Source organism: Drosophila tropicalis, unplaced genomic scaffold (assembly GCF_018151085.1).
Source record: "Drosophila tropicalis isolate 14030-0801.00 unplaced genomic scaffold, ASM1815108v1 contig_845, whole genome shotgun sequence".
In the NCBI taxonomy this organism is placed as follows: Eukaryota; Metazoa; Arthropoda; class Insecta; order Diptera; family Drosophilidae; genus Drosophila; species Drosophila tropicalis.
The window spans coordinates 5,321,257-5,555,136 of record NW_027173338.1 but is presented as its reverse complement, the minus strand read 5'-3'; the positions used below and the strand labels follow the sequence as shown (position 1 = coordinate 5,555,136).

General features: G+C 35.7%; 32 protein-coding genes, 2 long non-coding RNA genes and 1 other non-coding gene across 42 annotated transcripts; 14 read left to right on the top strand and 21 right to left on the bottom strand.

The window, feature by feature from the left end:
- Positions 1 to 329: 329 nt before the first annotated feature.
- Positions 330 to 18,457, bottom strand: tim (timeless). Of its 3 annotated transcripts, none has more exons than XM_068295808.1 (15): positions 18,310 to 18,457; positions 16,570 to 16,731; positions 12,688 to 12,909; positions 10,991 to 12,614; positions 10,736 to 10,877; positions 10,163 to 10,671; positions 9,908 to 10,106; positions 9,719 to 9,846; positions 9,503 to 9,656; positions 9,176 to 9,328; positions 8,750 to 9,116; positions 8,206 to 8,467; positions 8,009 to 8,122; positions 1,593 to 2,042; positions 330 to 1,248 (listed from the first exon to the last, which is right to left on the bottom strand). In XM_068295808.1, the coding sequence occupies exons 3-15, from the start codon at positions 12,782 to 12,784 to the stop codon at positions 1,155 to 1,157; spliced, it is 4,293 nt and encodes a 1,430-aa protein (XP_068151909.1). In that variant the 5' UTR covers positions 12,785 to 12,909; positions 16,570 to 16,731; positions 18,310 to 18,457; the 3' UTR covers positions 330 to 1,154. The 3 variants fall into 3 exon arrangements, with proteins under 3 accessions (XP_068151909.1, XP_068151908.1, XP_068151910.1); XM_068295807.1 differs by having other exon boundaries at positions 18,278 to 18,438; XM_068295809.1 differs by lacking the exon at positions 18,310 to 18,457 and adding an exon at positions 17,823 to 17,938.
- Positions 18,458 to 20,451: 1,994 nt separating this feature from the next.
- On the bottom strand, positions 20,452 to 21,378 carry LOC137580331 (trypsin-1). Its single transcript, XM_068294323.1, has 2 exons — positions 21,092 to 21,378; positions 20,452 to 21,020 (listed from the first exon to the last, which is right to left on the bottom strand). Exons 1-2 carry the CDS (start codon positions 21,376 to 21,378, stop codon positions 20,465 to 20,467), a joined length of 843 nt encoding a protein of 280 aa, XP_068150424.1. The 3' UTR covers positions 20,452 to 20,464.
- A 288-nt stretch (positions 21,379 to 21,666) lies between these two features.
- Positions 21,667 to 25,913, bottom strand: LeuRS (Leucyl-tRNA synthetase). The gene is made up of 6 exons (XM_068294322.1): positions 25,779 to 25,913; positions 24,815 to 25,650; positions 24,182 to 24,753; positions 23,666 to 24,124; positions 22,366 to 23,606; positions 21,667 to 22,297 (listed from the first exon to the last, which is right to left on the bottom strand). The coding sequence occupies exons 1-6, from the start codon at positions 25,779 to 25,781 to the stop codon at positions 21,854 to 21,856; spliced, it is 3,555 nt and encodes a 1,184-aa protein (XP_068150423.1). The 5' UTR covers positions 25,782 to 25,913; the 3' UTR covers positions 21,667 to 21,853.
- A 249-nt stretch (positions 25,914 to 26,162) lies between these two features.
- Positions 26,163 to 28,098, top strand: LOC137580805 (PAT complex subunit CCDC47). Its single transcript, XM_068294926.1, has 3 exons — positions 26,163 to 27,160; positions 27,217 to 27,567; positions 27,635 to 28,098. The coding sequence occupies exons 1-3, from the start codon at positions 26,294 to 26,296 to the stop codon at positions 27,872 to 27,874; spliced, it is 1,458 nt and encodes a 485-aa protein (XP_068151027.1). The 5' UTR covers positions 26,163 to 26,293; the 3' UTR covers positions 27,875 to 28,098.
- A 214-nt stretch (positions 28,099 to 28,312) lies between these two features.
- LOC137580804 (myosin heavy chain, clone 203) lies at positions 28,313 to 30,854 on the bottom strand. Its single transcript, XM_068294924.1, has 2 exons — positions 29,469 to 30,854; positions 28,313 to 29,407 (listed from the first exon to the last, which is right to left on the bottom strand). The coding sequence occupies exons 1-2, from the start codon at positions 30,587 to 30,589 to the stop codon at positions 28,540 to 28,542; spliced, it is 1,989 nt and encodes a 662-aa protein (XP_068151025.1). The 5' UTR covers positions 30,590 to 30,854; the 3' UTR covers positions 28,313 to 28,539.
- Positions 30,855 to 32,329: 1,475 nt separating this feature from the next.
- LOC137580932 (myosin heavy chain, clone 203) lies at positions 32,330 to 34,535 on the top strand. Its single transcript, XM_068295082.1, has one exon. The coding sequence runs from the start codon at positions 32,502 to 32,504 to the stop codon at positions 34,314 to 34,316; it is 1,815 nt and encodes a 604-aa protein (XP_068151183.1). The 5' UTR covers positions 32,330 to 32,501; the 3' UTR covers positions 34,317 to 34,535.
- Positions 34,536 to 35,912: 1,377 nt separating this feature from the next.
- Positions 35,913 to 38,273, top strand: LOC137580732 (uncharacterized). The gene has a single exon (XM_068294846.1). It carries the CDS (start codon positions 36,067 to 36,069, stop codon positions 38,071 to 38,073), a length of 2,007 nt encoding a protein of 668 aa, XP_068150947.1. The 5' UTR covers positions 35,913 to 36,066; the 3' UTR covers positions 38,074 to 38,273.
- Positions 38,274 to 38,363: 90 nt separating this feature from the next.
- On the bottom strand, positions 38,364 to 41,118 carry Spindly (spindle apparatus coiled-coil protein 1 spindly). Its single transcript, XM_068294519.1, has 6 exons — positions 40,517 to 41,118; positions 40,292 to 40,457; positions 40,020 to 40,235; positions 39,816 to 39,957; positions 39,554 to 39,652; positions 38,364 to 39,496 (listed from the first exon to the last, which is right to left on the bottom strand). The coding sequence occupies exons 1-6, from the start codon at positions 41,045 to 41,047 to the stop codon at positions 38,434 to 38,436; spliced, it is 2,217 nt and encodes a 738-aa protein (XP_068150620.1). The 5' UTR covers positions 41,048 to 41,118; the 3' UTR covers positions 38,364 to 38,433.
- A 75-nt stretch (positions 41,119 to 41,193) lies between these two features.
- On the top strand, positions 41,194 to 44,319 carry LOC137580226 (nonsense-mediated mRNA decay factor SMG8). The gene is made up of 4 exons (XM_068294146.1): positions 41,194 to 41,308; positions 41,363 to 42,458; positions 42,518 to 42,564; positions 42,623 to 44,319. The coding sequence occupies exons 1-4, from the start codon at positions 41,256 to 41,258 to the stop codon at positions 44,286 to 44,288; spliced, it is 2,862 nt and encodes a 953-aa protein (XP_068150247.1). The 5' UTR covers positions 41,194 to 41,255; the 3' UTR covers positions 44,289 to 44,319.
- Positions 44,320 to 44,324: 5 nt separating this feature from the next.
- On the bottom strand, positions 44,325 to 47,768 carry LOC137580227 (uncharacterized). The gene is made up of 2 exons (XM_068294147.1): positions 47,323 to 47,768; positions 44,325 to 47,258 (listed from the first exon to the last, which is right to left on the bottom strand). Exon 2 carries the CDS (start codon positions 47,218 to 47,220, stop codon positions 45,211 to 45,213), a length of 2,010 nt encoding a protein of 669 aa, XP_068150248.1. The 5' UTR covers positions 47,221 to 47,258; positions 47,323 to 47,768; the 3' UTR covers positions 44,325 to 45,210.
- A 78-nt stretch (positions 47,769 to 47,846) lies between these two features.
- EMC3 (ER membrane protein complex subunit 3) lies at positions 47,847 to 48,882 on the top strand. Its single transcript, XM_068294150.1, has 2 exons — positions 47,847 to 48,056; positions 48,140 to 48,882. The coding sequence occupies exons 1-2, from the start codon at positions 47,908 to 47,910 to the stop codon at positions 48,726 to 48,728; spliced, it is 738 nt and encodes a 245-aa protein (XP_068150251.1). The 5' UTR covers positions 47,847 to 47,907; the 3' UTR covers positions 48,729 to 48,882.
- Positions 48,883 to 48,891: 9 nt separating this feature from the next.
- On the bottom strand, positions 48,892 to 50,116 carry LOC137580229 (uncharacterized). Its single transcript, XM_068294149.1, has 3 exons — positions 49,956 to 50,116; positions 49,700 to 49,891; positions 48,892 to 49,645 (listed from the first exon to the last, which is right to left on the bottom strand). The coding sequence occupies exons 1-3, from the start codon at positions 50,037 to 50,039 to the stop codon at positions 49,061 to 49,063; spliced, it is 861 nt and encodes a 286-aa protein (XP_068150250.1). The 5' UTR covers positions 50,040 to 50,116; the 3' UTR covers positions 48,892 to 49,060.
- LOC137580228 (replication termination factor 2) lies at positions 50,050 to 51,224 on the bottom strand. Its single transcript, XM_068294148.1, has 2 exons — positions 51,055 to 51,224; positions 50,050 to 50,996 (listed from the first exon to the last, which is right to left on the bottom strand). Exons 1-2 carry the CDS (start codon positions 51,121 to 51,123, stop codon positions 50,166 to 50,168), a joined length of 900 nt encoding a protein of 299 aa, XP_068150249.1. The 5' UTR covers positions 51,124 to 51,224; the 3' UTR covers positions 50,050 to 50,165.
- Positions 51,225 to 51,320: 96 nt separating this feature from the next.
- On the top strand, positions 51,321 to 55,033 carry PICK1 (protein interacting with PRKCA 1). Of its 4 annotated transcripts, none has more exons than XM_068295511.1 (3): positions 51,321 to 51,434; positions 52,244 to 52,355; positions 53,541 to 55,033. In XM_068295511.1, the coding sequence occupies exons 1-3, from the start codon at positions 51,388 to 51,390 to the stop codon at positions 54,900 to 54,902; spliced, it is 1,521 nt and encodes a 506-aa protein (XP_068151612.1). In that variant the 5' UTR covers positions 51,321 to 51,387; the 3' UTR covers positions 54,903 to 55,033. The 4 variants fall into 4 exon arrangements, with proteins under 4 accessions (XP_068151612.1, XP_068151613.1, XP_068151610.1 ...); XM_068295512.1 differs by lacking the exon at positions 51,321 to 51,434 and adding an exon at positions 51,760 to 51,795; XM_068295513.1 differs by lacking the exon at positions 51,321 to 51,434 and adding an exon at positions 52,144 to 52,166.
- On the top strand, positions 52,401 to 53,502 carry LOC137580580 (uncharacterized). The gene is made up of 2 exons (XM_068294675.1): positions 52,401 to 53,060; positions 53,091 to 53,502. The coding sequence occupies exons 1-2, from the start codon at positions 52,536 to 52,538 to the stop codon at positions 53,349 to 53,351; spliced, it is 786 nt and encodes a 261-aa protein (XP_068150776.1). The 5' UTR covers positions 52,401 to 52,535; the 3' UTR covers positions 53,352 to 53,502.
- Positions 55,003 to 56,444, bottom strand: LOC137581304 (thiamine transporter 1). The gene is made up of 2 exons (XM_068295514.1): positions 55,621 to 56,444; positions 55,003 to 55,562 (listed from the first exon to the last, which is right to left on the bottom strand). The coding sequence occupies exons 1-2, from the start codon at positions 56,389 to 56,391 to the stop codon at positions 55,017 to 55,019; spliced, it is 1,317 nt and encodes a 438-aa protein (XP_068151615.1). The 5' UTR covers positions 56,392 to 56,444; the 3' UTR covers positions 55,003 to 55,016.
- Positions 56,445 to 57,812: 1,368 nt separating this feature from the next.
- On the bottom strand, positions 57,813 to 60,363 carry LOC137580443 (ATPase family gene 2 protein homolog A). Its single transcript, XM_068294491.1, has 2 exons — positions 59,938 to 60,363; positions 57,813 to 59,881 (listed from the first exon to the last, which is right to left on the bottom strand). Exons 1-2 carry the CDS (start codon positions 60,335 to 60,337, stop codon positions 57,897 to 57,899), a joined length of 2,385 nt encoding a protein of 794 aa, XP_068150592.1. The 5' UTR covers positions 60,338 to 60,363; the 3' UTR covers positions 57,813 to 57,896.
- A 110-nt stretch (positions 60,364 to 60,473) lies between these two features.
- Positions 60,474 to 62,287, bottom strand: LOC137580399 (minor histocompatibility antigen H13). The gene is made up of 3 exons (XM_068294420.1): positions 61,978 to 62,287; positions 61,057 to 61,916; positions 60,474 to 60,991 (listed from the first exon to the last, which is right to left on the bottom strand). The coding sequence occupies exons 1-3, from the start codon at positions 62,200 to 62,202 to the stop codon at positions 60,856 to 60,858; spliced, it is 1,221 nt and encodes a 406-aa protein (XP_068150521.1). The 5' UTR covers positions 62,203 to 62,287; the 3' UTR covers positions 60,474 to 60,855.
- Positions 62,288 to 62,461: 174 nt separating this feature from the next.
- On the bottom strand, positions 62,462 to 63,459 carry LOC137581160 (protein D3). Its single transcript, XM_068295343.1, has 2 exons — positions 63,011 to 63,459; positions 62,462 to 62,952 (listed from the first exon to the last, which is right to left on the bottom strand). The coding sequence occupies exons 1-2, from the start codon at positions 63,362 to 63,364 to the stop codon at positions 62,533 to 62,535; spliced, it is 774 nt and encodes a 257-aa protein (XP_068151444.1). The 5' UTR covers positions 63,365 to 63,459; the 3' UTR covers positions 62,462 to 62,532.
- Positions 63,460 to 63,574: 115 nt separating this feature from the next.
- On the bottom strand, positions 63,575 to 65,084 carry spict (magnesium transporter spict). Its single transcript, XM_068295342.1, has 2 exons — positions 64,714 to 65,084; positions 63,575 to 64,644 (listed from the first exon to the last, which is right to left on the bottom strand). Exons 1-2 carry the CDS (start codon positions 65,000 to 65,002, stop codon positions 63,776 to 63,778), a joined length of 1,158 nt encoding a protein of 385 aa, XP_068151443.1. The 5' UTR covers positions 65,003 to 65,084; the 3' UTR covers positions 63,575 to 63,775.
- A 527-nt stretch (positions 65,085 to 65,611) lies between these two features.
- On the top strand, positions 65,612 to 66,151 carry LOC137581482 (ADP-ribosylation factor-like protein 16). Its single transcript, XM_068295732.1, has one exon. It carries the CDS (start codon positions 65,612 to 65,614, stop codon positions 66,149 to 66,151), a length of 540 nt encoding a protein of 179 aa, XP_068151833.1.
- Positions 66,152 to 66,241: 90 nt separating this feature from the next.
- Positions 66,242 to 68,518, bottom strand: BBS8 (tetratricopeptide repeat protein 8). The gene is made up of 2 exons (XM_068295376.1): positions 67,596 to 68,518; positions 66,242 to 67,518 (listed from the first exon to the last, which is right to left on the bottom strand). The coding sequence occupies exons 1-2, from the start codon at positions 67,978 to 67,980 to the stop codon at positions 66,242 to 66,244; spliced, it is 1,662 nt and encodes a 553-aa protein (XP_068151477.1). The 5' UTR covers positions 67,981 to 68,518.
- An 11,490-nt stretch (positions 68,519 to 80,008) lies between these two features.
- ex (expanded) lies at positions 80,009 to 100,050 on the top strand. Of its 2 annotated transcripts, XM_068295743.1 has the most exons (7): positions 80,009 to 81,147; positions 89,191 to 89,328; positions 89,406 to 89,557; positions 94,241 to 94,320; positions 94,389 to 95,766; positions 97,399 to 97,938; positions 97,999 to 100,050. In XM_068295743.1, the coding sequence occupies exons 2-7, from the start codon at positions 89,237 to 89,239 to the stop codon at positions 98,670 to 98,672; spliced, it is 2,916 nt and encodes a 971-aa protein (XP_068151844.1). In that variant the 5' UTR covers positions 80,009 to 81,147; positions 89,191 to 89,236; the 3' UTR covers positions 98,673 to 100,050. The 2 variants fall into 2 exon arrangements, with proteins under 2 accessions (XP_068151844.1, XP_068151843.1); XM_068295742.1 differs by having other exon boundaries at positions 94,389 to 97,938; positions 97,999 to 100,048.
- Positions 100,051 to 100,382: 332 nt separating this feature from the next.
- Positions 100,383 to 104,898, bottom strand: crq (croquemort). 2 transcript variants are annotated; one of them, XM_068295744.1, is made up of 5 exons: positions 104,672 to 104,898; positions 102,450 to 102,664; positions 101,285 to 102,387; positions 101,128 to 101,218; positions 100,383 to 101,058 (listed from the first exon to the last, which is right to left on the bottom strand). In XM_068295744.1, the coding sequence occupies exons 2-5, from the start codon at positions 102,576 to 102,578 to the stop codon at positions 100,906 to 100,908; spliced, it is 1,476 nt and encodes a 491-aa protein (XP_068151845.1). In that variant the 5' UTR covers positions 102,579 to 102,664; positions 104,672 to 104,898; the 3' UTR covers positions 100,383 to 100,905. The 2 variants fall into 2 exon arrangements, with proteins under 2 accessions (XP_068151845.1, XP_068151847.1); XM_068295746.1 differs by lacking the exon at positions 104,672 to 104,898 and adding an exon at positions 103,516 to 103,557.
- A 144-nt stretch (positions 104,899 to 105,042) lies between these two features.
- LOC137580446 (uncharacterized) lies at positions 105,043 to 106,671 on the top strand. The gene is made up of 3 exons (XM_068294495.1): positions 105,043 to 105,280; positions 105,341 to 106,278; positions 106,333 to 106,671. Exons 1-3 carry the CDS (start codon positions 105,094 to 105,096, stop codon positions 106,444 to 106,446), a joined length of 1,239 nt encoding a protein of 412 aa, XP_068150596.1. The 5' UTR covers positions 105,043 to 105,093; the 3' UTR covers positions 106,447 to 106,671.
- Positions 106,636 to 107,987, bottom strand: Dus4 (Dihydrouridine synthase 4). The gene has a single exon (XM_068294496.1). The coding sequence runs from the start codon at positions 107,921 to 107,923 to the stop codon at positions 106,712 to 106,714; it is 1,212 nt and encodes a 403-aa protein (XP_068150597.1). The 5' UTR covers positions 107,924 to 107,987; the 3' UTR covers positions 106,636 to 106,711.
- Positions 107,988 to 108,185: 198 nt separating this feature from the next.
- LOC137580855 (acyl-coenzyme A thioesterase 9, mitochondrial-like) lies at positions 108,186 to 109,746 on the top strand. Its single transcript, XM_068294991.1, has 3 exons — positions 108,186 to 108,368; positions 108,416 to 108,658; positions 108,720 to 109,746. The coding sequence occupies exons 1-3, from the start codon at positions 108,212 to 108,214 to the stop codon at positions 109,697 to 109,699; spliced, it is 1,380 nt and encodes a 459-aa protein (XP_068151092.1). The 5' UTR covers positions 108,186 to 108,211; the 3' UTR covers positions 109,700 to 109,746.
- Positions 109,712 to 110,550, bottom strand: Bka (FCF1 rRNA-processing protein Bka). Its single transcript, XM_068294992.1, has 2 exons — positions 110,442 to 110,550; positions 109,712 to 110,366 (listed from the first exon to the last, which is right to left on the bottom strand). Exons 1-2 carry the CDS (start codon positions 110,442 to 110,444, stop codon positions 109,767 to 109,769), a joined length of 603 nt encoding a protein of 200 aa, XP_068151093.1. The 5' UTR covers positions 110,445 to 110,550; the 3' UTR covers positions 109,712 to 109,766.
- Positions 110,551 to 110,858: 308 nt separating this feature from the next.
- Positions 110,859 to 140,629, top strand: Pka-C1 (Protein kinase, cAMP-dependent, catalytic subunit 1). The gene is made up of 3 exons (XM_068294253.1): positions 110,859 to 111,279; positions 113,797 to 116,108; positions 137,708 to 140,629. The coding sequence occupies exon 2, from the start codon at positions 114,614 to 114,616 to the stop codon at positions 115,673 to 115,675; it is 1,062 nt and encodes a 353-aa protein (XP_068150354.1). The 5' UTR covers positions 110,859 to 111,279; positions 113,797 to 114,613; the 3' UTR covers positions 115,676 to 116,108; positions 137,708 to 140,629.
- TRNAP-CGG (transfer RNA proline (anticodon CGG)) lies at positions 124,860 to 124,931 on the top strand. Its single transcript has one exon. It is a non-coding gene; the product is annotated as a tRNA-Pro (tRNA).
- A 10,828-nt stretch (positions 140,630 to 151,457) lies between the features above and the next one.
- LOC137581462 (uncharacterized) lies at positions 151,458 to 152,009 on the top strand. The gene is made up of 3 exons (XR_011033163.1): positions 151,458 to 151,483; positions 151,547 to 151,813; positions 151,903 to 152,009. It is a non-coding gene; the product is annotated as an uncharacterized lncRNA (long non-coding RNA).
- Positions 152,010 to 168,925: 16,916 nt separating this feature from the next.
- LOC137581397 (prisilkin-39) lies at positions 168,926 to 169,700 on the bottom strand. Its single transcript, XM_068295624.1, has 2 exons — positions 169,643 to 169,700; positions 168,926 to 169,334 (listed from the first exon to the last, which is right to left on the bottom strand). Exons 1-2 carry the CDS (start codon positions 169,643 to 169,645, stop codon positions 168,984 to 168,986), a joined length of 354 nt encoding a protein of 117 aa, XP_068151725.1. The 5' UTR covers positions 169,646 to 169,700; the 3' UTR covers positions 168,926 to 168,983.
- Positions 169,701 to 180,441: 10,741 nt separating this feature from the next.
- Positions 180,442 to 180,766, bottom strand: LOC137581343 (uncharacterized). The gene is made up of 2 exons (XR_011033118.1): positions 180,669 to 180,766; positions 180,442 to 180,616 (listed from the first exon to the last, which is right to left on the bottom strand). It is a non-coding gene; the product is annotated as an uncharacterized lncRNA (long non-coding RNA).
- Positions 180,767 to 192,720: 11,954 nt separating this feature from the next.
- On the bottom strand, positions 192,721 to 193,294 carry LOC137581408 (uncharacterized). The gene is made up of 2 exons (XM_068295634.1): positions 193,283 to 193,294; positions 192,721 to 193,215 (listed from the first exon to the last, which is right to left on the bottom strand). Exons 1-2 carry the CDS (start codon positions 193,292 to 193,294, stop codon positions 192,721 to 192,723), a joined length of 507 nt encoding a protein of 168 aa, XP_068151735.1.
- A 1,820-nt stretch (positions 193,295 to 195,114) lies between these two features.
- Positions 195,115 to 221,504, bottom strand: Apoltp (Apolipoprotein lipid transfer particle). Its single transcript, XM_068294842.1, is given in 22 exon segments — positions 195,115 to 195,323; positions 195,389 to 195,492; positions 195,495 to 196,078; positions 196,144 to 196,344; positions 196,408 to 196,967; positions 197,032 to 197,130; positions 197,188 to 197,357; positions 197,415 to 199,683; positions 199,746 to 200,330; positions 200,814 to 201,398; positions 201,460 to 201,618; positions 201,683 to 202,628; positions 202,630 to 203,643; positions 203,703 to 204,061; positions 204,129 to 204,680; positions 204,740 to 206,469; positions 206,529 to 207,364; positions 207,434 to 207,677; positions 207,759 to 207,918; positions 207,982 to 208,751; positions 208,814 to 208,955; positions 221,432 to 221,504. Coding segments are annotated over 21 exon segments (12,060 nt in total). The 5' UTR covers positions 208,893 to 208,955; positions 221,432 to 221,504; the 3' UTR covers positions 195,115 to 195,269.
- Between the last annotated feature and the right edge of the window lie 12,376 nt (positions 221,505 to 233,880).

Here is a 233,880-nt window from a genome sequence, read left to right as displayed (position 1 = left end):
TGGGCGCATTGGCTAAACTCATATTATATATCTAGTTTTTTCCTCCTTTTTATTTTATATATACACGGGTAATGCAGTTTTTTTTTTTGTTCTTGGCTTCTGTTTTGTTGAGAGCCATGCGTGGAGTCGTAGACAGAGAGTTGATCATGGAGTTAAAGTTGAAGTTGGTTTCTATATATGGATTTGTCTCCGGCTTCCCGCCAATGACCTTAATTCGCTCAAATCGCTTTATCATTTGGCTCCGCCAATTTGCAGCATATTTTTCACTTCTCTACATATATTTTTTTTAAGCTTATAAAAAACATAAATTGAAGTGAAACGATTTCTGGTTGTATTTTCCAACTGAACAGAGAAAGCAATTTTTATTTATTGTATGATTTAGATATATTAACATCATTTAAATAGCTTAATTTATTAACTATATTTATGCATTTGTTTTTGTGTGTGTGTGTGTGTGTGTAAAAATAAATCTTTACTTAGGTTCTCTTGTATAATTTGCACTATTTTAACCAGGAACTGCCCATTTTTGTTTAAATATTTAATATATGATTTGTTTAATCATTAAATGTATATATATTTTTTTTTTTGTTTAACATTTAAACTTTACAATTAATAATATATGTGTAAGTTTAACTTTTTAACTTAAGAGCCTCGTTTCGATTTATATTTTTAACATAATTAGTTGCAAGTGAATAAGTTTTTTATATTAAAATTAAATGAAAATGCAAATTGATGTGTTTCAACTTATATAATTTTAAGTATATGTCTTTTATAATTATTTAATATATTAACTTTTAAAATATAGTTATTTTATATGTATATATTTTTTTAAAAATAACTTTCTCTTACCATTTAATGCACTTTGTTAACCCGATAAATTAAATTCACAAATAGTAATTTCATTTTCAAAGATATAGAATATACATTTACATATATTTTGTTTAATACTATAATATTTTTCAAGGCGATTTGAATAGAAATCGTCCAATATATATATATATACAAATATAATTCTTCTTAAAACTAATAATATAATAATATTTATAAGTGTATTGAATTTTGTTTGTCTGCCTTTTCCTGATCTCATTGCAACTATCTCACTCAATTTCTCTCTGATCGATTGTTAAATTATTTTCCTCCATTTGCCTGGCTCCTCAATGATAATGTGGGACACGGAACTCATGCTTCTCATCCTCATCGCTGACATACATTCGCGTCAAATCGGAAGCCACCGAAACATTGTCGTTGCTGGCGATTAAGAATCAAAGATTTGGGTTTACGTTAAATGGTAAATGTAGCCCCCAAGCATAAAAAAAACAACAACAATAACAGCAACAACGAATTCCAATCAAAAACGCAAAACAAACCCCAAAAAAAAATGTATTTATTTTTTGTTTAAATTGAATAATTGCCCTTTGCTTGTCTTGACAGTAAATTTATGTGAGACACTGTTGAAAAATGCACTGTAGACATTCGCTGCATTGACAACTCTGACAAGTTCTGTCAATTTATTTCACTCAAACTTCACTCACTTCCCTCCACTGTGCCCCACGCCCCCCACTTCCATGCATTCATTTGTCCCCCCCACTCACTTGACTATTTCGTTCTCGTAGACCGATGCCACCATGGCACTATATTCCTGATCCAAATTATTGGTACGCATAAAATGTCCATTGTTGACCTCCAAGCGTTCGAATGATGATTTCATGGCCGCATCGTCATCAACATCCAGAGACTTGGACACCGATGACGTCACAGCCGTTGCTGCCGCCGCCGTCGCCGTCACCACTGGGGCCGTTCCACCTGTCGTGGTTGCAATGCTTGTGCTCATCAATCCAGATATGGATAGAGAGGATACAGTGCCACCACATCCCGAACTGCTGCTATTCTCATTATGTCCACCCATTATGGGATTTATCATGGCCTGGCAACCCAATGTGGCTGAATTGCTAGTTGAGGCCACTGTCATCGATTGTGAAACAGAAGCCGTCGATGATCTGCCCACTCCTTCATCCACTAGAGTCATATTGGTGGAGCTGACACTGCAAGAGTATCAAAAATGTCATTAAATGGATTATTTATTATTAGGCGAAGGATAAAGGTCTTAAACATCAAGAACTTGAAGCAGTCATATCAAGATTTGGATGACGAATACGTTCTACATTTACCTATTAATAATAGTGCTGATATCTTAACAAATAGTTCGAACTTATTAGAAATGCATTCTTCATTCATTCTATATACACTTTATATAGAAAGTGTATTCGAGTAGTCATTAGTAGTCACTAGTCATTAGATGGAGGTTTCAAAAGGGCTGCATTCAATACGAAATCAGATAATAATTGTTTTTTTATAATACGCTAAACCCAAAGGACATTTCAAGTAAAATCAATTTTTACATTTCAATAGACAAAAGGTTACAAATTTCAGGAAACGAAGATAAGGACAGACAATTATGGCTTAACTTCTTTTAAACTCCAATAATCCTGAATTTGAAATTTCTCATTTGAATAATTAAGGTCTGCTTTTAAATGTACTGGAAGGACCTTAACCAGGAGTCTGCAACCTGCAATTGTTTGTTATCTTTGGCTTAAATCTGGGTATCTGGCATTTTGGATCAAAAAAAAAAAAAGGTTGTGGATGAAAATATTCTCAATAAATTTGAGCCCTAAAAGGTTTGACTTCTTTAAGCTTTTCCACCCTAAAAATCAAAAGAAATATTCAGAGTAATGGTGAGTTGTTTTAAAATAATAAATAATATTAATTGAACAACTTATTGTTAGTACTTTTGTTGCTCTTTCAGAACTTTGAATATTTGTAAATTTAGTTTTTGAATTGTCTAAACTCAAAAGGTAACTGATTCTAACTATAGAAAACTATGACACAAAAGTTGTTTATACTTTTTTTCCCATTGTGTATCTATGTATGTACATTTGTTTATTTTGTTTATCTAAAGTTTTTCTAAATATTTGACAATGTTTTTTTTTAGTACGCCTAGCAGGTCTCCCACATAGTTTTAACCACTAATCCAAATCGAAATCCGCTTCTAGTGCAAAAAAAACAACCGTCAACATCATAAGATATACATTGTCTGACCTCTGTGTTGTGTCTGTTGTCGCTGTTGTTTTGGGTTGTTGTCTGTGCTGTGCGCACCCAAATGAACACGAATTTCAAATGAAGTCATCGCGATTAGCACGCGCAGCAGCAGCAGCGGCAGTAACCAAGTGGAGCATTGGTCGACAGCGAGTCGAATCGAGTATCTATATGTATCTGATGGATACCGGTGGCAAACTCGCACCCTATATGCATAAATATATGTATATATATTTGTATTTTTCTTATTTCTTTTGCGGTCAGCATAAACCAAATTGATAATCTTTAAAAGTCTGCACAGCTGCACAGAAATTTTTTTTTTTTTTCGCTCAATATCCATATCAATTAATTAAGCTTATAGGGCAAAATAATTGAGAATCGAACATGATATCGAAATTGCAAGATTTCTTGAAAGTTAATTAAACATAAACACACAAATTGACATATTTTTTTTTTTTTTTGTGTTAAGAATTTCATTTAAAATGCATCTTCCCATGAGAATTTTCGGTTACAATCTCGAGATCAAAGAGAGAATCTCGAGACTTGAACCAGTTTGTGTTTTTGTTTTTTTTTTCCTTGTCATTTACATGTGAAATATATTTGTTGCTAACTTTTTTTGTTTTTCATTCTTTGTGTGTGTTATTTTGTTTTTTTTTTCTTTTTATTTATTGTGCATTTTATGCCTGTATGAACATTGTCAAACGAGTTTATTTATATTTTTTTTTTCTTCTTCTGTGTTTGCCGAGCTTAAGGAAAGTAAAAGTCAAAAGTTACGCGATTCCCAGAGGCGATGATGGTCGTGGTGCGTGGCGTTGAGATGATGAGAAATTGGCAAACAAGTTCTTTTGTAGGTTTTCCAGTTAAGTCATAAACAACAACAAAAACAAATAAAACAAATTCAAGTCAACCACCAATATATGTAGTGTTCGGTTAGATCATAGCATTGACAATTGGCCAACATATCAAAAAATTCATAAAAATTTAATGGTAAATTGGATTTGGCCAAGTTAGAGATATCATCGTTTTTATCAAGCGTTAAGGAGTGGATTCTTCTTCAGAATTAATTGAATGTTGTGGTCCGATATCAAATATCTTAATTAACTTTTTAAATTAACTTATCAAATTTCCGATTAATTATGCCTCATGGACTCTTCATTTTGTTTGTAATAATAGCAAAACCAACGCAAGGTAATTAACATACTTGAAAGGTGCCTAAAAGGAAAGGTGGCCTAGAGTGATATACCAACAATTGATAACTTGAAACCCAGATAACAAGGCATAGAGTAAAGGGTTTTAAATTACGAATGATGACGTTTCGAAAAAAACCCTTAAAATATAAAACAGTATTAACGAACTCATAAAATACATTTATTTAAGCATCAACAATAAATTTTTGACCAATTTTTTTTGGCTTTTGACATCCCAAATGTTAGTTTAACCCACTTTATTCTAACACTTCTTTAACTTCTAAACATAAGTACTCCTTGACATAATACAAATAGGTGAAAATCTGGCTTAGGTCAAAATATAGAGGCTAGAATCAATCATTATCTCTTTTGAGATGTGTTTTATGTTTCAGGAGCTCTAAGTTCATCAGATTAGAATTCTTTAGAAACTAAAGTTTAGCATTTTTACTGTCACAAAACGGTAATACAAAGGACGAAAATGGATTTATTGTAATCTGTGCAAAATTTGTTTTTTTAAGTTTGAAAGAAGTTAGAGCCTCTGTTTGGGAATCTAGGGTCCTCTCATTCAATCATCATCCCAGAAACAATTTAAATTTGAATTCGTCTAATCAAAAGTCACTGTTGATTTGTATTGAGAACTATGAGTTGTTTTAAATGGGAGGCAGTTCTCGGTAGATTAGTTGTATAAGTGGCCTAGTTATATAGTTATACAAGGATCGGGGTTCGAATCTTAAAATGTAGTTTTCGTCTAAGCTGAAGGCGATAGTTACTTTCACTAAAGATAAGGAACAAAATGTTGTTTGAGGGCCCTACATCAACCCTTTTTTCAGACTGCTCGAGGCTGGTAAATTACCAAGTCTAGATTTTCATTTTTGAACTCCAAATGATTAGTGGTTACTGGATTAAGATTCAACGAGCTTTCTAGTCAGATTCTTAGTATTAAGACAAAACAACTTCTTATCAAATCAAGCACCAAAACAGATGAAAGACATTAACGTTTATGTTTTTTTAACTCAGTTGTGTTGTGCAATGAAAAACGGATTAAATTTAATACTTTCAAAAGATTTGTCATTAAGTGAAACATAAAATTGCTTTTACATCAGAGGATTAACACGTATTTATTTATTTATTTTTTTTTTTGTTAAGAAAAATTAATAAATACAATAGGCGTTAACGACGAAGAAACATAAAATGGCTAAAGGTGGGCACGAGTCACACACAAATCGTCGTTTCACCTGGAACTTGTGTGTGGGCGTTGACATAAAGTAATTTACTTTGACGCCGGGCAGAAAATTGAAATTGACATTTTTTGGAAAATTTGTATACATAGTCAGCCAGCCCACAAGGAAGCCAAAGTCGAACATAACTTGGCCTGTGGGCTGACATGAGAGTTGATGTTGCCGTCTGCCCGTTGCCAAGCCAAATGGGAGCCAACATTTTTGCATTGTCATAATAATAGTTTATGGTAATGGTAAAATTCGAGGCAGAAGACTGCTGCATGCAGCAGCAGCAGCAACCACAAAAACTCTTGAAACTGACGACCTTCTGTGGTGATTTTTTGGGTTTGGCTGTTAACATTTTGTTTTATGGCCCTGCCTAGTGCTGCTGTTGTTAGTGCAATTTATGAGCAAACAGTTGAAGCAATAAGTGCAACATGGACACCTATTGGTATATACGGTTTTTTTTGGTGTAGAGTTGTTTTGCGGTGCTTGTAGTGCTGAACCACATCAATCAGTCGCATAAATCATTTTAATTATTAAATAAACAAGTTTCCCAACCAACCAACCACACTGACTCACCACAATGTTTTCGTCTGTCTGTAAGTGCTACTGCTGCCAGGAGTCTGGTTTGAGTGTGAGAATAAACAGACAAAAGTACTTTTATATGAACACTCAAGTCGGTCTAAAGGGTTAATTGAAGCAACAGATCTATGATAACCCAACAACAAGTTGTTTGAAATGATTTCAAAAGCTACTTGAAAATTACAAGGGTAAAACATATGAAATTTTAAAGTAATAAACTGCCCATTTAGGGTTCAATAGAAAAAAGGAGATCATTCAGCATTCAGTGTAAACTGTTTCATTCGACTAAAATTTAACCACACCTTATTCAGTTTACTGCCATGTTTTACAGTAGTTTTCTAATCGTTTAATTTATATGGTTTGCAACTTATCAATGGCATCAAGTCACAACATTCAAATGCAACTCATAAAACCAAATTACAAAATGCAAAACGCTGTGTACAACATGAGACAGCAGATGGAAGGAGGAGGGCCAGATCAGATCGTGTGGGGTCCCCCCAAAAACTGCAAGACTCAGCAAGTCAGCAGGCAATGCAAAACACACATGGCTAGTGCATATGGGCAATATGGTGACCGAATACGGATGAACATGCGACGGTGAACATTCGGTTGGCGAACGGTTGGTGGCCAGTTCTAGAGAGAGAGAGAGACAATGGCCAAGCCAAAAGAGTTGGAAGTTGAAGCTGACATTTAGACGGCGACAACTGTCAACACACGAAAGTAAATGTAGATTTAAGAGGCCCCAAATGCCCCAAGCTTAAAGTTCATAAATTTATTGCAGAGAAAGACAGAGATACAATAAGAAAGAGTTAGAAACAGTAAAATCTTTGAAGACAATGTGTACATATTTTATATATGTATGTATTTGTTTGTATGCCCTAAAAGCAGCCATGCGCCATAAATTTATGTCAGGTTGCAAAAACTGAAGATTGTTTACATGGTGCAGGACAATTACGTTTATCTCATCTAGATGTGTGATGTCACAAGTTACACGAATTTCGTTTCAAAATAATAAGTATCGTTTATATTCTGTGAACATTGAACCAACTTTGTTATTCTTTCTATCTTCAAGTCACTACAAGTAACTCAAAAATGTTGCCACCTTAAATGTTACGTATACGCAGAGTGTGCCAGCTAAACAGAAAATATTTAAGATAATCTCAAGGAACTTATTTCAACAATAATTATGTAAAATTTTACAGTTTTCCTTCAATTTTTTAGTTGGGCTAACATTTTTAATCAATTTTCCGATGCTAAGCAATTTAAACACCAAAATTAGGCCAACATTTTGTTTTAAATTTAAACTTTAAACATTAAACGACTGCCACTATTGGAATTCAAAATAATTTGACTAAAGAAGGCCAAAGTCAAGGAGGAGGCGAGTCCTGAAAATTTTATCAAGTGGTATATTCCTGTTAAGTCAAAAGCAAAATATCATAGATTCGAAAGTGGAGATATTTCTATGCCAGAAATGACTGTTTTCTCTGCCAAGCCTCTGCCTCCATTGCTCTAGCTTCTATGTGGAATTCTTGTGCCCTCCCTTGTCATTCCTCTCTCATTTGTTCATAGACCTACTCTTTTAATGCTCATTATTTGTTGCTTCTTTCTCATTCTCAAAGTAACCCTTTCTTATACTGAAATACTTGTAATAGTCCCAGATCTTCTTACCTAATCCTAATTCTGTCCTGGTTATTGGGGATAATATGGTCATCTCATGATCTCTATGTTCTAGAAGTCTTCACCAATAAATAGCAAAATATTCTGACAAGGCACCTTTACATCATTTAGAAAATAGTTGACATTACAATACTCTTTCTACTTCTACACTTTGACTTTCAAGTCATTGATGACGTAGTTGGCTTAAAGCTAGCAAAAGGCAGTGGTATCTTGTGGTTTCTATAATGTGATTTTAAACAATTGTCTTACCAATCGCCAAGGTTGGTCTCCGATGCTGTGGCAGATGCGGATCTCTGATTGCATTTGCTACGCATTACCAATTGCAACCAGTTGGGCACTGGGGGTGTGGGATCTGGAGTATATCTGCAAAGGTAAAGGAAATTAGATTACCCATTAGGCATAACTTTGACTAAATTTATTGGTCAGTCTTCTTCCTTTACCCTCACCTTATGATCGAATTGCAGTGCTTGGCCTTGGGAATGGCGAAAATTTCGCATGGCGAAGATACGGGTGAGGCTTGGGCATGCGCCTTCTCTGTGGCTGCGTCGACTTCTGGGATTAGAGCCAATTCCTCACCCGAATCAAGTAGATCCACCTCAAGGCTACTTATCGAACTTAAAGAATTTCTCGGAAGATGATGATAACGTGTCGAGGGACTGGCCAAGGATGTGGCATCTTCCAATTCACTGGCATCAAATTTTAATTGCACTAAAAGGATAGGAACCAAAAAACACGGAGAAGAGAGAAGGGGAAAAGAAAAGACGAGAAAAGAAAGCCACAGAGCATATCGAAATACACCGATTGGACAACACACATAGAGTGAACATGAAAAAACCACACACAAAAAATAATGAATGTAAGTAAGGATGATTCCCATAATCAAACAATTTTAGATCCAAAAAGTTCACACAAAAATCATATTGATACCGGTATATACATAACCTTGATATTGATTGTTATATTTTTTGAGTGGGGTTGACTTTAACTCACGTTTATCCATTGGTCCCAGCTTCTTGGCCAAACCGTACATGGTCTCTGGTGTCCAATAATCTGGAATTCGGGCAAATATTGAACCGGCATCAGCTGGCAATTGTATACCCAATTTGTGCAATAGCAATACAAATGGCTGATACAGCATCGTTGTCGATTGTTCGTTATTCCACTGTACCACAGGTATCGATTTCTGTTTACATATACAATGATAAGCCACTGGTTCCATAATATGATCCAAGGAATCTCCAGAATTTCTATTGCCCGACTTCAACGTCAATTTAATGTAGCAGCATTCGAGCAGCAACTTCTGTAGCCACACCAAATGTTGCGATTTGTGCTCTTTGATTATAAGATCAAGTAGGATCTAATAAAATCACAAAATATATAGTAAACGCAGTGGTAAGTACCATATAGTTTTGATACCTGAACATCATCTGAGGGCTTTCCGTAAGCACATTCCTTTAACTCAATGCCCGATTCTGTGGTCACCGATGTGGGTGTGGTTAGCAATGTTCTCTGATATTCAGCATCTTCAAATTTCATAAGATCATCGTATTCCAAGAGAGTTATAATATCCTAGAAATAGAGGAATAGAAATTAAACATTATAAGTTTTTTTTTAAATTTACTAAAGAGTCAGCACAGTAGTCAATCTTTCAGTAGAATCTTAAGCAATTCAACAATGAAGTTAGTTAGTTAGTGCTGCGGGCAAGTTAGTGTAAAGACTTTCCAAATCCTGAGTTATTCTTACCTGTTGTAGTAGCTGTTGTATTATAGTTATGCGAGTTTTCAATTTATTGCCATTATTACTAAATAATTTAACAATTTTGCCAACGATATCATTGTTTTTTTTGCTCTGCACATAATACCAATACAGGGTATCCATTTCCTCCTGAGTCCAAGTGCTAAAATAATAATATTAACTATATGAAATATAACTAAAAATTAAAAAAGAAAACCCTTTTACCTAACGGTATGCTCTTGATTATGCTCTTTAGTCATTTCAGTGAGTGAAGTTGTTGGAATTGTTAAAGGCGATTTTGGCGGTGTATTCATAAATTTGTGTATAACATATTCAATGAGATCCGACCAATCCTGTAAAACCAAGAGATTCGCATTAGAAAATCTGGGAAATTTGGTAAATAATAATACATACATCGCATAGTTCATAGTCGGCTTCCCAAATTCTAGAATATGTCTTTAATATAATCGGTTGAAAGAGCACACCAATTTGTCCCAGATCACCAGCAATATGATGCATCATTGTGAATATACAATCGTTAACAAATTCACCATTATTATTGAAATCCTCCAGAAGAATGCCATAATAATGCATCACCTCAAGGGTGGCAAATCTAAAAAAAGCAATTTTATAATCAACCAAATATTATTTTTTGGAAGATTAACTTACTGCGACACGTGCTCGGAGAGTTTTATAGCCTCGCCACCCTCCAATTTAGCTGCACTGTCCAGGATAATGAGCAATATATGATTGGTTACCACCAAATCTTGTAGATATTGTTTGGAATGTATGCTGGGATTGAAACGTCTCAACAGCAAGACAAACAGACATCTCAAATCGGACATTTCGCTGATTTGTAATTGCAATTGCCTCAAATGCAGGCGATCGTCCTCACTCAAGTGTGTAACCTTTTTGTATGTCTCAATGGCCTGAAGGAATTCCCTGATGGCCGTTACCACCAAATGCATACGTCTCAGATACGGTTTAACATCACTGCCCTCTTGCCGGGCATTCAGTTCCAACTGCTCACAGAGGGTCACACCCTCGTAGGTAAGATAACTCAGGACATCATAGGTCAATATGGTGTCAATATGTTCCATATCCAATTCCAGTTGAGCGGCAAATTTAAGAAAATATGTTACAAGCCAAAAGAAATGCGATGTGTCAATGGGGATTTTCTGTAACGTGTTAAAAAATTAAGTAACTTATAAGTATGGACTAAATTTTCTTTATTCTACTTACCGCATTCGATAGTAATTGGATGTGGAGTTCTTCTACCAAATAATTGTAACCCTTGAGTAAAAAGTCAACAGTGAACTCTTTCAACAAATTGGAAATATCATCATCTGTAGGTGTATGAAGAACCAAACCCTTCATGTTGATTCTGAAAATGGGTTAAGAATAAGTTTATTTCGGACTAGTATTAGCACTGCCTTTTCATCAAATTGCACTCCCAGATCTTCCTGTTTGATTGTGAGAGATGCTAGAGTTACTTACAGACTACTCTTGCTGCGTTTCACCAGCTTCTTGCGTCTCAATTCCTTTGTGTCCTGTGGCGACATCACTGAACGCAATTTATTCCTCGGCTTGGTGTTGCATGGTGGCTTCTGATGTTGTGGTTTGCCTTGTGGTACATCATCGTCGTTCGATGATGTCGATATGGATTCTTGAATCTCACCTTGTGTGCCGTAGCCACAATCGGAGAGCTCAGATTGTGATGAGGGACACTCACGTTTTTGGGGGCAACATTTGCCTTTGGTCAGTTGAAGTTGTCCCGAATGTGGCGATTTCTGACCCAGTTTAACTGCCGATATGTGAGGCGATGGGTAACTCTCAGTAACAAGTTGCTTTTGCTCTTGTTCTTGTGGCTGTTGTTGTTGTTGGAAAGCTTGAGCGGATGTAGAGGGCCGCACGGATTGTGGTATTGGTGGCGGCTTAAAGTCGGATATTACCAAATTAATTTTGGTGCTTGTTGTTGTTATTGTTGTTGTTGTTGTCATTGTGGTAGTGTTATTGACCAGGTCAGCTGGTTGTTGGTTTTGTGATTCTTCTTGTTCTTCTTGCTGTTGTTGTTGCTGTTGTTGCTTACGTTCATTATCTTCATCGTCATTTGGATCCTCCTCCTCCTCATTATCATCATCATCTGCTGGTTCCTGACGTTCATCTCCATAGTGCTCCGTTTCCTCCATTCCCTGATGTGGCGGAGATTGCTCCGTAATATCGCTAGCCGCTTCAGAACTATCCAATTTATCGGCTGATACTCTAGCCATTGAATTCTGATACTCCTGACCCTTGCGACTAACCACTTGACGTCCATGTCCATCTTTTTTTGTATTACCGCCGCCATTAGAGCCATTATCAGAGGAATCCGAAGTGGGATCTGATGTCAACATGGGACTTGAATCGCCACTTCCCTGCTTCGGTGGTGATGTGTTACTCTCGTTATCCTCCGAACTTTCCGATAGTGAAGCCTCAAACCACAGGTTGAGCAACTTCTGCAAAGTGCTCACGTGCTGATCCTTATAGATCAATGCTATCAATTGCACCATTGTCACTCCCCAAATAGCTCGCTGGGGACAAGTCATCAGATAGAGCATCAATTTGTCAATACTCTGAATGAACAGATTCCATAATATTGTATTCTGCATGGATATCTGTGCTCCACTCGATTGCATCATGGCCATCACACAATGTCCATGTGTTTCCGGTATATGCAATATATTCCTCAAGAGCAGCAAACAATTATTGATCTGATCGCACTTATGCGGTGATAGTTTCGTCTCCGATTCCAATATATGTTTCATATATTCCACCACACTCTTGGTACTTTTGGGATCGGTAAAGGCCTCCTTACTTGTATATAAAAGTTTGTTCAACTCAAATATGGTATGACGACCAACCTCAGTGCGATACATCACATCAACCGAGAATAAACATTCCACTGGTACCGTCAAATTAACCAGTATACGGATCACCGATTCCAATACAGCATCATCTTTAGCATTCTCCAATAGAGGTATCAAATCGGAGCGTACATTTTGTCCAAAACCAATGGCACGACGAAACGTACGTAGTGTCTGATCTTCATAGGTCAACTTATAGTTGATCTCCTCCAAGATGGCTGAAGTACATACAATTAAAACACACACAATAATCATTTATCCTTTTCTGAGGACTATCTAATTTAAACTTACCCAATGCATTGGGGCTCACCACATAGGTGTCACCTTCCAGTGATCCCAGGGAGGCAAAAGCACTATGCAACTGAGGTGTTGTCAATAACCAGTCCATAACCGTTTGATATATCCTACTTGATCGGTTGATTTTTTAATATTTTATTTCTGTGCACAATGTTTGATATGATTCGCTTTTGCTCACGCATTGTGTTTGCATAGAGCGCGGAAATAAGAAGTATCCTGTTAACAAAAAGATGCAATTTAATTAATAAACAATACAGATTTCAAAATTTTAATATAAATAGTGAAATATTGATTATAGCTTTGTCGTTATTATATCATCATCATAATAAGAAATGAAATTTTTAAAGATTAAAAGGAGATTGTTGTAATATATCCTGATTATTCTCCCAAAGTTTCAAATGAATCCAAAAGAAATTTCCTAGAGACATAACTTCAAGATTTCGTTTAATACTTTTATGATTTCATTAAAATAGCCGGTTCCAATGGTCTGAATGGTTTGAATGGTCAAGGTCTAATGAATGGATAAATATAGATTGTCTTAGCAACTGGTCAATTCAAATTTAAAAACGCTTCCAATTGGAGTATTGCTCATTCAACCATAAAGACAAAAGCCATTGATTATTCTATTTTTAACTGCAGGTGCAAAATATGTGCAAATCCTATGTCAATACAAATCAACAATACAAAAAGTTAGAAAAATAAAAACAAAAATACAAAATTTTCCACTAACACACGGGCTGCTCGGCACAGACACACACACACGTGCCGAGAAAGTGTGTTTCTGCCCCCATTGGAAACCATTGGCCCAGCTGACACGGAGACACACCCCAAAAACCTTATTTGATTGATAGGCCAAGCCCTTCAAATTCTCAGAAGTCACACTATTTCCATTTTATACGCAGAAGTTATCCCAATTCCAAGCCAAATGTAAAGTCTTAATCCTCCATTGCACATGTAACCAACGAGTTGTGTGCGTGTGTGTGTGTGTGTGTGCTGAAAGCACAAGGCACCCGGTGTCTGCATGTGACTGCAACAGATTTTGCTGGAAATGATTGTGTAAATCATCATCATCTCGGTTGAAGGACAACGTTGAGGAAAACAAACAATATTGGGACCCCCTGTGAATATTTTTAGAGCATGAATCGGAATCCTTTTACCTTACAATTGTGTGCAAGTGTGGGTGGGGCTGAAGGATTGGCATTCAAAGAGAAAAAGTGGCACAATGGCGCAGTTGTATTTATTGGCCCTACAATTTCAATGAATCGAATGGGGGCCAAGCTATTTGAATGGGTATTTTTAATATAAAAGCCATACAAAAGTTTCTTAGTTATATGACCAACAGGACATAACGGAATCTTAATTTAAATATAACTGTTTATTAATTGTAAGTATATCTATTAATACCAAAATAGTCCGAAAATTTAATAAATTGATAGTTGTACTTACAAAATAAAAGCTATCATTAAAGATATCATAGTTTTGGCTACTGAGGACTTCAACTGTATACAGTAAAGGTCATAAGGTTAGAATCATTAGAGGTTTTCGTGCTTCATTTCTTTTTTTTTAAACTAGCAAGTAACTTGAAGAAGTTATTTTTGTTTTGTTTGTATTTAGATTATGAATCTTAAACGGGCTCATCTTATCTTCCGTCGTTTTCTCTCTATTTTTTTACAGGACAAAAGTTTTGCTGGTCAAATCTTTAATATTATAGATACACGTACTCTTTGAAGTGGTTGCAGATCGGGAAAATCTTAAGAAATGAAAAGATAAACTTCTTACCACAAGCTTTTAAATTAGCCCCACCATTCTGATTTTTGCATCTGGTTTTTAGTTGTTTTGGTTGGTATTTAAGTACTTTTGCCTTCTACTAAAAAAGAAAGTGAATCGAATATCCTGTCCAATGACCCATTGTTCATTAAAATAGGATGAAAGTAAAAAATTTTTCAGTCCCTTACAAAAGAATAATGTCTTTAGGAAAAATATCGCAAATATCCTCTATATAGGCTAAAATATAATTTCATATCTGTTTATTTTTTACCCTTACAAAAAGGGTATATTAATTTTGGTCAGAAGTGTGCGACGCATAGAATCAGTACAGCTAGACGAGTTCAAAAAGCCATGTCCGTCCGTCTGTCGCGAACTTCTTAGGAGGGGTTTGGTCTAGGGACCGTAAATGCTACAGAGTTGAAGTTTTGCAAGTAGACTTGTATCTCGGATTCAGCCGGATCGGACCCCTATAGCTCCCATACAAACGGCAATATTACGAACAGTGACTCATCATAAAGAAGTTATTGCTTCGTTATTTTCTGAGCTATCTTCGTGTATTATTATTGGGGAGATTTTTACTCGTATAAATTTATAATCCTATATAGCTTCCATAAGAACGATCGGTCGAAAACAGTGACTTTTATGAACAACTTCATTACGTTTGATGCGATTGTTTTAAAATGAAACATTTGTCAGCTCAAAGATCCGGGCTAGTACATTAAATTATAAATTATTTTATAAGATATTCAGCGGAAAATTATTTTTCTAAAAACTTGATTTCATGCTAATAAAAGTAAATTTCTCAACAAATCTAGTTTTTGCACATTTGTTTTTAAAAAAATTCGTTTGCAGTTTTCAAAGATCCCATAATTTGGTATTGGAAAACTTAAACCATGTGCCAAATTGGTTTAAACAATAGAAATATTTAAATACATTTATGTAAACAAATTAAAGTCACCAAAGCATCAAGAAACAATACAAAATTCTATGTCTACATTCATTATAATAATTAAATTAATAGAAAATCGCATAGATGAGATTTTTCTTCATTACTAAGATTTATTATTTAAAATATAAAAAAAGTTGTAAAAATATAAATAAACTTGTGAGAGTTATATATTGAGAATGAATGAATCAAGAATGAATGAATTTGAAGAGAACAAAACGAAACTTTCTCTCTTTTTCGGTGTCAAGTGAGAAGTTTTCTTTTGAAATTGTCTGAGATACAATTTTACATAAGTCAAACCATGAAATGTATTGCCATTAATCTTTCTCGATTAACAACCCAAATACCATTTCCGCTGGCCGGGGTTATGCAAAGTCCCAGCAAAGGCAAAATAAAATTGGAAAACTTACATAAAGCAAGATCTATTCGACGTGGAATGAATTGCTATGCGCATTGAAAACAAAAATGCATTCATTCACAAGACGTGTGTAGAAGGTTTTTTGCATAAATCTTTAACAAATCTTTTGAACAAATTTTTTGTTAAGGGTGGAAAGAAACCAGAATTTGATGCAAAGAGATTCGGATATGCCTGTCCCATCTGCTGAGGCTGTCACTGCAATTGACAGCCAATCGGAAGTTATGAAATTGTGTCAAATAAACTCAAACAAAGAAACGGGAAGCGAAGGCCTGCCTTTCTATTTGTTTAAATTCTTATCCCAACAATTGGGTCGAAAAAAAAAGGAAAAGGTTCATTGACTCTTATATAAATGAATTCTGAAACTTTCTGTTAATTATTTGTTCTTTGCTGTTCTTTGTCGAAAAATATTCCAGTTTGGTTGTATAACATCATTTTGAGTCAAATTTCACAATGTCTCATTTACTTTTTTTTTTTTTTTGTGTGGTTATATAAAAATATGCGACAAAGAATTGTTACAATTTGTTTTAAGAAATTTCGCATTGCTTTTAATGACGTAAAAGTATTTGGTTTCTTTTTGCTTAATTAGCAATTTGAATTTGGCGCACTGGAACGACAAAGCTTTGCTAAGCTTTTTACATGCTAATGACGTGAGGGCCACGGCATAGATGACTGTGATAGGTCGTGTCTGTATATATAGTATATATATAGTATATCTGAATGTGTATATAATATGTTCTCGGCTTACCAGATTGCTCTTGACAGCAGCAAATGGCTTCTCTTTGTATTTGTATTCCACAGTGGTTCAATAGGTATTTGTTTTTGCTTTGTATTTGAGGTAAAAGTATTTCAGTTTTTTTTTTTTTTTTTTTGGTTTATTGCTCAGCAATGTTTTATAGGCACTTTAATTCTATTTGTTGGAATATAAAAACAAATGTAAGGAATTATTTTTATATTTTTTGTAATTTTCTCATAAATTTGTATTTGATTTTTTGAATTTAAAGTATTAATATACTTTTTTCAAAACTTTTGAACTTTTATCACTATATAGATATGATTTTGGAGACGTTAACACTATATAAATCTTTCCTATCAAATTAAGTTAGTTTCTTTTTTATCAATTTTGAAATTAGTTTTTTTTTTTTTTATCAATTTAATAATGTTTTAAAATTGTCCTGTGTGAAATGATTTTTATATTTTTGTATTTTTAAGTAAATATGTTTAGTCCCACCATAATATTTAACTTTAAACTTGATTCCAAATTTTTAATAAATGTTTCTGAGCCGAATTTTCAGTTGGTAAATTTATAATTTTAAAAAATGGTAATTTTTGAAAGCGTCTAAAATTTTGAAAACAAATTAAAGTTTGAAAATACATATATATTATATTATATTATATCTTTTTATTAAATATATATATATATATAATATCACTCATACGACGTGGTGTTCATGTAATATTATACTTGAACTGCAAATTTGTTCAATTCAGATGCATTTCTTGAATCGTTTTGTATCTTTCAAGTATAACTTTTAAGGGCAATTAGTTAGTTAGTTCAATTATTTAATCCAGTTTTTAGTTATTAATGATAATTTTGTAAATTCCACATGTAATATTTGGATTGACATTATCATAATGTTAAATTAAATTCAAATTTTGAGTTCTTATAAATCTCACATCACATTCAATTTAATTTTTATTTAATTTTTGGACTTTATTTAAATTAATATTTAGTTTCTTTGTAATCTTCACTGGTTGCTAGTCACGCAAAAGTCGGATTTACGTAAAGCTAGAGAACAGTATGGAAAAAATTTATAACAATTAATATTGTTGCACTTTGTTGACAAAAGCTTTTTTAAGCATTTAGTTTAGTTAGTTTTGCACAATTTCTTTTAGTTATTTGTTTAACGGCACTTTTAGGACAAGAGAGAGAGAGAGATTAATTTTCTTTTGGGGAAAACTTTTCTAAGGGGTTTTTCTCAAATACGCGTAGCCATGTACCGTTACGATCGAGCGCTGAATGATGAATGTTTTTTATCTAAATTGATTTGCATGCCAATGGAGGAGAGACTCGAGACTCGAGTATTCACCCCTTCGCAGCTCTCGAGTCACCCACACAGAACAACAGCTCAGCACAGAAAAATTCACATTGCAAATCGCATGAGGCGAAAAGCTTTATACCTCCACAAGTTGTTGTGCCTCTGCCGGTTGTACATATGCGAAACCAAAGCTCTTTCCCCCCAATACATTCTCAACTGCCAGCGGATACCACTGAGTGGAACTCACGTGTAGCGACAACGTGCGGCACGTTTGTTTGCTTGTCTGTATAACGTTTGATAACCATGAATAGCAACTGAGCGAAGTGCCTCGCTGTTTTGTCGTTGTTTATTGATTCATGGCATTTATTTTGTTGCGTTTCGTTTTTGATTTTTGTCGAGTAACTTATATATACATACGTATAAAAACAGAAATGGAAAATGCACTCAACAGTTGGTTTTATTCCGTCTCCACAAAAAAAAGGGGGCTATGCAACGACGCGAGCCACTGAGCTGGGCGACCTCCACCACGATGCGAATGCAACTGAGCCGGTCATCAGCTCTAGTCAACGTGGAAATGCTTCGGACGTTGTCTATCTAGTGGGTCTCCGTTTACAAATAGAAATTGTGGTCCGACTTTGCTCGGAATATATGTTATTTAATCACTTACTTATTATGAACATTAGACTGGACATGGGAAAGAAGCACTTTAAGGAACTAAAATTTAATATTAACAAATTATTAATATTATGTTTATTATTATTTAAAAGATGGTCAATAGATTACATTTTTAATCTTGTTAGGGTTTTTTGTCCTAAATAATCTAGGACATTAAACTTGTCAAGGTAAGTAGTCCTGTCATTTTGGAAAACCAATATCTTTCTTTCTTATAAGTATTTAAATAACTTAAAAAACTCAAAGATAGAAGTATTTCTCGAGAAATATTTACAACATATTTAAAGTTGGAGTTTCCCTTAATTCATTTAATTTGATGAATTGTTAGTCATTTCTTATATTGAATTTAAGGTCAAACAATATTGGAAAAAAATTTAAAATGCTGTCAATATTTAATGATATTTTTATATATATATATATATTTAATGATATATATAAATTAAGTTCAGATTGGAGCTCAAATGATCCGTCAATTACTTTAAAATACTTAGCTTTTGAGATTTATTATAAATAACACTTTCGAAATATATACATTTTTTAAGTTTTTTGCAACAGATTTTGCCTCTAAAAGTTTCATCTTCAATTTGCATTCTCTATTAAAACAAATTAAATTTCAAAAATTCTCAGTTTACATTATCTCTAAAAAATAAAACCAAGTCAGCTTCAAAAAAAAGATCAGCCTAAAATATGATGAAAATGCATGTTGTTAATATCAACTTGTTATATAAAAATGCATTTTAAAAATTTATTTATATTTTGTAGTACAAAGTTATATCTTTGTTTAACGGAATTGTTTAACAAAAACAACTAAATATTAAATTACAAATTTTCAAGCCAATACATGTTTGTTCTATCTAATTTGTGGGCAATAACTCTATTAAATTGTCATACTAACTACAAGAGTGGATGATATATATGACAGTTTTAAAAGCTTTTAAGTATTTGATAAATAATATTTAACGGAATACTCAACAAAATGGATGGTTACGGTCTTAAATTTGTAAGATATTCAACGAATTAACAATTTCTAATAATCTCTGCGACTAAAGAAAACGACGTAGTCGTAGCATTGGTCGATTAATAGTAGTATTTGGCACAAGCTTAGATTTAGTAAAGGGTTTAATTAGGGCTCTTAAAATAAGTTAGTTTTCTTGACAGACAGAAGTATTACTTAAGCCATAAATGATATACATAAATAGTTCTGGAAAAAAAAAACTGAAAATATTTTCTTTTAAGAACAAGGATATGGAAAATTTTACTTATTACAAGTCTAATTAATTTGGCATGAGCACTTTAAATGAATTTCTATGAATATTTTTTCCAAAGAGCTTTTAGCTATTTGCCAGACTGATATTAATGAATGATAGAGTCTTTGACATTGTCGAGCCTACCCCAGTTTGTTGCAATGCCAATGTCAAAATGCTAATGATTATACAAGAACCAGTCGAGTAAATGAGTCTAACAATAAGCTAATTTTTATCATAAAACGCAAAACAAGTTAAAAAATAAAAAAAAAAAACCAAGTGCATTGAAAAATGTTCATCATCATGAATTACATCTAAAAACTGAAGGCTTTCGTAATAATAGTTGCGTATACGCCGCATGTAACAGCACGTTTACTATCACAATTTTAAAGAAAGCGTTATGGGGAGTGAGAGAGAGAGAGAGAGTCAGAAGGGAACCATTTTAATAGAATTACAAACCATTTCAATTTAATGAATGCCAATTCACAGAATTTTCCTTTCGTCCAGTCGGGCAACGCGACACACGTTGGCATAATGTGAGCAAAGGACGAGTGTCGCGTGTTTAGGTACTTTGTCTGCATGGCCACATAAAAAAAAAGTGTGGGATGAAGTGGAAAATTGGAAAAAGAAAATGCTTTTCATTGGTTGTACTTTTTCTGTTTTTAAGAGGCTTGATTCACATTTATTTTTAAACACCGCTATGTTCCTTAATCCAATCTCGGGCATAGCTTACCCTTGAATATACACCAGGATAATCGGGCTTTGCACAGCCATAACCCCAGCTAACCACACCTACTAGTGTGCCCGCATCATTGACCATGGGACCACCAGAATCGCCTTGGCAAGCATCTTTACCACCCTCCAAGAAGCCAGCACAGATCATGCGTTCCGTTATGCCACCATACTTTTCATACTTCTCGTTGCATAACATTTGATTGACCAATGGCACCTCCACTTCACGCAGCCATTCACGGGATTCCAGCAAATTTTGTGTATTACCCCAACCACTCACATGGCAAGTGTCGCCATCATTGAAGGTTTCTTCTTTCTCAGGCAATTTAATTGCCTTTTTGGATTCATCAAACTTAATGGGATGCTGCAACTGGAGCAGGGAGAAATCATAGTCGACATTTGTGAAATTAAATTTCTCGTGTTGTACGATTTTCTTAATCCTCAACAATTCACCATTCCGTGCGAATTCCGAAGTACCCAAACGTATGCGTAGACGATCTGCTGTCTTGCCACTGAAAAAGAAGAATGCCCATTCCATTAGTTACCCATTTGATTTTTTTGCTTTTCTCTTTTAGCTACTCACTAAGTGCAATGGGCTGCAGTTAATATCCATTCCTCTGATATCAATGAACCACCACAAATATGACTGGATGTCTGCAGTGAAACTTGATGTGGAGCATCTGTTATATTTATACGATGTCCACCCACAATGCGACCGTCCAAACGAGGATGCATGGGTATGAAATGATCTAGAAGCGATCGTGGACTTTGCCTCTTCACTGGCGACGGTATCAAACAGACACCACCAAAAATGCCATAGAAATAACTACTTAACTGAAGTATCAAAAGTATTTGCCTTAAATTCAACATTGTAAGGTTTTGATTTAGGAAAATCTACTGGCTTAAAGAGTTCACATCAAGAGGCTTATATAGTTAGAGGTGTATGACCACCCGTCGCGGTAAACCTTGTATCGTGCTGGGCCAGAAAAAACTTTGTAAAATTTATCAAGCAAATGACATACTAACCAAAAAATCACTGATATAAAGGTTTCAATCAATTTTGTTAGCCAAGATATAGAAGTTCTTCTAGTTCTGTAAAATTGTGTGTCATTTATATCAGTTTAGATTAAGAAAAATAATTATTGAGGCATTAGAATATAGATTTTAAGTTTTATTTGTACAAACACACACACGTTTTCAAATTCTTCATTAAGCATGTACTCTTTAATCCATTTTGAAAGCGTATTAAAATACTTTGCTTATCTAATTGGGTTAAGTATTTGTACAAGGTTCCACGCACAAGTTCATGAATAAATTAGTTTAAGGCCAAAACCAAGATTTCTCCTCACTCCACAACATAAATGAAATTTCGTCCAATATCAGTTAGTTTTCCTCCCTGTTCCTGTACACTGATGCGATTCTCCTCCACATTCAATACAAAGTTGCCCTGATCAAGCTGGGTTTTGCCCGTTTTGTAATCCTGGAAATTTGGCAATTTGCGGGGTCCCAAGACAGGATCATCATAACGCCAGATTTTTAAGGCAGAACCGGCATCAGATTTAAAACCAATGATTTTTGATAGTTTCTCACGAAGACTCTGTACGGTATCTCCTTCAGATATGATGGTGTTCACTTGAAACAAAGATGAACGCTCAATGGGATTAACAAATTCCACAGTGACATGGGGAGCCACAGTGAAGGCAATGAACGGTGAACCAGGACGCACTTCTTCGCGAGTTTTCTCAGGAGCCGATGGGTCCTCTGTGTATTTGATTTCCAGATCATCCAACTGCAAAAAATACAAGATGAGTTTTAAATAAAATTCGACTTCTATATAATTGGTTTTTGGTAACCTACATCTAAAGTATTCTTGAGATAATCTAAATTGCTGAGCAACACCTGACGTTCATCAAACTCGAGAGTAACAGCCAGGGCAGCAACTCCTTTGCCGGACTCGACTTTTTCACGTATCATTTGAGCAAATGGCATCACTCGCTTCATGAATTTCTTTAGCTCCGCCTTCTGTTGCAGCGTGGCGGCAATAATTTTATTATCTGGCAGTGAATTGGTTTTGTTAAAAAGCTCTCGCATGGTATCTAGGACACAGGATTGCCAAGGGGGATAGGTTTTCGCAACCCAAATGAGGGCACGATTTGGTTTAGCCGTCTGCGTACTCACTGCCTTCTCTTTGCCACCCTTTGCTTTGACTTGAAGTAAATTTTTCAGGTTCAGGCGGAAGGTATGTGCCGATTCCATTAGATAATCGGAACATAGAATATCCAGCTCGTTTATTTCACCAACCGCTGGCCATTGGGCATGAACTATGGACTTCTTCTGACCCAAAAGAGACCACACATAGTCAGCCATATGTGGGCAAATTGGAGCCACTAACAAGGCCTGACGGCGTATGAATTCCAAAACCAATTCCTCATGCATTCCTTGAGCTCCACAGAGTTCTCTGTACTTATCACGGGCTAATTGCAATTCATAGAAACCACTTCTCAGGGCCTCCTTGAATAACATTTTTTTGTAGTTCTCATCCGTCTGTTTCGTTTTCAAATTCAATTCACTCAGGAATACTTTATCGTTGAAGGTCTTTTCGACCGATTTTCTCAAACTGCTTTGATTTGCCAACATCTCTTTTACCCACTCGATAAAGGTATACAGCCTAAGGATGCCTGCATCGGCTGTGCTCTCCACGAAATTGGCATCTTCTACACTATCGCCAGCATCGGCCAGGCACAAACGCATGCCATCGGCTGAGAATTTATCCACTGCCTCAGATAGAGTTAGGAAATTGCCATCTGATTTGGACATTTTTGATGAATTGAGCAAAAGATGACCATTCACACGCATGCCCTTGGGCCATTTGGTGTCATCGTTTGGCCAAATAGCAGCATGATTATAGAGGCAGAATGTCAAGTGATTTTGGATAAGATCTTTGCCCGAGACACGCAAATCCATGGGATACCAATACTCAAATTCTCGTCGTAGGACTGCTAAGTGCTCTTTCTTAATAGTTGTTTTCTTGGGCAAAGGTGTCTCTTTAAAGAATATATAATCCCAGACTTCTGGTGTCATGTCCGCAGGTTTAATGCCTTAAAGAAGAAGAAGTGACACATTAAAACAAGATTAACTATAATCTCTATGAACTTACCAAATGGACCGGGCTTTTCGCCACGGAATGTTCCACCCTGCAGCAAATGTGCTACCGTATAGAAAGCCATGTAGATAGTTGAATCCGACAAGGATTCAATTAACCATTGCTCATCCCATGGTAGTTTAGTGCCCAGACCATAAGTTCTCGAACAGGCATACTCGTGCAACCAGTTAAGACAAGCCTCAAAATTATTTCTAGCCTCCTCATGGAAAGTTTCCATATCCTGCAAGATCTTTGTAGCCTGTGCACGCCACTCCGGCTCACCATAATTCAAGTACCATTGATTGCATAGTGCGACGACACATTCATCCGCTGAACGTGAGATGATTGTTTTCTCTGGCTCATAGTAAATATCAGCTTCCTTTGCATCCACCAATTGCTTCTGCAAATCCTTTTTAATATCCTGAATCTTACGACCAGTGTAAGGACCAACCAACATGACACCATCATAGAAACCTAAGTTGGCAAAAATTACATTAAAATATAATTAAAATGTTTCTTTAGAAATCTTACTCTTCAGATAACACATCTCCTTGGCTTCAGCCAGCTTGTCCTTATCATTTTGAGATTGAATTTTCAATGTATCATAGGCATAGACAGCCGACAAATTGCCCAAGGTAGGCACATCAATAATGGAAATCGGTTCATAGGGTAAAACCATTTCATCTTTCAAGCCGTATTTCTGACGGAAAGCCTCCTTCTTTTGAAGATCCAACAGAGCGGCATAATCATCTGGAGAATCGGAGGGCACAGATGTTACCACACCAGTTCCCTTGTCCTCTTTTATGCTCAACATGGGTAATGTGTAGACAATTTTGTGCTGAGTCAAGGGAGTACATAATGGAACACCCAGAAGATCTTGACCCGTCAACTCGGCCAGAACATCAATTTTTCCCTCCACAGCTGTGAATCCCTGATAGGTCATATTGCGTGCAGCACGACGAGTGCTCACCCATACTTCGTTATCTTTATTTGTCTGCCAGGCTATGTACTTAATGTCAGGATGAAGCCAGCAATTCGTTTGGCCATACATAGTCTCGGGACGTAGTGTAGCAGCTACTAGATAAATTGGTTGCTTAAGGGCACTGGAATGTAATTATGATATTAAAGTTTGATTATGAAAATGTGCTGCATGGGAATACTCACCTTAAAGCCTTTGGCTTCTCCAGCACCTTCATCTTAATCAATGTGTATTCCTGAGGACCAACTCCTTCGCCTGAAGAACGATCATGATCCATACAGGGTTGGCCATCTTTTGGTGAATAAATTGTATAACGTTTGCCATACATGACCTTGCCACGTTCCTTCAGATGATTGAATTGCCAGCGCACAAATGAGTCAAAGTAGGGATTGGCATCCGTGGTGATGAATGTACGACGCCAATCTACATGGACGCCAATACGTTTCAGATCCTGTACTGCCAGCGGTGGAAAATAGTTTAACCAATGCTCAGCATTGGCGAAATCTTTGATTTCCTCATCTTGTAGACCGAGACTCTGCATAATTTGCCATTGATATTTAGCTGCTCCTGTCTTGGCCACTGCCTTACTCTTCTTGCCTTTGGACTTATCCTTGGGCACTTCCAGGGATTTAGTCTCAACCGGAGCTTCTTCCACGAATTCAGGAAACTTTGGCGGATAACCAAACTGCTCCAGCTCCCGTTTCAGCTTATCGGCACAGGCCTTAATTGGCATGCCTGTGCAATGGAAACCGAAAGCCCACAGGACACGCTTGCCCTTAAGGCGATTGTAGCGTATAGCGAACTCGGCTTTGGAAAGGGAAAATGTGTGCCCCAAATGCAAACGTCCGTTCATATAGGGAAACGGAAAAGTAGCATAGAATTTCTCCGTTTGCTCCTTCTTGGGCGTTGTGGGGGCATCCGTTTCATGGACATGTTCCTGTTCCCAGCGCGCCTGGACTTCACTCTCAATTTTCTGCAAATACTCCACCTTAAAGGTGCCTTTACGCTCGACGTTGGCCGCCTGTGTGTGTGTCAAACCAGAACAAGATTGCATCAGATACCGGATGAAAGTAGCGCGTGGCATGTTTATATTGAGTTAAGGAATCAGTAAATAGCTAATTTTTATTTAAAGACTTTAATTGAACTCACCATTGTTATAGCTTTCGTTGGCAATTGTTTATAACAATTATTTAATGCAAATACCCAAAGATTAAATCCAAGTGCAACGTGTTTACCAGAAAGCGGCCGCTAGCTGCTTCTTCTTCCGCCGGTCGGACGGTTCGCTGTTATCGATAACTTCAATGGTGATGGTTTTAAAAATATTAAAATATTTTGAAAAATTTTAAATTATATTTAAACTTGTTAATTGAATGCAATTTATTTTAAAATATTTTAGTTAATAAAAACTCTTTCAGTAAATATTAGCGATTCTGGCCAACATTTACACATGAAGTGTATTTAATCACTTCACAGTCACATGACCGCGAAGGCCTTAAGCACCACCTCTAGCCCGGCTGAGGACGATAAATCGATAATTTAACCTAGTTAATTTTTTTTTCTTGCCTAATTAGAATAAATTTAGGCTCACTCATCTTCATACTACGGCGGACGACGACTAATATTTTCACTTATTTAGTTTTATTTAATTTTTAATTAAACTAAATATGAGGCCATTATTTGCATTTTTGTTGCTGGCCCTTTTGTGCGCCTGCCAAGTGCGAACCCAGGAGTTTGATGATGCCAGTGACAATGATTTTGCCGAATTCGAGGATGATGATGACTTCGTGGAGGCCAGTTTTGAGACATCACCGACAGCCGAGAATGCCGAGACTATAACAGCGGAGGGTAGGGGTGGTGCTGGAGGTGGACTAGGAGCAGGGGAGGCAAAATTAAAACCACCCAGTGGCAGCCGTGTCGAACAAAATAAAGATGAGGACGTCCTGGTCGAGGATGAGGACGATGAGTTTGAACATTTCCAAGACGAAGAGGAATTCGAGGGTTACGATGGTGGAGATGGAGTTAAAGAGGCACCAATCGATCAAAAAACAGAACCCAAATTGAATATACCCAACATACCATTACATTTCCGCACTCATTGGGATTCCTATTGGATGGAAATGCTGATGGTGGCTGGATTGTTGGCCTATTTTGCCAATTTCTTCGCTGGAAAGGCAAAAAATGCTCGTTTGGCTCAACTCTGGTTCAGCACTCACAAAGCTCTCTTGGAGGATAACTTTGCTTTGGTTGGCGACGATGGCAAAGTGGAAATTGAGAATCCTGGCTTGGTCAAGGAGAGTGAAAGTCTGTACACTCTTTGGTGTTCTGGAAGAACATGCTGTGAAGGCATGCTGGTGGAATTAAAGATGATCAAGCGTCAGGATTTAGTATCTTTGTTGGCTGGTCTAATGCGTCCCCAGTTGGATCAAGCTCATATCAAAATTGAATTGACAAAAGGTGTAATGGATGGATTTGTTTTTGCTGTCGGCACAAAGAAGACTATTGCTAAGGTCTTTAAAGAATACACAGATTTGGTAAGATTAATCCATTAGAGCATTTAGAAGTGTAACTTATTCTCATTTTCTTGCAGAGCAAATTTTGTAGTCTAGTAGCTAAGCCTGAGGATCGTTATAATGTTCCAAGCGGTTTTGGTGTTCTCTCTGAAATCCCTGAGGCCACTTCCTCCATATTGGAGTCACGTATTATCACTGCACTAAATAAATACCAAAGCTATATCGATTACCTGCACATTTCGGATCAATTCAGTGGACCCATCCAACAGGAGGAGGGACAATCGACCCTCAAACAGCCCGAGACGAAAGCTGTTCTCTTGGCTGGCTTCAATCTGCCTAAGCATGCCGAAATGGAAACTATTAAGCCATTGTTATTGTTGATATTTTATCTAATGGAACGTTTGAAGACATATCGTATGTCCAAGGAGGTAAACAAAACACGTTTCCAACACTTTCAGTCCACTAATTTCTTTGCTTTTTCTCAATCTCTTTAAGGGCAAATCCAAATCGGATAAGAATCGTCTTCGTGTTGAGGAAGAATTCCTGAAGAGCACTCATGCTGCTCGTGCTGAAGCCGCAGCTCAGCGTCGTGAGGATAAGCGTAAACAGGAAAAGGAGCGCGTCCTGGCCGACGAAGATCCCGAAAAGCAGAGACGCTGGGAGCTAAAAGAACAAAAACGCCAGGCCAAGAAGAATGCCCCGAAAATGAAGCGTTTGGCTGTTAAATCGTTGTAGATATTTCCGATCTCGGAAGTAGAACTACTCTGCTGCTCCTCCTAATATTTTTCTCCCCTAAACCAATGCCATTTGTAGTTGTTCCTCAAATGCCACATCAAAGAAATAAAAGCAATATTTATATATATTTGCTTCCTATGGAGCGCAAAAAAAACCAAAACTATTCAACTACGATTGAGAAAAAAACTGAATGTAACAGAATATATTTAATCTAGTCGAGATAAGATTATATGAATGGTTTATTTAGATAGCGAGACTGTGATACGTTGATCAAAGTCCAACTGAAGAGATTTTCTTACCTTAATCAAAATACAGGAAAAAAATGGGAAACTAGATTTATTTCAGGCTGATAAATTTGATAGAATTTTCGGACCATGGAAATAGAAAAATAACTGCACTATAAGGCAGATCAAGTCTGGAAGGAAAACTAAAAAAAAATACTTTAGGTCATTTTGTATTATTTATTTTAGTTTTGCTTGAAAACCAAGTTGGAGAATTTCTTTTTGTATATTAAATGTTCAGAAAAATATTGTATATATATTAACATTTTATGTATATATATGTAATAAGGGTACAAGGGCTATAGGTTAACATGAGTTGACAGTTTCCATAGATTTTAGATACAGCTATGACAAATTTTCGACACGGTTAGTTAATAGTTTTGTTTAGCATTTGACTGGAAAGCAATTCTCATTGGACACATACGCAATATGATTGCGAAGTGTCTTGATTTGCTTCTGGGCGGCATCAAAGCTATAGGAGAGGGTATTCAATTGTCCCTGCATTTCACGGATCACGGCCTCACGATCATTGACTGATAGGGAGGCTGTGGCGCGACATTGAGCCAATTCCTTTTCAAGACGATTGATATGCTCCTGCTGTTGGCCCTTGATCATTTCGGCTCGCTCCTTGGTGCCGGCAATAATCTTGGCTGATTCGGTGCGTAGAGTATCCAAATCATCTTGAGTGGATTTCAATTGCTCACAGAAGAGATCACGCTGCCGGAGTAATTCTTCCAGCTCATTGCGAGCCTGCGACAATTCCATTTGGCATTGGGTCAACTGGGGACGCAGATCCACGGCTGAAGGGGCCTCAATTTGGGACTTACACGATTTGAGCTCCTTGCAGACGACCACCAATTTGCTCTGCATCTCATCTTTCTCCTTGCACACTTGGGCCAGCTTCAGTTGTTCGTTCTCCAGCAATTTGGGAAAATGAAGTAGTTCATTGAGCTTCTCTTGAAATTTGGCACGAATCTCCTTGACCTCGGTATTGATCTGCTGTTCGATGCGTTTATTATTCATATTCAGCTTCTCAAGGCTGACGCATTGCTCTTCGACCTTTTGCTGGGCCAATAGATATTTGTTACGATAATCCTCCAACTGTTGGGACTGCTCTTTCATAATGCACTTAAATTCCACTTGCTCCTCCTTCAGCTCATTGACGCGAGCACGCAAGAGATTCAATTCAGCGGCATTGGCATCACCATCGCCGCCTTTTAATTGGCCACTGCAACCATTTATGCCCTTCATGCTATTAAGAGTAGGAAAGATTATTAAACAATGAATAAACTGATTCTCTGGGATGTACTTACCGGGCCTGTAGTTCCTTCATTTGGCAATCCTTACGCTGAAACTCGGTCAGCAAACGTGTATAGTTCTCCTTCATTTTCTCATATTTATCGGCTTTTGTATTACGCTTGCCGCCGCAAATGACCAATGGATCGGGATCCTCGGGACAAGGAGCGGGTTGTTGTGGACAGGAATCATCCTCTTCGCTAACATCGGGCTCTGTAACTTCACGTCGGCTAACTTCTTGGAGTAATTTTTTAACAGAGGACTGCATAGAGAAAATGCGACGCTTTAGCTTATCCAAGGAATCAGTTTTGGTGCACGGAGATGAAACATCTGTTCCCGCTCCAGCACATGGAGCACACGGACGTGAACGACCTTTCGACCTGGATTGCGGAGATGCAGATGGTCCCATACAGCTGCTACTGGTCTCTTGCGATTGACGAGCGCCACATGGACCCGGACTGCAGACAGGCTGAGATTGTCGGGATCCCTTCGAGTTCATAATGGCACAAGCGATTTCCTCCATTGCTTTTTTATCCTCTGGACAGGCATTCTTCATTTTCTGCATAGCCCTCTGCAGGGCCATCATTAGGCGATCCTCTTGCCCACCGCCAGCTTCATTACTTGAACCCTGGTCCTCACTGCACTCCGTGGCCCCGGACACACCTTGACCATTCGGACTACACGGGCCAAATGTACACATATAGGGTGACAGATTATCCTCATCGACAGTGGTCACCATGGTCAGTTCCCGATAATGACGAGGGGAACCGAAATTTTGCAATTGCATTGCTCGGTTCAGCATTACCCGCAATTTGATATTCTCCTGCTCCATACAGATTCTCAGCTTCTTAATCTCGCGCAGCTCGTTTCTGGTCTTGCATGGCTTACCGCACATCTCCATCACCTGGGTCTTGATGTCCTGTATGAGTTTATTCTGACAATCGATCTCCTTTATCAAGGCCAAATACTCCATATACATGCGCTTGTGTTCCGGATCTTCGGAGGATTCGCCGAGACGCGAGAACAGATCATCCTCCTGGCCCTCTTCCATGCCGGCCCCTGCCTCATGCTCGTCCAATGCATTGGCCTCATCCTCATATATATAATCGTTCTCATCAGTATACTCCGTATCGGCCATTGTTCACTGCTTTTTGTTCTCTTTTTCAGGAGATTCTGTTTAATATATAGCTTTAATTTTCTTCGGTTATTTTTTCGAAATTTTAGTTATTTTTCCGGTAATTTTTCTCAATTTTCAATATTGAACTGCGAATTTAACGTGGCACATAATCTATCGAATTTTGTTTTACTTCGGAGGGTAACGAAATGTTTTTTTTTTTTTTTTATTTTTGTGGAGACTAAATCTGCTGTTCAGTTCATAAGAGAGTAAATAAAACTGGGAATCTATCTGACAAAACTTGACATTATACGTGATAGTTCAGTTACATCTGCAGCATGGCCTACTTGGATGAGAAAATATTTCAGTTTTTATAATATGAATAAATCTAAATATAATAAAAGTGTAATACAATTTCATCTAAATTAGACTAACAGAAAACATGTCCTTACTTAGTATCTAAGAAAGGTGCTAAACAAGTTATACTAAAGTTTATAGTAACCCAAAATAGTTAACTTTAATGAGGAAATTCAGAGTCTGTTAAATAAAAATTTTAGAAATTGTATTTAAATAAGATACAGAATATTTAGCAGTTTATTATCCAGGCTAACTTATAATAATAAGGACTAGCAAACATTCAGAAAAGTTAAAAAAAAAAAAGGAAAAGAACAGTTTTCGAACGGAAAAACCTTTGAAATTATGAAATATAAGAGTGTATATATGGAAATTAAATTATGTAACTAATGAAAAAGAAAATAAATGTGTCAATTTGTCACGTTTTTAATTACAGTCTCTTTATTACTAATATTATTGAATACATATTGACCATATTATTTTTTGATTTCATTCGATTTTTATATAATATTAGTGAGAAGTTTTGATGTGTTAACTTATAGCGTTGAGTTGGTTATTCTATTGAGATTATGTACCGTTAATAATTCTAAAATTTGTCTAAAATCTGTATACCACCAATTTTCATTTTGGCCACAGGATCCAATTTGGAGCCAATTGAAGAACCCAAATTTGGATGTATTTTTTCGGTATCTCTGCTTGTCGTTCTTTTACGCAACTAATTTATTCCAAACTATATCTGCACTTCAACTACGAACGATAGTGAGTTAAATTTCCCGTTTAATAAGATATCGTTTATCCAAATTGAATAAACATTAAATAGACTTGAGTTTTTCAATTGGCTCCAAATGGGATCCTGGGGTCAAATTGAAAATTCGTGGATTTATACAATAATCCAACACAATACATAAATAAGGGACTTCAATTGAATATTACCATAAAACACAATGTAAATCACAATTTACGAGTCATTAAGGACTTTAAGGAAAGGACACATAGTAAACTTTGTTAGTTGTAGAATGGTTAATATAATAACAACAAAAACCACCTATAACTATTATAACAATAGTTTGCAAAAATCAAAAAATTCAAAAGCTAGAATGATATAACTTAAATAAATAAACAGTAGGATACAAAAGTCGTTATATTCAAATTTTATAACGAAAAGTAAGACCTGACTCGGCTATAAGGACGTTGTAATCGCTAGACTAAGTATTCAGTGAGTTACTTTAAGGAATAAATTTAATTTGCAAGTGAAATTCAGCCTTCCCAATCGATTAAGCGATTTTTTGGAAAAGTATAAAGCTCGTTTAAGTATTTAGTTGCATACAATTTTGACTATGGCAAAGCTTTAAAGTAGGCCTACTCCAATAATTCCAAGTGAAAATACAAAAAATAAATACAAAATTATATATAAATTAAACGTAGAGCTCAAGTAAATCTCAGTTTTCTAATTTCCAATTTCTTTTCGGTTAATGAATGTGGAACATAGTTTTATATAAAAATTTTCTGTTTCAAGTGCATAAACTTACAAAAGAAAGAAAAAAAAAACGCAAAATTTTTGTAACCATTAGGTGATCTATATATGGAACAGATGGAACAAAATTTCGAGAATTTAAAAGGTGGAGACCAGCCTGGAGAGAGAAAAAGCTATGACAGCCTATCGCGAAAGACGTCATCGGCTATAATGGGCGGACCCAAGGGAGCTAGCAATGCCTCCAGTTTAACCCTAATGAGTCAACGTGATCATGACCGTGATGGGGATAATGAGGAAGTCGTCAGTGTAAGACAAGGTGAGGAGAAAAGAAGACGCAAATCTGGTGGCGTTAATTCCGATGCAATTGGCCAGAAACTGAAAGAGGAGTTGTGCAAGTATAAGCAAGAGCTTAAGGAGTATAATGAGACCACCAAGGATCTGGAAGAGAAATATATGAAAATCAATTATGAACTAAATGAAATGCAACAGAAGCATGATCATTTTGTGGCCAAACGTGTACACAGCTCAGCCGAGGATGGCGATGAGAATGAGGATAGCGATGCTGATCTAAATGGTTTGTCATCCCGCTACTATGGCTCTTCCTCCAGTGTCAATTCTGAAGATGATGATGGCGGTGGTTCCTCAAAGTGTAAGAGTAACAAGCTCTTTTGTAGTAATACCAGCTTTGTGACCGTCTTATCTGCTGATAATAATAAAGTGAAACATCAGAGGAAAACAAAATCCCATCTCTCGGCTCAGGTGATGAATCAGAAGCTAGTGGAAACCTTGGCGCAACGACAGGCGAAACGTAGAAAACGCAATTTCATAGAAGACGAACAGATGAATTCTTCCATCAACGATGTATATAATGTATTGAAAGATGTGATAAATACTTCAAAGGAAAACAAATACAAAACCGATCGAGAGACGGGTGACATAACTCAACTCTATTCCACCATTAAAAGCCTGAGGAGCGAACAAATGGAATTCCAGCAGGTTATACGTCAGCAACAGGATCGAATAAGTGACTATCATTCGCGTTGTGTCAAGGCTCAGGAGATAATGAAAACGCAAAAGCATGAGATCGATAAATTGCACATAAACAACAAGCACTTGGAATCAAGTATCTATAATGATATTGATACTCTGCGCTCCAAGATCGACACAAAATTGAAGAATGTCTCCCATTTGCCACAAATGATGCGGGACGAGCACTCCAAGTTTGAGAAGGTAATGCGAGAGAATTGTTTATTAACTGATAAGTTGCGTGTCCTGCAACAGGAGGCCAATCAATTAAAGGTGAAAATCGATGAATTGGGTCGACGCAAAATGGTCACAATCAATCGCTTGAAGGCGGCCGAAAGAGATTTGAAAATCTTTAAAAACTACAATACAGCCCTAAAGTCAGAGAAGCGTCGTCTATCTGATGAGTTGTCGGCGGTCAAGGAGCAATTGGAGCAATTGCAGGCCACCAGTAAAAGACAATTGGCTCGCTATCGCGATCAGAGTGAGAAACAACGTCGTGATCTGCAGAAACGTATTTTTGATCTTGAATTGAAATTGAGTCGCAGTCAGAATTCCACCTCAAGTCTGATTCAGGAGAGGGATAGCCTCATTGCAGAGCTGCAGACACAATTGCATACATTAGTTCACAATTTCGAGGTGTCCCAGAAGCATATACGTGTCCTGCGGCGTCACATCTATTCCATGACAAACTCATCAGGTGGTGGCGCCAATAGTGGGGCTGTGGGAGTAACAGGAAGTGGTGGTGGTGGTGGCGGTGGTGGTGCAGGAGTGGTTAACCCAACCATCCCTCGACGAACTAATGAGGCTGGCATTGTTCGCCTAACTCCATTGGTTAACAATATTGGCAACGTGCCACGTCTTAGCAATCCTCGCACTCTGACCAAGAACAAGTCCTAGTGGCCAATTTTCAAAATCTATATCGTCCACATAACTTGATCATATGTATCTAGACTCTTGAATGCAGTGCAGTTACATATCACCAAGTTGCATGGATGTTTTGGGCACTATATGTTCTATTCCTTTACCACTCCTAACTCCTCTGATGATGTTAAAATACAAATTTATTGTTTCAAAGTTTCTTTTTTAAATATAAATAAAAATTTTTTTCAATTTTTACTTTTTTATGGTTTCGTTTATGATGGATTATTCCTCTATCTTGGATTTAATTTGTCGTTCAAATATGGGAATATTAACTATAATCCTTTCAATATATCATTTTATCATTAAAGAATTGACCACCAAATTGTATCTCTAGCAGGCTTTGTTCCAGAATTTCAACTTGATATGAGCCAAACTAGTTGAGAATTACCACTAAAAAACGCGCAAACACAGAGAAAGGCATAAAGCTCGTCGTCCTATTAAAAAATTGATTAGAAACTAATGTTTCTACAGTTCTTATTCTCTTATAATTCATGTATATTAAAAAGTTTTGACAGTCGAATTTAGTTTTTAAACCAATTTTTTAATTTGGCTCGGATTTGAAGATGTTTAACAAACTCAAATACAAATTTTAAGTTCAATAAGAATTCTCTGAAGGAATTACAACCGATATATGGTATTTGAATTCAATATCTGAGGTAAAACAAAACGATATTTCCGTACTGTTTTTAAAAAGAGCCTGAACAATGTGCATATGAACTCTTTTCGTTGTATTAATATAGAATTAATGTATTTTGCATACTTTTGATTAAAATTTAGTGCCAAAATATACAAAAGAAGACTAAGTTTCACAGCCTTAGGTTTTGTTATCAGTAGCGATGTGAACTAACCGGGTACGCCTCCTTATATATAAGAGTTTTTGAAACAAAATGCACTGCCATTACCAAAATGTAATATATCTTATAATGATTACGATCCCTATTCTAAACATGTGTCGCTCTCTTTGCGCTCTTTAGTTGCTTTCCTTTGTTATTTTTGCTGATCTCACTCAATTCCAAGTAAGTGCATGGTCGTTCTCACGCCCGATATTATTAGTAATCTAAAAATCATTCATATGTAAACAATTTGAAATAAAAACACACCTCAATAAGAGCAACAACAACACTATGAAAATCGCACCAATTGCGTGCTATAAGTATAAACAAATTTTCCACAGCCACTTTTGGATTTTCATCTGTGCAAAAATACAAAGAGCTTCGCCGATGAAAACGTAGAAGGAGGATGAGGAGCAACGATGTCGATGACAGCGTCAGAGCCACTTTATACATGTACATACACCTATTTTCATATAATTAGGCCTAGTATCTAGGCATCTTGTTACCATTAACGAAAAGTTTATAGCAACTCAAAATTTCACATAATTAGGTTAGACAAAAGTAAGTAAGCCACTAAATAATCAGCTAAGCGTATTTATTATAAAATTGGTCACTATTCGTGTGTCTAGATGTGCACAAGTGTACATACAATCAGTATAGAGATATAGGAAGCAAAGTATAGAGAGATGAAGAGAACAAACTAAAAATATATAACACAAAAATCTCGGAGAATTAATTTTTCGAACAAAAATTCAAAATTAAAAAGCTACGGGAAGCCAAAGGTGCCAATGTGTAGACAGTGCCAGCCTCTTCTTCGACGTACGCGTCGTCGTCGTCCAATGTGAGGGTCGTTGTAGGGTTCTCAGTTTAATTTTGGCACGCGACGCGAACGGATGGCAAAAGATTTGCATGCCTTCAAAAAGATGACGATGATGACGACAAAGTGCGTCATTATCTATATGTTCCTTGTCTCTTATGTGCACGTGGAAGGCGGAACAGCTGTTAATGATGATGACGACGTCTCGGATATGTCACCACCATCTTGCGTCATACATGCCACTCTATATAAAACGCCGGCCATAGACCGTAATCCGCAAGATTTTGGACTGCCCATGGATATCGATTGCACAGAATACAACAATAATACCAGAAATGAGCAATTTTTCGATCAATCCGCGCAACGAGTGTCTGGCAAGAATCATGTAAGTTTGGATGGCCGTCAGACCCCAACCTTGGGCTCGACTAGTTATGGTCTGGAATATTTGGAAAATTGCCTGGAAATGGAAAGTATAGTTATTGAAGGATTCAAGGGTGATGCAATACTAAGATTAGAATGCATTGGATCTGCTTCCTTGGATAAACTGGAAGATATTACCCTGCGGAAAAATGAATTTGCTACCTTGTATGGTCAGAGTTTTGAAAAGGTTGAGAACCTTAAGAGACTTCAGCTGATACAAAACTCTTTAAAATATATCGAGAGTTTGGAAAATTGCGATAATATTGAGGAATTAAGTATACTCGATGAAACTGAATTGATTTTAGGGGATGCAGAAATCTTTGAGAATCTAGCAAATCTGAGAGAATTAAACATAAAACGTATAAGGAAAGTGAAAAGTGAATTTTTCTCGAGCTTTAATCAATCTACTAAACTTAGAAAACTTTCTCTAGAAGACGTCATTATAGAACCTTCTCATCTATTACTGCAAGAAAACTCAACAGAATTGGTTAATTTAAATCTAATAAATTGCAATCTGACCAGTTTTGGACTAGAAGAAAGGGAATCAAGACATTTAACTCATGTGAATCTAAGTGGAAATTATTTAAAAGACTTCAGTTTAACATACAAAGAGGGAAGCTCTGCGCTTATCTCTTTGGATTTGAGTCGCAATAATTTGAGCAGCTTGAACAAGAATTGGTTCTCAGATATGAATCAATTACAATATTTGTTTTTAACTCGAAATCACTTGCATCAACTTTCTCTGCGGGATATTATGAAATTTTTCCCCTTATCCCTCGTACATATTGATTTAAGTTGGAACAATTTGATGGATATGGAAGAGGTAGATAAGGTAAATCTACAACCGAGTCGACAATTGCAAATACTGATCGATAACAATCCATGGAGCTGTCAGTGGTTACTACATTTTAGTCACACACAACCGCAATTGTTTCGTCTCTTTCAGTATGCTAAATTCATATCACAAATTAATGTCAATGGTCTGAGTTGTAGACCAGAAGAACCCAAGCCTAAGGAATTGGCAGTCGTGGCAAATCCGAATTCCTCAGCGATTTATGTGCATCGACAACCTCATGCCCATCCGCATTCGAATGTCTCCACTTTCACCGTAATCTACGGCAATCCCATGGATTATCATCGCAGTCAACGTTCTGGTGCTTTAATCATAGTCTTTATGCTGCCGCTGGGCATTGCTCTACTCTTCCTATTACTGTATCTTTATCTCCATTGCGAACGTCTCTTTCATTTGTCATATTATCTATCGAGTTTCTCGTGTTTCGGCATGGACAAATCATCGAGTCGTCCGCGTTTCATCGATCAAGTCGATATTGTGCGTTTTCCAATGGCCAATAATGGCAATCGTGAATCTGAATTAGTGCCCGATGGCTATGAAACGCCTGTGAGTGGTGCCGCATCTATTTGCAATTGCTCAGGCCAGAGACAATCGAATTGCTCCAGACTCCATCATGTCACCTATGAAACTTTACCCTATCAGCTTTATGCTGAAATTAAAGAACCAGGAGAGGAAAATAATGATGAATGCGGGGGCAGAGAAAAGAACATCACACCAAGCTCTACGTCTCCCATTTATGATCATTTGTCGTTTGTCCAAGAGGACGAGTTGACAGCTTCCACAAAGAAAAAGCTAGAGGAGATTGCTTAAGATAAATCTAATTATAATGCGATAGTTTTTAATTACCAGTTAAGCATCGACTAAATTATGTTATTTTAATTTACTTAATGAATTTAGAAATCTGTAATAATAATCAAATCCTGTAAGCAACTAATTTTAAACATCATAAAACAAAATTCTAACTAGATGTAACAAGTTGAAAAGTATATTTGAAAAGCCCTAAAATTGTTTTAAAATATGAAAAGCATAAGAGATTCATTAATTTTGGTTGTTGGTGGTTTGTTACAGATTAGATTTTTTGTTTTTTTTTTACTATATAATTGATCTTTGTTTTCTTTATTGTAAGTTTAATGAAAGAGTTTAAAAAAAAATTCAATTAAATTCAATTTGTCATTTGGTTGCCTTCCTAGAACTCACCACAATGCGTCTGATGATGTTAGGCTTTACTTTGTTGAACGGTTTAATGTCCTTAGTGTCATTCTTTGTTGTTTTCATTGGCGATTCGTTCTCCTTAGCCTCAGACTCACAGGCACTTAGCTGGTGTACAATGGGCTGAGAAGAGCTAAAGTGAACCGCCTTGTTCGTATCATCGCCAAAAATGTTGCGTTTCTTATTTAAAATAGAACGTATGTCCTGACTGCAACCTGTTTCGGTTGGGACTTCTGTCGAGAATAAGGCCTTTATAGGTGTACCTTTACGCAAAGGTTTGGCAGGTGAAATTTGATCATTTTCCTCACTGTCACTTAGCTGCACTTCACGGCGTTTTATAGGTGTTCCCTTAGCATTGGGTCTGGCATCCGGAAATAGCTCTTCATTGGGTCTTACTTTGATTTTATGACCCGGTCGTAGCTTAATGGGGGTGCCCTTTTGTTGCGGCTTTGATGGTGATGCTAGAAACTCGACGGAATCTTCATCGTCTTCTGCCTGGTTTGTAACATTTTCCAAAGCAATAGCTAAATCCTCACTTTTAATTTCAGCACATTTGCCAGGGCTTGAAGATTGAAATGGTTCCTTTACAGTATCTTTATCCTCTTGAAGTTCTTTGGAGACGTTTACATCTTGTGTTACTTGCTGTTCCCGCTTAATTTTCATCAAGCCTAATCGTGATTTTACGGGTGTGCCTTTTTTAAGGGGTTTGGCAATCTCTACAGGTTTGATATCTTCATTTATTGATTGAATCAATGTTTCATGCACTTTTAATTGAACCTCATCGACTGGAAGTACATTTATTGCCTCAATTTTCGGTTTAATGGGCGTATCCAACACAATGATTTCAGTTGACACAGTTGAATTATCTCTTTTTGGAACAATACGTGGTTGGGCAACCTTAATTTCCTCCTCTTTGATATTAAACTCCATGGCCTGCATGGATTTAAATGTAATGTTGTGCTCTGTAAGCAAATTCTCCCGATCAATAACAACGCAACGGTTTTTCAGACACTCGAATCGCCATCTAAGAAATAGAAGAGTCTGTGTAAGATTCAGCTTAAGTTTTTTTTTTGCCTCTTACCGTGCCATTTGCTGTTGAACATTTCGCATCTGTTCCTCTTCAGCGGCCTTTTGTATACGAAGGGCATGCAATTGGGACTTCAAATCACCCGTTTCGCGTCTAAATTATGTGAAGGTGGGATTAACTTAGTCTAAGCTTATAACGATATGTGTATATACAATGGATAAATAGTCACAGAAGGAACAATTTCTAGCTGGTAATGCTTAACAATTGACGGCTAACCATTGCAAACAAATTGCTCAGACATTTGGGTACTTCATACTTGCAAAAGTCCATCATGGAATCAAGCCAAGTCACAGATTTGTCATTAGCCAATTCTCGTAAACGCTTTTGTGATACATTCAACTGTTTCTCCAGACTATCATTTTGCTTCATCAACTGTCGAATGCGTTCATTTAGTTTATCTTGAAAAGGAATTACAGGTTAAATTGTTTTGATTACTTTCAAGGATCAAAACTATATTTACTTTGATAGGTACGATCTGCACTGCAGAATATGTTGCTACAAGTCTCCAGTTCTTTATGCATGGCACTATTCTCCCTCTTCAGGCGATGAATTTCAAATTTGCTGTCGGAAAAGACTTTCTTCATATCCAAATAGCTTTTCTTTTGAGCAGCCAGCAATTGTCTCATGGCCTGACGTTGATCATCGACTTCGGCGAACAGAGAATTGCCCTTTCGATCTGTAACATAAGTGAACAATTAATTTGATGCCAATGATAATCTTTTTTTAATCTACCATTCTCATTTGGAGAACTCGAAAGCATAGCAATTTTGGAATTTGCTTCGACCAATTGTTCCTGGCAGCTTTCCAGTAGCTGAATTTTCTCCTCCAATTCATCTCGTTTGCATTTTAGATTCTGCTCCAAACAACTCACCTGATCCTCAAGGATGGCCACATTTCTCTATGAGAGAAGAGATAATTATGTATTTGATCTCACGATTTTCTTAAATTGCAACTCACCTCCTTATCTGCGACTTCAAAGGTCTGTTTCACCTTGGCCTGCTCATACTCGAACAGTTTTTGCATTAACTCAGAATTCTCCGTCTCCAAAACGCCAAAACGTTCCTGGCACTCATCGTGGACATGGGCTAGTTGTTGAGCCACTTTGCCCTCAAGATCCTTTTCCGATTGCTTCAACTTGCTCTTCAACTTTTGCACTTCCTGCCCTTGGTTATCATACTCCTGTTGCAGGTTTTCATGTTCTTCAAGAAGAGTTTTATATCTTTTCCTTATCTCCTCCAGTTCTTGCTCTATGCCATTTTGGCTACTTTGGGCAGGGACACCTCCTCCACAAGCACTGAGCTGTTCAAGTTCTTGGGTCAGATACGCTTCGGCTGCCAAAGCCGTGTCCAAATTTCTTTTTAATTCGTGAATCCGTTGGGCATCTTCCTCACTTTGTTCTTTCAGCTGTTGATGACGAGTGTGCAAGGTTTTATACTCGTACACAATGTCGTCTGTTGTTAAAGAACTGAAATCCAAACTGCTGGACATTATTAATTAGTAATTGCAAAAATAAAAACACAAAAAAATTCTTTTTCAAATGAGGTGGGAAAGTGACGCTAGTGATGGGCAAGCTGAAATCTCCCGATCGATAAGTAAACATTTATGTATCGATAGACGAACTTTAAAAGTTTTGGCCACACTAACAGCTGTTTATGTTGTTTTTAAATTTCTTTACAAGAATTGTTGATTTTTAATTATGTTAATGGATTATTATAGTTGGGTCTATCCCCAAATTCCCGAGGATGTTAAGTAATATTTTTATTGATAACAACTTCTTAAGCTGCTTAATATTTCGTTTTTCAGTCGCCAACTGTTGAAGCTGGGTGATTCCCTTGTTGTGGTTGGTGTCCTAGGACGCTCCCGCAATAGACATGCTAATAAAATGCAAGCTTTTGGAATGAAACCAAGCAGTTCGAATTATCAGCCAATTGAAGGGCAAATGCTGTGTTATTTTAAGCCAGGCACCTCGACTTTATTCCTGCATTTCGAGACACCATGGGATGAGGTAATCCTTAGTAAACTATTGCTGGATGAGAAGGAACCGGAGGAATTTGATTTTGATCAGTTCTATGAAACGACACGAAATCGCTGTATACGTCAGATGACCCTGGCGCTCCATGTTTGCCATATACTCATATATGTGGAGACTTCTCAAATATTCGATATGAAATTGGTGACAATTTTCCAGCTGTTGAAGCAAGTGAGAGAACAGCAAATCATGCAATTTGTTCCACAACTTTTAACGGAGCTTCCATTGGTAGGTAGGGGAGGAAAATGCCGCCTATGCACACCACGAATTCTTTTTCTCTTTGAGAACTATCCGCATGATGAGGAGAAAACAAAGGAAACAATATCCGCATATGAATTTCAAACAGAAGACTCCATCTATCAGCTCCTACGTCATCATAATATAGTGACGAATAGCTCCTCATCCTCATTATTGGCATTGCCCAATAATAAACAATTTGTCTTCTATAATGCCTATGAGAATTTGCATCCAGATCGTTTGCTGCAAGCCATTGATTCCCTAAATCAAGCCATACAGAAGACAGATCTCAAAGAGGATGAGGAAGATTTGGAAATTTTAGAATTGTCACCCTTTGAGGGTTTTGTTAAGCCCTTTGGAGAATTTCCAGTAAGTCGTGCCATCACACTTAGTCCACAAGACGAAGAAGACCAATATAAAAAGGACCATACAGCTTGGCATTTTTTACAACGACATGTCCAGGATGCATTGAAAAATTGTTTCGATGAGGGCTCATTCAAACAAGGTTCGCCGCAAGGACAACAGTTTCAAAAATTAAATATCAATGATTGGCACAAGTGGATGGATAATCTATACAAAATACTTGTAGCAAATGTGGCAAACTCTAACTACGAGACCAACAACGAGGAATATGTGAGTAAACAATTCCTTAGGCTTGAGAAATATTATTGATAATTTGTTCCTCTCTACAGCGTGCATATCTTCGCAACTTCGATCAGAGTTTAAACTATGAGAGAAAGTAAGTTCTAAAGCTTAATTGTTGTCATTTGTAAATATGCTTATATGTTTTTCTTTAGATTCTGGTTACATTTGTGTGAATTGGGCTTGAAAAAGGGAATATCGTGCTATAAGCATTCTGTTCCCGCTTTCTACGGCCTCGAAACACATGAGAAATTGCTGGCTGAAGCGATCTTAGCATTCGAAGAGGATGGCCGTGGTCCACCATCAGAAGCTGCGCGTGCCAAACTCTCGGGAATTTGTTTAAAATATTGGCAAGATGGGCGACAGCAATGCGAGCAGTTGAGTCTTCGTCGTAATCCATGTACCCAGGCCAAAGAGGCACCACATGAAAAACACTCTAGTGGAATAATTCATGTCTCTAGCTGCAATTGCGGCCGAACTCAGGGTAGACGTGAGGATCCATTTACGTTGAGGCAGGCAAATTATGAATTTTACGAGTATATGGCTAAAATATGTAATCTTTGTGTCAAAGTTAAACAATATCAATTTCCGATATTTGAGCCATCGGTCAGTGATTATAGAGCGGCAGCATTTGAGGCAGCATTCCCATTGCTGCACGGTGGCAAACCCAACGCGGATGAGGGTGAGCAAGCTGCTGGAGCTTGTGAAGAGGATGAACAACTCACAAATGGCTGTTCTCAGCCATTATCGGCAACATTCGGTTCAGACTTAAACATGTCCATTGGTGAATTTGATGCCTTACTCGAGGATTCGCAAGAAGAAGAGCCAGAGATTTCATACGGCTCGGCGGATGAGGACGATGATGAATCGTTATCGAACACCAACGAATCTTTGAGTGAAAATACGGAAAACGAATTGATATTACAATTTAAAGGTCCTCAGAAAGCGGAAACCAATGATCACGAACTGGATGAAACAGAAACCATAGTTCAAAATTCCGGAAGCTTTTCGAATTCCACAACAGAATATCTACCCGGTTTGGTGCACACGTTCAGTAATCCCAGCCTGCTGCCTATGTTTCCCAGCTGGTCATTGGCCTGTGTGGGTCCCAGTTCCATTTACAGTCACAATACGGGACTGCAAGAGCATTTCCAAAGTGGTTTTCTTTCGGGAGCCAATTTCCTATTACCCTGGGATGTTCATGTTCGATTGGTGCAGGAGCAAAAGAATCAACATCACCTACAACAAATGGGTAAAAAACATTTGCAACGCTATCGCAAATCTCATTTATCTGGTGGCGATCGTTTGACACTGAAAATCTTTGTGGGCTTTGAATATGAATGCTCGCGTGGACATCGCTTCATGATGTGCAGTCCGGAGCGGGTGCTGCGCGGTGGGGCGGATATCGAAAGAGATACATCCCACAAGGTGGTCCATCAGAATATGCCCCTCTATTATCCCTGCCCGTGTCGCAGTCAATCCAATTATTTGGCCCAATTGATGCGCATTCATGTGGTCACGCCGAAGGCCCCGGTTAACATAATTCTGGATCCCAGAGTGTGTGTGGACCAATATACTTTTACTCTGGGCACCATTGCCCCTCCGCGTTTATCACAGAGTGCATATTGGATGCTTCGTTTACCCTATGTCTATCAGGGAGATGATCATTTGTTGTCACCCCCACAAAAACTGGAAGCTGATGATACCTTGTCGGGTGGCTATTTATTGGCTGGCATGTTTGGTGTGGCCGAAACGGAAGCCAATGCCACATCTGCTCCTAGTTTGGATACGCCTGCGACTACAAATTTCATGAGAATATAAATAAAATCGATTTAACTTGAGGCAAATGAAAGACACTTGTTCTGTGGTAAGGTAACGTTTAGTATAATCTCTTCAGGTGCAGCTTTTGGGCCGGCAATGAGCAGAGAGCAGCGCAGGGGTTAATTATTAGCTTAAAACTAGCTTAATAATGATGGTGGGGGTAGAGGATGGGGCGGGGTGCACATACAAGGCAGCTTAGAATATTGAAAAGAAATGCAAATGATGATAACCAGAAATTTAATTCCAGTTCTTTATAAATAGAAATGATGTAAATAATGTAAATCTAATATATTTGTTTTATTTAGGCTATGCAAGTTGGTTCAGTAAAATTATTGAAGATGTAATTTTAGATGCCAAAATTTTGAGTACTAAAGAAAGTTCTTTGAACAATTTCATACTAAATACTTCTGTTTATTTATATTTTTTATTATATATTCGATGGAGTATTTTAAAATTGCAAATTTTTACAGCAATATTGAAAAATTAATTTTCAACTCAGATTCATTTGTAAATTCTTTGTTAAAACTTTTTTAAACTTATTTTAATAGCTGATTAAAAGCAATAATTAAGTTTGTATAATTAAATATTTTAATACAATAACTAATAATAAGCATAACTTCTTTATATGAGAATGTTTTATGCAATTTTCTTGGCCTTTTAAAAGGTAATAATAAAACCAATAATAAAATAAAATGATGTAAAGGATCAATACTTAGATATATATAAATGGTAAATAAATTCATAATACTTTAAGCTTAACTGAACCAACTTGCATGTTATCCTTTTGGAAACGCATAAATATTTAATTGGATTGAAATGAAGTCCTCAGTAAATAAAAATTCGAATTTGTGTTATTGATGAATTTACAATCTTGACTTGAGAGCAATCCCAATTAAAGCGAATAAACTAAATCTTAATATATCTAATTGGCCTCCTCTGTGTAGACCTCTTCCTCGGCGGCATAATCATCTTCAGTGAAATCCCCGCAGACTTCTTCCTGATAGCCCACATCCATGTCGGGCATATCATAGAACATATCCATAGGCTCCTCGCCAGCCAACTCATCTTCATCGTCCTCTTCATCTTCGCCAGCTGAATCCTGTTGCATTTGTATCAAAGATGGTACCAAACGCTGTGGCGTCAATTGTTGACTGCATTTCGTGTCCAATTGTTGGGGATTAGGAAGTGGAAGTTGAGCGAATGGTTGAGTACTTGGTAAAGGCATATCCTTGACACTATTTAACAATTGGGCATGTTGTTGGGTCACATGTAAGGCCAGAGATGAAGCATCTGGATGCAATGAACCACAAGCAATGCAGACCAGAGTTTCTTTCTGTGGCTCTTGCTTTATTTGATGCATTAGCTCTTGGCTCTGCTGATGATTTTGTATGTGCTTATTGAGATACGCTTGCTGGCTGTAGGATTTGCCACAAATGGGACATGGATAGGGCTTCTCGCCGGCATGGATTTTCATATGGACACTCAAACTGGAGGCCTGAGTGAAGCATTTATCGCACAGTTTGCATTGAAATGGTTTTTCACCCGTATGAATACGCATATGTATATTCAGACTGCCCGATTGGGTGAACGAGCGATCGCAGAGATTACAGGTAAATGGCTTCTCACCCAGATGGCATTTCATATGCTGCACCAGCTCCGAACTCGCACGGAATGCCTGCCTACAAATGGCACACTGATATACCAGCTCCTGGGTATGCATCAGCATATGCTCATCTAGCAAGGCCTCCGCTTTGAATTCCTTCTCACATTCCGGGCAAATGAACAATTCCTCAGGTGTCGAGTGCGTCTTTTGATGTAACAGCAACGAGGAATAGTTGATGAAACCCTTATCGCATTGCAGGCACTGATGGGGCTTGCGTACAGCATGGGATCTCATATGTACCATCAGACTGCTCGATTGCGTAAATGCCTTTGGACACAGTTCACATTTATATGGCTTCTCGCCGCTGTGAATGCGTATATGAGTATTTAAACTTCCGATATGAGTGAAAGTCTTTTGGCATATGGAGCACTGGAAGGGCTTATTGGTAATATGGGAGCGAACATGTTTTGAAAGGTCGCCGGCATTCAGAAAACTAGCCTCACAATGTGAGCATTGAAAACACTTTGGCTGGAGTGTTGCATTTATGGAAGGATTCGGGACCATACTGCGACGTCCACGACGTTTTGGATTCTGAGCGATGACTGCAATGGGCGATGGAGGCGTTGGCGGCTTCACAAGCGGCGTCACAGCCGTCGGGATAGCTATAATACTCATTTCAGGTTTTAGCAATATAATGGATGTAGACTCTCGCGGATCATTAATCTGTAAATGAAATTCATTGGGCTTAGAACTGGCAATTAGACCCCTTAAGGGTTCAGTCTTCGACGAGTTGGAATTTGTCGAATTTGTATTGATGGTATTAATGGTGTTGGCGTTGGTGGTGGGTAAAGTTGACGCTGAAGTCTGACTGGAACTTGTTGTTGATGAAGAGCTAGAGCTACTACTGCTGCTAGTGCTCTCATCATCATCATCATCATCCTCGTCATCGTCGTCGTCGTCTGATGAATCCTGCTCCTCTGTCGAAGAATCAGCACTTTCCACAGATTCGGTCATCTCTTCGTTCTCTTGTAGCTCACAAAGCGGTTCAAATATCCAGCTATAGTCTTCACCATCATCCAAGGGACATTTTTCTTCATTATTAATGGTTACCGGTTTGATTTCCTCCTCCTGCGGATGTTTGTTATTCATATGCTGATATAATGCCCAAGGATTAACAAAATATTCTGAACAACCGGTGCAATGAAAGGTTAAATCTGGTTGAGAGGCTGCGGCTATCACCTGCTGCTGCTGTTGCTGCTGCTGGGCACTGTATATCGGAGTTATGGTTAATGGTAAATGATGATAATTATGCTTCAATTGCACGGCCATTTTTTCAATCAGAGCGATGAACAAAGACAGACAGAGATCTGTAAAAGGTCATGTAAAAAATTCTTATGCTGGTAAAAATCAATTCTTCTTACTCTCACTCACCTCTTATTATCTATGTATTTATGTGTATATACTTATTCATATGTGTATGTGTGTATGTACATAAATGTTTATTGAGTTGTCTTCAGGTGTTGGTGTTTACTTTTGTTTATGACTTTAACATGATTTCTGCGCGTGTAACAATACAATAATAAAATTGCTTCCTCTTTTAATTCAACTATTTTATTTCCATTTATTGCTGTTGTCGTAAATTTGTTGTCTTTTCATTCAAAACGTGCTATACATTTTGTTTGTTTTCCCGTCTGTTCACCGATCCCGTTAAACGGCGGGGTAGGTGGACATAAATACAATACGGTTAATGAAATACTTATATGTTTATATCCTTAATTTGCTCATGTTGTAAAATCAAAAAAAAACAAAACTTAAGAAAACTGTCGAATTTGCATAAATTCTATTCACACCGATTTTTCACATATAAACAAGAGGCGTCCTTTTCGTTTATCGATAACTCGTAACACTTATTGATAGCTTGTCACACTTATCGATTATGGGTAACCGTTTTTGTTACTATCGATGGACATCCCAGCTCTAAGAAGAAATTCGCATTCAATTAATTTTTAACTAAAGATGACAGAACTATTAATTGATCCAGATATTCGCGTTTGGGTATTCTTGCCCATCGTGTTGATCACATTTCTGGTGGGCATAGTGCGTCATTATGTGTCCATACTGATATCCACTCAGAAAAAGGCCGAATTGACACAGATCCAGGACAGGTAATAAGCGGGTCGAAAAAAGGGGGTGGGGGCTGACAATCTAAAATTTGATTGACTTTGATACCCTTCTATTTCTCATACAGCCAAGCTATGATTCGCGCACGCTTGTTACGGGAAAATGGTAAATACTTGAGTGCCCAATCCTTTTCGATGCGTAAGAATTTCTTTAATAACGAGGAGACGGGATACTTCAAGACACAGAAACGTGCACCAGTCGCACAGAATTCATCGGCCATGTTAACCGACATGGTTAAGGGAAATTTCATAAATGTTCTGCCCATGGTTATCATTGGTGGTTGGATCAATTGGATGTTCTCTGGGTTTGTCACCACCAAAGTTCCATTTCCCCTCACTTTGCGCTTCAAACCGATGTTGCAGCGCGGAGTTGAATTAGCCTCCTTGGATGCCGCTTGGGTCTCATCTGCATCATGGTATTTCCTCAATGTCTTCGGTTTGCGTTCCATTTACACTTTGGTCTTGGGCGAAAATAATCATGCCGATCAGACACAAGCTCAAGCAGATGCCATGACCGGTGCAGCGATGACAATGCCACAGGATCCAAAGGCTGCTTTCAAAGCGGAATGGGAAGCTCTAGAGATTACAGAATATCACAGTGCCCTAAAGAATATCGATGCGGACATGTTAAGCATTGCTTCTGCCTCAAGTCAGTAAAAGGGGAACCACTAGGAAGTGGTTTTTATGTTAACTTTTTAGCTAAATTACTAATTAAACAAAAAATATGTAACAAAGAAATTGAGTTTGTTAAAATAAGAAAACAAATTGTCGACATATTAGTAAAAATGGCAAGAAATTTGCAAAATGAAAATGAATACGATTCTGACATTTACAGATGGTAATCTTTGAGATTACCATTGCAGATATAGTCTGCTTTAATCAATAGTTATGGACTGGGAATTTCGATTATTCCGTCTCTCTACGTAGTAGCAGTAAAAACGTTAACAATAACAAAATAAATTAAAAACAAGAAATGATAAAATTTTAGCTTAATAATAAGCATCCTCGGTGATCTCAGTTTGGCCCTCAGTTGCCTCTTCCGGAACCGGAGACACAATTGTGGCGACAGCCTCCGATGGTCCGGTAGCCGAGAGACCAGGTGACAGAGTCTGCGGCGGCGATTTCTTCATCTCGAGAACAACTGGTTCACCGTCCACATCCTGGACTACCTCTGATTGAGCTGCCTTCGCTTTGGCCCCGGCATTTTGTCCACGTGCCGTGTTAAGCGGCGATGGTGGTCGAGCCGCTGGCGGTACCTTAAATTGTTTTTCCGGTTTCTTCAAATCCTTAGGTTTACCCATCAAACGATAATCATTGGGTAACTCAGCCTCTGTGTACAATTTGTCAGTGAAATAAATGCGTCGAATGCGCACATTAGCATGAACCTGCAACGAGACAGTCTCCAAATAGTTCGATCCATAGGCCCGACGCGTAAAATCGGCCAAATTGAATTGAATTTGGTTCCAGCCCGGAGACATGCCCATTGGCATGGCCGTACAAAAAGGTTTCACAGAGGTTTTACTCTGGAAATTTGATACACGAAAACGGCGCATAAAACGTTGATCATCTTGGATCTGGAAAAAAAAATTAGTACAATAATATACAAACCATTTAGGGCGAAGACTCACCTTAACTTCAAAACAAAAATATTTGTGCAAATTCTTAATTAGTAATACCAAAAATGGCAATTTAACGCCCAATTGCTCTTTACAATCATTGGGACAATGTATAAAAGTGGTTGAGACATTCGATCCCATAATTTCAAACACTAAAGATTTGATATCTTCATCATAAATGCGCTTTATGTAACCATTTTTAGTCTAAGCCAAAAGAAACAATGTATAAAAAGTTGCAGAGATTTCGATGGCAATTTGGAATACTCACATGGGTTGACCACTTTTCTAACGGGGAACTACCCACACTGTATAGAACGGTTAGAAATCCCTGTTGATAGGCATTTCGAAACATTTTGAAAATGTTCGTCTCAAGATTTATATATTTTTTTCTACAGTGTCACGTATTATTTATTGTATTAAGTGAAGTTTGGAAAAGCAAAATCAAAACTGTAGAAAGAAATGGTCACTAGATTGTAATTTAATTGTAAAATGGATTATAGGTAACCCAATGGGCACGCTCCTGTTCCTTTTCTGTCTTGTGAGAGGTAAAGAGTGATTTGTAGACATCCGTGGCTTTGGGATCCTTGGCTACACTGAAATCAGTTTTCAAGCGTTTCAATTCGGGATCCTGCATGGGATTTATAGGGATGGATCTTTTGATTTTCGATGAAGTAGAAGGCTTCTCCGTCTTAATAGATGCTTCCTTTTCCTTGGGCTCTTTCACATTGCTTTCTTCGGTGACGGTTTCTGTTTTTTCCTCCTTGGATTTGGCAGACTTTTTATCTTTCTTCTTGCTTTCTTTCCTCTTGGCTGCTCTCATTTCTATTTTGACCTTCATTAGTTCCACATCTTCTTCATTTCCATTGAGCACTATGACATCCTCCACACAGTAAGGCACCAGACACAGGGGACAAGTACTCGCTGTCTTGCCTTTTATCTGTTTAAGAGCCCTTTCGGACATGACACAGCCGCAACTCCAGAGGGCCACAAAACGGAATTTCCCCGACATTTCCAAACCAATAAGTTTGCAAATGTATGGAGCATGTCGTGTATCCAGTAAGCCCTCGGTTTTATCCTCATTGACCTCATATGCTGGGTTCGGGGTCAATTTTAGGTTTTTAATGTCCTTGAGCGATTTCACATGAGCCGAAGCCTCTGGCATTTTCTTTTCCCTCTCCAACAAGCGTTCAATGAGACTTTGTTTGGTGTACAAGCGGCCTAATCCACACATAGCAATGGGTTCCTCCAGACGTTGCTGGGTCAGGGCACAGTGTAGCCAGCGAAATTCACGCTCGGAATCTTTATCTTTCTGCAAAAACCAAAATTATTTGCTGTTGACTTGAAATGGTGTAAATTATGTTGCTTACCTGCTCTGGCTTTTGTTTTACGCGCACTAGCTCATCCCTTTTAGGTATAGTACCACCATCGCATCCCATTGTGAATTATTTATGACAATTTAAATACTTTAAAAACAATTTAATTTGCATTAATTTCCCCTTTTATTTACGTTTTTCTTCTTCACTTTAGAGCTGGAAGTTCATCGATGGGCACTATCGATACTTCGATTCCATCGATTGAGAAAACTATCGAGTGGACTTACTATCGATGCTTTTGCAGCCCTAACGTTGTGACAATTCAAAACAATTTTTTGAGGACCCTGTGTGAGGATAGAATAGCTTTAAAAATAAAGGATAACAACTATGTTGACAGACACTGACGACGATTTCTTCTTTGAAGAGGATAAAATGTAAGTTTTAATCATAAATAAAGCCATTCTAATAGCATTTACTTAGCATTTCTCTCATATTGGGTTAACGAGTATGCCAAAAAAAAATCAATAATTCCCGCACACATATTGTTAGAAATAGGACAGCAGCAGGTGGGACTGATATTGGTCTTATGCCCGATAATGATTCTGCCATATTGATTCAATTTGAGGAGAACACTTTAGTGGCCAAGGAGCAGCCAAATGCGGAGGAAATTAAATCCATTGATGCCAACAGCCGACAATCGAACGATATTGAAGCAACTATTGTCTTGGGCCCAACGGTGACGACTTCATCAATGGGCGAGCACTTAAATAGACAAAAAAATGAGTTAGATCGTTTGTAAGTCAAAAAGTTGAACTATTTAGAAGATGTTAGCATTTGTGTCATTCAGGAAATTATACAAAATCCCTGGCGTAATTAATATTTTTCCGTTTCCATTATGTAGTTCCGTCTAGTTCTAGTGCTAGCTCAAGGTCCTAATCCTTATTATAATTTTTTATGCAAAGAGGTTTTCCATGGTAAACTATCCTAAAATGACATTGATAGTAATCATGATGCCTTAGTCTTAAATGCCGATCCTAATATAGCTTCTCAGGTATATTAAGAAAAATAGATATTAACCATACATACATAATACATACAAATCTATAGTCCTTTATGGCCTTGGTAGAACTGGTTAAACGGCTATTTAGAATATTGCACCCATGGATGTGAGTAGCACTCATTATTGCCTTTGCCATTTCAATTTACCTAATCAAAACTTTATGAAATTATTTGTTAAAAATAGGGGAATGACAGTTACCACCAATGCGGTGGTCATTCACAAGGATCAAAGTAATTTAATTGGCATCAGCATTGGAGGCGGAGCACCCATGTGCCCTTGTCTATATATTGTACAGGTGAGACAAATACCGAGTAAACTTTTCACTTTATTTCAGATATATTAAAAATATCAAACCCAAAATAAAAATTAGTAGTTTTAAGAGAATTTTTTAGTTATGCCTTTCGGCAACATAAAATCCGAAAATACAAATTTTTCGAAAAAGTAAAACAAAAAAAGGACAAGGAGTACTCATAACATGCCTATTACCAGTTGGTACAAATGGAACGATGTTGACTTTAATCGTGTCCCAATACGAACAGCCGATAAACCGGCTCATATATCCCGTTGTGATCATCTTGGCCTGCAGTTGAAAAGTATATTGAATGAAGATCAAATCCAAGGACGAAGTTTTCGTAAACAAGCTGGCCTCGATGGCAGTCCCTTCATCGAGTCTAAGCATCCGCGTCCTAGGAAATCTAAAAAAACAAATCGATCACCTACTGTATGCAAGTTCCAACAAATCTATGCCCATCATCGCAAACAAATGATCAAACAATTGACCAAACATGCACGCCAATTAAGTTCAAATTTTCGTAGTCTTCCTGTGCCCAATTTTCGGCAATTCCATCAACGTCTCGAGTCGCAGACAATGAAACGTAAATTGCATGCCTCAAAATTGGTTACTGTGCCACAAACGCCTCAGGTTCTGATTACCTCAATGGAGGCCCTTCAACGTCGCTCCTCCAAAGTGCTGGAAACTAGGAAAAAAAAGGGGAAAAAGGTTTCATACCTAAAATAAATCATTCAATGTCCCATCTACAACGTCCCCCCATTTGTGCCCCACATTGAGTCTACCATCATACAGACGAAACCCTTCCAATTGCATACAGCTGAACGGGCAATATGTCGCAAAAAATTTGATGATCAAATGAAGCGAATTATGCAAAATCGTTGGCAAGAACAGATTCACAATTGGTATCGCCGGCAACACGAAGAGTTTATGGAAAATCGAAAGAAAACTGTGTTTAAGGCAACTCCCAATCCCTGGAAACGCATTCTACCGCCAAAATGAAAAGCCAAATCTAATGTGAAAAATTTATTTTCAGTCCTACCCCCACAAAACGCCATCAAAAGATTACGTTAATCTACATTTATGGAATTTTGTGGAGGAGGATACCTAAATTTTTCTCTAATAAATATGATAAGAACATGCACAATGGAAATGTTTGTTTAATTGAATTAAATTTTTTGACTTTTTCAGGTCTTTGATGGCACTCCGGCAGCCCGTGAAGGATCTCTGCAATCGGGTGATGAATTGCTGGCCGTCAATTCGGTCAGTGTCAAGGGAAAAACAAAAGTTGAAGTTGCCAAAATGATTCAAACAGCCACAGATGAAGTCACAGTGCACTATAATAAACTACATGCAGATCCAGAGCAGGGCAAATCTTTGGATATCATTTTAAAGAAACTGAAACATCGCATAGTGGATAATTTATCAAGCAATACGGCGGATACTCTGGGTCTATCAAGGGCCATTTTATGCAATGATTCGTTGGTGAAACGTTTGGAAGAACTCGAGGGTACCGAACTGATGTACAAAGGATTAGTGGAACATGCTAGACGCATGCTAAAGGCGTATTATGATCTTCTCCAGACATACAAATCATTTGGCGATTGTTTCACACAAATTTCAGCCCATGAGCCCCAGCAGAGGGCATCGGAGGCATTTCGTACATTCGGTGAATTTCATCGTACATTGGAAAAAGATGGTTTGGGCATTATTAAACAAATAAAGCCTATTTTAAGTGATTTGGGTACCTATTTAAATAAGGCCATACCGGATACCAAGCTCACAGTGCGGCGTTATGCTGATGCCAAATTTACATATCTCTCGTATTGCTTGAAAGTCAAGGAAATGGACGATGAAGAACATGGTTTTGCGGCCCTGCAAGAGCCTCTTTATCGCGTAGAGACCGGGAACTACGAATATCGTTTAATCCTTCGGTGTCGTCAGGATGCACGTAGTAAATTTGCCAAATTACGCACCGATGTGTTGGAAAAAATGGAATTACTTGAATGTAAACATGCAATGGATCTGAATAAACAATTGCGTAGTCTTCTCGAAAGTCTGGCTGAGCTTCATAGAAGTCTTGTCGAACGTCTGGATTCACTGCCTCCACTTTTTCCCATTGAGGTGGATTTTAAGGAAACTGATTTTCAATACAAATCGAGCACTTTGAAGCCGCAAGAACTCGATGATGATGAGATCGAAGCGAATGCACATTCAATACGCGGATCCAATTCAATTGTCTATGGCATGGAAGCTAATGAAGAGGAACCGGCTGCAATAATCACTGTGGAACCGAAAAAAGATGATCAGGAACAAAATCAGGAGAGTTCTCAAGCAGAATCAAATGAATTACTTCTCAAAGAATTGGGCTTATTCGATGTAAATCTATTGGCAAATCCCCAAACGATAAGCAATCAAAAGATTGCAATATCAGCTCAAAATGATGGCTATGATTTTGATCTGTTTCTAAACCAAGCCAATCAAGGTGGCACAAGTCTGCAAAGAGATTTAATGTCTTCGAATAATGAAGAAACCGATTTGCTATTACAATAGATAATAAGTATTATATGTTTTTGTTTCTTTGTATGTTTGTTTTTTTTTTTTTTCTAGTACAAAATCATTAAATTGTGTATAAAATTCAAATTAAAATAAATTTGTATATAACACTTAGTTATATATTTGCACCTGCTGCGATTTTCTATGACAAATCTTACTACATAATAATACAAATAGATATATGGCAGCTAAACCCACAAAATAGCTGCCATAAACCAAATATTGATCTCGCGGTCCTAGACCATAACCAGTATTTGGTTCGACAACAATTATGGTTAAAATAGTTTGTAAAATTAAAGCCACTAGCATATTAATGCCAAAAACTAAACCAAAACTATCCTCAACTAAATTCTCGGCCACAATTGCCCCAGCCACAGTGATGATAAAGAAAAATATGGCTGAAAATATAACATAAATAACATATGTCACCCAGACATTCGATGAATATGATGACCAAATCAATAAGCCACCTAGCAAAGCAGCACAAATTGAATTGGTCAGCATATAGGTGGAACGTCGCTTATTTGAGTTCAGGAAACCAGCAACAAAAGCTCCAATGGCACCCAATAAAGTGGCTAACGCTTCCACGCCGCCATTATATGTGCTAAGATGATCCGGAGCAACATCTTTCCATAGAAATTGTATATAAGAAATGACCTAAAAATAAGGCGAATGTCAAAAATTGGAATGAAATCAAAATATATGGTTGACTGACCTGCACTTGTCCACAGGTGGCCAAGGCCCACCAGACACTCCATTGCAGGACAACAGGATTGCTATACGAGGAAACCAAGTGATACCATAGCAATTGTCCAGCATTTTTCAATGAAAACTTTGCCAACTGTTCGCCGTTTGTACTTTCCTTTACTGTTTGGGTTCCATTCTCAATCATTGGCACCTGTTTGGCCGCATAGAAATATAAACTTCGCGGCACTTGGGGCAATATTAGAGCCACTGGCAGAGATATTAATTGCGTGGACAATGATAAAAAATGCAATTGACGAAAATTCAAGCTATCTGTTGATACCAAAATCTGTGCTAGTAATCCACCCAAAAATTTGCCACTCAAAATCGCAGCACGCGTATGTCCAGTGACCACTTGATAACGCTCCTTGACCACTTTGGCATACATATAAGTATAATAGGCCACTTCGGCGGCTGTGAATGTTCCATAGAAGATTTGTGCGATTTGTAGCCATAATATTGTTTTAGTCCATATTAAGATTATAAACATTAGGATACCAGCTATGGCCGAGAGCACTATCACAGGTTTATAGCGTACCAAGTCGGTTATGAGGAAGACAATTACCAATTGGGATAGAACTGAGTAGGTGCCAAATGGATAGACTTCTTGATACACTTGCTCCGATGTTAAATTACGCCAATCTCCAGCTAAATATTCGGTAACAAATGGCTCCGATGGTCGTAATTCTCGTAAAAACCCAAAGGTGCATAATAGCAAAGAGATCTTTAGCCAACTCTCCATTTCGATTTGCGCCCCGTCGACAGAAGAGATGTCGTGACCAGACCGAAACGAATGTCAACCGGCAACTGAACATGCTGAAAACTACAAATATATAGAGTAGTCCCCGTGCCAATGTTTCTCTCTTCCAATCGCTCTCTATCTCGTGAACTTAAACAACAGTGCGGATGAAAATTGTGCAGACCAATCATTGATCAATCATTGATACAAACAATTTAAGCACTTGTTGCACTCAAACACAAGTCAGTTAAGGACTTTATTTCCTTATGCGAGTTCTGTAATCTATTAAATAATAATTATTATAATATTTATCCGTGAAATCTTATTGCTAGACAACTCAAAATGTTTTTTTTTTAATATTCCTTTTCCTATAACTGTATTAGTTCATTATATATTTATAATTATTTCTTATGCCTGATTGTATCTCTTTTTAAACAGTTCTAGTACAAAAAGACCTACAACTCCTGGAATTTTTGTATTTTTTTTAACATTTGTAAAATTTTTGAATATTTTTTTTTTAACTAAATCGAAACATTCTATATAAATGCAAGATTTCTTTTAAAAGGTATTTCTAACATTCCTTATTGTTTTAAACAACTTTTAAGGTTTAATCTCTTATGGGATTACATTCCTACTCCTAATTTAATGTTTATAAAATTTTAATGTTTTCAATTTTAATATCTATAAACTTCCAAAAATAATTTAATATAAAACTTTTTAATCAAAAGAATTACATCAAAAAAGCTCTAAAGAACATTTTTTAATATTCCTTCTTCTAAAAGGCTTGATAGTTTTAGAATTTGAGTAAATTTTTAAGATTAAATCTATTTAATTACTTTTTTGGGGCACTGTTTTATATTAACGACCTTCAAGAGACCCCATGCTTAGTAAATTCGGTTTTTAACCAATTATACATAGATAGATTATAAATTCCAATTACTTTTAACTCAATAACTCAAATTTTAGGAATTTAAAAACTATTTAAATATTAATTGCATTTCAGTCATGGTTTGTTTATAATTTCGTTTCACTGTAGTCGATATTCTCTCTATTTAGTTTATTTAGCAAATTTGTCAACTAAATGGTCTCTCCATCTCAATATGTATGTAAAATTAATGTGCTCTCACCTTTGCGCTCTTTGCGATTTCTTAAACAGTTCGGTTTTTATTTTATACACAAATTCTTAAGTAACGAATGGGTTATTTAAGGTTTATGTTCATGGTTCAATTCATTCAATTAGGTGTCCAGTTAATTGTGAGCAATGCGCCACGTCAAATTGATATCTTCTGAAACTGATTTCTCAGTCTGTTGGTGAGGAAATTGATCTGTGATTTAGTATGGCAGACAACACAATCTAGAGCATAAAGATTTCTTCATCTTATCTGCCTTGGGGTTTAATCTAACAACCCTTAATAAAAACAAGGTTTGTTTACAGTTTCTTTGCATTTAAGAAAAGATTATATACAGGTTTTACTTAATGCTATATCAATAATTAAAATTCCAATTTACTATTTTCTTTTTACATACTCGTCGTAGAGTTTCAGTAGTTCTGGACTCGTTCGTGGTTGTACGGCTTTCAGGGCATATTCAAAATGCTGCCATTCCACCGTATCCGCCTCGAAACTGTGTTCGAGGGCACGCAAGGCCGCCTCATGGCATACAGCCTGCAACTCTGCTCCCGAGTAACCATCCGTAAGCTCAGTTAACTTTGTAATATCCACATCTTGGGCCAAAGGCATAGAACGCAATTTAATACGTAAAATTTCAGTGCGTGCCTCTGCTTGGGGTAATCCTACGTAGATTATGCGATCAATACGCCCAGGGCGCATTAGAGCTTTGTCAATCAGATCTGGACGATTAGTTGCTGCCACTATGGTGACGTTCTGCAATGAATCCACGCCATCCATTTCGGTAAGCAATTGTGTGAGGACACGCTCTTTCACCGAAGATCCCGATGAATCTCCCTCGGCACGTTCACCGCCAATGGCATCGATTTCATCGAAAAATACAATTGCTGGAGCCACTTGGCGAGCCTTGCGAAACACTTCACGTACAGCACGTTCTGACTCACCCACCCACATAGAGAACAGTTCTGGGCCTTTGATGGAAAGAAAATTGAGATGACTTTCGGTGGCCAAAGCTTTCGCTATCATGGTTTTAGAACAACCAGGAGGACCAAACATAAGTAATCCTCGAGGAGGTTTGATGCCCAAGCGTTGAAATTTATCGGCATGCAACAGAGGCCATTCAATTGCTTGTTGAAGTGCCAAACGGAGTTGAGATTGTCCTCCTATGTCGGACCACAAGACATTTGGGCATTCGATAAGCACCTCACGCATGGCCGATGGTTTAATCCGAGAGACAGCCAATTGAAGATGTTTAAGTTGAATTGTTTCATTGGTGTTTTGAGCTTGAAGCATGGCTGTGTAAATCACTTGGGCGAGATCAGCTCCCACATAGCCATGAGTAATTGCAGCAATTTTCTGTACATCTTCTTCGACCAGATTATGATCCAAATCATGAAGCATACTCTGGAGTATAGAAGCTCTCTCTTTGGGATTGGGTGGCATTATTTCTAGTTCATTATCCAAACGTCCACCTCGACGTATACTTGGATTTAATCCATCAATTTGTGATGTAGTTGCCAAAAGGAAAGTTCTCTGTGCTCTTTGGTTGCTGGAACTACTCAATTGATCCAACTGATTAAGTAAACTGAGAGAAACCCGTTTGATAAGATCATTATTGGAAGCCTCTTGCTTGGGACACAGATTGTGAATGTCCTCGATTAACAGCAATGTGGGTTGAGGATAATGCTTATAAGCCTGATCAAAAATTTTAGATAATTTCTTTTCGGTTTCACCTAGAAATTTACTAAAAATTTCGCCACTTTGAATGGTCAACAATTTGACTTGACCGTTGCTCTGCTCCTTGGCATAATTTGCCATTGTTTGAAGTACAAGGGATTTACCACAGCCGGAGGAACCATATATAAGCATTCCACGGGATATTTTAAGACCAGCAGGTGATTTTCTAAAGCCCATAGCATAGTCCAGGCATTCTTCAACTTGTTTTAATTGATTGTCCAGGCCGCCTATGCGGATTTGAATCAAATTGTCCTCTTTTTTCGCCTCCAGCTCATCTTTTTCCTTTATTAGTTGTATTCTGGTAGTTTCGTTTACTTGAATGAACTTCTCCTTTGTTTCCTGATCCTTTAGGCTTAGTCCTGCTAAGGCTTCCTCCATTGAGCCTTGCCAATCGATCAGTTTGAATTTTAAATTTTTGTTAAAGAAATTTAATTGAATGTTACTTTTAAGGCTTAAAATTTGATTCTTCAATTGTTGCTTTAGCAAGGCGGCAACTTCTTTTACTTGTAACTCCTCCAATTCCGTTTCACATCTTAAGGAGAGATTTGCAGCTGTGGTCAGCGTTTTCGTATCCAAGGATCTAATGATCAAGGATTTTCCTCTTCTGGCAGCACCATGGAGCTTGAAATCTAAAAGAAACTGCTGCCTTTATATTTGTATTTGCTTTTCTCCTGGTGCTTCTTACCCCTTTCACTTAGAAACACTGTGGTTAGAAATTGTTCTGATATGGGCCAAACGATTCTCACGAGTGGTTCTTGATTTTGGGCTTCTATCACCACATGCTGGCCAATATGCAGTTTGGCCAACTGCAGGGCCCCTTCGGATATGAATACCAACATATTCACATATTTCAGAGGCAAATCTTTCAGAGATTCCACTTCAAAGTTCCTTTGCTGCAGGCTGCTTGTAGAGATCTCCTCATTTTTTACATATTCGGCATCTTCTGGCACATCACTCGAGGTGGAGAGGATAGAACAAATGTTGTCATGGCCATCGCGCGCCTTTGTTGGTATATGAACTCCACAGGATTCACAGTAATACCAAGTTGCCTGATTCTTTTTACTGCTACTCGACTTTGGCGGCATGGCACACGTTTTGTTTTTAATTAGAGATGGACTTTATGCTAGCGATGACAGTGTGTCACAATAGCTTTTGCATCCGAGTTAAAACATTAGTTGCAGTTTATTTTCAATTATTTCATATGATGAAAAAACTTTATACTTTTGTCTTTTTAGAAAAGAAATCTGGAATTCTATATATTTTTTCGCAAACTGTTGAACCTTAATTTTAACATAAATTAATTAAGATTTCTTATTCATACAATATAAGTTTTTAGTTGTTTGAAATTTCGTAAAAAAGAAGGTAAAAATAAGGTTACAACAAATTTGTACTTAACCGAAATTGAGAGTACAGGAAAATTATTATTTAGATCGATCGTCTTTTATATAGTAGTTGTAGTGGTAGTATAAAAACAAATGGTGGCTGGTGGAAAAATGGAAGATAAAGAGGTGATAACCAAGAAAAAAAGACTAAGGTAAAAGACTATTTAAAATTGCAGATGGAACGACGAATGATTTAAGCCCCCCCAAACACAGAGACCCTTTTACTTGGCCTTCTTGGACTCTTTCTTTTTGCTTAAACTGGAGCTAGTAGAATGATGCTCCTCTTTGTCTTTATTGTCTTTCTCCTTGCTTGGTTTCTCTTTCTTCTCGGGTTTGTCCTCTGGATGATCTTCATAGCTATAAAGTGAAAGGAATTTAAATTTTTCAAGTGATCTAATTAAAAATCATTTCAAAATACTTACGCAAAAAGGACCTTCAGTTCTCCCCGGATTAGAGCCACCAGCAGAGGTGTGCCCATGCAGGCGGGTACCAGATAAAGCAGGGCAGGTTGCGCATGCTTAAACACATGCATTACGAATATTGTGGCCAACAGACCCAAGAAATATGCGGCCAATGTTGAATAAAAGTATATTCTGGTCTTACGCTTCTTGCCCGAGGAAGCTTCATCGAAACGCAATAGCAGAGCAATGAATATACCGGGTATAACAATATCACCCAGGCCTAACATGGCGAAATTCGAGGCTCCCAGACCGTGTTCGATCAAATCCTGGGGAAAGACTAGCTTAATGGGTGCCTCAAAGCTTTTGGCCACTGTGACCATGACATTGGTGCCAAACACCCAGAAGATGTCATAGAAGAACAAACCAGACAGCAAAATGACACCAGTGACGAAATTGTTCAAATGCAACATTTCTACGCCATTGACAGCGAAGGCCAAACCAAAGAGGTTATTGGCCAACCAGTGTTTCTTCAGGAGATACCAAACGCCAATGCCCGAAGAGATGACCAGGCATACAATGTCGTGTGTGGAGAATTTATAATTAATAATATCCTCCTTGTGTTTGCCTTCGCCCTTGGTGAAGAGAATGTGGAAAGGTACTTTGGGGACTACGGCAGGCATTAGAGATGTTATCACAGGACTCAGCAGGTGGGCCAGGGCTATTACTCCGAGGACAAAGAAATAGCCGGTAAGCAAATAATTGATGTGAACCTTTTGGAATACCTTGAAGAACAAATACAGGCCAAAAAGTGCCGCGGAGGCAATCAATGGGAAATACATGGCATCCTTTTTAGTCATGGTATCGGCCTTTTCACCCGTCGACTGTGAAGCGTATAAAAAATACATTATCTTTGACAAAAGCTTTTGCATTAACAATAGTTACCTTTTTCAACTTGTGCAGCTTAACGGAACGTATGGAACCTAATATAATGGGTAACATAGCCATTATAACCAGACTTCCATATGCCACAGCCATACCCTCGGGGGTGGATGGCGGCTTCTTTTCGCTTGGTGTCGCTGTTGCATCGGCGGTATTGTTCTTTGCCGTCACATTCTCAAAGATGCCTTTTATGACTTCCTTGACAGTACCAATCACTGCATCCGCCATCGCGAGATCTTGTTTTCTAAGTTGTGTGTTTCTACGCGAAAATGACACGCAGCAGGAACACGTCAACAGTGCTGCCAATATGTAATTTGTGATGTTCCGCTAGTTCTGGCCAGATAGGCTATCGATTTCAACAACGTTGCCACATAGACAATTTCTACGTGAGCACTCACGGCACGACATTAATATATGTATATTCAATTCATTAAATAAGATTTTAACTTTTTAATTAAACATAATAAGAATATTAACCCAACACATGTTCAGACTTTAATTTGCAGTTTTATTTCTAGCTAGAAATGCCTTTATATAATAAGATAGAATATTATGAAATTAGGCACCCAATTGCTTATAAAGGATGGGTACATAATCATCAAATTCAGCCTGATAAAGATTTGCGGCAATCGGATCGCCCAAATTATATTTCTCAGCGAATTTGGCAATCTTAAAACCGCCACGATCGTCTCCACTATTGTTGGGCAAACGCTTCTCATCAAATTTCAGTTCACATTTCTGCTCATAAATAAGAAAAACGTAACGATGCAAGCCGGTTCCCTCTGGTGGACCTGAACCAATGTAGGCGGATAGTACCTCTCCCTTGTCGATTTTACCACCAGGAATGTTGCCCACCAGCCAATGATGCCACTCCCGGAATTTGGGATCCTTGCGGCTTGGTGCATCTGGATCGGTCATGCACAGAGTATAAAATTTCGAATCATCAGCTTCCCATTTAACTGAAGGCTGGTTCTTAACCTGTGGAAAAAAAAAAATTTCATAATTGAAAGATTATTTAATTTCGGATGTTCTTTACTTGTGTAGGTGTAAGAACCACACCGGGTTGGACGCTTATGCCGCCATCATATTCCACACAAGCCGTAGCCTTCGGGGCTTTGGCAATGACATCAGGCACTACACAATGTTCTTCCATATCCTTGGCAACCGAAGATGATGAATATCTACGAATAATAAATCTTTGCGGCTTGACAATGGTATAATTTTTAGCCGACGATAGCGATGAACTGCAGAATTTAATGGCTGCCGGTGAATTGACATTCACATCGGATGCAGCAGCGATTGAAGAAAACTTGAAGAATTCATTCGACTTGGGTGGCAAGGAATAGCGCCGGACCAGGCGATGCGCCAAGGCCGATCGTGCTCGGTTCATGCTGATCTTGTTATATCTGTTAATTGTTTAAAATAATTCAGTGATAAAGAAATTTTCGTGACCACTTTTTGCCATTCACCCTGGGACAATTGCTATCGATATAAAATTTATCAAATATGCACTGCGGTGGAAATTTTGAATTTTAAAAAAATTACTTAAGATAAAATGAATTATTTTGCTAAGGGGAAAAGCATAAAAACATTTCGAAACTTTTTATGAAAATAATTTGTTTTAATTCAACATATCGTTTTGTTTAATACTAAAAACTATATCTAGCGAATGTCGGGTATTAACAATTTATGAAGGAACAATTTTTTTCGGGCTTTTGTTTAGTTTGGAATGGGACGGGGACTGTGATGTTTATTAATAATGAAATCAGACCTGGTACCGCTTCCTTTGGGTCTGTTGGTGTCATGCCTTGCGAAAAATATCACTCGAACCATAAGAGAATCGTCTCTGGTCCTTGTCTGCGTGTCCATTTCCTGCGACTAAAACTTCTTCATCAAACTGGGACACTCGCTGCATTTTGGGTCGCATTAAACCTCGCACGTCATTCAGTGAGATATCCAGATCCTTAAATGCATTCAGCATGAATACAGCGGTAATGACAATAAGGAATCCACAAATATCACCCAATATATCATCGAATCGCATATTGGTAAACTCTTTGAATAATATCGCTGAAGCGGTAATTACCAAAGTTGTGAACATGACATAGTAAACAGGTGTAACAATGCTCGTATTGAATATATCCAATGCCTTGTTGAGATAATTCATTTGAATGGCTATAAATGTGATAGTGACTATAATCAAAAACCATGGCATCCATGTGAGGAAGACATTTCCGCCATTCGCAAGAGTCTGTCTTATAGCCAGGCCCAAGGCCTTGCAAGACATCACGGTTAGCGATCCAATACCCGAGCAAAGGAATATGTACACCACAACATTGGCATGACCATGACGGGGAGCCACAAAGCAGGCCACAAAAGCACTAGAACCAAATATGCATATAACATAGAGTATAAAAACTGGATCCTGTAACATATTAAAGAGCACTTGCAAATCCTCAATTTCCTTCTCCTTGGGCGAGTGAATCACAATTATCGTTGAACCCAATATGCATAGGAAACATCCGAGTTTACCCAACAAATTGAGTTTCTCGTTGAGGAAACGTGAAGCCATTACCGCTGATATGATAACACTCAGAGCACCCAGGGGTGTGACAAGGGACGCCGGAGCAAAGGCATAGGCAGCAAAGTTGGCCGCCTCACCCAGACCCACTGTAAAGAAAGAAATTGATTATCTGTTATTGCCCCTCCATAAAGACATTGTTCTTTTATTTTACTCACTTGTCAGCAGACCTGCCCACCAAATCCATTCCCTAAGGTAACCAAATCCTCCAGCTGCAGCTCGCACTTCACCATGTCGACTAAGGCGCAAAAGAGCCTTCTTTTTGATAATGAAACTGGAGCCAATGAAAAAACATGAAAATATGGCCAAACTAACTCCAATGTAGAAGTCCGTGTTGTAGAACGGAGCAGCCACAGTGGGTGCGGCTGAGTTCAAATTGGTGTCTGATGCCATACTGCTACTCCCACTCCCCGTCTGCTGCTGCAGTGATGAGGCTTCGCTATTCATGGTTGATCTTTAATCTATCCGCTCCAACCTCTTGTTTTTACTTATTTACAACAACTCAAGTTTGTCTTTTTAGTGATTCACTTAAATAGTGGGGGGTGGCCAGATAAAAATAGTGGCGGGTAGGGTTGCCAAACAATCGGTGGTACTATCGATATATAAAGAGAGACTGGCGGGCTCATGCAACGGTAAAGAAAATTTAATCTGAACGAGCGGAATTACATCCAATTTAATGGCTCATTGAAAGCATAGTCACCCGACATGGTGAGGTGTGAGCTGCAGCTGGAGGATTTGGTTACCTTAGGGAATGGATTTGGACATGCTGCAAATGTGTATAATCCCAAAGTTATGCGATTATCGACATTCTTGTTTTGAGGATAATTTCGGGTTCTCCAACCTTTACGAGTTCTTTAAAATTATTTCTAATAAAATATTTATTTCCCTTATAAAAGAAAATTAGAAGAGAAACGTTTCGTATCAATCGGTCTGCCCCAGATTGCGGATCCGTTTTCGGAATAAATCATCCTTATCCTAATTCAAATAAAACGTCTTTGCTGTTCTTTTTTCGTCAGCATGTTGTCATAGTTTTAGCTTTGTTTAATCAATAAAAGTATGTCGTCGTGCATTTGTCTGGGTCCCAAACGTGCGGGCAAAACGCATCTTTTAATGGCCCTGCAGGATCCAGATTCAATTGATTCGACCAGCTATTCGATGCCCACCATTGGCACTGGAATCTATCGAATTAATTTCCCTGTGCAGTCGCCGGCAGGTGATTCAAATCCCAATAAACATCTGCCAAAATCCATACAAATTCTTGAGATAGGCGGTAGTATGGCTCCACTGTGGCGTCAATACTTTGAAGATGTCAAAAAACTCATCTATGTGGTGGATACTTCCAATCTATGCCAGATCTCAGCAGCTGGTGTCCTCTTCTATTCGATCTTGACTGAGCCGCGATTACAGAAAGTCAACATTTTATTGGTATTAAGTAAAATGGATTATTCTTATCGCCAGATGCGTAATGAGGCATTACTTATGCTCCAAATGTCCAAGCTGCAGAAGCAAATCCGTCAACAGGTGACAATTGTGGAGGCCAGTGCTGTTACCAAGGTGGGATTAGACGAAATTTACCAATGGCTCCAAAGGCCTTAAACTATGAAATGTCTCAAATCTCGGTTAATAAAATCAACTGACACGGATTAAATTTAGTTTACATTCATTTAATGAATCTTTAAAACCATTTTACAATTTATAGTGCAAGTCCATAAACTGAATATTGCTGGATACTTCCAATGAATCGGGTGCCACATCTTGGGCGGCAGTTAGATAAGATTTAGCTGCCATTACATCACCACTTTGTGCAGATAAAACGGCCAAATTGTTCAAAGCAGCTCCATGACGGGCATCTGAGGTGAGACAGAGCTGGAGACATCGACGGGCCAGCACGTAATCACCAGAAGTTAAAGCGACAAAGCTAAGATTATACCAAACATCTGCACGCTGTTCGGCCAGCGAGGATGTCGATGCCGCTGTTACCAAGGCAAGGGCTCTCTGGAAACAGGGTAAGACCAAATCAATCTGTCCGCCATAAAGGCAACAAAGAGCTATATTACAGTAAAGCTCAACAGAGTGAACGCCCAGCGATAGTATGCGACGATAGTACATAAGAGCCATTTCCGGATTGTTATCATAGAAATAGTTCATGGCGATATTGGCCAATGCTTCGATATTTATGGGCTGAAGTTTGGCCACCAAACGATAGAGTTGCAAGGCATCTTCCTGCTTCTGTTCTCCCATGCTCTGATAGACGCGTGCCTGCTCCAATCTATAGGTGATATCAAAGGGTCTCTGATCCACTATTTGGCCAATAAGAACTAGAGCTCTTTCTGGTTGTTTAAGCCTCTGATAAACACGCGATAGCAACAAATATGTGTCCGGGTGAGGAAAAACATTCAAGGATTGCAATAGATAGGGCTCCGCACGTCGCGGATAGTTAAGGGCCAAGAGGCAACGACCCATTTGCTGTTGCCACCACCAATCGAAACGGGGTGAAGGTTCACTGGGGTTCGATGGCCTTTGCCTTTGTACCTCCATGACGGCCTGACACAAAGAATAGGCCTTCTGCACATCCGCCTCGTGATAGTAGAGAAATTGAAACAAGGCCTTGACCAAGGTCTGACGTTCGGCATAAATGGTTGGATTCAATCTGGATGCCTGATATAACTTTGATGTTGCATCGGCCACATTGAAAGCCGTTGCCGAGGTGCTTCTAACCCGAGCAGCGGTGCCACAACGTGAAACCGGGCGGGATGCCGAACCAGGACGACTCAAACTAGTGCCCGGTCGAGCCACTGCCGCCGCTGAAGTGGGTCTTGACGTGGTGCTGTTAAGCCGCCCATCACTAGAATGTCGATTCTTCATTAGCTGACTGGTCGATGGTCGCGGCTGGAAAGCTGTCTTGATGCTACTGCCTGGTCGGGCAGCAGTGGCTATTCTCTCGAATTCCACTTCCTCTTGGGCTGAAATGTGAACAAAAGCAGATATAAACTCTGACTAAAATATATACTAATATACGTACTTATATTCTATGACTTACCTTCATTGCCGGCCACATCATCTGCCTCCAAGTCATCCAAATAGACACGCTGGGTTAGGGCACGCATTTTTAATTGCCAAACGCCCTCCATCAGCCAAGTGGGCATGGCATTGTCTCCACCTGCTCGTCGAGGTTCGTTTCTTCGCCTGGGGCCAATGCGTTGCAAATTGCTACCGTATCTGCTGCTGCTGTTAGTCTCCCCTCCTGCCGCTATAGTTGCTGTTGTTGTTGCCTGATCCTCCTCCTCATCCTCCTTTTCGTTGGTGGCAAACATTTGGACATTGTTTTCGTGACCAGACTGCAATAGGGCGTTGCACATCTCTGCACATTGCTCATACGAACGACGGCGATAGAGAGAGACGGCTCTGAAATATTGTAGCTCCATTGTCCACCCGTCCACCAGTCAGCTCGTCCTACCGTCCCTACGTACCCTCGACCTGTTTGCTGTCCTTACGAAGATGAAGCTGTGTGGTTGCTGTTTCTGTTAATTTCAAGTGTTTGAATTCCTTGGGCAGCAGCTTTGCTGTTTCTTTTTTTTTTTTTTGGGTTTCGGTTTGTCTTCTCCTCTCTTCTCCCCACGCTCCGTCTACGTCTCTTCCTCTGTCAGTTTCTGGTTGGAATTTTCAAACCGGATGCGTGTCATTCCTTTGGTTCCCCACTCTTTTTTAAGGTCTTCTCGTTTTGTCTTTAGTTTGCCTTGAAATGTTGTTGTTGTTCTTGTTGTTGTTGCTGCTGCTGCTGATGATGATGGTCTTCTAATTTCTCTATGACCATAATTCGTTTGGTTATTTTGTTCTTTTCTTTTTGTTTTGGGTTGTTTTTTCTTCTGGTTTATATGTATGATGAGGTTTAATTTGTTTTTAAAATCCTTTCGTCGTTTTTCTGACTATTAGAAGGGTCTTCCGGTATGGCTTTCAATATGGTTGCCATGACGAAGTTGGCCATAACAAAATGACTCAGTAGTTCGATTTCTCATAGGGCCACTTTAATACAAATAACACAATCGGAACCAATTATAAATGTAGTATAAAAAATTAATGATCATTTAATTGTTGGGATTAATAGTTCATTAAACATCACATTTAAATACATTTAAGACAAATCCAAAACCATTTGATATTTTAAGTACATTTTGAATTGCATTGGTGTTGGTATAAGCTCCAGTAAAATTTTATTTTAAAAATAATATTTTTAAAATTTTTCCTCCCCCAATTCAATTTTAAACTCAATTATGCGATTGACCTGACATTTTGAACCTTAAACTCGATCCGAATAAAATATTGTATTTATTTAAATAAATGTTTATATATTAGCATAAATTGTGTCATTTATGTTTTATGTTTTGACAATTAAAAAGGACTAAATAACTACATATATATATGTCATACCTAGTCGGGGGCTCGTCCCCTCCGATGAAGCAATACTGAAAGGAAGTTCAGACGTGGATAATAGAAACGATTGTGGATAACGAATAATATTTACATATGTCCAATATATTATCACCTCTTTAGGTACTTTTCTTCTTCTTCAACTTTAAAGCGATAGTACAAGCTTATCCCTGTACCTAAGTAACTCTTTATCGTCCTACCGAAAGATATTTACATAGTTGACAAGACAGTTTTTAGACATTAATTAAGAAAATTTAACATTAATTGTCTTAAATTAAATAAATTTTGGGAAACTTCCATTTCTCTGTTCAACTCAAAAATACAATTTTAATTTTGGGATTTTCATGATGTGTCTAAATATTTACATGAATCTCTAAAAAAATTGTTTTTTTCTTGTAAAAGAATATCTAGGGATGTCCTGACAGTTTTATCTATCCAAATCCCTAAATTTTCAACCAAATTGAAACAATTTAGAAAGTTTTGTGACAAAACTTTTGTCATACTGTGAAAGGTAAAGATAGTTTTGAACTACTAAAAGGCTCATGATCCGCGCTTTTGGCTACAATTTCAGTTAGAATTTTCTCTTTATACTTTTACCAAAATTTTAAAATCATTTAAGCATGGATTTTTGTTTATAAGACAATAACTTGTTATTAATTTTAGTCCAAATTTCATATATATGAATTTAAGAAAAACTTAATATTTTGTTTTAGATTCTAAGTCGTAATAGATCCATAACCAAGCAAATAGGTGAAAATAAAAGTATGACAAATTCAATAATAATAATTCTAAGACGTTTAGTCTGCATTTAATAACCATATAACTTGTTGGTTGTTTTGTTTTTTCAATCTTCTGCCAAGGGTTGTGAGTAAATTCCTTTCAAGTCTTAACAAACGAAACGAAATGAATATTCAGGTGTGAAAATTAATGAAGTTTTTAGCACGTGGCACAGAGTATTGAGTATTTAGACCCGGTAATAATACATTCCCAGACGCCACTTACCAAAACAACACCATCTCCGTCTCCATCTTCATCTCCATCTCCTTCTTCATCATCATCATCATCTACATCATCAGTTCTGGCTTGTCTAATTAATAATTCGTTTACCGACTGTAAAATAAAAATTGTGATAAAAAAAATAAAGAAAAGAAAAGGCGAAAAAAAAAAAAAAAATGCTGACGCATTTAATATAAAGCCAAAATGCTGATAAGCGCAAAATATATCAAATATTCTTCTCAGGCCCACAAAAACCTTTTGAAAAGGAAATGACAAGATAATGAACTAAATACTACACATGTATCTATATATTTGTATGTATATATATCTACATATTTTGCATATATAACCTGCTAAAACTTTAAAAATCTATTTAGTGAATTATTCAAATTTTGATTAGCATCGAAGTTACGAACCGTGGGAGCAAAATTTAGAGCTAAAACCATCGAGCCAGAGATAGATAGAGAGAGAGAGATAGAGATGGAGTCTCAAGAGGGGAGAAGGTCGGAGGCTGAGGTGGTGATGGTGGAGGAGGCAGAGGAGGCTCTCTGTGTTGGCTTCTAGGCTGATAAATATTTGACTTTTGCATGCCAGCGCGATGAGTTCAGCATGAAACGATAGGGGGGCAAAAAGACTTAAGGAGGGTTGCGGCAAAGGGGGGATGCGGTGCCGGTGCCGGTCCCGGTTGCCGCTCATTTCATTTCCAAACATTTATCAACAAATATTTGGTGCTTATCATTTTTTTTGTTGTTGTGTATATATTCTGCCAGAGACTATATACATTCATACATATATCTCTCTCGATATAATGGCTCACCCCTTATCCAGCTGGTGTCCAATTTGTGTGTTTTTTTTGCATAATTTTTTTTTTTTTGCTGATTCTCAACAGCCCTGAACACCTGCCCCTGATGTTCGCCCAATGCTCAGCATCAGTTGGAGTCACGAAGTTTTAATACAAATTTTGCATAAACCATTTATTGCTCAATTGCTTCGTCATTATTTAGCATCTTGTGGCGATCCCATTTTGCTGACTTGACGCCAAATTGTGATCTGAAAATGAAATGGAGCGGCATCCCAAATGATATCATTCAATAATAGCAACTAAAAACATGATTGTTTAAGTTTTCAAACCTCTGATATCAGTTATCTGAAAATAAAACAATATATATGACAGTTAACTTCAAGAAATCATCTCGAGCGTGTTGATTAAAGATGATATCTTAAAGATATTCAAGATATATGGATATGTTTATATGTATTTTGTATAAATCTCTTGAGTAACTTAATCATCTTGCACAGGTTAATTTCAGTTATACAAGTGTTTACAATCACTTTTAGTTCTGTTTTTTTTCCCCAATTGTTAACAGACCTAGACTAGTTTTTTTTTAATTACTCAAATTCCACCTGACATATGGCTTGAAAATTCTGGGCATGTAAATTAAATTATTAATTATTATTACAAAGATACTTACCGTTAATGTAAGTGAAAAACAGCTTTCCACGTTTTTCAAATTTAATTAACTTTAGTTAAGTGTCCATTACCATTAGATGTAGGGTAAAAGGGTGAGTCCAGCCAGTAGATTAGGTACTAGAGTCGAATGTTGTGGGAGGATAAAAGGGGCAGTTGAATTTAACATATTAAAATAAAGATACTTAAGACACAAATATATCGTTTAATCTATTATCTAGTAAAGTAATTCAGTGTTAAGCTTATGTGTTTAAAACAGTGGCGGATCGTCGATAAGGCAATGGGGGGAATTACGCCTCCTTAAATCGAGTTGAACTTATGAAACTGGTTAAATTTAAACATCCTTGAACGCTACCGACCCTTCTCAATGTCCAATGCCTAACTGATGTAGCTTAAGCTACTTTTTTAGATTGACCCTTTAATGTAAGCGGAGGATTATTCAATTAACGGAATCATGGAAAGTGCGAAAATTAATTAAGATCAGATGCTCCTTTTCTAACTTTTCAAATTACAACGAAAGTTTTAGCATTTCTAGCATAAAATTTACTCTTCTTAATGTAATTTTGACTTCCTTTGGGGTATATGCATGTATGCATATTCGTAACCTTGCAAAGAAGGAGACTTGATGACATATCCTCATATATGTACCAGTAATTATATACTGGTATATACGTATACTTGATCAGCCATTCAGGATCAGTCCATCGTGATTTCTTGTCAAAAACTTGATTATTATTCTGGAATTTCTGTTCTGTTTTTTCTCCATTCAAACTTCTGACAGTGAGTCAATGGGAAACCCTGACAGCATTTCATGTCAATTGTTATGCTCTTTTGTGAAAATGTCATGTTTATTTCTTATCATTGAAGGGTACAAAAAGTTATATTGTTGGGGAAATTTCGTAAATGTTTCATCAATTAAAGCCGTAAATAAATCAACAAATAAATCTCAAGCGAACAGCAAACATGCGGTTCAATTCAATAGAGAAATGTGGTAAAAACTCTTTCGCTCAAACGCGTACAACAGTGCGTATGAATATAAAATTTCTTTCCTCATGTTGATGTACTTGGAGTATAATTGATTTAGTACTTTACATAGTTTTGCGGTTATATAGCCCCATTCCAAACTGAGCTGATTCCTATGACATATATGAGAACCAATTTGGTTTTATTTTTATTGATATGCAGCTGGTGGGAATAATGTTTAGTTGAGCGTTTGCGGTGGAGGATAGAGGAACTGGGAAGGGGGGATTAGAATAAACCACAATAAGCATTTAACTGACATGGAGATGCATTCGCTTGTCTTGGCACCGCCAATCCTGCAGCTTCCGTGGGGCAATATAAAAAACAAAAAAAAAAAAAACGCTCATTAAAAACATAAAAAAAGGCAGCTACTGTACGGGAATTGGTTGGTTTTGTTGATTTTCACCCAACTGAATGAGAGACGCAGAGCCACAGAGCCGCTGAGAGTTGGAGTGCAACAGAGAAGGAGATAAAAAGCTAAAGGAAGAAAAATAGCAAGAAAGCGGCAAGCCAAACAGGTAAGCCAACAACAACATCTTGGTCCCTGGTCCCCAGACATCCGTTGAAGTTGCGCACGCGCGGCAACGTCAACGTCGACGTTGGCGTCCAAACGCTGCCGCTGCTGCTTTTCGAAACTCTTTTTTGGAGCCTTCGGGCCTCCAAAGGGGCCTGCTACATTCAAGACTTGAATCTTGTGCCTCGTGTTAGTCTTGTTTTTGTTGCTGTTGCTTTTTAAATATCCTCTAAATTGTTTTGTAAATCTCACAAGAGGCATGTTCAATTTAAGCGAAACCAAAATCTTACTAAAAATTCGCTAATGTGGACATCTAAGTATTGAAATTAATTAAAAAGCAATAAATTTGTCTATTAATTGATGGTAGTTATTAACTTTGGAAAGTAAAGTGATAATCAAAGGCAGGCTAATGAAGGATCGGTAACTGAACTAGTGGCAGATCCTAGCAGGGGAAAATCAGGGAATTTTCAACGCCCAAGGCCAAAATTTGTATCTATCCAAAAAGAATATGCTGACAGGACGTTTTCCTCTACCAAAATGTTGAGCTAGATCCGAAACTGAACTATCAGCTTAATCCAAAGTTCAAGAACTTCACAAAGAACTGAGTATAACCCAAAACTAAGAATTAACATCTGGAACATGCCAAAATTTAAGTACCCAAAAGAGGACTTTCCTTTTCCCGAACTATGCGCTATATCGTCCACAGATATATATAAATATATTCATCTCAAAAATGAGGTTATTTTTTTCTAGGGTATTCCAAAAGTCATAAGCATTAAATTTTTATGTGCCAGTCAGGGTTTTAGTTGTGGTTGTTGTTGCTGATGATGACGATGCTAAAGATTGCAATCACGTTGCACACAGAATTTGTATCTGCAAGATACATCTGCGCCCCCAAGCTGCCCCAAGCCTGGCTTTTTTTTATTGCCCCCCCTCTTCCACACCCTTCGCGTTTGCTTTGCCCTGCATTTCATTTCATTGGAATTTATTTAGAACACATTGTTGTGCCTGTTGTTGTTGTTGTTGATCTTGTTGTTGTTGTTGTTGCTACTTTTATTGTTGTAGATTTAGTAGCAAAAACATTCAGCATACCAAAATCCCAAAAAAGGTAAATCACAATGAACGAAAAATCGATTGCAAGCTTGAAATTTCATTGCATTGAGCAATCTCCGCCTCCCAACTCTCCTCCTTCTCTTCCGAAAGCTGTTCGACTAGAAAAAAAAATATATATGTATATAAAGTTGGGGCTCTCGAATAAATTGAATCGAACGAGATCCAAAATAAAAGAAAATGTATCTTTCTCTCTGTCTTTCTCAACGATGGCTGGAAATGGAGTGAAAGTAGGCAGATTAGATTGCTTTAACAAACTTTACAACTAAAAGCAAGGCAAAAGTATTCAACTTAACTTCTTCAACAATGGTCAAAGCCCACAAAGGTCAAAGTTAATGCCTCCGTTAATACTCGATTCCCGATCAAGCAAATTCTATATTATTTTGCCTTTTTTCCAAGTAAATTCTCGCCAATTTCGACAACAACGACAGAGCTTGAAATGCCAGTCGTTCGACTATTCGATTTGAATAGGAAGTAAGTTAGTGTAACAAAAGTAATAAAAATACCTTTTGAAAACGACGCAGACAGCAGACGGCAGACGTAGGAATGACGATCAATCGATGTGAATGATGACGAGAATGGGAGTGATGAGGGCAGGGAGTGATGGGGGGGACGAGAAAAAGACGTCGAAAGAGAGGTGAAGCTGACGGGTCTTTCCATTAACATTATCGTGTGGCTCTTGGGGGCATGACTGGCCAACAAATATTTGGCCATAATAAAAAATAAAGCACAAAAACAATATACATACATATGTATAATAAGAAAGTCTCCGAATCAGGAAATACCCTAATAGTCCACAATAAACACAATTGATACTTAGTTTAATAATAATATTTGCAATATTTAATGGAAGATTGCAATCAAGAGGTTCTTTACAACCTAATTTAATTTGTTAACCAACACTGCTTAATATTCCGACCATTTACAGCAATTTAATTGCTGTTTAAAACTAAATAACTAAACTTATTACTGTTTACATGCTGTTAAAATCAATATCGTCAAATTAGAGCGAACCTTCCTGACCAACACTACATAATAGTGTGACCATTAAGAATAATTGAATAGATTTTATGCTGTTAAAATCATAATTGGCATAGAACTAAGCTTAATTTCTTGATTAGGTATTATTATATTATTTACAATTGTTAAATTGATCGCTTTATTTGGTTAAATTCTTGCCCAACACTACATAAAAGTGTGACCATAACAATTTAACTGCTTGTGAGTAGTTGAACAAACTATAAACTCAAGGTCAAATCTATCTAAATCCATATTTCCTAATTAGCAACATGGAAATTAATCTTTTTGCCTTGTCAAACACTCATTTTAAAGATCTAGTAGATTTAGTAAAGACTTTGAAAAACAAATATAAGTTTATGAATGTTTTTGGCATAGTTGCGATAGTCTTTTTTTTATTGTTGATATTAAACAGGGTATACAAATGCGACAATCGTCGTTAAAATATATAGATATGTACAGCTGCGAACTTAAAAATAGCACCACTTGCTGAGGTAATGTATTCAAAGGATTCCCTAGGCTTATTTTAAGGTTCTAGGAACATGTGAATATGTTTTTGAACGTAAAATACTTTCTACTAATGGAAGCAGAAAAAAAATTCTATCAAAATCCAACGTTTTCAAAGATTTTTACAAAAAACCTTGATATACTCAAAAAATACCCGAAACTAAAAATAGCACCACTTGCAGTATTTTGCAAAATTCCGTTAAATTTCGCAGAATTGCATAGCAAAAAACACATATTTAACAGTCCCTGGTTCAAAGTCGATTTTAAAAGCAACAGTACTACAAAATATCCGAGACTTTTAGATATAATGGGTCGGGGAAAACACTGCCCCGGGAAAAAAGCGAAACGTCATCCAAAACCAGGTTTTGGAGAAAAAATCGGATCTTGAAGATGGAAAACTGGTTGGTACTTCCAACAGAGTGATCCGAATAGCGATCTATTTGAAACAGAAGCCTTAAACTCGCAGACGAAAGCCAAGACTGAAGCAGCAAGAAGTCGGTCCCTTAATGCGAGAGAGCAATAAGGATTCTGTTAAGGCTGTAACAGATCTTAAAAAGGACTTCAAGCCCCAAACTAGGGTCCAAATTGTTCGCAACTACCTCCGGAAGATCAATTCAAAAGATTCCAGTCGAAGAAAGCCTCCACTTTTGAACGCTAGACATAATGCCAATCGCCTTAAGTTGGTCAAAGATCATGAGAATTGGCTTGTCCAAAACTGGAGGAACGTACAATGGACTGATGAAAATAAAATTGTAAAATATCGTAGAAAAGGCTATAGACCATACGTCTGGCGTCCACAGAACCTGGAATTCAACTCCAAATTCACCCTAGAGTCTAGAATCAGTGTCATTGGTATGGGGCTGTTAGTCTTATTATGGTGTCGGTCACATATCAGTCCACAAATCGATTATGGATCAGCAAGTTCATGTAAATATCTTATAGACGGTGTTGCCACTATACGCTGAGGATAATATACAGCTAATATGACCCTTTCAACAGGACATCAGCCCAAAGCACACCAGTAAGAAAGCCAGGAAGTGGTGCTCAGCGAATTATCTGAATTTAATTGAGTGGCTGGGACAGTCACCAGACCAAAATCTCATTGAAAATCTTTGGTCTGATATTAAAAAAGCAGTTGCTGTTTCATTACCAACAAAAATTGAGAAGTTTTGGGAAGTAATCCAGAAGTCCTGGGCAAAAATAACGGTCAAATGCTGTCAAGACCTGGTTGACTCAATACCAGGACGATGTGCTGCGGTTATTGCCAATAAGGGCAATGCAACAAAGTATAAAGTTTATTATTTAATACTATTTTTAATATCTGATCATAACTTGTTAATGAATTTTGTTTTTTTCTGTTATTTTTTAATTTTGAGTAAATATTTGAAAAGTGGTGCTATTTTTAGTTTCGGGTATTTTTTGAGTATATCAAGGTTTTTTGTAAAAATCTTTGAAAACGTTGGATTTTGATAGAATTTTTTTTCTGCTTCCATTAGTAGAAAGTATTTTACGTTCAAAAACGTATTTACATGTTCCTAGAACCTTAATATAAGCCTAGGAATCCTTTGAACACATTACCTCAGCAAGTGGTGCTATTATTAAGTTCGCAACTGTATACGTATGTACTACGATTGAGCCGGGCGATGAAGCGTAACGAAAACACACCACCATCCACACACACACAGATACACAACACTTATTCAATAAATTCCAGGCCTTCAATATCATCATCGTCGTCATCATCATCATCATCATCAACAACTTTTCGGGGCAGCAAATCGACGCAAGTCGAGGAATTCTTTCTTTTTGAATAGAGCAAGAGAGAAAGAGTAGAGCAACCCAGAGAGATAGAGAGAGAGAGAGAATCTTGGAGCTCTCGATCACTCTTGCATGGTTCAGGCGGCTGTCAAAATTGCGCGCCAATTTCAACCAGTCCACCAGCGAGCCACAAAAATCGACTTCAAGGAATTACATTAAAAAAAAAAAAAAAAACTTTAAAACTTCGGCCTCGACCAGGCCCAGGCCCAGGCGGAGGCTGCCCAGGTTTCCCAGCCCAAAAAATCAAAAACCAACCCATACACAATGTTGACCAAGATCGTCTAAAGCGCCCAAAAGGTAGTCTACAGGAACAACACACCAAGAACAACAACAACAACAACCGGTCTTAAAGACCAACCGATCGTCCAAAACGACCATCCAAGCAAAGTCGAATGAACAACGCATAGCAAATACACTCGAAGAAATCGAAGCCCAGATATTCCCATCAATCCCCCAACTCCCTCTACTTCCTTCAGCTCCACCACCAGCCTCCTCATCTCCTTTCCCCCACCAGCCATGAACAAGTTGCGACCCCGCGACCCGCACAAAAGAACGTGCTGAGTTCTCCAACATTTCGACCAACTGCAGCAACTTCAGCTCCGATCTCCATCTCCATCTCTTGGGGCGTGTGTGTGCCGCATATTTGAGAAAAAATTTACAAAAAAAAAAAAAAAAAGAAAAAAAATTATTGGACAGTGTTTTTTTTTTTTTTTTTCATTTTTTTCACGTGCACTGAAATTTCAATACACTACAAAACTGTTTAACATTTAACCAGCTACTTTTGGGCTCTTTTAACTAATTTAAAATTAATTTAGAATTAAACACCGATCAAGAATATAGGTTTCCATATCGGATTTCGTTTCCTTGCCGATGCTTTTCATCTTTTCTGTAAGTGTATAGGAAGAGGGGACTTTACGAAAAACAAAAAAGAATTAAGATTGAAACAGAGAGGAAAAGAGAGTGGACAGGGAGGAATGAGAGGAGGGCTGGCGAGCGATTCCAAAAAGAATCCAGCAAATCAAGCTCACATTTTGCTAAGGAATGTGCCCAAGTGACGATATCGTAGCAGCAGCAGAATGTTAGGAGAGACAGCCACAGAGCGCGGAGCTTAACATGTTTGTTTTTCGCTTACAGCAAATGGCCAATAGACGAGTAACCAGGTCTTTAATATTAGCCCCCAAAATCAAGGGATTATGGATTCATAACTTTGTTAGTTATATTTCAAGTTGACGTCTTCTTAATTGAAGATAAGCTTATATTTTTTTCGACACGTTTTAGATACTTTAAAATCAAAGCTTTCGTAATCTTTCTTTCAAAAAGTTTTGTCTTTTCCTTTTATCAAACAAATGAATTGATTTATTATGATGGACTTTGCAATATTCAATCGAAAGTTGAGTCATTTTGGTAGTTTTTTGACTCATATCAGTATGATTGGCTTTCGACAAAATGTCTAGCAAATAGAATAGTTTGTCATTCGATTAGGTATTCTTATCGGTATTATCTGTTGGACTATACCACACCACAACCTAAAAGAGTCAGGATTATTGGCGATTCGGATCTAGGATTAGCAAAGATTTTTAGCACGGAAAATTCGGCAGCTCCCCAGGAAGCAAAGAGTACTAAGGGAAACCTTTTTTTTTGAATAGTCGAGTCTGGGACTCCAATAGCTCCTCCTTTCCCCTGCATAGAGAATTAATACACCATTTAAGGACTTTATATATTTTTAGTAAATTGTTTAAAATTTTAATCAATTTGATGATCGTTCGACTCTTCTTTCTTTTAGACAAAGAGCATAAATAAAAATTCGCATAGGTCTTGTTGGTATTTTCATTTCTTTCTGGATGGATTCTACCAAATAGTTTCCTCCCTGTTACCTGAGATAAAACATTGGAATTCCTACACACACATAGACAAACACTCAGACAATCATTTTAAAGTTAGCTACTGGTTATACTTGGATATATATTTTTATTTAGTTTTACTATTTACCTAGCAGTTTTTCATTTTCGGAGTTTTGTATCTTTTGGCGAACCAAGTGGCTCTCCCTAACCAAACATACAAAGATACACATGCATACATACTAAGTATCTACATACATATGTAGATAGATGCATACATATGAGTGTGCGTGTGTGTGTGTGTTTGGATAGAATGGTTAGGTTCTGGTATAGCTAGCAACCAAAATTCTTTGCCAGCAACTTCAACCTGGCCGACCACCGACTACTACTACCCAACACGAATAAGATACAAAACGATCAATTGTGAGGCGATCACAGAGAGCGAGAGAGAAAGACAATGATAGTGAGAGAGCGAGAAAAGGAGAGAGACAGAGAGAGAGAGAGAGGGTTGGAGTCTCTCTCCCACTTATCAAGACTGTCGCATTCCAATCTTTAAATCTCAGTGGGAGATACTCATACAAGTGCATTTCAGTGGTTGCTCTCTCTCTCTCTCTCTGTCTCTAGCTCTGTCTCTGCTGAGACGACTTCGACGAGATCGAAACCAGTTGAAAATTTTTACTCAGTTTTATACATTTTTTTTCCAGCTCTGGACTTAGTTTGATTTCTGTAGCTGAACGAAGCGGTTCAACTTCAAGCCGAAAAAAAAAACAAGAAATACACATAAAAAAGCATAACAGTCTAAAAGAGAGAAAAAGCAGAGTGTTGTGTGTGCCGCGCGGTTGGAGATACAGATACACACACACACTCAGAAGCGCGCACATACACATGCATGTACATAGTATCTGATATTCAAACGGAGCCCCATTTTTTGTATGTGTTTGAGTTTGTGCTCGTTCGTTTGTCGTGTAACTCTTTTATTTTTTTTGTTGTATTTTTTGGGGAGATTGTCTTTGCGCGGATTCGAATTGAGTGTTGTGTGTGTGTGCATGTGTGTGTTTGTTGGCATTGGATTACAAGAGCTGCAAATATACATAAATCCCCCCATTTAACCACATAAATACATATATACTTCAATAAGTAGTTGTTTTTCTGGCCGATATACAAATTTTCGGAGTGCTCCCAGACATCAAGAAAACCTAAAAGAAAAAGCTAAAGCAAAAACCAAAAAAACTAACTTAAAAAACAACAACAACAAAACGAGGAAAAAAGAGCGAGCCCCAAACCAACTACTACAACAGAAAGTTGCGACGACGACGTCGACGTCGACAACCTAGCAAACGGCATTCTTTTGTGCAACAACAACATCACTGAGGCTCTGGCTCGCTCTCTACCTCTGTCTCTCCTGCTAAGCGCTCTCTCTCTCTCTCTCGCGCGCGCGTGAATTTGTGTCTGTGTTTCTTAGTGTCTGTGTGTGTGAATTTTTTGATTAAAACGCGCTCTTTCTTTTTGCGCCCACTCACCGAAAACAACAACGTTGTTCGGAATGCGGCCTGATCGCCGTCACAACGCGCTTTGAAGAGGTCAGGCAACAATAACAACAACGACAACAACAACTACAAAAAATAAAACCACAACACCAGCAGCAGCAGCAACAACAACAAAACAAAATATTGTTTACTGTTATATATCGATATAGAAAATAGTATGAAAACTATCTACTAATTCTTGTGGATTACGCGATCAGTAAGCAACAACAGCAATCATTAACGGAAATGCCGACACCAGCAATAACAACAACAACAACAGCAACCAAATTTGCAACAACTGCAGCAACAGCAACATCATTTGTTGTTGTCTTCAGCAGCAGTGCATAAAGGTAAAAGTAAATTGCGCGAGTCTAAAGGGGTGGAAGGGAATTATCGCATCATTTCTTAGGAATTTTAATGACCATGTCATAAAAATATACTCCATATACGAAACGAAACCGCTTTTCTTATCAACAATACAAACACACTCACTTACTGGAGAGGGAGACATAAAAAACAATTTGCCCAATTGTCACCAACAATCGATCAAATTGTGAAATTAAGTCCATTCACTCAAAAGCTTCTTTAAATTTATTTCCATTTTGTCAATGGAAAACTGAAAACTGTGTGGCAAATCGATGAAAGTACCCAAATGCATCAGTTCTATAAATATTTCATGAGAAATTCCTTGAAAAAAAGACAGGTTTACTTTAAGGTCTAGTATTATGACAAGAGTGATAAGAAACTATATTCAATGGGGTTTTTTTGCTTAGTTCCTGAAATCTATTTTTCAAAATAGTTTGTTAATCTTTTTGTTGGTAGATGTGGACATGCCAAAAAAACCAATAGATTCATTTAAAAATTTCTCACAACACAAAACAGGTGTTCCGCGAAAAGCCGTTAATTGTCAAGACTTTTCTTATTAAAAAATTTGTGAAAAGTTTTGGGATTAATTTAAAACAGAACCTAACATAAGTATCACTAATTAGAACTCAATTTTGATTGTTATCTAATATTTTTAGAAATTTCCCTAAGTAAGAAGATTAAATAACTGAACCCAAATGCATCGTATATGAGGATTAGAGCCATAAGTCCTTAACATAGGGACTTTGGTCTTGAAAATCAAAATAATTTGGAAAATTTGTCAATTTAAAAAGGGGGAAAAAAGAAATTAAACAATTTAACATTTTGAGAAACTGTTTTAGGTTTTAAGAATAAATTTGTCCATGTGAGAAGAAAAAAAACCCAATCTTAAGAAACTCTACTGATGATCTAAGTAAATACTAGAAAGCTAAGCTTGACTACATTATGACGTTTTCGATTTTTAAACTGTGCTCTGAACTTTCGGCTCCTAAGAAACTAAAGAAATTTTCGGATTTTTGTCCAATTCAAATTCTGAATTTTGTATGCAATTTATTTGTCACTTATTAACACTGATGTTTTTTTGGACTAGGGAAGAAAGGGAATTAAATTACCAATCAAATAATATATTTTTCATTAAAATTGGATAGTTTTATTTATAAAGCTGAGTTTAGCCATCTAAGACACATTTCTTACTCTCAAAAAATCGTTGCCAAAAACATTTTTGAATAAAACAAAACCTATTAAGCTTAGTCTCTATATAGATACTTTTTGAGCGATTAAATGAAAACAAATAATTTTACAGTACTTAACATTTCCGATTGGAAGTCGTTAAAAAAAAAAAAAACAGAACGTTTAGTAACAACGATCATTATGCAAGCAGTTTATTTATTTTTAATTTTTTTTTTTGAGGTCTACTGAATTTAAAGCTTAATCAGCTGAATTAAACCATCAGATCAGACGTAGACAGGTGTTTAGTTAAATGGCCAATTGCGGCGTCTGAAATTGAGCGCCGCAGTGCACATCAATTAAATGGAAATTGTATATGGCAATGATGACGACAATAATGATAATGATTTACATATGTATGTATGTATGTATGTAGTATGTGGTTCCATAAGCAACCCACAAAACAGTCGTTTCTCATTCTCTGTTTATTTTTGAAGTATTAAATTGCCCCCGCCCCCTCTGCCACCACCACCCCAAACCATCTCATATGAAATGTAAATCAGCTACAAAAAGATAAATAAATAAGCAGAAACACACGTTAAACGTTTTGTAGTTTTGTTATTTTTCTTGTTTTTATTTTTCAACGGTAAAACAGTTAAATGATTTTGCCACCGCAATCAAGTCGATCGATATGAGTAACTGTATCTGCCATCTTTATACAGATATATGTATATGTATATATGTATATCTGCGGTTTCTATATCTACATTCATACTACTTATTGGCGTTCACACTTGACCTCCGGCAATGAGTTTTGCATTGAAACCGACAGATAATTTCGTTAACATAAACGACAACAAAACAACAAAAAAATAAAGTAAAAATTCCTGCGCATACATATTTTTATAAGCAATTAAAATGTACAACAAATTAAACAATGTTTTTGTTTTTTAATTTTTGAATGACAATCATCGTCATCGTCACTTGAGTTGTTGAGCCAAGTCGAGGGCCGTGTCTCAATTATATCCCCCCTTAAAGGCATTCATTCAATGGCCTTAGCTTTTAAAGTACATATGCCTACAAAAATAAGAAAGAAAAAAAAACTAACAGGGAAAGAGAAACAGATAGCTATAGACGAGACATGGAGTGAAGCCAACTCGACTAGGCAAACGCCCTATTGGGGAGTATAGGAAGGGTTAAATACCCTGTTCACCTGTACTCTTTGAGTTAGGTCTAAACTTTGACTTTAGATGTCTCCTTGATATACCCAGAACAGAATTGTTGGAATTCGTCCCAGCAGACCAATCTTTGTATGTCTTACACGTTTTATCAGATTATTTTACTGTTTAAAGAATTCCTGTAATCTCATTTAACTCTAGGATGGCCTGGGACTCCGTCTCGTACGTTAGATTTGTATTAGGCAGAGTAGCTAGCTTATTGTTAGATTTTACATGGTTAATCTAGCTAAAAACTCATTCTATTTCTGCATTTGACCATGACAACGATGGAACTTCATAGCTAAAATAATCGATGGTTACCTATCGACTTATTATGAAGATTTACTTCTTCCAAAACTTTGTTATGTCCCTTATGTTTTTCCACTTGACTTTTGTAAGACTGACAATAAGTCTTGAAATTGGCGCTCAATTTGTCAAAGTTGACTCTAATAATTCGTTGATACCATTTTTTTTAGGCCGCGAACAACACAAACCTAAAACATGTCTTAGACTAGATGTGGAAAATAAAAAGCAACGAAATCGAGATGTTTTATGAAATTATACCCATATAATTTCCCGATCTAAACATATAACATTAGTAATATATAGTAGTGACTAGAGATTTTGATTTTCCATTTAGATCAGATTGGTTTTACTTCTCTCTAATGTCTTTTCACACCAATTTTCCTTCTAAGTGACACTTAAGACCAGCAGAGACTGTCTGATTTTCCAACATTCCCATCATAATGGGATGCCTTAAAGGGTATCACACATAGTTTCGCACGCCTTCACATTTCGGCATGCGGCACACGTTGCGGCTGTTGCGGCTCTGTTTGCTCAGTGCTCTCATTGCGGAGGCCATTGCCTAGTTAGGTGTGCCAACCCAAGCGTTTGGAAGACGTGTGTGTGTGTGTGTCGCTTCTTCTTCTTCTTCAATTGGGGGACATTTCGCGCATTTAAACACAACACTAAATTGTTTGGCATAACTGACACAGAAAGAAATAACAGCAACAACAGCAATAACTTTTCTCCTCGACTTTGATTTTGTGTGTGTTTGTCAAGAGAACGCCAAGTTATTTAAAGTCAATTTTTTTCTTTCGGTTGGTTGAGTTCATAATCGGCATAATAATTTGAATGTATATACCCTAATGCAGGTGGTTTATGGGCTATTTAGAAAAAGTTATTATACTCTGCTCTGTTTTGATCGACTACATATGAATCTATCGAATTGAATCAATGCTATAAGCCACGCCCAGAATATATGTACATACATATCGTAGAATGAATTAAGAGGAGATCTTGTGAATTAAAAGCGTGTGAAAATGACATGGTTTTTTTTTTATCAAACGTTTTTCCAACAATTTCCCCCCAACATTCACTCATTCATTCAGTATTTCCTTTATTTTTCTTTTGCCATTCTAAACGTAATTGAAAATAAGCGCAAATACAAAAAAAAAGAGGAAAAATTACCGCTCATCGTCGTCGTCGTCGACATCGAGTGCTGGTTGCCACTCATCATTACACAGTTCTCTGAGCTGGATGTGATCTAACAACAAACACTTTCAATAGAATTCGAATCCAGTTCAACTTCAGAGAGCCACACCAAGTTGTTTGGACCAAGTTTAAGTGGTCCCAACGATCGATCGATCCATACTATCTTGTGTGTGTGTGTGTGTGTCTTTGGTGGGGTATTAACATTTTGTGATAACGTTTGCAAAACAAGAGACCTCAATTATCAAATGTTTGGCATATTCTGGTATAGTTATTGAAATAATTACTGTAATTATACATACATACTGTATTTTCCTTTGCAATTACCATTTAGAAAATAAGTTGTATAACCTGTTACATTTTGATGAGATTGTTCCTCGAAAAAAGAAAAGCAAAGTAATTGAACTTAAATAAGTTATTTTATATCTATGACTTACAATTTTGCTATGTTTATTTGTCCGCATATATAGTAATACATATATTTATATGTATGTGTGTATGTATATAGTAGGTAGACAAACTGATTCTATGCAAGATTATTCGCATTCCAATTGGAGACCCATATGGAATTATTTCATTACTGATTCGTTAAGCATTTCAATCGACTGAGCGCGGTTGAAGCATTTAGCGTCAGTTGCCCCCTGCTCTCTCTCTCTCCCTCTTCCCCCTCTGGCATGATCTGCCATGCCGTGCGGCAATATTCGATTGTTGTTGGTTGACAAACACACACACACACACACACACATATATATACACGCCCCGAATGAGCTCAGTGCAATGGCATGTAGTTGACAGAACGGCGAACTGTGCGAACTTGGTTCGATTGGCCTGGTGGGGTGGTGGTGGGGACAGTCGTAATAATTTTTTTTCTTGCTGTCGCTGCACAACGTGGCGTATGCGCAATATCGTTCGAGCAACTCTAATTGTAAGTCGCAATCGCTTAGCCTGCACAAAAATATATGCATACTTTTGTTGCCTTGCGTCAGAGTGTTAGAAAGAGACAGGGAAAACCAGAGCAAGAGATAGTTTGGGAGTTATTCACACCCTTTGGCTGCTTGTTGGGGGCCACAAGGAATTCCTAGATTTTCTTTTAGGAAGTAAAAGTAACTCGCTCCTTAGTTCTTATTAGAAAAATTTAAAAGAAAACTACAAAAAATTTGACTTAACATCAAATAAAACAAAATAAGGAAGTCGTAGAAGATTTTAGAAAGTTTTGAATTGGATCTTACAGTCTGTAATAAACTAATTTTCTTCTTTACTTTGTTACTTTTTTTTTGAAATTTATAATTTATTTTTCTAACTAGTTTTTAGTTTTCCATTATTTTTATAATTTATTTTCCCTCGTTTCTTAGTTTCTGTAATGGACTATTTTATCTTCATTGCTTTGTTAATTGTTATATAAATGTCTCTATCACATATTTCTAATCATTTCTGAATATTTATAAAGATTATAGAAAGTTCTTTCGAATTTTTTTAAACTGTGAATTTAATAAAAATTGTCCGGATTTTGTCTTGTTTTCATGAATTTATTTGATTTTTTTTTCTAATTTTTAATTTTTAGACATTTAGTTTAGATATTATAAAGAAAATTGTTAAATCTTTCAGCTATTTTCTGATTTTTTTTTGTTAGTTATCCATAACTTTCAATAATTATCCAAAAAGACTTGCATTTTTAAGAGAATTTTCATTACTTTTCCGTTTAAATGTCAATGCCAACAAATTTAATTAGCATTTCGTGCTAGATTATCAATTACTTTTGCTAATAAGAAATGCATTACAAAAGTAGTTAATTAAGCATAACTCTTATGAATTTAGTTCAAGGTTAGTTGCTTTTTTTTTTTGCATACAAAAAAAAAGGTGCATGAACTTCTTTAATGCAAAAAATATTTTTGCATTTCGTTATATGTATTTCTCGCTCTTGGCTGGTAATCCAACACTCCAGTTGGAGTGGCATAAGCAAAAGTATTTATTGCCATTGCTGCTAATTGCTGATTAGCGTGTCTGTTAGCCGCATTTTTTAATTGCACAATCCCCGGGCGAATTCCTCCCACCGATTCGCCTACTTCTCTGCTCCTGCTGCCTCTTTATCTTCTACTTCTCTTGTTGTTGTTGTTGACTTTCATAATTAGCAATTTTCTTTTTCTTTCGTTTTGTTCGTCCATTTGCCATTGGAATGCGAATAATTTGCTATGATTGGAAATTGTTAAATGCTTTTAATTTGTTTGCATTTCAAATTAAAAATTACAAAACAAAGAAAGAAATAAGAATCGTCTGAAGCTTTAATACCCTGCCAAATGTTTAATTATTACCATTCGATCAATAACTTAAATTGGATTTGTATATAAGAATCTTTTACTTTACTTTTAGCTTGAATATTTCGTTAAACTTTCACTCGGTCAGTTAACTTCTTTGACAGTTTGGTGATTAAATGAAGTTTGCCTCTCTTTGCATAGAGTATAAGAAACAGTTGCTAGCCGGTAAATTCACATAAATAGAACAGAAATATGTCAGTCTGTCCTCTGTCTGATTTGTATATTAATTTCTGACTCATTTCAAGTAAACCAGATCGCCCACTAACTGACTTACAAGTGTTTCTTTTGGATCATAATGTCGATTATATAATATGGCAAAAGAAAAAAAGTGATTAAATGCTTAAGCATGATCTTTTCCCCTTTTTTTTTCCTTTTGCGCCTTAAACATTTTTGAAAAGAAATTAATTAGTTTATAGAAATTTGGAATTTCATGCATAATCATGAGATGAACCTTGATTAGAATATGGGGAGGGGGGCAGGTCGAATCGTTCAACGTTTTTAGAGTGATTCAGAAAGTATTTAATTTCACTAAGCTAAGAGCTAAGAATGAAAGTGTGAAAAATTTTAAAGAAACGACAAAAGGATCGACCATATAAGCGTCGATATCTCAAGCCTTTTTAAGTTTGCATAGTTGGAATTGTTTAATCTGTTCAGGATTCTGAATCATTCTGGCTTGAACCATTCTTCGGATCGGCTTATTTATAATTACCCCTCTACATATTCTTAGTGTGTGTGGTTTCTAATTTATGTCAAATGTGTGCGAGAGCTTTGATTGATGATCAACTTTTGGAAACGGCGTTTTTTTTTTTTGTTTGGTTTTTGGGGCTGGATCGTACATTTGTATTTATTCTGCCGACGACTCTCTGAATAAATTTATGGAACGTTGAAATTTATTAGACACACACACACACACAGACACACGTTATAGACATATAGAAAATGCGCCAATATTGAAATTTATGCGTAGACAACGAAGAGTTGGGAGTTTGAGATTCGTTTCGATTTGATTTTAATTTATGCATAAAATGCTTTTCTTTCATCACGACGAGGCGAGTTTTGAGTTTGTTTTTTCTGTTTTTCTCTTCTTTTTATTTTATTATTTTGGAATGGGAAAGGGGGTGGGGGGAACTTTCTTTAACTGAATTTTAATAAATTTTATGCTTATGTGCAAGGGAGATAGAAACATAGCCACGCACGCACTCCTAATCAAGTTTGTCGCCTAAGTCTTTCGTTATTGATTGGTGAAATTGTCTGGGGCGGATCTAGCGGCATCAAAAATAAAAACGATGTAAAAACCGAAAACTTTTAACTTAGAGATTACAAAAACGATAGCTAATGTGATCTAGTTGTTCTATGACCACATTTTTGGTTCCTCATTAGCAGCAAATTCCCATTCAAATTAATAGCAATTTGTTTTTAAGTTAATTTTTTGATTATCTAATCTATGCAGGAAATAGTTTTATCGGGCTAAAGGCCATATTAAGAAAGTTAGTGAACACGTTTTCAATAAAAGTATGTATATCCTTTATTAGAGCCAGAATTTCAAATACTTTTAGCAGCAGTGACGAAACCATATGGAAGAATACAAGAGAAGTTTTCTCTTCTCATAACAATATAACTGTCAAAATGTGGTTATATAAGATCGATTTCCCTTCAAAACTGAACAATTGCATCTCTTAAAATCTGTATCTCGATCAACAAGTCTATGATCTATTCATCTTTCTCTTTGCCTTTTAGACTTTTAAAGAATTTTAGAAAATAATACACCTGAAGGGGCATCCTAGTACAAAATATTTCGAAATATTTTAATAATATTATTCTATTCTGTTTTTGTTTATTATAGCAACAGCATTTCGAACGCTCGTGCTGTCTATGGAAAATGATGCAGCATGCGAGCATTTTGTACCGTCAGCGCGCCCCTGGAAGTATGCGCGTCCACAGCCGAGCAACTGTCACCCGGCTCCCGTTTCCTGGCCCTAAGGTGAGAATGAATTGCAATAGATCGTCTATTTGTTTAATGTGTTTTAAACAATTCTCTTTTTGTTATTTTTTTTATAGGCTTTTAAGCCATCAGCAACAGCAGCCGAAAACTCTGTACTTCCTAGTCGATGCAAAGAGTCGAGTCCGAGAGGTTTATACGCAGACATGTCTGCATTTTGCCACACAGGGCATGCTGGACACCGAACTGTTCGGTCTGGCTGTGCTCATAGGTGAGTTACTTACAAAAATATAAAAAAAAACAGAAAAAAGAAAAAAAATGCCAGCGATAAGGCATGAAAAATACAACTAATAAACATAAACCAGTCTTTTTAAAAGCTGCTCATCATCATCATCAGCCTCCATCCTCTATTCTCCTTCTGACCAAGAACTCTGCCAAAACACATAAAAATACCAAACATACACACACAGACACACACACACACACACACATACGAACACATTCACATGCTTGCAACCGACAAGAAATGGCACAACAACAAAAATAAAATAAAAAAAGAAAAACAGGCAAAGCGAACAAACAATTTCAGGCAAACCAGGAACAGCATAATGATGATGATGGGAGAGGGAATGGTTTTTCGGTGTGGAGAGATTTGGGGCGGGAAAGAGGGGAGGTAGGAGAACAGACACAAGACGCGTGTTCAGTAATTCAGGTAGCCGTCGCGCGTTGCATTAACACAAACGAATCGAACGATGTTGATGTTGGAGGATCTTGGCCTGGGCCAGGTTAAGAGCAGACAACAACAACAACAACGACAGAAACAGAGACTGAGACGTCGCCTTGTCGTTTCGTGGTCGTCGTGGTCTTCCAGCGTCCTCCATAAACACAAACACGTACACACAGGGAATAAGATAGAGATGGTAAGGCCATGTGAGAGACAAGGACAGATGATCCAGCCAATAGAATAAAAAGGAATATTTTGATCTGATTATAAACGAATTCGAAATACTCTATTTCTCCTAACACCACAAGCAGCGCATAAATTTCAAGCAAACCCTCCTCAAATATTTCGAGAAAACTATCAATTCTATATAATTAATGACATTGAAAATTTACCACAATTTTCAAGTCCTTCATATGATAAATTTGGTTTAACTTGCTATGCCATTAGAGTGTAGAAGAACCAACAAACCAGCAGGAACATTATTTTAGCCAATCTGGTTTGGAGCAACAATTTCGTGGGCACAGAAAGAGACGCAGGCGGGAGCAAGAGTATAAAGGGAGGAGGAAGTTGCCACAACATCTTCAGTAAAGAATTTGGTATGCAGAAGTTTTTTTTCCTTCTCCCCATATCCCTCTCTCTCCCTCTACCTCTTTGTGTGTGTGTGTGTGTGATTCTTTCTCCCGAAGGCCAATGCTATGGCAATTGGCAGTTTGCATTTTGTGTTGTTTGCTTCGCAAGGATTTTTGCCAATGTCAGTCAGAATATTTCTGTATTTGTATTTGTGTGTGTGTGTGTGTGTGCGTATGTGTGTTGGTGTCCATGACCGGCATACGGTTGAGCTGGTACTTTACAGCTCTTAACATAGGCGTAGGCAGAAGGGCACTATACTCTATGACCTTTAAGGAATTCCAATCATTTTTCAAAAGTTCGAAGATAATTATTCATTTTTCAATTACTTTCACATTACTTATACACTCAGTTAGTATATGGACTAGAAAATATAAAGATATTACCTTCAATTCGAAACCTTTGTACGAGTGACGGCTGAATAGCTCTCTTTCGAAACTTATCAAGTTTAGTTACATCAAAATAACTTTGCTAATTACTGCGGAACTACCACAAGTTCACGCTAAAACTAGTTTGGAATTATAACCAAATTAAACGGACGAACCCGAGTTTATGTAACATTCTGCAGACAAAATTTCGAAACTTTTCAGTTCATAAATTTATTTTCTATCCTTTTTTCCCCTATTTTGGTATAGACCCATGACCTTCTATATATAACTCTACGCTGTCATTCTTAGGGCATTTCATGCTAAACGGAAATCGAGAAAAGAATGCCGAACCTTTTGAATAAGGGAAAATTTTCGTTGTTGTTCCTTTTTAATGTCAAAAAGAAAAAAAAATAGTTAAAAAAGTTTGTTGCTTAAGTCTTTTGTTTGAGTTTGGTCCTTGTTGTTGAATTCGGTCTTATTTTTTGCGGCACAATTTTCGTTTTGCCGTTTTGTCTTTTGGTGTCCTTGTTTGTCTCAATTTTTATGATCAATAAATTTCATTTTTATGCAAATTACAGTTTAAACAAGGAGGAGGCTGGAGTAGAAGGAGGAGACAGAGAAGGTGGTCAGTTCTCAAAAGACCAATTTGGCAACATTGTCAGCTCTCGTCTGCCCGTCTGCCAGTCTGCTGTCTGTGGTGAGACGGTAGGAGATGGGCTTGGTCACTTCTCCACCTCCAACTGTTCCATGCTGCACTTACTCCACCTCCAGTTGGATGTCTGTGTATGTGTGTGTGTGTTTTTTTTTTTCTTTTCTGTTGGGTGTTATTTTTAGCTGTCTTGCATTTCTCAGATTCCAGTGCCGCATTCCATTGACAGAATCAACCTTTTGTTGTTGCATCCCCCTCACTCCTACATCTCTTGCCATCATCCTCTTCAATTTTTCCAGCTGCTTGTTGTAGATTGTAGTTATAATCTGTAGACCAGCATTTTCTTTTCCATTTAATGTTAATGGCTCATAATCATTATTATATGGCTTTGGCTTGTTCGGCCTCGACCGAGGCTGAGTTTGCCTCTGCTCTGGCCTGCCTCCTCTACCCCTTCCTCTTGGGTTTTCTAAAGTTTCTGCTGCTGCTGCTGCGTGCATCTGATAACATCGGAAATTAAAATTCTTTTGGTTTATGTTTTTTTTTTTTGTTCTCCTTTTTCTTCCTTCTTTTTTTCTACTTCTTCTTTCCTTCTCTCCGGCCAGTTTTTGATACTCAACACATACACATGCATTTGTCTCTTAAGTTGTTACCCTATAACCATATTGGGGTCGATTGATTTTAACATCAGATACAAGGCAATTGTTGTTTAGTAAAAAGGATAAGATATCCTAAACTTAGCATCTTTTATTATTATAAATTGGGCTATGTATAATCTTTTTCGAAATCTCTATTTCTCTGATTATTTCTAGTCTTAGGGTATTTGACTAGTCGTATGGATTAACTCTGGCTCACACGGCAGCATTCTTACGTTTTTTTTGTTCTTTCTTTCTTCCTTCTTTTTTTTTTTTGTTGTATGTTTTTTTTTTTTTTTTTTTTGGGTTATTATGGCGTATGGCGTGCCAACTCAAACCTTTTGGAAAATAAATCTGAATCTGAAGAATGCCATGGCATTGGCGCAGCTGTCTTGTCTGACCAGGCAGGCAGTCAGGCAAAAGGCCCTGGACTTGAAAACTCGGACCAACTCTTCAGACACTGTAAATTCCTTGGCTTGATGAGCCTTGGCGAGCCTTCCACTTCCACTTCTTCTCTGTTGTGTGCTGTGCTGTGTTCTTCATCTGCTTCGTTTGAGGCTGTAATTTGTGTGTTGCATGTGTTTCAAATTGAAGATTTATTTGTGCCCCCTCCCGACCGTCCGCCTTCACCGTAACCCTTGCCACTCCACCTCCTTCCCGTTCCTTGTGCGTGCGTGTTAATTGTAAGCGCTGAGGAATGCGATGGAAAATATGTTAATTATTAGGTATGTGCCGCTGGGCCCAGGCAAAAACTGGGAGGAAGCCAACAGCAGCCAGCAGACAGAAAGAGTCAAAGAGATAGATATATAGAGGTTGCGTGAGGATTTCATTGGTAGGAACAACTCACACCTGCTGCAGCTCTTCTAAAAGACAGAGAGAGAGAGAGAGAGGCACAACGAAAAGATGTTTTCGGTCCATATGAACTCAAGAAATTTGTATGCAAAGTTTTTAGCTGCCTACCTGTTGCTACTCCTCCTCCTCCTTCTCCTGCTGGTTCACCTTCTACCACTCTTCCTCCTCTTTTCCCAGTCTCCTCGGTCGTCATTGATAGGCACTTATTATTATGATATTGTTGCTGCTGCTTCTCATAATTATTATTATTTTTTATCTTCCACTGCTTCTGCTCTTCTTCTCCATCATCATCATCATCATCATGATCATGATCGTCTTCATTTCATATGCAGGAATTCCAATTTCTCGTTCGATAAAGTGTGTGTTGATTTTGTTGTTGTTTGTTGCCCTTGGGGGCCCTCGACTTCAATTCGCCTCTTCTCTCGTCTGACAGTCGACAGTCTGACGTGTCGTCATCATTATCATCACGATCACCACAATCATCATCTCGTTCATCATGATGTTCATTTTGTTTTTTTTTTTTTGTTATTCGTTGCTGTTTTGGCTTGTTTATTGCCTGACAAACTGACAGAAAGAAATCCAAGCCCAAGCCCAAGTCCGAGGCTGGAAGATAGCCGAAAAGTTCATTTAAAATTTTGATTAGTTTGCGACCTTGGGCTATAGACATATGGGATTTGTAAAGAATTTCTTAGTTCCACAACCAGGTCCTTAGATGAGACTCATATGGCTCAGGAGGTGTCCGATCCAATTTCCTCCAGGAGTTTATTTAGTTAAATTAAAGATTTTTTGAAAATCGGCCGAGCATTTGGCAGATTTACTAGTTGGGTATGTATATACATAGCAGATGAAGATGTCTTGATCCTCTAAGAGTCCCTCCTTGAATCCGACCATTCAATTCAAAATGTTTTTATTTATGTGACATATGTATATAGTTGGTAGACAATAAGGTTTACCAGCTAATTACAGCTAGTTAATAATTCAGAGAGACTCATTAACTCAGAGCTACGTTTTTAGCTCTATAAACCAAATAATTTAAGGAATCCTTCATAAGTTCTAAATCGAGCGTAACAGTAATCTCTCAATTCTCTTAAATTATTTGCAGATGGCGAGTACATGTTTGCAGATCCCGAGAGCAAGCTCTCAAAATATGGTCCAAAAAGTTGGCGTTCATCGCACACACATGTAAGTAATAGAGATCAATCAATTATTTGATCCTTTTCTAACTCTTGACTCTTTGTTCTATTTGTTAGGGTCTGGATGCCAATGGACGACCACTCTTGGAACTACACTTTCGTGTGCAGTTCTATATCGAGAGTCCCTTAATGCTGAAAGATGAGACATCCCGACATAATTATTATCTACAACTGAGGCATAATGTACTGCAACGTGAGCTACCCCGGGCAGATCAGTCAGATCAGGCTTTAGTCTTTCTGGCTGGTCTAGCCTTGCAGGCGGATTTGGGTGATGCTCCAGCCATGGAGGATGTGGTAGGGGGTGTTAGAGGTGGTCTAACAGAGGCAGAACATTTGGCAAACGCAACAACAACTACCTTGCCAAAGATTAGCAAACGTTTAAGCAGTGCCAACGAACGTATGCTTAGATTATCCACCTATGTGGCCTCTACCTCTGCCAATGGGAACTCAAGCTCTGTGACCACCACCAGCAATAAGAGAGATAAGGAAAGGAATTTAGCTACATCCAATGCAGATTACTTCCGCATTGAGGACTACTTGCCCTTATCACTCCATACGGCATGGGCGAGAAGTGCTTTAAGAGCCTGCCACCGGGAACATCAAGGTCTGGACTCAGCTAAAGCGGAACTTCTCTATATACAGCAGGCCTGTAGCCTCCATGAGACCATCAATGCCCACACATTTCGCATGCGGTTGCTGAAAAGTGAGCAAGGAGCGGGCAGTTCATGGTTTGTTGTCTATGCGAAGGGTGTAAAGATACTGGGCGGTGGACAGTCACAGACGGATGCCTCAACTTCTTCCTCAAGTGCTGCAACTTCATGCGCCGCCACTTTTCTATGGCCAAATATCACCAAGTTATCGTTCGAACGTAAGAAGTTTGAAATACGTTCGGGTGAAAGTCGCATCATTCTCTATTCGACATCCGATGAGAAGAATAAATTGTTATTAACTCTCTGCAAGGACACCCATCAGTGGAGCATGAAGCTGGCGGCGCGTCTCAAGGAGGTTAGCAAACGCAAGGAGGAAGAGGAGGCGGAATCGCAACGTCTGCATGCCAGCTATGCCTGTTCCCGGAGTCTTCTGATGCCGTATAAGAGTAAAAACGAGCAGAGGATATCGGTTATATCCAGCACTAGTTCGAATACTACTTCTGGGATAGTTAGTGATCGCGTTCATTCCGAAGATGAGTTGGAAATAATGATCAATACACCGCCAGCTCCATTGGCAGCGCCATCTACGGAAAGTTTAGCATTGGCACATCTGCTCGATCGCGATCGTCCAAGTAGTGTGAGCAGGCAAACCTCATCGGTGGGTCAAATGTCAATAGAAGAGCAACAGAGAACCAATGATTCCTCCACAACTGAGGCATCAGCAATAGCCACCACCACGATGACAACGACGACGCCATCTCCTACTTTAGCAACAGCAGCAGCAGGTACAACAACAGATTCACCTAGTTCCCAGCACAATATTGGCTCCCAGTGTTCTTCTACCTGTAGTACAGTAGTGGTTACCTCACCGCCGCCTCCCTCCCAAGCCATTACTAACCACAATAGTTCATCCACCTCCTCGACAAACTCAGCAGTTGCGGTCACCGCCATTCACTCAACCTCATCCAGCTTGGAGCTCGGTTTCAGTCACACCCCACAAAATTCAGCCCTAAGTGAGACCCATATTGAGGAAGAAGATGCGGCAAGTGTTTCGGGTGTGTCAGGTGTTTACACCTTGGCTCATGGAGCTGCCCTTACCGAAACTTCGGGTGTATATACCATGCATAGCAGCGAATTGACAGGCCAATCATCAGAATTGGCCGAATCCGAGCGTGGATCTTCATCGCACTATGCCCCAGCCGCTACGGTTAATGTAGCCGTTGTGGGTAAAAGAACCTTGCAAGACCAGAGACAAAGGTCACGTCCTGGTGGTGGAGGTGTTATGAGTAGCAGTGAGTTCCGTTTACGTTCGGATTCCAATATCAGCACGAGCAGTTCCTTTCGCGGCGATGGCAGTGATCCCACGGATAATAAGCATTCCTTACTCTCCGCCGAGGAGCTAACCAATTTGATAGTAGGACGCGGAACATATCCCTCGAGGCAAACCGTCTCCAGTTCCCTGCATTCCGATTGCGATTATGTCACAATGCCGCAACAAGATCAATCCGATGATCAGGAGGTGGCAAAAGGAATGCCACCGGCCCCGCCGCCACCATACAGTGCCAGACATGAGACGACAGGTTTGTGTGGTCCACCTATTTCAACACCACACCCACCACCACCGCCTCCGCCACACAAGCAGCAGGAGGTTCAGGTGATACCGAATGCTGAACCTAAGGTACCATCGCCAGCCGCTTTGCCTGCGCTGCGTCGTCGGCGAGATCCACCGCCCTATGCCAATTCCATGAAGCCCAGACCCACTTCCCTGATATCAGTCACGTCCAATTCGACAACTCCCATTGGAGCGGCAGGCTCGATGAGTTCACTGAAATCAACGGAAGAGATCACTGCGCGTTTCATAACGACACGTCCACAGATTAGTATATTGAAGGCCCACACCAGTCTTTTGCCAGATGGAGCAAAGCCCAGTTATGCCGCCCCCAATCCACCCAGTCATTGCTCTTCCTCGGCAGCATCTTGCAGTGGATCCATATGCTCGCATCACCAGTTTACTCCACTTTCCCAGCAATCGCTGCATTCCAACTCCAACTATGCGGGAGGATCGCAAGCGTCGCTGCATCATCGTCATTCGGGATCGGCGGCAATAGGAATACCTATTGTACCCTATGGTTTGCATAAGAGCACGGCTTCACTGCATCATCATCATCCTCATCACCAGACGCCCCATCAGCATCAGCAGGCGTGTGTTCTGTTGCCCGTGATCAAACCGCGTCAATTCCTAGCTCCACCACCGCCGCCCCCAAGTTTGCCGCGTCAGCCACCACCGCCCCCGCCGCCAGCACACTCACATCCTCATCATCCGCACCATCATCTGGCAGGATTATATCGAAAGCAACTGGAACTATATCAACAGCAACTGTATAGCGATGTGGACTATGTCATTTATCCCATTCAAGATCCAGCCGTCAGTCAACAAGAATATCTAGATGCCAAACAGGGTTCCTTGTTAGCGGCCATGGCGGCTGCTGCCCCACCGCCACCCACACGTCATCCCTATCTGGCTATGCAAATGTCGCCGGCCATTTATCGGAGCACCCCTTATCTGCCTTTGGCCCTGTCTACCCATTCACGTTATGCCTCAACACAAAATCTATCGGACACTTATGTACAATTGCCGGGAACGGCGACATATTCCCCGCTCTATTCGCCCAGCATGGCCTCGCTGTGCTCTTCGTATGAGCCACCACCGCCACCGGCACCCACCCACCCAACCACTCAGATGCATCCCCACACACATTCGGCTATCGGAGTAAACGCTGCTTCTGCCTCTTTACACTTCTCACGATCACGATCAGATGATAATATTCTGAATTCGCTCGATTCGATGCCCATTAATAAGCAGGGAAAGCGTTTACCTCCGCCACCACCTCCACCGTATGTCAATAGGCGTCTCAAGAAGCCGCCTATGCCAATGCCAAGTGAGAAGCCACCGCCAAGTAAGTCAGAAATGTGACATTTTTCTTGCCAATTAATGCTAATTCCAATTCTAATTGCAGTTCCTCTAAAGCCCTTGACCAGCTCGAGCATGTTGGTGCCACGAAAACCACCCACTCTTAATCCACACCATGCCAATAGTCCCATCACCAAAACCTCAAGTGGAGCCCAATGGGCTGGCGAACGACCTAAGACAAATAACTTCGTTTTGGGTCTTAATGGTGGCGGATCAAGTGGCGGTGGTAGCAATGGCAGTGGACGAAATTGCAATAGCATTTTGGCCCAATTGCAGGCCTCAATGGCAGCCCAATCGGAGGCACAAGCTTTGGACATTGCCCTGCTCCGAGAGAAGAGTAAACATTTAGATTTACCCTTAATATCGGCGCTATGCAATGATCCATCACTGCTCAAGCAGACCAAGTTGAAGGTCACAACAACTGGCAACGGATCACCTGGAACGGGCTTAGGAGAGGCTACCAACAATAGTTCGACTATGACGACAGCAACATCGACGACGACAACGACGATGACTACGACGCCGACGACAAGATCGTCATCGCCGCCGCTGCCGCGTAAAAATCCTAGCATTAGTAGCCATCACAGGCATCCGCAGGATAAACTTCCGCCATTGCCTGTACAGCAGCTGGCCGAGGCCAATAACTATGTCATGGATCCCGCCGCCGTGCTGATGAATAATAAGCAACAGCACCACAAAAGCTACAACTCGCAAACCTAAACAAAGAGAAACCAGAAACGGAAACGGAAACACCAACAGAGCAACTGAGTCGGAACTGGAGGCCAAGTCACCTAAAAAAACAACACACTCTTTTCTCTAGTTTCAAATAATTGGGAAATTTTTGGAATTTTGTATTTGGATTTTTTGGGGTTTGCTAAAATGCATAGTGTGCGCTCTAAAGAATTCGATCACAGTGTTTCGGCTGGCTAGTAGAGAGACAGTTAGAGAGAGAGAGAGAGAGAGTGCAAAGGCCATTATCCTTCCAACCAATATCACACACATGAACCAGAGTCACAATTCACAAAACAATATCATGAGACAGACAAATAGGAACCTCAACATAATGCAGAACAGAACCCAGTCTAGTCACTTTAGGGAAAGGCATGTGGGATTTCGAGTGATCATTTTAATATCTTTTTTAAATACTCAAGTATAAAATACGAAAAGAACACACAACACACATAACTACAGAATATATAGTCTTAGAGAGAAGAGGCCCAGCCACGATAATGCGAATAACCTACATACATATGTACATACATATATAAAAACCTAATGATAACTAAACAACTTTGGAACACCAACAACGAAGTCTATTTTTTGATATTTAACACTTTGAAAGGGAATAATAGAGAATTTTTGTTATACAGGAATTTATCACACCTTTCACCCTTCTGCAAGGGTATATGAAACGAATGACGAACAAAAAGAAGGAAAGAAAACAAAAACTTACGCTGAAAACTAACTACTTCCGCCCAAACAACTGTGATTGATGTTTTTTTTAACATTACTATAATTAAATAATTTACTTTTAAACTAATGTTAGTCAAAACAAAAAAAAAAATGGTAAAAAAAACAAAGACAACGCACAAAAAAACTATGCATACCCATCAAGAATATATATACATATATATTCCATCGAAATCCATGCGAATACATTCATCTCCTAACGAATTGAAACTAAAGAATTTCAAGAGTGCATTTGTTTTGCCTAGGCTTGCCCCTAATCCGCTCCGCCCCCTCAGCACCCACCGTTTTCTGAATTTAGCGAGTTATAAATTGTTTATTAATCTATTTTTTTTTTTATTTTTATCACTTACCTTTTTTATTGTTTTTTCTTGTTCTCGTTTAACTTCACCTTCTGTGAGTGAGTGCAAAAAATAATTTGGTGTTTATTTTTTATTTCTTCACTATTTTCACTTTTAAATTTTTTATTTTATGCATAAATCACAAGAAAAGAAACCAAAACCAAAAAAAAAAAAATTAATGACTACATAAATTTGCGTAGATTTTTCTCGGTTTTAAAAGTCTATGGCTAAATTTTGTTAAATTTTTGGATACTAATTTTTTTTCTTTGTGATTTATTGAAAAAATGTAAAAAAAAAAATTTTGCCATATATCTTACACAATACATATATATATATATATATATATATATATATATCTATATACATATATTAAATAAACATATAATTTTAATTTATAAATTTACAACAAAAACAATTTAAATTGCAAGCATTTGTGTATACGATAAGTAAAGGAAACATATTTAAAAGAAAAACAAAAAAATAAAAGTCCTCGAGTAAAAAATTGTACGTAAAAACTAAAAACAAATAAAAAGCTAAAACTATAAAATATATACAAATCAAATAATTTTTATGACTTGCGGTTTGATCAGATTACATTTGAAATATTTGTATTTGATAGAAATTGTTTAAAGTTCTTCTTCCAACGGGCAATTTTATTGGCTGCATATAATAGATATATGTATATAAATAAGGGATGAATCATTTTTGCAAGACTAAAATCAATTTTAAGTTTATGGTAAGACATTTAATGGCTCTAAGGCTTCATAATCTCAATTCTAGACGAAACGAAAAGCTGTCTGTCAGTGCTTTCATATTTTTTGGGCATTTCAATAGAATGATTTACAGGGTATTAAGAGAACAACTATCAGATTTAAGTAATGTTTTTTTTCGAGTATATAATAGATAATGTATAAATTGCACTTTAATTATCACAAAAAATGCAAATTGAATGTACGAAGATAGTTCATTGTATAAGACTTAACTAACATAACTCAACATTGAGATGAAACAATTAACAATTAATAATTCAACAATGACAATTGGTGAGACAACAAGTACAAATCGTATGAACTAGTGGCACACTTTGGTTAAAATGAAAATGATTAATGATTAGCTAGTTTAGTTTAGTTTAGTTCTGTCATAGGTTAATTTGTGGCCAACATATCCTCATCTTCTGCAGGTCGGCGTACCCAACGTTTGGTAACAGTTAAAGCCACGCCTGTTACCAGGAAAATGCTACCAAAAGCTATGACACTGTAGCCAAAGATTATGCCATAACTCGACAGATTGATGGCCAGCTGCAACATAAAACAAGTAATATTAAAATTTGATATAAAGAAATTAGTTTAGTTATTTTCTATGCATACCTTTGCTTTTGAAGCCAATTCGGGAGTAAGTTGAGCATACTGATCAAACCAAAACATGGGCATTAATACCTTCTGGACACCGCGATAGATGCTACAAGAGACAAATAACATGGGTATTAGAAGGTGATTCCATAAAAAGGAATAGAATAGAACTTACTCATAATCATCATCAGGTTCGAGCATCATGTTAATCTGAATACGCCCATGCACTTGAACTGGCACTCCTGTTGTAGGCTCAATGGCCAAGAGAAATTCGTGTTTAGACTTATCAGGATTCAAGCCGCTGACCGCATTCAGATACGACTCATCCGCCAAGTAGAAATGCGGAAATGAGGAATAAATGGGAGCCTTGTCGCGACAAGCTTTACACTCAACCACTCCCGTTTTAGGACACTCCTCCAGGCGGGGATCACAGAAACACGCTTGATTGGGAAAGTTTTCACCAGAATCCAAGGTTTCATTAGTTCCTACCCAACGTGTGGCTGTCAGGCCATTTGCTTCATAGGTTCCCTGGGGACGTAGATTCATAAAGCGACAGGCATCTGTGGCAAAGACAGTAATCTCCTCCTTGACATTCATTTTCGGTGCAAATAAATCGCCAGTGGTGCCATTAACAATACCGCATGGCATATCATAGAAACCCGTCTCGGGTTTGCCATTCCAGTGGGTAAGACGACCCAAGTTAGCAATGTCATCGGTGCCCGTATGAATGGTGAAGAGACCATCATATTCCAAGGAACCATTACGATCAGCCAGCCAACCAAATCTAGTATAAGGTATATCAATTGCTGTGGTATTGAACAGATTCAAGAAATCCGTTAAATTATCCTGGTAGCCATCGAATATCCATTCACCCACTGGTTTTATTGTATACAATTCTCCGCCCTCATTATTCAACATGAAATTGATAATTTTCTTCACGATTTTTCGATTATGACGCATTTCATCGGCAACTGTGGCAGTGATAACATGTGCCGCCGTGACCAGATCATCTAATGTGCCATTGGAACGTTCAGTATCAAACCACCAAGTACGCCGCTCATAATATGCCACCGTATTGTTTTCGAAAAATGTGAAATTCTCCTTTTTATGCTTCTCAAGGAAAACATATGGACCCATTTCTACAAAGTTCGGTTTTATATCATGATTACGTATATCCTCTGGATTTGTCCAATTGAACATATAGAAGGATAGATATATGGGTATGGGTGCCTCCAGCCAACTGTCATAGGTATCAGTGCCGGGCTTAAGTTTCAGACCCTGCAGAGATTATAGAAAATAAATCATTATATCTTTTACACTTTGGAGATTCGGAGACTTACATCCTCAACAAGTGAGTCGGCGAGACCGGGCCAGAAGACCACAGTGAGAACGCCAAGCACCACAAAAAGTGCTCCCAGGCCAAATACCCAAACTTTACGTTGAGTTTCTCCGCAACATTTACAGCACATGATGTCCTTTTGTCACAAGCCTCTTGTCCAGGAAAATACTTTAAATACAAAATATCCTACGGAGATACGGCTGGTCTACGTTGCATCTGGAAAATCAATAAAATTAATTTCTTTTCTTTTTCGTTTAATCCATGTGTTTCTAATCTTTGGAATTTCGTGTTTTTTTCGTTTTATTGTTGCGCTAATAATACTGGTGTCTTATCGAGCTAACCTGGGGGCTACTTAACTTGACGATAATCATCAATAATTTCTTGTCGTTTTGAATTTCGAAAGAGTTTCAATGATGTGCGTCCGTCGCAACCCGAGTGACAGGCAGCCAAAAAGAAAGAAAAAAACCTCAAAGTGAGATTAGAGTTTTATTTTTGCACTTTATTTATTAGAGTGCAAATGTTTAAGTGCAAACACTTGAAACTATCATATCAAACTTGAATATCATAAATTTTCTATTTAAAGTAATCAAATTTTCACAGTATTTAAGCTTGAAAGGCTTAAATTAATGAGTTTTTGAAACAAAAATGTTAAAGTTCATATGAACTTGAAGATGTTTTTAATGTTATAATGTCATTGCCCACTGTTCTCAGAACGTTAAACCATTTCTACTATTTCCAGTAAAACTGAATAATCAGAACTGTTTTTTACAGATTTGATATTGAATTTGTCTATTTTTGCTCACTTGTTTTTACTTCAAAACTCATTTTCTTGTACAAAATCGTTTACGCTTAAAAAACGACAACAGTCCAGAATTTTGTCACAATTTATATCTCTAATCATGTTAAAAATGCTTATTTCCCACTTTATTCATATAATTTTTGAAATGTATCCTATAAGAAATGGTAATCCATTTATTAAAAGCACACAGCTATTTTGATTGAATTAAGTTTTGGACTGATTTCGAATGATCTAATAGTTTTGAAGTGATTTCTTAATCTCCACTTACAAAATCGTTTCAATTATGTACGCCAGTGTTAATAGAAACGCAGAAAGTACAACCGACCGTACACTTCCGTAGTCAAAGAGAAACTAAAGTCCCATTATTGACGTTTCCGAGTACTTAAGTATCCCTCCCGTTCATAGACCGTACAATACTCGAGATTAACAAAGTACAGAAAATTTGTTTATCAATAGAACGTAATCTGGTTTGTTAAGTAAACCTTTAAAAAACTGGTCAAGATAATGGAGACTACGGAGAAAAAAACATAGCCGGCATTAAACTAAAGTTTGAACATATCATTAAGAATTTAAAGTTAAAGTTCAATAAATTGAGCGAGTCTTTTGCTTACAGAGGATACAGAATCGTCTTGAATCCCTTACACTTTCCATGGATGTCTTTATGTCAAGAATTGCTATTTATATTAGCTGGATTAGATACGATTAAACGTATTGATGTGATTGGCGTATGTTAAAGCAAGGGATACTTCTGTATGTATTACTATTATTATTATTAGCAAATAAACAAAGATAAGCCTTACTAAATAGAACACTAAACGGGGCCTCAGTATGTTTAATCAAATACAGACTTATCAGATATCCTACATAAACACAAATGCACTGAAATATAGATATCGAGTTTTCAATATTTTCTTTGTTCGCATGATGACAGAATTCTTTATATTAGACTAAGCAAATGTATACTATACAAACATGTATGTATGGGAACATTCAGTTGTATGTGCTCAAGCCTTTGTTCTCTTGGTCTTGGAACCGGAACGCAAGTGATAACAATAAAAGAAAATGGGACTGCAGTTATTCATAGGAGTCATATGATAAGCACTGAGCCAAACCGTAAGAAGATCAACGTTGCAATGAACTTGGGCGGGGCATGGAAATGCATTCTACAATTAAAGTTTGAGGTAAGGGCACAAAATATTATAAATCTTGCGCCAACAGTGGGCCATAACAATGTACTATAAATTCCCGTTAGTTTGTGTAGAAAACCGGGAATCTTTTTCCTGTATTCAAGGTCTCATTTTATTAGCCGGTTAGGGCAATTCAACTGATGACCACATACAGTTTAGGGGGGCTCTCATTATACACATTAACATTTGTTTATTGCTTTTTAGCACATATGTATGTATGTATTTGTTAATACTCACCAGCAGACAGGGACAGGACAGACAGTTGCAATTGCGAAAAATAAAATTTAAATAACCTTGACACCTTGCTGACCTTTTTTAACTCTAAAGCTAAAACTAGATTAAGGCACTATTTCTGTCGTAGGATGCTTAGAAGAGTGCACAGACTGCGTTAATGCCTCTCGCAAAGTAACCGTTTAATTAAATTAACAAATGTTTTTACGTTTTGTTTTTCTTTCTTCTTTTTCGGTGTTTTCCAACACTATTTTGGGAATTTTCTGCTCCGATAGCGACGATTACGATAGGTTTGCTCCGATAATGTTGATTACGATAACTTTAATCCGATAACGGCGTTAACATACTATCAACATTTCACGCATCACTATATTTTTTTGAATCCCAGCTGTCTTTTGTTTTTATTTAGCTTACACCTTAATCTGCAAATGTGCAATTCACTTTCACTGAACGACGATTGCTGGCTTTTAATTCTCAAATATGTATCGCTGGAGGATCAACTTTCCCTGGCGCAAGTCTCGTCGACATTCGATGCCGTTGTGACCAGAAACTGGGCTAGCATGAAGTCGGCAAAAATCACATATGATGTTTTAGACAAATTTAAGCTAAATAAAGGTAAGTATTGTATAGAAAGCAAATGCATCTATCTAAATACACGCAATGGCTTTATTGCAGATCAATTTGACGAGTTTATGGCACGTTCTTGCGGTTCGTTGCAAAAACTTCGGCTAAAGGGTGGCACCCAGGAATTGCTTAGGTCAATGGGCCAATATAGTTTTCCCAACCTAACTGTTCTCGACATTGAGATGAACTACAATGAAGAGCAGGCGGATGAGGAAACTCTTATGCTTGTGGAACTCTTTCCGAATCTGACAAAGTTAACCCTACACAGCAGCACAACTGGCAGGCATTTATGCAGATTGCACAAATTGAAGGAACTGCATCTTATTTGGTGCGAAGATTTGGATACGACGACATTTGACGAAATCTTTAGTAGCCTGAACTTAGAAAAGCTATCAGTGCTTTACTATGGTTACAATGTCAATTTGGGCGATGGTTTGCTACCCGCTACTAAATGTCAAACCCTCCAGGAGGTTCTCATCGATGATCATCATCTGCTGGGCGATGTATTAAACAATATACTACGACTACCGCATTTAAAAAAATTAACTTTCTATACCCGGGACTATTACGAGCATATTCTTAATATGGTGGCCCAGCAGCAGCCTCTAAAGGTTCACTCCATATTGTTTAACGATGCCCTGTGGAGTAGCGATCGGGGGACAAATTCAATTATGTGCATGACTAATATACGCAGACTAGTCCTCTATGACGATGATATTGATACTGAAATTTTGTACAAAATATTCAATTGTTTGCCCCATTTGGAGGAATTGCATTTAATCAAGATGAGATCTTTGCCCTTTGCAAGACATTTCTGGGATATGGTGGCAAATTGCCCAACTATGAAAATTCTCAATTTATGCAACACAAAATTAGACGAAGAATTTGTTAAAATAAGTTCTTTGCGCTTAAACCGAGTTCTGGATGGTCGACGAACGCCGCTCCGAATGCATGTCCATAATACAGGACTGGAACGTCATCCACATAATGTGAGTGTGTAAACGAATTAAGATACATTTTCTTATTACTCGTTTTCCTTTTAGATTCTCACAAGTTTGCAGCATCCAAATTTGAAGCTCTCACTTGACCCAATTGAATTGAACTTATTGAGTTCGCGATTTGTTGAAATCGGTTTCAATCCCCAAATAGGCACTTAGGCATATACAATAGATTTGTATTTAAGTGTTAGTTAGTCTATAAATTTTTAACAAAGCAAAAATTGAATAGGTTTGGCAAAGAAAAAATGGCCAAAGGACATTAAGAATTAAATTAAAAACCTTATTCTGCTAAAAATCAAAATAATAACGTTATTAATTGCAATAATCTGTACTAGTAATTGCCAAAAGTTTAACTTAATTAACAATATATTTTGTTTACACTTATTTACATATTATTTCAATGCGTCAAAACAAAATCTTACAATCAGTCTTCACTACCAAAGAGGCCTTCTAGCTCTAAGCCTTCATCTGTTTCGGCTGTGGAATGCGTTTTGAATTCGGTGAAGAATTTGCCATCGCTTTGGGAATTCCATGTAGCCTCCAGAGCTGCCGTTTCAGCCGCAATATGCCTGGCATGTTTGGGTGGAGTGAAATGTGTGTAAGTGCAATTTGTATAGCTGATTGGCTGATCCAAATTCGAACTGGGTTGAATTTGATAGTTTTCATCAAGAAAGTCCATAACCTGTTGCTTTGTATCTAGTCCATTGAATTGGACACGGAGTTTGCGATTCATTTGGCTACTCCACATAAATGTGAGATGATGATGGAAACACTGAAAATGTAAATTGTCACCGGCAGCAGAAGCAATGTCCAGCCATTGTTGGACACATGAAAAGGGCGTTACTTTGGCCTCGGGGTAATTGCTATTGAAGAGTGCCGGATTCGCTAGTAGGCCACGAGCAGCCATGACGCCAGCTGCTCCAGTTTGAGACTGCAAGTCGATGGCATCCCTCCAGCTTTCCACGTTGCCATTAACTATTAATGGAATTTGCAGTGATTTTTGTACTTCATTCATGGCAGGGATATTAAGAGTGTCCTTGGAGTGCTTCTGGGCAGGAGTACGACCGTGAAGTGTTAGGAATGTAACGCCAGTGTGCTCCAATTGGCGAGCCAGATCAATAGTACGCTCTAGGGAAGTCTCCTGGCTGCCACCCAATAGACGCATCTTCACCGAGACACTAAAATCCGTGGGCAATACTCGTCGCACCTCTCGAACTATTTCCTTCACCTGCTCTGGCTGGCGCAATAGACCACAACCATAGCCTTTGGCCATAGCCCAGGACTGCGGACAGCCACAGTTCAGGTCTATGCCGTCTACATAAGGATAAATTAATTGCGCTGAAGACACAAATTCCGATGCATCCTTGGCCGCGAATTGTGCTATAAGCGGCTGATCATCCAGATCCGTGCTAAACTCGTTTTGTCTAGCCTTCTCGCTGTTATTAATAGACTCCGATATCATCATGGGTGTAAAGCACAATTGGACACCATTCTGGCGGAGCAGTTTGCGAAATTCGAATTTACTGTATCGCACCATGGGTGCACTAACACGTAGAAATGGCTCCGTGGCTTGACTCCGGGCATTGGCGAACAAAGCTGCAATATCCTGGTGTGGTCTTGGTTGCGGCAAGTGCATCGTGGCTTCAAAGGATCAACAGAATCAGAATAAAAATCACCAGTTTAAAGCAAAACAAACAACTGCAAAAAATTTCCTAACGCATTTCGCACGTGGAACACATATTGCCATGAACTAGTTCCATGGTTGCACTTTTAAAAATGTAACGGAATTTTGCTGCCGTTTCTCTTTCAAAATAATTCAACTACACATATTAGATTCAGATTAAATTTATATCAAAATTTATCAAAATCCTGGTCTAAGCAGCAAAGGTTTTAAACGCAAATTGAGAAAAAGTAATTGTTTTCAATGTCTAAATTTTGTAAACGTTTGCGGCAAAAATGTAGTGAATGGCATCTACTGCGTTATCTTCATCATCAGGCTAATTGCTTAAGATCTCCCGTTTCGGATCCTTGTGACAATCTGGATTTTCATTCAGGCCATTGCTCCGGAACCATGTCTGAAGGTAAGCGAAAAGTCTTTCCATTACAAATTTTCATGATGTTTTGATAGTTGCGGAGAAAATACGACAACAGATTGGATGGGAATTGCGCTATAATAGTATTCCCAAATGTCGCAGTGGTTTACTAAAATATCATCCCAAGCGCGAAGATTTACCCATTCGCAGTATGAAGGATTCATTCACAACGGCTCTTTTGCCATTAGGATCCGATGGAATGATACGTGAACATTATGTAAATCATTTGGGTAGACTTCGCATGGGTCGAATGATGGAGCAGCTGGATATATTTGCGGGTAAGTGTAGCCCTTCCACTTCTATGATTGTATTATTAGCTTTAAATGAGATTTAATCCAGTTTGGGTATGCCATCGACATGTTAAGGTGCCAAATTTGCCCAAAAGCATTCCCCTGCCATATACCTTTGTCACGTTAGTGGTGGAGAGCGTCGAGTTTTTGCATTGGAATCATATGGCCCACATTGATCTTAAGCTCTGCGGCCATGTCTCTTGGACGGGCAAGAGTTCCATGGAGATAATCATGTATTTGCAACAGAAAGAACGCACGATAGCAAAAGCCATATTTATTATGGTGGCTCGCAATGCTACCAACACGTGTCCTGCTCCTGTGAATCCTTTGAATCCGGCAAATGAACAGGAAGAACTCTGTTTGAAACTAGCCACAGATCGAAGAAATTTGCGGCGCAGCAAGCGAAAGTTTTCCATCTTCGAGGTACCACCAACTAAACAAGAGGAGGACATTATGTATGATATATTCACTCGGACCAAAGGTAATGATGAGCTGGATATATATGAACGACCATTGCCAACAAGTAGTCGATGGATGTCAACAAGTTTTCAGAATACAATTTTGCACTTATTCCCAGAAAATCTAAATAGTCAGAACACTATCTTTGGTGGCTACATAATGCGCAATGCAATTGAAGTCAGCTTCATCACGGCTAGCATTTATACCTCTAGTAGTCCTTTGATTAAATACATTTCGGATGTGATGTTTTTACGTCCGGTACGGGTGAATAGTTTTCTGAAATTATCCAGCTATGTTGTTTATACATTTGGCAAGTATATGCAGTTGATGACGATTGCCAATGTGATGGATGCCAATACATTTGAGGAAGAGCAGACAAATGTCTTTTATCTCATTTACGAAGCTGAAAAGGACGTGCCAGAGGTTCTGCCCCGATCCTATCCCGAATCATTGTGGTACATTAATGGTCGAAGGCAATTTCATGCATATTTGGATAAGCAAAAGGAGCAGAAAAGCAATCCTTTGCCAGTCATTCTTAAAACAACCGAAAAGGAAAACGATTGTTCATAGAGAATACGCCAATTGTTTTGAGTGTTATTTATCATATATTCGTATATAAAAACTAAATTGTTTAGAACTACGCCTTTACCCCGTACGCCTCGGGCATTCGTTCGATGGCATACTTATGGGCTGCCACATACATAATTGGCACTCCGGGGATCTTTCGTATGCGGTTCTTAAGATCCTTGTCATTTGTGGCTACAATATAGCACTTGTGTTGACGCACTCGCTCTATAATGCAATCATCCGCATAGGTGCCTTTATGCAGACAGGGCAATCGTTCGAATCGAGGATCGGATATGATACGCAATGCCAATTTGTATTTGTTGCCTAATTTTTCGAGCTCAGCACGTACACAATCGGATATATAGGGTATGCACTTGGCATATAAACAATCCATCATTCCCTGAACAATATCGAGCTTATTTTTAATGCTAAAGTTGATGAAATTTGTGTCGAGAACAATGTGGTATGGCGGTCCTAGCTGTGTGTTGTATTGAAAGAATAGAGCAGAGCTCTGCTGTGTGGCTTCATGGAGTTTGACTGCATGAGGATCCGCTTCCTTCTTGCGTTTCTGACGTTTTTGTTCCTTAATGCGGGAATCCGTAGGTTTCAGCAGGCGCTTGAGTTGTGCATTTCTTTGCTTTTTAATCTTCTGGGTCTTTTTTTGTTTTCCCTAAAAACACGATAAAGAAATCAATTTAATGTTTACACGTGTACATTATGCCAGAAACTGCAACTTGTTATTTACCATTTTTTAATTTATAAACAAACAAAAATTGCACGTGTGGAGTCGAACAGATGTGTGTTTACCGGAAAATCGAAGCAAAGTTATCGCAATCGTCATTATCGGAGCAAAACCTATCGATTAATCGACATTATCGGAGCAAAACCTATCGATTAATCGATCGATTGTTAGTAGTAAGTTAGTATTTTAAGTATCGATTGTTAGTATTAAGTTGCTTATGGAAAATATCGGTATGCGGCTAAGGCCACACTGGAGAGCAGCGTGACCGAATATGGTATTTTAAATACTTTGGTATATAGGTATATTTACGGCGAGAGGGCACGAATTTACGGCGAGAGGGCAAAAATTTACGGCGAGAGGGCAAGAATTTACGGCGAGAGGGCACGAATTTACGGCGAGAGCGAGCATATATTTACGTTTTTATTTTCAAGTCGGCTGCGAATTCAAGTTGGTGCGCGCACGGACGTGTCGTTTATTGCGTGGGAGAAAATATAAGAAAATAAAAGATTAATTATTTAATTAATTAATATCTCGAATTTGTGCAGTGTGTGTAAGCGAGAGAGAACGATTCGTTGGAGAATTAAGGAAAATAAAACAAATGCAAATTGTTTTTGTTACGATATCGTGGGTGGTGCGCAACAATAAAATTTTTTAACAAAAAAAAAAAAAAAGAAGAAAAAGAATTGTCGGTCGGCGGATATAACGGGTATTTTAATTCTAGCGAATAAACACACAAAACACAACAAAATATATAATTAATAAATTGGCAAGGAATATAAAGTGGAAATTTGAATGGAAATGTGTTTGTAAAATTAACCACAAATAAATACAAAAATAAAAGGTAAATGCGCAAAGTCAAAGCAAAGGCAAAAAAACGCAAAAAGAAAAGAAGGAAAAAAATCGATTATTCAATCTGTCTGTGTGTGTGTGTGTGTGTATGCGGGTGTATGCGTGTGCGTTAAATAAAAAACTAAATTGTTTTAATATTTAGCACAATGTGGAATAAAACAAAAGTTTAGCACAAATCCACTGTGCGAAGAGAAGAATTTTAAATAAAGAAAATGTGTATAAAACATACACACACACACACACGTATACACAAAGTAATGGCAAAGTAAAATGTGCAAAGGCCAGAAAAAGTAAAACAAAAAAACCAAATGGAAAACTTTTAGTGAATGTGCAAAAGACCAATGTCTCATAATTAGAAGTTTTCTTAATTTTAATAGGCAGATAAAAATTATTTTAAACTGTATGTAGAAGCAACAACTGCGTGTGCTTGTGTCTGTGTGTGTGTGTGTATGTGTGCTGTGGCCCCCTTAAGCCGTTGCGTGTGTGCGAGCGAGTCAGCCGTATTATCTCAGTTATCAGCTGTTTGACACTTGACACGATCGACGGACCGCCAACACACCCTCCCCCTCTATTTTCGCTTGGCTTTGCTGGTGTCGTTTCTTGTTTTTAACAATTAATTAATTCAAATTCCTTTTTTGTAGGCTGGAAAAAATTGATTTTGTTTTTGCATGACATGTTCATTTTTTGTTCGCTAAAGATATTTAAAACGATCTGGCAACGATCTTGAAAAATTCATTTCGTATTGATTCAGGTCGGGGAACCTGTTTTGTTTTTTTTTTTTTATTTTGGGGTGTTCTAGATTGCATTTAATTTTGCAGTAAATGTTTTTATTGTTTTCAATATAGGGAATTTTAAAGGGAAATTAAATTACCTTTAACCTGAATGAAATTTAAATCTTTACGAGATTTAAAAATATCTCCAAACTAATTCACAAAAAATACATTTGAAAGCTTATATTAGCCTAAATTTAGATTATTGTTTAGTAGTTGCTCTCAGTTTGCCATCTCAGTTAACCAAGACAAGGGCACAAACACAACTTTAACTTTATACTATTAACCACTTATTTAAGCATAATATATTTGAAAAATTCTTCCGTTTTTGTCACCTTAAAGTCTTATTAGTCAAGATAGCTCACATTATAATAAATTTTAGATGAACTGAACGCTGGGTTTAAGGATTTCATATTTAGTGGCATTGATTTATTTTTAAAATTTATTCAAAATCAGGTCTGACAAATTACATTTTAATAGTATGAAATTTTAGACTTAAAGTGGCTATAAATCAGTACTCATTTTTGTTTTACTTGATTTAAATGAATCAGAGACATTACTTCACTTTATCTTATGTGGACTTAGAGTTTTAATTGATAAGAAGGCTATGCGAAAAGTGTTTCTAAGACTAGTTACAAACTAACAAAATTAATAGTTTCCGCCTTGAAAGTACAAATTAGTTAATTCCCAAAATTTAATTAAAAATTTTCATTATTAAAACATTTGAACAATGAACATTCCTCTATTAAATTAAAAATTTCAAATTACTTAGTCTTCTTATAACCCATTTATAAAAGACGTTCTTTTCACTCGAAACAAATCAAACTAATTTATACCTTAAGTATTAAACATACATATATAGCCATAATGCCACAGCATCAAGTCTCAGTTTCATTTCATCTTTCGATGAATCGCCTAAACATAACGAATGGCAAACAAAGCAAGAACAATTCGAGAAAATCTAAAGAAAAGCGAAAGGGTCGCAAATTAAAAGTAAGTAAGTAAGTAAACTAACGGCTGACCAAGGAATTTACTTAATTAATCGACCGCTTTTAGGTGTTCTTCTCTGTGGGTCTAAGCACCCTTGGCAGGGTATATTGTAGTCGGTAACCAAACAAACTACTGTAGTTTACATTAAAAGCTGAAAAATCTTTTAAAATCACAACGATTAGTTAAGATGATTATATTATTGCCTTTATTATCGGTTTAGTTATTATTAAGTAAAATTTTAAAATACTTTTCCCAAACCTTCACGCTTCGAAGTAAAAACTTTTTGAGCCATCGCCCTGGTTGATAAAAGGATTCGCCATTTAATTGAAGTATTGAGATTCTAAGGTGTTCCAAAAGTGACTTTTTTAAACGTCAATCTGTATAAAATTAGCTTCAAGGTTTATTTATTTTCTTTGAAAGATTGTCTGTAAACGTTTTGAACTTACATTTCATCGAGATAAATTGGAAATAATAGCTAATTTATCCAAGCGAACTGAAAATTTTTGTTTAATTTAGTCAAAAACCAAAAATTTATTAATTTTGTTAGAGTTCTAATTTTAATTATCCCTAATATTTGAATACAAATAATACATAAAGTAACGTTTCATGTTGCTATGATATTAAGAATTAAACAATTTTAGCTGTCTTCTTAGCATTGACATTTAGTATGTATTACTAATTTGCTGAAAATTCAATTAACAAGCTAATATTTTTCTATTTTTTTTTTTTTTCTTCAATTCTCTTTGCAGATTCACGAGATTTAATATTTATATATATAAAGTTTATGTGTAAAAAATTAAAATTAAAGGCATATACAACAACAACAACAGCAACAAAAGCAACAACAAAAAAAGTGTTAAACCAAATGTTAGTTTAAGCATAAAGTGTAAAACTAGTTTAAGAATCCACGCAACAAACAAACAAAAAAGTGTTAACCAAGCAAGAGCAAAAGCAAAAGCTTATCATTAAATACTTCCACACACACACACACACACACACCTACATATATATACACCAACACACACACATACACACACACACACACACACTCGCATCAATTAACAACAAATTGATCTGAAGACAAAAGATACAAAATAATATTCAGACCAAAAATAAAAACGTGCTGCTACCGCCGCAGTGCGATAATAAAATTTCCTAATCCCAACCGTTTTTGATAACTTCGGCAAAATAGCTAAATCCATATTGCAATTTCTTAAAAAGAAAAAATCTCATCATAGTTCTTCGTCAACCGGAGGACAACAGCAGCTGCAGCAACAGTCGAGTAGTTACGAGGGCGAGGGCGAGGGTGACGAAGGTGCTGGTGGGGGTGGAGGAGGAGGTCTGGAGCAGCAGCAGCAGCAGCAGACGACCACCGCCGGAGCCGCTGGTACCAGTTCCGGCCAACAACAACAGCAACAGCAACAAAAAAAGACAACGGCAGAAACTCCATTAGAGGCAGCAGCTGGAACTTCTTCTAGTTCCAAGGACCACGAAGACCAGCAGCAAGCTCAAGTATCGGCCACAGCCACATTTCGTTTATCCTCGTTAACCGGTACCATATCGAAAATGGGTAATAACGCAACAACATCCAATAAGAAGGTCGATGCCGCCGAGACTGTCAAGGAGTTCCTTGAGCAGGCCAAAGAAGAATTCGAGGATAAATGGCGTCGCAATCCGACCAATACCGCTGCCCTCGATGATTTCGAACGCATCAAGACACTGGGCACCGGGTCCTTTGGCCGTGTCATGATCGTCCAGCATAAGCCAACAAAAGACTATTATGCCATGAAGATACTCGATAAGCAGAAGGTTGTCAAGCTGAAGCAAGTGGAGCACACGTTGAACGAGAAACGTATTCTGCAGGCCATACAATTCCCATTTTTGGTATCGTTACGCTATCATTTCAAGGATAACTCCAATTTGTATATGGTCCTCGAATATGTGCCAGGCGGTGAGATGTTCTCACATTTGCGTAAAGTCGGTCGCTTCTCGGAGCCCCATTCCCGTTTCTATGCAGCACAAATTGTCCTGGCGTTTGAGTATTTGCATTATTTGGATTTAATCTATCGAGATTTGAAACCCGAGAATTTGCTAATCGATTCGCAGGGTTATCTCAAGGTCACCGATTTTGGTTTTGCCAAACGTGTCAAGGGACGCACTTGGACCTTGTGCGGCACCCCAGAGTATTTGGCACCCGAAATTATATTATCGAAGGGCTATAACAAAGCCGTCGATTGGTGGGCCCTCGGCGTATTGGTCTACGAAATGGCTGCCGGTTATCCGCCCTTCTTTGCCGATCAGCCCATTCAGATCTATGAGAAAATTGTCTCCGGCAAAGTACGTTTCCCCTCGCATTTTGGTTCCGATTTGAAGGATCTATTGCGTAATCTACTGCAAGTGGATTTAACTAAACGCTATGGCAATCTAAAGGCGGGCGTTAATGATATTAAGAATCAGAAATGGTTCGCCTCAACCGATTGGATTGCGATCTTCCAAAAGAAAATTGAAGCCCCATTCATACCGAGGTGTAAAGGTCCCGGCGATACAAGCAATTTCGACGATTATGAGGAGGAGGCGCTGCGAATTTCCAGCACTGAAAAATGCGCCAAGGAGTTTGCTGAATTCTAATAGAACAAAACCCACACACACGCTAACACACATACATACACTTGTTGTCCAAATACAAAATACAATTTCAAATACAAGAGAAACAAAAACAATTCAATTCAATGAATCCAAAATCAAAGTTGAAGTCGAAGTCGAAATCGTCACCGTCGTCGTCGTCGTCGTCTTTTAGTCGTCGTCTCGTCTATATGTCTACAACTTACAACAGCAACAATAACAACAACAACTGCAACTGCAACTACTACTCTGCTAAAACTACAACAACAACTACTTTCGTCTAGCTGGGCATATATATATATATATTGCTGTATACTTATATATATATATATATATATATATTCCGCATCTATAACTCTAATTAAATTGGATTTATCATCACAAACCCATCTCATCATTATTATTATCATCAACAACAACAGCAACAAATCATTTGAATGTAAGTACACTGCAAAAAAAAAAAAAAAAGAAACAATGTTAAAATTATCTATCGATGAGATCTTTTCCTTTTATTTCGTATGTCCAAATGTAAAAGAAAGTTGCAGCAGTTGTTGTAGCTTAATGCGCATAAGATCTGTTTATTTTGTAATATATTCTATAAACTTAGTTTTTATTATTTAATTTATGTCATAAGTAATAAATATGAAATCACTGTCATAGTATATATATTGGAACTTGTTTTGAAATTATTTATGTATACATATATACATATAAAAGACAAAGTCCACCTAAATATTGGACTGAATCGATATTAAGAGATCTGTGGGATCTATGAATGGGGTTTGCTTTCGGCTCTATATCTACGAATTCAAATCAAAGTTTAAGATGTTCAGTTAAGTGAATGGGGCTGAAAATGGATAAACAAATACAAGTGACTGGTGACGTGTAGTACTCGAATTCCTATTCGGTCTTTAGAAGAATACAAACGAAACCCCTTTAAAAAGCATTCATCTTGTTGCTATTGGTATTCAAATATAAGTTCCTATTTCCATTATTCATTGACATGTGACTACTATGAATAGTCAGAGCTTTCGAATTCAGTTAGTTAAGTACATTATTTTACTGTAAATAGTTAAATCCTTAACTTTTCAAAAAATTGTGAATAGTCAGAGTCCTATAAGTTTTCCACTCATTCTGTCGATAGATTATTAAATGCAATAAGAATAGCCAACTCTCTGTGAACAAGTTGAGTGTTTCGGTCTATGATTCCTATATTATATTGATGTTTCATTTTGTTATTCAGATTCATTCATTAGGTTTCGTTTGATTTTACAGATTCCAAAAATGTATCCAAAGGAGTAATCATTCTTATAGTCCTCAAATACCCACTTCTGTTTTGGATTTGAGCATTCAATATATTTAGGCAACTATATGAAACAAATGAAATGAATACATTTTCTTACCCAAGTCAAGGCATTGCATACTCATAATTTGAATAATCTTGCTTGATGAAGTGAATATTAAATTGAATATCGAATCACGAATATCTCATTTTTAATCTCTACAATTTCTCTCAATGTTGTTTTTACATAAACCAGTAACGCTGAAGACGCCATTTTGTTATGACTTTTGGCAATTTGATTGATTGATGGGTATGCACAACTTGATTGATTGTTTGTTTGGACTCGCTTTATGCGTGAGTGCCTGACTGCCTTCTACATGGGAGATTGAGAAGAAATAAACGACAGTTGATTATGATGAAAGACAAAAGCATTTGTGTGCTCTGCTTTAGACAGTTCTCGTTTCGACTATATGTATGTATATTTTCCTTTTAATTAGTTTCGTTCTGAACTAAATAAACTTCTCCTGTTCTCCTACTGCTCTGTCATTTTTCTTGGTATCCTAAAATCGAATGAGATATTACCATGAATTTGCAATAAGACAAGTGTTTTGCCCCTGCACATGTGTGTGTGTGGGCGCATTGGTTTCTGAGGAAACTTGTGTCTCAATTTTCACATGGTTTGGAACTAGGCAAAGGGAGGGGGAGAGAAAAAAACAATTATGAGAAATAATAACTGTCAGCATGGGCTTTAAAATATAATGAACTGAGTAATGAATCAGTTGGTAAATAGTCTATAAAACAAAAATCTGTCAAACTATTCCACAAAACTTGATGGAGTAGAGCAAAGGAAATGACTCAATCAAGATTAAAGAAAGATGTGAGAAAGTGGAGGGAGAAACGCCAGGATCAACTATGCTTAAGACTCTTTCAATCGCCATTCAAGGTCATCTATAACTAAACAGTGTTCCGGTCTTAACTACAATTTGTATCCTAGCCTGGGCCTTGATTTTGTAATCTTTTGTGAACATATTCTACTCAAATATTTACCTCTTCGCGTGCGGCCAACAACCTCCGCAAATAAACAAAAAGAAAAACTTGATATTTATATTTACACTTGACCCAAATGGTTAACTTGTTTGATGGACGGAGATGGCTTCAATATGAATAATGTCAAGCCCAACTGCAACAACAAAATGAAATCAAGAAACAGGGAGAAGAAGAAGAAGAAATGCCAGAACAAATATATCTACATACACACATAATTTTTTGTTTTGCGTGTTTCCTGGCCATTAGTAAAATAATAATAATAATAACAATAAAAACACACACACACACACACACACACACAATGACAGAAGGAAAAAGTAAAATAAAAACTAAGCCAGAAAAGTTCATAATTAATATTTATATAAATAATACAACAAAACAAAGCTGCGTGAATGAAAATCATAAAAAAAAAAAATTAAATAAAGGCAGAAATAATTAAGAAATTTAACTGCGTCCAGTTCTAACTTTTATTTTTTTGAGGTATTTCGTAATACATAACACGGCCATGACCTTGTTTGACCTTTGTCAAGTCTCATAGATGCTGTTTATTCTTCGTCTCTCTCTAATACTGTCACTTTCTGGCTCTCTTTCTCTAGACGAAAGTTTTATATTTCTTGTCCATTTATAAATATGAAAATATATACACATATATATATTTATGAATATTTTCATGTGACATGTGTCGTCTACATTTTTATTGGCACTAATTAACGCCAACACCAAGAACAACAACCAAAAAAAAAAAAAAACCAAAAAGCAACTCATCAATCAAAACGGAATTTGAGTGTTTTTGTTGTTGTTCTTTTTTCCTGTTTGTGCCTAATGATAGTCATGGGTACTAAGTGGTAAACTCAATTCATTTTTTCCTATTTACTATATAGTCCAAAATGCGCTCAATGGATTTCTGATTGTTTTATCAGTTCATTTTTGGTCGGTTTAAGTTTGGCGCTTTATGGCCTCATTGTGTCTGATAACTCGAGTGGAGATAGCATGAAATGCATAAAGCCACAAATTGAATCTATTGAGCCATCATTGAATCAATTTTATAAATTTAAATATTTTTTGTAGTTTGATTTAAATATTGGAAATTTGATTTTGGGTCATGCAAAGCTAGTAGAAGAACTTCCATTAGAAGAGCCTTTGGAATTAATATTAATTGATATATTTTCATATCTAATTGGTAACAATATATCAATATATGTTTAAAAAAACCACATAAAGTTAAGTAAAGTAAAGCAAGTAACTTTACCCCCTTTTCATTTGTTCAATCGATGTATCTACATATATATCCCCTTATACCAAAACCACATATTAAAAGCAGTGACTGATCCTGGAAGGGGCTGAAATGGGTCAATTTTCTCACCCAAAACCAAGACTTTATATAAGAAAATATTGAAATTTCGATATCCAAAAACAAATTTCCCTTAGAATTGGTTTGTTTTGATTTTAGTAATATTTTGTCTTTATATCGCACGAGTTGAAGCAACATTTTTGTTCTGTTTTGCCAAATAACTATCCAAGCTAATAGGTTTATGGTTGGAAGTTCTTCAAATTTAGAAGCAAGAATAGCAAAGGGAATCCCCTCTATGTCAAGTAAATCTTGGAGTCCTGTATAGGGCATGAATAATCAATGACAATGTGCTAGAAAATTTTATATAATTACACACAGATAGATTTGTGACAGATCTTGAGTTAAGTTCCGTAGAACTTGAACTTAACTTTTCTGTACCCAATTTGCATTGACTTAACATTTAAGACTTACGAGTGCCTGAAAGCACTTACAACAACTAAAATATATTTCTAAAATTAAAAAAAAAAGAAATGTTTTTATAATCTGTTAAATGCAATGACAATCGATTAAAAACACACAAGGCTTAGAGGTTTAAGCAAATGCAATAAATTTTTACTTTCTTTGCCCATTCAAGTTGTCCTTTTGAGTTTAAGTTTAGTTTTTGTTCTTTTTGTTTTGCGCGTTTTCTCGTGACGTTCTGCAAAGAAGTCACACATTTGTTTGGCTCCAATAAACACTTAGACCAAGTTTAGCAGCAACATAAATCTCACACACACAAACACAAAACGACCAAAACGAATTCAACTGCCAACGCGTTTTGAAGCTGAGACGTTGTTGTCTAGCCAATTAATGTCTGCTCTGAGATGGAGAGAAAGAGAGAGACAGAGAATCTAGCCATTTGGAGGCGTCTGACTAGGCCCCGGCCAGCCTTGTAACAGTGCCCTCAAATCAGTTAGCAAGCAAACACGCACGAGCTGCAGCTAAACAGTCACACCAACAAAAATACCAACACCAGCACAAATTGCAACTGCAACTGCAATAATAACAATAACCGTAGACAATGCTCGTAATTAAAAGCAACAACTGCAAGCAACTCAAAAGAAGATTGCAGTTCATTGTGCCCAGCAACAACAACAACAACAACAATGGCCCTTTATATGCCCTCTTGTCTAAAAGTTCTTATATAAGACAATGATTGTAGGTAATTAAATGTTGGGAGTTCACTTTATATTAACACACTTACAATTTTCAGAAGTTATTAAGAGTTAGATCAAAGTTTTTTTTTTTATTGTTTAACTTCTTTTTTTAATAAGTAACTAAAGCTAAGAGTCTTTGAATTAAGATTTTAACATCTTGAAGCAATAAACTCTCTTATTTTTCAAGTACATGAGCTTAGTTTAGCTCTAAATAGTTATTTGTTGTCTAACTTTTAAAAACAATTAAAGAGTAGTTGTTTATCAAATCAGATCTTAAATGGCTTACAGATTCACAAATGTACTATTCATTATAAAACCTAACGATAAATAACTTTACTTATCAGTCACACTTTATAAACGATATGAAGTAAATGTGGAAATTGTAATACAGAATGTTTAAATTTCTTTTATTCAAATTAAATTGAATTGAATTAAGATTACAATAAAATAAATGAGTATGAATACAAGTGCTTAGCATACGTCTCACAATTCACATAGCTTGGTAAAATGAATGAGAGCTAATAAAATGTCAAAACGAATGAATACTTTTGAATATGACATAATATAGAACATTCTGATATCTAACATTCTGTGTGTTCAAGTCGATCCAAACAAGAAAAGAGAATGGTAATTAAATAAAAAAGAATACCCATTGTAATTAAAAATAATAATTTTTACTGTTGTTAAGACCTATCGTCTGTGAATCACAAGTTTTTTGAATGATTTAGCTTATCAGAATATCAGAATTTTCGAAGCAATAAAAAAAAGCCAAAATAAAATTATAATTTCATACTTGAAATCTATACTTAATCAATACATAAAGGTATTGGATAATATATACAGTATAATAAATTTTGCCTACTAAGATACGATTGGAGATTCGTATGTATTCGAAATACTACACAACCCAATCACTCACATTAGTACCTACTCATTCAAGTCGTTTTGGTTTTGTGTGACATTTCACTTATTGATTCGAATTATTTTTCTAGTCTCAATCGACAGAATGAATTATATAAATCTTCTTGAGATTCACTTACATTCAATTACATTAACACTCATTCTTTTTATTCAATTCAAATGGATTATTTCGAATTTAAGTTCAGTTCAGAAGATTCTGAATATTATTATTAGTTTTTTTCTTAAACTTGTTTAAGAGATTGACAGAGTCCTGGGGTATTTATGGTCAAAATTACATCAGTAATGGCCAGAGAATGACCTTTGGAGACCTTTCTCTCAAAAATTTAGATATATTACTTTGATATTCTGCTGTTAATTTCATATTTTTATACCCAAAATGATTAGCAAGCAGTGAATTTTCCATATCATCTAGCAAGATCTTTAAAGCAGTTTCACAGTTTTTGCTTTACACTTTTGTATTTTAATCAAATTTTGTTCATCAACAGGTAAATGTTTGTGTCATTCCCATGATGATATATGTATGTACATATATCTATGTTTATTCAGTATGTCTGTCTATATGTGTGCAGCTATATCATCAATAATTCTAACTACTCTCTCGCCCCAGCTGACAGCGGAATGAAACGCAACAACTGTTCAAAAATTCTCAGTTTTATTTTCGTTTCGCTTGTACGCATTGAGAATAAATTAAATGGATTTGGAATTTTTTTTGCTGTTTGTTTGTTTGTTGTTTTTGTTACTTTTAATTTCGGTTGTTGCTGTTGCTTTTTGGCGGATTGTTTTTAGTGTTTTTTATATGTACAAATACACATGCATATACACTCATGATGAATATAATAGGTACACCCCTTAAAATTAATTTTTTTTGACTTTAAATTAGCACAACTTTTTTTCTTTTACCTTAATCACCAAAATTTAAATGCACATTTGTTTATTGAACATTTGTGTATTGTTTACCATAATTTGGAAAAGAAAAATTATTTTATTCAAAAGTTACAACAAAAAATATGAAATTTCAGAATTTCGTGCTTGATGAAAATAATAGGTACACTTTAATTGACTAAGTTTTATTTTTTTTTTTTTTGGTTTTGAAATCACTGAAAATCTATTTTTGTTTCATTATCTGATTAATATGGAATGTATCCACCTTAATTTTACCGTTACTTTTCTCATCCGACTGGGAATACTCTTAATCAAAGCTTGGCAGGACTCTATCGAAGTCTTCTTCGACGCACTCCCACAATTGTCGGTTGTTGCCACTTTTTTCTGTTCGAGACTGATCCTATAGCTCACCCCACAAGTTATCGATGAGATTCAGATCCGGAGACTAAGTGGGCTAGGTAAGAGCGACCACTATATTGACCTCTAACCAAGTTTTTAAAATTTTGGAGGTGTGTTTTACGTCGTTATCCTGTTGATAAACCCACCACAGGGACTTTTTTTCCTCTAAATATGCTAGCATAATATTTTCCAGGACATCCCTATAGTCAGCTGCTCCCATCATGTCAGATATTAGGAATATTGGATAGTGTTCTGACCAAGACAAACAACCCCACACTATAATATTTTTAACACCATGCACCACTGTAGCGGTGATCAAAGTTTTTGGTTATAGGGCGCCTTAAATGTTAGGAACAGTCATTTCCGAAAAGATAAATTTTAGTTTCGTTGCTAAGAAGGATATTAGGCCGGTTTTTTTGAACTTCAGATGCTGCCCATGTGAAGTAGTCGTTAAGAAATCTTTGCTACATGATCAAATCTTTGGTTCGCATCAAAGGAACCCTTCTTGCGATACGAACTGATAGATTAGCCATTTGTAGTCAAATCCTAATTGGAAAAACATTAATATCATTGTCCATTTTGGATCCAATGGCTCTCAAGGACTCGAAAGTGTCCGAATTTCCTAGGTTAGGAGTGGTTTTCTCTTGACCCAGTTAGTCTCGTGATCTGAATCTCATCGATAACTTGTGGGGTGAGCTATAGGATCAGTCTCGAACAGAAAAAAGTGGCAACAACCGACAATTGTGGGAGTGCGTCGAAGAAGATTTCGATAGAGTCCTGCCAAGCTTTGATTAAGAGTATCCCCAATCGGATGGGAAAAGTAACGGTAAAATTAAGGTGGATACATTCCATATTAATCAGATAATGAAACAAAAATAGATTTTCAGTGATTTGAAAACAAAAAAAATTAAATATGACTTAGTGAATTAAAGTGTACCTATTATTTTCATCAAGCACGAAATTCTGAAATTTCATATTTTTGTTGTAACTTTTGAATAAAATAACTTTTCATTTCCAAATTAAGGTAAAGAATACACAAATGTTCAATAAACAAATGTGCATTTAAATTTTGGTGATTAAGGTAAAAGAAAAAAAGTTGTGCTAATTTAAATTAAATTTTAAAGGGTGTACCTATTATATTCATCATGAGTGTATTTCTTTTTGCAAAACGAGTTTGATATGTCTCTCTGAAATGGTTAGGAGTGGCTGATGATAGAGAGTGAGTCGTCTGATAGACAGACAGACAAACAGACAGACAGTCAGACAGTCGATCAGTCAGTCGGGCAAATGCAGGCCATAATAAAAAAAAACATTTAAATTAAGCAAACTGGCAAAATCATTTAAATAACGCACACGTTGTAGTCGCAGACCGTCGCCATTGTGCGCTCGTTTTACACATTCTTTTTTGTGTTCCCTCTCTTTCCGTTTTTGCAATTATTTTTCGTCGTTTATTTCTTTGCTGTTTATTTTTCCTCTTTGTGTGTATGTATCTGTGAGATACTTTGCGTACTTTTAGCGGCTCTCTCTATCTATCTCTACCTTTCTTTTAGTGTGTTTGTTTGTTTGCTTCTCCCACTATCGCCCCCTCTCTCTTTCCTTCTCTGTCTCTCTCTCTCTGCGGGTTGTATGTATGTTTCTCTTTTAGTTTATAAATTTTTCAGTGCCATGCAATTTTCATTCAGAATTCATAAGAAAATTAGAATAAAATTCCCAGATGAAAATTGCGCGCATACAATGACAATTGAAAATTATTTTCTTTTTTCTCAGGTTCTCTATTATTTCTTAAATATAAAGCTTGGCCTTATTTGCAATAAAACATAAACTTTTCTTTACATTGTCTTGTCCCGGTGACCGATTTAAAAAAATCTCAATTGGCTTATCAAAGAAATTGAAAATATACATTAAAAAACAAAAAGTAAATAAACATTATGGCTGATTGTCTTATCAATTTTCCTAGAATTTGATACTGTATTTACCTACACAATGCCAAACAAAAAGAAAAAAAAATAGGCTGGGTCCATACGCTGATTAAATACCCTTGAAAGAGTATTTTGTAGCCCATTTAAACTACCAACTATCAAGGTTTTATTGAAACATTATTATCCTTTCACATCCTTCTGCTATAGACTGAATCGCATCTGAAAGATTATTGAATTAATGTTTGAAGGAGCCGGCTCGTTGGTCTAGAGGTATGATTTCCGCTTCGGGTGCGGGAGGTCCCGGGTTCAAATCCCGGACGAGCCCTTGTGGTGATAATATTAGTATTAATATTGATGTAACCTTTTTTCTCTATTTCAAAATGTTTCAACTTTTTATAGATAAGAAAGTTTGATTACTTTATTTTGAAATTGATTTCCATCAGAAGCAAATTTTGCTCATTTACCTTTTCACCTAAGTAGGGTCTATGGCTAGATAAGCCAGACTTTACCCTGTCTAAACCCTACATTTTTTGTGAAGAACTGCAATATGATACCAAAATCTTTTCTACTTTAGCGAAGAAACAAAATTTGTAGATTTAATGGCAATTTATAAAAAAATTTTCTGTATTGTGGGAATCAAAATTGATATCTCCTCTTGCTTACGTTTAATAAAATCTTCATCCACTTATTTGGAAGTGAGAACAGTTCTAACTATATTTTTATCTAGTAATAGATAGGGTATTCAACATTCAATTTGTAAATGTTCATTAAATCAGTTGGGGGTAAACAAAGTTTAACAAATTTAAATCATTGAATAACAAATGAGCGGCATTTTATTAAGACTATTTGAGGGGAATGCTCCTCTCCAATCTAATCAACAAGATCGTGAAAAACTTATTGACGCCCAGTTCAACTGAAAGCTAAGGAAAATTTAACTCAAACAACAGTTGGCAGCGATAAGAATGAGAATGAGAATGAGAACAGCTAACAACAACAGCAAAAACAACATAAACTAAGGACAAACTAAACAAAAAACATTTATTACATTAATTTATGCAACTAGAGGAAGAAAAAAAAAAAAACTACTGTCAAGTTCTGTTATATGACAACGACTATATAAATGCATGCGGGTCGGTGGACTTTCCATTGTGTGTCTAGCATTCAACCAGTCGACCCCTCCCACCCATTCACATTCACTCCTTAGTAGGTGGCCCAGTTTTTGGGTGGGAAAATGGGTTAAGAATATGCAATATGCAATGAATCCCCCTTCACAAATACGTCTCCCACCCGACTAACACCCGACCTAATCAACCACTTGGCTTGGTTTTATTTTACTTTTTGTTATTTTTTGCTATATTCCTATTACATCATGCATAAATTTTGTGTCTATCCTGATAACAAAGTAGTAACATTTATTGACTTTTTTTGGTTTCGTGTTTCTGTGTTTTTTTTCTGTTTGGTTTTTTTTTTTTTTTTGTTCTCTCAAACACACAATTACAGTTATGGTCTATGGTGAGCCTAATTGAATTTGATAAAGTCCAAGTGAGTGCGATAGAGATAGAACTGTGCCGCTCTTTCTATAAAACGACCATCTCTTTCATACAAATTCAATAGAAATGACATGTAATCAATAATAATTTTATTGTTGTTGTCGTGAGTTTGACATTGGCTGAAGTGGCCGCTGCAGCGCAGGTAAACTTGATGGCTGATGGGCAAAAGGGGAAAGGGCTTGAGTTTGGTTGGGGCATGGCAAAAGAAAGAAATCGTAGGTGGTAGAATGGCAGATGATGTACTGCTGGTGCCCTAGCCCTCTAAACAGGTGCTAGGCAACAAATTAATTGAATTTTCCCCCCCCACTCACTATTTTGTTTCTGTTTTTTCTTCTACTATATATTTCACTGTCTTTCTGCTGCTTTTGTGTGTTCTTGTCAGGTGTCTAGCTCTCTCTCTCTCTCTCTCTCCCATTCTGCACACGCAAAGGGCAATTATTGATTAATTAGTTAGTGTCAGCTTTTGGTTTTTTTTTCTTTCCATTTTTACCTATAATTAGTCATTTCTCTTTTTTCCGATTATAGTAATTACACTAGTGAGTAAAACATACCTTTATAAATTTTCTTTCAATGTTTTTTCTTGAAGTTTTCTCAAAAGATGATAATCTTTGATAACAAATGACTGCGGAAATTCGCATCTCAAGCTTTCAGTAAAAGAAAAATTTCCAATTTGTTGCAAAACATTTGCCAAAAGATATTAAAAACTATAATAATGAGCAATCCTAAATGAAAATTCGAATTAAAAATGTTGAAATAATATTGGGAAATTAAACAACGTATTGTATTTAGTGGGTTCTCCTATTTATTTTACTTTGTCATCTTGAGTTTAGTGTAAATTGGTTTGATATTACTTTATTTCCTCCATCTTAATTAAATTTGTTTGCTACACAGTGAGAAATAGGCAGACGGAATTAATTGACTTATTAATGTCCTTGACATATTTGAATAATTCTAAAACAAAAAAAAAATTCCATAGAAATTTAAATATTCAATGTTTTTATCTCACTTGCTCTCCTTATGTGTCTCTGGCCATGCTTGGTTTTTGGTTTTTGTTAGTCAACCCACATTACGCATACGCAATGTTGTCGCGCATTCAACATGGTGAACCCACACGCACTTGCTAAAGTTGAGTTTTTTACTTTGTTTTATTTTATTTTGTGTTATGCTGCCAGAAGCAGATAAATGTAATTACTGTCTTATCATAATTACCAGCGAAATAAGACCATAAGAGCGAGAGAAACAAAAGTGAAAAAGTCATGGATAAATGCGACTTTTAAATACCCTGCAAGGGTGTTGTTACCCCACACAGAGTTCTAGTTAATTCTGGCATATATTTCTCGTTAGATTTCGAGTTCTAAGATTAAATGATTCGCTGGCAATCAGAAATCATTTAACAGGGTGGCAATTTCAGAGCGCCCCTAATGGCCAGAGAGTATAAAAATGATGACGATGGATGACGATGCTTAAGCTTCAGTTTTTGTTTCAGCTGGGACAGCAACCGAATGGATGGTCGGAGAGGAGGAGATACACTCCCTGCCATTCCTCTATTTGCTCGTGTCGTTGATTTTGTTGTTGTAGATGTTTCAAATTTTAATTTCATTTTATTGCAGCGCACAAATTGTGCTTCATGTCGCCGGCGGCGCTGTTGCGTGTAAGCCTCCTCATCCCCAACAGCAACAACAACATCAGACTGTGTCCTCCTTCTGTCTTCCTTTAACTCCGTGTGTGCCTGCTGTGTATATGTGTGGGTGTAAAAGCAAACGAGGGTTGCGATAAAAGTCTATTAAAAAGATTGATTTTAAATTATGACAATTTTATTGAAAATTATCTATTAATGTTTCATATTAAGCTTTAAAAATCTACATAAGTTTTACAATATTCATTCACCTCTCTTTACCTCTATTAATTTACTTGACTGTTTTCGTTATCTTTGAATACATGTTTAACTTAAAATTCATGTAACAAGTTTCTTCTCTTCTCCCGCGAGATAAGCGTTTAACGTGAAAACAGTTGCCAGTTCTATATATAAATAAATATATATTTTGTATATATCTTAAAGCATTGCTAAACTAATCAAGCAAAAATGTCATCAAAAGAAAATCGTTTATTTACGGTTCGTTAATATTTGTAATAGAAAATGTGAGTAAAATATTTGTTCATCTTAAATAAAATATTCAATAAAATATATAATTCATTTCCAAGTTATAAACTTTTTATTAGCTATAAAAAGTAAATGTTATTTTATTTAAAAATATATGATTTAAAATGGATAATGAAACTTCCAAGGAAAAAAACTTAAATTTTCAGTAGTTTTGAAGTCAAGTAGAGACAATTTCCCTTTCCAGCAAGACAGAAACAAAGAAGAAAACTCTCTAATGGAAATTCTAATGCCGTTTATCCATTCAATATTCATCCCTTTTGGCAAACTTTTTTAACCCTTTTCGCCCTTTTGTAGTACATAGTTGGCTGATGGGTGGGTGGATGGTTGGGTGGATAGTGGGTGGTGCGTTTGTGTGTAATGTTAATTGCCTTCATGCGCGCGCGCAAGACAAGTTGCTTTTGCCTTCCATCATCATTTCCCTGTCTCCCTCTCTCTCTCTCTCTTTCTCTTTATCCTTATGACTGTTGCCACTTTCTCTGCCCCTGTGGGCATAAGTGGTTCCCTACTCGTTTCCTCCATTCACAACTGCACCGCCCCCCCCAGCCCTTGTTGGGCCTTAGTCTTTAATTACTTTCGTAGTTAATTTTGTTACAACAGCAGAAACAACAAAAACAACAAAATCTCACTCATTGCGAAAATTTAAATTTACTTTTCTTCGCTTTTGCTTGTATTTCATTAATTCACATTTCTCACTGTTGTTTCCTGTTCATTTTCACATCTGACATTTACTTGTAGTTCTCTATAGTGAAAAAACAGACACATATACACATCATTTGTACATATGTATGTGTGTGTAGGTGTAGCGTATCGTATTAGATTTGAGCACTTTTTTTTTCATCTTTGTTTAATTGATTTGTCTCGAGGCACTCAATCAATTTCTCAATTTTCTTTTCACTTCATCTCCTTCTTATTCTTTTTTTTTTTTGTTCTCAACTTTTTCTTTTTTCGCCTTTTGCTTCTTATCACATTTCTTATTGAGAACCAAAAAGTTTATTGACATTAGATACGGCCGGCTCGCATTTTTCTTTTCTTTCGTTTCTTTTTTCTAAAAAAGTTTTCCACGCACTTTGATTTACAATTCGATTCGATTTAGGCAGAATGAGACATAGAAAGAAGGAAGGGAGGGGGACATCATGTCAATTGTGTGAGCAGCGCCTTTTATTATACCCTTGCAAAAAGGGTATATTAATTTTGGTCAGAAGTGTGCAACGCATAGAACGAAGCATCTCCGACCATACAAAGTATATATATTCTTGATCAGCACGACGAGACGAGTTCAACTAGCCATGTCCGTCCGTCCGTCCGTCCGTCCGTCCGTCCGTCCGTCTGGATCAACGCAAACTCCTCCTAGACCGTAAGAGCTACAGAGCTGAAATTTTGCACGTAGGCTTGTATATACTGCAGGCGTTGTATATCTCGGATTCAGCCGGATCGGACCACTATATCATATAGCTCCCATACAAACCCCAAAGTCACGAACAGTGACTTTCTCAATAACTTCGTTATTTTCTGAGCTATTGTCGTGAAACTTAATATTAGAGAGTTTACTACGCCTATAAGCGACTATGCCAAATTTGATCAAGATCGGGTGACTATATAATATAGCTCCCATACAAACGGCCAAGTCACGAACAGTGACTTTCTCAATACCTTCGTTATTTTCTGAGCTATTGTCGTGAAACTTAATATTAGAGAGTTTACTACGCCTATAAGCGACTATGCCAAATTTGATCAAGATCAGGTGACTATATCATATAGCTCCCATTGGAACGATTGGTCGAAAACAGTGACTTTTGTAAATAACTTCGTTACTTTTAACGCGATTGCTTTTAAATTAAACATTTGTTAGTTTGATATATCTGTTAATGACTCTGCCAAATTTGATCAAGATCGGGTGACTATATCATATAGCTCCCATAGGAACGATCGGTGGAAAACAGTGACTTTGATCAATATCTTCGTTATTTCCTATGATTGTAGGCCATTCTTTCGCAAACATAAGCCTTTTTAGATAAAACGTTCTTCCACATTGATGGCTAATAGGTAAGGATAGAGTTACCAAAAAAGTTGCAAGGGTATACAAACTTTGACGCGGTCGAAGTTAGCCCCGGCCCTCTGGTTTTTATAATCAATTTGTTGCATTTGTCTTGTTATTAACAAAAAAGACGATTTCAAGTTGAAAGTTCAAAGCGTTTTCCTCTTCTTTTTGCTCGATGACTGTGAGAATCTTCAGCCAAAGAGAAGAACAACAAAAGAAAAGAACTAAGTGAACGAAGTGAATTGCAAATTGCAGAATTTTTCATTGGTTATTGAACTCATAACGACTCGGACGACTTGTCTCTTGAAATTGAACAGTAGAAAAGGAAAACTCCATCATGCAGAACATATTCGCATACATGAATACTTTTGGGTGGGGTCAAAAGTGCGTTCATCAGCATTCATATTGTGAAAAACGGAAATTGAAATATCATTTTAAATGAAAAGGAAGTAATGTATCTAAATAAGAGATTAGTTAAATGACATGTTAAAAACGTATTTTGCCATTCAAGAAATTACACATTTGTTTGAAGTCAGTTTGTTCTTAATGAAAGTCTATAAATTAATTAACTTTATTTGCCTGTTTTAAGCAAAGCATTTCTTACATATTCTGTTCCTAAAACTGCTTAAAGTGAATACATTTGCTATAAGAATCTTATGTTAAAAAGTTTGTTAGTTAAAGTTTGTTTGTTTTTAATCAAAAACAGAGAGTCTTAAGAAGTTTTACATATGTAGGTATTCAAAAGTTCTCATTTGAAGGTATGAATAAGTTTTTAAGAACCCTGCAAAACGTTTCCCTTTAAGTCCTCTTACGTATGAGTTATATTTTTAAATATTTTGTAATTGTTTTTATGTCTAGTTTATATAGTTGATTTAGCCAAAGTTTTAGGTTTCATTATTTTTCTTTGACAAATTTGAAACTTAAGTTGGAAAAACTTTTAATGTTCCACAGATTCTACATAAATTGTATGCTAGTTAGTTTTCTTCTCCTTTTTTCTATGTCTTTTATTATTCTGTTGCTCCCTTTGGGTATTCCTTCTGTGTTGTTGGCCTTATCAAATATGCCATGTGAGCTGGTTTACACTATATATTAGTAAGTTGTCAACAGAATGTAACCAGTCCTGACCTGTCATGTATCTGATTTTATATGGGATGGGGTGAGGTGGGGGGTTGAGGTGTGCACAAGTATGTAAAATTTTTAAGTAACATTAAGTAGTTGAGTCTCTTTCATCGCCCACATTGACAACGACAACGACAACTATGATGATGATGATGATGATGACGAAGCCATTTGGCATGGTTTTCAGTGTGCTTGTGTGTGTCGGTGTCTCTCTAGTTATGTGTATTTAGCTTTAGTTTTTTGTGCATTTTAAAGAAGGCCACACACAGAGCAGAACAGAACGACAACGTTCCGACCACAGAGACAGCTTGTCGCAGCTGTTCGTCGTTCTCTCTCTAGTCTCATTAGTTTTCTTCTGAATATTTAATGATAACCAAGCAGTGACTGCATTTTAAAAGTGTGTAATTATTGTCAAGGGAAATCCAACAACTGGCTGACAACTTTTACTAAGCCAAACTAACGACATGTTTAATCTAAAGCCTCCTCTATATAAAAGTCAACTATAAATAAAATGCAATCAGACAAAACATATAGAGAGGAGGCTCCTTCTATATGGATTGGTGTGGGCTATGTGTGATATTTATAAACTAACCAAAAATACATATTAACAAATATACATACACACATTCATATGTCGGTATGATTGTATAAATTATTGAAACAAAAGTAGACCGACCAACAACAAAAACAACAGCTGTTTGAGTTTTCCTCGTTTTATAGAGAATATATGTACATATGTATATATCTACACGACTATATATATTTGATTTATTAAAATGTTTTTCATCTTTTGTAGACTAAAGAACATTTTGTTGTGCTTTTTGCTTATATAATTTAATTTATATGCATTAGATAGACATATATGAAATAATCATTTTTATTTTCAATTCTCTTTTTGTTGTTGTTGTTTTTGGATTTTTTTTTGTTTTGAAAATGTTGCAAAGAAAGCAAACGCAACATATTTGTCATTGCTTGTAGGACAAAAATACATAAATAAGTAGGAAGAAGCTTATATTAGTTGTTTTCGGTCAAAAATTTTGGCACTGGGCAAATGAAATTGGAATGGAAATATCTCTTATTAAAGTAGCTCGAACTTAACTTTGAATATGAACCATTATTAAAAGGAAACATTAATATTTGAATCACAATTTCAATCAATCGATTCTTGATTAAATCGAAGTAGATTGTAGACGATTTTCGCTTCATTTAGTTGCAATTCCCAACTAGTTTTGGCTATTGCAATTCTGAAGTTCTTTGGCAAAGTCTGCTGATGATAAAACTTGGTGGGTCTGCTCACCTTTTCGTGTTCGAGCCGGCTAAATTGTATGGTTTGACTTAAATTTCAAAATGGTCGTAACCTAACCAGATATATGCTTTTTCTTGATACTTGTACAAATCTTTGAAAATATCTCATATCTCTCTAAAATGAAGTCCCGAATTTCAAAATGTTTAGCATATTTAAGTATGCTTCAAGGCCAAACATTTGTGGCTAATAAGTGAAAGCTTTTTTAAATTCACTTTCAACAGACATACATACAAATATACATATGTACATATATAGGTGGTATATCTATATAAATGAATATGGTTGTTCGATATTGTTACTTGACTCACGTAATTGCCATCTCGGCCATGGTTTTTGTGTTAGTGTTTTCTTTTATGTAATTTAAGTCAGAGCCAAAGACAAAAGACAATGGAAAATTGTACATACATATGTCGGATAATATTATATATGGCTCTTCTTCGATTTCATATATACATATGTATATATATGACAATTTAACGTGGGTGTAGCGACGCCAACAATGATAATAAAGCTGACAAAAAAAAAAAACAAAAACTTTTGTTTTTTTTTTTGTTATTTTATCTTTTTATTCGTTTGTGTGTGTCTGTTTTTTTTTTTTATGTGTAAAATATTTAATATATAGTTCGCTGCGCTGCGCTGCTATTGCCGCTTACGTCATAAGCCCACCCTCAGCGCCGACATCGGCCAAGGGAACTGAATGTGTGCTGTGGGGACTGATAAGCGGCTAAATCTATAAAGTTTTGTATGTATGTATTTCTTTCCTTTTTTTTACATGCCATGAGAAACATGAAAAGTGTTTATACATTGGGGATGGTCATGGGGTTGCAGGTTGGTCTAGTAGTTTGACCAGGTTCTGTTGCCTTTTTGTTTTTATTGTTTTTGTTCGTAGTCAGTCGGGAATGGAAATGTATTTCGATGATGTTTTGAAACTGAAGCGATTTTTGCTTATATGTACGTGGGGGAATGCGATTTAAGTTGGGAGCTTTGGCCAAGAATTTATTAAAGTAGAAGCAAAATCTATTGAACTGCAGTAAAACGAAAAAACCCTTTAGAGATTCGTATTCGAAAAATTATCACGTGACCTTTAATCGTCATTAATATATTCTCTATTCTTAAAAGCCCTTAAACCAAACAGGAGTAGGTTTTTCGAGACATTTCCAAATGAATCGAATGAATGTGAAATGAACATGAATGAATACATCTAGAAGACAAATTCATTTACTCGTCGAATAAAAGTAATATCGTCGTGAAATTGTTCTTCATATGTTCTAGTCTCTATATTTTCGAATAAACAAGTATGACTACTCAAAAAATACAAATACTAAGAATACTCTACAGTTTTCAATGGTACAATAATTCATTCATTCAGTTTCGGTTTCAGTTTCCCACTTAGTTTTTAAATGGATTACTAGTTTTTCGGAATTCGTTTAAAAGAAATTGTTTTCCAATTGCAACGTTGAGAAACGGAACAATTAAAGCCATAAACCATTAACCATATCATATCAGTTTTCCACTCTTTATTTGCCGCTTAAGCTTTACGGTTTGACGATCTTTTAATTGATGACCTTGACCTAGAGACCTGAGATCTGTGTAAATATCATAACTTCACGTGTTTAACCCAAAGCTCCAAACAGAAGGAAACAGAAACAACAACAAAAGTAGATAAAAATTTTATAATTCATTAAACTTTGTTGGTTTTTGTTTTTGTATTTTTGAGTCACATTGCTTTTGCTTTTTATAGTTTTGTATGTCCAATTTGAATTTATGTTTGTGGCCTGAGGTTAAAAAACTTTGCAAAAATAGTAGGAAGCACAAACTTGGCCGTATTCAAGGTGACCGTCAAATAAACGGAAGAGTACAAAACCCAGATAAACTGTATATTTTAAACTTTATTAAAAATGGAAGTTTGCCAGTTTATACCTTTATATAATATATTATATTTGATTGTGTCTCAAATCTTTAATAATCTTTAGTAATGATAGCAAAGGTCAACGGAAAATGAGCTGAACCCCCAAGTTAATAGACTTTAGAATAGGTTTACTAATGGATTACAGATTAGAATTAGAATAACTCGGAAAATGTGATACTTGGAGTGTAACAAAACAAAAAAAAAAAAAAAAAAAATAAAAACAATTTTTATTTTTGAAATATAAACAAAATTAATGATAAAGTAAAAATTAAATGACAATATTGAAATTATTTTCAATGCAGAATACAATGCAAAGAAAGAAAAGGAACGTCTAGTGATAAAGGTTCTATAAGTTTATAAAAGGAATATCAAATTTCATATTACACCTAAAATCAGCTTTTTATACTCATCCTCAATGTCCTTTGTCGTCTGCTGGTTGATCAGAGCTTGGGGTTACTTCTGAAACTCTTTAGTCATGAGTAAACCACAGGCCATGCTAATAATGGCGAAAAATAATATAATCTAAAATGAAAAATACAATGATTACATCACAGTAATGACAAAATATGCTAAAATATTTGAATTACCCAGAATTTCATTTGAAGTAGTTTCCCTTTTGAAGAACAAACTGAAACTGTCGAGATTATACAAGTTGGTTGACTACTTTTATAGTCCAAGAAAGCCATAAAAACTTGTACAAAAAATTATCATTTCAAAACTTGAATTGCATTTAGCTGCAATTAACAAATTATTAAACCATAACCGGAATTGTTCTAGATGTTTGTATAGACTTTGATCTCCACTAAATCAAATATTTTCTAAATAAAAACGTTAGTCTATAAACATAATTAAAAAGGATTAAACGACAAAATCAGGTCCTAATATTTTATTTTCACTAATTTCGAGAAGACAGTTCCTATGAGTAAGTGACACTGATTAAATAAGCTTATTAATGCATGGATTAGAACGAATTTCAGTAAAATGAAGAAATGGATAAATGTTTTATTCATTTTATTTCAAGCTAGAATCCATTTTGAATCAACGGAAATTCTATTGTATATGGCTAGCCACTGGTGCAGGAGAAACTTCAAAAGGCTCTGGGTCTCCCTGTGGTGGTTCAATTGTTGGTATACCATAAAGACCATGGGTACGTTCCAATTCCTGAAGTATTTTAGGACTTAAGGCCCAAGTCATGCCAATTAAGGTAAAAAATAAAAGAGCCTTAGGAAAACAAATAAATAGATGATAGGTCCACAATTATCTAATTCGACTTACAAAGAATTTCATTTTATCACTTTAAAGAACAAATTCAAACTAAAAATTATAAAATTCGATTGTCTGCTTTTATAGTCGCGAAAATATGAGAAATCTATAAACCTTGTATGTAAAAATTAGCACCTAAAAACAGGAATTGAAATATATTGTGCAATTAGACTTAATTTTGGATGATAATGACAGAGATATTAGATTGAAATATAATAAAGAAATGAAGTCACTCAATTTACTATGCAGATCCCTTTTTTAGGTTTACCTATGTATATATATATATGTATATCTTTCATATATGTATATGTAGATCTTTCAGCTTTTAGTCGAATTTCGTCAAAGTCGTACATTGATTTGAATAATATAGAAGCTGTGCCTTATCTTTAACCACTATTTACATTTTTGTCTATTTGTTTGCAAGTATTTGTCGTTTATTTTTATTTATCAAGTTTCAAAAGCTTTAAATTTTATATCAACAAAGGATATAGAACTTTTCAAAGCCTCTGACAGGCCAGTCCATTAATTAAAAGGGACATTCCTTAATGACTTGATACAATAAATTGAACTTGTTTTAGTTTATCCTGGTCTTCCAAGTTTATGGGATGGTTCTGAAGTTTGTGGCGACGAATGAGTTTCGGGAACATTATGTGGACTAGAATGTTGCCCGGCCTGTTTAAGTAGTGCTGGACTCAAAGCACAAGCCATGCCCACAATGGCAAGAAACAAAATGATCTAAATATAGAATAGTAGGATAATATTTAATGATTAATTAATTTGTGTAATCTTTTGAGACTTGACTTTATTCAAGTTGTAAATGTTGAAATAGAATAGAATGAAATGTTTTAAATTGCACTTACCAGAAATTTCATTGTTTAAAGTTGAATTCAAACTAAAAAATATCCAATTTAGACTTCTTCTTTTATAGTGAAGAAGCCGAAAACAACTTACGGAACTTGTTCAAGAAATTAGTATTGCAAAACGAGGACTAAATTAGAATTTAGAATTTATTACTTATAAACGGGAATTGGCCTGCAAAATAATTTTGTTTTGTTGCCGAAATATGCAAATCAACTCTAATTATTCTGATTATTTAAAATACCCAAAATAGATTGGATTATTACTGCCCGTGTGTATTTTGTGAATGAATTAGATTAAACAATCTTAAAACGAAATGAAAATGGTACGAACTGAATCAGAATAAAGTAAGAAATGGCTAAGACTTTGAATTGAACTTACCGAAAATTTCGTTTTGAAGAGTTTTTCCATAAAGAATTTCGAATTTAGGTGTCTTCTTTTATGATACTTGATACATATATCTAATTAGATTAATATTCTTTTGATTCTTCTAGTAAATTTAATTCTTTATATATACATACATATACATATTTTCGAACCGATTTTGAAATTATAAAACCAAAATGCAAATAATAGTAGGGAAAGGTTCATAACTGAGAACTCATTTGTCTAAAGCAATATGCAGTGAATGAATTTATTCTCAATGAACCATAAAAGTCCTTTTTATTTTTTCAAATGTTGTGAGGCTTGTAACTTTACTTTAGTAGGCATTCTAGTCATTAAAAGACAATCTTCTGTTAAACAATCCGAGCTTAAACTGAATGAATTCGGGGTTTGATTTATAGTTAAAAGAATAAATTACAATTACCTATAAACTGTTTTAAGAAATTAGAATGTTTCAATATTAATGTTTACTTTAAAACCTAATATAAATTTACAATTTCTCTCTTTTTGCAGCATTTGCGTGTCGTAACAGAAGCCAGTGGAGATATTTCTTTCGATCACTCAAAGGATCCTTCTGTTCCAGCGGCAAAATGTGTAATTTTTCGAAGAAAGGAACTACAAAACACAAAAAGGAAAGCAAACATATTATTCATTCTTGAAGCATATAGCATATATATACATATATATATATATATATAACCACGAGACTACAGATATTTAGTTGTAAAGTAGCTAAACACCTCAAAACTAACAAGTTAAAAACCATGAAGCCAAGCGAAAGGAACAAAGTTAAAGCCAGATTACGATCTACAACAATTTAACACACACGGGGCAATCGAATTGTTCGATTTTGTTTTTATGTTTGATATTTGCAATAAAGTTTGTATATGAAAATGCTTTATTAATTTAAACAAAATAAGAAAATTAAAAAGGGAAAAAAAAAAAACAAATATATATATATATAGCCCGCCCCTGAAACTGAGCTTAAAGTCTCATGTTTATCTCTAATAGAGGAGTATATATATATAAAATACATATATAATGTTGTACAATCAGAGCGACGACGTGCAACAATAAACAAAGTAAATGAAAACTTACATAACAAACAAAATACATTACATTTTAATGTAATATTAAAACAATGTGGATCAATCAATTGACATGAAGATATGTTCATCTTTTTACGCTCATTAACTTCAATCGATCAGAGATACAGTGGCACCCAAAACTAAGCGCACTCTCACCACCAAAATACATAGTCAAACAACAAAAACAACAACTACTCAAATTCTAAAAACTAAAACAAAAAAATCATCAAAGAAAGAAGTAAAAAGAAAAAAAGCAAAATCTAAATGTTTAAATTTAAGCCATGTAAAAGAGAAATATGAGAAAAAACCAACTGAAATTTGTGTGTAAAAAAACAAAAACAAAAATAAGAAAAACAAAAAAAAAACTAAAAACAAAAAGAAACATAAAAGTTAGCATTAAAAAACAAGGCGTCGAATGGAAGAGATCTATAAATAAATACATAAAAAGTAATAAAAAAACAAAACAAAACCATTACACTTACATTAAAAAGGAAGAAAGCGCCAACTAAGTTAAATTTATTGTTTTAAAAAACAGAAGAAAACAAATTTAGGCTGAAAGTTTGAACACAAAACAAAAAAACAAACAAAAAAAAAAAGAAACGGAAGAAATTCTATAAAATGTTAAAAAAAAAGAGGAGAAATTTTTCTTTTAATTTAGTTTTTTAATTTAAATTGCTGTAATTCTTTTCTGTTAATTTATTTTTAATAAGCCCAAGCCTTTTAAATCATGTTGTGAGAAAGAAAAACAAAACAAAACAAAAATTATTTATATAAATTAAACATAATAAAAATACATAAAAAAAAAAACAATCATACAAACAAAATAAAGCAAGAAAAAAGCAAACTCGATTCATTATAATTTTTATTTTTATTAAACAGAAACTGGCTTAGACCAAAATAAACAACAAATTGTAGCCACGAAATGTTCACATCACACATTATTACATTTGTTTAAACATAACTTTATAATATTATTAACTGTGCTTACATTAATTTATGTCTTCGAGTCAGGGCTAGCTGAAAATTTGACAAGAAGTTGACAAGTTATTAACTAACAATAAGTCAAAAGAGTTAAGTGTAAGCACTTTTTTTTTAGCCCTAACTAATTTCTTTTTCATTTCGGATTTCTTCACTATCATTAATATTAATTACAAATAACAGACAGCAAAAACAACATAACTACATATAAAAATAGTCATTAGTAGTCTGAGCATTATATAAAAACAACAAAACATTACTAAAATTTATATATATATATATATATATTCTGAACCGATATATATACACAATATATATATATATATAAATCGATGTCAGTAGAAATTATTTGTGTTGTGTGCAATTATTATTATTATTTTTTTTGTGATTTTTTGTGTTTTCTACATTTTTAGTTTACTGCTCCAGAGCTTTACTATTTGACTAACGATTATTGTTTTACATTTAATTAAAAATTTAACAATAAATCCATATGAATGAACAAAAGAAAACCAAACACAAAATCATGGTTATTCCAAATTCCGAAAATTTTGCAGAATTCCTTTAAAAAATTTGCCAAGAAAACTTTCTCGAATTTTTAAATACGAAAATTTCGGCGTATATAAAAAATTTATGATTTACAATCGGAATGTCATGGAAAACTGACTGAATTCAAAATATACGGGGGAAACGGAATTCGGAACAACTTTAATAAATATATAATTTTTGAAACAAAAAAAAAAGGAAAAATTAAATACAAATAGCAAAAACCTTTTGTTGTTGTTTAATGTGTGTGCGTGCAAATCAAGTAAAAACCAAAAAAAAAAAAAAAAAAAAAAAAAACAAATACATAAATCTAAAATAAAAAGAGAAAAAAGAAAAGTAAATACCAAATTGAGGTACATACATATATTTATAAATATATAAATTATATATACAAATTAAAATTAAAATCATACAAAAAAAGCTAAAAAGAAAAGGCAACAAAAAAAGAGAAAACAAATTCAAATTATTTAATTTAGTTCATACATTTAAGTTTATATAGCAAGTGCGTATGTGTATATATATGTACTAATATATATATAAAATATATATTTAAAAAAACAAAAAACAAGATGTTAAATCTTGATTAAAAAAGAACTACAACAAACATACAATAAAAAGTAAAAGCAACAAGAAGAACACAAGAAATTTTTTGAGAAAAAAAATCTAAACAACAATTATAAGTAACAACAAGAAGGAAAGAAGAATGACTGGAGGAATGAAGCTAAATGTTGAAATGAGAGAAGCCGAAAAAAAAAAAAAAACCAACAACCAGAAGAAATGAAAAACCAATAAAATGAATTTGAAATCCTTAAAAAATATACATCAATGACTTAAAATTTGTTTTATTTGTTTATTGTGGCGGATTAATCTTTCTTCGCGACTTATTTTCCACTGTCTTTTTCGGGACCTATGAGAATTAAGAGAGAGATAGTTAAAAATAACTTTAAATACTTACAAAAAACATAAAAAGTTCAACGAAAGAGAAAACAATTTTTATAAAATTCTTCTCATAGGTTTATTTACTTAGGGATGAATTTGAATCAGAAAAATGAGATAACTTATTTTCATATACAGAGAATTCTAACAAAAGTGTCTTAAACTAGTAGAACAAAGATAAGGAAAGGCATTGCTTCCACCTTCCTTAAGGAATAGAGATTTATGTTGGCCAATTAGCTAACTTCGAAACTCCAAATGGCGCCAGAAAGTTTTCTTAAACGTCTTAAGAAGCAATGAGACTAAAGCGCTAGTTAAAATTAGTAGAGGAGTTTAAGAAACTGTTAATAATCTCACATTCTGAATTCATATTGATACATATCGACAATAAGACTGTGTTTATTATTCCATTACGCCGTGCAATTTGAGACTCTATGTTTATACAAGGTATATGATAAAAACACCTGTTACCTCAAAAGTGAGTTGCAATGAACAGAAACAGCTGTTGAGTACATAATACATACATCTATATACTTTTTGAAAGTTTTATCAAGTCAGATTTCTATATACATATAACCAATTGTACTGCAAATTTGAATCTAAAAGAAGAAAAAAAAACTGGTACAAACTTTCAGTACCCACAATGTAGGTCCTACATACCAGTACCTAATTACTTATTACATTTTAAGAAAATTAAGTAATTTCATCAAAGTACTTCAAAATTCGGCATTGATGACAAATTTTCATGACTATTTTATAAAGTCAAGAGGCTATTATAAAAAAGGCTTTCAATTTAATCAGGTTCCTTCTGCTTGTAGCCTTGATTTATTTTAGTTTCTGCCAAAAGCATTATTCTGCCTGGACTGTCCATTTATTGTTGGCTAAAATTCGTGATTGATCGAGATAATGGTCTGGCCAAGTTTTTTATGCAATTTTCATATTTTTCATGTGTCCAATTGTTTGAGCTAGTCCAACGATGGAAACGTCGTTACAAAACCCACAAAACACATATTAGACTGTCAAACTTCTGCATAATGTTTACTTGTATGTTTTATTTTTTCCATACATTTTTTGTATATATGTATGTATAGAGAATTACAGCTTTGACACAGTTGCCACTGCCGCTGGCTTTTGGTTTGCCTTTATTTTGCTCTTGCCAAAAATTGGGTACTTCACTTTTCGTGGGGGTCTGCCACATGAAGTTGAAGTTTTAGATTTGTTTCATATTTGTCAACAATTTACAGATTTTTTTGCAATTTTTTAAAACAATAAGTAAATGTTTTGACATTTTGGAACTAGAATAATGATCTCATTTTTTATGGATCTAAAAACTATATTACAGGGATCTTTGTATACTATGTTACCCTATATAAAGAAGAAGAGTTTTTAGGAATCGAACAGAAGGAAGAAGAATATCAGGATATTTCTGGTAAAATTATGGAAAATTTACCTTTATATGTTTTTAATTGTCCATTATATCTTACTTTAACATATGTAAGGTATTTTCGAAACTGAAATGAGAAGTTTCTAGAGGTTTGCAAGTTTTCAAAATACAAGAAATTCTTTCTGTTTTGAAAAACTTGTTTTACTTTTGAAGGATTACGAATATGGAACTAACTAGAAATCTTTCATTTAGTAATCAAAGAAAATGTGGCTAAAATAATTCCTGGTTGGCACTTTTCTAAGGGTATTGAAATGGCGTTATAAACGATCTTCGGGTTTACCTATATTACAACCAAAAAGAAAAGCAAAAAACAAAATGAGCAAAGAGAAAAGGAAATAAAACGAAAAAACCAGGCAAAAAGTTGCTTTTATTTTGTTTCCTTGATTTCTTTTTGTTGTCGTTGTCGTTGTATATATGTGTACATGGTAGTTGTTGGTGCTGCAGACAAAAGTTGGCGTGTACACACGCTATATACATACATATGTATATCTCTATATACATACAGATAGTTTGTATGTGGCATGTAAGGTTAGGGCGAGGCAAAAGCATGTCTAAGGTTATTTATAGCCACACTTTCTTTTTTGGCCATATTAATATTAGTTCGTTTTTGGTTTTTGCCAGGACATAAGAGGCCAGTGCCAGGCAGGCCTAAGTCGGTTTATGATTTCTTCTTTGTATCTACAATACGAGACACACACACACACACACACATTTCATTTGTATATATGTACATAAAGCCTGGGGCAAGGAAATTTTCCTTTAAGAACTTCAAAGAGACAACCAATAAGAGTGTATGGAAAACTTATCTTATTATTTTCAATAATGTTCTTTATTTCCTCTCTCTCTATCACTGTCTTTCTCTATCTCTTTCTCTCTCTGTCGTTGTGTTTTATCTTACCTTGCAAAAAACTTTCAAATATGAAAATTGCGACGACATTTTGCAGCAAAAAAAAAAAAAAGAAAGATGAAATTTCCATGCTTTAGGCCTCATCCGAATTCTGTTTGACTGACGGATTCCTGTGGCAAGACAACAAAATCAAGTGACAAATGGAATGGTTTAGACCACGTTCTGCTGATAAAGGTAAGTTTCTGTCTCTCGGACTGACGAAAAACATAAATAGAAAAGTGAGACTCAAAATTATGCAAATTAAATCATTAGAGCATTACAAATATAAATTCTTACATTAATTTTATTATGGCTTAAATGTTGGCCTACCGATACTCTTTTAGAGTTTTCTCTTAGGTTCATTCTTAGTGATGAAACCCAAAACCCAAGTCATCCATAGAGATCTTAACATCCCGTCAATTAAGTGTGAGATCCGGAGGTATGGTATTTAGTACTTCTTCAGGCTAGAAAACCCACGAAAAGAAGTCACCACTTCACCTGCCATTTAGACCAGAAATGGTGATTCACACCCAATTTATGTGCCGTTTTAGGCTAGATTGCAAATGAAAATAAATTTTAAAAATATCGAACTTTAATATCTTTTACTACGCTAACTTTAAATTTAATAAACGTAACTTCAGAATTTGATGTTGAGAAACTAATTTTTTGTTAAAATTTAAGAGATTTCTGATTATTTATTTGAATTGTGTATGCTTATTCCCTCTTTTAAATTTTCATAATTTTAATATCTTCATTATATAGTCTGTTGGCTTTTTTCCATATCTTTATCTAGCCACTCAGGCGTTGAGTGCCCTCTTCAATATTTACACAGCTGTCCCTGTCCATAGCTAGATATGTACATTTAAACGAATACTATGTATGTACATATATGCATGTATCTGTAATTATTTTTAATATTAAACTCGGAAATAAGCCAAGCAAATGCCTTTCTACAAATTTAGACAATTTTTCATTCACCTGAGAAAAGAAAAGGAAAAACACTTTTTCGCGAAATTCCTTGCATGAAATGTTGAAATAAATTATGCGATAAATATATTTTATGTTGTTCAGATATAGAAATTTATATAATTTTCATTTAAAACAAATTTATTTTTAGTTTTTCTGCAGACAAAGTGTGCGAAATGGGGTACATTAGTTATTAAGTTTGATATACAGAAAGGGATAAGTTTAGACATTTCCATTTTACTAACTTAGAGTAGAATATTTGATTGAAAAATGGCAAGAAGTTGGTTGAAAATTAATCTTTTTGCTAGAATAGGTAAAAGGTTGTAATTATTACCTTTATGTATAACGCAAAATCGAACTGGTTCTATAGCTCAGGAGAGTCTATTTCACCCATTAAAAGTTTGTGAATATGTAGAGATAGCACCAAGCATTACTCTACGATTAATTAAAGAAGGAAGATTGATTAAAAGAAGCCTACTGGATGATGATGGCAAATTGTCATTGCGATCCCAATTTAGACCGCAAAGAGCAAAAAGCAGAAATTGCTTTTGAACAGATTCAATTTTACTTTGGTGCGTCTTATAGGAGGATCCAAACTCTAAGATAGGACGGATTAATTAAGTATACAGAATTTTGGTTGTGTACGGATCGTCAAACTCTTCTGACCATCGTTTCACAATCCCAAGAACATTCATAGCTTTACTAACTGTAGCAGAAATATGAGGATTAAAAGTTAATTTATGGTCCATAAGAACCCCTAAGTCATTGATAATATCGAACCGCTCTAAGGGAGTGTCGTTAAGATAAGAGGTTGCTAAGTATGGAGTGCATCTATAAGAAGACATAACTGTCCATTGAGAGCCGTTAAGGTTTAATATGTTAGTTTCACACCAACTCTGAAGATCGTTAAGATCGGATTGAAGCTGGCAAGAAGACGATATGTCTTTAAAACTAAAGAATTGTGAATTAATCTATTAAGGAATATTGAAGTTTGAAAAAGAGTGCTCAAAATTTTCGGTTTCTGAATTGCTTCTGAAAGTAATCTTATTATATTTTAGATACAACATTTTGCTTTAGATGATTCTAAAGAACAATTCGAGCTTAAACTGTGTAAGGGTATGAAATCTACACCTCATTTTTGAGTTGTTTCCGTTTGGGATTAAATATCGTTTATTTAATTTTCATATTAGAATTGTGAATCATTAAATAAGTCCACATGCAATAAATTGAAATACAAATCTCTGATCTGAATGATTGTGGTATATATACATATGTATATAGAATTTCAATTGTTAACCAATTTCCACTGTCAATTGCATTTCGCTCGTCTGATAATTGTTGACTTTTGTAATGGCGTAACAGGGCAATAACAAAATAAAACCAGGCCAATTTTACTTAATTATTAACAACTTGCTACAAAACACATTTTTGCCACTCTCCCACTCTCTCTTTATCTCTCTTTTAATTTCACCCTCTTTAACTCTTTACGCTCTCCTCTGATCTTAATATCGATGCTGATTCAGTCAGTTAACCTGATGTGGTGGGCTGTCTGACTTGAGGGAGGGGCGAAGTACAGGCAGTTAAAGCGATTTTCTGATTTCATTTTCCAAATGGTTGCACACACAAAATGCCGCTTGCCGCTGCCGTCGACTGCCCCAGCCAAAAATGGGCGTAATTTTGTGGCATTGCAATGATGACCGAGTCGTGGTCCGGGCTCGATAGCGATAGCGAGAGAGAGAGAGATAGGGGGGAAACAGCATTCTCAAAATGAGTTTTACGACTCGACTGTGCATTTTAATACTTGTGCAATTATTTAAATGATTTTTCAGATTTTTTGTTTTTTTTTTACTGATAATTAGATAATATGCAAAAATTTAGCACTGAATAATGGAAGTGCAAGTAATTTAACTCTAGAAAGATAATAATTGAAGTGGATGAAGAGTTGAATGTCCTTAGTGGAAGAGAAAAACTTTTATGCAACTAAAAGGGTAAGTAAGCCTTTCTCTACATTGGAGAGTGCCATCTTTAGGTCAGGAAAAGTCTAAATTAACTAATCTTTCACTACAAATACATATAAGAAATATCGGGAAATGTCGTGTTGTTACTTTTCCCAGTTGTAGCGTCATAGATTGAAATTTTTTCGGTATATCTTCTATCGATAAGGTGACAGATCATAGTTGCCATCTAATGCCGACATGTCAGACCACATTTCGGAAACAAAAAATAAGCTTCACAATCCAAATTTGATGTCTATAGCCTTTGAGAAAAATTGGTTTAATCAAATTTGCGGGGGCATGGCAAAAATTTGACATAAACTTGAACACCGTAGGTATTACAGGAATCTAGATACTGAATTTGATGACTCTAGCTCTTATTGTCTCCGAGATCTAGGCGTTGATACAGACAGACGGACGGACGGACATGGCTTTGGGTGCATGGCATAAAAATATCACTCTTCATAGACTAACCTTTAACTTACTAATCGGAAAACTGCTACAAATAAGTAGGAATTTATTTAACACACAAGTTTTCCCAATCTAATGCATAAAATTTAAACAATATGATGGTAAGTATTTTAAGGAAAAAACTGCCATGCCTTGAATTAACTTAAATGTATCCCCTCATCTCAACAATGTGTTTCACACAAAAAGAAGAGACCAATTTCATTTTGATTTATGGTTTTTCACAATTTTTTATTCATTTATTTTGGCAAGACCCGCATATAAGTAGGAGATTTTTTTTTTTTTTCTTATAAATCCCACATAATCTTAATGAATGACTAACACCGAATAGAAATGAACAACGCAAAAGGAAAAGTTCATTTTCATAAGACTAAAATTTCTTGAATTTTTCTTAACACATTTGTTTTTTGTATTTATCTAAAGGGACAAATAAATAAATTTAAATACATTTTTTTACAAGTTCATTTCAAAGAAATAATAAAGAAAATTGAGGTTGCTTATTAACATTTAACATAAACTTGAAGTAAAATATTATTGAAAATTTATCATTTTATTGACTTTACGTTATTGTTTAATTAGATGTAAGAGTAGTAAACAAAACATTAAAGCTTTATATGGGCATTTACATATACATATATCTGTAGAAAAGGCATATATACATATAGAAAAAATTGTATTAATTAACAGAACTTAATTGTAGTTTTGCATGCCGTTGCTATTTATAACACAAAATCGAATCGAAGAAATTTGTAATTTATTATCATGCTAATTTGTTTACAATATTATTTTTTTTTTCTCCCCCAAAGTCTATTGTAATTGTTGTCATCGACTCTGGGATACCTAGGGTTTCGAGCATTTCATGAATATATTCAAAAGCAAAAACGAGTTATTCGATTCGAGTGATTTGGACCTAGGACTTGTTAGGTTCCTCATAGAGTCCTTTGTAAAGAGAGAAGATACTTTGCATAAACGCTTAAAACTAAATCAAAAATTATATATATCAAAAGACAGACTTAAAGAGAGAGAGAGAGAGAGAGAGTCCTTTATAAAGAGAGAAGATACTTTCTACTCTCTCTCTCTCTCTTAAGTATATCTTTTGCTTATTTTCCTTTAATTATATATAATTTTTTATTTAGTTTTAAGCGTTTATCAGAATTCGTTTGTTGATAAATACTTCTTAAGGCTAAAAATGGCTAAAAGTTCTTGTTTTTTATAATATTGTTTAAACTCTAGAGTTTTTAGATAAACTTTTTTAAGATTGAGTTACTTAATGTATATTTTATTGGCATTAAATTCAAAGTTTTAACATTTATTTTTTAATTGGTAAAGAACATGTACAGATATTTATGCCAGGAAACCATTTCTAGTTTCTATTCAGTTTTTATGTCTGTATACCCTAAATGATACTGGGTACAAACAAATCCAAGTCATATACCCTATATACTATGCATTTGCTTAATTCATTTGCCAGTACACACACACACACACACACACACACACACACACACTCAGAGTCACACTCTGTTAGATAGATTTCTATTCTGCCATCTCTCTCGTGCGAGTCATGGCAAATTGGTGTTAATTGATGAGGAGGGACAAAAGCATTTGCTTAGTCCAACAAAAAACAAGAAATTCGAGGTAAAAGATAGAAAAGAAAAAAAAAAAACTTGTTGCCAGTCAGTAAGCCAGCCATTTGGTCATTCAATCATTTTCGCATTTCGAACTACCAAGAAAAAAAAAAAAAAAAATTGGAAAAAAATGTTTGGCAATGCGCCTGCGCCTTATATTAAAGTGCCAAATAAATATATACCTACCAGAAAGAAAATCAAACAAAAAAAAACCAACAGAGAGTCGATGCTAATATAATTTAGAATATTTATATAAATTATACGATATGGTAGGGATAATCCATTTCAAATGCTTCATTACTCGCAATACAGACAGCAAAGAGAAATGTATAAACAAAAACTTGATAAACATTTTTTATTTCGATTTTAGATACTTTTGACAGAATTAAATATATACCCTAAGACTAGCCTTTAGCACCAGATGGATAGCCTTGATATTAGTCATAGGCTGGCTCTACTGTATTTGATTTTTCATCACATCGTGCTCTCGTAGTTTTTGTTTGTTTGGGCCACACAAATTTTGTGACAATTACGTCAATTTTTGTGCTGATTTTCTCTATCTCTAGAGGTAAATCTCTCCATCTTTATGAAATATCTCGACTGTTGTCTAGATGTATTTCACTCTCTCTCTCTTTGTGAGTGTGTGTGGGTGTCTATCTGTCCATTCAATTCATGTTCACACGTGTGTTTATTTTTTTTTTTCTCGCTCGTTTTCTTTTTGTGGTGGGGGCACCCGCCCCCATGGGTGGTTGGCCATGTCTGAGTATGAAGTGTTACGGCATTTCTCTGTGGCATTGGTTTGTTTAAAAATTGTATGGCACACACACACACACACACACAAACATAAAATATAAAAATGTATTTCAATTTTATTGAGTGTCATTAAATTATTGTAGAAAATTCATTTTGTGGTTTTGGTTATTTTGTTTTGTTTTTTTTTTTTTGTTCCCTTCTACCCCATAACTTTTTAATACCCTGTTGCCATAAAATTTGAAAACGTATATCCAGGGCTTTGCGCATTTATTCATGAATTATTTGATAAGGCAAATTTAAAGTATTAGCAAAGAAGATTGTCCATTGTCAAAGAGCTCAATATTTACAGGAGTTCTCTTCAAGAACTTTTGCCAAAAGTTTTGTAAACTGGCTAAAAATTATATTGGCCATATCAAAATGTGATATTTTTTAATAATTTAGTTATATTTGAGTTTATTTGTAAACAGCATTTGAAAAATTGAATTGAAATCGTCTTGTAGAATGTCTTATTAAACCTCTTGATCCTTAGCAAATGATTATTTGTTTTCTTGAATAAAAGATTATTAGAAAATAACTTTAATAAATACTCTAAATTTGATTGAAATAAAATACAATAGCAAAATCTAAGGCTATAGCCATTCACATATGACTCAAAAAAGGAGTCTTAACTGATGAACAAAGGGGGTCATAAGCACCTCATCAAGAGAACTGGTGACATTTTCCCTTTACATAGGAATCTTTTATACTTAGATAATTAACTTATTCATGACTTTTTCAATTAGGAAGATGATTCGAAATATGATAAAATATTTTATAATCTACTAAGAATTATATTTTATATACTTACAAGGATGATTGAAAAGTTTGAAACAAAATAATGTAATAACAAAGTTATTATTGAATATTTAAAAGGATTATTCGAACGTAGGACAAAAAATGATGAAAAAATACCCCAATAAATATACAATTTATGTCAATCTTTTGAAAAATCCCTTCAGAAAGTTTAAGATAAACCTTTGTGTTATAAGACAAGCTTTTTTCCCTTTGTTTAGTTGTAATTTTCAACTAGTTTTAGCATTGATCCAATGTTCATCCTCTATTTGCGGTAATATATGGTATCGAATGCAGAATGGGAATTAATTGAACTTAAATTGAACTATCTTAGTCTATCTTCTTAACTATCTTCAAAAAGACCTTTGACTTTGCTCTGCCCTCTGCAAGAATCTTAGGGAAGCAAAAGGAAGTGCAGAGGAGAAGAAGACGATTAAAAAGAAAGGGATTCTTAACACTCGAATGAGTCAAAAAAAAAAAATGCCAAAATATTGTCTCTTACGTTCAAGATCAGATCCTAAGGAGTTATAAGGAAAGAAGTAAATGCTTTGTTCTAACTAACTTAGTACATTGAAAAAGATTAAAACTAGTAAAGTCAAACAATTACTAAACAATTAACACAGGGTATCAAGCAAACATATCCCTATAGAATTTGTTTATTTTATGTATTTGTTTAATTAAAAGTTGCGGTAAATTGTTTTTTTGCTTTTTTTTTGGTTTTTGTTAATTGTATTTGATTGCAAGTGCAAAATTAATGAACTAAAAACAACTTATTTTCATTTAGTTTAGTTCGATTTCGTATGATTATTTCATAACCCTGGTTCATTGTCCTGATTTGTTCTCACCTGTGTGTGTGTGTGTGTCTATTTGCTAAATAATCATAAATTAATTGAATTGTCTGGTTTGTTATTTGCATTTGGTATTTCGCTTCATGTTTGTTTTATTTTTATATTTTTTTGTATTTTGTCATTGATGAACCCCGCCCAAAATGATACCCACGGTTTTGGCTCGCCAGAGTGCAAACAATTGTAATTTGCCATTAAATTTGTCTGCTAGCAATTTTTTTTCTCTCTTTCTCTTCTCTTTGTTCTTTTGCTCATAGCCTGCAGGTGTACGAGTCGATGATGTTGTTGTTCGCCACGTGCCGTAATTAGCTTGACCGTCCCTTCAGTACCAGATTGTCGCCGCCGACAATGTCGACGCATTGTCCGAGCCACCGACGTCGGCAGAAAAAATTCTGCCGGCGTTTTTATACTGAGGCTAGCCGAGGGCACCCGAACGGAATAATTTCGTTTTTCGAAACTCAATCGGCTGCCGAAAAGAAATATTTCTCATTCGAGGCTGTGTTGTTGTTTTATATTTCTGTTCGAGTCGTTTTATACTTTGCGTTTTTCGGAGCACGCAGTGATAATATATTATATTAGTGTTTTCTGATTAATTTTAGATACAATTAAAGGTAAGTGCTATTTAATATGATGTTTAAAATACCAAATAGTGAATATTAATTTTGTTGGCAAAGTGCAATTGAATGCAAGTAAATAACTCTCACTCGAGAAAATGAGTAAGACATATGAGAACATAGAGTGAAAGGAAAACAAAGTATTTTGCCAACAAAATTAAATGCGAGTTCGACCCCGGGCCGTGCCAAAAGAATACTTTTTTTTTTATTTTGTAAAATTTTAATTTTTTTTTTCTTAAAATAAAAAACCATTAACAACTGATTGGGATATAATTGACTTGAAGAACAGCATTACGTCGGGAAAGTCAAAAAAGCCATGTAAGTATTCAACTGTTATATGAAAATCAAAAAAAATTTTAATACTTTTTTTTATATTTACAGACATCTCAAATGGCTCAAATGGCTCTCTCTTCTGATAGCCTAGTCGGTGGCTCAATGGTGACCTACTAAAACTACAATTCTGTTGTGCTCGAGTTCGAACCCGGACATAGGTGGACTTTTTCCCCCTAGCAATTCTGAAAGGTAGTTCCGTCGGGGATATAGTGGAAACGATTGTGGATAACGAATAACCCTCTCTTCTGAAGAGTCACAACCCGGATACGAAAAACCAAAAGTTGAGCCTTAGAACCTATCTAAAGGTTTTACTCGGTAAGTAGATTAATTGTTGAGAGCTAAAGCGTTAGTTTTCATATTATAATTCATTCATTTCTAATAATATCTCCACTTTTCTATTCCAGAAGCAGTTTAAAACACTTCCTCGGGGCAGCCAGAGTCGGCTTTAGAATTCGATGGCCTGAGTGAAAAATAAGGACAACAACCCAAAAAGCAGAAAATTGAAGCAGCAACTGCCAAATTATCTAAATAAAAAATAAATTAAAAAAAATTAATTGAATTTTTTTTTTTTTAATGTAATTTATGTCCCTCTAGTCCCTAGGACAAACTATGGAAATTGTCCTTCTAGTCCCTAGGACGAACTATCGATATTGTCCCTATCGTCCCTACGACAATCTATCTATTTTGTCCCTGTGGTCCCTAGGACAACCTAGCGACATTGTCTCTCCAGTCGCCGGCGACCAGAGCGAAAAATTTCACAATACCGGCGACTAGAGGGACAATTGTCGCCCAATCGTCCCGTTCACAAGACCATTCAGCGACATTTGTCCCTCTGGTCGCCGGGCTGTCTACTAGTCGCTCTGGTCGGCGGCGACTGGAGGGACAAATGTCGCTCAATGGTCTTGTGCACGGGACGATTGGGCGACAATTGTCCCTCTTGTCACCGCGACTAGAGGGACGAAAGCGACAAAGCGGCGACACAATGCTTGTTTGTCCTGGCGTTCGGCAAGACATTTCGACATTTGTCTTGGCGACTGGAGCGACAACTGTCGCCGGGTTGTCGTTCCAGTCTTAAAAGCTAGGACATGCAATGTTAAATGTCGCCGCAATTTAAATGGGAGTGTCGCCGCTTTGTCCCAGGGGACAAGCGACATGTCCCCGGGGAATCCCCGGGGACCGGTACTGCAGGGGTGTTGTTACCCACTACAAACACACACAAACACACACACATGCACGTGGACCTTCAGCTCCTGTGGCTATGTCGAAGGCACAAGCCACAAAATATTTTCTTGATAACATGATTCAGCATTTTGTGTAGCCAATTTAAAATTTGCTTGTGGAAATTATCTTAATGTTTGTATGTCTGCCATGGTTATCATATTGACCAGATCCTCCACAAAGTTCTGAGTGCTAAGAAATTTTCCACACAAATAACTACTTTTGCTTTAATAATAGGTTGTGGCTTCATCTCGAAGTTCTTTATCTAAAAAGGGTAAAAAGGGTTTAGAAGGTGTTTAGACATCAAGAAATAAGATACAGAACCAACTTATATCCTTTTTAAAGAAGTAACTTATATCCCTCTATCTGTCAAAAAAAAAAAAGCACAGATTTTAGACATTAAACAAAGATCCATTAGGTTGACAAACTAAGAATGGTAAATGTTTACTATTACTACTCGAGATTTCAGTGTTGAAAAGTGGAAAAATCGGGTAAAGCTAGATTTCAGTGTTGTCAAACGCTATTTTTTATTTGGCGCGCTGTTTGACTGCCCTGGTAGCCAAATATTTTAATCTAAACTCAAAAGTCGAGGAATATTCGGCTGCTCTGGCAGCCGAATATTGTATTCTAAACTATATTTGTTCTATAAAATCAAGAAATATTGTAAACTCAACAATATTTTCGTTTGTTGAGAATAGTGCGAACAAAAGATTCAAAAAGCCCGCGTATTCGAGTATCCAAAATTCGGCATTTGGCAACACCATCTCAAAATTGAACAGCTTTTTTTAGCCGGAAAAAGCTACTTTTAGCTATAGTCCCGCTAAAAATATTAATTTTCTTTTGTTAATTACTCAAAAACTACGAAATAAATCGCCAAGGCGCACCTGAGGTCGTGCTCGTGCAATTTTTCTCTTTCGTTTGATACCAAAATTATGTAGTTTAAGCCCGTTTTGGGCCCGAGTAGTAATAGTAAACATTTACCCTAAGAATTATTTAGTCCTTTATGACAGACTTTAAATACATAGATAAAGAATATTACCAAAAACTTTTCGAAAAATCATTGTCTTGAAATTTCCAAACTATTTTCTTAATTATGACAAAAATTCTCATCTAATGTTAGCTCTTTCAAGTAATTTTTGATAAATGTAATTCCCATTATTTTCAATTGTTGGCCACGCGTCTGACAAATCAATTGTTAAATCAACAAACACAAAATCTTGCACTCAACTAATTAAGGAGCATTGTGAGAATTTTTTGCTTTAACCGAAAGCAATGAGCTCATCCAAGACGAAACGATACGAAATCATTTTGATGCCCTTTAATCATCTAATAGAAAGGTATATTAATCATAAGTCGTTCAATATTAATAGATTTTGAGGTTGTTTATCAACATTTGAAATAAGAACAAAGTCATATAAATGCTTTAGCCAATCCCAATGATAAAATGCGCATCACAAAGGTAACATTAAGTTACTCTAACATTATCTAAGGGGTATTTGAAAGTCGTTTCCATGAGTTATAATGGAGTCTTACGTTTTTAAGTTAGAGTAAATCAAATTAGGGACAAACACGTTTACCGTTTTAAGCGCTTGAGAGCAAGACGAGTGATCTACTCGAGGCAATTACAGTGACATCGTCGTAAGCGAATAAGCAGACAGTCAGAGAGGTACAAATAGAGAGAGAGAGAGAGAGAGAGCTAAAGAGTGGGAGTCAAAGAGTGACAAAGTGTCAGAGGCGGCAGACAGACTCTCACACTCTCAACACTCATACGCCGTGTATGATGTGAAATTGGTCTTGGTTGCGTTTATCTCAATTTGTGAGATACATTTAAAGACATATGTATGTGGGGATTTATCGACTGAAATAGTCGCGTGTTAACATCATTTCTAATTAAGAGCACTAAGCAGAAAAATTGCGTAGTGCGATTATATTGGATATAACCATATAGACACATAGAAGAGAAGCAGAGAGGAGGGCAACAATTCAACCTTTTTGCGTGAGGTTGGCGAGACTTGTTTATGTACTGAAGTATAATCAATAGAATTGGGGTTAATGCTCGTTTCGAATGAATGGAAACGCATTTAAGTGGATTTTCTTTAAATAATCTATATAGTATATAGAGTTTTGCTTAGCTTATGCCATATGAGATCATCATTATTCTCGTTATCATTATTAACATTTCATGTCAGTATTTCACACATTTTTCCCCATTACCAACATGTGGATGTTCGTGTGCAGTCTTTCCATATATCCATATGTCCTCTGTCCTCAACATTGCATCCCTCTGACATGCATTCTGCGTCCTTCGCATGTCCAGATGCTTCGCAGTTATTGCAGCATTTGCATACGTCACTTGAATTAAACTCATTGAACCGCATGAAATCCACTAAAACTGACAGCGTCAACGACAGCAGCAGGAGCAGCAGCAGCTATATAACGCCAGCAACAACAATAAATATCAAGAATCATAATAATAATAATATTGTGATGCCATGCCTTCCGCTCTTTACCCCCCACACAAACACACTCTCTCTCTCTCTCTCTCTCTCTGTCTATTTGACGCGTCAATGGCATCAAAATATGCGTGCAAAATAAATAAATATACTGAAATAGTAATAATAACTATAACAACAACAACAAGCATAACCAAATACATTGCTAATATAGTAAAAATATATATAAACTAACAAATAAATAGCCAATGATAATGCCAAATATTCTAAATGGCTAAAATTTGTTCATCATACCACAAAGTGTGAATTTTATTTCCATATTGATTTCTAATCCATTTTGTTATTTTCAATATCCATACACTTGAAAAAACTGATTTTTACATAATTATCTTCTATTTTTGTGATTGGTTTTCCTTTGTAGAATAGTTTAATGTATTAAGCTTAATTAAATCATTTTTTAAATGTGTTTTAGATATTTGAGAATGTCAAACTACTTGTTGAACAAAAAACTTTTCCAAATTACAACACAAAAAAGTACGAATAATATACTAAGCTAATTAATACTAAATAACGGTTCATGCTTATTCATTATCTTACACGAATATGAGAAGAAAATGGTTTTAACATTGTTTAAAAACTCTTGTTACCCTCTTTAAAAACTTTAGTATACTCTTATTTACATACTTACCTATACATACATATATAGGTTTTCTTCTATTTTGCAAAACTTCAAAATACTTCCAATCAAGGACAATCTATTGGAAATGTCTAAGGAAACTATTGTGTATGAATTTCATCCATCAAAAAGGGTTTTAAAATCGGATATATTCTATCTTTTAAAAATTAGTTTGTTCGGATTATAATTTTATAGATAAATGTTGTCAGCTTTAAAAAGTTATTTAATTAATCGCTTTTGTCATAAGAAGCAATAGAATTGTAAGTATTTATTATGTATTGAAGGAAAAATTTAGCAAATTTCACTTAAGCCTCAGTTAGATTTACTTTTTTTTGAGTGTATTCTAGTAAAATTTATTAGGTTATGGTAAATCTGTCTATGCAAATATTTGATTTATGCTCGATGTTATGAAAACAAACCATAAATCAGTAAAAAAGGAAGACATCCAAATGAAACAGGATGGCAAATAAATAAAGATACAAAAAAAATAAATATATATTTTTTTAACAATTTGCTTCCTTTTGCCAATATTTCTCTCTCGGGTAAGATAAACTGCTTTCAGGCTTAAATATTAATCATAGTATGGTTATTTTTTTAATACTCTCGTTTAGTTTTAATCAGTTTAAATCAAGACCGACCAATTACATTTAACTTGTAGTCCTTTTATGTCCTTCGCCAATTCATTTTGAAGCCTATTCAGAATGTTTAAACAATATGCCAAACTTTTGTTTGGAACTTTCATTAACTTTTCATAATTCAAAATCGAACCGAGAAAAAGTTTACTTATTACACAAAAATGGAAAATTTGTTAAGTGAATAAGTTGACTGACTGGCTGACTAACTGGCAGGCGACGGCGGTTTTGCAGTTATTTTCGGGCTGGCTCTGACTCTAGACAAGGTCCTCAATTATTCAGTCAACAATGATGGCAAGAAGCCCTTGGTTGGTGGTAGAAAAAGCCTTTTTACTGGCAATCTGAGTCAAAGAGCGAAACTGATGCTGCCATTAGCGTTCTCGCACTTGTGTTTTACCTTGGCCTGACATGGCCTAGCCCCTTTTTTGGTCTGGCCTGGTTTGACCTTCTCTTCACTCAGCAACCTTTATGGCCGAACAGTTTTCAGCTTTTCTCTACTTTTAACTAATGAAGCGAAAGTTAAACTTTTCCTTTTACCCAATGGGAAGGTTTTCTTTTTTTTTTTGATAACGTTTTATGGATTCATGCACAAGGAGCAGGCAAAACGATTGGTGGACAATAAATCAATGACTGTGCGGCCAGGGGGCGTGCGCCAGATGGGTTGACAAAAGCAAGTGATAAGTTTGTTTACTTAATTAAGTCAATTATTTTGATGCGGTTGCACTGCAAAATGTTAAATGGTGAATCAATATGCTTCCAACTGGTTCGGTGGGGCGGTAACATGCGGCGTATGCGTAATATTGTCATCCCACACAAAACACACAGAACCTTAGAGAGAGAGAGATACACACCTTAAAATCCTTGACCAGCTGTCACTTTGTTATCCTTTTGCTATATCCTTGAAACTAAATACATTAGCGTAAAGTGGTCGATACACATAGACCAAGAACAAGATAGAAGTTGACGAAGATGAAGAGGGTAAGCCATTGTCATTGTATATACATATGTATGTATATATGTGCATGTCAAGTGATATTTGTTTGGGTAGCTACTTGTGTTTGGCTTTACCCGTACCTCAATTCTACAAGTTATCTTCTTTAACTTCTCCCCTTTCACCAGTCTGGCATTCTACTATCTTTAAATGCAAATATTTATGCTTTAATTATTTGCTATTATATCTTCAATTGCTTTTGCTTGTATTTAATGACCCAAGCAGCAGCGGGGGCGTATGAGTAATATTCCGTTTGCTACATTCCACCGAGAGTTAAGGACTCTCACTTGAGATAATAACTAATTACGTTTTATATGTATGAAAATCTGAAAATTACATAAATATTCTATTTGGTATATATAGCAAAGCAGATAGCTTAATTAATTTCTACTTGCTATCAGTTGTAAATATTTGATAATTTGGATTCGGATTCAAATATTCACCTCTGATGCAATAAAATGGCAATAAAGAATCTATTTTTCTGGGGAATTCGGTTTCTAATATTTGCTGGCAGAACTTGGGAGTCATAATGTTTTCATTTTGGTATTAATACATCGATAAGATGCCGAATCTAATATGAAAATCCGATGAAAAAATGAAGTCTATACTACATAATGTGATAATATTAAGTAAAAATATATTTAAAGTTCTATAAAGACGTAAATTTCTCGACTTTATATTATCTTATGTTCTATAAATTTATTGTTCCTTTTAAATTTGAATTGTTTAAATAATTGTTAGTTGGTTTTTAGACCTACTGAAAGCTCAGTATTAAGAATTTATAATGTTATGGCGTAAAACTTAATATAGAGAACTTTCCATTAAGTCCTTGAATGAACTTATGAGTACCTATAGAGTAAAAAAAAAAAAAAAACAAGATTAAAAATTTGAATTAAAATTGGTGTTCCCTTTTCTTTCAAAAACAGCTTCTAGGAAATATATATTTCTAAACCATTTCCATTCATTTCTTTTTTATAATTTGTTCAAATATTTCCAGTACCAAAAAATGTTATTCCTGATAGGAATTAAGGTTGATTTTTAGCAGCTTTCCGGTCAATGAATTATCCTTTAAATGTTTTTTTTTTTTCCAATTTCGTTTCGATTTTTCATCTAGTTTGAGATACATTTTGAAAATATATTTCTTTGTGTTCATTGGATTTCTTATAAAGTCGTAAATTAGCAATTATAAACTTAAATTGATGATTTCAAATTAAACAATGTAATAAACTCGCATATTGAAAGGATTAAAACATTGGTTGGATTTATCTTAGAACTGATCGAATTCCATAACAAAATCTATCATATATTACTATTAGTTTTGAATCAAACTTTTGATATACTTTCATATATATTAAGATGTCTTTATTTCTTCTGATATTTCATATATCCTGACATCAATGACATCTTTAATTGATTAACTTCCGTTCTGTCTTTCAGTGTTCAAGGACTTGTAGAATGACATTTTAGTTTCCAATTATAGACAGATAATTATGGTTAGGAAAATGCAAAAACCCCTTGATGGTTAATTACTATTGATTCTTTTAGCAATGACTTGGAAATAGTTCAACGACCACAGACACCAACACACTCTTGTCTCTTTTAATTTATATAATTTATATAGTTGTATATACATGGATTGCATCGTTTTATGTCATCGTGTAACTGTGAGTTTGTCTTCTTGGCCTGCAATTTGCTACTTAATAGGAAAATTAGTTGCCAACTGAAAAAGGTAAATGTAATTTTCCACTTTCCACTCGCCGAATGCCACGTCATCAAGACGGAAACAGTGACAGGGTGCAAGATAGGAACAGGGTTAGGTAAATGGATGGGGGAAAGGAGGCGGAAAAAGTCTTTTGCATCCCATGAATGTCCGACCTATATGTGCACTTAGTGTGGCCGAAAACGAATTTGGCCACAAAAATTAATTTGCTTGAGAGACGGAGACAGACAAGAAGTCATTTGCGTCAGCCATCCGTCCTGGCAGCTGACAGCAAATTCAATTTGTACATTTTTTTTTTTTTTGTTGCTCTTGTCGTTGCCGATGTTGTTGCTGTTGCTGTTGTTGTTGTTCATGTTGCTAGTCGACAGCCTCTTCAAATGATATGCAGCTGTTCAACATCAACAACAACAGAAACAAAAAAAAAAAAAAACACGAGGAAAGGTTGAAAAATGTTTGCTTTTGATTTTTGTCAACTTAATTCAAATGCAAAACAAAATCACTATAAGAAAAAAAAAAACAACAACAACAACTATATACAGACAATATTTTATTTGCATTTATTGTTCGCACTGTTTTCCATCCAAAACAACTTGAATTGACCTTGTAACAAATATTCGCAAATTGCGAAACGCCAGCAAACTGCAACTGCATATAGCAACTGCATTAAACTTAAACAGCAAAAGCAAAAGAAACAAAAAAAAAAAAAAAAAAAACAAAATAACAACAAAAAAGATAATAAAGTAAAGGTGACGAACTCAACATACCCTGTTCATAAAAATTTGTGAACAACAAAACTAAATCTTATCGAAACAAAAGTCAACGACTTCTTGGGTCCTCAACACACTGTCGCCTCTAGCGGTCAATAGCTCAATTGCCAGAAGAGAGAAGACTTAGTTATTGCAGGGTATATCCATTCTGCCCCTCTACAGTCAAGGGGTATGATCCACACGACATGGCACTGCGTATAAATGAAAATGTATCTGCTGCCGACGTGTGAGAGAGGCGCTAGTTTTAATGCTTACATAAAGTGGCGTGTTGAAAAGCTAAAAAGTAAAAAAAAAACGAACGAAATATATAAGAGAAAATGTTGGAAAAGCGAATGCAAAAATGTAACAAAAATAGAATAATGTTAAGTCTGCTTTGGGATGCCGTGCTCAAGTCGTTGGCTTTGATTTTTATGACTGCAATACTATATGAATATATCTATCTATTCATAGGCGTACACAGTATCCTTCTTAAATAGCAAAAGGATTATTCTGAACAAAAACAATTAAAAACCAGAGGGCCGGGGCTAACTTCGACCGCGTCAAAGTTTGTATACCCTTGCAACTTTTTTGGTAACTCCATCCTTACCTATTAGCCATCAATGTGGAAGAACGTTTTATCTAAAAAGGCTTAAGCTTGAGAAAGAAAGGCCTACAATCATAGGAAATAACGAAGATATTGATCAAAGTCACTGTTTTCCACCGATCGTTCCTATGGGAGCTATATGATATAGTCACCCGATCTTTATCAAATTCGGCACAGTCATTAACATATATATTAAATTAAGAAATGTTTAAATTAAAAGCAATCGCGTTAAAAGTAACGAAGTTATTTACAAAAGTCACTGTTTTCGACCAATCGTTCCTATGGGAGCTATATGATATAGTCACCTGATCTTGATCAAATTTGGCATAGTCGCTTATAGGCGTAGTAAACTCTCTAATATTAAGTTTCACGACAATAGCTCAGAAAATAACGAAGGTATTGAGAAAGTCACTGTTCGTGACTTGGCCGTTTGTATGGGAGCTATATTATATAGTCACCCGATCTTGATCAAATTTGGCATAGTCGCTTATAGGCGTAGTAAACTCTCTAATATTAAGTTTTACGACAATAGCATAGAAAATAACGAAGTTATTGAGAAAAGTCACTGTTCGTGACTTTGGGGTTTGTATGGGAGCTATATGATATAGTGGTCCGATCCGGCTGAATCCGAGATATACAACGCCTGCAGTATATACAAGCCTACGTGCAAAATTTCAGCTCTGTAGCTCTTACGGTCTAGGAGGAGTTTGCGTTGATCCAGACGGACGGACGGACGGACGGACGGACGGACGGACATGGCTAGTTGAACTCGTCTCGTCGTGCTGATCAAGAATATATATACTTTGTATGGTCGGAGATGCTTCGTTCTATGCGTTGCACACTTCTGACCAAAATTAATATACCCTTTTTGCAAGGGTATAAAAAACATACTTTGAATTTTTCAGTCCTTAAAGAATACTTACATTTAACTTAAACTTTTGTGATGGAAAAGAGTTTTATATATATTAGAAGCTAGCAAATCTTTAAACTCACGAAGAAGAAGAACAATTTTTAGTGCTTCATGTGAAAATTATGACTTTTATTTGGAAAAGGGAATTGATCATTGTTTCTTAGGGTTTTAGCCTTTTTATGACGAAGTAAGCGTTGGTAAAAGTCATTAAGAACATCCCTTTATCCTTGAAAACAAGGGACAAATACATGTAACATACAAAGGTATAAGATTTTAACTTATGGGTAACACAAGAGGTAAGCAGGTTGTGTGTGGTTCGATCCAACTTTTAGAATCATCAGACTTTTCTTAAGAAACCAGAGTTGTACAACAAACTTTTGTAATATAGCTTATATAAGGTTTTGTTTTTAGATTTTAGATTTATACCACTAAGCTATAGCTTTGAACGCGTTTTATTAAGAAAATATAGAATAGTGTGGTAAAATATTTCACACAGCTTCAAAGGAATACCCAGTTATTCCACAACATATCCAAAATTCATTCAAATCGGTGAATCGCATACCTGAAGTTCCCCTTGTTTGTTTAGAACACATATTAATTCTTTAACGTAAAACTATCCTTTTTGTCTTCAAAAACTACGCCCTTTTAGATAAACATAACTATAAAAGTATGAATAATATATGTATAATACGTTTGTGTATCTCCTTGCATGCCAATTTTTTTGCACGAAATAAGTTTTGATTGAAATCTATGACAGGTTTAGAATTCACTGAGCTATTCTTTCTTTTGTGAGCTATATTGTATGATAAAAGTGAGTCAAGGTTTTTATTCCAATTGAAGTAGAGCAATAATAATAATAATAATAAGTTAATAACACAAAGAAAAGTATCATAAGTTCAAGCGACATTACTAAATATAGCAAAACAAATGTATATTTAGTCACACTTTTGTCTCATTAAATACAGAAACTTTATATAAAATTATAGATCTAAATTACTTAGTTCTTTTACCCACTCCCAATAGCAATGAACTCTTTGTGGCTCAAGTTTAGCCATTCACCTGTCGAGCAGCAATTACGCTTAATTTACATAGAAAATGAAAAGCAAATAATAAATTTTTTCTATAATAAAAAGAACCAAGAAACTTAGCTGGTGGTACTTGCACTTGAATTCAATCAAGTACAAACTCAATTTAACTCAAAACTTCTTCAATTTGGAGCTTAGTTCAGCTTAATATAGATGGCAAGTCATTCAAGCTGAACCACTTGGCGTATAAGTAATTCGTTGCAATTAATTAAGCATACGCAACCATTGACCGCAAGTACTTGGCAATTTGTAAGAAATTTCCATGCAGACCTTATGCCAAAGAGCAAGTGCACGAACAACCAGAACCCATAGCCGAACGATAAACAAATTAAGCAAACAGAGTACATACATATATACAAACATAGCCCATATGAAGAGTACAATAAATATTAGTGAAATGTCATGAAAACTGTAGATAAAGCAAAGGCTGAGTAAGTAAGTAATCCAATATACAAAAAATTTTAAAATGACCCCACAACAGGCACTTTTCATTGTTGATCTGTATATAAGCTTTCCTCTTTGGCGTTGTTTACTTAACGAAACTTAAAAATAGAATTGATTTGGCTTGGCGGATGCCAAAATTTGCCAAAATTTGCCTGCTAATCAATAATTGAAATGATTAGAATTATCAATGAAACAAAATGGGTGGAAAAAACAAGTAAGTTGGGTCAACATTTACTTGCTTTATATACTCGCCCAGAGACCTTATCAAAGGGGGTATATGCAAAGTAAGGCCACTTATCTTGATCTCAAAACTTAATCTTTATTTGCCTCCATAGTTGTGGTCCAAGGTAATACAAATTTCTATTTTTAGCCATGAGTCGAGAAGGAAGATTCTTTACACTTGGAGAAATGGTTGGAGAATAGTTTTATTCAAATATTTTGTAAAGAGCAAAGTTTGCCCCTTAGCGTATGCAATGGGCTTGAAAAACAAAGTTGAATAAAGTTTTAATTTTTTATTTTTTATTCATATATATAAAATTAGCTACAAACAATTTTAGATTTGGGTAATATTTCAAATATTATATCTAAACTTTATAAATTTCTTAAAGTTTAAAAAAAATGAACTCTTAAATCACTTATTGCATACTTTAGGCGGCAAAATTACAAATTTTTACAAATCTGAGGATCTGCCATTTAATAATGTTTACCATATTATATGGTATCTATATCTTTTGGATGTTTTATACTAATAACACTTAGTTCTTACCTATAATACTTAGATATTACTTCCTTATTTAACTAATAAGGGATATCGGCTCAAGACTCTATTATCCTTGATGTTAAATAGAACCCTGGAATACATATACTTTAAGTTTTTATAGTCTGTTCTGTTGTTAAAGATCTATAGAAAGCACAATTTAAGCATCTGCATACATTTCTCTTTTAAACATTTTATTAAAACTCATTTCGACTTTTTGTTTGGCATTCCAATTTAATTACAAAATCCCACCTTTAGCCAAAAGCACAACAACAACAACGAAAAAAAGGGAATGTATGTAATAAATTATACAACATTCATTTGTTTTCGTCTACTTTTTCTATTTTTGTATTACGCATGTTTCAAACTGGCCATTCATAAAGCGATTTCACATCTCAGCCACCCACCCACACAGCACCCCCTACCCCTTACCCCTCACCCATCCGCCCCTGTCCGACATTCACCCCATGGTAGTACTCTATACTGACCATTAAACAATTTCATTTGCCGGACAATTTCGTACGTAAATCAATTTTATTATTATTTTTCATAATGAACTCAATTTCAAATTGCTGGACGAAATTACATGTCATTTGTATTCCCTCGATATATACAAACATACATATATATTCAGATACAGATACAGAATCTGTTGGTATGAAAATAAAAGCTAAATAAAAATAAGAAAATATATTTTATATAATTTTATAGCTTAATTTAGAGGCTGTGGAATGTTTTAGACATTTTTGTATATTGTATTGTCTGCTCGATTCTTTTATTGACTATCATGCCCACTGTGCGTGCCGCTGGCAAAAGAAATGAGAGAAGAACAAAAAAAAAAAATCTGTACAATAAAATTTTGTATATAGACAGATATAACTCGCCCCATAAGTATTTCTCAAGCTAACGTGAGCGTCATATTAATTTATGAGCGTTAAAAAAAAAAAAAACTAAATAAAAAAAAAAAACGCACACAATATACACAAGACGAGAATTGAAAGAGTGCAAAAATAAAAAAACCAGAGAGAGAGGGAGAGAGATAATAATAAAAATAATAATAATAATAAATTTATCCGAGTGTCTGTGTGTGTGAGTAATCTTTGGGTTTGCCTCAATATATATTTAGTGGCCATTTTTGGCAAATTGAAAGTTACGCACTTGTTTAAGCAAATATTTAACAATCTCTTTTTCTCCCTCTCTCTCTCGCTCTTTCGCTCTTGGCCAGTTTCATCTCAATGTTTTCTCATGTAGGCGAACACCTTTCAACAAGCTGCAACTTTATTTTAATTACAGTAGTTGAAATTTGTATCTTGTAGATAAAAATCATCTAGGAAGCTTTTATAAATTTAAAGCAAATTGTGAAAAATAAAGATTAAACACACAAACATATACATTTGTATGTGTGTTCACACACAGTGCGAATCTTATGGCTTATATCTAAATACTTATCCGGGAAAACATTGGCAAGGGACAAAAAAAAACAAATGGGCCATGAAGACAACAAAATTTGCACAAACTAAAATAAGCAGAAAGGGAACCCAAAAGCTTTATACAAAAAAAAAAATAAATGTTGTCATTTACCAACTTGAGCAAAAATTGCTTAACATTTTCTATATGAAAATTTAAATATCTTATCTGAACAAACTTTCTTCCAAAGAGAGATTAGAGAAAAAGTTTGCTTACCCTAAAAATTAATTTAAAAACTGGCTAATCAAATAATGAATGAAATTGTATGTGAAAATGCACGTTCTAGCGATTTAAATAAAGTTTTGCTATCTAATATAAAATTACTAAACCATAATGAATGGATAAGATATAAAATTGATATTTTTCATTCATTATGAACGTTCTCAAAGTGCAAAATTGTGTAAAATATGGTTTTATAATATTGTTTTCCTAATCGTTATTTAAACAACGATTTAATCAATCATGCTAATTATAAACTAGATATGATTGATTTTAATTAGCCTGATATAATAATATGGTGCTAGTTAGCCAAGTTAGAAAACTGATGGCCACTTTACTTTATGATAATTTTTAATTACTTACAACTTTGTAGACTTAATCATATATTTTGGTCAGAAAGTTTATCGAAAAATAAATATTAAGAAACTGTATTAATTATATTGCAAAAATAATAGAATTTTTTATAGATTATTTATATATTTGATGGCCTTATTAATAGAAATTTGTATTTTTTGTAAAACGAAGATTTTTAGTACTTAAAGTTAAATATGTAGAACGATGTTTATAATAACTTATATAAAATACTTTTTAATAACTATATAATATTTGACATAAACTATAGAATACTATACCATTCTATATAATATTTGATATAAACTCTATCATAATATCTAACTAACTTTAATGCAAACCTAATAAACTATATCACTTAAATTTAGTCGATATTATATCATAGATATTTGTAATATTTCATATTCTAGAAAGCTCAATAAGAGAAAAGTGTTTTTAAGTACACATCTGAATTTACTAACTTGACAATAACAAATAGATAAAACAATTTTAAAGCTACTGATAATGGAACTATAAAATAGAATAGTTAAACATATGACTTTAAAGTTAATATGTATTAGCACTCTTAATAAATTTTGTCCAGTTACGACAATATTCTAGTATATGTTGAAGTTATAAAGAGATGCAGAGATTTTCAAGCTGTATTTCCTTAATGAAAATTAGGTATATAAATTTTAGAACTTAGATTTATCATATGACTTTTAAGCTGAGATTATTAGCTCATATTAAAAATTGTTTTGCATTTATATGGCTAAAGAACATGGAATTAAAAAAACCCTCAATAAAAGGAAACAGAGATTTGGTCAGAAATTTGAAAAGTAAAAGCCATCTGCTATATTTAGATTAAATAATAATCTATCTACTAATACAAATTTATCATGTTATTTCATTGATACACAGTAATAATTAGACTTTGATTCTATATTTAGATAATATATTTAACAAAAATTTAACAAAATTTCAAACACAACACAACTAAATCCAAATCTTTTGATAAGAAATGTTTTCTTATAACGACTTTCCTCTTGTAAGTTCAAAAGTTTTAAATAAAGTGAAATAGAAGTTGAATGATTTGGCCAATTGGATCTAGTCCAAACTTCTTCTGGTGTTTGTTTGATTGTTTGGTTTCTCTTTTTTGTTGTTGTTTCGAGTGTTTTTAGCTTGCCAGTAGATGGGGCATTACATTTAATCTAATCTTAAGCAAATAAATAGCTACACATAGCCATACATGTACACACACACACGCACACACATACACATATACATGTACGTGTATATACTAATATGTATGTGAAATTTATGTATGTATAATTTGGCTTAGATTTTGTGGTTGTTGTTGCTGTGGGCGTTTGATGTCGTCGCAGAGAGACTTCAATGTTTGTTTTTTTTCTTTTTTGTTTTTTATTTCACTTATTTTGTGTCTGCGTTGAAAGCGTTAAAACCATTTTACAGTCATCGATGACTGATTGCTTTTTAATTGAATATGAATTATACAGCATACTGATAAGCCCAAGATTAATCTTTGCCATTTTGTAAACTGGTAATCTATATATACATACATACATAAATTTCTGTATGCGATGACCAGAAAGAAAAAAAAATATTAATAAAATGTATGCATGTAAATATGAAAAATCCACAAACTGAATGAAAATTCGTATAAAAAATTCACTTGGACCCTTCGGCAACTAGAACTGTGTGTGTTATCATCACCATGCTTCTCCTCCTCCATCTCTTCTACCTTCTCTTGCCTTCGCTTCCCCCACAACTCTTCAGCCTGCCATTTTACCACATTTCAATTTCCGTTCTTTTTCTGTTTTACGGCTGAAAGCATCAATTTTCATTTTATTGATTTCGATTTCTCGTCGTTTTGCTATAAATTTTTTGTATTTGGTTTTTGTGCAAATGCAAATGTCAGCCAAATTACAAGAACAACAACAAACAATCCCATCAACCAAGAACAACAGCGGCGAGAAAAAAACTTTTGTCATAAATTGCCAAATAAATCCAATTAACGCCCGGTCTTAACTCTTGTTGGGTTGTTGTCTTTACCAAAATCTATCCTGAGGTCATATTGAATTTGAATACTCCAGCAAACCGAATGGGTAAATACATTATTAACTAAAGCTGGGCGCAACATTAGATATATATCTTATTTTTAGGTCTAAAAGTCAGGAAACCAGGGAATTTCGCTCCCAAAAGTATGCAAAGAGTAGAACAAGAAACAAAAATGCATAAAAAAGAATCCTACAAGGCAAATAATTAATACTTTTTCCACCAATTGCATACTTTTGGGAGCAGATTTCCCTAATTAATTTCAATCAATTAAATGACTTTATGATAAAGATCTGGGGTTCTGAGTGAACTAACAAAAACATAAGGGTATAAAAAATGTGTAGATTTCTTAGTAAACGGAAGTGACTGTCTTTTGTGTTTCCTTCATTCACTCAGTTTAGCTCCCTCCCTTGAACACCATGTTGTGCTTAGAGACCCTAAGACCGAACCGAGTATTGCCTTAACCACCCGTTGGTTCTGCTTCTGTGTGAACTCTTAAGAGCATCACGCATCTATTGTTTCTTTTGTTTTTTTCCTTTCGCGTTAGCTATGCAAATCCAAATTTTTTTTTTTTTCTTTTTTCCACTTTTTTTCCCCTTCTGCCTTTGATATGTATATAAAAGTTCATAAATTGCTTGTATTTTTCCACTTTAGATTGGTTTTCGCGAGACGAGTAGCAACTTTAAACCAATAAAAATACACTTTTTCGTTCACGTTTTTTGCCATTTTGTTGAAATTGATACGAATTTAGAATGGCTAAAGACCATTTAGGTTTCAATTACATTCCTGAGAGCTCTGACATTTGGCACTGATGAGCTATGCCAGAAATGTCACTTACCCAAAGTGTTTTTATCTCATATCTTATGCACTTATGTTTTGGTAGGTTCACAACTTTGGGTTCATTTGGGAGCAAGTCCTGCAAGTGTTTTGGTTAGTTAATCTCTGCTTTTGTTCAATATAAGTTTACTTACTTGAATATAGGAAAACTTCATATCTCACATAAAAACTGAGAAACAAATTACTTTTGCATATGCTGAAGACCTTTATTATTATTATAATTTTTTTTTTTTTTTTTTTTGACAATATTTAAACAGAAAAAGTTTAATAAGTAATTTTTCTCATAGTTTTCTTGCTGTTGATTGTTTCACATCTTGGTATTAATAGATATAACCACCATTGCTGGCATATTTGGTATCCAGACCAGAGTAACCATTATAGCCAGCATAGCCAGTGTTGGCTGGCAAATAGGTTCTCGAAGGACTCGTATATGTGTTATACTGAGGCACCGCATAGTTCTTATAACTGGATGAAATCAAGGGGGAGGCATAGCTAGATCCTGAATAATAACCACCGCCAGAAGAATACGATGGATATGATGAGTAGCCACCGGAATAGCCATTACCAAATCCACCAAGAACAGGTGGCAAATAACTGTTCGATAAATGTGAGACATCAGCTCCACAAAGGACCAGAGAAGTCAAAGCGATGGCAAATACGGTTAGGCAGTGCTAAAAATATTCCAAAATTATATAAACTTGAGTTGAATTTGATATTAAGCTATGTTCTTCTGTCTATTTGTTCAACTTTATATATTGTTTAATCGATTCTTTATATATAATCAGTCCCACATGCAGAATTATGCCTTTTTTTCATTGTTTCCAAGTCGATTTAGATTTGTGATAAGTTATAATCAATTGAATAGCCTTTAGGACTAACTAAGTTTCAGATAACTTTATAAGGATTCTTTTAGATATACTTTATGATGGCGAATTCTTTTGTTCTAATATTCTGCTAGAAGTTTCTTCTCTACACTTGCCATATTTATTTTGTTTATAGTTCTTTTAAGGAGTCGATTTCGCTGTGCTTTCGATGTAGTCGATGTGGACACTGTAGAGCAACTGTTGTCATATCCATTGTTTGCTCAACAATTTATAGGTACTCCAAAAGTCGGAACAAACATGTCTCCAGTGGGCAAAGATCATTACTCAACCTCAACCGGATCGTTTAGAAATGTGTGTTGTTTTTTGTTTGTATCCCACGACTCTGATTCCGAGTCATCCCCAAAATTGGTTTGCCATGGAAAAACCACGTTCGGTGCGGTGTGGTGCGGTCTCTCAGTGTGTGTTATTTTGTTTTAGTTTCTTATTGTATTTTATGACCCCTAAACTGCACAATACACACCACTTGCACCTCACCTTCCATTATGCCAGACACCTAGCCTCAGACACCTCTCCATCCTTCTCTCACGCCCACTAAAAATGGTGTGAAGAGGCAAAATTTCTGGTCGCTAGTCGCGAGCTCTTTTACTTTAATTATACAAAATTTATATACATATATTGTTGTTGTTGTTTTCTAAAACACATGCACAATATTTTGTTGTGTTGTGTTCGGGGTTGGGTTTAGATTTGGATTTGGCTTTGGGTTTAGGTTTGGGTATATGACATTTTGCGGTCGCCTTGTTTGAGACGCGCTTCGGTCTTGTTTATATGTTGCCGCACATAAATCTCCAGGTATAACCGTTATTAATTGTCAGCCATATACAATAGTTGACCAGTTGTCCATTTGCCGCTGCTGCTGCTGTTGCTCATATGGTTTATGACTGTGAGGGTCACTCGCTGAATGCAGTTGGGCGGGCTTTTCGGTTCAAGTTTTGTTTCGGTATCGGGTTTTTTTTTGCTTTTTGACTTTGATGAAACGTAACTCAAAACATGACATCATTATGCACATACATATATTTATATATAAATGGGAGCAAGTAAAAGTAATTACTGTTAATATATATATTTAGAGAAAGTCGTTATGAGTTCTTGACATAAATCTTCACATACACAAAAATTTATATTTAGAACGCACACAGTTTCGAATAGATCTTAACTATGTTCAAAATATTGTATATATAGGCTTAAATCTTGGTAAATGATGTCCAGTTGACTTAATTATTGACTTAGTTTTGATTTCAATTCGGTTTTAAAGGCTCTAGTCATAGCTGTATAAGAGCTGAAGTTAAAAACGTGAGGGAAGTTTTGTATTTGTATATCCGGTATTACTTATGAAGAAGAAATTCTTAGTAAGGGTTCCATTAAAAAGAAGTATTACCATAACGTTAAGAATCATGTGTAACTAGAGGATGGGGTTTCACTTTGGTCGATCTTAACGAATTATCAATTGTAATAATAAGGATTAGTATATATATTTGGAATTTCCAATTTAAAGTAAATTTTCACTATTAAAATTTTCCCAAGTAGTTAAACACGGCTTTTTAGATGACTTCACGTCTATGGACTGGACTAGTCCCCAGATTTTATCTTTAAATATTACAAAATGTTTATATTTTCATACATTTTGGTGTCAGATCTATTAAATGCATGTTCGAAATTAGGATTGCACGAAAAGTTTTAGAGTTTTGGCTTAGTAATCATCGATTAAGGCAGTTAGTATGAGGATTTATCATAACGTTTTCGAGGACTTACTTTTTGGTGATTATAAAGAGATCAAAAAAAAGTGTACCCAGACTCCTCCGGAATCTTAAGCTGGATACTCGTTTTAAATATTTGTCAAAAACTTCTTAAACTCTGTAAAAAATAACTTCTTTTCTCTATCTGATAAAACGTTAAAAAGTACTAAGATAATTAATAGATAAAACACACTGCCTTGAACTGTGATAATTGGAGCTCACATATAATAATGACAACCCCACAAACATAAAGGGCCATTATAACAAATCAAACTGAAAACAAAAAGAAATAATAAAAATAAAGGATGAAAATTGCTCCTTTTGCATAGATGAGTTCTTTACGTTTATAAATTTCCCAAAAATAAACGTTAGATAACTCAATCCAACTCCAATTCGAAGCGAAAGAGAATAAGGTGACCGTCATAATTCATGGGAAATCAATTTGTGGAAAAAAAACTTTGACTCACCATAAATCACAGAAAAGGTTACATAAAAACCTTAAAGGCTAGCCAAAAAAAAAAAAAAAAAAAAAAAATGAATGAAAATGCGATAAATGTGGAAAATGTGGAAACAAGAAAAATGTATATCAAATGAAAAGGAATTATTGCCAGGAATCAAAAGTTTTTGTCTTCTCATTTCGGGGGGAGCCAGAGTAGTGGCTATCCTTGGCCATGGCTGCAGCCAAGCAGAAATGATCAACTGCCAAGGCCAAGAGAACGGATAGAGTACGGCATTTAGCCAAGGTAACCCCAAAATAGGGAAAAGGATAAAGCCAGCAAATTGACGTTGCAGTTGCAGTCAAAAGCGGATGTATTATACCAAGGACATTGCACAGCAGAAGCAACGGCTGGCTGCAGGCTAAACTACAATCGGATTGGAGCCAGTCAAACGCACACACACACCCACACACACACTGACTGTTAGACAGCCTGATTGACATGACCATATGCTGCTCCTGCTCCATGTAGTTTGCAGTTTGCTGCATTTGCTGTTTGCCTGCAGCCCGGTTAAGCCATTTATAGTGTCTTGCTGAATTGAAACGATAAAACGTTTTCACTAAACCTAGTCGACCTTAAAGCCAATGCAATTCACACAAAATCTAATGAAAGACGAAGAATATGTAAAGAGAGCGCCGTACTTACCCCAAAGATAAAGATGTGCGCCACAGGCCTGCCTAATCCTTAGCACGTGCAGGACAGAAAAAAAACACAAGGCAAACAGACTACCAGGCATTTAAATATGCGTAGCCTACCCACAATTATGGAAATTTTATATACAACACAGAAAAAAAAGGACTTGATTCTCCTATTGCTCCTGCTTCTGGTCCAGCTACTGATGATGATGATTATGATGCTGATAATGGTGGGGGGAGGGGGGGATACCATAAAGGCAAAGGCAAATGTATGAAATAAACCATTTTATGGCCATAAAAAAGAAACAAAAAATAAGGCAAGATGGAAGAACGCCATTCAAATGTTCGATTTTTCCCCCTAATATGCATAGAAAAGGGTTAAGTTTGTGTGTGTATTGCGGTTTGTAAGCCTTTTCGAGTTGTTGTCTGTACCAAAGTATGCATGGAATTTAACTTAAAACTCATTTAAACTGCATTTAGTAAATATTTTAACAAATTGCTTTGACCTTTGCGGTTTGCAAAACATCAGTTTGGTCATGGATGTAATGCATTATGACTGTTAAGAGTCGAGTATCGAATCGAAATGAAATATGAAACAGGTTTGTAATGATTTGAGATTTTCATAAGTCTTTGAAATAAAAAGTTTTGGCTTTAGGACTCTCTTATAAATTAAGGACAAGAAATCGTCATGATGAATTTTGTCAAGCGTTTCACAAGAGTTATTTGATGGCCAAAAGTACTCTCTCTCTCTCTCGATTCGTACTACGCCTTTGAAATTTATAGCCATCCCAATTATAAATTCATATGTATATATATATAGAGAGTTGTCCATTAGTAGCTGGGCTTGTTTCCTCTTGCCACAACCGCAGCATATTTCAATGGTCGAAATAATAGTATATACCTACAAAATATGTACATATATATGTATGTATATGTGGCCTTTTGTTTTACCATGACTGAAAAGCACAGCTGGTCAGATTACTTTTTATTCCTCCTTCATTCAGTCAGTTTCGGTTTCTGTTTGATGGGTAGGTTGGGGGATTCCCTTTGAGTGCGCAATTAAGTGCGCATTTGCGCCATTTTTTTTTAGGTTTCTGTAGCCTTCTTATGCTACTGCATTTCCGAGTTAAACGAGCTTACTTGTTTTGTAGGAGGTGAGTTAATGCCCAACCATTGACCATATATATTTTGTCCCGAAAATGAATGTCTGGCATTTTATGGCAAAATTTGAGGGTATTTTCTGTTATTTTTAGACACATAAGAAATAATCGTTAAATTTGTTTTGCCTACTTTCAGGCTGCGACACTTAAAAGAAAAAAACTTTCGCTGGCTGTGTTTTTGTATGTATATTTTTGTGTCTGTTGATAATGGGCCATGACCAATGGCAAATTTATATATATATATAGATGTAAGGGAATGAATATTAGTCTCAAAGTGAAAGTTTTGTATATACATTCATTTATTTTTATAGAGGTATATAATTGTCCTTGAACTTCTGTCCCACCAAAATAAAACAGTCTGAAAGAATAAACTTTGCCAAAATGCCAAATATATGTATGTATAGGAAACGGACTTACTTCATATTTTGCCTTGGCCTTAAGTTCCATAGATATTGAATGGCAATCATTGGCTTGAATATATGACCAACTGACTGTACACGGACATGAGCAAAAATTAGATGAGACTGGCGAGTTTTTGGGTATCGAAAGTGGGGGAGACGAAGCAGACAAATGTAAGTTGCCTTGCCAATTCGAAAATTGTAAATGAGATGGCAAATTGAGAGCTTGAGAGCCAATCAGACAATAAAATGTTTTGTAGGAAAGTTTAAAAAGGCCAAGCATATTGAATTACATCAAAAACTTAAATGTTACATTTTTAATTTACCTAAGAATTCTCTTCTTTAAATTGACGGATGAACGACGACATTCACAAGAATTTCTAAATTTTTAAATTTCAAATTTACATTTTTCATAGAAAAACTTTAAATCAGCTTAAAGATTAAAAGCTGGTTCATTAGGGCCTTGAAGGACTTGTCTTAGAAGTAATTTCATAGCTACTTTTATTAGAAGAGTGTGGGGCTATTTGGCGCATTTTGTTTAAATCGTTCATATATCCTGACTTGGAAAACATATTGTGAGCACTGAAAGGTTTATTCATTGTATAACTTCTGGTCAATAATGCATTCAAATGTGATTTAGTGTTAAAAGGCTTTAGTAAATTGGGAATCTAAAGCCTTGGCAACGCCTTGGAGACCATCTACTGAATTGACTTTAGGTTGCAGCCAAATGGGTAAGGACCATAATCGACATAGACATGTGAGTCCTTTGAATGGATCTCAACTGGATCAATCTAATCTTTATACATAAGTATCTTAACTACCAACAAATTTTGATTGGCTAAGACCCTTATATTTCATATACTGATTCGACAGAGTCTGACTTATGTCGTGGATGGTTTTCGTCAAATAATTTACTTAATTATAGTCGTGATATTAAAGGCTATAATACAATATGCTATAAGAATGAACATTAATTCTATTGTATAAATACAAAGAGGCGGCTGTTCAGGTTCTTTTTTTTGTTTGTATGATTTTAAATTAATTAACTCAACGACAAGTCTTCCAGAAAAGTTGGCCACAAGAGCGAAATAAAAAACAAAAGAATGGCCAGAGAGCAGAAGAGTGTGGAGTGCAAGGAGAAGACTGACGACTATTCTATTAAAAGTTGTTACTTTTTTCGGTTTTTTTTTTTTGTCGTTGCTTTCCATCTCTAAACCAACTGGGGCACGCAAATTGTGGAAACTTTTCCCTTTTTTACCAGCGGCAAACCGACGGGGTAAACAAAAAGTTTCAGCTTCGTTGAATTTTTGCAGCTTCTGCCTCTTTTGGAGGCGGCTTGTTGCATGTTGCAACGTGTCAGTAACAGCCACTCCTACTACTACTACTACTACTACTACAACAACCAAAAACCAAAAAAAAAAAAAGAAAAAACCCAAAAAAAAAAAAAATAGAAATCTGAGGGAAAAAAAACGAAACCAGAAACATAATAAAGGCAGGGCCGTGCGTTTGACAAACGTCGTTGCCACTCACCATTGACGTCATTAGAGTTATCCGTCGGCAGGTGGAGGAGCAGTAGTTTAAAGTGAAGGAGTGGGGGAAGGGGAGGGCAGTTGGGTTGGTAGAAACCAGAAACAACGTCAGAGTCGATGCACAAAAGCTGCAAAATGCTTTTGTGGCTTAAGTTCGCCCCACAGCCCAGCGAATGGAGCTATCGAAGCGTACCAGGACATGAGGATGTATGAATGGAGTCCAGCCCTGGGTCTCCATCTCTCTCTCTTTCTCTCTCTCTCTCTCTATTGTAGTCAAAGCCAGAGTGTCGACATTGCACTTTTTTGATGGGCTCCAATGACCTACCCGTCTCCCCTAGCCTCTTTTCACTGTGTCTCTCTCTCTCTCTCTCTCTCTCTTCTTATTTCTCCCATCACCAAAAGCCTCCAATATTGTTTTGTTGTCGCGTTTTTGTTCACGCGCAATCCGAAAGACAAATGCCTGCCCTTCGTTTTCAATCTCCTACCACTCGATTCCCTTTATGTGAATTGCCAAACAATAGCGACGAGAGCAGCGCCAGCAGCAGCAGCAACAGCAGGAATTTAGCAATTGTGAATTGGTCAATAGACGCCGTTGTCATCGTGGTAGTCTCTAGCTGATTGATTCTGAATTGAAAACCAGTCTAACCTACGAATCGGACCTAAATGCAATTGGTTTGCCAATCCTCATTCAAGTGTCATCAGGCCTCAAAATTGATGTTTTAGCTAAATCGATGCCTATTCATTTTTTGGACAATCTCAATAGTCAGCTTAGCGTAAATGGACTAACTATTTCTTTGGTACATCATTTAAATATAGTTAGACCTTTTTGAATGAAAAAAGAATATAGCTGAGAATATGTATATTCCTTCTAAGAAATTTCGACCTTCGAAGTGCTTAAAATGAAATGTCTACGGAATAATTCTATGTGATATCTTCAAAATCAAATTCAACGAAATGTTATCCACATATTTTCCAAAAACTTGTCTATCTAATAATTTCTTACATCAATGATAGAAAATTGGCTATATTATAGTAAAGATACATCTCTTTAGGCAACCCAAAGTCGAGAGTAGGACATCTAAGACGATGCTGACTGAAGTTATTTATTTCATATTTTGTAATTTGAAGAGAACATAAAAAGTTATTAACTATCAGCTTAGATGAAGAGTATGAACATATATATTTTTGGCCAAAAATAAATCCGCTCGTTACATTTGTTTGTTTTGCAAGTTGTTCGGCCTCCCATTGGGCTCATTTTGTCTTAATATCAATTACGACAGTCAAAGTTAGGAACCCTGTCGCCTGATTGTCATAAAACTTAAGGGGAAAGAGAACTAAGAGAAGAGAGAAAATAATGTCAGATAAGACCATGGAGATGGCGCCACTTGGACAGGGAACCAAAAGCCATAAATGGATTCTTATTTTTGTCTCTCAGTCGATGGCTGCTGCTGCTGATGATGATGATGATGAAGATGATGGTGTTATTGGTGATGCACTGAAGCATGTGGCCTTAATTTGAGGTGACAAAAAAACAGAAACAAGAACAAGAACACGCCATTGCCGATTATTCTCTGGAAAATTGTTGCAAAAAAGACACTTTGTCAATCACATGGCTGAGCATTCCTAAATCAATGATTAATTTCCCATCCTCTTTGGGCATGCACTTTGTCATCTCAATTAGAAAAACAATTTTCTGGTTCTCTTTCAATAATTAAAAGTTAGTCAACTTCCCCAAAAATTGATGATTTCCGAATGCAAAGCAATCTTTAAATATTTTCCCATTGATCATTCCTGTAAAGAATAAGAATAAGGTATGGTAATGGACTTAGTAGTTCTGCTTAATGAAAAATGCTTAAATAAAAACTATTTGTTCTTTTCGTTAATGTAAAAATGTCAACCCAAAAGTTTCATCATTAAACAAAGATTCTCCTTACTTTCAATAAAGCCAATATTTAAATTTTCAAAATGAAACTGCATTTTGATTTTCATCAATCTTTATGGACATATATCGAACGACATTTTAATAGTTTTATAATATGTACAATAAATTTAGAGTCAGATTTGGTGTTTGATTATTCATTAGTGTTTTCCGCAGCTTGATGGAATTAAATGTAAATCTTTACATTTAAAGAAATCATAAATCCACTCACTCATTGATTTTGTGGGCTACGAATATTTAAAGTTAAGAGTTCTAGTCGCTATGTCTTAGACGATAAAAATATCCAGCTAGACCACTGGAGGTAAATGGAAATCTGTATAATGCTCGACCCATTGAGTTGTTTAATTGACGATGAATATCTAACATTCGGGCACTACGACGACGCATTCGTTCATCATTTCTTGCCCCAGCTCTCCCGGGTGCACTATATATATTGAATATTCTTCGCATTATATGAATTGCGTCCATTTGTCGCAATCTATGGGCAATTGACCGTCTTGCATGTGTACGACGTCTGGCTTGAGCAGTAGTAGTACGACGACGTCGATGATTAGAAGTTTCGATTTCACTTTGAACGTCTAAATGTGGATTTGACTCCTGATTGGTTGTCGCTGTATTCTCACCATTGTGCTTCACATTCTCATTGGAGTGAAGGGTTTCCAACCTGAAATGCATGTCTTCGATCTGATCACGTTCGTCGATCTCGGTGGGATCAATTCTTGAAGAGCAATTCGACATCTTTGGTGGCTTTAATAAATGCGGTTAGATCCTCCATTCAAAAGTTACCATTTATATAACTCACCAAATATTTTAAATTGAAAAGATCAATTTTTTATTTTAGAAATTATTTGGGAAAATTGTGATTTTTGTTCCGAGAGACTAGTTAAGAACAGGCTTTGAAAACTGTGAATCTTAGAAGTCTACTTCAGGTAGAGATTTGAATGTGAATGAAAAGTCTAGGAAACATTGATGATAACAAAATTGTTCATAGATCTTTTGGCTTAGGTTTTTATATAAATTTTTGTTTACACATGTCACTTTAATTATCGATTATTTCCAATCTCATTTTTGATATCCACAAGATCCATCAACGTTTGACTAACCTAAAGAAGAAGAAAAATCAATTTTTTGGTTGTCTCTGGACCGATAAAAATTGGCTTAACAATTAAATAAGTTTGTCAACTTACCGAAATTTAAATAAAACAAAATAAATTTGTTTTTTGTTTATATTAAAGAAATTCTAGTTATTTTCCAATAAAGTGTTCCCAGAAGAATTTTCCGGGTTCTTAAATAAACAAATTATATATAGAAATATGTCAATGTTGGCAAGTGCAAAGTAAAGTTTATTTTTAGTTTTGAAAAAAGAACACGAATGTCGAAGCATTCGAACAAATTTATTTAGCAATCGAAAGAGACTACTGCTCAGTCACACAATTACCAAAAGCAAATACCAAAATCGTTAGCTTAAATAACTGAAATGAATTCACATCAATTCCAATGACATTATCATATGTACGTTCTGTGAGACTTTAAGACTCGAGGACACAAATAAATCGAATACCAAATTTCTTAAGCTTAAGCAACCGAAAGTAAAGAAAACTTAGTATACTTTTCAGCGCAAAATGCACACGCACACACACACATACATACATATGTCTGCGGGGTATGTGTAAGAATGGTCTTGATGTGGCTCGTGGGCAAGTAAGTAGCAGCAACAGTGGCATTTCAGATGAAGGATACAAAGCAAATGTGCGTGCCGGCGAGTATCTAAGCTCTGGCACGTACTAAAAACGAGCGTGTAACTAGCAGCAGAAGGAGACTTTGTCCGTGTGCATGGACTGCGTATTTATATGTAAGTACATACATATATGTATGTATAAATATACATCTACATGAGTGTATGTGCGGGTGCCAAATCAGCACGGCAAAAAAAATGCCAAGCACTGAGCTATGGGGACAACTATAAAACGCCTGGCAAAGGTCACGAACACAACCTTTTGACTGGTGCTACTTTTTACTCTCAGCTGGTGGAGAAATTTATTTTCATCTGGCTCATTCGGGGATTTTTCTTTGCCGACCACCTCTCCTCGCATCAGCGATTTTCATTCAACGCTGATAGTTGGTAGAAGCAAAAAAAAAAAAAAAAAAGCGCCTGACTGGCTCACTTCTTGCTGATGAAGGTAAAGTGGCTGCAGAACCCCCTCCTCCCCTTTCACCACCTCAGCCCTCAGGGACAGAAATGTTTAAAGCAAATAAAAAATAAGGAGATGAAGAACAGCTTTCACAGGAAAATCACGAGTTTTGATTAGCTACGCACCGAGCGGAAGGAAGTCAGGGCAAAGAAGACACAAAAAATATTCCATACATTTCGATTCAAGTGACGATTTGAGCATACCCTTCAAGAAAATACATATATTTGTATCGATATATATAACATTTATATCGCAATGGCATTTATGGCATCATATTTAACAATAAATTTTTATAAAAGCAATTCTAGTCTTGAGATAATTGAGATAATTGCTTAATTTGGAAAGTTTACAAATGAAACTAATAAAATCCAAAATTTGATACTCAAAAGAAATTTTGTCATCCATTGACTTGAATTCGTTTGTAGTCCACATTTCAGAGCCAACTTCTCAATAGGATACAAATATCTACACTAAGGCATTACAAAATGATTTATCTGCGGTTACTTGGGGGAGTTTCCATGCTTGTTCTCGTTCTCGGTTTAGTCTATTTCGGATTCGTGAGCTACGACGAGGCAATTGCCGGGTATTAGACAATATTCTTCTCAGTATTGCTGCTGCTGGCCGAGGTCTTGGTGATCGTCGAATAGGAACTCGTCTAACTGCAGCTCGTCTAACTGGAGCACGTCTAACTGGAGCTCGTCGAGTAGTACGCGAAGTAGTACTACTTTGCGACGTTGATGATGTATCTGCCAGATATCCAGAATCATCAGAGCTATACATTGTCGGCGACTGTGTACTGATAGATAATGTATTTTGGAAACTATTTGAATTTGGACTTTCTACTGATGCCGTATTCTCTACAGCTTGAATTAGATTGGGATAAGAATTGACGCACTCCAAGCCATAACGCAAATCTTCGATCATATCCCGCTCATCGATCTCAGCGGGATCAATTCTTGAAGAGCAATTCGACATGTTTTGTGGTCCTAAATGAAATGATTAGAAATATTTTTTTCGAATTTATGTTAGTAAACATACCAAATATTTATGAAATAGAAAAGAATGTTAAATAATTTGTTTAGTTGTGAATCTATCGGCAAAATTGTGATTTATGAAATGAGATTTATAGTAGGTCAACTATTTGAGAAATAAATTTAAAGTCAAGGCAACATTGATGGAACAAAATTTTCAGATTTTCTTTCAAGACCTTATTGAAAGATGTTTACTATGTTTATTTAGAAGAGAGGGAATGACAATTAGGATCAAGAATGTTGCATACAATTCAAGGAAAGCTATATACCCTGTTGACCTACTTGTGCCAGGGTATGAAATAAAAGTGTAACGAAAGACATGGCATAAAAATAAGTTTTCAAGCTGGCTTTATTTTTGGTGTTGTGGTTAAACATAAGAACAAGTTTCTCACATTTTGTTCTTCTTTTTCGCTCTCTCCCTTTTTTTCGCTCTCTCCCTTTTGGGAGAATTTTATGCTGTTTTTCTTTTCCTTTTTTATACCCTTGCAAAAAGGGTATATTAATTTTGGTCAAAAGTGTGCAACGCATAGAACGAAGCATCTCCGACCATACAAAGTATATATATTCTTGATCAGCACGACGAGACGAGTTCAACTAGCCATGTCCGTCCGTCCGTCCGTCCGTCTGGATCAACGCAAACTCCTCCTAGACCGTAAGAGCTACAGAGCTGAAATTTTGCACGTAGGCTTGTATATACTGCAGGCGTTGTATATCTCAGATTCAGTCGGATCGGACCCCTATATCATATAGCTCCCATACAAACCCCAAAGTCACGAACAGTGACTTTTCTCAATAACTTCGTTATTTTCTGTGTTATTATCGTGAAACTTAATATTAGAGAGTTTATTACGCTTATAAACAACTGTAAACAACTGTAAAAAATAAACAACCAAATTTGATCAAGATCGGATGACTATATCATATAGCTCCCATAAGAACGATCGGTCGAAAACAGTGACTTTTGTAAATAACTTCGTTACTTTTACCGCGATTGCTTTCAAATTAAACATTTGTTAGTTTAGTATATCTGTTAATGACTGTGCCAAGTTTGATCAAGATCGGAGTAGCTCCCATAGGAACGATCAGGCGAAAACAGTGACTTTTGTAAATAACTTCGTTACTTTTAACGTGATTGTTTTCAAATTAAACATTTCTTAATTTAATATATATGTTAATGACTGTGCCGAATTTGATAAAGATCGGGTGACTATATCATATAGCTCCCATAGGAACGATCGGTGGAAAACAGTGACTTTGATCAATATCTTCGTTATTTCTTACGATTGTAGGCCATTCTTTCGCAAACATAAGCCTTTTTAGATAAAACGTTCTTCCACATTGATGGCTAATAGGTAAGGAAAGAGTTACCAAAAAGTTGCAAGGGTATACAAACTTTGACGCGGTCGAAGTTAGCCCCGGACCTCTGGTTTTTTCTTGGCTTTTGTGATTTTATAAAGTTGCCGTTCAGCTACATGAAGCTGAAATGAAATTTGCTCAAACGTTAAATTGAACGGCCCCAGATCATTGAGTCAAAAATGGAAAACCACAAAAAAAAAAAAAAATGAAAGATAAACCATTTCATTCTGTTCACCCTAATCTAGAGAAAATGTTGAACATCTAAATTTAAACCGCAATGAAGGAATAAGTAGAGCTGTCTATCATTATGGAACCTTCATACATTACATACACATACATACATGCATGTGTATACGTATGTGTGTATGCATATATCCTTTTTGTGGTGCCAAAAAATATACTGCAAATATACGTGTCTAGAATTTTCAAGGTTGTATTTTAATGCCATCAAACGAAAAAAAGAAAACACCACACCTAATTGCAAGCAACGAATTAAAGTGGGAGTGGGATGGCAAATGACATATATCTTGTGCAAATATTGGAATGATAACAACGCACTTCAATATGTTTGAAGGTCTTTGAATGCGGTTATGGCTAAGGGATACGATGGCTTCATCTGCCCTTCATTTAACATAATATTTAAATATGGCAAACACGTAGTTTTTTTCGGCATTACACATACACACATACATATACATTTACATAGAGTCGTTTAATATCAGGGTTAGGTGTGTCTGTGTGTGTGTGTGTTTGCTTTTGATTTATGCGCTTTTGCACAAAGACTTTTTCATACATTTTCGCTATTTTGGCACGCAACGTATAAAAGAAAAATTGTTTGAAATAACAACACATGGCGACACTTTTGGTAAAGCAGCCAATAACAGATAAATGGCGCCAGACTGAAAGTAAAATGAGAACCTGCATAAACTAATTTTAACATTACCCTCAACGTTTCAAGTGATAAATTTATAAACCATTTCACTACTATCATTCAAACAGACGAGCCATTAATTTAATTATAACACACTTTAAATACTTTCCAGAAATATCTTATGTAGATTAAATATATTAATATTCTGGAAAAGTTTCAAATTATATCTAATAAAATACATTTTGAATTCTAGAGTATTATGTATTGACTTCAGACTTCAACAGGATTATAAATGAATTTCGAGTTTGCATACTTTTAGGCATTTTCTTGAGTTGTTCGAACAAATTTTTTAAACACATATTAAAATGATAGGTATCATTATTATTATGTATAAAATGGATGAACAATTTGAAAGGATTTGTTTCTAGTTTACTTTATCTTTATTGTCATGATCAGAAATTCATTTTATGGCAAAAGTTCAATAAATGTGCCCTTAACTACCTAGAACTATAAGCCCTTACCTTTATTAATGGTATTTTTTTTAATATTTATATATTCAACCATCTCAACTATGTCGTGGTTTTTAATTTTTAGACTTCAACAGCTAAGTGTTGGGTGTTAACAACTTGTTAGACTTATACAGAGCCAAGACTGTGATTCTTCTGTGTTTAGGATATCCGCTTTTGATATTAATTATCAGCTTATTACGTCAATTTTGACTTTATGCCTCAGAAATAGTAATTTCGGCCATTGTGCACAGTAAACAAATTCATTTTTGACTTGCAATGTAATTTTTTAAAAAAATTTTTAAAGTCTTAGTGCACTGTCTCATTGAACACATTAGAGGATATCGCGTGTATTTCGTATAAGAATTGTTAGCTTGATGGAAGAAAACGGAACAAAATTTAATCTGAGTGTTAAACGTTTTATCTGCCATTCTGGCTCATGGGCTGGCTCTTCTGTTGCTATTTTCTCACCATAACGTTTTATGACATATTTATTCTAATCTCTCTCTCGCTTTCGCTACCCATCTATGTTATATTGTTTCCTGTATAATATTTGAGCGGGCAAAAGAAATCATTGCCTACTTCTAGGCAGCTCGCATAAATGCTAAACTTTATTTTGCAAGAAAAAAAAAAGGAGAAAACTTTTCTTCTGCTTTCTTTTCGGCAATTCTTTTTTTTTTTGTCTGTTGTTTCGCCAACGATGTGCGAATGATAAAGGGCGCGTTGAAGTGGCTCCGTGGGAGGGCCTGGGCATGAGGGTAATGCTGTTTGGTGGGCGGTAACAGGGGTGGAGGAGCGCTGGTGATTTGGTTGCTGCTGCTGAAGAACCTTTTCGTTAGGAGCGCTGCACCTTTTTTTTTTTGTTCTTTCTACTTTCTTTCATAAAAACTCTCGTAATCATTACGAGCCAGGCAGCTGTTTTTTTTTTTCCTTCATGCCACGCGCACAACCCAAGGAAAAATTCATTGAGAAAGGTTCCCGAAATCGCATTCATGGTGAAATATCTAAAGTTTGTGTAGGGCCAAAGAGATTTCTGAAGCAAGAGATTTGGTCAGAGAAAATGTTGGCCGGATTGCTGGAATACGTTTTTGCTTGTAGCTAGGTCGTTGTTGTTGTAACTTTGCCTTTGATGGCTGAGCTTCGTTTTTAGCAGTTCCTCAACGAATTCGACGGATGCTGAGAAATTTTTGGAGCTTAACCTTGACTCGCTTACGGCATACACGAGCGCGCACACTCAATGTGGTTGACGATGGGGATGCCCATTGTGATGGTGGGGGATGGGGAGGGGGGGCTGTGGGCGTGGAACGCCATCTTGAGGAACGACAACATCGACTTCGGCCTGTTGTCACTCTGGGCCTGTGAGTTTAATGTTATCTGTTACTTTCGGCTGCTGCTTCGCTGATTCAGATGCTGCTCCTGTGTATATATGTATGTATGTATGTGTGTCTGTATGTCTGTGTGTATGCTGTTGTTCAGTCTTAGGTCGTCTGCTCAAAGTCATTTAAAATTGTTGTGTACCTACATAAAATACAAACAGCAGAGGATGCGGATGCTAACACCCAGATACACATAGAGAGGGAGAGAGAGAACGAGAGAAAGTAAAAGAGATCTAAGGCGGAAGGATGTCGACTTGAAGATGGTGGCAAAAAGAAGGCGGTAGTAGAATTCTTTCTAATTTAGTCCACGCGACTTTTATGACTTTAATGGCCAACCACTTTTACTTTTGCCAGGGATTTGTCATTATGTCCATTGTTAGGTAAGTTTCAGTTTGGTTTTTTTTTTTTTTTTTTTTGGTTTTGCCTTTTGTACACGCATCCGGTAAAGGCTCTCCACACCCCTTTGGACTCGGGGGGCATTGATTCATAAATTGTTATTATTATTATTACATTTTTGTTTTCTTTTGTTATGCTTGTATTTTTAATGGCAAATATTTGGGCTTTTTGGCTATTTATAGTTTATGTTTATTGCTAAGAGGATTTCGCACAGCTTCCGTCATTATGGGGGTACCATGGAGAGGCATATATAAAACACAAAGGATGCCAACAGTTATATAAAAGAAACCAGGCAACCAAGCAAAGTTAGCAAGTCTCCTTATGAAAGGAAAAACATGTTACTGATATCGATGAAGGTCCGTAATTCAGATAACTAACTCTTTGTGTCAGTCTAATCGATTCTTATCGATAAAGAGTTGACTGCCTCAACGGGTAGTTAGTCAAAACATTGTTTTAGCCAACTTATGTATGTACATAAAATGACAAATTTTAAATCAACTTAATCGCTTTTGTTGCTATAAGCTATATTTTTGTCGTAATCAGATGATTGACAGTTTCAAATGGTAAATTTATAAATCACCGATTCAGATATGAAAATATTGTCTTTTTTTAAACTATATTTTAAGTTTAATTAAGTTTATAAACACTTTAGCTAGTAAGTACATATGGAATGAGCTGACTCTTAATATTTAAATACCTAAGAATAGGTGCATCTGAGGCTGTGAAATGAGGAACTTTGACTGCACATTTTGGCTTTGCCTAGGGACCAAAGTTCCTTTCATGATTAAACATATAAAAAAGGTCTAAAATATGAAATATTAAAACAGAAAAAGATTTTAAATGGTTGTAGCTTGCAATAATGAATAATTTTCATGTTTATTGCATACTTCAAGAGGCAACGATTTCGCCATTTCACAGTCCTAGATTCACCTATGCGTTTTATAGGCCTCTATCTTTCTAAAAGTTGGTTAATTTAAGTGAATTTATATCTTTTCAGATTCAGATTTGTTCATTTCAGGGTGAAACTCTTCACCTGATTTGTTTGATAGTATATATAAGATAATTTCTTGATCGAGAAAGTCAGGGGACGGGCTAAAACTCCTTCTCTGGCCAGCCAAATTTATTTAATTTAATTCACATCATTGTACAGCGAATGGAACCTAATGGGTAAGGCTTTCTGAATTCATAATAATAACGATTCTTGTCTGGGATATATTTTATTTATATATTATATTGGGATATTTTATGTATTTGATAAACCTATTTTAAAAAGAGTCACCGAAGCTGCACATTTTCCGTAGATAAGCTTTAAAGAACTGCCAAACCCAATTCGTCTCTATTTTCATTGGTTTTATAGTTACGCCTAGAATTATGCAATAAATAATATTGACTTTTTAAATATTTAGTCTAAAGTAAGCAAATCTAATTGTGCATTCAGTTAACTTAAATAAATTTCAATAAAATTCAATATTCAATATGCATTACAATTGACTTACAGTCTATGCCATAGAAAATTCTATCCACAATAAGCCAAACACAAAGTCAAAACGTAGCAATTGAATTTACCAGGCCTTAACTTTGTATAATACACATTTAGGTTGTGAGCGGCAAGGGGAGCGGTAAGGCTAGGAGATGGAGAGAAAGCCAAACCAATCGAATAGAATACATACTATGTACATACATACATATATAGCAGGTTATGTTGGCCACGTAAAATGCAAATTAAATTGTCAGAGCATTTGGCATTACAGCCAAAGCAGAGGCAGAAACTCTCTTTTAGCCAATGAGCTTAACCCAACCAGGCGCAGCAATCCAAACAAATTTACAATACTAAGCTCTTACTCGTACTCTGTACAGCTGCTCCCCCCCCTTCAGCCTTATCAACCGCCTACCCCAACCAAGCCGTTCACTTTACCAAGTACCCCTCTCTGAGAATTGAGGCTATAAAATGAGATGCCAAATTTGCGCCACATGTGTATTTATGTGTGAGTGTGTGTGTGTGGGAAAAAAGAGGATAAACGAAAAAAAGTTTTATCCACATGTAGAAAAAATATACGTATTTACTTTTTTTTGGTGAATTAATTAAACTTAATTGTATTTTTATGGCACTAACTTGGCTTATATATGTATGTATGTCTGTTTGCTTTAAACAAAATGTTGCATAGATATGAGAAAATGGGAAATGAGAAACGGGAAACTGAAACGGAAGCTTGCCAGTCAAATAGTCAAACGAATCGACATCTTAAGAGGGTATGAAGCTGTTGGGTGTTGAAATGTAATGAAAATAAATTTCCTCTACGAAAACGCACAAACACAGCCACTTTCAGTAGCCTATATTCGCCCATACACGGATACACCTCATACAGCTGTCACATGTGTCAACTTCCTTGGCATGTAGAGACAGGAACGGTTCTCGTCCTGGTCTTGGTCCTGCTCCTGGTCCTATGTCTGGGCCTGGCATTTGCTACAGTCTGTGCTTGACTTTGATGAACTTTCCTGTAGGAGACAGGAAAAATGTATCCCTATGACAATGATGATGATGATGATGATGACGATGTGGATGAAGATAATGGAGATGACGACAATACACATACATGTGTATATAAATAGATGGCGAAACAGTTTTAGTCAAGACTCAAACCATTGGCTAAATTATTATTTACGCTGAATTAATTAATTGTTCATTGATTTGGAGGTATGAATAATGCAAAGAAAGAGGAAGATTTTTGTTTATTTTTAAACTGGCAACCAATAGAGAGAAAAAACACACACACACACACACACTTATAGGGAATAGCTTGAGGCACAACACAAAAGTGTCGCCCATGTGTCTAATGAAGTGTAAAGTGGTGTGAATGAAGAGACTCCTTTGATGGGTTGGACATAAACCTCGGTATCCTTTGCATTCATTTCATCAACAGAGTTCATACATAACACTTTTGGAACATGAGGAAAATTTGAAAAAATTTCCTGCGGCAAAATTATTGATTGGTTTACCACCATCCTCTTCTCATCATCATCAGCATCGACCACAAAAGCGCACACTAAAATCCATTCTATAATTTACCTGTTGTGAGCAACAAACTGTTGGCCTCAACTCCTCTCAACTAATCACCTAATGCTGTAATTAGTTTTCCGAAACTGTTCTGCACTTGCAACTGCATGACTGATTTCGATTTTCAAACAGTTTGGGTAATTGAATTAAGGTTTAATGCAAGGACATTTTGTGGCTAGGTCAATTTTCTTGCTCTCACTAACACTCACGCTCCCTCTCTCTCTCTCTCTCTTTGTTAGCATATGTGTGTGTGTGACCTGAATGTAAATTTGTCGTGCCAAAGCACACAAAGTTTCTAAACTAGTTCCTCATTAAAATTAATACCACCTAAGCACTAAATGCTTTGAAGAAATTAAGTTTAAAGTTTTCATACGTTTTAATCACTACCATTTGCATCGGCTAAGAATTGGTTTCTGCATTTATCCTTTTCTTAATGTTAATAGTAGGACCAAGAAATTAAAGTTAAAACAGTAATGTTTATCTGATTAACAAACTAAAATAAAAAATGGCAAAAGATCTATAATAAAATCTATATCTTTATCCGATTTCTAAGACTAATAAATAGCAATAATCAAATCCCTGCATCGACTTGTATATACCCTTCAGCAGTTCTTTCTTTAGAGTTTATGAATTGCGTATGCTTAAATATGATTTCTTAGGGCATCAGTTCCTATCATAAACAAAACTGAGAATTAATTTATATTGCCTTTTTTTCATTCATTTTTCAATATAAATTATTTAATTGTGGAATATGAAGACAGGAAGTCAAACCGAATTGGTTATTCCATTCATCAAGCTAGAAAGCAATATCAAGTGCCCAAAAATATTGTTACTTTTGATAATTTCAAAATAAGAAAATTATTTATTTGAAGTTATTAAAAATATGTACATTGAAATTTTTAATAAATTTTTGCTGAACAAATCAATCTGCAAAATAGTTTGAATTTTTCAATTTAGATTACCTCTTTTGATTCATTTTCTGAATTTATATTTATAACAATATCTAAATTGGTGTAAAATGGTATATATGTATATATCATATTCTACTCAATTCGAATGTACTCAATGTGGCTTTGTTTTGAATGCATTCATGCAGACGTCAGAAAGTAGGGGAAGAAAGACGAGGTTTTTAAGACGAAAAGCCGAAAGTGTAAGACGTACAGACGACGAAACGACGAAAGACATAAACAATAATTAATTATATCTAGGACTATTATCTGAAAACCAATACTTATCTTAACATTAAATGAAACTATTATAAAACTTTAACCGGGACTGTCTTTATTCGTAAGACCCCAGTCCCACATATATGTACGTATATAATTTTGCTTATTTTAAAGTCGAATGTTCAAATTTTAAATGTTAAAAATTCATATACATAACTTCTTATTTATTGCATAAAAACTAAAAGAATTTTTTAATTAGATTATTCATATAAAGGAAAGATTAAACAAATACATTGCCCGCTTCAATTTCAGACAAAATGAATAAATTCTTGTCTGAATTTTTCATAAAACCTTCATAATGCGATTATTCATTAATACATCATTAGGATTTTACACATTCCATTTGTTTTGGTATTTGCTTTTTTTTTTAAATATTTTTTGTTTCGTTTTTTAATGAGCACTTAAGCTCTTTTATGTAATTTGTATGTGCAACATATCTTTTGTCAAATTGCAAATAAATAATTAATTGATTATAATTCGTTATGCCCTTTGTTGCATGCTGCAAATTCCTTTTATGAAATTAGCAAATAAGGCTAATTCAATTACATAACATTTAACTTGGCACAAACAAAACATTGCACCATTAATTCTGCATATATAATGGTGAATTTATTTCCCTCTGACTTTTAAACATAACACTTTCGATTCGCATTGGCCTTAATGCAATTAGATAATTTCCAAATGACTAACAATAAATGATAATGAACAATCGAATTATACAATAAATTAAGCATTTCAATGAAAACAATAAAATAATTTTTATGGACGTTTGTTTTATTCAATATAGACACATAAATATTCTTCCTTTCCTTGCTGCAATTAAATTATGATGAAAGAAAATATTTTGGTGTTTTCTAATTGTTTCGAAATTCAACTTTTGCATATGTCTTGATGTCTATGATGGATTCTCTCATTTAAATAAATTTTCCTACTTTTGGCAGTCGGCAAAAGTTTTCTGCTCTGAAACAAAAAGAGATTTGCTTAACAAATGTCCAAGTTATTTCATTTGAGTGCGTATGTGTTTCTTTGTGAGTGTGTGTGTGTGAGTGTGTAAATGAAATTAAATTTCGCAACACGTATCTTATGGATACATTTTGTGCATAGTGTTGTGTTTGCTACAAGTTGTGCATAAATAATTTGTACCAGCTGCGGTTGATTGACTGACTGACTGAATGACTAAATGACTGACTGACTGCATGACAAAATTGATTAGATCGCCGCAAATGTATGCAACAGTCTTAGTATTATAAATCAAAGGCCACTATACACGTATGCCGTTGCGTTATCAGCCATCCAATAGAGAATTTCACATCCTGCCACACATCCTTCATCAAGGACATAGGACATATTAAACATAACAGCACATGACATAGTGGCTTGAAGAGTGTGCGCACATTTCAGGCACGTCATCGGCTAGCAGGTGAAAACTTGGCCTTTTTTCCAGCAAAGCCAGCAATAGGCAGTAGGAATGTCTGTCAGTCAGTCTGTCATTCCGTCAAACTGCCTTACTAGCTACAACAACAAGCCATTCACAAAAGTTTAACGAACTTTCTTAGCCTGTGTATATACAACATACACATACATTCCACACAAATCCCCACCTTGAAATATATATACCTATATATATATAAATTTTATCACAAGTCAATCTGTACTCCATGATGGTGTATACGCACCTTAACGCCATTATTCAAACATAGTCAAAGCTTCCAAACAAAAGCTATGGTATATAGAAAAGCTGTGTCACTTCATGGCGCAAGCAAAGCTTTTGAAGCAAGGCTCATGGGTTTTAGTCTGGAATTTTATACTGGGATATAGGCATGATAAATATCCTTGTAATATAAGTCACAAGCTTTCAACGTTCTTTTAAAAAGTCCTTTTTAAGTCTGGGTCCATCAACTGGCATGCTACATTCATTTCATTATTAAGTGTCAAATAGTTTTTGAAACAATCTTCTTCAGAAGACTGACCTCTACTTGGCTTTAAGGCAAAGTTTAATTTCAGGATGCTGAAAATAGATTAGATAAATTTAAATGACATTTTTTAATTTCATCAATTAGTTTCTACTGAATGCAAGTATCCAAAGAGCCTTTACGTTGTTTGTTGAGTTTGGGACATAAAATGATAAGCGATTTTCAAGATATGTCTAAATATTTAAAACAATCTCTAAAAACAAAAACTAACGAGTAATTTTATTGTATATATGGTTAGATACCAGCGATCCTTTAGAATTAGACTTTAACCGAGTTTGGGCTGTTGTTTGTTGTTGACTTTTAGAATAGAAAAGTAAAAGTGCAAAAATCAACCTTGTTTTCTTAACTTATAGTAAGCAGTAGTTAGTGGTAATAGCTCTAGTCCGAACAATGTAGAAAAATAAATTTGTAAAGATTTTATCATCATAAAAATCATGTCTCTAAGTAAGGTAAGGTAGGTATGGTTGGTCAATCGTTTAGTGAAATTACATTTTGTCAGTTGAAAAGTCGACTTATAAATTTAGTTGGAATTGTAAAACATGGCAGGGTTTCAAACCAAATCCCAAATCCCAGACATTGCTTCCATCTCTTTCTTAGCCACAAAGCCTTATTCTTGATTCTTGAAATTATGAATAGTTTATGAATTTTTTGGTTGAAAAGCAGCAAACGATATAATTCATCTAAAAATTCTTCTTTCTTTCATAGTTTTACAAAGTCGGCTTAAAAATTGATATATTTTTTTACCTACTTACCTCTTTAAATATCTAACAAATTTTTATGATCATGATAAGCAATTTCAATTGCTTCAAACATTAGATTCTAAATTAAGGCACCTACACAGTTCTTAGTAAAAGAAAAACTAGCCAATATGTCTTCATTAAATTACAATTTTTTTGGGTTTTCCACTGAACTATTTCTTAATTTTGAAGTTTGTGCAAATCGTTGCCTTAATTAAGACTTATTAAGTACTTAAGCCCATAAAAATGTAAAAAACACAATTTCTATAAAATTTTCCAAAATTTCCAGAAGTTTTTTCAGATTTTAGCGTTAACAAATTTAGCTGACACCATGAGATTCAATCTCCATATCATAGTGGCATAAGAACTATTCGATTAATAGTTTAAAAAATATATCTGGTTAAAGGAACAAACTATTATTTATAATCGTTATTTAATATGTTGCACAACTTTTTTTTTTTTTTTAATTTACAATACTTATTAAGATTAAATTTCTTACTCTTTTAATATTATCAATTTGCACACTGGCCTAAGAGACACTTATCTAATACTCGTCGAATCGATTACCAACCGTGTTCCTTATGCAACACGTGTTTGTAGATGGTTATTGGCACTGGATACGGTTTCGGCACCGGAATCTTAATCTGTTTGATTACCTCAACGGGATAGGGTTTCTCGATTTCCACAGGATACGGTTTCTCCACTGTATAGGGTATCTTTTTCTCTGTGATTTCTGGTACAATTTTATAGACTGGCACCTGAATCTCCTGCTGGACAGGCACATGAACGGCATACGGTTCTGGTATTTGCAAATGAATGACATTTGGCACCTTTACGGCCACGGGATGGGGTATAGGAAGTGGAATTTTCTCGATAACATGCACGGGTACATGCTTAGAGATTTCCGAATATGTTGTGGGCGTATCCTGATGGTGATAGTGTCCACCACCCCCGCCTCCTCCTCCTCCTCCACCACCACTTGCCCCATAGTGACCATCTCCAATGCCTTCGCCACCATGATCTGAGGCATAAATCAGGTGCAAGCTACAGATTAACAGCTGTAAAAGGGATAAAAGGGAATGGCAATTGAAATTGGAGTTGAATTGCTTAAAGTCTTTCACTTACAAATCTCCACATTTTTAGATGCAGCTGTAGTCGTGGTCTATGTCGTTGTCTTGCCGGAACTCGCCTAACCAATGCGAACAGTTGCCCTCTGTCTGCTGCTTTATATACTTTCTTGGGCAGATATAAACAAAAAAAAAAAAAGTGAAAGATTTTCATTTGTGTTTTTTTTTTTTTTTTTGCTTTTTTGCCAGGAGAGTTGATGTAACCATAACATTGAAATAGAAAGTATTATATTACAATTTGGCTCGCATAATTTTCATTATGATTCGGGAAATGCTATATCAACAAAATTGGGTTCAACTAGTGGTGGCGATATCAAGTGGCAAGTGGCAAGTTGCAAAGTGAATGGGGAAACTGGCCCAGGTTTGGGGTTAAGGTTGTTAGCCGTACTTGAGAGTTCTGCAGTTGCTTCCGTCAACCGTGGAGTAGTAATAGCACTAGCATAAGCAACTCTAGCAAAAGTGATAGTCATAGTCATAGTTACCATCTGCAACAGGCTGTTTGACCACTTTTAATCATCAGAGTCTCTGGGATTTGCGCAAACAATGAATGAACCAAATGGGCATGGGCCAGGCAATGGGCTTGAATTTGAAGCGGAAACCAAAAACTGGTCAGGCATGTCTCATGTCTCATTTTATTTTAGTTGGACGCATACAATGTTAGAGGATGCCAGTTGCATAGAGATAGTAATTGAAATTGGCATTGGAAATGCAAAAATTCGGTTCATTGCATAATAGAAACGAGATGGGCCAGGGTAACTTTGTAAGTACCGCAAAAAAAAAACATTTCATTTCAAATTTCTGTCGAAATCTGCTGAATGACTAAATACTTAAGTAATAGACAAATGCGGACTACAAAGCATAGGATATTATTAAATGTTTCTGACAGCTATTTTTGATTGCTAATCTCTATGAGAGTTATGTATATGATACATTGGTTCGGTCCCCCCCCGATCTAGTCTTGTCGTCATCACAGTTTTCCAAAAACTATATATACCCTTTTTGCAAGGGTATAAAAACTTTGTTGAATGCAATCTTTTTATGGCAATTGGAAAAATTAATTTTTCAATTCATATTATTACTATTATTACTTGCGGAAAATGGTTTCAATAAATTGGTTAAAATTAAATGAACAACAGAGTCTAATACTTAGACCCTTTCTATTATTTCTTTTAAAATTAAATCGATTGGTGGGTTAAAATGGAAAACTGGAAAACAAATACAAATTAGAATGAATTAACAATTAATAAAGTAAATAATGAAATCAGAATAGTCATCTTTAAGTTGAAGTAACCTTTGCAGATCAGGAAAAATAGAACTAAAAGCAACTTAAATTTCATTACTTCAAGTTAATCTTAGATACATATTCTTTCTTAAAACTTCAAATCGGAGTGATAAATATAGATTATGTGACTTTTAAATACTTAAAATTTCTTCATTTGAGATCGAATTTTAAAATCAAAAACTAATTCTACTTATCCCAAGGAATTTTTGCAAAAAGTTTCTTTATTTTAACCTAAAACTCTCCCAAATTCTGAAGTAAAAAAGAACTTATAGGAGAACGTTTTCAGATCCTTAAAAACTTGAAGCTTAGAAGGATAACAAATAAAATTAAGATCAATCATTGAAATTCGAAAGTCAAAAGTTTGGAAAAGATTAGATAACTCCAAAAAAAAAACGTCAAGACTTCACTATGAAATCTTAAATTCTTCAATATAATCATCATTCATGAAAACTCAAAAATGCAATGCATGAAAAATATCCATCAATATCCAAAGTAATAATGCTGATGGTAATCGAAGAGTTTCTTTTAATTTTTTTTTTTTTACAAAATATTTATATGTAGTTTATTTGGTTATGCATGGTGTTGGGTTTGTTGGTGTGTGTGTATGTGTATTATTATTATAAAAAACTTTACATTTCGCTTTCACATAACTAAACTAACTAACTAATCGTTTAATATGAACTAATTAAACAGGTGTTTCTGTTTAGGCTTCATCGTCCAGTTCTTCATCATCCCATTCCCAATCATTGAAATCATCCTGGATATGGAAAAAATCATTATTAGATAGATTCTTGATTTACTTACGGAATGTTTTCTACTTACATATTCATCGAGACTTCCATTCTCCTCGGGCAATGAGCGTGGTGAACAAGATACATAAGCCACTCCCGTATTATAGGCCGAGCACTCGCATCTCTGTGGCTGCTGGGCGTGGCACTTTGTGCCACACGTTTGGCAAATATAGTGGCAAATCGTTTGATCGGATATTTACGTTCTGGTGCCAATTTTCGGGCACTAAACACCGAGCCGCCAGTCTCCAGGGCCAAGGGGGTGCATATGCCCAGATTACTCTTAGGTATATGCACCTGTTTGCGGGTCTCAGCATCTCCCTCGGGGAAACGCTTCGAGTAGACCAAATCGCGATCCAAGCCAAAGAAGTGACGCAACTTACGTGTACGTTCAAAATCGAATTCCGTGTCAGCTAGAATATGCAAATTGACTCCCTCCTCTTGCATATACTGCAAAATGGAAGTGTAATCATAGCGCATATCCTTTGCCGCACAGCTACTACAGGATAACAGAATGAATGTCTTGGATACACCTGGACGGAAGTTCAATTGGGCAGCTGCATGAATGGCCTGAGTGATATCACTACTACCATTATTTCCCGTGCTAATGTGATCAAAGTAATTGACCAATAGCTCTGGCTTGCTGGTAAAGACATTGCGTTCATAGATAATGGTACGCTGTTTCTCATATGGTGAAGCGCCTCCAAAGGCCACAACAGCATAGCTAAAAAGAAGAAAGATCAAGTTAAAAGCCTTTCTATTTCCCGATAAGATTTCTCAATTCCTTACCGATTATTGGTCAATTTGGCTGCCTGCAATTGCTCGTCAATGCTGGAGACAACACTTAAAATGTTCTTTGATTCCTTCAAATTGGCATTGCAGTCCTTGGCCTCCACTATGAAGACAACATCAGTACTTGCCGGTATATCAGCGGCAGTCAAATCCATAAAAGTTCCCTCTGGCACATACGAGCCATTTGATAACTGACAGCTAAATACGAAAGTAATCTTATAAAGTTTTTCATTAATAACAAAATGCTTTTGTGGCACTTACAAAACACATTGTGTGGGCACTCGCATGGGCACCTTCATGGCCGTACAGGTCTCAATGTAAGCCAATGCAGCAGCACATGCTCCCTTCACCGCCGGATGATCCTTGCGTATGGGCTGAGATTTCATGCCTAGATCGAGACACATTTCATAGAATGGCGTTGGATCGAGTATGGCGCTACAGGCCGATAGGATTCCAGTGCGGAAGAAACTGTGACACAATTCGTTAACCTCCTTGCTGGTTTCTTGCCTCTTGGCTGTTTGCGTTTGCTTGCAATGCTGCAAACTCCAGGAGTCCGTAAACTCTTGAGTTTGATTCGTGATCAGGCTATTCGACATGGTATACTCATCAAATGGTTCGTTATTCAGAGTGCCCAATAGACCAGCTGTTTTGGCGAAATACCAACCGCTAACCTCGAACCAGCAAAGATCAAATTGGACATTGCAATGCAAACTGAATTGAGTATCCGAGGTGATGGATAGAATATCCAATTCACGGTAAATGGTCACCGAATCCAATTTCAAAGGCAACACTGGCTGAGGATTGCCATTTATGCTGATATGCTGAAGATATATAAACCAAATTATATAACTATCCATCAAAGATCATTGTAGACTAAAAACTTACATCTGTACCCAAATCAATTTCTATTAATTGACCATTGGCTATAAAACTCAACTTGCGAGTCGAGAAGTCCTCCTTAACACGTCCTGCTTGTGGCTGGGCCTAAAAGAAAGTTTATTATGAACTAAGACAATTTAAGACAATTTCTCTTCAACTTACTCCAGGTTCTAAGAGCAGGGTAAAGTTTCGCCTGAAGAAATCATGAGCCAGAAGATAACTGCATTGAGGATTTCGTCTACCATTTGTGATCTCTTCGAAGTTCAAATTCAGGCCAACAAAACGTTGATCAAATGTCATATAATGACGAGAGTCAATTAACAAAGCACGTGCTGCAAAATTTAATACTTACAAGTTATAGTTTACATACAAATATTCAAAGTACTTACAATAATAGGGTGGCAACCAGGTCTTGGGATCCAAGTGTGCTCGCATGTTGTAGAGCTTCATGATTATGGATGAGTTTGTTTCCGATAGGAATGACTGCACTTTCGACAAAACCTTATATTCGGGTATCTCCTCAAATTTTGGTGTCTCATTGAAGGCATGCCAAGACATTGGTAACTTTTGCTCCAAATCAATAATACCCACTTCCGGATCGAAAACAAACTTCGTCTTTGCCTCCCTATACATGTCAGCCGTTTCCAAGGCATTCATGGCATAGTTGCGGAATTTGTTTCTCAACAAACCATAAATCTGGTGCAAACGATGTTCCAATTGCAATTCATCGGCTATCCAATCGAGTCGGCCCAAAATTTCATAATACTTTTGTACCATAAGCTGCACTTGCTCAATTTTCTCTAGTTCCTTCAATTCCTGCCAGATTTCGGTAAGCACCTCATTCAACTCGGCGCCAAATGGCACCAACTTAAAGTATTTCTCTTTTATGAAATTCCAGGCCAGAGTTGAATACTTTTTGATATTTGTAATGGCATCATTGGCCTTGAAGTCCCGATACAAACGTTCGGCGTCGGCTGTAAAACTGGAAACCTTATTGAAATACGGGGACTCTGCTAGTTCGTTGGTACGTTTATAGATGAAATCGAAAACTTCCTTGCTTAGATCCCAGGCTGTTGTCTCCACGAAACTTATGAATTTGAACATATGCGGCTCGAAACGTTTAAGTACATTCTTCCAATGATTCTCGGCCAGAGTCCAGGTCTTATGCCACAAGTTTTCAATGTATTTAAGAAACTTGATATGCAACTCCTTAACAAATTTGTCATACTTTTCGATACCCTTTTCCATTAGCGTTGAAATATATGTTAGACTCTCACCATGGAAGAAACGGCTAACAGCCACTAATAGATTATTATAGGTGGTCTTGATGGTCTCTATTAGCCAGACAATGCTATTGCGTAGAGCTTTTCCAGAATCACCCATGGCTTGCCATAATTCCGAGAAGATTTTCGGTAGTGACTCAATATGATCACGTATGGCTAACTCATCCAGAATGGTCAATGTAAAATTGACCACGTCTTTGATATAGAAATCGTTGGCTTCATACGATTGATTAACAAATAGACGTAGATCCTCCAAGTCTTCATCCAAAACACTTAACTGACCAATATCATCAATGAATTGCTTATTATATTCCTTAGCCGTGTTCCAAACTACGCCAACTGATTCCACAGATTCTGTGTAGACAGACTTGATCCAAAAATCAATGCCATCCGAGAAGGAGTTATAAATGGAATTGCCTACTCCACTGATTTTCTGCTTCAATTCACTCTTGATCGTGGGTCGCCAATGGAAGCGACCAGTTATCAAACGTGAATGATTCATTTTCAGATACGAGCTAACATCTATAATGCGAATTTCCTCATAGTTTCGCCAGATATCCAAATATCCACTACGAGTATCGGGTATATAGCCGACCATTTGTAAATTCTGGGTGGCATCTTCAGTCAAATTGAAATCCATGCGGGCATAACGTTCGTCCAAGTCAACGTAGATATAACCCGAATGATTTGTATCCGGGGTATCCCAAACAGTTGCATTCAGACCATATAGAGGGTATTTCATAGTTGGCAATAGCCACAATCGAACCGTGTGGAAAGGTGAACGACGCTCGTATTCCAATTCCTTTTTGTTCATATCAAGTAGAGCTAAAAATTTACCATATCTCGCTGGGAATATGTCACGTTTGTAGTGAGCAGTAGATTCGGTTTTATAGTACGACGGTCGTGCAGCCAATGTGCCATTTAGTTGGACATCCAATTGTGAGGCTTCATGTTGACCATAGAACTTGAACGTGTAGTTCGTGTGGCCCAATTGATGATACAGATCCTTCAGTTGTGCACCCAAGACAATCAATTGATCCGGTTTATTTGAATAGTTAATGGTCAAATGAGTTCTCAGTAAGTCCACCAAGCCACGATAATATGTGGCCTCGCAATCAATATCCTTCTCGAGATAAGGATGAGACACGGTCAGAGCAAATTTCTGATGATCGCGGTCTCCTCTGGCCAATGGCTCAGCGGTCCATTGTAATTTGCTGCGTATAGCCTTGGGTTGCTCATAGTAATCCTCACCAGCCCATTTAAAGGACAAATCGGAATTGAAGTGATTATCGGTGACATAATATGCACCACTAGTCGATAGATTGCGTTTGGGATAAAAGATTTCCAAGGCAAAGCTTTGGGATTCATTGCCAAACTAAAGAATAAAGAAAAGAGTTAAAACTTTATGATTATTATTAGTTTCCTCATTCGACTTACCTTACTAAAGTTGCCCAACTCCAAATTGTAGCCAATCCAAGCCGTTTCCGATAACTCCAGTTTGGTATGCTGTCTAACCACCTCTGTGCTGACATCTTCGTATTTTGTGGTCAAGACAACAGCTCGATTTGGATGAATGGCCACCACCTTGAATTCCTGTTCCTTGATTGTGGCTCGGGTATGCAGTTCACCGGTCAAATTGAAATTCTTTGTATTACGCAACTCATAGACCTCGATGTGCTTAATGTCTCTCAGACCACTTGGATCACGAATATCTCTTGTATTCACATAGTGTATACCCAATGGTTTCATATCATTCTGTAGGGTAATGTCTGTGGTGTCCTTATAGATGGGATGTTTTTGCTGTTCCACTCGTTTATATTTGCCATCGAGAATTTGTTGCTCATTGTAAACCACTTTCACATTACCAGAATCCTGATTTTGACGCTTTTGAAGTCCATAGACAATGTCAGCACGATGACGTGTGGTTAGAGGAACTTCAATTTCAACATTGCCATTCAAATTGTGATTTACATTATTCTTGTCGCTATCATAGGTGCTCTGTAATTTGAAATAGGCGCTATCCTTGGCAACAAAAATTTTCATACATAACTTAATTTACAACATTTTATCAACCTTTGTAATTCAAAGCGCTAACCAAGACATAGAGGGCGCTTAAAACCCATCATATAGTAAACAAGGAAACACCAAAAAACACGACCAACCGACACAAACCAAATTTATATCAGCAGCCATGTCGTAGTGTCCAGTGAGGCGAAAGTGTCCACCATGTAATCAATTTAGCATGGACCCCACGACACCCTGTTTCGCTCAATTGAATCCCCTTCAACGATAATCGGCAGTCCCCATTCCACACCCAATCTTTTTTTTTTTTTGTAAAAAAAAAAGGGGTAAAAAATTTTTTCTTTTCCTTAAAAACCTTTTTATTTCCCTCGAAAAAGAGGTTGGGATCCTTAAATTGGTTACTGATAATATTATATAAACAAAACAACGCCCACCAGACGGAGGACCCCAAACAAAGTCACCGTATTAAACCAAACGCCACACATCAATTCCACAGTCCACACTCAAACGCCACCAGTTGCAGTCAAAAAGATTTGCCCGATTAGATATCTGGCACATCATGAACCCATCCTCAATGGCACTAAAGGAGAAACGAATTTTCTTTGCTCCTGCTTCATTGATATTCAATTCAATGACACCATCGCGTCCACCAGTTTTTGGCTGCACACGCAACGTGACATCAATGGGCAAAGTATCGGCCATTCGCACAGCTCCTGTTATGCCATAGGTGGCCATATTTCGATAGAGATTACCCACAACATCATATCGCTGAGCATCCCTGCTGTTACGGGTGAGAGTGCCATGCATAGAAAAATTCCGATAGTTCTTCATTGGAGTCCATATTTCTACATTGAAGACATCCTGCTTCTTGCTAGCCCTAGTGCCATAAGCGATACTCTGACCATTGCGACTAAGGAAATTAAGATCAAAGTTGAGTTGAGGACTCTGACCCTTGGTCACCAAAATGGAGGTGGAGGCCAACTGAAGTGGCAACATTGTAGTATGAACTTTGCCATTAGCATTAATTAAATGCGCTGGATTTGTATGCCAATCAGTTTCGATTTGTAACTATAGAAAATAATTTGATTTTTAGACCAAAAGAAATTCAACTAGTTACCAACTAACTTGCCTTATTTATGGTGCCATTATCGGTGACCTCAAAACGTATATCTATAAGATTGTCGACAGCTGAGAAATCCTTTTTAAAGTATACCTGACAGGCATAGTGCGGTATGACATCCGTTTCCAAAAGAATACCCACTGAGGTCTCCAAAAAGTTGTCTTCATTCTATCAAAGAGAAGAGAAAGTAACATTTACTTGAAGTAAAAATAAAATCAAATGTTTTGCTTACCTCCACAGCAGCAGCCAAGGATAGATGGGTATGGGAAGTGATTGAAGTAATATTTCCCTTATAGGCCACATCATCCAATTCTAATCTGCCATTGATATCGATTTCACGTAATAGCTCATAGGGTGTAATCAATTTCAGCTGCACATTATGGGCCTTTGGCTTGACATTATCTACCACTTTGGTATAGTTCAACTGGAAACCCATTTCCTGCAGTTTGTCCAAGGCATCATGAACCTCAAATTCAATACGCTGATAGAACGAGTTGAATTGCAAGTCAACATGATACTCAAATATGGATTTCAGATCCTTAGCCACATTAAAGGGAGTGCTCACACTCAGTACATTGAGTACATTGATATAGTCAGGATAATGTAAACGATCCTTGAATTCGATGCGACCCTGTGGTAATTAAATATGTCCCACAGTTTGATATAAATCAACAATCTCTTCGATTTCACCTTCTCCGACTATAGTGACCCAGACCAGAGTATCCAATTCGAAGTCAACATGGTATGCGAAATAATTCTCATTTGCCTCAATGTCATCAATGTCTTCAGCAATTGATGGACTGAAATCATCATCGTAGAACGTTTCCAATTTCAATTTACTTTTACCCAATTGATTAATCAGCTTTGACATGGGATATCCATTGATCTTGGCCCCCAATTTATATTGCGAAAGTTTGCCATGCAACTGGAAGATAAAGTTATCCCTATGCAGGAGTTGAACAATAAAGCCATTCTCCTCGAAACCAGCCAGCGGGGTAAACACCAAATAGGAATACTCGAAATCAGTTATATTATGCATTCGCCAGACTCCAGAGAAGCCGAGAGTTGAATTATTCCACAAGCCTCGCATATCCACACGTTCCGAATTGAATTTAGCAAACAGAGCCGCCTGATGGAAATTCTCTATGGGCGTGGCCACACTCAATTTGACACGAAATCAAGTAGATCTTAATATCGGCCAATGCTTCAGCCCCCAGAGCTGCAGTTGGCGCTCGAACCTCTGCCACAGCATGACGTTTCTTTTCGTTGAGGCCAAAACGGACATTTATCGTACGGAATTTCTCTAGCGGTGTGGTTATATTAATGGTCAGCATGTTATCCGTGAATTTCTTAACATAGCCATCCATGGTGAGGGTGAACTGCCTTATATCGAATCCAAGTTGGGCAGCTCCGCTCACTTGACGCTGATCGTTGAGCATGAATTCGGCTGCTAGGCCACCCTTACGATACCCCTCAAAGGGACTTATCAAATGCATTGTACCAGAAACATTCTTATAGCGTTGATTACGCAAAAACTGCCACTTGGATAAGATATTGTAGGTATTGATTGTCTCATTTTGTCCACTATATCTCAGATATAGATCGGTGTCTATTTTGCTATTATCTTGCCAATGCTTGGCCTTTATGTTAATGGTGGGTATATCCTTGATGGTGCTATTGATGCCAAACCGTATATCAAAGCTCACTAATTGATCGCGTATATCATAATCGCTTTTGTAGCCCAATTCTAAAGTCTGATCATCAGCCCAGAAGAGAGTGGAGTTGATCAGGATTAAGTTATCCATATTGTAGACACCAGCGCGCAAACTATTTGTCTGCCAACCCTCGAAGGGCGTACTTAGCTCTGCATGTATCCAATTGTGCAAAAGTTCACCTGGCATTATGCCCGCATCATAGCTAAATTCAATCACCTCCGTAATGCTCCACGAAGCGTGTGCCTTGCCATAATATTTTGGTCCGCCCGTGTAGGTATTGAAACCGCAGTTGATAGTACGTTCCGGATAGGTAAGCATCACATTGCCATCATAGTGCTTAGTGCCTGGATTATTGTATTCAATTAGAAGACCCAAACGTTGGGTAGGATCGCGATTGGCATCCCATTTCAATTCCAATGACAATTCTTTGCGTTTCTCTATATTCAGCAGGCCCAGCTTGATATGGACATCTCGTATTCTGTTTTAAAATAAACACTAAGTACATTTTAGCAAAGTTTCCACTAAAATTTAACTTACTTGTCGACATGCAATTCCAATTGCAAAAGTTTTGGTTGCTCTGACAACACTTTAGCATTGATCCAATAGTCTCGCTCTTTAACCTTGAAACGCACTTCAGCATTGGAGTTACGATTGTAAGCATTTGCGGCATATTGTATGGTCACACCATATGGATCTTCTCCATATTTGGCTTGCAGATTATAGAAGATCAATAGCTGATTGCGTCCATAGACTATGTTTAGGGAAGTAGTCTCAAACGAAGAACTCTCTACTATCATTTTCAAATGATGCAAAGCCTGAACCCTGGAACTGCGATCCTTGTAGTTGCCCTTAATGGCTATGAAGTGCCCCGTGAACCAAGAACCATTTATGTAGATCTAAAAGAAGAAATAAAACCAACTTTAGACTATTTGCACCCATTTACAAATTCCGCTAAGAACTTACTATATAATCTTTTACTGCCTTCTCATTGACTTTTATGCTAGCCGTACACGAATTAAAGTCAGGCACTGTTACATTCATATAGGCATCAATGGCAAACAATTGTCGGCGGGGCAAGTGAACCGAAAAGAGTCCAGTAACTTCTTTTTCTGGAGCATATTTTAGACCCACTATCACATTATGCTCGGTGCCGTTTTTATTTCGCTCTTCATGTTTCACCGATATTCGATAATCGATTTTAGATCTGGGTAATTTAAGTTCCAGACTTGCTCTTGTCTTGGACGCTTCAGCCATATTTTCGGATTGGGAACGAGCAAAGATCAAACGTATCAAACTGGTATAATTGGGATTTGTATAGTCCGGTGCATTGTTGTAGGTGATCATGCCTTCGGTGTGACCCTGCAGGCTCAACCATGTGGCATTTGAAGCAAAATTGAGCTTGGGATATGCTGAGGTACGTAATTTCATATTGCCACGATATTCGGTTTTCGATCTGTCACCATTATTGACCAGACGTCCAGCAAAGTTAATGGTTTCGATCTTATTGGCTTGGAACTAGAAAGTGAATAAATTGGTATTAGACTATATTACAGTTTAATTCCTCTTTGACTTACCCTATAGTTAATAGTCATATTTGTCGAAGTCGTTACTTCACTCTGCACCACATTGCCACTGACCATTGCCTGAAGTTTCCTGGTCTCAAAAGATAGCTCAACATCATGTTGTTTGATGCCATTTTTCTCATTGATCTTTATGGAACCCACTAGACCAGTTATGTTTATACCATTAACGGCCAATAGCATGCGTGGCTTGTAGATCCAAGCAGTGAAATCCTGATAGCGTCTTAATTCCATACCTAAGTCCAAGGGGCGATTGCCGTTTGTATCCAGATAGACATCTAGGCGTCTATAGTCGGGATTGCCATCGTAACTGCAACCAGCAGAGGCTCTACTAGCTCCGTTAACAAAGGCCACCGAAGCATTGAAGGCATTTGGCACACTCGTTACGTTGGCCAACAAAACACGTGGCACTTTCGATCCTGGCGTTGTGAATACCAAGGAGAATTGATTATCCGTCTCCAATTGATCCCATTTGTATTCAAAGGCATATTTCTTGGCCGTCAAATCGGATTTCTTCAATATCAAGCTAAAGTTCAGGGGACCCGAAAGCAAAAGTGAGGGATAAATTGTTGTAGCGTTGCTCAGATCGGGCACACTATAATGGGAACACATTTGCAGGCCAATGGCTCGATCCAGAACTGGCCAAGTACAGGTGGAGTTGGAGCTACGTTTCTCAATGCCAGGTTGTGGTAGTTCCTCATCGCGTCTTATAACAAGCAACTCGGAGCGGGCACTGAAAATTTCATTCTTATCCTGGGGCAAATTGAATGAGAAGGATACTAAATTTCTGCCGCGCACCTTCAACTTGGCCTCTATTTCGGAATTGGAGTATAAATTGCTCTTGACCTTAATGCCAGACAGTCCCCAAAACATATCCGTTTGCATTGTTGTAATCACATCTATTGATACGGATGGCTTAAATCTGCCCTGTACATCGAAATGCCAATCCGTTACAGGATCCACTTGCTCTAGATTTCCAGAGATACGTAAGTCCACTGATGAGGCACCAAAAGCATGTATGGCCAAAGGTAAGCCCACTGCCAGGGGTACACTATAAGCTGCATCTAGGAACACTCTTGACTTGGTATACGTGAATTCCCTGCCAGACAAAACCTTCTGAGCCTGATGGAAGGGATTGAATTCCTGGGCCAAAGCCATCACCTCAAGCATAGATTCAACACTATAGAAACGCAAGTCATTGCCAAAGACACGTAGACCAAACTGAGCTTTTGGATTGTTGTAGTCATATTTTAGCTTGTAACCCAACTTGTCCACATTATTTTCAATGCTCTGTTGCCTTCCACTGGCACTCGAAGAGGCATCGCGTTTTGAACGTTTCCCACTGCTGAAACTCTCCTCGAAATTGTAGTCAGCATCATCATCAATGTCCTCCTCAACACCAGCTGCAGTTGAGCCCTGTTGGGCTTTTCTCTTCAAACGTAAATTATCCAAATTCAAAAGATTTTCCAAAGTGTCGTCTTCCTCTGCACTTTCATTGCCCAACCAGCGATTCAGGAAAGAGAGTTTCTTTCTCAGAATTTCTCCATTAAAGGGACCCTTTGGTCCAAAGGCTTGAGATACCAACTCTTCGAATCCTTCGGCTCGTGCGCTAAACTCAAAGAAATTAACAGATTGACCAAAAAGATCTGCTGTGAAATTAACACTGGCAATTCGGGGCAGATAAGAATCAGTGCCAAATATCAGATTAGCATCCGTGGTAGTACCTAGAAAACATAAAATATATTAATTTATAAAGTCACAAAACACAGTTGATTGAACTTACCAAAATTATATTCATCAAAGAACAGACTGTGCTCATAATTTCTTGAAAATTTACGTATATCCAATTTGAATTTCTCGGATAACTCATCATTCAAAAGTAAACCTTGTGCTTCAATGCGCACTGGGGAATTGGATCGCGCCAAATTGGTTAAATGGGACCAGACGTATGAGCCAACTTGATTGATTTTCTCATGCTCCAATATGGATTTAATGGTGGCCATTGATATGTAGTCGGGGCATCGCATAGTCTGTAGATAACTGTATATACGTAACTCCGCATTGAGGGTATAATCGCCATAGCTATCCAAAAAGTAGTTGCGATATTTAAGACAATCGACTCGACGGAAAGCTAAAACAGCCTGCAGACGTATTTCCACAGGTGTCTTCTCGTTATCCTTGATAATTCTTTGCAAATGCTGTGCAAATTTCTCAGAGATGGCACCAATATTACCCAAACCTTTTAACAATACAATCAATCGTTCACGCTGCTTACGCTCACCGCGATATTTTTGATAGACACTTAGAAACTCGGTCTCCAGTAAATTAACAATTTGCTGAACTTTCAAATTCTCTTCACAATTTTCATGATGTTTGCAATAGCTATGCACCACAGCTGTGGCTCCCAATGTGTACTCGGGATCTAGTTTATTTTTGGCATACTCCAATATGGTGTAGAAGGTCTCGAGAGTCTCGTCATCAGGTCGTGTGATAAAGGACAATGAGGTCATCCAACTGTATGCCATTTCCTTGTTCAACTTTTCGGTTACAATTTCATCGCGCATCACTTGATACGAAGCTGTACTGCCAATGTATGGCAGGGATTCAAGGACGTGATTTCTATGAAGAAATGAAAAATCGATTTAATAAGCAAGAGTTTTCACTACATCGTCATATTAGTCTACTCACCTGCCCTGGTCGCAGGTACTAGCCGAACGCTGCAGTAATGTGGAGAGCGTTTTGTAATTCAAACTTTTCGAGGTTTGCAAGAAATTTGTAAAGACATCAATGAACTCTCTTTGAATATTGGGAAAGCCCGATGCACACATCTGCACTAGAAGTTCACGTGCGGACTTTATCTCATCATGAGTGGGCTTAACGGGTGGCGTGTGGTCAAATATAAGTGTGGCACGACGGTCTATCATCTCCGTATCTGTAGGGTGGAGATGAGGGGAAGCAAATTAGATGAACTGAGACCCCGTATTTCATTTTCGACCAAAATTTGATTACTCACTCGTTTCAAGGAATTCACTTATGCTGTACGATTCCTCACCCTTCAGCTCTAATTTGCTCTGACTGGTGGTCAAGGCTCCAGAACTGGCATTTGAGAATGGCAACAGCAAATGGGTTTCCAGGCAGCTGATCTCCTTGTAGACACTATTGTCAACAGTTAGCTACAAAAATTGATTGCTTGTTTAGCCAAATTGGTCTCTATCTTAATGAAATTTATGACTTACATTACAATAGCTCTGTGAATTCAAAATGGGCCAAATGGTCTTGTCATCCCTAAAGGTATATGGAGTAGTCTGCAGCACTGATTGAGTGGCATACCGATGTCGGCAGGTGCCAATATCCTTTGTCTTCTTGATAGTCACAAAAACACTGTCGGTTGCATCTAAAGCATATTGTACCTGACATTCACCGGATACATCCGTTTCCGTTGTATTAAAGTCCACATCGAAGCGCAACATTGTGTTTTGAAACGCCGATAAGATTCCTTTTTTAATATTCAATACCCAGGCTGTCTCCTCCTTCAGTGGACAGACTTCACTTATCAATCCATCGTGATAGGCAAATCGCAGGAGATTCTGTCTCAAATCATTGGCCAATTCCGTACTCTTTGGATGAAGATTCTCGTATTCCTCGGTGACTGGGGTATCTTGATCACCGAAACTACTTTCAGCACTATTCAAAGTGTCATAATAATCAATCACCTCCTTGGGCTTCTCATCAAACCCGTCAGAGTTGGCATTGTCAGCCGTGAAGGCTTCTGATTTATCAAAGAGCTTCACATCGTTGATCCGCAAATATCCTTCACATGGCTTGGGGAAAAATATATCCAAATTTGCTTTTAAAAACAAATCGGAACTATTATCACCAGAACCCGCAAATTCTGTCCGTACTGAGACAGTGTAATCATATTTATAAAGAACTTCGCCATAATTGAATTTCGAAGTTTTCGGTTCACATTGAGGACGACCACAAATGCGTGGATCTTTAAGGGGATCTATAAGAGAGTGATAAAATATGTAAAGGACTCGAACAACTTCCATTAATTATACTACTTACTTTCCCTTGCTGCTTGACCAAGACCAAAAAGTAGTACCAAAACTATCCATTGAGTTGCCAATGAGGTAAACGACCCCATTATGGCCAAGGGCCTTCGTTTAGCTAGTTTTCTCTGTTCAAAGTTGAAAATAATATACAAAACCTGAAAAATTCAGTAAATGATTATAAATTTGTTAAATTTTATTAAAAGCGAAATGAAGAAAATATTTTTTTTTATTAATTTTATTTTTTTTATTTTTTTTTTTTTTTTTTTTTTTTATTATATATTGTTATCATCAGCAATGTTAAACTTTTGAGTATTGTTCGAAAACAGAATTTGATAGAATTATAAAAGGTATTTCGATCAAGTTTTTTAGCTTTTGTTTGAACTGAGTTGATCCATTTAGAAATACATAAATTCGTCTTTTTATTAACTAATAAATAATAAAAAACTATTGCAAGATTATCTATGGGGTTTCATATTTTTAATATTAGTTGTAAAAAGATTTGTTTTCAAAATGAATGTCACGAAAATCCGCAATTTGCACCAGGTTTTACATAAGAAAATACTCCATTCGATGGAAAATTTGTCCATCTTGATTTGGTAGTTCAAAAAAGTCTTAAAAATTAATACAAAATAATGGACAGACGACTGCAAGTCGAAAGACTTCATAAAATAGTACACAAAAATTATTATTATTGGCAAAACAAAATTAATTTTTGGAGATTAAATGAAAATTTGTGGTATGCTGCTTTGTTCATGGGCGGATTTGTGGTTTTGTTACTTAAAGTATGCAATATACTGGAAAAATACTTATTGTTTTTATCAAATTTATAACTTTTCGTTTGCCTTGCAACTTATAAATTGTCCATAAGTAATTTATACGAAAACCATTGAATTATTTGCTTAAAGAATTAGTTTTTATTCAAAGTTCATTTCATAATTTCTTTCTTATTTTTTCCTTAGGATATTTTTAGACTGATTCTTGGAAACTTTTGGGGGTCATTTTCCACCTGTTTCATAGCTCTACAAGCTAGTTTCTTTTAGTTGGACCTACAGTGTTTTCTAATTGTGTCTTTCTACAGTTTTGTTTCGACTTTTATGAATTTTTAATAATATTTGGTTAAAACTAATAAATAATCCACTCTAACTCAGACAAAAAAGCAAACCAAAATGGATTTTCTCTCTTCACGAGCTATGAAAAACATTTTCATTTAGGATTGGCAGCAATAAATTCAAACACTTTAGGGAAGTAAATTTTTCTATTTAACTATGAAATTTATGAAAATGAGCTAATCAAAGCCATAATTTATAATAATATAAATATTGTTTTCTATTCATTCCAAAACAAACCATTCATTAATTAAAACAAAATTTAATAAAATTGTAAAAAAAAAAACAATTTAATTGCTAATAATTAGATATATAACTAATATAATGTTGTGTAGTTCATTATATTTGCTTTAGGATAAGTTTTCTTCTTTGAGCAATTAAAAGTTTTAGACAGACAAAAGTTCATTAGTTAAAATCGTTTCCAGTTGATTTGATTACTGTTGCCTCTGTCTCACTCTCTCTGTCTCCCGCTTTGCCTGATTCCGTTTACACTCTTTCTCTATAACTCTCATTCTCTTTATCTCTTTTGTCTAGCTTTTTGTGAATATTCTGGACTTTAATTAAATAAATTTTGCATTTGATTACACAAAGCAATGACAGAACTAACAGCCTAAAAGTACAAGTAAGACCAATCTTACTCATACTTATTCCTTGAAGTGACATGCTGACAAAAGCAGATTTTCACTTCGATAGCCATTACTTGTTACTTTTTGCCTTGAATACCCTGTAGGAATCATAGGTCAAGGGATGGCTTAAACGCAAACGATTTATATTCAAAGCTTACTTGATGTAGGATAACACTTAAGTCGTTGCCTTGTTTATTGGCGATTCATTTTGTGTTTTTCCATAATATTTGTGCAAAATGATTTTTTCGCTCAAATGAGTTTTTGCATTTGTTCTCGTTTAGCTATGACTACTTGATTGTGGACTCGCTGTGTGTTGGCTTCAATATGGAAACCCTATGTATGTAGTCAGGCCTGCCATTATTATAAACGCGCCTCGTTTTGTGCGTTTTCCTTTCACTTAACCGAAAAGCAAATCAATGGAGTTTCCACTTGATTCAACATAAAACACACTTAGAATCCAAAAAAAAAGAACCAAAAAACCTAAGAACAAAAAACAACAACCTCCAGCTCAATCCACAAGACCCATCATTAATTCCAGCAATCCAAAATCAAAAGGGAAACACAGAGAGAGAGATTGAGTTGTGTGGGCGGAATTCGACAGCTCGATTGATGCCAACTCTAGTTTGCATTTGCATTTGATTTTCGCAGGATGCAAGCACTAGCAACCAAGACGAAATATAAACAGCAAAACACACAAAACAAAAAAAAAAAAAAAAAAAAATTGTTAACGCTTTTTGTTTTTGCCCCTTGCACTTTGCCAAATCGAGGGTCGAGAATCGGGAATGATTGCGGTAGTTCTTGGTGTTTGCTGACAATGATTGCTGCTACACAGAGCACTTAACTCCAGCACTCAACGGTCCTTACCCAACCCTTACGATTCTTCTTCTTCACTCTAGAATATGCATCGTCTCGTCTCTGTAATTCGGTTTTGTGGGTTCCAGTTTGTGACCGGCATATGTACACATACATACATACATATGTACATACATACAAGTACAAGACATCAATTCTTAAAAACTTTCAAACACATCTGTCAGAATCCTTGTATACCCTGTCTATCATTGATTATTGCATCGCATTTCCATTTATTGTGTTGATGGGTCAAATATTGATTATAAATCATGTTGGTTATGCCTCTCATATGCAGAATTGCATGCTTATGTTTGATTTTATTGCCAGCAATTGTTAAATGTCATTAATTTGATGGATTGCTTGTCTCTGACAGAATAGTATGAATAGGAGACCCAAATAACAGATCTACGTAAATGCATTTCATTCCTTGAACTCGCCTATTGACAAGTTAAGATTACTAATTAAAGATTATAATCAAATCGCTTATCTTTGTTGGCATTTGACAATGATTAAATTCAATAAAAAAAACCTATAAAACTTCATCAGGTGGGTCTTCTATCGTCATCTGCTGAGATCGAGGAGACTAGTCAAGCCCTACCAGTTAGAATCAGGCCTGAAAAGCAAATCCAGAGGGTGCAATCTTTTAAGTCTGCGAGGATAGTTTTCATTTGGCAGGTCTGCTGCCAGTCGGTTGGGGTGCATCTCAGGACCTCCTTGTGGACTGAGGCGATTTGTATGTCCCTGTCTAGCACAGAGTTCCGGACATAGAAGGGGGCACAGACCAATCTAGGTAGCGGCTTGTTTTGGAACCTAATAACTATTTTCACTTGACAATAAATTATGTCGGCAATAGTAAAATGGGGAAACAGAAAGAAAAATTAAGATTTTTGAAAGAAAAAGAATGTATCGTAAGATTTCTCTATCCAAACCAAAACCGGTCGTGTTATTTACTTATTCATCAAAATTTAAGATATTACCTGTGTAATCAAAACCAATTTTTCTATATCTAATGGTAAGTATTTACATTTGAGGTAAATGATGGCAAGGGTCTCCTTTGCATACCCCAAATAACAAAGTTGGAGCGTTGCTTAGTTAAAAAGACTAAAACTAAATCATCACTTATCACTACTTATTGAATAGCCGTCGTGTTGCTTTTTGGCCCTTGGTTATTTACTAGACTTTAAAACATTCAAATTGTACTTTCTTTTTTTTGCCATCAGCTTGTTGATTACATTTATCAGTTTATCAACTTAAAAGAGGAAAACACATAAATAATATTTCCCATACCCTTAGGTTAGATTTTGCAAATTCCACACCACAGGACACAATAATATTAATCAAAAAAATATATACATAAGCAAGCCATGGCCCACTCTCATTGCCTCTGCCTCTGTTACTGTCCACAGTACACAGTGACAACCCATCATAAATGCAACTCTATATTAGAGATTGGTTATATATTCCATTCTATTATTTGGTTGTCAGCGAATGACCCAAATGTCCCGCAGGTTATGGCAGCGGTGCTAAGCTGATAAGCGGCTTAACTTCCGCGTCCGTTGGACAGAGTATGAACTGTTTTTATGTCATAGCGAGAAAGAGAGGAAGAGTTTAATATTGAAATAGAATTTGTTTGAAAATGCTTTAACCAAAATGTATACTTTGATCAATGTATTATAAGTTAATCCATTTGAGCACTTTGACTTGAACAAATTTACCAAATAAAACCACAAAGTGCACATCAATCGCTTGCCATCCATATCCCTATACCGATTCCCAAACAAACAAAGTTTTCGTTTACTTGGCCAAAAACCAAAGAACACCAAAACAAAAAAAAAAAGAAGAAAAGAAAAAAATCAAACGCCATTTGTTTTCATATTTTTTCCTCCTGGGCTGTACGTTTTCCCTTTCTCTCTCTCTCTCTCTCTCTTTATCTATATCTGGCGACCTCTTCTTCTCTAGGCACCACTCGTAGTGAATTTCCCTGGAAAACATTTTCGTAAAAATGCAATTTTCAAGTGATGGTAAAGTTCGAGGGGAAGTGAAAGGTGAAAAAAAACCAGTCATGGCTCTCAGGTAGCATTTGTTGGTAGCTGGGAACGGGGAAGGGGTCGAGGGTTTGAACCTAAGAACTTTAGCAGATTGTTAGCGAGAGTGAAAACAACTAAAATACTCATAAAATTTGAAAACAAGAATTATGCTATCCTCTTGCTGAGTGCTTACCAAAAATTAAATTCATCAATTAGGCAAAAATAATAGTCAAGAATACTTTCGACATCAAAAGATTTTTGAGTTATTTTATAACAGAAGCAATACAATTACTTGAAAAGCAATCCATTTAGGATTTAGTTTCATGCCCACTTCGCTTATAAAAGATGGAAATTTTCCTCACACAAATTTTATAAGCTGAATCAAAATTGAATGAATGAATATACATATTTTATTGATGGCACATTACCAAACACTGTCTTAAAAACACAATACTTTTCATAATTACTTTTTGGCACAATTTCAACGATTCGAAAACAGGACCCAAGATAGATGGTCTAGGACAGCTTTGATGTCTGTAGTAGCCGAGGTCTCTGTCAAAAGACCTATTATCTGACAATTTTCAAACATGTTTCGTAGATTTCCTTTTTTTAAACTTAAGTCAAATTTATTTTCTTAAAGACAATTTAAAACTTCTTCATCGAAAGTACTTATGTTTTAAAGTCATTTAATAGCAATTTGTTTCACATAGATTGACCTTCATTGAGTTGTGAGAAGCCAGTGACTTATGTAGGTACATATTCAAGACATATGTAACTCTATTCATTTATTTCAATATTCAATACATTCTTCGTTCTATGAACTAGTTCAAACGAGTAAATTAAGTTATCAGATCTTTTAAAAATCTAATGACTCCTTTAGACTTTTGAATGCATTCATGTAATGCTCAATTTTACAATTATTGATTCGTAATTGTAATTGTAATCATTAAGTTGAATTAAGTTAAAGTTAGTCATTAAAACATACTTAAAATTGTTATGTTTTGCGTTTAATGCTATTACAATGACGTTCACATGGATAGGTCCATTGTTGTGATAAGAAGTGCAAAGCTTAACACAACCTTTAGATATAAATTTCATTCAAATCCTATTAAGAACTCTAACATAGCGAGGTTTCCATTCAAAGAATTGATGGTAAAAAGGGATCATGAGAAAACTATCAAAATTTAAAGTAGTGCAATCAAAAGGTCTCCTCAAAAGGGTCACTAGTAACCCAACATTTCACATTAGGTACCTGCATTGTGTGCTTTTACTACCACAAATGCCCTTACTAAGATTTTACAAAAGAAAAACTTACAAGGCTCGTAAATTTTCATAAGTTTCTCTAAATTTTATATAGACTGAAGCACTACATAAAATAATATGTAAGACTTCCATTAATATGCCAATATATGCTTACATCTTCGCGTCTATACCTTATAAAAATAAAATTCCCCTTCCAGAGAATAGAAAATGGTATAGAAAGGAGAGAGAGGCACGAAAAAAAAGCAATGTTAAAATTTTTGCACTAACATAAATTCTCAAGTAAATGCAATTACGTTTGTTGCAGCAACTTACAGTCAAGTGCAGGAGAAAAGAAATGGTTTCGGTTTGGGTATCCACCTTCTTTTTTTGTCAGCAAGGGGGAAACTTTGAAACATGTGTGGGATATTTTCTTTTTTATACACATATTTTATACATACATACATACATACAGAAATGTCGTGAGCTCTTTTCACTGCAAATCTAATAACAAACTAGACGACAGACTTGAGAGAAACATCCAAATTTGATCAGAACTTAGTGCTACCAATGTCAACTAAATTTAAACTGACTCTAAGAGTCGCGTATGCAAAAATTTGTTTATTGAAAAGAAAAAGGCAGAGAGAAAGAGAAAGGGAGCTAAAACTATATAGCCCTGTAGTAAAGAAGTAAAGTGCGTGAGATATGACAACGGAAGCAAACAGTTATTGCATAAAGGTGAAGCAGTTTCTAACATGCATCCTGTTTGCCACGAATTCAACTCCCCTTCGCCTTCTGCAATGGCAGGGAAAAACATTGCTGCCAATATGCATTGTGAATGGGCTGGCAATGGCTTCTTCTATTAGTTTTTCAGGACACACACAGACAGAGCAGGCCACATAGACAGCAGGATCCCTTTTTCCCCTTTGTTCCTCTGTCGTTTCGGTGTAGGCTCCTTTTTTTTTTTTTGTTTTTGTTGGCTTAACTCTGTTCTCACTTTGTTTTTCCAACAGTGGCCCTAATGGGCCTCCCCATTTGCCATTCCTACAACATCTGTGTGTAAGTGTGTGGATATGTAGAGGGTGGGAATGCATTTTTTCATGTTCGATAAAGACAAAAGAGCCAGCCATGCTGGAATGCCGAGAAAGAAGGGAGTCTCCGGGTGAAACATTACATGTACATATGTATGTTCGTTCGTGTGTTGGGTGAGAAATTGGAAAATTGAAAATGATGTGTATCACTTGAAAAATGGCTAATAAACGAGATTAAAATTGCCAAAGGCGTGATTTTTTCACTCTAACTGGCTTTGCCAGTGAAGAAGGTATTGAAGAATTTTGTGAGTTATGAAGCAATTCGAATTGGGACATGGATAACACAAAAAAAAAAAAACCAAAAACTAAGAAAAAATATACCTAAAGTAATGGATAAAACGACTTCGTAAGCACAACTAGTAAAGGTAAAGTAAATTGAATTTTTGGTCGATTAAACCTAGATTGAATTTTGTACTTCAGGTTTAAAACTGTTCAAGTTTTAAAGAATGTAAGGCATGTCTGTGTTCTTTGAGTCAATTGTGGATATGGTTTATAATTAATACATCTATAAATACAGTAGAAAAAGTGGAAAACATCTCTCTTAATGCTCATAAAATCAAGAGGAGAAAACTTGAACAATTGTTTACTGTCTGTTAGCTACTGAAGCTTATCTCCCAGAGATTATATACGAGAGGTCACACCTCTATGGCTAACAAGGAGTATTGTTAATTCATCTCTTATATACCAATGCTAGATACATTTATCAGCAATAAATATTTCCAAATTTCATAGAGTTTGATTTGTAATTTACATCATATATTAATTGTTTCACTTACTCCCCTTTAGTTTAATAATTTTTCCCATTTGCTTTATAATTCCAGTAATTCATAAAATACCACGAGATTCTGTGATGATAATCAGATTGTGGTTTCATTTAACCCATCGAGTATTTGTTTTTTTAATGATGATGCATAGAAATTTAAGTGAAAATATTTATTCAAACTAACGTAAACATTGTAAACAACTAAAGTAAGTGTTTGTAAGCTGCTTATTTCACTCATTAAACAATGAAAGCATTTAAGTCTTTATGTTTTTTCCCCCACAACCTCTGTGTGGTTATTTGCCAGAAACTTACAGCATTTTGTTTTAAAAGAGTATTCCAACATATTTGATAGTAACAAAATGGTATGCTTAATGCACAGTGCTCTACGTTCGATGCATTAACAATGCGAAAAAAAGTACCCATACGCAACGTTGTCCTCGCTATAGCAAACCCAAACCAAATCAAGACCAACAGATATCGTATTTTCCACTAACCAAATATTTGCATAATTTGGCAATGCTCACTTAGATTTTGATGTCAGATCTTTTGGCACATTTGTGGTGTGCGTTGGGGAAGAATAAGAGAAAAACTATTATGCAAATTTTTACTTAAAATGTTGAAAAAAAAATATATATATATGTAAGTATGTAAAAGCATTCACAGGCAGCATTTGGTGACTTGCAGGCAAAAATGCAAGCCAGTCACTAGTCCGATTGGTCGAACCCACTTATTTCAAGGTGTTGCCAAGCATTAACCTGTAAAAAGTGCGCTTTTTTTTTGTTCCTTTGCTGGCCAGGTCCTTGGCCAGAACACGCAGCTCTCTCACCTCTCATTTGCACCATCTCTTTCGTAAGGCTTTTGGCTCACTTTGTCTGGCTGCCTTTTCCCTTGGCTGTTTGTTGGTTTTCATGTGGCTTAAATCGTTGCCATTTTCACAGACGCCTGCCTGCCTTTTTCTTCTTCCTGTATTTGTGGTTGCTGCTTGCCGCTTGCTGGCTGTTGTTGCTTTTATCCAGGCTCCTGTCGTTAGGCTACTTAGTTTTTAGTCGCCCGCACTTTTGCTTCGTTTAATTTTTATGGCTTTGTAATTAAAAAAAATTATGACCAAGTATGTAACAGCCAGAAGACGGGGTAAAGACACAAAAAAAGTAAAACCTGGACTAGTTTTCACTGGCAGCCAAAACAACAGGGAAAAGTGCCAACCAACCAACCAAGGCATCTGTTTAAGCTTCTTTTTTTACGGTTTCCAAAGTTAGTAGACTTTTTTATATGTGCTCTAATTGAAATATGCACGTGTTGCTCTTGAGTTCGGTCCTTCCCCCCCTCATTCGAGCGAACATGCCAAAGAAGTGAAGCTTAACATTAAACCGAGGAGGACCAGAATCGAGTCAAAGTGAATATCCCAGAGCTTAGTAAGGCTAAAGGCTAAGGCTCTTTTTGGCCGCATGTGCTCTACAGAGATTTAAAGTTTAATTTCATAAAACTTGCATCTAAAAACAAAGGCCAATTAAAACTCAACTAATAAAATATTTACAAGTAACAACTATAAGCTTAATGAGAAATAAAAGAAATGATTAAATTTTCTTGATTTGAAGTCCAAAATCTACATCGACAGGGTTTCTATATTTTGTAGTTCCCTTATTACATATAATATTAAAGATCTAAAGTTACTCTTGATATTATTTAGTTAGTCTTGAGTTCATCTTCTACCAATTTAGATAATTTCTCTGATCCATTCACCTGGCACTTGGTCTCACTAAGCAACGTTGGAGCAGTTTCCGGCAATGCCATGGCAAATCCGCCCCACTTAATCTTGTCTGTGACCTGGACCAAAGCATATTTAGGTGTCGGCTTTGAAAGCTCTGAAGGTGTCTCCATTTCTGGTTAAGGTAGATTGATGTGCTCTCTACTTGGCCTGGCTCGGCAGGCAGGCAGTGTGACAGGATGACAGGGTGACAACATACCGTGCGACGACAGCAAATTATGTCAAATGTCCTCGTTGTCGTCGTCGAGCTAAATGTAACAGTGTAATATAATATTTTTAGGTTAACTTGGGGTTAAGTGGGGACTAAGTGTTGACCAAAAAGCCATGAATGAATGGAACACATTTGGAACAACAAGTGGAGAATAGAGAAATTAAAGATTTTTTTTTTTGTTTTTTTTTTTTTTTTTTTTTTTTTTTTTTAAAAACCCCCCCACACACACACACACACATAAAATATATATTAAAAAATTTTATATTTTTTTTTTTTTTTTTTTTGTTTTTTGTTTTTTTTTTTTTTTTTTTTTTTGTTTTTTTACTTTTTTTTTACTTTTTTTTTTTATAAGTATCTCCACACCTGAGACATAGCAGAGAAATAGAAAAACCTAAGCAAAATTCTGTCTTTTGGGCCACTTTCCGTGAAAATTCTCTTGGAAGTGCAAAGACATTTTGAGTTAGTTGGATTGTTAAACAAATGTCATGTCTTTTATTTTTCCTGTGTTCCTCTCTTCGTTTTTTTCGTTTTACATTTGACAGTAGCCTTAAAGGGGTGCAAAGTATTAGAGCATAAATTGTCATAAATTATATAGAGAGACATGTGATTGCAAAAGTTTTATGACTTTTTAAAATACTGTCCATAATTCTGAATTCTCTGTTCTTTCCTTTTGTATTTGAACTTTGATTAATTTATATTTATGACTTGTCATCATGAACATATTATTTTGTTGTTTGTTGCTATTTTAGTTAATCTAATTGGCAAATATTAAAAAAAAAAAATGATTCATGATGTCATTAAATTGAAATTTTTGCTTTTAATTCCCTGTAAAAATACACTTGACACAATGTGAACTGTGAAAATGTCCTTTTTTTTATTTAACATAAAAATATGCATAGAAAAAAAATAGCTAGGTATAAAACTTTTAATGACGAGCCACTAAAAGTAGCGTGATAATTTTAATAATATTTAACTGTGTATTAAATACATGAGACCAATTTCTAATATACAGAGTTGGCAAAGTTTTAGTGACAAATAATCACTTTTACTTTGATAATATATGACTTTGATAATATAACAAAACAAACTAACTTTAATATAATGTTCTTCTCTAGGTCTTCATCGCAAAGATCCCAATTTGGAACTGGCAATCCAGAGAGGACACAAATTCTAAGGACTTAAATATTGACAATACAAATTTAATCTATTAATGAAAGTTCAAGATCTAGCAAAACCAAGAAGGACAGTAAGCCACAAATTTTAGAACCAAAAATTCAATTTGGGACCAAGTAAAATTGTGTGCAAATTTAGGGTCCTTTTAGTTTAAAGTTATTATTTAATTCATAAGCTGTAAGGAAAAGTAAATAAACTTCCCTTTGAAATGGGATATTATTTATCAAGATCGCATTACAATTAGATAGACTTGTTAGCCTTGCTAGAACAGATGTTTGTTCATTCCATCTTTTCGTATCCTATGCAGTTTAAGTAGAAACGACGACCGCAACCCATAGGAGGTATAAGCCCATCTAATTGTTAATCTTGGTTTGATAGTTAGTTGATTAAGACGAAGCCCCTACACTAACTGAGATGGGGTCAAAAATAGTTGGTAGGTAAGCGGGAATCTGCAGTTGTAAGCTATGCCATTGCTTTTTCGCTTAAATAAGTTGTAATCCTCAACTAGTTTTAGCTTTAAAGATATTGTCTACAAGTGTTTCTTGATAAAGCTATACAGACAAAAGTATCACCTTTAAGATAACCATAAGATTTATTAACCTCAAACCAGTTTTGATTATTTTACAAAACTGAGATCAACAATTTACACTTAGAACTTTATTATTTTATAGATATTTAGCTAAACTCAGCTCCCTAATTATATTGAAAATTCATAGACTAACTTCTTAGTAGAAAATTCTTGTATAAGATGAAATATTTACTTATAAAGAAACTATGTTAATATTGTGTGAATAAATTAGGTTCAAACGAAAGAAGAGATCATTATTTATTTAAATCTATTATCGTGTTGAATATTTCAATTCTATAATTGTAGGTATATAATTATTATTGAGTATTATATATGTATTATTCAGTGGCACAAAAATAAAACATATATATACATAAATATATTTTGCTTTCTTCACTTAGCTGCTTTGCCTTAATATAGTATATGGTTAAGGTCTTTGTAGTTAATAAGTAGATTACAAATAAATATGCCTTATCAGCACTGCACGTTTTCAATTCTTTTCAGTATTGAAATATATGTAGGTACATATACATATATTGTATTTTATTTGAAATATTTTTTTGTTGAATTGCAAAATCTGTTAAGCTCATCTTTAGACGATTGCTCTTGCTCTTTTTCTTTCCACTTTTATAGATTCTTTCTTATCACAATTTTGTTATTTATACAACTTTCAGTTGTTGAACTTTTGAACTGATCTTATCACATACAGACTGATTATTACACGTAAGCATAGAACAAATTTTTTATTAATTTCAGCGCACATGTTTAGTTTTAGGTTATTTCCATCGAATTGTTCACTTTAATGCAGATTTCACTTGTTTTTGTTGTTTCAATAATCGTTATTAACCTTTTTGCATGTTTATCGTAGCCTACTTTTCAGCGAAAAAAAATGCAAATATCTAGATGTAATTAGATATTTCCCCGTATTGAAATGTGCACAGTTAAAGCAAATGCAAGGCTTTTAATGAGTTGCAAGTTCACTTCCGGTAAATTAGACACACAAAGACGGAGAGAGAGAGAGATAGAGAGACAGAAGGCAAAGGGCAAAAGGGGCCAACACTTTAAGCCCACTTGAAGCACTTTAGATAAAGTTGTTTTAACGGCTTTTTAGCTGATCAAAAATGCGACGGCGCAACAGGATAAAGCACACACACACACACACAATGCTAAAGTGTAAACGAGAAATGACTAAACAAGAAATTATCCTTACTTCCGGTTTTGATAGAGACGCGTCGTTTCAAACGGCGGCAACGACAATTCTCAACTTGAACCTTTTCAGAGACTACGTCCGTTGCCTGCGAAGCGGCAAATACGAATGAGATGAAATTCTGTTCAGTTGCTTCTACTGCTGATGCTGCTGCTGCTGCTGCTGATGGTGATGGTGTTGTCGGTTTTGTAGTTCGTCGTGAAATCAGCTCGTTTCCTTTTCCGAATGGGAGATAGCTATAAGCTCGGAACATCGGACATCTTCCTCCACTGAATGGAGGCTATTCGCTGCCGTCTATCATGAATGAAAATTGTCGCGCGTATATCATACGGATGCCAAATGCAAGACATTGTCCACTAAACACACATGGACAGCTTGAATTCCTAATGGCTGTCAGCTTGTATTATCATTCAACAAGGAAAAAAAAATAAGCGAAACGATAGCAAACCAAAAAGAAAGGCAAGACGGAAAAATGGCAATGGTTTAGGCAATGCCCATATTTCAAAGGCAAAAGCCCTTCTCCGGCAGCAGCTACATCAGCAACATCAGAAGCAGCAGCAGCAGCAGCAACAGCTTTGATTTGATTTCGATTTTTATTTTACTGTCAACTGTCATCCGTTTCTGTTTTTTTGCTTATCAGTTTTGGACTTTATATTATTTATTTTATTTGGTCTTGTCTTGTCTATGCCCCCGCTGTGTGTGGTATTTGTGTGTGTCTGTGTGTGTGTGCTGTGTGTTTGTATTTGCTTTGTAGTAAAAATCAACAAGCATATTGAGATTCAGAGACAGCGAGTCCCATCACAAAACTCCCGATGATGCCAGCAAGTGATTGAGTATGTGAATGAGTGTGGCTGATTGATTGCCCACAGAGACAGTTCACAGCAGATGCTACGGCTATGGTATATCGTAAAATGTAAACGATAAACTACTACTGCAAGAGCGAGTAGTATGATAAGGACAGTAAATAAATTGCTCACTGATAAAGACATAAGTTTCCAAGATGACATATTATTCAAAAGCAAAACATTTTTCAATGATTCAATTAGAAAAACTCACATTGAACGAAGGTCGTGTTTATTTGCACATATTTCATTCATTTTTCCACATCGACATGAAGATACCCTATTGCAGGAGGAAAATTAAAACTTTGGTATAGAAAAGACTAAGGCAAATATCCTCGTTAATTTTAGACGTTCTCTCGTTAGCAATATTTATGTTCTTTGCAGAGTATTTTAGACTGCAATTATAACAAATACTCTGATTTAGGTCCACACTGTCAATAGTCTATAACAATGAACTTCTTTTGGATTTTTTGGGTGTTTAGTCCTTTATAAATAAAATAAAACCTTTTGAAAATTTCACATATTTGAAGGCCTAGAATGTTTCAAAAGAGACATTAGATTACAATAAATATTTTAGTCATTTTAGTTAAATTATGAAAGGTAAGATGATTGCCGATCGACTATATAGCAGTTCTTGCTTTTCCTGTAAGTGGAGCTCTCAATACTTGTAGAGTATGGTATAGTATAGACTATATATATATAATTCTGAAACTTCTAACTTTAAAATGAAGTTATACATTTTTCAAATAAATTAAGGTTTAATGGAATACTTTACTCTATTTTGTCTTTTTTCGCCTTGATAATTACCGTGACTGATATGCCAATTAAAAATTTAAAATTTTTGAGATGTTTTTAGACATTTTTCAACTAAATTTTTTATTGATTTACCCAATTCGTATTTTGGTAAATGAACGAACAATGAATAAGGCAAACCTTTTTAAATTTTTATAGCATTTTGAAAGAGCATGGCCCGTAATAATTGCGAATCCCAATATATGGCTAGTCTGGCAGTTGATGAAGTAGTGGCAAAGGGGCAATGCGGAAGACCCTAAAACAAAATCGAATTGTAAGCGTATACCATGTTCGACTACAAACTTCTACTATCAGCTTGCATTATCTAACAATAAGTGAATTGAAGTTAAGAGAAACTAATAGAACTAAGCAATTTGAATTTATTCAATCTCCTTTTCAACCGAAAGCCATTCCATGCTAAGCTACGGATTAATAAATCTAAAGTGACCAATGCAATCAGCATAAATATTCCATTGACGCAATCTATTTTACATTTTACCTCTGTTTGAAACAAAGAAACGACAAATATTAAAGCAGAAACCAAACCAGACCCAAGAAAATCGTTGCTACTCGTGGCTTGTATTGTTATTATTAATATTTTCAAAAGCAACCTTTGCCAGATGTTGGATCCTAGCTTCAGCCCTTTATTTGTTTTGTGCCGACAACAAAAAAAAAAATATGCCAAGAATTTAATTTTTCAATAAAATATGGAACATTATTGTGGGCAAAATATTTTTGTTGATCCAGCAGCAGCAGCATCAAAAAATAACATTGAAATTAAGGCAAAACATATTTTCAAGATGGTTTTTGCAATCTAATAAGAATGGATTGTTTTTGCTACCCTGTATATTCTGAGGAATAAACAAATGGCTATTTTAGCTCAGACATTTGAAATATTTTACAAAAACTATAGAAAATTCTATGCGATTTTTTTGAATTTGTTTTAATCTGATCAAGCACTCAAGATTAACAATGTTAATAAACTTTCTCAAATAATCGAATCAATGTCAATTTTTATATTATTTCAAAAACTTTATTCAAGAATATCGTTTAATATTTTACACATGTTTTTGAGTTTTATTTTCTAATGGACCAAATTTTTTTATAATTTAAAAAACTATTCAAGAATGTTATTCAATATTTTTGAGTGTTTATTGTTGAGTATTAATATTACTAAAAATGTTATCTTAAAATGAAAAACAAACAGTTTGTAGTTTTATATTGGAGGCGGATTTTCATTTAGTTTAAATTGTAATTTAGAAATAATTATTTCTAAAGTTGGATCAAGCAATCTTTTATTGATACACATAATCTTAAATTAAACGGAAATGTCTTAATATTTAAAATATGTATTTTAAACTTAAGTAAATCTCACTGTAATGACTTATACTTTTAATTAAAATATTTCTTAATTTTATGAAAGATTTCTAAAATAATTTTTAATGTATTTATTTGAAACTCAAAGAGGTTCTCAAAAGCCTTGGGAAATTTAAAATTTATGCAATTTTTTAATTAATTTTTAATTTGGAAATAAAGTGTCTAAAGTTTTCTACAGTTTTTAGTTAATGTTTAGCTTTGAATTTTTGGATTTTGTTTGTTTTAAATTGACTATTTATTTCACCTACTTTATGCAGAGTATTTCGTAGTCGTTACCTCATTTAAACTGTACGAATTTTTCGTTTATTTATTTGTATTTTTCTATTTTCTTTGAAATGCAAATAAACTAGAAAGTTTTCCCAGAAATTATCAACTTGGGCTGCAGGTGTGTCAGTGTCGAAAATATATTCACAAACTCTTGCTCCAACTCCGACTCCGACTCCAACTTTAACTTGGTGGCCTCAAATACCTATGGGTATTTGCTTTGTGAGTCAATAAAATAAATGCTCAAAGATTTTCCTTTTGCGTCTGTTGCACATTTTATGCATATGAGTGGTAAATACTTTTTGGGTGGAAATGTGAAAATCTTTTTCTAGTTCCCCCCCCCCCCCCTCTTTTCCTCTGCCTCCTATGACAATGTCTTGTTCTGCTTTTCCTCAGGCATCTTGTAAAGTTGTAAAAACTCAAAAGTTGAACTTAAGTGCAAGAGAGACATGCGAGTAGAATAAGGGCAAAAGGGAAAGTAAGTGGGTTGTAAAGTTTTAGTCCATGGATACTTGGTTTTTGTTTAAATTTTCTAGCTATACAGATTGTTCTAAGTACGTGTGTGTGTGTGTGTTTTTAAGATAAATGCAAGCAGAAATTATAAATAACTTCCATTTCAATCAATTTCTTACATAAATTGTAAATCACATGGCATCGACTTTAATTTACAAAACCATCAAAGCAAATAAATTTTTTAAAAGGTAGAAACTCTCAAAAAAAAATATTAAATTTCTCTGTGCATTCATTAAAAAACTTTTGTAGAGGCCAAAAAGCAACACGTAACCGACGAGTAAAACTTTCCGATTGTCAAAAACTATAACAAAAGACAAGCCGAGCGCAAAAAAACCAGTCAAAAATTACCAACAACAGGAAACTTTTCGCTTGATATTTTGTATAAACACACACACATACATACATACATACATATAGTTAATATAGAAAAATAAAATAAAGTTTGGCATTGGTGATGTTGGCAAAAGAGCAGAGATTGCAAATTAGAACAATGTATTTTTGGAGTTTTTCGTATCTCGTATCTTTTATTTTGCACACAAAACAATTTGCCATGTTCGCGTTGATTAGACGAGTGTTGGCAGCTCTTGTATCCAGCAGCAGTTCCCCTTGTTATCCTTTATCAGCCTTCTGAAACTGTTCATTTCCTTTGGCTGCTGGGTCCTGGGTCCCTAGTATTAAATCTTTCATCAGTCCCAATTCTCGCCCAGCAATCCTTCTTTGCAGCTTCAGTAGCTATGGCATCCTCATGTTCGCGCAGCTGTTGGCGTAATTTGTCCTCGTCTTTTATTCTTTACTCTCTCTCTTACTCCTTGTCTCCTTTTAGCTTCCCTTTATCCACACGCTTGTCACACTATTTATGAGTTTATTATTTCTTTCTTTTTTTTCTCTCTCTCTCTTCTCCGCTCCTCTATTATTTTGTCTGGCCCTTGTTCCCTAGCGTTCTGCAAATCCCTTCATTCAGTGGCGCTTAAAAACTTCTTTCATTACAAGTGCTGCAATTTTTCACAACTTTATTTCATATATGTGTTGATATACCCTGTCTATATATACATATTGGCTAAAAAGGTTCATCAAAGTTGTCAGAAAGCAGTCATCATGGCATTATACGTGCCATATACTTAATAGTAATAATATTGGCCAATATATCATGACCTCCATAAAGTGGGTTCTCATTTATAAAAGCAACCATGAGAGGAGTATTGATCTGGACACAAATAAGGCACGATATCGGGATCTCCAAGAAATGCTTTCTCATCTTCCCTTAAAGAATGAGAATCAACCTTGAGAGAACACTTAACCTAGTTGAGATTTGTTTCCAGACTTATCATTTTTAATAATAAATAACTTCCTTGAATTAGCCACCGATTCAATCAACGTTTTTCTTAAATAGGATCCCAATTGCAAGTTTCTGAAGGACATGACTTAATTCTCCCTAAACATACCCATATAAAACAATCTTGAACTCGTCTATTAAGCCATTAAGATAGATTGGGTATCCGAATATGATATCGGGATAGGGCATCTATTATTCAGTGCATAAGAAAATTGAAAATGAAATTTTGTTAGTCGATTTTTGGAAACGGTTAACATTTTGCCCCCATTTCACTCTTTATGCGTTTTTTTTTTGTTCATGCGTTTATTTTGGTGTTATTTATTTAGTGGGTTTATTTTTTTTTTTGAGTTTTTTCTGTAAATTTTTCTGTTGCAGTTGCTTAAATTGTTGGCAATTTTTGTCAGTCGTGGTTGGCTCTGCGTGTTTTATTATGACAGCAGACGGAAGACGACAAAAGGACAGACTATAACATCGGGGCTAGATAAATAGTTTTTTGTTTTCTCTCTTTTTTTTTCTGTTGTGGTTTTTCGTTTTTTTTTTTTTTCGTTTCTACTCAGCTTGCAACCGGGTTTTAATTATTGCCATGTTGGTTTTTCGGTTGTTCTTACTCCACCGCAAATGAGAAAGTTTCAACGGGTGTTGTCATGTGGCTATCTCAAGGAGTGTGGGGAAGGGGGCAATTTCTGTGGGAGGATAAAATTATAAGTGAATAGCTAGCAATTTGCTCAAAGTAAAAATTTCATGCTTCATGAAAGAGTTTTATATTTTGCTTGAGAAACTTTTTGATTTGTTAATTAATACAGAATTAAGTTTTTTGGTCTGTGCCAGATTGTTGATGGTAAATTTTTCATTTGCTTTACTTAAAAGTCAAAATTGCTGGTGCTTTTTTGTAAAAAATTGTCTTAAACTCGTTTTCTTTGCAGATTTGTGTCTTGATTTAATTCAAATTGCATTAAACATTGTTTAATACGAATGTTTCGCAAGGATCATGCAAATTACTATTTTCCAAGACTGTGGACTAACTTTCTTTCTTTCTATGTCAATAATTTATAACTTCTTGTAAACCAGATACGTTTAAAGGCTACTGGATAGTTATTTATGTTCATTATGCACTTGGAACATTAAATATTTGATATATTGTTCAACTTCTAATGCCAAAATCTAACTTAATTATGTATCTCTGTACATTATTTATTTCTCTAATAAAGGCATAGAGAAGCACTCAAACTTGCTAACTAAAACAACTATACATTCGTTCTTTAAGTACCGAATTAATTACTAGCATTCTTCCTTGTAGATTTAAGAATGACTATTTCAATTGAACGATTCAAATTATTATTTCCTCTTTTTGTCAAAGAATTGGAATATGTTTCAACTACCTTAAAATGTTCTTATAATGGTGGTCAGCGAGTTTCTGAACTTTAACTCTGATTTTCTTGGCTTCCCAAAAAGTTAATAAAGTAATTTTATACATTGCGTTTTATCCCCAAATTTTCATTTTGGGACTTTTTTTACTTGAATTAATGATAGTTAATTGAATTTCTTTTTGAATGATAAATCTTTTACAAAAAAACAAACACAATAAGATAAATTTGAGGTATTCTTTTCAAATGCAACTAAAATTTTGTTTTTTTTTTTTTTTGTTTCCTATTATGAACTTTAAAAGTTTTCATTCACCATTAATATTAGGTATTATAATATTCATCTAGCTGGCATACTGTACGTATACGTTATTTATGGGAAACATCTACAGCTGTAATTATTACCTAATTTAAATATAGAAACTGGTAAAATTCTTGTTTTGTCATTCTTTATAATTTGAAGTATTAAAAAATCTGTCTGCCATCTCAATCAAGTTATCGTCCATTTTGTAGTAACAAGGTATTTATGCCTTTATGTTCATTCCATTTAACTTCAATTTCCCTCTGTCGTTTCTCTAGACCAATTCCCAGGCAGCTGTCGTGTCCACAAGTGTCCCATGGCCACATCCTTACAATTTCCTTAATGTCGCCTTGGGTTGCATGAAAAGAGAGCTGTTTCTGTGTCTGCGTATAGTTTATATTTATTGAACATGAATTGGCTTTGGGTTCGCTTTTCGATTACTTTCGTTTATGTTTTTCTCCTACAAAGGGGCAAGGCTTTGTTTCTTCTGATTACAACAATTTGCCAACATGTGTGCTTAAGTATCAATTGAACACAATGGGCGGGAAAACCCAAAATTTGATTTAACTCTGGAGTTGGGCCAGATCTCAAGGCTCATGCCACCGACCTTGCATGCCGCAAAGCTCATCAATGCAAATATTTAAATATCCTCACAGAATGTTACCTCCGGCTGCAGTGCGTCGGTTTTCATCTTTCAGTAAGATTGTAAGTTGAAACGTTTCCTCAATAATTTTCCTAGCGGCTGTTTAACAAACTTTGCCACACAATTTCCCGGTCTCGTTGTCTGTATGTATCCACATCCTGCAAATGCCGGCAGTGCTTCTTCTCTCTCCTCTCCCTTCCTTCCCACCATTGCGTGTACTTTACTCTACTCTATGTACTTTTCGCAGGCGTCGTTGACGCCTTGGCAGAGTCACACAGAGGCATAGACTCCATATGCAACATGGAGAGTATATATATATTTTTTTTCCTTTTCTTGGCTGGCTGCCGTTTTATTCCATTTCCGCTTCTCCTTACAGTTTTCGTGTACTTATTTCTACTCTAGCTTAGTGGTTGGTATATTGATATCTCTCGTTTTCTTGCAATTCATTTCATGAATAAAAGGAAATGGCATTGCCTGTTGCAACCTATTTGATTTGCGTGTCAAATGCTGAATGGAAAGTGTGAGATGATAGCTTTCCAGCCATGTTATACTTTTTTAACGATATGTAAGTGAAACTGGAAAAGTAATTGAGGAGCCTATGACCCTAAAACTGCATAAAACTTAAGGTTATAGTCATTTGCTGCAGAAATTTGCCATAATTCGACAACATGAATCGTGAATAGTTTCCGGAACTGTAGCTTTGAAATTGACTTTTAACACGGAAACAATATCCGATCTGCTCTTTATGTAACGATCTAACGATTTAACAATCATCTACTCGTATCTCTATTCTCTTAAAGTTCACTTGACTCTCATTTCTTACATAAACACAAATAAAAAGTAATTCATTTCTAATTCATTACTGGCAAGAAGTACTTTCCAAAGCTAATAAATTTAGGTGACCTATATATATTTAACATTCTGCAATCCAATTATACATAATTTTTATTTGTAGTTTTCAAATAGTTGAAATTTAAAGCTATTTTAGCATCGGTTTGGTGAATGTTTCATAAAGACTTCCATTTTAGTTTCCTTCTATACAATTTTAATTGAAAACCAAATTAGTTGGTTAGAATCAAAAAGCATGCCTTAATGCGCCTTGCATATCACATCAATCAACTTTTCGCACACACGCGCAGCAAAGATTTTTTAATTTAGCCAATTTGCGGCAAAATGCGTGAAATTTAATCCATCGACTAATTAAAATAGATCCTCATTGTGTGAGTTATGCATGAAATCGGGTAAAAAGAACCATAAACAAAGCCCCAGTAGCCTAATAGCCAAAATGGATGGTGGTCAGTCGGCTGTCCACAATGTTGGCAATATTACGTATACGACATGATAATTTGCCTTACCTACATAATGTATGTATTAAATGACTCCTTATAGGGGACAATGCTTAAATATTTTGTTTTTATATATTTTTCCCCATGGCTTTTATGCAATACCCTATTAAAAAACATAAACAACCAGCTCAACAATTTGTCGTTGTCGGTTTTTTTTTTTATTGTTGGTCGCTGGCAAGTAAGAGAGTAAGAGTCTGATACCGAGGGCCCAGAGACCAGAATGTGTGTAGTGTTGCATGCTTTGATAATGAAAAATAATCATAAAAATGAACCAGTGGCATGCGGCGAGTGCAACATGCTGCTGGCGATATTGGTGTCGTTGTCGGTGCAAAAACTCGCACTTGAATGCATGCAGCGCGCCAATGCCACCAGGAAAATTGGCTGAAGCATATTTTGTGTGCGAGAGTTTTCGTCCTTTCGTGTGCATTGGCTTGGCTCATGTTCGCCTGGTCTCTTTGGCATCATAACCATAGATATTTATATGCTTTGGCAATTTTCGACAAATTTTTGTCACTATTTAAGAGAGAGTTTTTGTTAATTATAATAGAGCAGATGGTATAACATTTGGGAATAATGGCATTTTGTAGAGTAATTTTCTAGATAGATATTAAATAGACAACAGCTAATTGTTAAAACTAAATGGGAAAACTTTCATATGTATACCCTAAGCTCGCAGTTGAAAAGAAGCTATAAGGAATTGCCTTTATAATATTTATATTTAAATAGTTCTTTAGATAACTAGAGATGAACGACTTAAAATGCCGATCGAATTGGCTTCATATATGTATATATACTTTTTTCTATCTGCTATATAAAGGCGACTTTAATATACTACTTCTATAATCTTCTTTTGAAAGATTGACCTCGAGCCAGCTTAATTCCAAGGTTGGACTAGAATTCTAAAAAGGTCGTAATCTAAATCAGATATCACTTCTACACTTCTAGTGCTAAGAAATACAAATTTCATCTCGAAAATATTTTGCTAATCTGGCAATGTATGATTTCCATAGTGGGAGAAAACTCAGACCTTAAGCTTTAAAAATTCAAAGTGGTATAAGAAATTTTGGATATTTTATCTCTTAATATGGGATTCGATTATTTTTAAAGAGGGCATAGTCATTAGCCAATTTCTAGCTGGCAAATTTGTTTAAAATGTCTTTGCTATTGGTCAAGAAAAAGACTATATTATGAGAACTAACTAAGTTGAATACCTAAGAAAGACACTTATATCATATGGTTGTACCTTGGACTTAATTGGACTTAATGGTAATATATTTCAGAAAGGTTTTTACCTTATTTTAACACCAATTTAAATGACACTGAAAAAACAACACAAAACCAAAATTTGATGGTTAATTTGACAATTATAATGTTAATGACTAAACAAAATTTTGATATATTTATTGAAGTGCTTTTTTATTTTAAAGTGCTAAAACAGCTTTTACTTTGAGTACCTACCTATTCACGCATTTGAAGTGGAATTATTCGTTTAAAGGCCCCAAAAATCGAACGTTTTTGGTTGAAGTGCTCTTCACTTGTCCGCCACTCGTCCAGAGATAGTCCATTTGTATATGATGTTTCTTTTGTATCGTCTGGGGTCAAAGTTCAATTGCCATGCACTTACATACATGAAACTTTTGTCGAGTTATTGTACAATATGATTTTGTGTCCATTTTGTAGATACCTTTTTACCTTTTTTCCATCAAGTCTGCTTTCTGTGGGCATTGTATTTCCTGTATTGTGTGTGGATGTTTCATAACAATTGAAACGGAAATTAAAACTTGTCTCTTTTTGGAGAAGGACATGACTGCAAAACCTACAAACATTTTCCATTTTGACCAAAATGGAAATTGCATTTAACAATTTGTGGTTAATAGTTTTCATTAATACGTAATCGGTGAAATAAAAATGTATAATTTGATTAAGCCAAGCTAAAGCTCATTGTTTGTGTAATGCAAGAATAATGTGCATATTAAACGAAACATACCAAACGTGTTGCATTCGAAATGGATAGCATTTACAATGGAATGCATACAAATACAAATTATCATTGAATACTGAGGGATTGTTAAACGGATAATGACAGAGTGCAATTTAAACAATACGTTAATACAGTTTTATTTGTTAGTTTGCTGGCTAGTTAACCAATTGTCCTGTTGCCTTGTCAACAACGTCCGTTTAATGCATATTAAAAAGGATTTATTGACCATTGGCCTTAGCTTTTTACTGGAGCTGGTTAATTTAAACAACAGCTTAAATTAGAAATTAATAATCATTAGAAACAAACAATTCTTTGAATGTTGTTTCGACAACTTTTTTAAAGAAATCAAATCAAATTGAAGAGACAATTCGAATCTTTTTTTATACCATGAATTCATAGAGAAAGTCGTCAAGAATGCTGTAACTATTGTAAAAATATCCAGTATAAGTAAATACCATCTTTAATAAGATATGTATTAACATAAAATATTTAAAAACAAGCCAAACATCAACAATTTCCAAAAACCTTAATTAGCTCTATATATATTTTTCTTACTTCAATAAATTATAATTTACCCAAATATATATAAATTTTCTGCTCTTTGAGTTTGTTTATAAAATTGGAATTTCAAATTGATGCAAAATTTGAACCTTTGACCAAATTTTGTTACCACATTATTAGGGCCATCGATCAAAATATTTAGTTACCTTTTACACACTTTGCCATTTCACATTTACACGCATCGGTCCACTTCATTTTAATTAAACTGTTTGCCTTGTTTTAAACGCACTCAAAGAAAAACCAATAATTTGTCTTGGCCATATTTCAATGGTCAGGTATATACACCTCCCACACCCATTCACAGCCACATTCAGCCAAAATCGTTTGGCAATAACCTACGACTGCCCACTTTTCGCCCACCTCTGGCATCGACGTTAACTTTAACATTACCAATGCAAATGCATTTTGGAACAATTCGATACGACCATGGCTGCTTTTAATTGCTCACCAAAACGGAAATGTATGTAAAGGCAAAATGGAGTAAATGTTTATTTTTTTTTTAAGTAGAGTTTTCTATAGCTGCACTGTGTTGCTATTGATGTCTTTGTACTAACTGTTGAAAGGCAGAAAAATGTTTTTCTCCTTTCAAATATAAAAGAAAATATATAGATATTCATTTGCCCATTGATGCTGATTAAAAGAAAATTTATAGAAAATTATAATTAAATTTATCAGATTTATTATTACACTTTATGTGAACTCCTAAGGGCTGGGTCCAATTAGGTGTCCTTCTAAGAGATGTTTATATAAAAAGGATCTCCAACCAAATAAAGTTCTTTTTGCCATGTGCGTCAGTCCGTCCGTTGTATTTCTTACTTACCTAAAATTTAAAAATATTTACTTTATGGGGTCTAAATATGATTAATAAAACCAAACATGCCAAATCTGATGTTTTAGAAAACTCAAATTTTAGAAAACTCAACGAAATCTAAAAGAACATATGTACAAATACATAAACATCCCACATATGCAAATCTTACACTTTCAAGTTGAGCCAGAACATCTAAAAGATTCGGAATTGACGATATATTTATTATTCATAGGAAAAGGCATTGGTTTGCTTTTTTAGTTGTATATTTAATTGTATTTATTGGAGAACTAAGAAAATTAAGAAAGAAAACAATAGTTAATTCAAATT

What these genes read in the sequence shown, in the direction of transcription:
- BBS8 (XM_068295376.1), bottom strand. Translation starts at nt 67,980, where the DNA reads ATGGAGCTACAATATTTCAGAGCCGTCTCTCTCTATCGCCGTCGTTCG. An exon ending in TGATGTGGCCGGCAATGAAG is followed by an intron (nt 67,519 to 67,595) that starts GTAAGTCATAGA and finishes TTCACATTTCAG; the next exon opens with CCCAAGAGGAAGTGGAATTC.
- crq (XM_068295744.1), bottom strand. Translation starts at nt 102,578, where the DNA reads ATGTGCTGTAAATGTTGCGGAGAAACTCAACGTAAAGTTTGGGTATTT. An exon ending in CCGACTCACTTGTTGAGGAT is followed by an intron (nt 102,388 to 102,449) that starts GTAAGTCTCCGA and finishes TAATCTCTGCAG; the next exon opens with GGTCTGAAACTTAAGCCCGG. An exon ending in GAACCTGATGATGATTATGA is followed by an intron (nt 101,219 to 101,284) that starts GTAAGTTCTATT and finishes TGTCTCTTGTAG; the next exon opens with CATCTATCGCGGTGTCCAGA.
- PICK1 (XM_068295509.1), top strand. Translation starts at nt 52,161, where the DNA reads ATGGATGTGAGTAGCACTCATTATTGCCTTTGCCATTTCAATTTACCT. An exon ending in CTTGTCTATATATTGTACAG is followed by an intron (nt 52,356 to 53,540) that starts GTGAGACAAATA and finishes TGACTTTTTCAG; the next exon opens with GTCTTTGATGGCACTCCGGC.
- Spindly (XM_068294519.1), bottom strand. Translation starts at nt 41,047, where the DNA reads ATGTCCAGCAGTTTGGATTTCAGTTCTTTAACAACAGACGACATTGTG. An exon ending in GAGTTCTCCAAATGAGAATG is followed by an intron (nt 40,236 to 40,291) that starts GTAGATTAAAAA and finishes CTTATGTTACAG; the next exon opens with ATCGAAAGGGCAATTCTCTG. An exon ending in TCCATGATGGACTTTTGCAA is followed by an intron (nt 39,653 to 39,815) that starts GTATGAAGTACC and finishes CACATAATTTAG; the next exon opens with ACGCGAAACGGGTGATTTGA.
- LOC137580331 (XM_068294323.1), bottom strand. Translation starts at nt 21,378, where the DNA reads ATGTTGAATTTAAGGCAAATACTTTTGATACTTCAGTTAAGTAGTTAT. An exon ending in ACTGCAGCCCATTGCACTTA is followed by an intron (nt 21,021 to 21,091) that starts GTGAGTAGCTAA and finishes CTTCTTTTTCAG; the next exon opens with TGGCAAGACAGCAGATCGTC.
- LOC137580443 (XM_068294491.1), bottom strand. Translation starts at nt 60,337, where the DNA reads ATGCCGCCAAAGTCGAGTAGCAGTAAAAAGAATCAGGCAACTTGGTAT. An exon ending in AGTGTTTCTAAGTGAAAGGG is followed by an intron (nt 59,882 to 59,937) that starts GTAAGAAGCACC and finishes AGTTTCTTTTAG; the next exon opens with ATTTCAAGCTCCATGGTGCT.
- ex (XM_068295742.1), top strand. Translation starts at nt 89,237, where the DNA reads ATGCGAGCATTTTGTACCGTCAGCGCGCCCCTGGAAGTATGCGCGTCC. An exon ending in GGCGTTCATCGCACACACAT is followed by an intron (nt 94,321 to 94,388) that starts GTAAGTAATAGA and finishes TCTATTTGTTAG; the next exon opens with GGTCTGGATGCCAATGGACG. An exon ending in AAGTGAGAAGCCACCGCCAA is followed by an intron (nt 97,939 to 97,998) that starts GTAAGTCAGAAA and finishes TTCTAATTGCAG; the next exon opens with TTCCTCTAAAGCCCTTGACC.
- LOC137580227 (XM_068294147.1), bottom strand. Translation starts at nt 47,220, where the DNA reads ATGGCCGTGCAATTGAAGCATAATTATCATCATTTACCATTAACCATA.
- spict (XM_068295342.1), bottom strand. Translation starts at nt 65,002, where the DNA reads ATGAATAGCGAAGCCTCATCACTGCAGCAGCAGACGGGGAGTGGGAGT. An exon ending in GTGGGCAGGTCTGCTGACAA is followed by an intron (nt 64,645 to 64,713) that starts GTGAGTAAAATA and finishes CTTTCTTTACAG; the next exon opens with TGGGTCTGGGTGAGGCGGCC.
- LOC137580855 (XM_068294991.1), top strand. Translation starts at nt 108,212, where the DNA reads ATGTCTAAATTTTGTAAACGTTTGCGGCAAAAATGTAGTGAATGGCAT. An exon ending in CTCCGGAACCATGTCTGAAG is followed by an intron (nt 108,369 to 108,415) that starts GTAAGCGAAAAG and finishes ATGTTTTGATAG; the next exon opens with TTGCGGAGAAAATACGACAA. An exon ending in GCAGCTGGATATATTTGCGG is followed by an intron (nt 108,659 to 108,719) that starts GTAAGTGTAGCC and finishes GATTTAATCCAG; the next exon opens with TTTGGGTATGCCATCGACAT.
- LOC137581304 (XM_068295514.1), bottom strand. Translation starts at nt 56,391, where the DNA reads ATGGAGAGTTGGCTAAAGATCTCTTTGCTATTATGCACCTTTGGGTTT. An exon ending in CCACCTGTGGACAAGTGCAG is followed by an intron (nt 55,563 to 55,620) that starts GTCAGTCAACCA and finishes CCTTATTTTTAG; the next exon opens with GTCATTTCTTATATACAATT.
- LOC137580229 (XM_068294149.1), bottom strand. Translation starts at nt 50,039, where the DNA reads ATGTTTCGAAATGCCTATCAACAGGGATTTCTAACCGTTCTATACAGT. An exon ending in TAGAAAAGTGGTCAACCCAT is followed by an intron (nt 49,892 to 49,955) that starts GTGAGTATTCCA and finishes CTTTTGGCTTAG; the next exon opens with ACTAAAAATGGTTACATAAA. An exon ending in ATTTTTGTTTTGAAGTTAAG is followed by an intron (nt 49,646 to 49,699) that starts GTGAGTCTTCGC and finishes TTTTTTTTCCAG; the next exon opens with ATCCAAGATGATCAACGTTT.
- LOC137580580 (XM_068294675.1), top strand. Translation starts at nt 52,536, where the DNA reads ATGCCTATTACCAGTTGGTACAAATGGAACGATGTTGACTTTAATCGT. An exon ending in GGAAAAAAAAGGGGAAAAAG is followed by an intron (nt 53,061 to 53,090) that starts GTTTCATACCTA and finishes ATCATTCAATGT; the next exon opens with CCCATCTACAACGTCCCCCC.
- LOC137580932 (XM_068295082.1), top strand. Translation starts at nt 32,502, where the DNA reads ATGGAACAGATGGAACAAAATTTCGAGAATTTAAAAGGTGGAGACCAG.
- Pka-C1 (XM_068294253.1), top strand. Translation starts at nt 114,614, where the DNA reads ATGGGTAATAACGCAACAACATCCAATAAGAAGGTCGATGCCGCCGAG.
- EMC3 (XM_068294150.1), top strand. Translation starts at nt 47,908, where the DNA reads ATGACAGAACTATTAATTGATCCAGATATTCGCGTTTGGGTATTCTTG. An exon ending in TTGACACAGATCCAGGACAG is followed by an intron (nt 48,057 to 48,139) that starts GTAATAAGCGGG and finishes TTTCTCATACAG; the next exon opens with CCAAGCTATGATTCGCGCAC.
- LOC137580732 (XM_068294846.1), top strand. Translation starts at nt 36,067, where the DNA reads ATGGCAAAAGATTTGCATGCCTTCAAAAAGATGACGATGATGACGACA.
- LOC137580805 (XM_068294926.1), top strand. Translation starts at nt 26,294, where the DNA reads ATGAGGCCATTATTTGCATTTTTGTTGCTGGCCCTTTTGTGCGCCTGC. An exon ending in TTAAAGAATACACAGATTTG is followed by an intron (nt 27,161 to 27,216) that starts GTAAGATTAATC and finishes ATTTTCTTGCAG; the next exon opens with AGCAAATTTTGTAGTCTAGT. An exon ending in CATATCGTATGTCCAAGGAG is followed by an intron (nt 27,568 to 27,634) that starts GTAAACAAAACA and finishes AATCTCTTTAAG; the next exon opens with GGCAAATCCAAATCGGATAA.
- tim (XM_068295808.1), bottom strand. Translation starts at nt 12,784, where the DNA reads ATGGACTGGTTATTGACAACACCTCAGTTGCATAGTGCTTTTGCCTCC. An exon ending in AATCAAGAGCATACCGTTAG is followed by an intron (nt 9,657 to 9,718) that starts GTAAAAGGGTTT and finishes TTATTATTTTAG; the next exon opens with CACTTGGACTCAGGAGGAAA. An exon ending in GCTGGGACCAATGGATAAAC is followed by an intron (nt 8,468 to 8,749) that starts GTGAGTTAAAGT and finishes CTATCCTTTTAG; the next exon opens with TGCAATTAAAATTTGATGCC.
- LOC137580804 (XM_068294924.1), bottom strand. Translation starts at nt 30,589, where the DNA reads ATGGCCGATACGGAGTATACTGATGAGAACGATTATATATATGAGGAT. An exon ending in ATGAAGGAACTACAGGCCCG is followed by an intron (nt 29,408 to 29,468) that starts GTAAGTACATCC and finishes TACTCTTAATAG; the next exon opens with CATGAAGGGCATAAATGGTT.
- LOC137580399 (XM_068294420.1), bottom strand. Translation starts at nt 62,202, where the DNA reads ATGGCGGATGCAGTGATTGGTACTGTCAAGGAAGTCATAAAAGGCATC. An exon ending in AGCTGCACAAGTTGAAAAAG is followed by an intron (nt 61,917 to 61,977) that starts GTAACTATTGTT and finishes TACGCTTCACAG; the next exon opens with TCGACGGGTGAAAAGGCCGA. An exon ending in GAACTGAAGGTCCTTTTTGC is followed by an intron (nt 60,992 to 61,056) that starts GTAAGTATTTTG and finishes TTCACTTTATAG; the next exon opens with CTATGAAGATCATCCAGAGG.
- LeuRS (XM_068294322.1), bottom strand. An exon ending in GAGAAGCCAAAGGCTTTAAG is followed by an intron (nt 24,754 to 24,814) that starts GTGAGTATTCCC and finishes ATTACATTCCAG; the next exon opens with TGCCCTTAAGCAACCAATTT. An exon ending in GGAGATGTGTTATCTGAAGA is followed by an intron (nt 24,125 to 24,181) that starts GTAAGATTTCTA and finishes TTGCCAACTTAG; the next exon opens with GTTTCTATGATGGTGTCATG.
- LOC137581160 (XM_068295343.1), bottom strand. Translation starts at nt 63,364, where the DNA reads ATGAACCGAGCACGATCGGCCTTGGCGCATCGCCTGGTCCGGCGCTAT. An exon ending in TGGTTCTTACACCTACACAA is followed by an intron (nt 62,953 to 63,010) that starts GTAAAGAACATC and finishes TTTTTTCCACAG; the next exon opens with GTTAAGAACCAGCCTTCAGT.
- LOC137581482 (XM_068295732.1), top strand. Translation starts at nt 65,612, where the DNA reads ATGTCGTCGTGCATTTGTCTGGGTCCCAAACGTGCGGGCAAAACGCAT.
- Dus4 (XM_068294496.1), bottom strand. Translation starts at nt 107,923, where the DNA reads ATGCACTTGCCGCAACCAAGACCACACCAGGATATTGCAGCTTTGTTC.
- LOC137580226 (XM_068294146.1), top strand. Translation starts at nt 41,256, where the DNA reads ATGTTAATGGATTATTATAGTTGGGTCTATCCCCAAATTCCCGAGGAT. An exon ending in CAAATTCCCGAGGATGTTAA is followed by an intron (nt 41,309 to 41,362) that starts GTAATATTTTTA and finishes TTCGTTTTTCAG; the next exon opens with TCGCCAACTGTTGAAGCTGG. An exon ending in AGTTTAAACTATGAGAGAAA is followed by an intron (nt 42,565 to 42,622) that starts GTAAGTTCTAAA and finishes GTTTTTCTTTAG; the next exon opens with ATTCTGGTTACATTTGTGTG.
- LOC137580228 (XM_068294148.1), bottom strand. Translation starts at nt 51,123, where the DNA reads ATGGGATGCGATGGTGGTACTATACCTAAAAGGGATGAGCTAGTGCGC. An exon ending in TAAAACAAAAGCCAGAGCAG is followed by an intron (nt 50,997 to 51,054) that starts GTAAGCAACATA and finishes TGGTTTTTGCAG; the next exon opens with AAAGATAAAGATTCCGAGCG.
- LOC137580446 (XM_068294495.1), top strand. Translation starts at nt 105,094, where the DNA reads ATGTGCAATTCACTTTCACTGAACGACGATTGCTGGCTTTTAATTCTC. An exon ending in CAAATTTAAGCTAAATAAAG is followed by an intron (nt 105,281 to 105,340) that starts GTAAGTATTGTA and finishes GCTTTATTGCAG; the next exon opens with ATCAATTTGACGAGTTTATG. An exon ending in TGGAACGTCATCCACATAAT is followed by an intron (nt 106,279 to 106,332) that starts GTGAGTGTGTAA and finishes TTTTCCTTTTAG; the next exon opens with ATTCTCACAAGTTTGCAGCA.